This window comes from Carassius gibelio, chromosome A2 (assembly GCF_023724105.1).
Source record: "Carassius gibelio isolate Cgi1373 ecotype wild population from Czech Republic chromosome A2, carGib1.2-hapl.c, whole genome shotgun sequence".
NCBI lineage: Eukaryota > Metazoa > Chordata > Actinopteri > Cypriniformes > Cyprinidae > Carassius > Carassius gibelio.
Genome location: NC_068372.1, coordinates 27,405,662 through 27,670,091, shown reverse-complemented (window position 1 = coordinate 27,670,091; position 264,430 = coordinate 27,405,662). Strand labels below are relative to the sequence as shown.

The 264,430-nt window shown below is 36.7% G+C and overlaps 9 protein-coding genes and 1 long non-coding RNA gene across 36 annotated transcripts in view; 6 read left to right on the top strand and 4 right to left on the bottom strand.

The window, feature by feature from the left end:
- LOC127935818 (semaphorin-6B) overlaps positions 1–27,571 on the bottom strand; it is a 101,339-nt gene extending 73,768 nt beyond the window's left edge. Inside the window, exon 1 of the mRNA XM_052534012.1 lies at positions 26,917–27,571. The gene's annotated coding sequence lies outside the window, so the exon portion shown is untranslated. The remainder of the gene's footprint in view (positions 1–26,916) is intronic.
- Positions 27,572–32,218: 4,647 nt separating this feature from the next.
- On the bottom strand, positions 32,219–40,542 carry LOC127935823 (alpha/beta hydrolase domain-containing protein 17A). Its single transcript, XM_052534018.1, has 5 exons — positions 40,346–40,542; positions 39,174–39,596; positions 38,358–38,552; positions 38,067–38,246; positions 32,219–36,803 (listed from the first exon to the last, which is right to left on the bottom strand). The coding sequence occupies exons 2-5, from the start codon at positions 39,569–39,571 to the stop codon at positions 36,584–36,586; spliced, it is 993 nt and encodes a 330-aa protein (XP_052389978.1). The 5' UTR covers positions 39,572–39,596; positions 40,346–40,542; the 3' UTR covers positions 32,219–36,583.
- A 2,377-nt stretch (positions 40,543–42,919) lies between these two features.
- On the top strand, positions 42,920–52,897 carry LOC127935834 (ubiquitin-conjugating enzyme E2 R2-like). The gene is made up of 5 exons (XM_052534022.1): positions 42,920–43,656; positions 47,107–47,193; positions 48,929–49,026; positions 50,470–50,604; positions 51,244–52,897. The coding sequence occupies exons 1-5, from the start codon at positions 43,471–43,473 to the stop codon at positions 51,455–51,457; spliced, it is 720 nt and encodes a 239-aa protein (XP_052389982.1). The 5' UTR covers positions 42,920–43,470; the 3' UTR covers positions 51,458–52,897.
- Positions 52,898–61,377: 8,480 nt separating this feature from the next.
- On the top strand, positions 61,378–73,809 carry LOC127935810 (G protein-activated inward rectifier potassium channel 3-like). Its single transcript, XM_052534002.1, has 8 exons — positions 61,378–61,826; positions 64,417–64,822; positions 65,105–65,318; positions 66,289–66,490; positions 68,807–68,999; positions 69,153–69,350; positions 69,431–69,561; positions 70,579–73,809. The coding sequence occupies exons 2-8, from the start codon at positions 64,525–64,527 to the stop codon at positions 70,852–70,854; spliced, it is 1,512 nt and encodes a 503-aa protein (XP_052389962.1). The 5' UTR covers positions 61,378–61,826; positions 64,417–64,524; the 3' UTR covers positions 70,855–73,809.
- A 2,527-nt stretch (positions 73,810–76,336) lies between these two features.
- Positions 76,337–94,687, top strand: LOC128023025 (uncharacterized). Its single transcript, XM_052610637.1, has 4 exons — positions 76,337–76,591; positions 81,264–81,759; positions 84,226–89,675; positions 90,260–94,687. Exons 2-4 carry the CDS (start codon positions 81,401–81,403, stop codon positions 90,292–90,294), a joined length of 5,844 nt encoding a protein of 1,947 aa, XP_052466597.1. The 5' UTR covers positions 76,337–76,591; positions 81,264–81,400; the 3' UTR covers positions 90,295–94,687.
- Positions 94,688–102,700: 8,013 nt separating this feature from the next.
- LOC127935242 (supervillin-like) lies at positions 102,701–171,831 on the top strand. Of its 19 annotated transcripts, XR_008148060.1 has the most exons (42): positions 112,586–112,777; positions 115,020–115,083; positions 116,672–116,751; positions 116,853–116,910; positions 117,208–117,371; positions 117,590–117,937; positions 118,046–118,307; positions 119,398–119,481; positions 120,140–122,332; positions 122,948–123,118; positions 123,358–123,392; positions 123,542–123,606; positions 123,814–123,950; positions 124,429–124,524; positions 125,720–125,984; positions 126,607–127,177; positions 128,616–129,108; positions 130,704–130,839; positions 132,320–132,364; positions 133,348–133,428; positions 134,210–134,354; positions 135,191–135,286; positions 135,393–135,473; positions 135,698–135,878; positions 136,103–136,275; positions 136,809–136,964; positions 137,235–137,371; positions 137,471–137,618; positions 137,733–137,878; positions 137,992–138,167; positions 138,289–138,436; positions 138,917–139,214; positions 139,527–139,681; positions 139,761–139,866; positions 140,429–140,636; positions 140,822–140,955; positions 141,386–141,541; positions 141,636–141,779; positions 141,924–142,045; positions 142,380–142,535; positions 144,491–144,656; positions 171,686–171,831. XR_008148060.1 is itself a non-coding variant. In XM_052532978.1 (41 exons), exons 1-40 carry the CDS (start codon positions 112,720–112,722, stop codon positions 170,192–170,194), a joined length of 8,598 nt encoding a protein of 2,865 aa, XP_052388938.1. In that variant the 5' UTR covers positions 112,586–112,719; the 3' UTR covers positions 170,195–170,200; positions 171,521–171,665. The 19 variants fall into 19 exon arrangements, 10 of the variants coding, with proteins under 10 accessions (XP_052388938.1, XP_052388929.1, XP_052388952.1 ...); XR_008148061.1 differs by lacking the exon at positions 112,586–112,777 and adding an exon at positions 102,701–103,170 and having other exon boundaries at positions 117,590–118,307; XR_008148049.1 differs by having other exon boundaries at positions 117,274–117,371; positions 117,590–118,307.
- Positions 145,691–157,981, top strand: LOC127935378 (NACHT, LRR and PYD domains-containing protein 1 homolog). The gene is made up of 18 exons (XM_052533183.1): positions 145,691–145,820; positions 146,567–146,639; positions 146,982–147,125; positions 147,269–147,289; positions 147,716–149,408; positions 149,641–149,724; positions 150,024–150,191; positions 153,671–153,754; positions 153,910–154,077; positions 154,153–154,314; positions 154,622–154,702; positions 154,779–154,835; positions 155,014–155,166; positions 155,384–155,542; positions 155,730–155,798; positions 157,366–157,449; positions 157,543–157,625; positions 157,833–157,981. Exons 2-18 carry the CDS (start codon positions 146,621–146,623, stop codon positions 157,841–157,843), a joined length of 3,240 nt encoding a protein of 1,079 aa, XP_052389143.1. The 5' UTR covers positions 145,691–145,820; positions 146,567–146,620; the 3' UTR covers positions 157,844–157,981.
- Positions 171,832–172,764: 933 nt separating the features above from the next.
- On the top strand, positions 172,765–197,241 carry LOC127935308 (uncharacterized). Of its 6 annotated transcripts, none has more exons than XM_052533085.1 (27): positions 172,765–172,898; positions 180,498–180,570; positions 180,920–181,063; positions 181,209–181,229; positions 181,500–183,192; positions 183,422–183,505; positions 183,805–183,972; positions 187,178–187,261; positions 187,412–187,579; positions 187,654–187,815; positions 188,484–188,564; positions 188,643–188,701; positions 188,855–189,005; positions 189,213–189,371; positions 189,559–189,627; positions 192,551–192,736; positions 192,884–193,042; positions 193,186–193,257; positions 193,583–193,666; positions 193,756–193,842; positions 194,049–194,198; positions 194,287–194,445; positions 194,593–194,673; positions 194,779–194,928; positions 195,060–195,218; positions 195,328–195,426; positions 195,527–197,241. In XM_052533085.1, the coding sequence occupies exons 2-27, from the start codon at positions 180,552–180,554 to the stop codon at positions 195,723–195,725; spliced, it is 4,647 nt and encodes a 1,548-aa protein (XP_052389045.1). In that variant the 5' UTR covers positions 172,765–172,898; positions 180,498–180,551; the 3' UTR covers positions 195,726–197,241. The 6 variants fall into 6 exon arrangements, with proteins under 6 accessions (XP_052389045.1, XP_052389036.1, XP_052389017.1 ...); XM_052533076.1 differs by having other exon boundaries at positions 188,643–188,717; positions 188,853–189,005; XM_052533057.1 differs by having other exon boundaries at positions 188,643–189,005.
- A 7,706-nt stretch (positions 197,242–204,947) lies between these two features.
- Positions 204,948–251,327, bottom strand: LOC127935670 (CD48 antigen). Of its 4 annotated transcripts, none has more exons than XM_052533763.1 (7): positions 251,161–251,327; positions 247,514–247,822; positions 208,565–208,825; positions 208,238–208,345; positions 207,589–207,629; positions 206,025–206,162; positions 204,948–205,764 (listed from the first exon to the last, which is right to left on the bottom strand). In XM_052533763.1, the coding sequence occupies exons 1-7, from the start codon at positions 251,213–251,215 to the stop codon at positions 205,609–205,611; spliced, it is 1,068 nt and encodes a 355-aa protein (XP_052389723.1). In that variant the 5' UTR covers positions 251,216–251,327; the 3' UTR covers positions 204,948–205,608. The 4 variants fall into 4 exon arrangements, with proteins under 4 accessions (XP_052389723.1, XP_052389739.1, XP_052389731.1 ...); XM_052533779.1 differs by having other exon boundaries at positions 208,238–208,342; XM_052533771.1 differs by lacking the exon at positions 247,514–247,822 and adding an exon at positions 211,876–212,184.
- LOC127935804 (uncharacterized) lies at positions 220,653–223,163 on the bottom strand. Its single transcript, XR_008148167.1, has 5 exons — positions 222,991–223,163; positions 222,019–222,134; positions 221,793–221,877; positions 221,152–221,279; positions 220,653–221,031 (listed from the first exon to the last, which is right to left on the bottom strand). It is a non-coding gene; the product is annotated as an uncharacterized LOC127935804 (long non-coding RNA).
- Positions 251,328–264,430: the final 13,103 nt, after the last annotated feature.

Here is a 264,430-nt window from a genome sequence, read left to right as displayed (position 1 = left end):
CCAACCAAAACAACTTTTTCTAACAACATTTACTTTTCAGGCCAGTCATCCTACAAACGTCTTACTTATAGTTATCTGCATATTAATTACGTGTTTTAACACGACACAACATATATTTCAGACATTACAATCGCAAAGTGAGACAAATTGTGAACCGATCAGCTGTGCAACAGGCGTTCTCCAAGTGATGACGCAGACTGCACAAGATAGATGTGTTTTTCTGCCTCTTAACAAAGACATTTCTCTCTCTTTCTCTCTGCATGTGTCAATCTTGTCAGATTAACTGCCTAGTTAAGAACCACAGTTGTTTGCTTGTTTGTGGGTGTGTGTGTGTGTGTGTGTGTGTGTGTGTACAGCTTCATTGTTCCCTGCAGTGATTTCTGTTTCCGTTTCCAGACACAGTGAGTGAGCAGTTAGTGGATTAACTCTCTCCTACAGGGAATCGTGGGCAATACTGCGCTGTACGACAGGCGTAATAAAATATAAGGCCTGTCTTTAGTAACAATAAAAGCTGTTAGGCAGAAGCATTGGGGTCTATAGTGCTCTTCAGTTCTGGTGATTAGGGAAATCATGTGAAATTCAACGCTGAAATTACACTATTGGGTTCAGTGCTCTATTTATCAACAGAGACAGATGAGAATGTGTCGTCATACGTACAGAAGATAAGACGTGAGGTGATTTGTGTATTAACTGGCTTGTTGGTTAAATGTGTTACTCAGTGGACGGGGATAGCAAGCATTGCTATCATGTTGCCAGGGTGTTTGGTAATTTCCCCAGCAAAGTTTAATTGCTTAGAAAGTAATAGCACACCTCTTCTGAACAAGCTGCATGATTTGAGGCATCATTCAAAGTCTGTAGTGAAAACAGTGTGAGACAGGTTATGTGCTACAGTTAAATGCTTAGGATGAGCTGTAACACAAATAAAATATAACTCAATTTAGCTCAGTCTTGTAGAGTTCCTTCCCCACCTCATAACATCACACTTATCAGTCGGCGAAAAATACATTTTCAATTATTTTGGGCTTTTATGACTGATGCACTGGCATTTGGATTTCACACATTATTCACGAATGAATTCATGAAAACAAAGCATATTTTCATTTTCTTTATCAGTCGTGAAAATATTGCTGTTGCGTGTGTGTGTGTGTGTGTGTGTTGGCTTTTAGAAAATTGCATAATTACTTTGTTTTTCCATTTAAACAGATACAAAACGTATACTTTGGAAGTATTACTTTCATAGTTATTATAAATCAGCGAATCCAAGCAGCAACAGCCTTCATACACAATGTTTCAGAAAGACCAAATCATATATTATATAGGATAGATAAATTAATGATGAATCAGAATTTGCATACTATATATTTATGCATATATAATAACAATCTATAATAATGTAACAATGCATATACATATATAATGCAGGACAGATAGTTCAGTTTAACCAGAATTTACTCAGGTTGGATTTGCCTACTTGGAAAAGCAAGAGAATGCAAACTGAATTCACACTTCCAACATGGAAACTTACCGGTATATGACACCTTCAGGTTTGGGATTCGGAGTAAGAATTTCCCACATTTGAATTGAACAACCCTAACCCTACACTAAAAATAGTATGTCAAAGAAGCCTGACTGGTGTATTATCCAGGTTGTTTTCAAAATATGCATCTTTTAATACTTCTAATATCCAATATGCAATCCCTTGCACTACAGAAGAACATTGTTTTGCCGTGTCCCTACTTGCATAGTGTCCTACTACATACTCCAAAGTACATAATATCAATTAATTGGGACTTCACCTAGAAATGCTCAAGGAAAGACAGAACTGTAAGCACTGACCACATGGACTAGAGGGTGAGTGTTCAAAAGCAACAGTCAGTTTGAATGAGGGATAAAGACAGGGACGGTACGGGAAATCAGTATTCCACAGTCATTCCTTACGACTGTGACAGCTAAGGACACCTCAAGAACGCCAGCGCCTCTACACACACACACACACACACACACACACACACAACCACAATGATTTCTTATTGCTAACTGTGCTCTCCCATCATGCCCTCCTCCCTCTCACCTGTAAACTGTCATCACAAACACACACCAACATAAATATTCACACACTCAATCTAGCTTGCTCTCCATATATCTTCAGATGAGAGGTTAAACCCACTGAATAAAACAAGAGAAACTAAAGCTGTACAATAAACTAGGTCACCTTTACCTCAATCAAACACACACACACTCACACACATGCACTATGTGGCTTCTTGACTTTGTGTTCTGGGCCCATTCATCATACTCCTAATTCTTCATATTGATTTGTGGCAAAAACAAGCACAGAACCCTTTCCGAGCTCGGAGCAGCTGTAATAGTGTTTCTGTTAGTTCGTCTGGACACATTGGGCTTTAGATAAAGTGACTCTGCGGAGACATCAACTACCTTTGTGATACTAGTGCATTGCATATTGTGCAGTCTTTCCATCTATCTATCTATCTATCTATCTATCTATCTATCTATCTATCTATCTATCTATCTATCTATCTATCTATCTATCTATCTATCTATCTATCTATCTGTCTATCTATCTATCAGTGCTGCATATCCTCTGTTTATCTATTCTATTCTGTATTTATTATTCAAATATTCAGAAGTAAACAATGCATTTTGAATGGAGGAATAAATAAATAAATACTAACAATGAATAAATAACTAATACACAAATAAATAAATACATTAAACAAATAAATATTGAATAATAAAGAAATTATAGATAGGTTTATTCATTTCACTTTTGGTGTGAAAGGGCCTTTACAGTTGCCAAAAATATAATTGTCGGGTTTTTGCTTTTAAAAACAAGTAAGCAAGCCAATCCCAGGTGACAAAAGGCAACATAATGCATTACTTTCCATAAATTTTTTTTTTTTTAAAAATAACAGAATTTGTTGCCTTTTTATGGAGTAATGCATTCATTTAAAAAAACAAAAACTTTCCCCAGCACTGATTGCAAGTCAGATCCCTTGAGAAACTAACAGAACACTTCAAATCAATTTGAGCGTATTGCATTCTGGGATACAATATTCACAATCAGTATAATCTACTTGCATATTGCACATTTTTACAACTGTGATAGGCCATCCTTTCATTTCATGCATACAACATTATGAATAGTATTCGGTGGTTTAAATATACTGCTATAATAGAATGAGTACTAGTATGTGCCACTCATTACATACCCACAAGCACTGCATTACCAGCTGATGAATTAATCATCTTTATTTTATCACATAGACCGCCTTATTGGATAATATGCTCTTTCCTTAAGAGCTTGTCTTTCTGCCCATTTTTCCGTAAATAGACTTAAGGCAATACTGGATTTTTTTTTTTTTTTATTGGGGTGGAAGCTAAATGTCGTAATGCACTTTTCAATTTTCAGGCCAATTTATATGCTAATGAGCAGGGTACTTCTACATTAGATTGGCTGGCAGACAGCAGGGCGATCAGGTGATTTTCTGCTCTCTTTCTCCCTCTGTGTAATTAAAGGGGCCGACGAACAGCTCAACATGGCTGCACAAACACACCCCTTCACCTCTCTCCTTCTCTCCCAGGGCGGTTTCATAGGACAGAACTGCTTATGTATGGCGAGTGTGTTTCTGGGTTTAACAGGTCTGCATGCTCTTTTTACGGCTGCTGGAATGGGATCGCTATCGAGGGCAGAAAAGCTCAGTATCTGTAGTTTTCTTGGAGTATCTCATTGTATTCTCTGCACTTCTCACCTTCTTTTATCTCTATGGTACACTGCAAAAAAAAAACATCACAGAATGCCTACAAGAACGCCATCACAGATACCTCTGACATATCAGCAAGTCTGGTCCACATTGCAGCTTATTCTGGCTAAGAACCGCCCACTTATACGGGAGGAGCGCATCTGACTGACGTGAAGTGTCATGTGACTGTGTGGCAATTAGACTTAAAGGGGTACTTCACCTAAAATTTTTAATTTAAATCAAAATAATTGTTTCACCTTCGAGTTGTTTCAGACCTGTATGGTTTTCTTTCTGTAAATACTGAAAAAGATATTTTGAAGAATGTTAGTAACCAAACAGTTGACGTAGTTATTGATGTCCATAGTATTTTTTGCCATATTATGTAAGTCAATGGCTAAAGTCAACTCCATGGTTATCCACTGTTATGAATGGCACATCACAATGGGAGCCCCTTTCATCTGCTGTAATGAAAGGAACAGTAAGTTTACTGGACCCTCAACCCACACCTCCACAGAGGTACAACAAACAAGGAGCCAGTTGGGCAAAGAAGATAAGACTGAAAATATGATTGGCAGCTGTAATTAGTGGAGGACAAGAATGACTTCTTCAGCAACCCATTGATAACAGACTGACTTTGTTATCATTTTTCCTTGGTTCACCACAGTCTATTCTAGGGACCTACATGTGAACAACTGTGACCATCTCCAACTCACCAAACCCGTTTTGGGGTTAACTGGCCTGACCATGTGGCCTGTGTAGAGACTGCTCATCTGGGGTCAGTTTATAACATTAGGCTATCTGTAGATATCAGATAGCCCCATTGTCCATAAGACTGTTTACAGCACAACTCTCTCTTCCATTGCTTTGCCCAATCCCACTGATTTAACAATTTGCTTAAAATGATGGTTCATTGATGGTTTTGTGTGTTAGTCTGTGGTTATTTCTAATATTTGATTTTAATTATTCTGTAGTAGTTTTAGTTATTCTCCAGTGTGGTACATAGCTTGTGTAATATTTTACTTTTGGTCAATAAATGAGTTCTCATTGCAACTGTGTTCTTCTTGTGTTGATAATCAGAGGCTCTACAAGTTAGCTTTGATCTCCCAAACCTTCAAGGCCCATTTCCCATAAGAGAGGGAGAAAGTGTCTGATACTCTCACATACATTTAGTTTTTTTTCTGAAATGCTCACCATACCATTCTAAAAAAAACACTCAGAACACCCTAGCAACCACACAGAAACATGCTAAAAAAAAAAAAAAAAATACAGTAAAAACATTAATATTCTGAAATATTATTACAATATAAAAGAAATATTTTGTATTTTAATTAGTATTTTCATGTAATTTATTTCTGTGATGAAAAACTGTATTTTCAGCATCATTACTCCAGTCTTCAGTGTCACATGATTCTTCAGAAATCATTCTAATATGTTGATTTGCTGTTGAAGGAACATTTTTATTTCGATCAGTGTTGAAAACTGTTTTATCATGTAAAATCATACTTTTTCAGTATTCCTTTATAGTCACTTTTAAACAACTGCATGCATCATTGATGAATAAAAAATAATACATTAAAACTGTATTTCAAAAGAAAACTGTGTGTGTACATGCTTGACCTTTAAGGTCCAAATTTTGTCTGCAAACTTGTAAACATAAATATGTTCATTTGCAACCTGATAAATATTTGTGCATCCTGACTCTGCCTGACACCCTGCATAAAAAACTCACTGGAGCTTGCCATTTTAAAAATGCTTTTGCAATTACGGCATGCAATATGTGTTTGACAATCTGAGGCCTTCCCTGACATAATGTTCCTTTATATTAGTCAGTTTGGCCCATTCCCAGCCCAGTCACCATCAAAAGATAAGACATGCTTGCACTTTGTCTTTCAATGTTGACAGCAAATCCTCAGAAAAAAAAACAAACTGACAGTGTGCCATAAGATCAGTCTCCTAAACCGCATGCCAATGTCACAATAATGTCATTCCAAAGTGAGAGAAATACATTTCTGCAGCACTGTAAAGGCCTTGCAATATTCCACCCATGTCACAGAGACAACAAGACTGTGATATTGCATCAAACACAATATTGAGCGATGTAATGAGCTCTGCAGAAAGACCAATGAGACAAATACTCATACAGTAGAAGCAGAGATGGACGAAGTGAAAGCAAGAGAGATGGATGGGGAGAAAGAGAAAGAAAGGTGCCGGCAGACTAATTAAGCCAAAGGAAGTTTCAATATATAGGTTTTAATTCAACGGTGGGACATTCTGATAGATGTGACAAACTTGACAGCAAATTAAAGTGATAATAAGAGCTGATACTCAAACTTGCAAAATCAAAAACAAATGAAGGTGTTGAATGAATTGCCATCCTTTTTATTCATCTCACACTAAATTTAACACAGTTTAACAAACTCTAGGAGATGCTGTCATCTCTTATGCTAAAGGTGATGTCATTTTCTATGTCAAAATAATGGGAAAATCTGTACTATTATTTAATGTGCAAACATTTGGAGTTTGACTTGTAACATAAACAACTGTGACATGCAGTGCTGTCAAAAAACCTTAAATGGTGAAGCTTCTTGGGGAGAGATGCTATGCCTTTTCTAAGTAATAAAAAAAAACTTTTCTTCAACTGGCAAATGACCAAATGTCACGACGCACACTGGGAGCACTGGAACATAGGAGTGAGGAGACGAGGAGTAAAGCAAAATCCAAAATATTTAATAAACACTAAGCAGGTAACACAGGAAGACAGGAAACACAGAACATTAAATGACTTTTAACAGCGTACAGGAAATGAGGGGCATAACACACTATAAACACACAGGAGCTAACGGGACACACCTGGGGTCCATAGAACTAAATGGGAATAAGAACAGAAAAAAAAAAAAAGCTGCTTAGCTATATGCTAAGAATCCCACAATAACTCCACATAAAAATGCAAAAAAAAATAAAATAAATAAATAAAAAATCTGAACACTTTACTAACCACATTTCAATGCCCTAGTAACCATACAGAACTCCCTAAAACTCACCTAAAAAAAGTATTTACCTTAGCAACCACATAGCAAGATGTTTTAAAAATAGAACACCTCAGCAAACACATAGCAACATGCTAAAAGAGCCCTCACCTTAGTAATCACATAGCAGTCCAAGAACACCCTAACATACTTACTGTGAGTTTCACATAGCCAAACACCGCTCACACTTTCGTTTTCAGCTGTAAAAATCTAGTTTTGCAATTCAGTTTGGTGCCACTAATGGTTCAGAAATGGCACACTTCACATTAAAGGTCCAAATTATTCCACGTGCATATAGTTTTTAGTAAATCTAGCCCAGATCTTCGGAGTTCTGTCTGTACCTTATGTTCCAGTCCAGCTGTGTGTGTGAAGCTCTCTGATGAAATGTTGGTGGAGCCCCTGGGGCATCCAAAGGGCCAATGAGAACATTTAACTTTTTATTAACATAACATTTGTTCTCTTAATTACTCTATTTGCATATATCCTCAAATTGGTAGCTCTGAGCTGTAACATGTATCCATTTAAATGTATCTTTGGCAGGCTTCATATATCTGATCTCTTTTAATCCAAATTCACTGCACTACACTGTAACAGCTTCTCAAACACACACAGAGACAAGCAGAGGAACTGTTCAGGAAAGGACTTAATATCCAGTCTAATGGCTAATAATCCACATACTTTGGACACAAATAAAAAAGGATTTATTATGTAAGACTTTTTTTCTGTGGTGGACACAGAAAAAAAAAGAACTTTGAGAAAAAAGTCAGAATTCTAAGTTTAGATCTCGCAATTCTGAATTTATATCTCACAATTTTTTTTTTTTTATTTTTTTTTTGTGAGACAAAGTCAGGGTTGCAAGATGTGAACTTATAATTTTGAGAAGAAAAGTCAGAATTGTGCATTATAAACTCACAGTTCTCAGGAAAATAAAGTCATTATTGTGAGATAAAATGTCATAATTACCTTTTTTATTTGGTAGAAATGTGAGACATAAGCTCAGACTTTAGAGAAATATAGTCAGAATTGTGAGATGCAAAGTCTGAGGTTATAAAAACATTTAAAAATTAAAAAAGGGAATTGTGTCATTTTATCTAACAATTCTGAAATTTATTCTAGCAGAACTGTTAGATAAAAGTCACAATTTTATTGTTATTGTATTTTTTAAATTCTGTGGTGGAAACAGGCTTCCAATCATGACACTATTATTGATCATTTTAGTGCATCATGCTGTGACTCTTAAAATGTAAAGACAGTATAACTTGAAATGATAATCATCAAATAATTAAACAAAAAATCCCTTTAAAACAATAAAGAAAACAATTTCTAAACTGTGAAACCTACCAATCATATAATGTTAAATAAAGCCTCTCTTCACAATATCTCATCAAACTGTAAAAGTCTCCGGTTGGCTGATTGCAAGGTTTAAACCTTTAAACATACGCTTTGTTTGTTTGTTGACATATGGATTTTGAGTGGATGAAACATAACAGTTGTTTTCCTTGCACTCTGCCCGCTTTTTCCTGATCTGTTTGGATCAGCATGTTATTACGAATGAACGCAGAGCTGTGCTCATGAATACACAATCACAGCAGGAGAGCAGCGAGACAGAGACAGCCAGAGAAGATGCTAGAGTATTAATGGAAGCTATGGAACCTATAATCATACGCAGTATTCTCAAGATAATTCTGTGCGCTGGTGAGAAGCACCCCACCTCAGACAGGTGAATACATTCAAACAGCTCTCTAATTACAGCTCAATAATAAGAATAAACATAAGAGTGTCTTCACATTTCCTCCTGTGAAGTAAATGACAAATGGAGTAGACCAGATATAATAATACTGTTTATAAAAGAAATTAGTCATTTCATTAAACTTCATTAAATTAAAATTCCATATCTATTTGCTTCTATGCTATTATATGTGAGCTAAATTAACATTTTACAGACTGACTTGGATCTCAGTACTCAATTTTGATGTTTCACACCACATAACTTTCATTTTGCTATCCTTCAGATTTTGATCTCTTGATGCAATGATCTTATTCTCAAAATGTTGACTTCCAGATCATGACTTGTTAATTTCATAATATGGTCATTTGGATAGGCCATCCTATACAAAATAAATAAAAAAAGAAATGTGGACACCTGAATCGAAATGCATCATACACAGTAAATATAGGCACCAATTTATATAAATATGGGCCTAATTTAACAAAAAGTCTCAGAATCCTTAAAAGGAATACATCACCCAAAATAATTTTCTCATCCTCATCATTCCAAACCTTTATTTACTCTGTGGAACATAAAAGAAGATATTTTGAAAAAGTCAATAGGCTCCAAAAAGGTTTGGTTAGCATCACTGTTCCACAAAAGAAAGAAATGCACACACGTTTGGAAAGACTTTAGGATGTGTAGTACCACAAAATTTGCATCTCAATGCTAGTATTTGAAAATTCATCATAACAAAGAGTATTACAGGTAACAGTACGAGATGTAAAAGATGAGTCTGGGCTCCTACACACAACTAAACCACATCCAAAACTTCTCCATCTTTTAAAATCGTACGTAGAACTCAAAGCCAGAGAATATCTCCTGCTGATGCTCCCTCTGACAAATGAGTCGTTATCGTCTGATTCACTGATTGGCATCTCATGGCTTAAAATCACTTAATTAACCCCCGAGCTCTCAGTTGTCTGGCGTTCCGGATGGCTGAAATCAACAGTATCTCACATTTGTCAGTTTATCTGACTAGAACAGCTTCTGCAGTGAGTTGGTGAAGAACACATTTACTTTGTAAACTTAACTTTAACTTAAACTATACTACCATTCAAGAGTTTGGGGTCAGTAAGATTGTTTTATGATTTTAAAATAACCCTCTTATTCTCACCAAGACTGCATTTATTTGATCAAAAATTACAGTAAAAACATAAACATAAAACATAAAACGTGTAATTTATTCCTTATGTCAGATGATCCTTCAGATATCATTCTAATATAATATTTAGCTGCTGCTAAAAAAAACAATTATTGTTATTATCAATGTTGTGATGTTGTGCTGCTTTATATTTTTGTAGAAACAGTGTTATATTTTTGGATGAATAAAAAAAGATTGTTTTTGTAGCAGCATAAATTACTTTAATGTCACTTTTGATCATTTAAATGCATCCTTAAAAATATTAATTTGGATTACACTGACAGTTTTGCAGTTTTGCATGAGTTAGTACAGCTTACGTGTACTTTTCTTCAGAAAATATCAAAGCATAGTTTTTTTATGTGAACAGCATCCACAAAATTATGACAGTGCTAGTGTCACATTAAAATAAAAATAAATAAGAATCTACAATTTAGAAAATTACAAAAATAACATCTTAACGCTTTGATTAATAAGCTGACTTTGCTGTTCTCCAACACATACAATTGATGTTACTTTCCCTACTACTTTAATCTTGTACTGCTATGACCCCATTCATTCATCATTTTGACAAAATATTACTTTAATTACATTTACTTCCTATAATGTTAAGACTTTGTTCTCATAAAAGTCCTACTAAGACATTATTCTTAAAACCTCAAAAACTTCTCAAAATTGTCCTTATTATTTTAATGTGGCACTTATGGGACAGCACACAAAATACAAAAAAACATATTTTTGTTCAAATCAAAACAAAGAATAAGTAATTTTCTCTCTCTAGATGGTCTCTGTTTCCAGCCCACTGTAGACTCAGTCATCACACCTTTTATAACACTTGAAGTTAAACTTATACAGATATGAAGGTCAACGTCAGAGAACTGTTTGATTGAAGTTGATTAATATATCAATGCTTGAACTGACCAGTCAGACGTCCTTCAGCATCTTGATGGACTGGGAATCTAACACATAGGACTCTGTTGACAGGTGCATGGTGACATTTACCCATAAAGCACAGCATCTCTTGAACTTGCATCTCTGTCTCACACTTTCATGACCTCAGAGAAGCAAAGCATCAGCAGCTGATCTGAGCTCAAACTGCCTGCAGAAAGCTGCTGTCTCCAGGCAACCGTGCAATGCTCTGCCCAGGGAACGGTCCTCTCTGGAGCCTATCAGCTAACGGCTAAACTGCTTCTTTCCACCGTCACAACCACTCCGACATCCACAGACCCATCTCACAGTCTCCAGGCACTGCTCTAGCCAATATAACAATATAACATTGTTTCACTCACCGCCTGATAATGACTCTCTCCCGCCTGCCACAGTCCCACCTGAGAGTCATAACCCCAACTTGTTTCCCACCTCTGAGTTCCTACAACTTTTAACTTGAAAACATCCAATAAACAGCAGAGCAGCTCTAGTTAATGGATGCAGTGTGTGTGTGTGTGTGTGTTTGCATGCACGCAGTGGCATTGAAGAAAATGCACTTCTTTAAACCGTTTTAGTCCTAGAAGGGGGAATTAACTTATAAAATGTGTTTGCATATTACTAAATCAATTTAAAAGAGTCATAATACACATTTCTGTATCATTTTATATTCCCCCCCTGGGGTTCATTACACATGGCTGTAGCAAATTAGCAATAATCATTAAAGGGATAGTTCACCTTCAGTTGCTGGTCCCTTTTGATGTCCATGAAAGTATGGAAAAACACAAAATACAGACGGAGTGCTTTTAATGAATTCAATTGAATTCAACTGCGCTGTTGTAACTTCAAGGTTGAGTTGAGTTTGAGCTCTGAAAGTATGTCTACACACATAGTACAACTTTTTATTTGAAAAGAAAATGGAAAATGCTGTTTTTTTTCATGATATATTGATTTGAACGTGCATCAGTCATGTGAGGAAGGCAACGACAAGAACTGTATGTGACATTTCACGGACCTAAATGAAACAGCTTTTTTAATGAACACAAAGGCCTGGGAAACTGCAGCCCATTTATGAATGTGACAAAAAACCATCAAAGAGAAGCTGTCTGTGCATGCTCCAACTAAAACAGCCTTCCCCCAAACAGATATTATGAACAAGCTGGCATTTACAGTCTGACATCTTGCCAGGTTTCCCTCGCTCTCTCTCTTCTCCTCAGCAGCACACACATATGCTCGCCGAGCCACACGTCACCGTTTGAAGTGCTGAACCTAATCCATCCATAATCCCTCGCTCAGGAAAAGCTAATCAAAGCAAAAACTATGGAGAAACACCCATGTTGCAGAAGGGGAGAAAATGAAAGAAGAACTGAGATCAATTTAAAGGAACAGTTCACCCAGAAATTAACATTTGCTGAAAATGATCTCATCCTCAGGCCAGAACAAGATGTAGATTAGTTTGTTTCTTCTTGCTTTCTCTAGTAAAAACAAAAATAAAATAAAAAATATTTGTCTTGTCTATAAATCGGGTGAGAAATATGTACAAATCAAGCTCAGTTTACAAGCAAAACCTGTTCTAAACTAATATGTTCGTGGATTTTGATTATTGTGATGCTTTTATCAGCTGTTTGGACTCTCATTCTGACGGCACCCATTCACTGCAGAGGATCCATTGGTGAACAAAAGATGCACTGCTAAATCTGTTCTGATGAACCTTTCAGCAAATGTTCATTTTAAGGTGTACAACACCGTTACCTATGTTCGACCTCACCTCTGTAACCAGCATCCTCTGGTGCTGCTGAAAAGCATTATAGACAAAACGCTCCTCAGACACTGACATTTCTGTCTGTTTAATCCTGTTTAATGAGGCTAAATTTAGCCAGTGTGTTCCACTGTGAAGGTGACTAGTCCCCACAGGAGGTTTCTTTTTTTTTAAACATGCAAGGGGAACGAATGTGTGTCTCCGAAGTCATTTATGCCTTATAGGCTGATGTTCATATTAGGTTTCCACCTTTAAAGCGATAAAAAAATATATTTTGTGCCTATAACAAGAACCATTGATTTTTACAGCTGCTGTGCCAACGACCCATTCAGAGTATGCGGAAAAAATACGCTTTAATTTGGACAATGGTAGGTGGAAGTGACTTCGCAACACTTCATAAATATTTGCTGCACACAACAGCGCATTTACTATAAGTATTTCACACTGTAAACGCAGAAAATAAACAGGAAGCACAAGGTGCTAAATGCTTTTGATATTCTGAAGTTTCACACAGCCGCAGCAGTTTGCCAGGAGAATAAGGAGGAAGCAGATGGTGAACTGCATTTAGCAGTCACCTCCCACCTGCTTTTACTGGCACCTGTGTGTTTACTGCACTGACGTAATGAGGTTTATATGTGCATTCATCTATCCATTCATCAATCCCTCATTCCCTCTGTCATCCATCAGTCTGTATATACTTTCATCCATCTGTTCATTCAAAACTATCTATCTACCTAAACACATACAAACAGTGCTGTGCAGATTGCTTACAACTTGTAGAACATTACTGATTACAAAAACACATGACTGTTGTTACTAATTTTAGTTAGTAACAAGATATTAGATTACACATTTTAAGTAATGAATTCATACTTTTTGATGACTTTTTTTTATTACATTTGAATTTGAGCGGGAATTCAGACTCACAAAGCAGAAATCAGTGTAGTTAGACTGTCTATGAATTTCCCCTGTGGGATCAATAAACTTCATCCATTAATCTTACGTAAAGGCTGCATTCATCTAGACTTAGTTAAAGCAGTCAGATAAACATGTCTATATCCAGAAGAGTGAAAAGGTCTTAAAGACGTCCGCTTCATGAAAAACATTCCCTGCTCTGATTTTCAGGGGTGTAATAAGCTTTAATCTGATAGAAAGATAAACATTCAGTCTTTCATTTAAAAAAAAAAAAAAGGAAACCCAACAAAACATTTGGCAAGAAAACAAAAACATGAATTAACTTCTCTGATTGCTTCTTCAGAGACGTAAACCACAGCCAGAGTGACATTCAAAGCTGAGATCATCGACACACATGGAGAGTGAATGCCAGGATCACTGAGACTGACTGCAGTCTTATCACAGCCAGACACCACTGTAAACAAATCCATCATATCCTGTTTAAGAAAAGCGCCAGCTGTAATACAGCATTACGGATGATGGGAACAATCTGTAGTACATCCACATTCTGACAGTTTTCCTGCATAATGTTCTGCATGACCTGAACGTTTCCTTAAACTCATTTGACTTCGAGCTGGATTTTAAAGGGGTCCTTTCATGGAAAACACAACTTTTCTTGCTCTTTTGAGGTAAGAGTTTGATAAAGGCAAACAAACTAATGAAGCATGGTTTTATCTATATTTTTGTTTAAATAAATACTGTAAATAAATTCATCCTGAATAAGCAACACAAAAACTATGTGAATACATTTATAAATACAAATAAATACATGTTTCTGAACATCGGATTGACATTTGTCAAAATGGTTGGTCTTGTGTTGTATCATATTTTCCTGCTATTTATTTTAAGGATGTGACTGGGTTTTAATAAATCTAACACCCAGTCACGGTGTAAAAAAAAAAAAGAATAATAATTCACATTACTAATGTGAACAACATTCTGCAGGAAAATTCACAAAGGCACATTAATAACAACAATAACAGTCCAAAAACTCACAAAGCCACTCATTTTTAACAGCAACATAGCTTACAATGAAATTGAGTAATAAAACACATTAAACGGGCAATAATGTGCTTGCATGTTTTGTTCCAACTCTCTTAGCGAGTAAAAATGACTGATCATTTTCTCAAATGCATTCATGGACTCCCATGTGAAAGGAAAATCTGCTGAATACTGGAGGTGAGAACGAGGGATGCATGTCATTTCACAGCAAACAGTGGCGTCTGAAACGCTCCATTTACAGCACAAACAGCAGCAGCCTCAGCATCCGTTTAAAGGTTAAAAAGAAGCAAAGCCAAAGAACGGGAAAGAGAGAGAGAGAGAGAGAGAATTATGTCTGGGCCAGGGAAACTTCGTGAGGTCAGCAGTGCTGAAAATGGCAGTGTTATCAACAAACGCACCACTGCTGCTCTTTGCAAAGGGCTGAAAGATAGAGGCTGAGGTTAAGCTACAGCTCCCTGGCACACACAGACATGCTGGGAAAAAGCCTGACTCCTAACAGATTCCTGATATACAGTATATGCACGAGTGCTGGACCTTTCTAAAGAGGGTTTTGAACAAGAGGTGGGTTTCAGTTCACTCCCTAGTTTAGAAGTAAATACGCAGAGTCTTTTTTTTCTTTAGGACTGTCCCATTGTTAAATTCTTTTGAATGTACTGAAAAACAAACAAAATACCCACAACATGCCATAAGAAAACAAGCACTGGCTGCTCACTGTATTTTTATTTATGTAAAATGTTTTTTCCCACTTATTATTGATTAAAATTATGCTTTGCCGGGGAAAAAAATATATATATTTGAAATTGTTTTGTTACAGAGCATAATAACTGTATTCAACAATTTAAATAAGACAAACATTTTAAGTTTAAAAAAAAATGTAACACCATATATTTTTGTTTTGATGATTTTTACAAGTTTTAATTTTATATATAAATTATATATACATATATATATAAATAGAATTTAAATCTTTTCAAGAACAGTTTCTAATGAGTTCGTCAGTGTGTCAAGACGTAAAATACATTATTTTATTTTATATTTACAAATGCAAGTTTTTTTATGTATAACTCCTATGCTATTTACATAAAAAAATTACATATTTTCTCATATTTTCAGTTATTTTGCATATTTATTGTACATATATTGTAGGATCTAAATGATAAAAAAACACTGTTATTGTTATTCTTTCCATTAATATAAAAAAAGTTCTGAAAAATGGGTCAAGCACATTTCAGAATGGTACTGTTTTTTTCAGCTACAGTGAATGTTGCTCAAAACAAATGATGCTAGCAGTTGCATGACCTTGTAACAGTGTTATTAAGTACACCAGTGTTTGTACACCAGTGTCTATATTGGTACTGATTCCCAACATAAAGAATGAAGCGATGTAATGAGACACAGCCCACACTTCATCAGTCGTCAAAAAGACAGGACAGGAAATTCAAATCAGAGGGTAATGTGCAGATGTCAGCTTATGCAATTCTCCTAGACCCCCCCGGCTTCAATGGGCCAACATTAGCATAGACCGCAGGGTTCGAGGGGGGAGACTGATGACCAGAGTAGATGCGGTTTCGAACCCCAGGAGACTTGCCATCGGCAAAATGAATTGGTAACCAGAACGGAAGCTGAATCAATGCAGTAGGCTTCAAACATACACAGAGAGGGTGAGAGAGACTTGATTAAATGGTCTGATTACAAACTACTTGCACATTAAAACACATCAGACTAATGAAAATGATTAATGAGACCATACCAAACACATTACCAGCCAATCAAATGGCAGCTTGGGTGGAGGAGGTTATGGGAATATTACATTTTCAGAAGTGTCAAAGTCAAACATGATTCTAGGGTGTTATAGGTTTTTGCTAAGGCGTTCTCAGTGCTTTTGTTGCATTGCTGTGAGGTTGTTGGCTGGTTTCTTACTGGTTTAATTAATTAACAGTTATACTATTTTATAATACCATTAAAGGAATGGCTCATCCAAAAGTTTGCATTTGTTGAAAATGTTCTCACCCTAAAACCATCCAAATTGTAGATGAGTTTGTTTCTTCATCTAAACAGATTTGGTCACATTTAGCATTACATCAATTGCTAACCAATGCAGTGAATGGGTGCCGTCAGAATGAGAGACCAAACAGCTGATGAAAACATCACAATAATCCACAAGTTATTCACACCAATCCAGTCCATCAAGTAATGTCTTGTTTCCTGCAAATGTGCATATTTGTAGGAAACAAATCCATCACTAAGACGTTTTTAACTTTACACTGTTTCTGGAGAAAAAAAAGTATCAAGAGGCAGGTAGCGAACGGAACCAGATTGCACAAAAAGCCCAATTCAGTCCTATAAATGGCTTTTCATTTAATGAATGTGGTTCAAAAGAAATGAATTGGTCTGTATGGGGTCTTTCACTGACATTTCACTTTCAGTTATGGAGGTCTGATATTCACTGACTCTTGTGAGATATGAGTTTGATTGCTGCAAAATTATCTAGCAATTCCAAGGTTAAGTCTATCTCCTCTGAGAAGTTCAGATGAATATAGACAATTGCTTAAAATGAGCAGATAAAAAAAATTACAATCTTGCACAGTATATGTCATCTGCTCTGATGGATTTAAAGTGAATATGAAAAGCCATATGCCACCTATAATAATTATAAAATATGATAAAGAGGACTTTATTATCTGTGATATCAGAGCAAACCAAAAAAAAACAAAAAACTATCATTTTAATATATAATATATTAATGTGAGTGTGTGTGCATGTATATATACAGTATTGTTCAAAATAATAGCAGTACAATGTGACTAACCAGAATAATCAAGGTTTTTCGTATATTTTTTTATTGCTACGTGGCAAACAAGTTACCAGTAGGTTCAGTAGATTCTCAGAAAACAAATGAGACCCAGCATTCATGATATGCATGCTCTTAAGGCTGTGCAATTGGGCAATTAGTTGAATTAGTTGAAAGGGGTGTGTTCAAAAAAATAGCAGTGTGGCATTCAATCACTGAGGTCATCAATTTTGTGAAGAAACAGGTGTGAATCAGGTGGCCCCTATTTAAGGATGAAGCCAACACTTGTTGAACATGCATTTGAAAGCTGAGGAAAATGGGTCGTTCAAGACATTGTTCAGAAGAACAGCGTACTTTGATTAAAAAGTTGATTAGAGAGGGAAAAACCTATAAAAAAGTGCAAAAAATGATAGGCTGTTCAGCTAAAATGATCTCCAATGCCTTAAAATGGAGAGCAAAACCAGAGAGACGTGGAAGAAAACGGAAGACAACCATCAAAATGGATAGAAGAATAACCAGAATGGCAAAGGCTCAGCCAATGATCACCTCCAGGATGATCAAAGACAGTCTGGAGTTACCTGTAAGTACTGTGACAGTTAGAAGACGTCTGTGTGAAGCTAATCTATTTTCAAGAATCCCCCGCAAAGTCCCTCTGTTAAAAAAAAGGCATGTGCAGAAGAGGTTACAATTTGCCAAAGAACACATCAACTGGCCTAAAGAGAAATGGAGGAACATTTTGTGGACTGATGAGAGTAAAATTGTTCTTTTTGGGTCCAAGGGCCACAGGCAGTTTGTGAGACGACCCCCAAACTCTGAATTCAAGCCACAGTACACAGTGAAGACAGTGAAGCATGGAGGTGCAAGCATCATGATATGGGCATGTTTCTCCTACTATGGTGTTGGGCCTATTTATCGCATACCAGGGATCATGGATCAGTTTGCATATGTTAAAATACTTGAAGAGGTCATGTTGCCCTATGCTGAAGAGGACATGCCCTTGAAATGGTTGTTTCAACAAGACAATGACCCAAAACACACTAGTAAACGGGCAAAGTCTTGATTCCAAACCAACAAAATTAATGTTATGGAGTGGCCAGCCCAATCTCCAGACCTTAATCCAATTGAGAACTTGTGGAGTGATATCAAAAATGCTGTTTCTGAAGCAAAACCAAGAAATGTGAATGAATTGTGGAATGTTGTTAAAGAATCATGGAGTGGAATAACAGCTGAGAGGTGCCACAAGTTGGTTGACTCCATGCCACACAGATGTCAAGCAGTTTTAAAAAACTGTGGTCATACAACTAAATATTAGTTTAGTGATTCACAGGATTGCTAAATCCCAGAAAAAAAAAAAATGTTTGTACAACATAGTTTTGAGTTTGTACAGTCAAAGGTAGACACTGCTATTTTTTTGAACACACCCCTTTCAACTAATTGCCCAATTGCACAGCCTTAAGAGCGTGCATATCATGAATGCTGGGTCTTGTTTGTTTTCTGACAATCTACTGAACCTACTGGTAACTTGTTTGCCACGTAGCAATAAAAAATATACTAAAAACCTTGATTATTCTGGTTAGTCACATTGTACTGCTATTATTTTGAACAATACTGTATATATATATATATATATATATATATTTTTTTTTTTTTTTTTTTTTTTTGAAAGATATTAACAGGGAGACAAAAGTGACTTCTATTTCAAACAAATACTGTTCTTTTGAATTTTGTGTGATCAAACAATTCTGAACAAGATCAAGAAAAACAAGATCACAGTTCCACAAAAATATTAAGGAGCAAAACTGTTTTCAACATGGATAATAATAAGAAATGTTTCTATTAGAATGTTTTCTGATTTTAAATCGCAATAATATTTCACATATATTACTATTACAATATTACTGTCTTTACTGTTTTTACTGCCTAGGGTGCATTAGAGATTTATTTCAAAACCAATCACAAACTGTTAAAAACAGTACTATATATATATTATATATATATATATATTATAAATGTTTTTGCCTCTTAACTTTAACTTTATTAATAAAATGATAAAAAGGTAAATTAAAAATAATAAAGTGTCCCAAATGACCCCTTTAAAATATCAAATAGCCATTTATGTACTCACTCTGTTGCCAGTTGTTTACAGGAGACAGGATGTTACGGATGCTTTTGTTGTGTTCTACAGCGTTGGTTTTGCCATTTAAAGTGAGAATGAATTGCAAGCAGTTCGTTTGCAGAGTTGACTGCTCTTGACAGATTTCCCATCATGCACCACAGGGAGAAATGAAAAGAATAAAGCAACACTAAATGCCCAAGAAAAAAAAAACTAGCAAAAGAGAACAAAAAGACTGTGAGCAAGAGAAAGGTAGACGGTTATTTTAGCAGTCATCCTTTCCAGAATCCTAGCATGCACTTTTCCTCAGAGATGTTCTTGTGTTCCTCGGCACTTAAACAACATCACACACTTCTGAAAGTCTTAATTCCTCTCACTTTGTTTTTCTTCCCCGTTGGGGGTCACGAAGCTAAACGTTCCTGTGACATCTGACAATGAAAAGATGAATTTCAAGACATTTCTTTCAAAGGCCCATTCAGCTGACTCTCATTAATCAAGTTATGGCTTCAGAACTGACACTGGGATCAAAGCGGCCCGAGTTAGTTTTCGGCTCTTTCTTTTCCTCTGCCATGTGCGCTCTGAAGAATAACCTCCCACCGCCTGCATGTCTGGTGTCTAGGGGAGCAGGTCAGGGGATGGATGCCCCTCTCCAGCCGAGCTTGTGTGATCTACTCCTTCGCAGATACTGCCACATTGCAGGCGCTTTTCAAAGGGGCATTACCCGCTTTCTAAAAGCTGTACAATAGCATGGTGGGACATCCAGCATTCCACATGTCCATGTCATAACTGGGTGATGCATCTCCTCTCAGCGTGCATTAACAGATCACGAGCGACTGCAGGGAAAACAACTCCAAATGTTTACAATGCTTATGACAAAAATGTTCCATGTTTAATATTAAAACATCACATAATAGCATGTTATGACTGAACGCTGTCCCAGTCTCACATTTAAACATTTTGATGGTCATAAGAAATAAAAGTCATAAACTGCAATTCATAGACATAAATCAGTGTAAACAGAGAGCACATGGAGACTTCTGCCAAAGTTTTCAGCATGTCAGAATTTTTTCTCTTGAGAAAAATGACCCATTAATCTCACATGTCTCCTCTAGACTTTCATAAGAAATTCCTTAGAAACTGAAAAAATTTACACATTCAGAAAAATTATAAATTAAATATATTTAAAATATATTTATAAAAACGGACATAAGTATACATGTGTTTTCCATCTTAAAATTAATTTGTACTAGAAATAAATATAAAATATTTATTATAAATAAAAAGATTAATAAAAATGAATATGTAAGTATATATAATTTTTACATAAAAAATTGATATGTACTAAAAAAAAATGTATTGTATATATATACTATACACACACACACACACACACACATTCCATCTATCCACAGTTAACATCACCCTCAACAAATTCCCTGCCAGGCATTTCAATAAAAAGTGTGAATGCAAATTTCATTATACACTATGAAATCATTCCATTTCGCTTTTTAGCAGTGAAATCCATTCAGAAATGCCACACACACAGTATGAACAGTCCTATATAAACAACCAAGAAATGTCCTGATAGGTGAAACCCCAAAAAACTATTTGAAACCCGTGGTTTTGGACACGCCGATGTCAATAAAGGGGCATGCTGGGAAGTCGGGAGAAGGAGTAATATTCCGTTCCGCATCAGTGCAAGCACTCGGTTACTTTTAACAGCATTATTTGTTTACCCAACGCCCGCCAGCCGCATGAATTTATATTCCAATAAGAGGGAGGTGAGAGTTACACAGGCTGTTATGGTCTCCTCGTTCACCACAAAACATTAGGAGAGAGCTGCACAACCCTCACTGGTCAGAATGTAATGTTCCTAAATGACAGTACATAATGCTAAGATGTGCTAAATGTAGATTATTGTGGGTTCAGGAAACAAACAATGAAAAACTTAGACCTAGAGGGTGTCATTACAGTGAAGGTTCTCTAAAGTACAGATAAAGAGTTTGTGAGAGTCTGGGGTGGCTGAATCTGGAACATTGTGTGTTTAACCACTGATGAAATTTAGGAGCTAATTGGTGGCTAACTGCTTTTAAATGAGCCCCTTATGACCAGTTGCGTCTATTTGATTTCACAGGCCTGCACGCACTCTTTTATGTGATGTGGGGCTTTGGGGAATACACATCGCTCAAAACATTCAAGAGCTTCCTCTCATCTCCTGTGTTAATAGACTGTCATTTAACCCACACATCTAAAAAAAAATCTTAATTCAAGATATATTAAGATGTGTTCTCAGAAAATGGTTTTCTTACGCGATTGGTAAATAGTAAATGTAGTAAAATATGCTTAAAACAATGAAGTGATGATTTAAGATTTATTCTTTATTTATTTTTTAAGAAACTGATTCTTATATTCAGCAAATGTATCAAAAGAGTCTGTAAAAACTTTTGTAATGTTTCAAATGAATTCTATTTTAAACAAATGCTGTTCTTTTGAACTTTCTCTTCATCAGGGGATCCTGAAAAAAAATATTAGGCAGCATAACTGTTTTCAATATTGATAAGAAATGTTTCTTGAGCAGAAAATCAGCATATCTGAATGATTTCTAAAGGATCATGTGACAGTGAAGACTGGAGTAATGATGCTGAAAGTTCAGCTTCGCATCACAGGAATAAATATATTTTTTTCGAATTGTTTTAAATTGTCATAATATTCCACAATATTACGTTTTTTTACTGTATTTTTGATCAAATAAATGCAACCATGGTGAGCAAAAGAAACTTCTATCAAAAATCTTACCAACCAAGTTTTGAACATTAGTTTACTCTTTTTCCTGTATTTCTCACATTATTTTACTCAATTTTGCTAAAGTAAATGTATATATTTTTTAAAGAGATAGTTCATCCAAAAATAACAATTCTGTCATAATTTACTCCCCTTCATATGGTTCCAAAACTGAACATAATTCTTTTATGAACACATAAAAAAAATGTCAATGTTCAGAAAGCTTTGGAAACCACTGACTTGCAATGCATGGACAAAAAATCCTTTGCATTTGCATTTCATTATAATTTATGTAGGCTAACTGATGACAGAATGCAAGGATCTTACTTTTACCACAAAACAAGACAAAATACTGAAAAAGAAAATGTTTTGGCAATGACAACCTGAGCTATAATGACCTATCTTGTACCAGCTAGAAACCATATAAAACCATCAACTATCAAAGTTAATGATCTAATAACGTTCACAGCAGATGAAAAGATGTGTCTGTGTCTGAGCAGCTTGTTAGCTCACATTCAGCTCATTGTTAGCGCCACAGATGACTCAAGGTGACCCATGGGAACTTTCAAACAGCACGTTGAGATAATTGAAGTCCTCTCAACTGTGCTGGCGAGTACGATACTGTTTTAAAAACATCAGTTGGATGTGAAGCGCCTCACTGGACACAAGCGTGCATGTACTGCGAGTTTTGAGGAAGAATACAAAGCTGTGGAACAAGGGACACTTTACTTGCCTAAATTCTTGTTAGGGAAAAAATTGCTGCCTTGTAGTAAACCAGTTGTGATATTTCAAGAAAGTAGAGAGAACAATGAAGTCTTTGAGGATCAATAAACTGTCAGATGAATTTTCTCTAAAAATTCTCTGATGATGCTCTCCCATAATGCCGTATCTTTAACTGTGACTAGTCTTTCAATACTTAATGATTTAATATCAGTCCATTCTTGGCCAAAACAAACTGGATTTAAAAGCAAGAGTTTCTAAGATATAACTAGCATAGAACAGAAAACAGTTTTACTTCATTTTAACTTAAAAAATACTGAAGTGTTCAGAGGAAGAAAGCTATGAACTGAAATAAAAAAGAAAAACGTTTTTAATAATGATACTTCTGCTATACAGCAATGCGATTTAATGGAGAGCAGTTGGAGACTTCAAACTGTAATACTGAAGTTTTCAGAAGGAGGAATATATTCACATATGGCATCTCTTTGAAATATAGGTACTTCTTTCACAAAGCTATTAAGACCTTAATGACACATAACTAAGAACTCAGTTAAGTCTCTAGGGCGATGAAAGAGCAATGTCTAAGCAATAAAAATACATCCTCCGGCTGAGTTACACACACAAACACAGATGCACACACATCCGAATAACACCTTGAGCTCTAAATCTTCCATTATTGTTGAAAGATGAGAGCAATCCTTCGGTCCGTGGACCACGAAAGGGAACAAGGCCAGTCGTCACACGCAACAAGTTGCAAACAACAGCGAGACGTCACCCTTGGTCACTCGAGCTTACAGTGCTGGAGCAGGATGAGGGCCCACCCTAGTGATGGTGCTCAGCCCCCGGGAGAGACAGGAAGGGAGGACTATGTGTCTTAACCCAACAGACACCTGCTATTTTTGTGCTGCACCTGCCTGGCTGGCCTGCTGCGCTGCTGACTGTGTGCACTGCAGAGATAACAGGGAGGCTATTCACAGCTAGTCATTCAGAGAGAGTCAAGCCCTGTCTCACTTTCTATGTGTGTGTTTGTTTGTGTGTGTGTGTGTGCGTCTTACTCTCTCACACACATCGAGACCAGCTCTGTTGCTCTGTTTGCCCTCCATTTCTGTCCAACAATCACACAGACACAACTCTCATACAAATGCACTATCAATCCTTCTCAAGCAATTCCGGCTCAATCCATGTATCTTTACGTCTTTATTGGCACACACACACACACACACACACATTCAGTCTATCTGCTTCAGAATGCGGCCAGCTGATCTAGGAAACTAAAGCATTTTTTTTTTTTTTTGGGAAAACCTTGTTATAATTTCAAGTTTTTTGTATAACTAAAAAGTTGTTATTTACCGTGTAATCACTGTATTCAAACACAAATATTTTAGCTCACGTCATCCGTCCAACATACAGCTAGTGTACGTTTCCACTGTTATCTGTAGATGTTATCGTCTATCTAAACATTCTGTTCTTCCCTGCACGTCTCCAGACTGTCCTTACACATGATTTATTTTTCAAAGTCCTGGAACCTATGGGTAAAAATAAATAAATCATGTCAATTTTGCAGTGCCTAAGAGGGCAAAGACAGCACGTCAGCAAAAAGAAAACCAAGGGCCAGTTACAGGCCAGCTCGTTTTTACAACATCTTGATGTAGGACGATTCTGTCTTTCTCAGGAAGATACTGGCACATGGAGAGACGTGTTGGTTTTCCTTCAGGCCCTCTTGGTTATTTCAGCCATCATGAGGATATTGCATATAGCTGTTTTAGTCCTTTTTGAAGCACTAAATAATAATAATAATAATATTATAATAATAATAATGTTTTTAAATAATATTATTAGATATAAAAATATTTAATTTATTAACACCCCCTCCCCCAAAATAAAGAAATTATATATATATATATATATATATATACACTCTATAGTACCATTACAAAATAGTAAAGAATGATTTATTGTAACATTTGTAATCAATTGTAATGTATTAAAAATTAATAATTTAAAATTAAAAATGAATAATAACCTTTGTTATAGCAATTTTTCATTTAGAACTATGCTATTGCTCATTCTTTAAACAAAATACATAATTCAGTTAATTGTTAATTTATAACTTGAAATGTTGAATGTGTTAATAAACAAAGAAAATTGCATTAAAAGTCTTGTTTAATAAAATAAAATAAAATATTTTTGTTAGCCCAAAAAACACACTCCAAATAGTGTTAACTTATTAAAAAAGCTTCTTTTGTGAGTGTAGTCACACATTTTCAGTGTATACTATGGTATTACCTTATGGCAGCCTCACTATACCATGGTACCACCATAAAAGCAATTTAAAGTTTGTTCCTATTAAGTTTAACTTATAAATGGCTGTTTTCCTTGGAAACAAAGGAAGCAGTTCCTATTAACTAAGCTTATAAATTATGCAAAACTACTAACAAACCCACACAGACAATCATCATATGCAGAACACAAAGCACAAAAGCCAAATTTAGGTGGTGACAGCATTTCAGTATTGCATGTGTATCCCAAAGCACATGGTGAACCAATCCTCTATCCTCTAAGCCAATATATGAAAGCGTTGTCTTCAGAAACACTGTTGACATGTGAAACGTGCTTTACATAAGCCTGGCACTGGAGAGGTTTGTTTATTAGTAAGAGCCGCAGAATTATAAAGCATCAGCAGGTCTGGAGTGTGCATGCATTCACAACAACAGAGCGATGAAGCAATGAAAGCCATGATGACGCAAATGATCACTCACACCACACTTGAGCGAATTACAAACTAAACAATTTTGCAAGATATGGATCTTGCATGCATGACCTATGAGACATGCTCCTTAAAACAAACCATGAAAGAGGTTTTAAAAAAATCCCTAAAAACAAACTACACCCAGTTAAAATTCTTAAAGTTATGTAAACAGAATTCCATCATTTTTTCAAAGTAATTCTAATTGGTATTTTCTTGCAGTAACAGTACTGTGCAAAAATAGGCCAACAAAAATGGTTTTAAGTCAGTTATCTATATCTTTTGCTGTAGTGTGTCAGTAGTAAATATCAGTTTACATTTCCAAACATTATTTTTGCCATTAACTGTAATAATCTAGTGAGATTTTTGTTTGCACGAGGAGTCTGACAGCAGCCAGTGCACTACATAGATCATCATCAGTCTGTCTGGAGTAACATGAAGAAACAGAACAAACTGAGACAGACTCAATCCAGAAGAACTGTGGCAATGTCTCCAAGACACTTCAAGAAACCTACCTGCAAAGCTACAGTACTGTGCAAAGTTTCAGGCTCGTGTATAAAAATACTGTGAAGTGAGGATGCCATCAAAAATAATGCCATAAATAGATTTTATTAATTAACTATCGTTAACTTAACTAAATTAAATCAACATTTGATGTGACCACACTATGCATTAAGAAAAGCTTTTATCCTAGGTGCACTTGCACTTTTTTTTTTCCAGGTGGCTTTGCAGGTTTCTATATATATATATATATATATTCAGTATATGTTTTTCTTTGGCTAGACCAATGCCTTCATCAAAAGAAATGTAAAGAAAATCTAATCTAACAAGCTCTTAGCTTCCATGTGATTTCCTTTAACTGCCCAATAGTAAAGCATTATTCCATTGCAATAAGTACAGCTTTCATACACAACAGACATGTTTAATCCCAAAGAAAATCTGGAGGAATTTCAGTTTATCCAGTTGGATTTGATTCTTAAAGATTCTTACTGGATCCAAATGTTAATGCTATATTTAATAGATATCCTATTCCTTCGGGATTTTATGAATAGGGTGGATGCATTGATGAACCTTCTTCCAGATCAAATGTGCATCATGGTCAGAAACTAACAATGGCTCAAGACAAAAACATGTCTGTAAAAGTGACAAAGAGCTCCATATTTTTATAGTCTGGGGTAAAAATAAAAAATAAACTTAATTCATCCTTTTTTTTTTGCATTTTATGGATCATTCCTAATATTTTAGACCAATAATTATGGTTTTAGAGTCTTTGCTGAGCTAATATTAAATGTGTGTGATTAAATCAGCAAATAAAAACAAAATGCGTCTGAAAAATGTCCTTAATAATAATAATAATTAAACAAACAACAACAAAAAAGTTAATTTCTTACTCTATAGATCTTTAACTAATATATGACTGAGCGCCTCACCTGGTAAGTTGGATGTCGTTTAAATCCTCAAGGTGATGCGTTCCTTCTTGGCGCAGGATGCGGGACAAAGCTGGTAATTTCACCTGCCTCTCATCCAAAGCGATCACGCGCACCGGGGTGACATATCGGTCCGACACGGGCGTGTTTGAGCGGGTCCGGTGCGCACCGGGCGTTTATAGCGCAGTAGATCCGTGTTCTTCCACCCGCTCACACAAACACAATGTCCCTTTCGCGACGGAATCGGTCGGGATCCGGTGTACGGGACGCCGCTGCTGTAATTCGGTGAGGATACAACGGGTAGGTGTGGTTGGGTGAACGGACGGAGACAGACAACCGTGGCACGGGTCCAAAAGAGCAGCCCTGCGTTAAGACGCACAGCACAGTGTTTGTGTCAACCCACTGAAAGCTTTTCAGATGCTGAAGATTCACGTGCATATGAAGATATCAATATCTGAGGGTCCTCAAATGGTTTGGGAGATGGTTAATAATGCCATACATCCTCCTGCAGTCTGCAGCGAAGCGTCTTTCCAGAGATTCCTTTGGCGATGCTCAGGAATCAGTCTGTGCTTTCTGCAGTCGTAGAAACTGATATTTACATCCACTGGTGAGACGCCGAGCGCTGCGCACGAGCTTCATCCGCGCGCTTCAGACTGAGGCACCTAACCGTCCAAGAGGGGGGATGGATCTCTCTCTCTTTCCCTCACACACACACACACACACACGCACACACAGTTAGGCAACGTACACACAGACAGATAATTAGATCTAATTAATATCTCAATGGTTTCTTCTGTAGATTAAGATATGGATACAAATAGAGATAATAGTTTTCCCCTGAGAAAAACAACCTATTAATTTCATGCGTCCTCTGAGATACATTGGAGATCTCAACATTGCCTCAAACTGTACAGAAAACAATATTCAATACTATATACATCTCAATATGACCTGACATATTTCTCATCAAAATGGCTCAAGACCAAATGATCAGATCCCACATTAATTCCATGAATGTTTGGTTTGCGCCTTATTTGGTTTCAGGAGAAATATTTGAGACAAAGTCAATGTATCTCACTTCTTTAAGGCTTCTGGGATGTGAAAGATCAACCTCTAAGCAATATGATTTTTAATAGCTCGAGAGCACCCCCCTTAGATTTCTATTGCTATAAAATAAAGCTAATTATGATTCAACTCTTTAAAAATGTATTATAATTAGATTTTAAAAAGTCATTCTCTGGTATGAGAATCTAGTTCTCGTGTTCATCCATATAGTGATCTAAAGAAGATGAAAAATTACATCAAGAGCCTTAAGAATATTACAGAGTGAAAAATGGTTTCTTGGAGGATTCCTGGCTGGTCTTAAAGAGATGGTTTACCAAAAAAAAAAAAAATGAAAATGATCTTATCATTTACCTATCTTCATGTCGTTCCAAACTTGTATGACTTATTTCTTTTCTGTGGAAAAAAAAAAGAAGATAATATTTAGAAAAATTCCTTCGTCTTTGTAAATGTCTTTTCTCCATACAATGGAAGTCAGTGGGCACTAATGTTGCTTGGTTCACAATGTTTTTCTGCTTTTGTTCTCCAAATAAACAAGAAGTGCAGTTTTACACACTTTAAAGGTAGAATCCTTACCACATAAGCAAATATATTTTAAAATATAAACATTATGTATGTTTTGGTCTACAGAAGTTGCATGTGACTAATGCACAGGGTCGAAACATACTCCAGGACATGTGTCTGGGTAACTTTTATTTTTTAATTTCAGTTTATTTAAAGCAAGAATCCCCACCACCGCGTGGACAACAAAGGCTCTTTATAGATAATGCTTTGGACCATCTGTGTTTGGTTTTTGACTGCCGCACCTGCTGAAGCAACAAAAGACATCAACAGACTAAACCAGTTAATAAACATAAAATACTCTGTCATTGTGATCTCACTTTAAACACAGGTCACGACAGACCGGTTCACCACTGACCTATTTATCGACAAATATGTCATTTAACCAGGATTCCACCAATCTTTTTGGAAGAGTTCACTGAAAAATATTTACAATAAAACATTTTTTTACATTAAATATTTTTTACAAAAAACACTTTTTCATATTTTTCACCCCTAACTATAAAGTTTAAAAGAATGGCATTTATTTGAAATAAAAAAAACATCTAAGAATATAAATGTCTATACAGTCTCATTTGATCAATTTACTGCTTTCATATTAACAGTTTGAATCTTATGAATAACTCAGATTTTACATATCTAAACAAAACTCATATAACATAATACAATTTATATAACAGCTTTACCTTTAATTTGTTGTTGACTTAGAAGTTTTTTAAAAAGTATTAATAACAATAGCAGTCCAGAAAATGAACTGCATTTATAAATAATCCAAGCAGTGTAATTATATATTTCAGATCTGAAAACATAGAAAATGCATGTAAGCTTAATTTGAACTCTTCAGGTTACTCAGCAGCATAGAGGGTACTGCTTTTCTCTTTCTGTCACACGCGCAGAACAGATTTTCCAGATGGATTCTCGATGTGTGGGATTTTTGCTTCAGAGTCTGATATATTCGCAAGTACGATGTGACTCATGAAAGTTTAAAATGCACTCAAAATACTACAAACGCACTGAACCACAGGATCAAAAGCACATGCATGCATTTCTCAAGGGTTGTTCACATCAAATAGCAATGCTTAAATCAGACAAATTAGCAAATTAGTAACACTCAGTGCTTGTACTCCTTAAATAAATAATAAAAAGGTGTTTCAGTTGTAGAAAAAAAGGCCATTTGCAAGAGTGCAATGCAAATCATTTTAGGCCTGAAAACAAGACTCTGAAAGCCCAGTTTCCTCTATATCCCCCAAAGAAACTGCGATCAAAGAGAAAAAAGAGAGAGGGGAGAACACTTTTTAGTAATATTCCTGTTTGGCAGGTTTTCATCACCCTTGCTTCTGTTGCTGAGGAGATGAGCATCAGGAAACCATTATGGTGATACTTTTAGGCAAGCATTGAAACAGATGCTGCTTTGATATGGAACAGGGGGAAAGTGTACGATTCTGACATCTACAAATTGGACACAGGTCAGTAGCAAATCGCTCCAGAACGTGTTTTTAGCACAGACCCTGTAAAATTGAAAAATCTATGTGCGAAAAAATCAGAAAATGTGGCAGATCACCACAAAAGCCAGCAGGCCATACCACAACACTGTAGCAATTAAAATGTATGTCAGTAAAACGAAAACTCTGTCCACAGGCCTCAAATCTCATTTGAAGATGTAGAAATTGTGCATTATGTCACTTGCTCACCAATGGATCCCCTGTAGTGAATGGGTGCCGTCAGAATAAAAGTCCAAACAGCTGATAAACACATCACAATAATCCACATCACTCCAGTCCAACAATTAACATCTTGTGAAGTGAAATGATGCATGCTCGTAAGAAACAAATCCATCATTAAGGCGTTTTAACTTTAAACTGTCACTTCTGGCCAAAATATGAATCCATAAGATCCTTAAATCAAAAAGTCCATCCCCTGTTGTCCACTCATAAGACAAATCACCAGCAAATTAATTTAGAACTGTTTTTGCTCGTAACTGGCATTTGATCTGTGCATATTTCTCCCCTGATTTAGAAGAGACAACTTTTTCACAGCAGAAACAAATATTATCCATAGCAGACTTATATTTAGCTGGAAGGAACAGTTTGAACACAGTTTGTTAAAAACCTCTTAATAATGGTTTTGTTTTTTACAAACATGTAGCTTTTCACTTCACAAGACATTAACTGATGGACTGGAGTGGTGTGCATTACTTGTGGATTATTGTAATGTTTTTATCAGCTGTTTGGACTCTCATTCTGACGGCACCCATTCACTGCAGAGGATCAAGTGATGCAATGCAAAATTTCTCCAAATCTGTTGATGTCACACTTTGCATAAGAAATTAGATTTAGGAGCCACAGCAGAGGAGATCATTTAAATGGATTATTATTAAATGGACTGTTACAGAATTCATTTGAATCATTTGACCCTTAAATGCAACATAAATAAATGAATAAATAATGCCCTTTAAAACAGGTTAATAATAATCTCACTCCAAACTCAAACATTTGAGCTGCTTTGGATAAAAGCGACTTCTAAATAATGCTGAATCACATCTCTTTGAGCCTGTTGCTGTGTCGAGTTGGTAAGGATGAACAAACAAACAAAGCAATCAGACACAAAACCACATTTTGTGAGGATCAGCTTGCGCACCGTTGACTCTGCACATCAAGCTGGGATAGTTTAAGGTAACAGAAAAACTCCAAGCTGGAGCTTTGAACAGATTTCAATTTAAAGGAGCCATTTAATCAAAGTACTTTTATCTTTAACAGCCTCAAACCATTTTAATAGATAATGCTACAGAGCAGGTAAAAATAGACCGGTATATTACTGTATCCCTGGAGATGGCACTGAAAATCACAAACAGGTTTATTGACTGTGTGCAGAGACAGCAGTGCTGCATCGCTCTGAAGACAGAGGGACTCTGCCATCTAGTGAGGAACGAGAACAGGGATGCGGATTTTGAGGAGGGTAAAAGCGCTCATAATGTGTCTGATGTTGATTCCTAGATCGTCTTTGCATTAGGAATATTATTCCAAGGCATGAAAGCAGGCAACAAGCTACTGACTTAATACAAATTCTCTGTTTTTGACAACTTTTTTTTTCTTCTTTAATATATATACCGTATCTATACGGTAACAAAATTATACATGCAAGTCGAAAATACTACAATGAACCAGGGATATAATAACAGTTAATGTAAGCCAAAACTGTATTAAAGAAAATAAATAAATCTAATTAATAAAATTAAATAAAATATATTAAAACTCAACGTTTTTTCCCAGACAGCATATATATATATATATAAATATAACAGCATATATATATATAAAAAGAAAGATTATATTCGAAATTCTACATTTATGTTTCACAATTCTAATATATATATTTATTTAATTATTTTTTTATTCACTAAAACGAATTGGCCTACCCAATACTAAACAGAGAGAATATTTGATTATTGCTTTTAACTGAGTTTTATGCTCAAAATAATAATAAAATCAGTTAAATAATAATAAAATCAGTTAAAGGACGACGTTCAGTCTATCAACCAATGTTCAACCATTTTTAGATGACTGGAACCAATTAACAAAAGTGTTGTCTATGGACAAGAGTCTAAATTATTTTAAGTCTTGCATAAATATTGTTAAATAAATGCTACTTTTGTGAACATCTCATTTGCGGTCAAAAATCCGACTGAAACTTTACGGTTTTCCTTTATTACTCAACCACAGTACATCACATCTTCCAGCTAAAAAAAGAAAACATTATCCAAAACACACACACCTTACATCATAAGAGGACACACCATAACCTCTCTATACAGACGTGTACCTGGAAATATACAGTCATTTTCTTGCAAATCCTGATACAGATATGCGACTTAGTGTGAAATACAGCTTTATATCGCTATTCAAAATCGTGAGTCGGCATAGAGCATTTTAGAGTTCTCAGATAAGGTTGTGCTGTTACTGAAAGTAAGCAAACCCTTCAAATAATCATCACAATCATCATCAGGTTTGTGCGAGTCTGACAGAGAATGTACTCTCTCCAGTTCTCACAAAGGTTTGACATTATTGCTCAGTAGTTCAGTGATGTGAATACTAACCCTTTTCATTAGAGCTCTAAAAAGCAAATGAAATACAAATTAACATTCTAACAATTTTATATATTAGGCTAAAGTGAACTATATTGAAATCTCAGAAAGTCATATAATATACACTGAAAATCACACGCTATAATAAGTCCATTTTCTTTTCATATCTTATCGATTACATGCATACTATACTGTAAGTGGCACACCACCTGCTTTAACACAAAGTTTGCTATGCTGTTTAAGACACAGATGTCAACATGAAAATGTATTTTCCTGCTGTCTGTGGTTCCTAAGATCAATGTAAAGCAGGTTCAGTTTTACAGGCAGGATTTTGGAGATAAATATGCAGTGTGTTGTCAGCCAAAGGAAAGAAGAAATAAACCTCAAATGTTCCTGAGTACACACTGATTTTTACAAGTGTTGGGGTCTTAATGTCAGTCATAAAAACAGTCTTAAGAACTACAGATGTCATGATAAAAAAGACTTTAAGGGATGCATAGCAAACTAGATGTTAAAGAGGTTGTAATGTCCTTTTAAAGAGATAGTTCAACTAAAAAATGAAAAATCATATCATTTACTCTCACTCATGGTGTTACAAACATATCTAACGTCTTAAATTGAAGAATTTCCGAGCTGATTTGATAAAGTGGAAGTATATAGACGAAAAAAAAAAAAACATACAATTAATTTATCATAACCATAAGCCATTTAAAGAAACACACACGCAAAAAAAAAAAAAAAAAAAAAAAAAAGATATATAATTGATGATTGATTTTTTCTCATGTCATTCCAAACTTGTATGACTTTCTTAAGGTGGAATGTAAAAGAAGATATTTTAGTTCCTATAGACTTGTATTGTTTGGGCAAAAAATACAATGAAAGTCAAAACAGTTTTATTTAAATATCTTCTTTTGTGTTCTGCGATGAAAATAAAGTCCTACAAGTTTGAAATAACATAAGAGTGAGTAAATGATGACAGATTTTCATTTTTGAATGGTTATGCACCAATTATTCATCTTCTCTGAACTTGACAGCCCTTGGGCACTATATCCTTTCACTGTATGGAACAAGAGAAGCTTATAATATTCAGAAACGATCCTTTGATGGTCTTACAGAATTTAATTTTGGGTGAACTATCACTCCAAGTCAAAAATGTCCAGACTGCAAAGACAGACCTATCCTGTTAAAAATGGCTCTGAAACAGTGAAAGGTTTGTTCATATAGCAAAGACTTGTCAACCTTATAAAAAATAGATCTGGAAGTTCGTGTTATATATCCATTGACCACATAAGAGCGAGGCTTGTTTGCGAGAGAAAAGGCTGCTATAAATAGCTCAATATCCAAACTTGCGATACGAAATAGCAAAAACGACAGTAATGTGATTTGATGACCTGGCATGCGGTAATATATAAAAAAAGAAAGGTCACGGTTCTTGCTCTCGCAGACATCTATACAGACAAGAGGTCAGCAGTGGATGGAGGTCATGACCCCATGCTGAGACGGCTCAGAAAACTGTCAATCACACACCAGTCTGGGGTCGACTCGGGCGGCAGAGTTCATTTACGCATCATCACATCAAGCGAAGAGAACTGAATGCAGAAAGAACTTGTGATGTTTTGGGGGTGGCGTGAGGTTTCCTGTCATTCAGGGGCTCACAGTGGGCAAAATCACATCTATTAACCTCCACCACAATTCAGAGTGTGGGGAGAAAGTGGAAAAAAGGATCACAAATCTAAATATTTACAAATTCAGTCCCCATTTTAGGGCTGGAAATGCCAACTACTTCATCGTGATACATGCGTCACAATACACTGATGCATCACAATATCATATCAACTGGACCAGGGAAGAGTTTAATCTCCCCCGCATGTTTTACTTCACTTTTGTCTTACAGAAGCGGCTCTGGTTTAGAGTTGTTGCTTATTTAGACAACCGGTTTCTTGTTAAAGTGATAAAACGAATGAACATGTGAATTAGGATTATACAAAGATTAATGCAATAAGGGGAGAAAAAAAAAAAAAAGAAAAGTAATTCAACACTGTTCAAAAGTTTGGGTTGGTAAGATTTGTTTATGTTTTTTAAAGAAGTTTATTTTGAAACCGAAAACATTCTTATTTGATGTTTTTTTAAATATTATTATTATTATTATTAAATGTTAAAAACCGTTGCTTTCAATATCGTTGTGGAAACTGTGATACTTTTTTCAGGATACTTTGATGAATACAAAGTTTAAAACAACCCAAATCTATTTTAAATACAAACATTTTCTAACATTATGAATGCCTTACGGTTTCTTTTATTCCATTTTAATGCGCCCTGGCTGAAAAACAAATTTTTTTTTTTTTCGTACAGATCCCAAACTTTTGAACGGCAGTGTGTTTCCATATATCCATACTGTAACAACTATGGAAGCTTGTTTCCACCACTGAATATAAAAACAAAACAAGGTAATTGTGACTTTTTATCTCACAATTCTGACACACAATTTCTTCGCGGAGAATTGCAATATAAACTTTTGCGAGTTCATACCATGCAATTCTGTCTGTAAAACACGCAATTGAGAGTTATAAAGTAAAAATTGTGATTTGCGACATATAAACTGGCAATTCTGAGATTTTTCTCACAATTCTGACTTTTTTACTCTCACAATTGCAAGTCAAAGTCAGAATTGTGTCACATCAAGTCACAATCCGGAGAAATAGTCTTTATAACTCACAATTTTAACTTTTGCGAGTTCATATCAATGTCATAATTGCGGGATATAAAATTTTTTATTAAAAAAAGTTAGAATTGTGAAATAAAATTATATGGATTTTATTTTTTTATTTAGTGGCAGAAACGGGCTTCCATAATCAGGACATTTACCCACATCCTTAAAACAGTGTTTGGGCCCCAAACTCTTCTTTTTAAATGACAGGTAAGCAAATGGAACAATGCTTTAAAAAAAGGAAAATAAATAAAAGTGAAGCATCTGGTAAACAAAACCTATTGAAACCTGCACTACTAGTCAAAAGTTTCGACACATCTACTTATTTATTTATTTATTTTTTACATCACTATCATCCATTTTAGAATACTAGTGAAGTCATGAAAACTAGAAAATAATGCAAACTGAAGTCTGTCAAAAGTTCATAAACATCTGATCGGTCTTACATCTGAGCTTCTTTGTCTAGATTCCAGCTCTGGACATTCAGTAACTTCATGAGCAGCATCCTGGGATGGTTTTTGAACAGTACTGAAGGTTACATGTCTACTGGACTATTTGCTGGTTGCTTTCCTATCTTCATTAAGAAAATGCATTAAGATTTTAATTTTCAAAAATTGCTTAAGTAGGCACAATCAATAGGTGTCTACAAATTTCAAGCATTTAAGATTTTTAAGATCTTGAAAAACAAGCTCAGTGTCCAAAATTTTGACTGGTAATTCCTCTCAAAAGAGCAGATAAGGTGGTTTCAATCAAAACACATTCACACAAACACAGCAAATGGTCTAAAAAAGGTTAACACACAAACACACACACACACACACACACACACACAATCTGTCCAGCAGAGAGTTCTTGTCTGAAATTGATAATGCTATATTTTAAAACAGACTGGTCATATGCTTACCCACAAGACCTTACAAAAGAAAAAGTACATAAACACCCAGGAGATAAGAGCTTCATAAAGAGATATTAGTCCTGTTCAAATGAGATTTCATTTTTGTCCTGGTCACATAAATCACAAGCCAAGTCAACTGTGAGTGCCTCAGACGTACTGAGATCCTGAGACCGATGCTCACACATTCAGATCTTCTCGGTGTTAAGTCGAGGGGACTTCTCAGTAGAAAACTCAGCTACAGGCTGACAGAAACGTGAAAGCTGAAAGTTTACAGAAGAAAAAAAAGCCTCCAGAACCAGATTCGGTTTGTTTGCTTTCCATAAACGTCAACCATTTATAGATGCGAGCGCAACGAATGGTGCGTTTACTGTGCAGCCACTTCCTGGCTGATGAACCGGCGCAGGCGTTCCAGGTACTGGCTGTAGAGCTCGATGTCATTGTGCCCGGCTCCTTCCACCCACAACGGCTCCACGGCCTTTGGGCAGCGCTCAAACAAGGCCAGACCATGAGAGAAATCAATGACTTCATCCTCTGTCCCGTGGATGATCAGCACTGGAGATGTGATTTTAGAGACCTTCTCAATGCTGAGAGAGCAGAAGACAACAAAGAGCCATTAAAGAAACCATCCCCAAAATTATGCCACTATTTATTCTCCCTTATGTTGTTCAAAACCTGTTTGACTTTCTGTGGACCTTAAAAAATTATTTGGGAGAACAGACTGGTCTTTTTCCAGGGCAGTTGTACTCACAGGGATTTGGCGCTTGCAGCATTCAAGGCGGTCAAAAGATAAACATCAAAGTAGTTTATATCAGTCTAAACACAATATTCAGAAATCATAGACTAGTTTTGGGTAAGGAAAAGATCAGTAGATTTGTCAAATATTGCTCTTTTACACCATTGTAGTACCAAAAGTTTGATGTCCTTAAGACTTTTCAATGTTTCTGAAAGAAGTCTAAAATTATTTGAAATTAAGTGTCACATGATCCTTCTGAAATCATTCTAATATGCTGATATTATGCTCAAGAAACATTTCTTATTATTATCAATGTTGAAAAAACACTTGTGTTGCTTAATATTTTAATGAAAACTAAGACTTATATATTTTTAAAGATTTTTGGAAAGTTCAAAATGCCAGCATTTATTTAAAATGGAAACCTTTGGTAACAATATGAATGTTTTACTGTCTATTTTAATCAATTTAATGCATAGTTTCTGTATTTAACATCAGTTTCTGAAAGTCCTACTTAGTACAAACCAACATCTAAACAGTAGTGTATTCCACAGAACACAAGTCATACATAAACAGAACAACATAAGAGTGAATAAATGACAAAATTGCAATTCTTCTTGCTTAACTATCCCTTAAGTTAAAAAAGTTATAAAATAAAATAAATAAAATATAGAATAAAATATTTTATTCACCAAACCAGTGTAAATAAATCTGAAAGATACCATAGCTGTAGTATCCTGCAGTCAAAAATCTAGTAGCTTCATCAATGGGCATTTAAAATTAGTATTCTGATAAAACTAATAAAGCACAGCACAAATATTTCATATCATAGTAGATGCTTTACCACTGCTGAATTTCAGAGGTAAAGGGAATTATATTTTTCCCTTTACATGAGTATGATGAATGGAAACATACTACTGAATGGATGAGCTATATTTGAAGACTTTGTCAAATAAATGACATACTTTAAACACACCTAAATCAAGAGTTCATTATTAATGCATGACCTTGAGCAGCCTATTGTTTTAATATATCCTAATGTTCTAAACAACGGTGTTAACATCTTTGTCATGTAAAAAAAAGAAAGAAAAAGAAACATTTTTCAATGTTCACTGACTTTGGGAAGGCGTCAAAGCAGTATGTCTTCTTGGTGTCGGGGAACGCCACCCTCATTCCTGAGGTGAGGGGTGAGTGAAGTACCACAGCAGCACACTCATAACGGGACGCCAGGTCCACGGTGGGCACGGTACCAATGCTCTGCCCATAAAGAATGATATTCTCAGGGCTGATCCCATACCTGAGACAACGGAGAAGTGATTTCACACATGAAATCAACACAAAACACACCTGAATTTCACTACTGCACCAGTACAGCTGCATGCTACCTAGTCTCTGGATTCTGACATACCTTGAGCGCAAAGCGTGCCATGCAGCATCTATGTCTGCATACAGATTCTTCTCTGAGGGCTTCCCTGTACTGACCCCATAACCAGAGTAATCATAAGAGAAGATGTTGCAGTTGATACGAGTGCCCAGCCCGATGTAGAAGCTGCTCATCTGACCGAGATCCACAGCGTTACCGTGAGAAAACAGCACAGTGTACCTGTAGATCACAAAACAGGAATGGTTTAGAGGACTGGCTTTAAAATGGATTGTGAGATTGTTTGCATATCAGAACACTGCAAAATAATAACATTTCTTGATTAAAGGGACAGATTAAATGGAACAGGAACAGAAGAAATTGTTAAATAAAGTCATAGTTTTTGTTTTCAATGCACACTCGTAGCTTCATAAAATTAAAGTTGAACCACTGCTGTCACATGGACTATTTTAACAATGTCCTTACTACCTTTCTGGGCCTTGAATGTGGTATTTGCATTGCACTGCACTGTCTATGGAGAGTCAGAAAGCACTCAGATTTGAAGCTTTGCTTGTCATGTGTTATAATGTATTATAACCATGGTTACAATTATTCATGAGATCAAACGATGCAATATACAGTGCATTAGAAGGCATGATACATGCATTAAAACTACTTTTATAAAGCATTATATATATAAATAAAGGCAAAAATAGTTTTGAAATGATCCCAATGATAGTGTTTCTATGTGTTATTATCATTATAGTTATATTTCCTGGTATGAATGGGCCTCTACAGGCTTGGGTGAGAAGACTAACACTAAAGAATGCTTTACATTGACATCTTAAGCTGATCCTTCCTCACCTTGCGGATGGGGAACAGCGGATGTACATGCATCCCACTCTGTTTCCACGGCTGGAGTGAGTGAGGAAGACCTCGGTTCCGTCCAGCTCTCTCTGGGAGTACTGGAACTCTGCTCGCTCAGAGAGGTGCAACTTCCATCGACCTTCTCCACTCCGGTCAACAAAACTACCCCCACCACCACCTGCTCCTTCTCCGCCACCGCCTCCTCCACCTCCGCCCAAACGGGAGCGCAAACCTGAAGCTCCAAGGTTAGAGGTCACAGGTGAGGTGGACTCCAGGTCTGGCAGAAGAGTGTAGGTTGGCTCTGGGGGCAGGAAGGCCAGCTTCGCTGCAATCCGGCTCGGACAAGGTGGGCAACAGAACAAGCCACACAAGTCGCTGATGGATAAGCCGTTCATTTTCTTCTACTGGAAATTAGAGATCCTGTGAAAGATTGCACGGGTTTAATTATCATATTTCAACATCATTCTCATAAGCCAATGCCAACAAAGCAATCCAGCCAAGTGAGAATGTCATTTAATGTTAAGGAGGGCTGACATTTAGATTAAAGGGAAATGTTGATTTGGTCATTGCAAGACAGCGTGATTAACCTTTAGAGACATTTTAACAGGGCACAGAAATCAAAGCTACGTTCGGGTCTGTCACTACAGCAAGGCTGTCAGGAGAGCTGCCCACATAATCACAAAACTAGATCACAGATCACATCTAAGCATTTAACTTAATCATGCATTAATTCAGAAAACAATTATCTATGCCAGTGGTTTTGCCTATGCAATGTATGCATTAAAAATCTTAATTTAAAAACAAAAAATGTACATCCACTAGTGATCTCAGACTGACATTTGGAACTCAGTGCATGAAGGCAAAAATATAAATTTCATGGAAACACGAAACTAAATAAAATAAAATAAAATAAGAAATATGATTAACATACATTTAAATGCTAGACAGATATGCATTAGTTGCACTGTATGGTGCAATATACAATGTAATTAAATATTGAATAATGTAAAAATCAGAAAATACACAACATTTTCACAATACGAAAATACATTCACTGCACTGGTGTATTTTATATTTCATATCATATGCATCCAAATGATTTAGAAACTAGATATTATTAGTTAGCATTAGCATGATTTTTGGCCACATAAATCAAAGACGTCACTTACCAAAAATGGTTTAGAAATACAAAACGGGCTTTGGCTAGCAACAGATACAGTAAACGCTAACAGTTTGATCCGTATTTATTGAAAACAGTCAGTAGGATGCCGATCATCTTGCTGATTGTTGCAGGAATCAGGCCGGCATTAGCAGCCAACACTGATGTTTTCATCGGTCGGGCAAAAACCGAAGGCAGTGCCGGATGTCCCGCATTTCACAATAAAAGCCCGTTTACCGGAAACGTTTGACATTAAAAATACAGTTCACTTCGCAGATAAAATATTTAAAAATCGTAATTTAATTACTAATGCGTGAAAATATAACAAATAATAAAAATAATCAAATATTATTATTAAATACTTATTAAACGACATTTGCTTTATTGCCAAATGTTTATATTAATGTCTATGATCTTGTAATCACAAATAGTTTATTATATTATACGTTTTCATTTTTGGGGATCATCCATGGACAAATAAATAATTCATCATCATTCTGTGATGCGTGAAAAGACAAAAAAAGACACATTCACATGTTCGCTAAACATTTTGTTTATGACTTTAACTAAAATAAATAAACAAAAAAGTTAAGATGGACCTTTGTTGTAGGCCTTTCTAAATTACTTCCTTAATACAGTCAGAGTGACTTTACTCACTTAAGGGAATTATTCTCTAATTTTTATTTCCAAGATAGAACTGACCTGTTTGTTTCTCAGCACTACGTTTGTTAAAATACTCAGATTGTCAAATTTAATCACAACATATGTCTATATTAATGTGAGATTAAGCTTAAATAATATTTTTTTGTCTAAGACTTTGTTTTAATAGGACCTATTAAATTCATTTTCAGATGTGACAGAAATAAATATAAGATCATCCACCAATATAATTTTTTTTTTTTTACATTGAAGTAACTGCATTATAACCAGGTTTACATTTTACATCTTTATATGACATTTCAATTTAGATATGTTTAAATAATGTATACTCACAATGTGTAAATTATTTTATAATGGGGCTTTTCCCAAAATACTACTGTGCATTCATATTCATCTTGAGTAGCAAATGTTATAATGTGTCAAATGTGTATTTAGATGCATTTCTGTAATGTGGTTTATTGGGCTATTAATTACTGATATTTCCCACAAATGTTGTTGGTTGAGCCTTAATAAGGATTCAGGACCCACAGAGTCCTTGAATCACATTTTATCAGCATTGTGCCCTTGAGTAAAACTCTACCAGTAACAAGAGTGTGTTGCATGGGTTAAAAAAAACTATCATATATTAAAAGCATCCTACAATACAACAGATCATGCTATTGATTATTGTACTGAAGTGTTATATAGGTAGGCCTACATTATTCCTTAATGTCAAAGCTTAACTGCAAAAATTATCATCAGGGAGTAACAGACTGTCCTTTGACTATCCCATCAGCCAGTGAGTTCCTGATGCCATGCTGTCCTGTGTTCTTATCAGATAACTAACAGTATATCAGAAGGAGAGACGTCAGAGAGATGCTTGTTTCATGAGTAATGATGATTTAGATTGAATAGATAGATATTGTTATTTCCTATATTATTTCTGTCATGTGTAAATGCATGTATATGTATATAATATATGGAGCTGATCTTGGTTGACTTTTATTGTTACTGCCTTATCTCTGGACAAAAGACAGTTCAGATTGATATGTAACAGAGAGATTAATAATGAACAGCCAGTTGATACAGTATAATCAGAGTAAGAGAGGATGTCTGTTAACTAGATTAGACATTCCTGGACATTCACTGGAGCCAAATAAACATCAGATGAGATAGATGCTGAATAACAAACATATATATATTTATATATATATATTTATATATATTTTTTTATTGATACAAAAGGGGAAATATTTGCTGAAAAGAGTTTTAAAACTTTGTAAGCCTAAGTGCTCTATGATAAAAAATAAAAATAAAATAAAAAATAGAACTTATTTTATTTAAACAGGTTCTTTTAGGATTGATGTTCTATTCTAAAAGAAACAAAAATAGATTTTGTGAACAAAGAAATGTATTCATTCAAAATATGAATCAAACTTTAGTTTCACCTTATAGAGTTCTGTAACAGTGTTGCAAAACTGAATTTCGGATATATTGATATAATTTAGATCTATAATTGCTTTAAAGGCTGATTTAATTACGTCATGACCTGTTTTTTCATCAGATGTGGATTTGATGAGATCTGTCTGTCTTTGTTTGTGATAAATGGATGATATGAATGTTTTTTTGTTTGTTTTATTTGAGAATCTTGTTTACTTGTGTTCAATATATTTTGTTGCCCATTAACAGAATGCAATTTTAAACAAAGCTTTTAGCCAAGTTGTTACATAGAGGCCCACTCTCCCCTAAAGGCCTATAGAAAAATAATATAAATAATATAACAAATTGGCTAATACATGCATAAAAACCGTTAGCTAATTATTTAGCTAGACTAATTATAAGAGGGATTGGTATTAGTCAAATGAAATGTTGTCAGTTAATGAAGGAACGTTTACAGTGTAAAGTGTGCGGGTAGAACTTCAGTACCCATGATGCACCGCGACCCCATTGGAATTGAGGAAAGACGCATCCAGGACATCGACTCATAACTCGCCACTCTCATTCGCGTTTACTAGTTCACGCTAATTTGTGCTCCTCGACGGATCAGCTTGGCACACAATTCAAGCGTAGACTTTCTTTATGTACATTCAGGCATCTGAATTTACTTATTTAACGAAAACCTCCCGTTAGAGAGGATTAGTGTTGAGTCGAAGTGGATTTTCACGGCTAGCCTTCAGCTACGGAAAAAAACAACAAACCCCGAGCGCGATTATTTATTATTCTGACAGGCAAAACTCTGCGTATGAACAACCGAACAACATTTTTTACTTTCATGGACGACGGAAAAAATACTTATAATGCTTTATAGCCAAAGCACCTTTCATTTGATCGAAAATAACCTCTCTTTTTGAGGACATTGTCATTTCCTCGCTAAGCTAGCAACTCCAGACAAAGAAAAGCAGCTTTCATTGCCTCGTCACATCTTGTCAACTTTTTTCCCCTTTTTGAGGAAGAAAGCCCGCTTTGTGAGTCTAGTTGGGTGGAAATAAAGCAGAAATGGCCCATCAGAGCAGTGCTCAGGTCGCCAGCTCACAGAAAGCTTTGATGCTGGAGATGAAGTCTCTACAGGAGGAACCAGTGGAGGGTTTCAAGATCACTTTAGTGGATGAAGCCGATCTCTACAACTGGGAAGTGGCGATTTTCGGACCCCCAAACACTCACTATGAAGGGGGCTATTTCAAGGTAAGGACTGAGGTTGGTTTGAAAAGGGTAAATGTGTGTTATTTTTAGGAACAGATGGCTGGGTCTATATTTAGAACTGGAACCAGCTCTAGATTGCACCATCTCGCTATGTGACACTTCATTCAGACGAATTTTTCATATAATTAAGGGTTTTGATTTGATTTAAGGTTTAATTATGATCTAAAGTCTTGTGTTTTCCATCAGTTGTCGGTTTGGTGAGATTGTGGGTTCTTTGTTGAGGATAATGGAGCTCATTTGTTTGGTTTCTTTGTTCCTCATTGTGATTCTGATGGATGGAGGGTGACTTTTCACGAAGAATATTTTTTATATTACAATCAAATATAATCTTATTTGACCTCATGGTAGTAATACACTTTAAGCTTGCCGTAAGCTCATTACTGATTTAAATAATTAACTTTATACTCATTATTGACTTAGTCATAAATTCTAAAATAATTTATGCATAAGCGTTTGTGGTACTTTCCAATTCTGCTGAATGCATGCATGTGTCAAAACCAATTACACTTTAGAAAATGTCACAATCATGACCTTGCATACACTTATAAGGAACAATTTATTTGGTATTAGTTGTTGTCATCATGTTTGACCGGTTTTATTGTTATTATGATAATTGTAATAATAGAATAATGACAACAAAGAATGATTGTAAGGAGGTCTCGCCCCATTCCACCAGAGCAGATAAACCTGTTCCTTCACACCAGTCTGAATGGTTTATAATTAATGACCTTAATAATGTCACAATCTTTGCTGAATTATTAATCTTCGTGTTAGTTCCTCTCTAGATTATAAAGGAAGGACTGTTGTGAAGCCATTTGAAGTAGGTCAGTGACTTTTCTTGCCTTTGTTTACAGCGAGATCACTCACTCACACACACACACACAAATACAGTGGGTTTGGTAGATACAGTGGCGTCACTGTTCACTGGTGTGTCAGGATGTGAGTTTGTGTTGAAACCTGATAAATGTCAGATCTGAACTCTCGAGTCTAGCGAAACCCAAGGGCATGGTACTCGTACCTGTAAATGCTCCCTGCTTGAGGATAAGTCAGTGGAGAGTGTATTTGCATGACAGAGACTTGCTTCTTTGTTTAAAAGGGGAAATTATTCACACACACTGTCTGTTTGCAGGAGCAATGTTAAGGCCCTCTTGAGTATTCTGCTGGCACATTTTCAAGATCTCATAGTCAGCCAAGAAACTGAAACCAGTCGAGCCTAACTTATCAGGAATGGTTACATGCTTTCAAATGTCGATTCACCCAGATATGAATATTATGTCATTTCCTCACCCTCATATGGTTGTAACCTTTACGACTGACATTTTTCCTTGGAACACAAACGGAGAAGTGCTGATTGATGCTGTTGTGTCACCAAAACCACCAGAAGTCATCAATATGACTACTGTTCAGAAGTTTGATTAGAAAGAAATTAATGCCAATAGTCAGCAGGGATGCATTAAATTGGTGACGGTAAAAACATTTATGTTCAAAGATTACCATTTCAAATAAATGCTATTCATTTGAACTTTATATTTTTTTGAATTAAAATAGAATAGGTTTTGACATTGCTAAATAATAATAATAAAAAAAAATTATGTAATAATATTATAGTAATAATGCAAAAAATTCAGCTTTGCATGACAAGAATAAATGACATTTTAAAATAAATTGAAGTAGTAAACAGGTATTTTAAATTATATATATTTTTAAACAATATTACTGTTTTTACTGTATTTTTGATTAAATAAATTCAGCCTTGGAAGAGAAAAGTATTTTTTCTAAAACATTTAAACAAATCTTACCAAACCCAAACGTTGAACCCTATTGTATGTGCTGTATTTCAGGTATTCAGAAACCATACAAAGGCTTTGAAGTTGTTTTTGACTAAAAATCCGTTCCTCTGCTGTAGTTCTCGATTCTCATTGTCTCTTATGAATAAAAATAATTCCATTTGGCATCACTGATCTCAAACCTGGTGTCACAAGTTTTTACTTACTGTATTTGAATATAAGCAAATGACATTTGTGTGCTACTTTGTGACTAAATACTTTTTTGATCCATTCCTTAGATAAAAGCTGTCATATGATTTTGGTGACTACAGAGAAACCAAAAAAAAAACATTGATGTTTTTGAATAACATTAGGCTGATTAAAGTAACTAATCCTTGTTAATAAAGTGATTTAAATGAATGTAGTTTAAATGCATGACACAGTATGTCCACTTCCAATAGTAGCAGTCTAAAATATTTCAAGGGCAGTTTTGCCGCAAGACTTGAAAATAATTAGGTCTGTATTGAATTGAGATGGAGGGCATATCTCTTGCGTAACGGCTGTTTAACCTAGTTGTTTCCGTGCCAAAAAATGATTTGTCCCACTTCCTGGTTCTCCAGCTCAACGTCCATTTGTTTTTTCTCTCAGATTTCCCCCCCTTTCCATCTGCACTGTTCTCCTGCAATGTGATGCGTCTCCAATCCTATTAAGAGCAGCTGTCCTGCGCTCACCCGGAGATAGAATCCTCCAAAGCGGCTGTGTATTAGAAATCTCTCTGTGCCGTGACAGCCGACAGCACTGTGATGGTGTTCGGTTTGAACCTGAATGTCTAGATTGTCACTCAGCAATGTTTTTTTGGTGGGTAGGAGAATCTGAAGAATTATTATTTATTTTTTTTAGTTTTTAACGGAGTAAAAAACACTTTCACACTAGAGCGAACCCAAGTCCATTTAATGTCAGAGTTGGTTGTTTTGAGAGCAGTTTTCCAGTATGGTTTGCTTTAGGAAATTGTGGGCTGTGTAAAATGTAATAAATGTAGTAATGATAACAACACTAATGATATTAAAAACGTTCTTTAAAAATGTATTTTTACATATTTACCATTCTGCTTTCTAAAGACTGATTAATCAATTTCTTCTGATTTAAACCTGTACAACGGCTATAATTGTGTGGGTAGAAATGAATACAATCTTAATAGAAATTCAATATATTTATCAGGTAATATATTGCATATTTTTATTATTCTTTTTTTTTGTGTGTGTGTGAGAATGCATAGCTGCTGTTTCATATTTTTGGCAGGAGCTCATTTTTAAGGGGACAGTCATATTTGTAGGTTTCACAAAATTTGAAATCCCTAACTTTGATGTTATGAATCTCTCATGGAAGCATGACTCTGAATAAATTGCCTTCAGAAAGCAGCTTGCATTTTTCACATATCTTGTGCTACTTCTGTTGCAGACAAACACAAGTACAATGTGAAAAGAGATCAGCGGGTGAGGGGGTTGAAATCAGACTTCAGTTCAGACCAAACAATGAAACGAGTGTGAAAACAGCCTTATTGGCAGCTGAAAGCATTATCCGTTTAGCCGTAATAGTTAATTACAAACATACAGGGGTCGAAGTCTCCTTTGATAGTCCTGACCATTGTTTTTGTCTTGTTTTGCAGGCTCGCATCAAGTTCCCAATTGATTACCCCTATTCCCCGCCCACTTTCAGATTCCTCACCAAGATGTGGCACCCCAACATCTATGAGGTAAGAGGATTGTTTCAGCTCTCACCATGTGTACTGTGGCATGTGGCTTATCTGTTGTTCTGGACTTCCTCATTTCCTTCTCAGTTAAGCCCTGTGTTAATGCACCAGGTAAAAACAAACCTATTTATGACGGTTAGTGCCGCTGAACAGATATGAAAAACAATGCATTATATGAGTACTTGATATGATTGAATATAAATAGCTGCACTGTGTCAAATGAGTAAGTAAGCCACTTAAAAATGAGGAAGAACTGTAAATCTCATCACCAGGCACAGACTGGTGTGGTTCACCTGCAGTTCAGGCCTGTTTGTGACCTGAAAAACATCAGGTCGTGGTGCGTTTGAAATTCTATGCATAACAATGGCACAAACCACTGCACAGATTTATGTTCTTACCCTTCTGCATTTTTGTGTTCAGTGAACTCCTGGGTGGACTGTCTGATATCCAAAAAGGATTAAAACGGTTATAAAATGGTTTCCAATCATGCATTATATTCTTTTGCATGTGTGTGTGTGTTTGTGAAGAACGGACTGAAAATTAAGTAATTTAAAAACACTGAAAGCACTAATATTTCTCAGTTGGTTATGTTTTTATTTGAGGTTCTATAACAACATAATATTTATAAATATCTAAATATATAAACACTTTCTTTTCCCAAAAGATGTCATGTGCATTTTTAGTGTGTGCAAAAAAATGTAAAAAGGTACAATAAAATAAATAACCCTCCTCTCAAAAGTTTGAATTATTTTTGAAAATGTATATCAGCGGTAATATGTGTGGAGTGCTGGAGACAGTGTATTGTGTGCTTGTTGTGTAGTGTAGACTGATTTGTTGATTTATAATGTACCTTTATGAATGTAGTGTAGCAGTATGTTGTTTGTTTGCATGTTGCCATGCACTGTAACATCTTTCAACATTAATATTAAAATCAAATGATGCACATTCATGTATAAAGACACATTAATTTCTACTATTGTAGTATTTATTAATGTTTTGAATTAGCCTTTATTTTTATATTATCCGTTTTCATTTTGATGTTTGTTTCTAAAACTATTCAAATGTATTTGTGATTTGTTTTAGTAATTTTAGTATTTCACCTTGTACTGATTCGTTATAAATTTTAAAATAAAACAATTAAATTTATGCATTTAGCAGACGCTTTTATCCAAAGTGATTTACAGTGCATTCAGGCTATCAGTTTTTACCTATCATATAAATATAAATTATAATTCTTTTTTTTTTTTTTTAACCAAGTTACAGATAAAAAGGCAGTAATCAAGTAATATGAAGTGTGTTTTATTTGCAAAACATTTAATTGGTGCTTTGGTTATTGGATTATTATTTAAAAGAGAATTACTACATGGTAATGTATTTATCTAAGAAACCTTTGGGTTGAATTTACAAGAAGTAAAACTACAGTATATAGATAGATAGATGTAATTTCAATTACACTGATATAACATTACTCTGATTTAAGTTTTTAGTCAAACCACCTAACCAGTATATTTCCTGAAATTGGATCTATATGCATAACATGCACAGGGTTTTTTCTGAGTCCAGGCGAGTTTTGATGGTTCTGCAGAGGCTGTTTCTCCTTATCTCTCTTTCACATGTCTCGCTCTGAATCGAGTACTCACAGCAGTGGTGTGGAGATGAAGGGTTCGCTCAGATGCTTGTTTTTCCTCATGAAAGCATTACGATCATGTGTTTGATGAATCTCTTTGTGCTTTCACAGAACGGGGACGTGTGTATCTCCATTCTGCATCCGCCAGTAGATGATCCACAGAGCGGAGAGCTTCCCTCCGAGAGGTGGAACCCCACACAGAACGTCAGGTATGAAGTCATCTCTAACAGCCAGACCTTTTTGATTATCAGCATATAGTCTAGTCTACTTTACAGCTTATTCAGACCACTTTCCAAAGAGAAATGGTTGGTTTTTAAATACATTTCCCCTCAGGGATACATAGGCAGTGATCATGTATTTTCCCACTAACAGAATTATATGAAGAGTGACCAGGCTGGTTTTGTGCTCATGAGTTTCCTGTTGCTTGCCTTTATGGAAAGCATCTCATTGGAGATCAGGGTATTTGTGTGTGTCCTCCCCCGAGTCTGATCTGTGTTCTTGTTAGTCTGGTATCATGTTTCACTGGGCTTTGTGTTTTGGTGGAAAAGCGAGTGTCTTCCAGGAAGCTCCTGTTAATCATTTGTGTTGTTGAAGAGCACCTGTCGCTGCACACAGAGAGAGATGGGCATATTTTGACAACGGACTGAATGTTGTAAAAGCCTACTGTGTTCCCCTGCTCAGAATGATTATCTTGAGTGCAAAACAAATGTGAAAAAAATCTAGTACTATATGTAAGAATAGATTGTAGTAAGACTTGCAAACTCATACATCTGCCAGATGTTTTTGTAATGTGTCACTTTGTTCTTCAAAGAACTCAAAATATTGTAGATTGCACTTTTTGTATAATTTTTATGTTTTTATATTCGCATCTGTAAATCAGTGTGATTTTTAAATGCTCTTTTTTTTCTTACTGGTCATTACGTCTAGATTATTCTTTGAGCTAGTTTTAATTTTACAGTAAACAATTTGTATGTGGTAAAAAAAGCTATTAAGATCATGTTTTGTTTTTTGTTTTTAAAAAACAAATATATATTGATGTTGATTGATGTCAAATTTGAAAATAAAATAATAATATATATATATATATATATTTAGAACCAGCTATGCTATGTGTAGAATGTGGCGAACCCGCTATGTTAAATCTGGTTTTAACATATTAATAACTAAGTAACTAAAATAATTAGATCACATGATTAACACTAAATGATAATTATAGCATGATTAATATAATAATAATAAGTATAATGATCTTTGTTGTTGCTGTTATTTTTTATTATACAAGTTTCACTCAAAATTGTTGAAAATGTATTTTGAACCATGTCATTTATTTTCTAAGTTCAAAACACTTTGCTTACTTAACAATCAGTGACTATAAGAATGGTTTTGCAAAATGTATTTTGAAAAGTACTTCAAAATAAGTTACTTTCCAAATGAACACTGTTGTTTTCTTGCCAAATTGGTCAATGAATATACTGTACACCCCAACTGCAAATATGAATGCATCTGTGTAGCTGTAAGCAATAGATGAAGCCTGATCCTCTTGTGTGAAATCTCTTGGAATCTTCAGGAAAATGCAACACAAAGCAGCTTTGCAGCTGATGAGTTTTAAGGTAATGGCATCATAACATGGAGTGTCTGTTTGTGTGTTTCAGAACTATCCTGCTGAGTGTCATCTCTCTGCTGAACGAACCCAACACGTTTTCTCCAGCCAACGTGGACGCCTCCGTCATGTACCGCAAATGGAGAGAGAGCAAAGGAAAAGACCGGGAATACGCAGAAATCATCAGGTAATATTAATGATTGTGCAGAAATACACAATATGACTCCTTTAAGAGTTCAGCTGTGCTTAATGTTCATTTGTTTAATGCTGGTTACGTTTTGGTGAAAAAGCCTGGTGAAAAGCAACAGCTAATGGAAAGATTTAGATTTATTTTCTGGATCAGCGGTGCCCTCCTGTGGTTGAATGAGTCACTGAAACACGAGTGACTGTTCATCTCCTCTTGGCACTCTTCATTGCATGTTGCAATTCATGTTTTCTGCCATCCGAGTTGGAAAATTTGACTTGCATCTGAGTTCATCCTTTGCCTCCTTCAGGGCATCAGTTGTTGATTTCTTTTTAAAACCTCAGGGCAATGATTCATATGAAGAACTAATATAACATAAAATGTCAATATGTCCCACTGCCTGAAACAGATGGGTCTTATGGAAGCTACATGGTTAATATTTCAGCTGTGTAAATCTGCATTATGAGCAAAGTTAATGTCTTTGGGCCGAGTCTGTGGCATGACATGGATTGCAGTAAAAGCAAATGGAAAACATGTTACTTTAATGTATTTACAATTGAAGTCTAGTCTGAAGGTTTGCAAGCACAAATGTGAAGTCAAATATTCCTTTAAATCCATTGCATGTGTTTGTATGTCTTACAGAAAACAGGTTCTGGCCACTAAAGCTGAGGCGGAACGGGACGGAGTAAAAGTTCCCACCACCCTGGCGGAGTACTGCGTTCGCACACGCGCCCCTGCACTGGACGAGGGGTCCGACCTGTTATACGACGATTACTATGATGATGAGGACTTGGAGGATGAGGATGGCGAGGACTGTTGCTATGACGAGGATGACTCAGGAAACGAGGAATCATGACAACATTAGCATCTTCACTCTCGTCTTCATCAGCATCACCCCGAAAGAGGAAACGTTAAGGCATGCGCCCTGCATTTACACTCACTCAGATGGCCAATTCTGTTTCCTTAAAGGACTGAAATTAGATTTCTTTTTTCTTTTTAAATCAGAATTATGTTGTTTTCTCTCGGTGTCATAATTGTGCTGGCCTTCCAGTCTGCTCTTTTATTATTTCTTTGCTTTGTGCTTTCAGATAGCTCTATGAAAGTTACTTCAAAAAGGACAAAAAAAACAAAAAAAAAACAAGGCTGACTGAATTAAGGAGTGATTCTTTGAATGAGGCTTTGTGCTGAATTACGCTGATTATGTGACTGATTTTTGTTTTAGTGACCCACTCACTTTTTTGGCCTTTAAGCACATCTGAGCAGCCCAGTAATAAAACGTTCTGACTTTTGGGGCATAGTTTGAGTTTCACCTTCATTTGAGTAATACTTACCTTAAAGGGATAGTTCACCCAAAAAATGCCAATTCTGTCATCATTTACTCACCCTCCAGTCATTCCAAACCTGTATGACTCACTTTGTTCTTCAAGAAATGGAAGTCAATTGTCACCAAAACTGTTTGGTTACCAACATTCTTCAAAATATAGGTTGAGTAAATTACAGAGCTTTCATTTTTGGGTGAATTATCTCTTTAAGAAGCCCTAAGCAAAAAAATTAAAGGAGGATAAGTTGATATTAAAATCATTTTGGAAAAAAAAGAAAAGAAAAAGAGAACTGCTGAGGCTTAAATTCTACAATGTGCTTAAAATCTGCGTTATTTAACTAATAGTGTCACTTTAATTAATGAAATGATGTGTTTCTTTGTTCCAAGATATTGGAGCTTTTCAGAAAGTCAGTATAGTCAGACTTAATCGGGTAGGTTGGCGAGTGGATGTTATCTTTTCTGTTAAGCTGAGTTCATTTTAATATATATTTTGTTTTAGCAGTGCTGATATTCCTGTGTTGTCCTAAGTCAATCTTATTTAATCACTGAAGCATTTGTTGTTTTATTTGGGATGCAGAGAGGCATCTTTTGCACAGTTTCTTTTGCGTTATAGCTCCATGAATTGAAAGCATGTCCTGTGTTGTAATATCATGATTGAAACGTTCCTTTTCTGCTGCCTGGAGGCTGATGAGTGCTGGCATCCGTCTCTGATTTGAATTTGATCTCAGACCGACTGACTCAGGATCAACCAATCTGGAAAAGAAAAAAAAACCACCGCCGACAAATTTTGATTTAGATTTTTTTTCCACACCTGCAAGTCATCCATCTGTTCCATTTTATTTTGAGGACAATTTACAACCGTATCCCATGAGGCTGAAATGCACACAAGGAGCTGATTTGTCATTTTATTGACCTGTATGTATTTTTACGGTTTGTTGGCCTATTTAAAACTGAATAAAGATCTTTATTAGAATACTCATCATTTCTCTCCTTTTTTAAAAGATCTAATGGAACTGGCTAAAAATTAGTGTAGGACCTAAAACAATTTTCACTCAGAAATGGGCTAGATAATTTTCACAAATAATTACTAAGAAGCGACAGGTTACAAATTAAATGTGAAATTTTGAAGTTGACTGAAATTATATTTTCTTGTAAAATGTACTCCAGTAATCGTTGTTTTATTCAAATAATAAATAAAAACCTCAAATTAAATTAAAAATTACTTGTATTAATAAAACTTCCAAAATCATTCAAATCAGACTAAATGAATGAAATGCAGTTGGTCTTACTGACAAAACTTTCTTTTGCTTAACTCTTCTCAGGGGTTTCAATTAAATAAAGTAGACCAGAAAGAAGAATTTAATTTAATGTTTAATTTGAGTTCATTTAAAATCTGCACTCTTTTTCTCAAACCAAGGTATAGGAGAAAATCGTTCGCCTGAATGCAATGTAAGTTGCTTTGGATAAAAGCATCTGCTAAATGCATAATTTTAATTTAATTTAATTCCGAGAATCTATTGAGATATTAAAGAGATCTCATTTGTTATTTACATTATGTAGGACGTGTGATTTTTCAGGGGAACTGGTCACGAGAGAGCACAGAAGGATATGACATTGTTTACCAGATAAGATGCTCGGCACAGCTGAAGTTTTTAGGGTCTCCAGACATTCAAAGTGCAGTTAGAGCCGACTCTGTTGCCATGGCAACCCTCCGACTGGCATTCAAGCTTTGCCTGGAAACACTGTGCTCAAGGCTTATTCAGACGATCTGAGCTCGCAGGCGACACAATGAACATACAGTGAGATGCAGTTACAGCCCTGATACAGTTTCTAGAGCAAAGGTTCGCCGTAATCTGGCTGAGAGGGTTTGGAGACAGAACTGGTGACTCGAACACTGCAAGAATGAAAAAGGAGGCATGCCTCTAATATTGGCACATTATGGAGAAAAATCTCTTAAAGGGATAGTCCACTCAAAAATGAAAACTCTATTATTATTCTTAAGATTAAATACCTGTATGTTTTTTTTTTTTTTTTTTTTACAACAACAACAAAAGGATATCCTAAGAATTCCATATTGTGGAAAAAAAAAAACTTTAGAAGTCAATGGCTACCGTCAACTCTTTGGTTACCAACAGTCTTCAAAAAGCTTCTTTTGTGTTTTGCTGAAGAATAAATGATGACAGAATTTTCATTTTTGGGTGAACTATCCTTTAGAGTGGTCAAAATCTTACTTTTTGCTGTTTTATATTGTACTTTTAGGATCTATGTTTTACGGAAAACAGGATTTTTTATTTTTTTTTACTTGAATTAGAGTTTTATGTACCATATGTACAGTAACCGTGTATAGAGTTTTCCTTATTCAGTAAATGAGATCATTTTGCATTCAAAGTCTAAAAAGTGCAGTAGGATAAGCATCCTAATTCTGAATACCAGAGAGTAGGTGAAATGCCACTTAATGGACTTAAAGTGATGAATTCCACCTTAAACATTTATTATACACTGCATCATACTTTCCTTGGTGGTGGAACAAACTCCTGAACTCCACTGCGACCCTCAAAGAACACACTCTGCTTGCATTACTTATGCTATTTCCTTTGCTTGTTGCTTTAGGACATTCAGGAAAAAAATATTTTTGATTAAATAAATGCAGCCTACTAATATTTAACAAATTACTGAAATCATTTAACAAAAACTTGAAATGGTTCATCCTCTTTATACTATTCAAGTAAATGCACTTCTACAATCAATAGCATCTTCACATCTAGCGTCTGCCAGCTCAGCGCCTCTATAAAACTTCTTCATTCATTTCATTTGCGCTCGGGTGACAGCAGTGAAGAGGCCACACACACACACTGGCCTTGCGCTAACAGATTTGTCCTTCATTAAGACATAAAGAGCGTCTCTCTGTGCCTGATAGGGATTCTCCCAGGGAGCACAGAGCAGGCTTGTGCCTGCATACGGGTGCACAGCAGTGCCCAGGGAGAGCTGGCTAAGTGCCCGCACATGCTGGAGAGAGTCCTGCAAGCCAGCAGGAAGAGGACACCGGGGTTAGTAGGATTATAGTGTGTTTTAGCGTATCAGAAAAGGGGTTTTTAAGGCCCTGGTGGGAAGATTAAGGATTGTCAGTGCTACCATACTACTCCTATTTATTTTTTTTTTTTTTGTGGTGTTAACCAGAGCATCACTACAATATGAATTTGAAGTCCTAACCCTATGTATTTAGCTTTAGCAGTAAGATAAAAATAAAAAATAAAAAAAAGTTTTAGTTTTTTTTCTAAAGAAGGTAAAGAAACTACATTAAAAAATCCTGAAATAAAAGATCCATTACCACAGAAATATTAAGCAGCACAACTGTGTTCAACATTGATAATAAAAAGAAATGAAGAGCATATCAAATCAAAATATAAAAATGGATCCTGAAAAAAAAAAATAACTTTGTGTTCAAAATGTAGAAAAATGTATAAAATAAGCGAGTACACCATGAATCCATTTCCCAAACCGTGTTTTTAGCTTGTCTTGAATCACTAGGGTGCACCTATAATAAGTGTTTATATTCGGACTATTTTAGATTGCTTCGGGGATATCGCGGCGGAGTAACCCAGTACCTTTGTGATTCTTCATAGACATAAACAGAGAGAAGTAGTTCCGGCTACGATGTTCTTCCGCAAGACGCAAGCAGTTCTGTTTATTAACCGCTAGAGCGTCAAAAGTTCCCTACCGCAGCTTTAATGAAAGCTTAGTGAGCATAAGAGACTTATTTAAAAAAAAAATGCTGCTGACCAAAACTTTTGAACCCAACCATACAAATGTCACACAAAATTTGATTTGCAATGCAAAACAATAATTTCCCCCCTAAAAAGCATTTGAATGTGTACATGTGTATATACTGTAAGTGACATATTTTTAAATGAATGTTTATTAAAACCAGACAGCGATTTATAGGCTCACTGCATTATTTGCAATCCCACGGAGATCATCTGATGAGACTTAAGTACTTTTTAATGTGATGGTTGAGGAGCACCACAGTTTATGACAATGAGAAACACTGGTGCTACCCATAAATCAGTCATCCTCACTGAGAGCTTCTCTTCAAGTGGCGTCAGTGTTAATATCTGAAACCCAGTCTCATATATTCCTGTATGACTTAGTGAGAGAATATTATAGAGGTGTATTACATTACAGCGAATCAATAAGGCGACCAGCAGAGATGTGGAAGTACAATCCAATAGAGTCAATTACAAATGAAACAATCTAAAGATAAAATGATAAACCAATTCTGTTACACAATATTTATTTATAGGTATGATGCTATAAATTACTGCTTGCTTGGCTTCTTGTGTGAGTGTTTTTGTGTGTGTACCTCATAAAATGGCAAGATGGATGGACATATGCCAGGATAAAAGGCATTTATGCCTCCTTTTCCCTGCAGAAAAGATGGCTTATGCTGGTTTATCTGATCCTAGATGATATGTTTGTTGGTTTTAAAGCGGTTTGAGGCACTTTCAGCTGGTTAAACTACTGTAGATAATACTTTATACTCGCAAAAATATATTATCAGTGATATCAAGTCAACACATGTTTCAAAGTAGCTTTACAGAAAATCATCTTTATGATATCATATCTTCATGACTTATAGTCGCATTTAGCAAAGCTTTGCAATAATATAGTTTATATTTTCAGACAATTCAAGCAGTTGAGATTTGCTATGTCACCCATAATATACAGATGAAGTTGGACATGTTTATACATCCAAGAGATTGTGATGATGATGCAATCTTTTTTGATATTTTATATTCAGAAACAATTTTTCTGCCCTGTGATTGCATAGTTTATTTTCCACAGTGATATTTGTTTCATCTGGTTTTATTGGAAAGAATGAACCTGAAACCCAGTCACAACATCAACTAAATTACTCACAGCTCAATGCATTTCAGCTCATGAAACTATGAAGTGAGTAATGTCTGGTATAGCATATGATATTTTTAGCATCACTTTAACAGTTACAACAGAAAGCAGACTAGATTTTCTCAAAAAAAAAAAAAAAAGTCAAAATATTGAAAAATTCTAATGATGTTTGCACTTGCATAAGTAAAAACTATCACGGTTTTCAAAGGTTCCTGTCCTGGACACAGTCTTACCGTTGCTCTGGCAACCAGCTGCTTCCACCAAATCCCTGAGGTCTTCTCCTCCTCGGTGTTCTCATTGGGAATGATAAGCCTGTCACCAGTGTCCAGCACCTGCTGCATATGCAAAAAATTACCATGTACATATTTAAAATGCTGTTTACAAAAGAACCAGATCATATTTTTTTAATATTATATTAAGTATAAACATCAAGCATTTAAAAATCATTAAAATATTATAAACCATGCAGTGGCTCACTTACCCTTGTGCTGTGCTTTACCTAATTTAGTGATCCCAGGTCCAAAATGCTCGGCCTGGTAAAAATTGCTTGTAAATCTGATATATTTACATTCAACAGGCAGAAAATGCAAGTCATACTCAAGGAAAAGTGATCGTACATTTGAAGATAATGATGGTGACATTTGAAATGTTCTGTTTTCTCATTTGGCTTAGCCTTTTGCAGCCTTGACTTTGTTAAAAAAAAAAATCTTTATTCACTTATGTGGTTTACTGTTTTTCAGTAACTTCTTTGTGTGTGTGTGTGTGTGTGTGTGTGTGTGTGTGTGTGCAATAAAAGGCATAATGCATTTGTATTCAGTAATGTAATATTCATAGTGTATTCCAGTAATACATTCTCAGAAAAAGAAGGTACTATAAGTACATTAAAGTGAAGCTTAAAATATATTCTAAATGTACTTCAAGAAGTATTAAAGTGTATTTTAAATCATGTGAAGAACACTTAAATTGCACTAAAGATACGTTGTTATTCTATTTTAACACAACTAAATATATTAAAAAACATCGCAATTAGCTTAAAGAGGACTCAATATACTTAAAGTTACAAAATAACAGATTTATTATGCACTTATAATAAAAATATATTTATAAGTGCATCGATTAGTACAGCTTAAGTGAATTTCTTTTTTTTACCTGGGAAAGCTTAAACTGTGTTCATGTATGAATGAATATTTATGAATATATTATAAATGTATTTTTTTTAGGTATACAAGACAAACACAATGCATGCACTTAAAAAGAAGACAAAACATGCTTGCCTACATCAGAGTTGACATATTCAAAAAACTGTAATAAAATGTGTATGCATGAAATGCTCTTAAAGCATTTGCAAACTTGCAAATACATCCCTAACAAAGTGAATTGTGATACTTTTGAAAATATTGTGTATGTTTTCATTGTCTGATGATCTCGTCCAGTTCAGTGGCAGAGTTGAGCAGTTCCTCCAGTCCTCTGACTTCAATGCTAGGAAATCAGACAGCAACAGACCAGAGGGGTAACTGAACCAAAACGCATTCTGTGCAGATCCCAGACCAAAAATAGACTGTATTTATATGAAAAGTAACGTCATATGACAGTGTAAATGGACAACCTTTATAAGATGTTCTTCCCCTCATTAGAGAAGTCCATTCCCAGCTCAGCCTGCGACTGTTTCATCTCAGACGCATCCAGATGGCCAAACAGGAGCAGAACATAAAAGCAACTCATTAACTTTCAGCGATACAGCTTAATCAAACTCAGACAAAACATATTCAAAATAAATGATCCACTACCCCAATAATGAAACACACAACTCATTTAATCAAGATGTTTCAAAACTACCAATTAGAAACTCAAGTACTCAAACACTACAAACAGAAAGATACACATCACTTTGCAAATCAGATAATACTGTGCTCAAAGAAGAGCAAATTAAGTCTAAAAGCTTGACTGATTTAAAAAAGTCATGTTAACATTACTAAAGCATACTATTGTTTTTACTGTGCATTACGTATAGTGTAATGCACAGTAGTGTATGCAGTTTTATGTTTATTAGTTCAGACAAAAATTTAAATACGCTGAACATTTACTCACTCTCAGGCCACCCAAGATGAGCTTGTTTTTTCAGTGGAACAGATTTAGAGAAATTTAGAATTACATCACTTGCTCACCAGTGGATCCTCTGCAGTGAATGGGTGCCGTCAGAATGAGAGTCCAAACAGTCCACAAGTAATCCAAATGACTCCAGTCCATCAGTTAAAATCTTGTGCAAAGTGAAAAGCTTTGTGTTTGTAATAATAATGTCATCTCATCTGAATCAGGAGAGAAATATGCATATCAGCACTGCTTACAAGCAAAAACAGCTCAAAATGGTTCTAAATAAATAAATTAGTGGATTTTGATGCGAGGACAACAATCACTGGAGGAACCGTTATTATATATCATGAATGATATATCATTTCGCTTAAGACATTAACTGATGGACTGGAGTGGTATGGATTACTTGTGGATTATCGTGATGTTTTAATCAACTGTTTGGACTCTCATTCTGGCGGCACCCATTCACAGCAAAGAATCCATTGCTGAGCAAGTCATGTAATACTAAATTTCTCCAAATCTAATGAAGAAACAAACTCATCTTGGATCATAATCATAAAGGTAGGAATATACTGCAAAATATGCAGCATTATTCCATTCCCCATGACTTCACTGAAGTTTACCAGCAGTCATCAATCTGTTTTAAATATAAAGTGCCTAATTTTAGCTGGGCAAAGCATAGCATACAACTAATAGTTTTAGTACATGGGTGGTTTTGGCACATTGCTGTTGCAGGAGCATCTGTTTCTGTTTTCTTGCCATTCCGCCTAGATTAGTATTAATGTCATTGTTTAGTTTTTTTTCAGGCTGTGGGCTGGAGTTTATGCTAATGTTGTTTTAGTTTTCAGTAAAGGCACGACCGCCATCTTCTATGGTATGAGTGATGGCAATTTTTGCAAAACCAATTATAGCTAAAGAAAATTATATTTTCAACTAACAAAATGTTTTTGTGCAAAACTTTGTCTTCAGCACAGTCGTTATGGATCTAGAAATTCTAATAGGATGTTTACAAGGACATTTTTTGAGCTGAGATAGAAGACTCTGTTCCCAACTGCTAGTGACATGGACGAAGAGTTACTGAACAAAACTGCCATCACCAGGATAAAAAAATATTTTCACATGTTCAAGATTCTGCAGTGTATGGAGACATGGAGATGCATGCAGGAGACATTCTCTTCTGGCCTTTCCTATGACAAGCTCACAAATGAGCACTAGTTTTATATTCCCCTGTTACCATTTGCAGAACGTTTGGGTGAACTGGTTTGACTGTTAATCAGACCTTATGGGAATCATTAAAAGACTAAAAGATTTAGCTCAACCAAATTAGCATTTACAAGATGCTTCCTCATTAAAGAAAGCTCTCAGCAGACTAATTGCAGCCCTGAAACTACTCTAACTACTCTGAAACTAGGGTCTTGTTTAAAGTGGTGACATGGTGACAGAGAGGTTGTATTTTTAGTAGCTCTTGGGTTCTTAAGATGGAACCTGCAGAACCTTAACCATAAAGCATACCATTTCATGATGCATTCACTGTACTAACAGAAACTTACTGTAACATGTTTTTGGACCCTTATCAGGATGGATGATGATGAGACATGGTTTTGACAATACAGATACACATAAGCCCACTTAAGTATGCCATCACAATAAATGCTACATACTCTTATATTATATACCACAATACAAAACATTCTAACATAGAATTTTTTTTTATGGTTTTTTTTTCAGAATTTTATTGAGAATGTGAAACACATCTGCCAGCAGAGGGCATCATATATATATTTTTTTTGCTATGTGAGTTGTACATTTTTAATCCTGTTTTACTTATATGTATAATTTTGTATATTTGTACACACACACACACACACACACACACTAGACTGCTGCAACAATCTCACGCTAGCAGACAAACGGGCATTTCATCATTCAACTCCATTGCTCTCTATTTAATTAGTCTACAAGATTAAACCTAATCAGATTGCATACTTAAAGCACATTTTAACTAACAAGCTCTGTTATTAAATATTTAATAACATACAAAAATATATATCAAGCTTCAGGTTTTAAATGACATAATTGCAGCATCGTTTCTTAGAAGGTGGGTTACATTTTTCTCTTGTATCATTTTCCTCATGACATTTGAATATTATATTATAATATTATATTAATGGAATCATATTACTGTTATATGTTTATTTATGCATGAAATATGCAAATAAATAAATTTGGTTGCATTAAAAATCATTTAAAAGAGAAATATTATGAAATATATTGATGCAGTTTATTTAAAGTAATAAATCATTATGGTGGCTCATTTTTTTATGTGTGCGAGAGATATTTTTGTGACAATGACCTCATCTCCACCCCCTCTTCTCCTCCCCTCTTTCCCTTCTCCATCCCACCTCTAATTGCCCAATTCTCTACGCGTTCTGCCTCTTTTCTCCTTCTCTCTCTCTCTCTCTCTCTCTCTCAGACACACACACGCGCGCGAACACCTGCGCAGAGCCGGTGAATCACGCCGACGCCGCTTCGCTCTCCAGTCTCTCATCCATCCTGACAGCCAGATCGCCTCCATTTTAACCAGGAGCCTCTCCGCAGTGGAAAGACGATTCATTGCCATCATCTGCAAGCACAAGAAGTGCGTTTCGATTAATATTTCACAAGTTCCTTCTCGCTCTGTGTGGATTGGCTGGCTCTCTTTTGTTTCCTGGAGGTGAAATGATGCTGAAGTGATGCTGCGTCGCTGTTCCCACCCGCTGTAGAACAACATCACCATCATCATCATGAGTATGAGTCTGATCGAAAAGCCCAACATGAGAGATTCGGACTAACAAATCCGAACGGCTGGTGAAGATCTCAAGTGTTTCAACCCCTCAAGTTAACGTGCTGGAGAACGCCATAGTGGCAGGTAGGCTTAGTTGTACACTTCTACACTGGTTGATGTTTTTTTGCTGATCAAGACATGTTATTAATTAAACATCAGCAAATGTGCATGCATTATATGCTTTTTCACGTTTTGGTTCTTGCTTTATGTGACTGCATGATTGCCCTACAAGTATTTTAAATACTGATTGGTACTGAAATATTAAATGTAGGCTACAAAATGGAGAACAACAAAATTACATATATGAAAACTTTTGATGAATTGCATAAAATTTTTATTATTATATAAATATATATATATATATATATATATATATATATATATATATATATATATATATATATATATTATTATTATTATTACATATATTATAAACATAAAAGAGTGGAATATATATATATATATATATATATATATATATATATATATATATATATATATATATAAACCTTGTGTTTTTCCACTAGTTTATATTCCAGTAAGGCTGTAAATTTCATATAAACAGCAGGCAGTGATCATAAGGTCAAACAAACATAGGCCACTGGTTATGTGTGTTTTCATGTGTGTGTGTGAACATGTATGTGTGTAATTGCAGCTTTATGTCACATCCAACACTCTTTTCTCCCAAAAGACCAAAATTAGAAAACATGACAATCCCACTTTCCATCAGGACTGTGAACAAACCACCCACACAAACAGACAGAAAAACAGAGACAAACACAAATACATGAATACACACACTTTTTCCTTTCCATTTTACTTCAGTAAACTATGCAGTATTAATTATGTAGGCCTAGCAGGGTATATATCAAACTATAGGCTACTATTTTACTCTTTATTGTGCGCTGTATACACAAGACACACAGCAGGTTTGTCCACAATGCAGCTAATTTGTCAACTGTGCTACCTGCTCCATTCAGTCTAATTCAAGTAGGATTGATTTCTTTGTGTGTGTGTGTGCGTGTGTGTGCCCTAGCTGAGCCCTGCCAATCCTGAAATATGGCAGTCCGAGATATCCAGTCTCTTTTGTCAAACCTCGATTCCGGCTCTGTAATGTTACTCCAGTACTTTGTGTTGAACACATGAGCATGTCTCCACACAGATCCACTCAATCCATGAAAGATTCATGCGTCTAAATGTGGCCCAGACCAAGAAGGCATATCATGATCAATCTTCAAGTAGGCGTGATTACTACTGCCACACTATCAGAGCTATATATAACATCTCACTGGACTTCGCACCCTTAAACCCTGTGTAAACACAGCACACAGGATCAGACTCAGTCAGACTGATGTTATCATTACTGTAGAGATGATGCAGCAGTGAAATATGCCATTATAGATGAATCAGTAGTGATGTGATATTTGATTCTAGATACAGGATGTTTGATATTCTGTGCAATGAAAACAAGAAGGCGGTTTTTAATGCAGGCCATGTCACTGTTTTCCTGCTATGATGAGATGAGGAACTGTGACTGGCTTTGTTTATCTTTCTGAGCAGATAGAGGTTTTCTTTCTGTGCGTATTGTGTTGATTATAAAGGAACATTTTGTATGTGAGTAAAAGCTGATTGTGTGCTTTCTAAGGCAGTAGCATTGGGAAAAATAACTGTTTTCAGACAGGTTTCTTGAACACAAGCAGATACTTGACACAGGTGAGTTGAGACAGTCAGGATGTTTAAACTAACAGTGATGCCAATAAACCAATAAAGCTTTGTTCACTGCAATGCACAGACTGCACATTTATTGACTGTATTTTCCCATAGACTTCCATTGTAAGTGCGTTATTATGATGAACACAGTGAAACAAATCAAAATTATAGTCTGTGGCAATCAGCAGCATCTTTGGCATTGAACTTCACTTGTTTTGAACCCCAAACAATCCTTTAATTGTACTCATCAGCATTTCTCAAAAGCATCGTAAGCCTAAGTATATATTAGAGACAGTTGATGGCAAGGGTTTCTATGTTATGCTAGGCTTATGATGCTTTTGGGAAATGCAGACCTGTATGTTTAGTATCCATGGACGGTTGCCTGTTTCTGGGTGCATTTGTATTTGTGTGGGCATCAGAGCTGTGGATCAAATACAGCACAAAGTGAGCCTAAATCCTTCAGCTGCCTTTTCACTCTCTTGTGAAAATGTGATTAGCTGTTGAACCCGGAGGTTAATTCAAGTCAAGTTAGACATTACATCCATACATCAATCTGCTCTTGGGGTCTTTGTGTTTTGCTAAGAGCCCTCCTGATAACAGATTGGATGCTGGACTGTATATTGAAACAAGCTTCATCAACTGCGTGTTTGATATGGAAAATGTTTTTTTGTAAGGTTGAATTGCATGAAGTCATCAATGTAATCTACTTAAGTTAATTTCAGGCAGGATGCTTCATGCATAACGGGGGAGGTGAATGAAAGGCAAGGTTCAAATTAATGTTAAGCAATAATCAGCAGTGAAATAAAGCCGTTTGCTTTTGGGTGGGTGCAAATTACTTTGAAATCCTGAGAATGTCATAAGAGATTGTTATAAAACTTTCAGCCCATCGGTAAAACTTGTTAATTAGGTCTTTTTTGGTTTTATCAGTGTCTATCTGTGTCTCTCTCACTGTCTTTTTTTGCAGAAATCAAACAAAGGCACAAATGAAACTCTGCAACTGAGAATAAGGCTCTGAGAAACATTGTTAACACACACAAATTCACTTACTGCTTAACACACACACACACACACAATGGCACTGGACAACACCGGCTTCTCATCGTGCGCCGAATCCCTGTCCCTCCCAGTTCCAGAGAAAGGGGAGGAGCCTGTGGAGGAGGCCCCAAAGGATGCTCCGCCCACCAATGTACAGAACGTATTCGAGGAGCTGGGGCATGTCGTAACCACGGAGACAGCCCCGCCCACACAGCAACAGGCCAATAACAGCATGTCCTTCCAGGATAAGATGGCAGCGAGGGAGGCACAAGCCAATCAGCCATTCAAGAAGAAAATTCAAGGGGCAGTGCAAGAGAGGGGCAGGTTTGGATGGGGTAAGACTCAATTATATCAGATGGTGTAGGAGTCGGTGGCTGTCAAGACTTTGTTCTGCTTACCTGTAATGAAACAGACTGACCTACTCAAACACCACTATAGGAATACATGTAACTGGTCTTCTGCTTGTTTATTTAGCATTTATTACGTTTTGGGATATGTGAATCTCAGTTTTACTTTGTCAATCTTGTCTGTTTTTTTATATGGATTGCGGTAAGCTGCTCAGTGACGGTGTTTGCCTACTTTTGTGTCTGCTCTAATTTTTCTGTGCTTCTCTCCAGGACGCAACAAGCGTAAAAGACAGCGCTATGTGGAGAAAAACGGCCGTTGTAATGTGCAGCATGGTAACATGCGTAAGACATACCGTTACCTGACGGATATCTTCACCACACTGGTGGATCTGAACTGGCGTTGCTCTCTGCTGGTCTTTGTCATGGCGTATGCAGTCACCTGGCTCTTCTTTGGAGCAATATGGTATCTCATTGCATACTGCAGGTATGAATAACACACACAAACACACAGTTTTTATCTTTAACTTTATCTTTTAACCCTTTTAAATCATAAGAATATATATTTTTTAATGCAAAATCATGCATAATTTTTTTTGCATAAATGTAGTTTCATAACAAGGTTCGGGAGAAGCACGTCAGATACTTAACCTAATTAGCACAGGTGGAACCACTCAAGATAATCAACCTTAGGGTATAAATACAGCTGAATCAGCCTACCTGTCTCTATTGACGGTTTATCAGCATCCCCCCTCCACCCCTTCTCCTCCACTAGAGTTCACTTTACACTTTCATATACGGGGGGGTACTCTAGGTTCGGGCCATTCCCGAGCTCGGAGCCCATTCCCCGGACAGCACGCCAAATACGCATTATAATATTCAGTTAATTATATGTAAGTGTGAACTCGTGAATTTAATGCAAAACTTTCCTTCAGTAAATAAAGAATGTGGAACGTATTGGTGACAGTTGGTGTGCATTGTAATAATATATCCATGTATAAAACTTGACTAATATATATGACGTGACAATATATATATATATATATATATATATATATATAATGACGTGAACGTCAAATTGTTATTTAATTATTATTTACATAGACTGAAAAAAAAAAAATATATATATATATATGTAAAATACTAGCAATTTCCGGGTGAATTTGTTTGAAAGTATTTTTTCAGTCTACGTAAATAATAATTAAATAACAATTTGACGTTCACGTTTTCTGCTCATAGATGTAGTGCATTTGTGTCGTCCACACTCTGTCATTTTGGTCCATGCTAGATATGAACACAAGTAATCTGTGTAGGTGGACACTTGAGAACAAGCGATCCTCTTTGGGCTGTAAGATGCAAGAGGCAATTTATTGAAGGAGACTGTGTGAAAAAAAACAGAACATCTCCATCGCTGTTGGATGTCCTCTGACGCTCTCTCTCTCTCTTTGGTATGGCAGGGGTGATCTGGATCATTTGGAGGATGAAGCGTGGACTCCATGTGTAAATAATGTTAATGGATTCATCTCTGCGTTTCTTTTCTCCATTGAAACGGAGACGACCATTGGCTACGGTCACCGTGTCATCACTGACCAGTGCCCAGTGGGCACCATGTTACTGCTGCTTCAGGCCATACTGGGATCTATGGTCAATGCATTCATGGTAAGATCAAAAATGTGGTACACTTTGGCGTCCAATCACTTTTAAAAAAATTAACAAATCTTGTGTTTTTTAGGTGTGCAATCTAAGATTTTATATTTTTTTATACAAATTGTAACGCTGACTCCATTATTCAAGCTGAACCATTATAAGATTATCAACAAAAAATGTAAAATATATATTCATTTCATTAATAATATCATATTACCTTTATTTTATTAATAGTAATATCATATTATAATTTTAATATCAATACTTAATATTATTTAGTGCCTTTGAAAATATTTTTAAAGCATCTCAGGTACTACTTGCATTCTTTTATTGACAACAAATATGTATATTAAAGGTTATTAAAATATGATAAAAAAAAATCGAAATTACATATAATAAATTTTGTTATTTATTGTCTTGATGTTTCAACACTATTAATTTTATATTTTTTATCAACAACATCAAAATGAATTTTTTTTTGTATTATTATTAATTTTCTATTTATTTTGCAACCCTTACCATCTGTGTGATCTCTTTATTTTCTAGAAATAAACCTGAAATAAATCAAATTTATAAAACTAACAGTGTTGTATATAAACATATGTAAAGTTGTATGAAGTTATATAAACTATAATAGTAAAGCATTTAAAAGGTTGATGATTTTAGGAAGGTTAAGCACTTTTTTGAGCACTTTGTTTCACTGATCATTTGTTGAAAAAGCAAATAATTATAAGGCATTTCAGGAAATATTTACACTCTTTTTGTAGAAAGTGCCCCATGATTCCCATGTACGATGTGGCCTGGGACAGTTTTTTTTTTTTTGCACGTGGCTTTCGTTTGTTGATTTGTGCTCTGCTGAGTTATATCATCCATAACCAAGAGCAAATGAGTCATGCGTTTTGGAGCACAGATGTGCGTACCCTTTCCCTCTGTTTCTGTTTCAGTGTCTGTCTTTCCTTTTCTCCTTTTCTAATGCTGTCTCTTCTGCCAAATTCAACCCCCTTCTCAATCTCTTTTCTGGCCTATTTTGATGTATTTTATGGTTATGATGAGCTCATTTATATCTCCGTGTCCTGGTTTAAATGTTGCCCCTGGGGGCTGTGTTCACACACACACACACACTTGAACACAACACACACTCTCTCTAAATGTCATGTCTTCTAGTATCTGCTTTTGTAAAAGGTTTGAAAGCTAAAAGGTAAGGTATGTATATATATGTATATTCTCATATTTGATGCTTTTTCTGTATGTGAGTGTGATTTGAACTCAAACAACATCCAATAGTCCAGTAATTTCTCTCCTGGATGAAGTTTAATAACAAAATTAACTGGAAAAAATGACATGGTCCAAAAAATGTATCTTGCATGAGTCGTTGCTGGAAATGATGTCACCAGTATTATAAGAAACATTAAATTATTTAATTACTATTATTTATCAGTTGTGTAATCTACACAATTGTTAATTTCACATCTGTATAAAGACACAAATAACTTATGGCTCTTACAACAAAAATCAAAACTATTTTAATTTTTTTCATTTGAAATAAAGTTGACTGAATGTTAGAAATAAAACTTAAACTTAAAAAAAACTTTGACTAATTAGAAACTTTAAACCTTAACAAAATTAGAAATGTTTCCTTGGCAACTCTGTAAAAATTATTTTTCTAAGTTGTAAATAAAACAAAGATTATTAAGAGTATGTTATCCTAGAAAATACTATTTCTTGATTGTGTTACCTGCTATTTGAATTATTTCAGTATTTTCATTATTTATTTTAAATTGAGTTATTTCAAAGTAAACCCTAAACCATTTTTTGTCCAACTTTAGTAAACTGAAGTTGAAGTATTAAAATGACTAAAATACAAATAAATTAAAGTTAAATAGAAATATAAAAAACAAACCCAGCAGAAACCTCAAACAGAAAACTCCTTGAAAAATTGAAAAAAAAAAAAAAAAAAATGCCTGCAAATTAAGAAAACAACTTCATCAATTTGACAACACAAGTACTGCAAATCACAACACAACCAAACAAAGACATGGTTGCAAATAAAATTCTTTACTTGGTTATGTAGTGAGATTCTGCAGTGCGTTTCTTTATTTGTTTGCGTTGTGAGCTTTTGCAACACCTGCAGTCAAACTGATGAAGTTTTCTTGATTTGCTGGTGCTTTTTCTATTTGCATGCGTTTTCTGAAGTTGCAGCCTGTTGAGCTCTCTCGGACACCCTAAAAATGTGAATAAACAATGGAATAGTACATAAATCTAAAATATCTCTGAAAACAACTCACATATTTTACAAATCAGTTTCTTTCTCTCTCCATCTCTCACTAGGTTGGTTGTATGTTTGTGAAGATCTCCCAGCCGAATAAGCGTGCGGAGACCTTGGTGTTTTCTCGTAATGCTGTCATCTCATTGCGGGATGACAAGCTCTGTTTGATGTTCCGCGTCGGGGACTTGAGATCCTCCCACATTGTGGGCGCCAACATGAGAGCCAAACTTATCAAATCCAAACAGACACAGGAGGGTAAGACAGCATTTCCCACCCTCACAGGCCTCATCTGAAGCAGCAGCACCCTCATAGAATATATATATAAGGGGCGCCCCCTGCTGGCTGTAATGTATAATGTTGTGAACACTCTCTTATCAGAACAGTTTGTTTCACTGTCTTTTTCTGTAGGTGAGTTTATTCCGCTGGATCAGACTGATATCAGTGTTGGTTTTGAGACAGGGGATGATCGTCTCTTCCTGGTGTCTCCGTTAGTGATCTCTCACGAGATCGATGTCCGCTCTCCGTTCTGGGACATGTCCCAATCTCAGCTCGAGAAAGAGGACTTTGAGGTTGTGGTCATCTTGGAGGGGATGGTGGAAGCTACAGGTACACTAATACTTAGATATATTATGCGAAATGTGTTATGGTTTGTGTTTAGTAATTGACGGATATATTCCGATCTACAGGAATGACCTGTCAGGCACGGAGCTCTTACTTGGCTGAAGAACTGTTATGGGGTCACAGGTTTAGTCCCATGATGACGCTGGCTGAGGGATTCTTTGACGTGGATTATGGGGCTTTTCACCACACTTTTGAGGTATGTGGTGTGGAATGGGAATTTCTAATCGGTGGATTTGAGGTTCTGCGGTAAAACATTTTCGTATACATTCTTAAAAATAAAGTTCTTTATTGGCATCTTGGGTTCCATGAAGAACATTTAACATCAATGGAACATTTACATTCCAAGTTGGGTTCTTAGTGGTAAAGGTTATTTAGGATTTTAGAAAATCTATGGCTAAATCTGAGTGTAATTATGCTTAATTGTATAATTCAACCTTGACTATGCGCTAAATAAATGTTTAAATTGGAAGTTTTATTTGTTTAAGTAGCTGTATCACCATATCTGGGTTTTATAGTGCAGAGTGCATCTTCTCTTATATTGTTTTTTCTTAAATCCCTTACAAAGTGAGCAAACTAAAATATGTTGAGACCACCGTATTAGCTTCAAAGTCTCTGTAATAATCATCTGTCTGTGCAAGGCTGACTGGCACTTTATGTAAAAGCAGAAAATATCTCTTTACTTTTGGGATTTTATGTGCGTAATCGATCAAAAATTCTGATTCAAGTTGCTTCGGGTGCTGCTGTAGTTTTGGATGAGTCATGAATGTACATCGTCAGAAGAAATCCAACTACTTACACAATCACATTGTCCTCTTTGTCCTGAATAAACAGCATTTTTGTATAAAGCTACAATAAACCATTTTATGTTCTATTAAAAAAGGAATAATATTGTCATAAATAGGTACTATTTAAATTAATATTAACATTACAAATATTTGTAGAGTAACATGTGTACAATATACAGCTATTCAATTAAATAATTTATGTTGAAACCTCTGTATTAGCTTGTTCAGAGGCTCTGTAATAACAATCTGCCTGTGCAAAGCTGATTAGCATTTTATATCAGAGAAAAAGTTATGTTATACTATATGTAGTTAATTTTTTTTTCATATTTATAAAGATATTTTTATGTAAAGCTACGTTAAACCATTTTAAGAAGATTCAGATAAATGCTTTAAATACACTTACTACTGTTGTTCATGATCCTTCAAAGGTGGACACGCCCTCCTGTTCTGCGAGAGCCCTGGCATTGGCTGCCGCCCGTTTGGACGCTCATCTCTATTGGTCGATCTCCAGTCGGCTTGATGAAGAGAAATGGGAGGAGCCTAATGCGACTGAGCAAACGGGGAAGTCCACTGATTCAGAATCTGTCAGGGAGGGAGACAGGCCAACATTTACTGTGGGCGGAGTTACAAATACCCAGGACCAATCGGTTGTAGGAGAGCAGAACGGCAGTGTGACCACTGACCAGTCAGAATCTGAGGCTTAAAAGGATGCAAGAATGTAAAAAGGTACGGAAAATGTTCGAAGGAGTCCACAGTTGATGTAAATTTAACTTTAGACTGGATTGTTCAATGATCCAGGCCGCCTTCTTTGAGTTATATTTTTAAATGTATAGTCGCTAATGCCTAGCATAGAATACTTTCCCCAAGGGGGAAATCCTAGTGTCTCCTTGCTGTGTTTTCAGTCAGATTAAATCTTAACTTTTGATGTTTCACGACAACACCAACGCCTTTGAATTCACTAGTAGCTATAATTCAAACTCTAGTGGGCTGCCTCACTGTCTGCCGTCTACTTAAGTATCATTCTAAATGCTATGAAACCTGTGACGCACACATGCGGTGTTGTCTTAAAGGGATAGTTCACCCAAAAAAACGAAAACTCTGTCATGATTTACACACGCTCATGTTGTTCTAAACCTAAAAGTTTGTTTCTTGTGCTGGACAGAAAAGAAGATATTTCGAAGAATGTAAGTGAAGAAACAGTTGCTGGTCCACCTTTGACTTCATGGTATAAAAGTCAATGGCTACCGGCAGCTGTTGGGTTAACCACATTCTTCAGAATATCTTCTCTTGTCTTGAACAGAACAAAGAAAGGTTTGGAACAACAAAAGGGCAAGTAACCGACAGCATTGTCATTTTTGGGTGAACTATGCCTTTAAAATGAGGCTAAAACGAAATATCTTACATGGTGTTTAGGTAGGCAACTCGCTAGGTATTGAAACTGAACTGACATGTCTGATTGGTATTAGTTTCAATCATTTGAGTAAACTTAACAGTCCTTAACGTTTCACTTCTTTTCTTTCTTAAGTGTTCAGCCAGTTCGGTTCAACCGTTACTGTTTTTAAACCAATCTTTTAGAAGTCAGTGACAGTTGTTTACCGTCACTTTGACTAGTTTCACATGTACCTGAAAAAGAAGTGAATGTGTTACTATAGCGACATTCCAATTTGCTACATCACACAGCAGAGTTTAGCATTAGTTTCTTAAGAGTCAGCCGGTGATAAAATTAGCACACGCTGATGACAGCCGAACAGAGTTTAGCCTGTCATTTGTATCCATGCCATTATGTGAGTGGATCTAGATGATAAGTGGATTAATTGGATTAAAATAAGAGCGATATTGGAAGCTATTATGCCATTGCAACTTTCCAATATCCTAATTAAATCAATGTAGAAATTAGCATCATCCTGAGATTAATTAGCTGTACAAACACACTGCTGTTCTTTGTATCTCTTATTTATTGAATCCAAATGTGTTCATAGCAACAAATAACTCACTACTCAGTTGCTGTCGCAGATGAAATAAGAGAGAGACATTTTAAAGTGGCCAATAAAGAGAATTTATATTAATAAGTGAATATTTCCAACATATCAACAGGCCATTTTTGATGTCTGGTCCAGGTCTATTCCCATGCTGGTTCTGCTATATATATATATATATATATATATATATATATATATATATATATATATATATAAACAAAAAAGTATATTAATGAAGAGCAACAATGCAGAATAAACAGGGGTTTAATTAAATTCAGAAATGTTTAAGTTAAAGGGAACAGTTGCATTTTTTAAAGAGTTTAATAAAATAAAAAAAATAGATTTTCATATGCTGCTCTCTATATTTTTCTGATGGTCTCTCTTTAATACCAAAAGAGTTTAACACAGAATTGTATATGTAGTTCATAAAAATAAAGTTGTGGCTTTCATTTAGACACTATGATCAGTATTTCTAGTTCTCTTAGTTTCCTTTAGAATAATCATATTTAATAATTTGTTTTTGGAACATGGATCCCTAACACAACTTTTAAATTATTCACTGTATGTTGAAGAAAGCAGAGTGATGCTGGATCTGTTTTACGCTGAAAACCTCAGTTTGACATGTAATGTAGACAGAACTCTCGTGAGCGATGCACTGATGTGTGTTTTTGTAGAGTAATGTGTGTGTGGTGTGTTACATAGAACCATCAATCTGGACCTCTATTATTAAATGAAAGCTTTCAATGCATCATTATAAAAACTCTATTTCATTTAAGTACACTCACTGTTCAGAAAAGTTTGAATAAATCGAAGGTCCACTCAGTAATATTTGTTGTCTTTATTATTGTGTTGAAGTTCTCAGTTCTCAGTGCAGAAGTGTTTGCCGACATGCATGATTAAATTATTATGAAAGTTCAAATGTTTGTGTTTTTTAAAGTCTCTTATGCTCATCAAGGCTGCATTTATTTGATCAAAAATTCAGAAAAAAAGTTAAATATTATGAAAATTTAAAACAATTGTTCTCTACTTAAATAATTTTAAAATTTAATTTATTCCTGTGGTCAAAGCTGAATTTTTAGCATCATTACTCAATTCTTCAGTGTCACACGATCCTTCAGAAATCATTCTTATATGCTGATTTCCTGCTTATTTTATTTGTATTTATTTATTTGAAAATGGTGAATTTGTTTTTAGGATTCATATAAATAATAGAAATAATAAAAAAACTTTATTTTACGTTTTTTTGTAAGAACGAACATGTATTTATTGTCATTTTTGATCAATTTAATGTGTCCTTGCTGAATAAAAGTATTAATTTCTTTAGGCTACCTACCTATGAATCGTTATGTCATATGATGATTTTAAACACATTTCTCAAAACTACAAGTCATGTATTTGTGTTCTTTGGTTAATGAGGAAAACATTACTGAGTGCACCTTTAAAAACTGAGTTTGAAACTGGCTGAGAGAAACTGTGTGTATTCCCCAAGTGTTCTAGCGTGTGCTGTCCTGTATGTGATTTGTAGCTCACTTGAATGTCTTTGGCACATACGATAAGCACAAACTCTGCTCTCATGCAGGTTTCTACTCTTGCTTTTGCTGCTGTTGACATTTTTAAAATATGTTTTTAAGCTTTACTAATTATGTATTATAAGTCTTAATAAAACTATATCCAACCTAATGTCTGGAGATCAAGATGTGTAAACATGGAACATTTTTTGAATTTATTTGTTTCTTTAAAAAAAAAAATTGTGAGATTTGGCGCCACTAGTGACACCAACCGGAACTGCGAGATAGAATGGCTAAATAGTCCCACCCCAAACTCACTTATATTAATGCTGTTTTATTACGTTAACAGTTGGGCTAATCAGATACAATACATTTCTACATATTTTAGTATTATAAAAGCGATTCAACAATGATCTGTAAACATTATATTTTATATATTCACCATCACTTCCCGTGTGGGAATCACGGGTACTTCACATGCACAAAACGTGTCCCCTTCTTAACCCAGTGAGATTATGGGTAAATGTTAACATATTGACTGTTCTCTGACTCGCTGACTCTTTTGTCCTCTGTCATCTTCCTCCTGCTTATTTCTGTTCAACTGATTCGCCTCTGTGCTTCTCCATACCCGTTTGGTTTCGCTGTATTTACCACACTGAACATTTAAAAATAGACGTTTGCATTGTTCCTTTAAGACGCGAGGCGATTGCATGAAGTCTCCATGTGCTGCTGTATAGCACCAGCTCTGCAGTCTAGCTGCGTTGCACGGCCTGGAAGTGCCACTAGAGGGCAGTGGCTGCAGCGAGGCTGAGTGCACAGATTCATCATTTCACTATTCTACATAGTAACAGACCTACAGATCTGTATAAACCCCCAAAGCTCAGTGGGGTTGTCTTTGAACGGCTTGTAAGCAGGCCTACTCTGATTCTGTGCCCGCAGCATCCTACAGAAAGATCAGCGGAATTGAAACATCCGCCTTTCACAAACTTTTAAACATCCTTTGACCTTGTTTCTGAAATATTTTGAGTCATCTGATTGTGCTCTCAGCAATCATTGAGAATGTCTTTACATCATTACCATTGTAAACATTGCAATATGTTTAAATGCTAGATTTGTTGCTTGTTTCCGAAATATTTTGAGTAGCCTCATTTCTCATTTCCATTTGACGCATTGTAACATGTTTAAATTGCACAGATTTTCCTCCAAAATAATCAGTGCAGAGCATAGAACATTTCAAAACGATAAACAAAAGAGACACTGTTTTACATTTCACATTACATTTCCCTTGCTCTCTTTCTTTTCTGTCTAATACGCCCCTCCTTGCCTCCTCTTCATTACAATACTGACATAGTTTTTTCAAACATGAGCTTGTGAAACCTTAAAGAGGCCTTGTGCAAAACACTCTTGTGGTCTCTTTAAATGGTTTGTGGAACAGTCTTTATTCTGAAAACTCATAGTTATGTTAAAAATGAATTGCATAATATTAATTATTACTGTACAATTTAAGAAACTTATATTTGTACGTTATATTTTACAGTTAATTTATAATTCACATTGTTTTCTTGACATCCGCTCATGTAGGGCATGCTGGGAGGTTTGCATGTGAACAACACCCAGGCTCTATCTCTCTCTCCCTTCACCTCTAGCATCTCTACAGAGTGTCATTGTGGATAGCGCTCGCACCGTGCTGATCTGATCAAGAGCACAGGGAATTCTGGGTCAGTGTTCCATGGTGATGAGGTGTGTGTGTGTGTGTGTGTGTGTGTGAGTGGGCCGCTTCCTCAGAGAATGGGTATGGTGTGATGTCCATGCTCAGATGGGCAGTTTCAAAACGCACAGTACTTTGGACTTTCCCTCTGTCTGTCCATATGGAATATAATGTCATCTGCTTTCTGGTAGCAAGTCATTTACATGCATGCAAAGACAGTCAATCTGAATCTAATGTGTGAATCTGTAATCCTTGAATGCACTGTTCGTTTTTGTATAAAAGCATCTGCTAAATGCATGAATGTAAAAGTTTAGTAAAAACCTCTTTCCTACTTCTTTGGAGATAAATAAAGTTTGTGACATTATATATTCTTCAGATATGTGTGTGTGTGTGTGTGTGTGTGTGTGTGTGTGTGTGTGTGTGTGTGTATAAACGCATGCAGGTTAAGAACCTGTTGTTAAAATTACATCTAAATATATATATGTGTGTGTGTGTGTGTGTTTGTGTGTGTGTGTGTATTCTCTTTTAAAAATCTTTTCACTCTACAGAGTTCTTGTAAAGGCTAAAGGTTCTTGACATTACGTACAGGTGTTATATGCATACAAATATTCTGTCTATATATTCATATATAATAAAGATGTTATAAAGATGTTAATAAAGAGCAGGATAAAAGTTGATAGATTACAGGTTCATGTGACAGCATTGTCTCTGGGTTCTTTAACATTGATAGCTTTCTAACACTTTCTGACACTCTACAGAGATAAATTAAGTTTTCTTGCATCACATTAAAGGTTCTTCAGATCCTTAAAACATTAGATGTTTTTCAAACCAGCTCGAGCATTAAACGTTCATGGTGGAACTTGAAGGTTCTAGTTAAAGGCTGGAACCTGTATTACTGAGAGTGTGTGCACACCTAGCATGAACTGAACCCCACTCGCTGAAGAGCTCTTGACATCAGAACACACTTCGCCACCACCATGGAAGGCTCCGCATTACTGCTGGCGTACCGAGCTCCACTAAATGTCAAATCAAGCAGCAATTCCACGCGCGTCTGACGTCAACAACGGCGAAGGAAAATAAACTTCGCGCACACTTCGGGAGAAACCATTTTCGCCAACGCTGTTTTTTCTCCTTCCGCTTAGAGAGGAGGAGAGCCCGCTGATATAGGCATGCCCAGCTGAAGCGTCCTGCAGCCTCTGACGCTGGGCGCAGGCGAACTGCGACGGCCGCGCCAAACAAGCTCCAGGTAAGACGGATGCATTTGAAATGACATCCGAGCGCGTCGCGCCTTTTAACGACCAAATATACACATATGCAGCCGGCCCGTGCATGCATGTATTTTTTTCCATTAATAAGCAGTATAACGCGAGTGCGCGCGCGCGCGTGTGTGTATTTTCCACCTAATGCAAAAGATAAACACACTCAAGCAAAAGACGCATCCACGAATGGTGCGGAGAGCTGAAAATTAAACGCCTTTGCCGGTGCGAGTCTAGACCATTTATGTGTTTATGTTGCTATGGGAAGATATGTAAAAAAAAAAAAAAAAAAAATGAAATGAAATGGGATTATGACAGCGTATTTTCCCCACTCAATTTGTGCAATGTGATTCCTGTACCTGCGGCGCCGCGTATACCTGCGTTTTGGGGCGTTTTTGACTTTTAGAATCATTCCTGAGCGGCCTGTTTGATGTATACTGTGGCACCCACTGCAGTATGGCTTTGCCAGCATAGCACGTTTGTGCTGCTGATGCTGCTGCTGGTGCTGATGCTGTAGGTCATATTACGCGCTTGTGCGCCGCGTTGATGCTCATCAGGAGCTGCATGTGTTTGTGGCGCAGTGGAGATGTTTAGTGAAATGAAATAAGTGAGAGGTGGAAATTGCATTCGAGTTGGGCTTCTTGCTCTAATATTAACATCGTCTCCCATAGGGTAGGGAATGCTTGGTGCGTTTGGGTGTTACTCTGCGTTACCCATTCCACCCCACCTCTCTCTCTCTCTCTCTCTCTCTCTCTCTCTCTCTCTCTTTCTCTGTCTCTCTGCTCTAAGTTCTTAATTAATTCTGATACACACATGATAATAATTGAACCGTCTCTATTCGGCTCCTATTAAATGTTGCATTCTGTAAAAAGTGACAGAGGAGTGATTTTATCACCTGCTCATGTGCTGACGGAAGCTACCTGTATGCCCTACAGTAGAGTATCAAGCTGGGCTGCTCCTTAGAGACAGTGTATTCAACCATGGGAACATTTTATTGCTCTTTTACAGCTTTATGATTTTCACATGTTCAGGCTTTTATCCTTGAGTGAGATTAAGGTAAACATATTTGATTTGTTGGCCATGGTGGAGGGCTCAAGACTCAACTCAAGCTTCAAATAGACCTTCTGGGCTTATTAATTTATGTATGCTATAATAAAAGTGAGTGGAAATAGAAGTGGAGGTGGAAGAAAGTAAGTTAGATGAACATGCTGAACGCCTGAAATTTCATTCCAGTGGTTTATGTTTCAACTTTTTGTTTCAACCACGTTTCATTGCATTTTGGAGGCAAATATGAGGACAGTTTGTCAGACTGTTTAGAAACTCTAGAGGAGATGCATGCGAGATTAGTTATTTTTCTTAGGGGGAAAATTCTGGGTTCTTAAAAGCACAATTCTACTTAAAATTAATATTCTGTCATTATTTACTCTCTTTCAAACTCTCATGACATTCTTTCTTCTGTGGTACACAAAGCAGATGTTAGACATAATGATAGTTTCAGTCACCATTCACTTACATTGCATTTTCTTTTTGCCATAGTGAAAGTGAATGGCGACTGAGACTGTTATACTGCTACCACTTGCTTTGCGTTTTATGCAAGAAAGTCATACAGGTTAAAATCAGCATGAAGGATGAGTAAATTATGACAGGTTTTTAATTTTTTAGGTGAACTGTCCATTTAAGGAAAAATCTAAACGTGCTCTCCTTATAATCAAGGAGACACTTGAGTTATTAAAACATTTCATTGTGGTTCATCTTTCCTGAAGTTAGTGTATATGGTGAAGTTTGTGTGTATTATCTGACACGTATCTAGGCTGCTGTTGCCATGATGACAGTTGTGTAAAGTTCATCTTTACATCATTTCATCGTTTTGAATATATTTTTAGTATTTATGATGCAATGCAGATCTACAATAAACAAAAACAACAACAACAAACAACAATAAAAAACATAACAATAATTAATGAAAAAGTCAATACAAATTCTGCTGAATATGCAGTTTTAGTGATTTAAAGTATCTTAGTCATCAATGTTAAATGAAGGATTACAAGACAAAAAAAATGTTTTTTGTTATTATGATGCAATGCAGATCTGCAGGACAGTAAGTCTTTAGAATTCTGCTGAATATGGAATTTTTCGTGATAATTTGTCATTTTACCATTCAGCTTTCAAAGTTTTTTAATGATCAATGTTAAATGAAGGATGAATTGTAAGACAAAACATTTACATGGTAACATGTTTTTTGCATTTATGATGTAATGCGGATCTGCAGAACAGTAAGTCTTTAGAATTCTGTTGGATATGCAATTCTCGTGATATGTTGTCATATTACCTTTCAGCTTTCAAAGTTTTTTAATGATCAATGTTAAATGAAGAATGAATTGTAAGACAAAAAAAATAATATATGTACCTGCAAAAATGTGTTTGCATTTATGATGCAATGCACATACACATACATACACACACTTGCAAATTGATATATTAGTATGACACAGAAGATTAGATAAATGATGTCAGATCAGTGTTTTGTGAAGTCCCCCTCTGGGATACAGTCAACGGTTGTAATTATGAACCTCCATTCCAGTGGTGATGCTGTGACACTCTCATATTCAATCAACATGAGGCAGCAACACCCCTTTTTCTACCCAGCAACACCGATGTGCTATCATTGACAACAGCTGTCATGGTCAAATCACACTTTGACTATTGCAGTCTCTCTTCCCTGATCCCTAAGACTGAATAGGGAGCACTGCTTCATGGTGTGATACAATCAACCTGCGATGTTACCTGCACTCGCACTGGTATTGTTGAGAATGCAGTATTGGAGGGAGGAGGCTGTGTAACTGTGTCACAGGCAGTTAAAGAGCAAGTGCTATGTATCCAACAGAATTGTTTGGTATTTCACTCTTTAATTAGCTTAAGTCAGAATTGTGCTGTAGGTTCCAGCTGATTCAGACTCAGAGGAATGTGATTGGCTGCTCACAGTGATGATGTCACTCCTATACCACACCAATCAGAGTTACAGCTGGCAGGGGAAATGCAATATCCTCAACCTCAGTGTAATTTCAGCCCCATATTTCACAAATTTACATTGGGTTATTAAAGCATCAGTGGTTTTAACGGTTCTGCAATGCTATAACCAACCCACAGAGAGAGGTTTTCAGACTGCTAACAGAAACAAAACAAAACATACTGACACAAGTATGTATATTTTATGCATGCAGTTTTGTTATTCATTAGACAGCATATAAAGTGTACATTGGTTATATCATGCAGGTAATGCACAGGAACAAATGCACATGTTTTCCACAGAGGTCACCCAGAGGTCAGGTGTGTGTGTGTGTGGACAACAGCAACAGTAACAAAAAAATTGCAGGGATGGTAAGCAGGCCCCAGACTACTTAGAGATGGATCTAGCCAAAGCCTCAAGCGTAGCTGGCTGTATTGCATGGCTCATTGTGGATTCAACCTGACTGAATGCCACTCATCAAATTGGTCTGAGCATTGCTCAAGACAACAAGATAGTGTTTAGGCAAACACACACACACACACACACACACATGCAAACGTGCATGCAGAGATGCTACAGAGCATGAGTCAAGGTCATTCTCTCTTTTTCTTTTAACCTGGTTCAAGGTCAAGTAAAGGTCACTGGGAGGATCAAAGGTTACGACTAGGATACATTCAGCACTGAGGTGTGGTTCAGTTATTTTAAATCACCATGGAAACTCACAGTTTTGCTCTCTCAGCGATGCAGATAGATAGTTTCCAGACGATTATTTATTGACCATATTGATCATATTGCTGATTTATAAGTAGGTAAGTATCTTGTGTGTACTGTATGTGATCTAATCTTTACACATTTTTTTTAAAGTTTTAAATACAACAAAGGTTATTGGAGCATGATATATTAAAACATATATCATGTCTGTCTAGCTCAACATTTTATATTTTCATTCAATGCGTACTTGTTTTTCTTTCTAATTATTTGTGAAATATACTTGCAGTTTCTAAGTGAAAATAATTTTAAAGTAAACACTACACTTAAATATTTCAGTGTTGATCAACTTTATCTATTGCAACTTAGGGCATTTATTTTGGCTTATGAATAAAACAATGTATCCTTGTATCCAGTGTAAAATTCCATGCTACATTTTTTTTAATATTTTTTTTTCCAAGATATCTTTTTGAAAACATTATTTTTACAATTGCATTTGGTATTGTTAGTTGTGCAGAAATTCAGTGAGAAACCTGAAAACCTGTCTTGATATTTTTTTTACTGTATGTTACTTGCATTAAACATTTTAAATCTGCTTGGCAACAGTGACTCTGGTTCCTCTAATACTGAGATATATATGTTGAGTATCATAAAAAAAAAGGCAGAAAAATATCACGCAGGCCCAGATAATGGCTGTGAAATGGGAGCAGAGAATCATATTGACTTTAAGCTGCACATCTGAGTTTGCACTTGAAGATTTTGTGCATTGGTTATATAATAATCTGACAGGGTGTGGTCACATCAAATCTAAAGAATAGATGCTGTATGTAGCTTCATAAGTTTCATTGTACTTAACCAAGAAGATGGTTATGTCTCTGCAGAGCAGATGGTTATTGTTTTAGAGTGTAATGTTCTCTCTATCTCTCTCTGTCTTCCTTCTTCTCCAGTGATGGCCTCTGCTGAGCAGCTGTGTCCCCGCCTGCTGCACCAGCACTGCCCATAGGCCACACATACATACACATACACACACTTACACACGCCTTTGGGCTCCCTTTCCAACTCCATCCATACACACACACACATCATGTACAGTGTGGAGGACCTGCTGATCTCTCATGGATACAAACTGCCCAGGAGCGGCCCTGCCTCCTCCTCTTCCGCTGCGCCTTATGACAATCGAAACAACGAATGTCGTCGTGATAATGTAGAGAACCGGCCTGCTGCTGCTGCTGGTGGTGGTGGAACTCTGAATGGATTTGGGACAACGGAGGGGGGAGCAGAAGCAGGCACAGGGGTGTACAGGCCGGCTCCGGTGAAGGCTTACCCAGAGAACAACAACAACATTAATGAGGGCCATGAAAGGATTCATCGGAGATTGGAGGTTCCTGTTGCTTTCCTTGGTGAACTGCAACCTCTGGGTGACTCCCTAGCTACAGACAGTGGGTAAGCGTGCACTGTAAAGGGTCCACACTAAAGTGTCCATATTTAGAAACACAGTGTTTCATGTAAAATGTTGGTTGCATGTGTTTTAAGTGACATTAACACCAAAGACAATAACTACGTTTTAATAATCTTTCTGATTCTACGAGACTATAAAAAACACAACTAAGATATCATTGGAATCACTGATGAACTGCTGATGAACAATAAAAACATTGACAGCCAATCAGAATCTACCTGAGCATTTAAAACTGGAACTACATAATAAACAGAACATTATTGCCCATTGGTGTTACATAGTATAGTTATCTTCATGGTTACCGTTCTATAGTTATTGTATGGCAAGGGGACAGTTCAAATCTTTATTACACCTACATTTTTGCTAGCATAACCATAACCCATAAATATGCCACCAAAAGTAAAACGGAAGAAATGGCAGGAATTTGAAAAATAAAAATGTTTCAAAAATATTATGCGATATTTCAGGTAAACAAATTAACATATTTGTTGAATTAGACCCAGCGAATCAGTGTACATTTTGTGAGTGAATCACTCTTTTGAATTGTCAAACAAGTTCAATGCAAATCGTTTCATGATTCAGTTTTAATTATTTGGAAATTTCTCTCACACACTGAATCATTTGGAGAGATTACTATAAAGAGTAATGCATTAAACTTGGAGAACAAAAAGAACATTGAATTAAGTGGATATTTATCAACCGAAACAAAGCCTGAAAATGCCTCTTAGTGTTTGTGGGCAGTCTTTATGAAAACCTGTATGTGTTCGGGAACGACTTGCAGGGAAAGACACTTCCCAAATAAGAGTTTCAAAGCAATACATGTTCAGTGAAGCACACAAGAATGCAAATAAAAAAGTAAGATCAACAACTGTATTTAATAATCTGCATTAAATATGCATCAATGATAATCATCACTGGTGAACATCGATCTTGGCTAATGTTGTCGAGATATATATGTAACCTAAAATACACACATTAAAACATTTGACATTCCTTTTACAGGGTGTAAAGCATTTGATTAATTCAAATATTAAACATTCAGTTGACACTAATAAATGACATTTGGATGTCATAATGCATGATTTAAGATGCATAATTCTAACCATGATTATGGCCCATATATTATAATATATTGTAACAAAAACAGTGGCCCCAAAAATGTCTGGGCACTTTCACCACATTGTATAAATATAATTGAATTAGGTAACAAAATAGTTGTATTAAAATAGTTTGCATGCAACGATGCTAGAGCCTTATCTCAGAATTACTGTAATGTTAGAGCAGTTCCCTTCAAGTTCACACAGTTGTAGTTCTTCACATTAACTACACTTGTTTTGAGCCCTGAAATCTGAGTGGGTGTCATGCCATGTGTGCTGATTTTGAATGTGTGTGAGTTTAATTTTAATGTAAAAATCAAATGTTAAACACAGCTTTCTTCTAGCACACCTTGAACTGTTATTCTGAGTCTAAGACTGTCCTAAAACAAGCCAATTAAAATAGACTTCTTCCATATTTCCTGTTGTAGCCTAATCCATTCCACTGTGATTTTATCACAGAAATCTAGACACTATGTCAACATTGATGTACTATAACCTGAAAGGAATCGGCCATGTGAATGTAATCACATATATAGCTTGCCCTGAGGTGCATTTTGAGTGTGTGTAAAGTGACAGTAAATGAATGCCTGAATCATGCACAACACAAGCCTTTTTTTCATTAACAAAAGTTGTTTATTTGTCATTATACTAAACATATGAAATTTCATTATAATTTTACCTGGTTATTCAGTTTTTGTTTTTGTTTTTTTTTTGCTTGGTCTGCAAATGTCTAATGTCACAGTTATAGGTTGGCCTATGCTGGATTTGGTTAAAATATATTTTATTTTATTTTATTTATTGCTTTATTGATTGATTGAGATATTGAATGTAACATTCTAAATTGCATTATTTAAATACCCTGATACTTTTCACAGATCTCTGTGAATGTGTAGATTTACCTAGATCAGGGGTGTCTAAACTCCTGGAGGGCCACAGTCTTGCAGAGTATAGCTCCAGCTTTCCTCAGTACCCCTCCCTGGAAGTTTGTAGTATGGCTAGTTAGACCTTGAGTTGGTTCAGGGGTTCAGCCAATTGGGGTTGGAGCTGAACTTTGCAGGACAGTGGCCCTCCAGGAACAGGACTGGACACCCCTGAGCTAGAACTATAATTGTTATTTGAACCAGTCAGTAATTATGATTGATCTCTAACAAACCACAAAATACACTTACTGTAGCATCAACCCGTATGGTGTTAGAGCTATACTTGTTTCCTTGACTATATGAATATAATTTTATTCAATTCTGTGACCTAATCTGTTTGTAACAGGAAAGTTGTGATATCTGATTGCAGTTTTGAAAAATTAACAAAACAATTCTACATTCATCAATGATCTATATTTGTCTCTGTTGCTAGGTTCTATGATGCTCCCAGCCTGACATTCTCTGAACATGCAGATGAGCGAGATATTTCATTCTGGAGAAGGAGGGGCCAGGACTTCAGTGCTCTTTTGGACTATGCTGATCCCAGGGAACTCAGATTGTCTGGAGGATTGTGGAGAGGTCCAGTACTAGCCGTTGAAGAGCTGAGGGCTGAGAGGCCACTGACACGGTGGGAGGAAGGCCCATGGATACGGGAACCTATAGACTCAGGCCCAGAGACGCTACGTGTGACTGGAGAGAGAAAATGCCAGAGCCTGGGAACAGAGGAGTGGCGCCCTGCAGTGGGCTTGGGCCGGCAGCTGTCAGATGGGGAGGCTGAACATTGGTCTCAGGAGCAGCAACACCATCTGCGACCAGCAGAGGGTAGTGTGTCCACCACAGTGCGAGCCAAGTCTCAGTCGCTCCCTCGAGTCCTTTCACCAGAAGATCCCCACTATGGAGAACTGCCTCAAACCGGTGCCCCAAATCACCCACCTACACAAAGAAGCAGCAGCTCTGCTCCATATGGTCGATACCACAGTGAGTGGCAAGCAGGGGAAAGGTGGAGTGGTCAGACACAAAGTCATGCATCTTCTGCACTTGTACCAAAGCCACGGTTCAGCCGCCCCGTCAAGCCCCCGTCTTATGAGACTCACCAGCAAAACAGGGGGAGCTGGGAAACATTGTCCTCTGAACCTGTGTCCAAAGCCAGAGACCGCTCCGTGTGTTTCTCTCAGACTTTTGAACCACTCAGAGACCGGTCTGGATGTTATTCTCAAAGTGCAGAGCCTCTAAGAGATCGGTCCATTTGCTTTTCACAGAGTGCAGAACCAATTCGAGACCGCATGCTGAGCCACTCTCAGAGTGTTGAACCGCTAAGAGACAGATTTGTCAGTCATTCACAGAGTGCAGAACTACTGCGTGATCGTTTTTTCAGCCACTCGCATAGTGCCGATCTTTTACGGGACCGATCCCTTTGTTACTCTCAGAGCTCAGAACTGCTACGAGACCGGTCCATTTGTTACTCCCAAAGTGCAGAGCTCCTGAGACCAGAATCATACAGGACAGATCTATTTTACCATGAACTGACTGGTATGGATCCCCCTGGTTACATCCCACCCCCCTCCTACAGGAGATTCCTGCCACCCAGGAGTGGACAGAACTATCGAGCAGATTCTGCTCTTGTCCGATGGAAACGTGAGCCTGTGAGTGCAGAGATGGGCCAGTGGTTTTCTAGGACTTCAGGATTGTCATGGTCAGAGCGGCGTGAAGATAGGAGCATGGCAGTAGTTCCAAGAAGGCCTGTGCATCCAGGGCCTGTTGTACCTAGCCGTCCAGGACTTGTGCAGTATGTCCCATTTGAAGACCCGCGTATCAGGCACGTCTCAGGGGGGCCCTGTGGAAACTCGCTCACAGACTCGGACAAGATCCGACACGTCAACAAAGAGCTTCCCTGCACTGCAACTTTAGGACAATCCACACATGATAGTGCCTTTCTCTCTTCACAGGGACCGAATCTTAGCACGGATACTAACAAACCGGCTCTCACTGAACAGGAGAATACTAACCGCTGGCACAAGGGGATGAACAAGGGCAGTGAAACTGTAGCACCTGACCAGAGCTGTGCAAAGTTCCCCCCAGCCTTTCAGCTCAGACCCCTGCAACCAATCATTAAAACAGACAGAAGTACAGACCAACAGACTAGAGCAGACAGAATCACTGACCAAGTCAAGGTTGAGAGAGTAACAGAGCCTGTCAAAGCTGAGAGAGGTGCTGAACAGACAAAAACAGACCAGGTCAAAGTAACAGAGCAAATGAAACCAGATCGAGTTACTGACCTAATCAAATTAGATAAGCCTACAGAACAAGTAAAGCCGGACAGGATTACAGACAAACAAGTAAAGGTGGAAAGATTAACTGACCAGATACAAGTAGACAGAATCCCAGATCAAGTCAAAGTCGACAAGTATACCGACAAACAAATTAAGCCTGAAGTCAAAGCGGAGAAAATCCCTGAAAAGCTCGTAAAAGCAGACAGAATTTCAGACAGGCAAAGTAAAGCTGAGCGACTCTTAGAGAAGCACTTGAAGATCGATAGAATTTTAGAAAAACAACTGAAAGCAGATAAAATTTTAGAAAAACAGTGTAAATCTGAAAAATTTACTGACAAGTTAAATAAATCTGACAAGCAGACTAAAGGAGACAGCAGTACAGACCAGATGAAATCTGAGAAGATCACTGACAAGTCTGGAAAAGCTGACAAATCCTTGGATAAAGGTTCCACAGAGAGTGTTTCAACAGTAAAGACAGAACCAGTCCAGGAACCTGAGAAAAAGAGTGTGAAAAAGAAACTCAGTGAGACCATCTTCTGCCTTGTGTCCGTGCCACTTTCGCAGTCCAGTTCAAAATCTCGAGATCAAAACAACAACGAAGAGAAAGAACCAGACTCTCCTCCAATTCCTCCTCCTCCTCCACCAAGTTCCTCCAGCGAAAAAAGCAACACCCTCAGCTCCCTGCCAAACCAAAGCCTCAAAAGCACATCCACCACCTCCACTGACTTAGAGCTACAAGCACTCACACTTGGCAGTGGGACCAGTAGCATAGCCACAAGGAGAGCTCATCGCAGAAGGAACTCACGCTCTAGGATCATTAAGCCAAATCCACATGATGAGCTCCGACGGTATTCTGGGGCTTGGCCTGGGGACCAGTACCGTGATCAGGAAACCCAAACAAGCCCCGAGCCCACAAAGAACAATGCAAATCCAGGCCCCGCCAATACAGAAGCACAAGATGCTCCTGCTGCCCCAGAGGTAACTCCTGCTGAGACTACATCGGTGGCTCCAGGGGCTGCCCCAGGGGCCATTGGGGCTTCGTCAGCTCCGCCGGCTCCATCGGTACCATCAGTTCCACCGACTCCAGCAGCTCCACCGGCTTCAGGAGCTCCTGACCCCAGCACCCCTTATGGGTATCCCATGAAGGGCCAGAAAAGCCTAAAACCATCCAGCAACAGTGCTTTTTCACGGACAGGCACCTTCTCCAAGAGCACAGGTTCTCACAGACCTCCATTACATCCCCCGTCTCACCCTCCACCCCCTCCTCCAACCCAACCACCATCTCAACCTCCTCCTCCTCCACCAACACAGCCCCCAGCTCAGTCCCCACCATCAGATCTTACTGAAGAGGCGAAGTCAGCCACAGGGCCAAACCCAGAGGCATTAGGCCAGTTCTTGCTGAAGCCAGTGAGCCGGCGGCCGTGGGATACCATTGAGGATCTTGAGACCATCAATAAAGAGGCGCAAGACCAAGCAGGTAAACGCCCCAGTGTGGACCAGTGCATTGAGGATCTCAATGAGGCCTACAAAGATATCCTTGAGCTCAGCACTGCCAGCAATAACCTTCCCAACCGCTCCTCCATGCAAATCCCTGACCGCATTAAATCCAGGTTGTCTTCAGATTCAATTGGAATTCCTGCAACCGCTCTTCGACCAAGCTTGGTGCCTGGAAGTGACCCAGAATACCGGGAGGTGAAGAGTGCCTTTTCCCGACCATCAACTGGGAAAAGTGTGAGCTTCAGCAAACAGCTAAGAGAGGAGATTTGTCCTGCTCCTCCCCCACCAGAACCAGGTTTCAGAGATTACAAAACAGTTATGTCCCAGATAACCCAACGCAAAGCCTGCAGATCAGTGAAGCTGGATATCCCTGCTCCCAAAGAGACTCAAAGAGATGACGATTTGACTGCACAAACCTCCTCCACCTCTTCCATGGCAGCCGAGATCCCATGGGCAGACAGACAGCCCATGCAAGATGCTTCCACTCTAACCAGCCCCCCAGACTATGAGCACATCTGTCAAACTCTCCAAATGGCCCGTGATTCTGGGGCTGTTAGCCGATCTTCTATAAAATCCAAACCAGGAAGTGCCATGAGCATCGAAACCCCACAGCATGTGCCCATACCTGGTAGACCTCCCATAGATTCTGAGCAGCCATGTTGTTCTTCAGCATTAGAAGTGAGACAGGAGCCAATGGCATTATTCAGGGATGAAAGGAGCTCAGGTTTTAGGAGGGTAACAAGCCACACTAACAGGTTTCTTAGCAACAGGGGTGTGCTTGGTAGCCTTGCAACGGGAAAGCCTGTTGGTGACAAAGCAGGTTTAGAGGCTAGCCCAGAAGTACCTGCTGACTGGCAGATGCAGCTTTCATTAGCTGAAAAGCATATTGCTACTCTGATCACAGGAAAGGGTTCAGCAGAGAACCTTGATGAGTCAAACATGGTTAAAGGTGATAAAGACATTCCTGGCAGTGAGTCAGTAGAGGATGAAGTGAGCAACACTTTAGCCACTGAAATGAAAGACGATCCTGCCAGTGCTGAGCAGAAACATAATGAAATCAAAAAGAAAGAAACAGAGCAAACAGAGAAACCTGAAAGCCAACAATCTGAAGTGACAGAGAAAGTGAAAGAAGATGAAACTTCTAGGGAAAAGATGCAAACAGAGCAAGAGAAGTGCTGTGTTACTGAAGGAACAGAGCAAAATAGTGATATTACCTCAGAGGCAAATAAAGAACCAAATGTGATCTTGAGGGCAAATAAAACTGCAATGTGGACTAATTCAGGTTTAGATTCAGAGCTACGTCCTGAATTTCCACCAGATCACCTTCCCCTTTCTGTACTTCCTACAACTAATCGTAGATTATCTCTAGGGTTGGATTGGGAGAGGGGTGGGTGGGAAGGGGAAAGCTTGGGTCAAGGTGGTTTCTGGTCCAGAGAGAGGCGGTCCCTTGATGCTGAAAGATGGGATGTTGGTGGAGAGAGATGGGGTTTAGACAATGATAGACAGGAAGGAGGTGGTGAAAAACGGGGTCTGGGGGGTTGGCGTGGATGTGGGATTGATGGGCAAGGCAAAGATGATTCAGACTGGGAATTAGATAAAAATACCCAAGACACTGTTGATAAAGATGCAGATTCAGACACAAAACAGAGAATACTTAAACCTGAGCAGGGTCATAGCAGTCCAGTCTCTAGCACTGATGAAGTGGAAAAACATAAAAAGCATGTTGTTGCTAGCCAATGCATTGAAAATGGCCGGAGTCAAGGTCCAGGTGAAGGTCAGGTTTCAAGTGTAGATAGACGGAGCCGTGGACTTTCCCAAAGAATAGAGGCTCTTTTTACAGCCCCGCCTGGGCATGGCTCAGAGGAGAGACTTGCCCGCATGAGGGAGGTGGACACTGTCTCACGAATGAGAAGCCTTAGCCTCCGAAGCTCAGACTCTTGGGATGGACTGCATGGGGTGGGAAGGTGGGTAGATTATGGATGGGAGAAAGAAGGCCCCCTTCCTGGACCACAGGATTCTTCAAAAATTACAAAGGCAGAGGATAACGAGGGCAGCGTCCACCCTGCAGTCACAAGTGAACCTAAAGAAAAAAAAGACGACCAGGCAACCCTAAAAGGTGAGAAACTGTTACAGCAGTCTATGTATTTAATACACTGTAGGTGACATTTGTACAGTATAGTGTTTGATAAAGACCTACCCCATACCGTAGCTTTAAAATGAAATGTGCAGTTCAGTTTATTATTGAAACTTATGCTAATTTTGACTAATAATATATATTAATTATATTATAGACTTTTATTACTGATAACATTGACAAAGTGTAATATAGTTTGATTTTTTTTTTTTTTGATAACAGTACATTTATGAGGGATTGCTGACATTTTAACTTTTTTTTGTACTAAAAACAAACTCAACAAATCCTGGTTGCACTTATACTGAGTGGCCACCAGAGGGCATTCTCCTAAAGTTCAGTTCACAAGTTGCCTGCCAAATTTGACTCAAAAATCAGTCATTGATTATTCTAATTTTTCACAAAAATGAGTTTGCTGTGATTTGAACCCAGCATTGTGTTGCGATCTTTTTTGAATTGATGGTCAATCAGCTTATTTATGTTACGTACATGCATTAATGTACACAGTGATGCTATTGTTATATTTTCAGCTGTTACATTGTGTATTTCTCCTCTTTTGGCATTTTAAGAGTCACAGGAGCCCAGCCAGGTGGAGAGGTCGTAGCTGAACCCTAGAGGTCAGAGGTCATCTAACTAAGGGCCAGCCTCCAGCACTGTGACCTGGCTGTCTGTTAAATGCCTTCATCCTCATATGCTATTGAAACATCATTAGACATACATATATACACAACATTAGACACAAACACACTGAGCGATGCATCTCTCTTTAATACAGACGTTTGTGCATTAACACACACAAACTGACACACAAACACTCAAAATCATTGTCATGTATGCTGACGCTCACTTGCATTCAGAACACATTTAAATACCTAACCACACTGAGACATCTGAAATGGCCTTCTACTCCGACAAGAGCATTGTGTATCAACTCCACTCCACGCCCACTCAGTTCCAGCTCTGCTGGCTTTCTAAGTGTTGCTGTGCCACTGCCAGAAGGAGGTTCCCAATAATGCCCCACCACCTTCATATGTTACAGTTCTCATCATGCCCCATTGTTCTTAATTTTGTGCCCTTGACATATTTTTATTCCCTGCAATTTCTGTAAAAGTTGGCTAATTGGACTTTATCTGGTGCGTCACTCAGCAAAACATTGAAAATGTTGTTGTGTGACCATGAAACAAACAAACGGAACACTTTACTGTCTTTTAAAAAAAAATTGACTGTTTAAAAAGTATTACAGAACTTTAATATAATAAGAAGCAGTTTAAAACCAGCTACAATCTCTTATAATGTCATATCTCTTGCAAACAACCTATCATCCTCACAACTGTCTTTCCTTCCTCACATCTTTGCATGTTCCTTCCCTCAATCAGTTTTTGTTAAAAGACCTTAGTCTTCTCACTAACCCTTCATTACACTAACCTTATTTACATCTCATGAATTTCACATTTGTCTAGACAGTGTTATCTCTGTGCTCCAATGTTTTGCTAATAACTGGCAAAATTAATATTTGTGTAAGCCCTCATCACACTTACAATATTATCCCACCAGTATAAATAGTCTTGTCCTTATAATCAAGATCTTGTGCTACACTTCTTAATTACTATGACCACAAATGATTTACATTGTCTTTGCACCTTATTGAGTTAATAATGTCTACCAACTGACTGATATCATCCCACACTAGCATACACTCTTGAAAACAAATGTTCTTTATTGATTTCAATGGTTCCATGAAAAACATTTCCTATCCATTGAACCTTTCTATTCCACATAAGGTTCTTTATAGTGAGAAAAAGAATCCTTAGATTTTTAAAATGGTCTTCAAACTAAGAAATAATCTATTATTTTAAGAACTGATTAAAGAAAGGTTCTTTTATGGCGACCCCCTTTCTGCAGCTTTATTTTTAAGAGTGTATACAGTATGTGTGTCTGAGCGTTCTTGCTGAAACGCACTGCTTTAATGCCGCACTTTAAGCTAACCACATCATAATACCATGTGCCAACCAGATATGTTTACTATGTAACTGCAAGGATTTAATTCTTCATATTACACCCCAAAATAAAAAAAAAAATACATTTTGCATTAATAAAATGAAGCAGATTTTTCTCAATTACCCAATTTCGTTGGAAATATGTTAAAAATTCAATTATGTATAATATTAATAAAGGATAGGGTTTGTTAGACAGCCTTTTAATTTAAATTGACATGTTAATGAAATTTGAATTAAAAATGATTCTGAATTATAGGCTTCATTAATTTTATACAGTGTAGAGAGAAAGGGAGAGACATAATAACTGGACATTTCTTTGTGAAATAATCATTTTCTTTTACTTATTGTTTATCTTCATCACATTCTACCTGGTTGGAACACGGTATAATAACTATTTCCATGTTCAAGCAGAACCGTGCACGACCCATCTGAGTCACCCCCTAAATTAAAACCTCCCAAATCCATCAGTCCATCAAGAATCCAGTCCATGGGGGCAGCCTCTACCCCATCCTCCCCAGTGAGGCTCGGTCCCGCCAGCCTTTCCTCTATTGACATCATGGAACTCTCTTGTCGTTTGTGGGAACATGTGGTCCTCTTGTGGAGTGCTTTCAAGGGGTGCACTTACCCCTCTGTCCAATGTGGTTCTGTTTGAGCAGACATGAATGTTTTGTAAATGCTTTTTATATTGTTTTTTGACTTTACCAAAACCAGTATGGCGGTTTTAGGAGAACTGTTCTATTAATTCATTTTTTTCATGTTCATGTGTCAACTGAGCTGTTTTGCTCCAAATTCAGGAGTTCCACACGAGGTGGTAGAAGACGCTCAATGGCTCTCAACTGTTTTCATTTTCAGACGGATCGATCGAAGAAACCGTATCGCTCTTAGTTCGAACCCATAGTGCCCTATTACCAGAACTTTTCAGCACACTGTAAAGTATGTCCCTGAGTGTGGAGAGCTTTGTACAGTATCGGTTAAAACCAGTGGTGTGTTGCAGGTCAAACGGAGACCTGGGTTGGATGAGCGTTTCAGTATTTGATGTATCAACTTTAAAAGCACCTTGTTAACATATTTTTATCGTGATTGGATTCAAAGAGAATTTTTAGCTATCGAGTGGCCTTTTTGAAACACACCAGTAACGATAAGCCTAAAGAGTTACTTTGAAACACCACCAAAATGTTTGATATCTCAAGTGTCGAAATGTGCATCATGTTTTGAATGTTTGTCTGATATATCAAATACCTTAAATGATGTTGTGTGACCCAGGTTTCACGCAGTTGCGACTTTGAATTAGGGAACTATTATCAGGCAATGTAGACTTAAAAAAAAACAGGGTCCAAACGCGAACACAAAGACACACTTTAGCTACTGTAATGTTGCGTGTCTACACCCTAAACCTAAACCCCAGGTAACTTCGGGAAGCAATAAATGCTCACGAGCGTTTCGATGAACAAGCTAAATGTGTACAGATAATTTTAATGGTTAAACGTAGATGGTTGCAAGGTAGAGGACAGCTCTAGATATGTAATGATTTGGATTAGTTTAGGAGAAAGATACTCTATGGTAATGTGTGATATGTATGGAACAATTCTAGGAAAAAATTAAACTTCTAAGATACCATATGCTATGGAATGGAGAGATACTTTCTGACATCATTATGCATGAAAGCTTGAGCAATATTGTCCAACACAAAAGCTCATTGGCTGTAGAAAATCTGGGAAGCTGGATGTACTTGTGTTAAAGAGTTGTCTATCCAAATGTCACTCACATAAAAGCGTTTAAAGTTGCGTGCAAGCGTGTGAATGAGTGTGCGCGCGCGTGCATGTGTGTGTTTGCTTGCTTTTTCCTGTCATAGCGCCATCCATGTGAAAAAAAAATACATTTCACTGAATACTTATTTTTGTTATCATTGAAATTGTTAACCAGTCTGCATAATGTATAAAATAAAAGTATATTTTAAATATTTTAAAAGATATTTTGTATTTAACCATAATAATTCATTTCTTCACTCTTGGATCGAGATGGCAGTATTATGTTGCTGTATAGAATGATAAGAAAATTCTATAATTTTCTAGTGCTTAAAGAAAAAAAAAAATAAATCAAGAAAAAACGATGGGCAAATTTAAGTCAGAGACCTGCAGCATTTCCCGTTTTGGCTTCTTGAAGTTTAGGGGCTCTCATTGTGAACATTGGATGGTCCCAGGATTTTTGTAGTAAATGCTGCAGTAAAAGGCCCACAGTTGATATTTGACGCTTTGTATAGTTGTAATGTTCATACAGTTTAAACATCAAATAACAAATTTAGTGGATCCATTCACAGCTGCCTAGAAACCTGTTACAGCAAAGAAAAATTGCAACATTAAAAGTGACTTTGTTTGATCTTGATTCCCTTCAAAGCTTAATGTGGCCTTATTTTATTTGAGCATTTGTACGTCTTCCATTCAGAGTCATGCACTGTTATCATCATGAGCTCGTACCAACGTTGTTCTAAAAAGAAATGAAAAAGAAATCAATAAGTAAACAGTCTTTAGATCACACGCAGCCAAATATTTCTTTCTTTCTTTGCAAGTATGACAAGCTAACGTTTGGATGGAAAGTAAGATGTGTAGCACCCTGACAGGATCTGTTCCCTATTTCACTGAAAATGGCCATAACTGTTATATGATTTCAAGCTGTTTTCATGAACTATGTAGCATTTTTGCCATTGTAGCATTCAAGAAGCCACTGAATCATACTGTTTTTATTTGAATTTGTAATGGGAGTCATAATGATAACACTGTCTGTATTTGAAAACACAAGCTGTTGCATTGTCATGCCAAGAGTGTCATCGGTTGCATTTTTAATGCTTATTTTGTATCATTGGACATGTCTGGATATCATGTTTTGCATTTGCATACATAATTTTTTGGTTCCATGTTTGTAAATGTTTTAGGCATTTGAAATGTAAATATGTGACATAAGGATAAAAAAAATCAAATTTAATAAACATTTTCTACAATTTAATTGTTGTGATTTAATCTGCATAACTGTTTGGAGTTGGTTAACCCTCTTTACCTGGGTTTCTTCGTTTGCATATGTTAAGTGAGTCAAAATTAAGTATGCAATTATTATTTTGACTTTTTAATTATGTAATTTACTTTTTTTTTGTATTGCTCTACTCAAGTGTATCATCAGTTTTGTTTATTTTTGCAATAGTTAATTGGGTTGAAATTTCATTTAATTGTGACAATTTATTTTAAAATATATATTTTTTCCTTTTAGTTTGCACATTTTGAGAAGTAGAGGAATGGTGTACTGCTATAGTTAAAAACCCTTAAACAATAACTACATGGCCAATAACAACTGAGTGTTGAGTGAGAAACATTTCACAAAAACCATGTTTTATTCATTGGTTTAAGGAGAACATATGCGGTTTGATGTAACAAGCAAAGTGAACAATCAACAAAGATCTTTCTGTCAAGTGAGTTTACAAAACAGATTATAATACAATATATTATTGAAAATGATTCCAAGTATTTTGACACCTTGTGGTTATAGTGTGAGATTTTAAAAGTACAATATATAAATATAGTCTATAAATGTGTGTATTCATGTCCATGTGTGACTGAAAAGATAAAAAAATCGAGATGGAGATCCTCCAAATCTCAGAGCATGCTGGGAGGATTTTATGAAGTTTCATTCATAAAATGCTCTGCTGGCCTGATACATTCATGAAATGTTGTGCCAATGTTGTGATCCATTGATAATAAGTTTTGCCAACATTTGGGTCCAACTGGCAGCTCAGTGTGCGAGTCTGGCTGGAGAAAAGTGCTAAAATCACCAACATTACACAGACACACACTCTTCTTCATGTTCTCAGACTTGGTTCTCTCTAGTGAAACAGTGTTTGCTATAGTTAGCAAAACACACAACCAAGATGTCATGTCAGATTCCATATGTGACAGTAGGCAATGAATTATTTTGAGTCAATGAATGAATGAATGAATAAACAATGATTTTGTTTTTGTCAAAAAAGAAAAGTTAGTTTTTATACTTTTTACTGCAGTGAATATTTAGCAGGGTGGATTTATTGTACTAATAATGATATCGAATATATTAATCCTATACACTATTAGATTTTTATCAGGCTAATTTAAAAAGCAAAACTATTATACAACATGAAACTATCAAAAATGTTTATGTATTCAAAGCCTATAATGTGACAGCTTACCTCAGGTAATGACAACCAGCCTCAGCATACAGGCCTACATTTGAAAAATACGTAATGAGTGTCCAAACCTTATAATGAGTACTAGCACCATGCGAGAGCTAAGCTACATGAAGCTCGGCGACCACCAGTTGCAGTGATATTGTTCTGTCATTGGTTCATATCAGCGGAAACCACGAGCTCGTGTTTATCGGAGTTGATGTCACCAAACGCTTCGATACCGCGGGCTGAAGTTATTCGGTCCCCACAGTATAAAGGAAACAAACGAATAATCCAGAAAAATAAGCGATAAAGTGTCAAGCAGAGCGAACGTGTATTTAAAGGTAAGAATATCTTTACTCAAAACGCTTGCATCAGTATTTTACTTGACTCAATTAAAAGTTTGTTTTATATCGATGGTATAAAATGTAGTGTGTCTGAGCTGAAGATCTTTGCGGGCTTAATTTCTATCATCTTACGCGGGCTCGGGCTCGGGCTCGGGCTTGCGCTCCGGTTTGCGAGATAAACGAGCGGTCATGTGATGTGTTTCGATTAGCGCGAGAAAGATGCGAAAATGAATGCTGAGCAGGTGTAACGGAGGCTTGCCTCTGGTGATTACGTTTTGGTTGCACCAGCAACTAAAGCAAACTCTGAGGTGTGGAAAAGTTTTGACCATGATTATAATGAGAATAATGAGTGAATAACGACGCACCATCAGTGAGCGCAGGAGCGCGCTGAAGACATCTACAGTGATTCAATCATTTTCCTCCACAAAAACATGTAGACCTAGCCTAATTTCTGTGAGTAAAGGTTTTTCAAATGATAACTAAATATTCATTGAGTCTTAAATGCATAATGTTGACAGAGTGTTTACGCTAATGTTGGCATTATTATTTTATTAAATAAAGCAAAAACTTAATTTCGTTATTGCCAAATACCCATCTTAATTTAAAATTTATCTTAATTTTTTTTTTTTTAAATGACTCGTTTTTATTGGTGCGTTTGGTCTATTTATAGGTTAAATGAGCCTATGCCTAGAATGCTGAGATGTTACGATGTGACACAGGACTTATTTTATTTCTTTATTCCAACTTCCAAGTGGTCTAGTCTACGTTAGTTATGAGTAAATTATGTTAAAACATGAATAAATTGCTCATTGTTGGCAAAAGGCAAAAGAGCTGTGTGCGCGCACATTTGAATAATGTCGGGCTGTAAACGGGTTCGGGCTTTAAAAAAGCTGTCAATCAAAATGTACTTGTCGGGAGAGGGGGTTCAGCGAAAAATCGGCAGCTGTCAGCAGGAAGTGGCTGTCACTGGCAGCAGGAAGTGGCTGCCAATAAAACCGGATGGCAGCTGTCGCTAATACCCGGAAATTGCAGGCTGCCAGCCGCAACAAGACAAATAAATAATTATATACACTTACGATTATGTTTAATACTTTTTAAAATAAGTATAAATGTCAGTATTGTATATTATTTGATTTAAAATATTGATCAAATATAAACAAAGAAATAAGATCATTTTGCTAAACGTTAATTTCCAGCTGAACGTTTATGCATGCATGTATCATTGTTTGTGTGAAATAAAACAATTTATATACGAGAGTGGCACTTACTGGGTGTATGTTGTATATTTATTATAGGCTATATACACAAATGACTGAAAAGAGAGAAGTCTCAGAGACCTTTATTTAAAATCATAATTTGCGGTTATATTTGTAGTATTTCAAGAAACAACTATATATATGTAGTATAAAGTAGCTGTTAAATTTGTAACTGGGTTAGTAAGTTGTCAAAGTCAGTGCTTTACAATGTAAACAGTACAAAATATATCCAGTAAGCAAGCAGACTAAAATATCAATCAGAATCACTAACAACAATCCAGAGGTATTTTCAAGACTCTTAGATCAGAACTGTTGAGGTATACAGAGTTACTTCTCCAGCATCTTGCACCAATCACTGTAAAACCCAGGGTGGATGTGCATCTCACCTCATTTTCCTCTTGCAACATGGTCAAGTCAAGCATCGTTTATTTATATAGTGCTTTTAATAATACAGATCAAAGCAAAGCAACTTTACAATATTAAATAGAAAAATAGTGTGTCAGTCAATAACGCAGAAGGACATTAGTAAACTCAGTTTGTAGTCAGTTTAAAAGACAGTTTATCATTCAATTCAGTGATGTCATCCTTCAGCTCGGTTCAGTTTAAATAGTATCTGTGGAATCGTTTGCAATCATGTCAATGATATCACTGTAAATGAAGTGACCACAACAAAGCAAGCCAGAGGCGACAAGGAACCAAAACTCCATCTGTGACAAAATGGAGAAAAAAAACAAGGTCTTTACAGGGGATCTGTATCTGGGGCTCTAGTTGTCCTGGTCTTCGCTGTCTTTCAGGGCAGTAGAGGTCCTTTCTAGGTGCGATCCACCATCTGGTCTGGATACGTACTCTATCCGGGTGACTGCAGTGACCTTCGAATAAGAAAGGAACAGATTAATATAATTGAAGATGTTAATATCTATACGATGTTTGATAGGGAGCCAGTACAGGGTTTACAGAACTGGGCTAATCCAGTCATACTTCCTGAACTCTAGCTGCTGCATTTTATTATTCATAAGAAAATGGTGACTTTAATACCTAAATTGCTTTATTAACAGTAGACATGCATGCACAGCCATATTAATGATTATTCCCATTGCATCTTGTCATGTACAGAGCAGTGATTACATTTTCATGCATAATTTGCACACCTGGTAAGCAGTTGTTGTAAACCTCGTCGCAGTGTCTGCAGGGTGTACATTTTGTTGAATTCCTGACATGGCTCAGACTTGTTCTCCATTTTGTTCCACCTGTATATTGAGATGAGGAGCATGAAAACAGCATTATTACAAAGATAAACATTCAGACATGGCAACTGAGAAATGTAATGTTATGGCACCTTTTTAAACCTCTAATCAAATATGTAAAAGAAAATACACTGTCAAGCTAGCTGAATTCTGCCCTCTTTCGAAAGGAGTCTGTATACAGTACAGCAGACTTCTGAATTTGGAACAAACCAAAGACAGACTTAATATTGTAGCATCACCCTCCTCCAGGATCACGTAAAGAAGAATTTCCAACAGGACAGCATCTGGCAACTATTGGGTATTACAAAAAAAAAAAAAAAAGGTGTCAGTGCCATGGTTTTGTCTCAAGATGCACATCAGTAATGTTTTTTGTTTTTTTTTCTAAATGCATGTTTACAAAAGCTACTTCAATGTTCTAAATTTAACTACAGCCTAATCCTGGCTTAATCCAAGCCCTGTCTATGAAACTAGACCTAAAAGTTATAAGGAATTATGAACTGGTCCATTATATTTTGTATAGATAATAAAAAATAAAAATTGTTTTGCATTCACATGCTTACAACTTCAACTGGTACACAGAACAGTTCTGCACATGCATAGTATTAGAGAAAACACACCTCAATAGTGCAAAAAAAAAAAAAAAACTCTTAAGTTAATGTATTTCACACAATCTCCTGAAAGACTTAACATGCAAAAATATATGGTTAGTGTTGCACATTTATCTTCTATCATTCCAGTCAAACAACATTCTTTTATATTATTCAATAGACTGTTAACACGCTAACAAACGTTAATATTTAATGGTACCTCAAACGTAATTTGAAGTTAATGGTAGGCCCCTAACGAGGTACACAAACAACGTTGCTACCACTAATTAGATTTCATTGAACAATTAAACCAAAGTAGGCACCAAGTCTACCAAGTCGTTCACCAAGATAACAATTAAAATCAAACTTACAACGCAAAAAAACATTAATTACTCCGATGACCAATTTCTAAACTTACCATTTGATCAATCGCAACCATTACTGAAGCGTTTGGGTGCAGTTATATCTGATTGGTTGCGCCCACGTTGGTCGATACTGATTGGCTCCCACCGAATGGCAGGTCCCGCCTACCATCCGGCTGTCAGTTACTGCCTTCCGGCTGTCAGTTACTGCCTTCCGGCTGTCAATGGCAGCCACTTCCTGCTGCCAGCTGCCGATTTTTTATCTGAACCCCTGCTGCTTGTCGGGCTCGGGCCGAAACCTGTCGGGCTCGGGTCCTGTCGGGCCTAACTTTTAAGGCCCGATTACAGCTCTAGTGTGTCTTGCTTGAACTCTTTTTAAAATTGATCAGAACTACTTATCTTGATTGTATTAATGTTTGTTTTATTAGTTTTAAGTAGCCTACTCTTTCATGTTAAATGTGAAAAAACGCAGTTTTTGAGACGTCTCTTTATTTGAGTTATAAACTTGAAGACATGCATTTAAGTTTAATTTAATAAAATAAAATAAAATAAAATAAAATTTAAAAATAAAATGTATGCATTTAGCAGACGTTTTTATCCAAAGCGACTTACAGTGCTTTCAGGCTATCAATTTTTACATATTATGTGTTCCCAGGGATTCGAACCCCCAACCTTGCGCTTGATAGCGCAGTGCTCTAACAATTGAGCTACAGGAACACTAAATTGATAAAACTGATTAAAAAAAAAAAATACTGATAAAATTGCATATTGGCTTTAGACTCATTGACGAATTAGTTTTTGACTGAGGAGTGTGTTGGTGAACAGTGTTCTAGTTGCATTGATAGTTTTTGTACTTTGGCAAGAGTTGACTTCAGCTATTTAGAGGATGAAATTACAGATATAGACTTCCATTCTATCTAATTAGGGTGACCAGTAGATTATTTAATGACAAATATATAATAGACAAAAGTGTTGAAATGAATAACACTAATAAATAATATATATAGATTTACACAAATGCGGTTGCTGTTTAAATTCAAACAAAAGACGCCCCTATACTTCTGTTTGTAAATGCCCTTCATTTATAATCTTTTAAGCACATTCGAAAAACAGACATATTGCTTAGACATATTCAGTGAATGGATTTGTCCGGTGTGGTCATGTGATCAATTGAGCAGTGCACGTGTGTGCTTTGGTGCTTTCTGTTCAAGCAGCTGAAGGTAAAGCTCATGAATGAATGCAGTTCTGTCTATAGGGACAATAATCAGCTTTCCACTGCTTGGTCCCATGCTGCATATGTGGACATGGATAAAGCTCATGAGGACTAACATCTGACCCCATGATTGAAGCTGCCTGTTGGCAATTGGATAAGTGACCCGAGTGCTCCTAGTACTGTGTGTCAGATGTTAAGGCATTACTGTTTTAAACATCTACTGACAGTACCAAGAGCAGCTTCATGGTCCGTTATCAAAATATCTTTTTAAACATAATTTTGGTTTGCAAATCAAATTTTGGCCTTTGCATACATAAATAGCTTGCACTGGTGTCATATTTTTAAATGGGGGAAAACATACCGATTTCATATTTACCAATATATTTATGTCTGTACTTTACTTTTTTCTTTACTTTTAAAGAACACAGTATTCACCTCAAGAAATGAGTAACTTATTAAGAAAGTAACTTATTGAATGATTGTCATAGCACGATTTGTCCAACAGATGGCTGCCTGTCTTAATGTATAGTGGATTTGGAGGGGACTTGTGCCATCACATCATAGTCATTTTTTGTTCTATGAACTTTTTTTTTTCATGTCTTTCTAGTTATAGTTACTAGTTACTCTATCCATTTCGGTTGTTGTGCTCCCTTTAGAGGCTGAAGTTTGTCTGTGTGTGGGTGCATAAAAAAAGAAAATAAATACATTTCACCCCAAAATCAATAAATATATTTCTGTATAATATAATAATTTTGTTTATTGTCTGTTAATATTTTATTTAAGTTATTTTAACATTTAATGTCCAGATATGCTGTGGAATATGCCTGAATATGTCTGTTTTGTTCAGTTATATTGGTCATTTTAAAATAAGATGTTTCACCTCACCTGAGCTTGAAGCTTCATTTGAAATCTGTGTCTGTTCTTATATGAAGTTGCATAATGATAAGGTTCACAAACAGGTGCCACACGCTCACATTACTCATTTCCCTTGGCATTTTTGGTGAAAAAAATATTCAAGGATATTTCATAATTCATTAACTAACCTTTTCATTGAAATAAACTTAAAAAATGTCTCGCAATTCCATTTTAATATGCTACACTGTTTGCTCTTTTAAACTTATGATTTACATTGATTTTTACACAAAATTATACATTAATTAGTTTTTTAAAAACATTATTTAACCACATTTTATTAAAATAAATTTAATGGTGCACAACTCATTATAATAAATGTTTTTTTTTTTTAAATGATGCACATTGATTTTAACTCTAATTTAATTTTTTTTTTTTTACTTTAAATAAACTAACAATAAATCTAGCACAGTTCTATTTTAGTGAGTACCACACTTTTGTGTAGATGCTAGATGTATGATGCACATTGATGATTGAAAATTTATTTAATCACTTTTAATTGAAACAAGCTCTCAAGAAATGTGAAAATATTCAATTTGTACACTGACTGCATTGTTTGCTCTTTGCAGCTGATGATGCAAATTCTTTTTAGTGCTGATTAATACAGTAAAAGCATCAGTATTTCAAGTCTGATCATCTGTGTGTGTTTTCTCTGATCCACGCACGCTTATATCTCTGGTACTCTGGTGAGTTTGTTGATCTAACAGCCGATTCAATCCCTGGGTCTCTTAACCCCCCCCCCCCCCCCCAGTCTATTTAAGGCAGATTCCCCTGCAGGACTCAGTTCTAAGGCCATACATGGAGTCCACTGGGTGAGGTTTCCTCTGCTCGTGTGTGTGTGTGTGTGTGTGTGTGTGAGGGCATGTGCTCTAGCATGACTCTCAGTATTCTGTCACTCTGGAGTTGTTAGCTGAACAGGGAATTCAGCAAGTTGCCACCTGTGAACTTTCAGTGACCGGCAAAAGTTCTCCATAAAGATTCCTTGGAATATATATATATTTTTCTTTTGGATTTGGACGCTATTGGAATTGTCTGATATCTTCTCCTCTGTTGTGTGATTTTCATTAATTGTCCACCGTGTCCTATTCCCCCCCCTTTATTTCCTCCCTTCCAAATATCTTTTCCCCTCTTCTCCCTCTTTTCCCCTTTCCCTCCCCCTTTTTCCTCCTTCCTGTCTATCATCAACTGTATTATTCCTTGACATCTTTCTTTCACATGGATCAGCATCCTTTCGTTCAGTATGTGGGACATCTGCCATCTCTTCACCTCTCATCATTCACAAACTGACCTGCACTTAATACAAAATACTCTTTGGAAACATTTGCATTTGGAATTAGTTGCGTTTGTGCTCTACCAATGAACTTAGGAAGCAGCTACCAGTAAGTAACATTTCCATCTTCTTTTTGTTTCTCCGTGTACGTCTGTGTGTGGCAGTAGCAGTAAGCCCTAGAACTGAGCCGGCTTTATTAAGACCCATGATAGCGTAATCCCCCTGTGACTCCATCCCACCCTGATCCACTCCTGCTGGACAATGAACAGGTTGGGAAGCATATGTCAGTGATTGTGTCGTCTACGTCCTCTTACAGCTCAACAGGTATATCTTGGCAATCTTATATGACTGTTTAATGTTCTGCAGATTCTGATGTAACTTCCTGCTTGGTTTGTCTGGTTTGTTTTAAGAAGTTTGCATTGGAGTTTGTCACAGAGGAGCTGGGATTTTTACTGAAGCATAATGGCTGGGTTTGAAACCACAGTCCACAGAGATAGAGAGGCATCATGACTTATCTGGTCTAGTAAGATGCTTTTATCTGGTTGGATTTGGAAGACAGCATAGATGTATCATTGGTTGTTTATGATATCCTGCAGTCCTGAGTAAATGCTTGAGTAGTTAGTAGAATAAAAAGGATGTCTGGTGCAACAGCTGAAATAAGTCAGTAATGTTTATATGTACTAATTTATTTACAGATTTATTTATTTTATTTATATATTTGTAAATATATTTACAATATATTATGTGATTATTTATAAATTGTATATAAATTAACATAATATATCTTTATAAATAAATTCTTTATTTAGTTGGCTATTTACATTGACTTTTGTGTGTGTGTGTGTGTATATATATATTAGGGGTGTAACGATACGCGTATTCGTATTGAACCGTTCGGTACGACGCTTTCGGTTCGGTACGCGGTACGCATTATGTATACCGAACGGTTCGTTGGAGTATTTAATTATATTTGAAAAAAAAAAAAAAAAAGAGAGAGAGAGAAATATAATGATATGCGTTCAACAAGGTAGCCCAATAACCCAAACAACGTAACAGGCAACGCCCCTGACACTCCCGAAGAAGAAAAAAACACCATCTTATATGTTTATGTTAGGCTACTCAGCAGGCGCTCGCTCACTCAGTACGCGCTGAAGGCTCGTTGCAAAATAGCCAATGCGTTCAATTTCTCCTCCTTTCCAAAGCGCTCGGGCAGAAGCGCTCATGAGGCGTCTGTCTTTGCTAAGCAACAATGACGTGCTCTCTCCATGAGACGCGGAAATTTCAGCGAAGGATAAATGGATTTGCAGCTCTAAAAATCGCTTGCAGTAGCTCTGCTACTAAATTTATTTCAAAATTGCAATCCATATACAACTATGATCAGCTGTTCCTTCATCTTGGCTGAGCTCTCAACGTTGTTACGGGAAAGGATGAAGCTGATTGGTTGGTTCTTGTCACATGACCCGCGGTGCGCTTGCGGCATTCTGAAAAGTTGAGATGTTTTTACATTTTGCTGTATCTAAAACGTATCGAACCGAACCGAACCGTGACATCAGTGTATCGTATCGAACCGAACCGTGAATTTTGTGAACCGTTACACCCCTAATATATATATATACATTTATTTTGTTTTTAATTATAATATAATATAAATAAACCATATCATTTTTATTTAATTTTTTTCAATTTATACCAAGAAATAAGTCATTAAACACACTTGATTAACTTTGCTTTGCTTTATGTTTGTAAAATGTATTCTAGATCTTTCAACATGAGATTATTTCATGCTTGTAAAGCAGTCAGAAACTATAGTCTGTTTCTTTAAGTGGTATTTTTAAGCCATATCAAGGAATTAGAGACTTTATAATAAGAAACCACCTAACAAACACTTAGTCATATCCTACACCCTAGCAACTGCATGGCACCCACTTATAACACTGTTTTTGCATAGAAAGGAAACATTCAGATTTTCTTCACATCATGTAAAAGTCTAATTAACCGTTTTGTTGTTTGATTTACATTGACATTCGTTAATGAAACCAAAGGGTTGGCAAATTAAATGGACCTTTTACTTGACACTGACCTTTTAAATCGACATGATACATTGAGATCTCTGGGCTGTTGTGCTGCTCATAAACGTGAAGGTTAGGACTCGCTGTGCCTTCAAGTCATCTGAAGCTACGTCTGAAGTCTACATTCAGCTGCTAACAGCAGAGTTGTAACCGGAGTGTGTCTGAGTTCAGTGCCAACATATGCCGTTATGTCTAAGCCTGCCGTCCCATGTGTGTTTATGTTTGCGATGTCTAGAGGAGCATGCAACCGCTTTGATAAAACCACCTGCTGCTGTTCACTCAGATCATTACTAACAAGCAGTATTTGCTTCTATTGTCTTTGAGGTCAGATATTAATGACTGGTTATTTTGCTTATGCATGATACTGTGAGGCAGTGCACAAATTCCCTTTCTCAAAATATTTGGACTGTAGGCTCTGCAGTATTTTGGGGTCAGATATGTGCATCATGATCTGTGATTCAGATGCTAATATCCAAGAGAAATGAAGATTGGTCCAACAGACTAAATATGAGACCGGCTAGAACTCCATAACCTCAGTGACTGAAACCGTGCCCTGAAGATGACCTCCTGCCTCGTGAAAAAGAACATGCACTGGTCTAGAGCCAGTGTTGGGCAATGTGCATGAATGAAATGTTAAAAAAGCAGGATACACTACCATTAAAAAGTTTGGGGTCTGTAAGATTTTATAATGCTTTTTAAAGTCTTCTGTGCCCCAATTCTTTATTTATTTGATAAAAATACAGCAAAAATAGCTATATTGTGAAATATCTTTACAATTTCAAAATACCTGTTTGTAAATTTTAAAATGTAATTTGTTCCTGTGATGCAAAGCTTAATTTTCAGCATCAAAATTCCAGTCTTCAGTGTCACATGATCCTTCAGAAATAAATAACAAAAAGACCACTGAGCTTCACATTTCTGTGTAAATGGCATTGTAAAACTGTTTTTTTTTTATACATTACACTTACATTGATTCATTTAGCAGATGCTTTTATCTAAAATGACAAAAACTGTTGCAACAGTTTAAGTTTTACATATGATTCACACACATTTGTTCCGCTCATACTTTGTGAGGGGAAGCCATTATGTGGTCTTGGTCAAGTTGTTTCTGAATATGGTTTGCAATTCTGGGAACGTATCTGAAGTGCATGTGTGTTGATGAACAGACTAAATGTGGACCTTCTGAAAAACTGTATGTAATCGGTGGTCTGCACAGTCACTGTGGTGATGAGGCTGGAAGGAGCCTACATACAGTCTATGGCTCCATTTGTAGTGTGTGTGTGTGTGTGTGTGTGTGTGAGGCCTGGAGCCAGACTCTGATATTGCAGCTGTTGAATTAGTCGCACCTGCCCTCTCCGTCAAAACAAACAGTCAGATATATTTTCAACACTTACCGTCTCTGTTTTCTTTTTGTATTTCTATATACTGTAATTATTGTTTCTACTTGGTGTTACAGTCCTTTTTTTTTTTTTTTTTAGGTATAACCCTGATTTTTAAAATATGTACTTTTTTTGATTTTATGATATTCATTGTGATGTGGACTCGGTGTGTATTTCTTGTTTGTTTGTTTTTTAAATATTTTTTATCAACTGTTTGGACTGTCTTTCTGACAGCACCCTTTTACTGCAAAGGCAGTGCAATAATCATAAAAACAAATCTAAATGTTATGTGGTGATAAAGATTCTATTTTAGATTCTATTCTGCACTTTGTAACTATTTGTGTTTTGATTTGCATAGAAGCCATGTCTTGCGTGTGGGTGTGTGGGTGTGGGTGTGTGTGTGTGGATGTGCATTTCTTATCAGATTAGCTCTTCAGTGTATCAATATTTGATTCAAGAGTTGGAATATAATTCATCCATACATTTCCCGCTGGTGTTGTTTGGAGCTCACTGTGTCTGTCTGTGTCTGTCTGTGTCCTTTTGAGGTTCTTTCACTGCTGTGGTGTATGAGAACCTGACATCTCTCCGAATAGAAGTTGAATTTGTGTAGTGGATGGAGTTAGATGTTGTAGGGCTGTAGGCTTGTAATGCCCTGGAAGCAAATGGCAGAATTAAACACCCATTTATGAATGGCAGTCAGTTGTAAAAGATTCTTTCTGTGTGCAGATGATGTAGTTATAGCATCTGCCAGGCTAGCCAGCCAAAACATGTCCCCTTAGTACAGATTAAAACTTTGGCTAACTCCATCTATCTTTACAGACTTCAGATGACACTTTCCTGTTATACTTCAGCTGTGTTTGACAAGTGTATGTGAGTGTCTGTCTGTGGTGATTCTTGGATTACAAGAGAGATTCAAGAATTTGTGATACAGAAGAGGAGTGAAGAGCACAGGTTTCATTTAACTGCTCAAATAAACTGATGTTCAGAATGCATGCCTTGTGTAAGATCAGCAGTTTCCCATAAGTGAGCCAAGAACAACTTTCTTGGAAAGATGAAGTCTGTGACTGATTCAAACTCTTCTCAACCTTATAAGAGCAGAGATTGTGAGTCCTCACTTTCTGTAGATCTCAGAGAGCAGGATGTGTTTGGACTGAATTACTAGTGTACTGCAAAGTATCCACATACACTGCTTAGTTATACATACACACCTAATCTTTTACACACAATCTAATTTATGTATAATTTTTTTTTTTCCTGAGATTATTACCCTTTTAAACAGTTAATATTATTATAATTCAGTGAATGGCACCTATAATGTTTTAAATAAGATTATTTTTTATTTTGAAATGTGGTTATTTCTTATATCTTTTACTACATTTAATGTATTTTATGATTTACAGTGAATGGTGTCCAGCTATAATTGTTTAAATAAGTTATAATTGTTTTTGCATTTGTTTTAAATCTGAGATTAATACAGGATTTATATCATACCCTTTACCACAACTATGATATTGTGTGATTAATTCATTTATAGCCTTTTAAATATGCATTTTGTTTCTAAATTTGAGATTAATATTTGATTTGTAATTTTTTTGTATTGCCCAAAAATACTATTTATTTAGCATTTTCTTTTAATTTGATATAAATATATTTTAACTTTTCATTCATTTATATCACTCTATACTGTATTCTGTGATTTAACATTAATTCAGTGAATGGGATCCAGTTATCATCGTTAAAAGAAAAAAAACTGTGAAATGCATTTCTTATCCTTTACTATAATTAATGTAGTATATGAATAATTCAGTAAATGGTGTCCAGTTTTGATCTTAAGGCTTTGTTAAATTTGAGATTAACATATGAGATTTCTTTTCTTTCATTAATTTTGTGGGTGGGTTCCATTTATCTTGAAAAATACTATTTGTCTTGTTCAAATCTAGTTTTTTGTAAAAAAAAAAAAAAATTATATATTTGGCATTACAGTAAGATAAGGCAAGATGTCACTACTGATTCATTTGCTGTAGTTCAAATCAAGCACATTGCATTTTGGGATACTGTATTGCATGATGCATTGTTCACTGATTATATCTATATTATATATATTATTTCATATTTTGTTATAGTAGGTTCTCCAGATTCCTATCCTATTAACCATACTGCAAAAACATACTTATTTCAAACATACACCATGGTGATCAGAAAAGTGCAAAGACTGTAGTCTGGTTTTTGGATGGGACATAGAGTGATGATGAGACATTTGAAAGAAGTCCCAGTAGAGAGCCATTTACAATCCAGGACTTTGTCTGTCTGGGAAGTCTAGCCTGTAGTGTTTGAGATGGTTAGAGATCCACACCTGACTGCTGTCTGCAAGGTATGTTCGACTGCTTGTTCTCAGCGCAGTCTGTAGTTCAGCAGTAATTCAAACAAACCTCATGCTGCCAGTGAGCTCTCTGTGTCCTAATAAAGGCAGAAGATGAAGACCAGAACGACTAGAGAATGCAGTCTGACTGAACTCCTCCTCCAGGCTGTGCTGTGATTGCAGGTTAAATGTACCAAAGGGAGTTTTGCTAAGATTTCAGAAGTGATTGGACCATTTTCCACTAGGATAACTCTTATATTTCCATAAATGGGACCTTTTTTATTGCTTTTGATGACATTATTTTAAAACGCTAAAGGTAAATTGCGTGATTATTGACTTCTCCTATAAGAAATCAAATCTAATTTCTATTTGATAAAGCATAATATATGCATCTTCTACACCTAGATATCTACATGTTTTAAAATGCTCTTATAAGTAGCTTGAATGTGGCTCCGGTTTTGAAGCAAGTAGAAAGCTCTTTTATGAAGTTAGTTCACTTAAGGACTTATTTAGTAAGATTTTATGATAATTAAAAAAAAATATTGTGTAATATTGCTTGCTGTGTTTTGTTTGATTGCTTGGTTTTTATTGTATTTATGTGATATTTGTATTTTTGTATTTGAGATTTTGCCATGAAAATAACCTCAGATGCTGCCATGGCATTAAATAAAATAATACTACTACTCAACATGGCTCACAACATGTGATTATAAATGTTAAATCTCTAGTGCCTGATGTATTTCATCACAAAATTATATAATTATTTTATCACACAGCTCTCTCTATATATATAGCTAGTAAATTTCACAATTAATTACAAATTAAGAAATGGCAAATAACACATTGAATTAAACATGGAAGTAGAAATGTCTTAAATAGTATTTACTTGTAAAATGCACTCATATTATCTTGATTTATTTACAATTTTATTTTATTTTTAAAGTTTAAGCCCAGCTTACCACAGTATATTTGTGTATTTGTGTCAGCTTTAATCTGCTAAATGTACCTTAAAGACATATTAAGAAATATTATAAACATTAATATCATAATATTCTGTAAAGGCACTTTGAAACTATTGCTTAAATTTCCCTTTTCTTAGCTCATGGAGGTCGCCGCTGTTTTTTATTCAACAAACTTTGTTATATCTCATAAAATTCCATTAGGTAAATAAAAATAGACAATGATTGAGACTATAGTTATGTAAAAATTAAAGTAAATAGCATTGTTCACATATAGTCATTTGGTTTTGAATAAAATCTTTTGACAGTTAATATCAGACCTGACAGATTTGATAGACCTGGGAACAGTTTGTGACATTAGCTGTTTCCATCCACCTATTTTCATGTGCATTTTAGAATATCCCATAAAAAAATGCTGAATGGAAATGCCAAGATGGGCATAAAAGATTAATGTGTTCAACTGACTCAGCGCGCACTCATAAAGTTTTCCAAACAAATTTAAAATATAGTCTATTGCCACTCTTTCGTCTTCTCGTGCTGGCCGCATTCACTGCAGTCGGACAATGGAGATTCGCGCTTGTAAATGTTCAAATTGGCCATAACTTTTAATTCATTGCTGCCAACTGGGGTGGCAGCTGGGGTGGCAAGGGTTTCTTTAAGGGTGGCATTTGCCACCCCATAACTACCCGGTAGATCCGCCCCTGCTGACAAATAAATCCTTGGGTTAGAAGCATCGAGTTTAGATATTTGTGCGTGTGTTTTTAGGTCTTAAATGTACTTTCTAAATCTCTAGTCAGGGCAAGGAAAGAAAAATAGATGTCATAACTATGTCAAAATCTTGTATACATTGTATTTATCATACAGAGTGTATCCTAGAATACGCTAAGGGAGAAGAAGCGCTAGAGGTATGACTTCAAGAAGTGAAAGGAATATGATAGATGAGGTAGTGTTGTTAAGAGAAGAGCACCTGCACAGCAGAGCTGGATAAACATAAGTTAGCCACTCCCCCTTGAGGCCTCTCAGCCAATCACATCACATATTACCTTATTAAGGGCAGCAATGCTTGGGTGGTCCAGTAAGACAGCGGACAGAAAGATGGACGTGTGTGCACGTGCTAACATGGCTGGGCTTTTCTTAAAAACTTTTTAATATGTTAGAGTTTTATTCAAAATTTGGATAATAAATGTATGTACTTGGGTTAATTATGAAAATAAAAAACACTCTTTTGTTGATTTAGTGGTATTACGCTGTACCTATTTGTATTCTAATTAGTGCTACTTTTCCATCCAGATAACTTTCTAAACTGCATGTTTACCATGTGCAGTCCTGCTTTGCACAGTGTGCATCGTACTGTTAACAATATTCAAGGTGCCAGTAAAAGTGGCTGTGTTGTTATTCAGTAAGCTAGCTATAAACATGCTAATAGTTTCCTTCAGCCCCTTCTCATGTCATGACTGAGTTTTCTGTGTTATTTAGTGAACCCCACAGGACCTTTCCTCTCAGTATGCCCTCTAGAGCAAACTGTGACACTGTCAACTTGTTATAATACTTTCACACCTAGTTGTGGTGTTTTATTAGGCTGTATTGGCATATGCCTGTTTTTTATCAGGTAACTGGCTTGTTGCATTATGTATGGTTAGTCTTTCATTCTCTCTGTCTGAACAGATGTTATACTAACAGTGATTTGCTGCAACATATGGTGCTCTTTCAATTTTCAGTAAGAATTGGCAATTTGAGGCAATGTGATTGATAGAGACCCTTTAAAAGTTAACTTTGAACATGTGAGTGCAGACAAAGGTTTCACATGATCCAGATGCAGCTGGATACAACAGGAATCAATGCTATTTTGTTATTACTGTATTTTATATGCTATATATTTATATTATAGACTTATCATTTTTATTAATAGTTTAAAATGACTTATTTTTATGTATTTTTTTTTAATTGAGTTGTTTTTGTCATTTTTATTTTTCTGTGTACTATATACAGTAGTTTATTTGATTATTTTTTAAAGTTTTTGCATGGGCAACGTTTCAAGCCAATTTTCCAGTGTTTTTCATCTAATATTTTTATTTTATTTTATATTTTTTCAGTTAAAGTATTTGTTTTACTGTTTCTGCAACACTGGCAGAAATGTTATCAAACATAGCGACTTAAAACTAGGCAAAAATCTTCTAAAAAAATTTAAAATTGTTTTGCATTTAAAATTACCAGTCAGTTTGCTTGATTAATTTTTAATGTTAACACCAAAAAAAGCAAGTATTGTAATGCAATATTAACCAGCTAAACCTGAACTTCTTTGGCAACACAACAAAAGTAGAACCCAGATGCTCATAGCAGTTAGCATAAAAACTCAAAAAGCGACTCACATTATAGACATTCAGGCTATACATTTTTTTTTTTGCCAGTATGTGTGTTCCCTGGGAATTTAACCTTTTTGTGCTGCTTATTCAATGCTCTACCACTGTTAAAGGCAGGTCAGACCTAATAAAAGTCTTTTAATTAGCAAATCATCTTTGCATCACCAAGTATTTGTGACTCATGTCCTGGATTGCTGACGTGTGTGTGTAAATGTAGCAGCACTTGTGTCATAAGTACAGGAATCCAGCGTGCTCCCACAATCCAATTTTATCATCCAGGTTAATTTCTGCCTTTAACTAATCAGATTACTGCCTGTGAGCTGCTTTAGCACCCCCCCCTCTCTTCCATCCTCCCATGTGTTTGCTTAGCCCCTCCAGTTTTGCCTCTGTGCGTTTCCATCACATCGAGTCTGTCCGTTGCGATCCCTCTCTCTCTCTCCTGCTCTTTTATTCTTCTGTCTGAGCCTGTGATCAGGACTGTCTGTTCTTTTCCTCTATTTCCTCCGTTTTCTTCTTTCCTTTTCATTCCAACATGTTTCATAACCCGTGGATTACTAACTATCTCAACCACATCACACAGTGTAGTCAAGGTAAGTGTTGAACTCTTACTGTAACCAGGCAGTGAGGTTGATTTATGGGAATTTGAGTAAAATTGTGTGAAGTTGTTTGATTTATGAATGGATTTGGTTAAATCGGTTTAATATTATGTGATCCTGGATTTTTTTTTAAATAGCTGAACGAAATAGAAGTATATTACTCTTGCTCTGCTTTTGTTCTCCTGAGAATGAAGATTGATCATTGATCAGAAGTTGACTGAATTATTGTGGTGTGCTGCTAAAGGTTGCTTTGTACTTCAGAAGTGATTAATGATAGTCCTGCCAGACTGATTTGACCACAGTGAGATTGTCTGAATCAGCTGATGACTGATGCCAAATAGATCGAAGTGGTGTTTAGAAAATCTAAAAGACAATGTCAGTGTCTCCTTGTCAGCTGAGATTACCAGATGCAAAGTATGCATTTTTTTTTGTGGAACTTGAGTAAATAATGTGTAAAAGGGTTAATAGTGACAAGCACAATTAAACAACGTAAATTAATAAACATATAATTGCATACATCCATATGCAACCAAAATCAACCAACCTTTAACGTGTATATCAGACAATTAATCATAAAGCATAGTCTTTTTGAGGTTATTAGCTTAAGTCTTCTGTGGGAACATTCTTTTTTAATTTTAAGTAAATATTGTGTCAAATTAATTTAATTTGCAGCAATATTGTACACTGCCTTTCAAAAGTTTATGTTAAGATAAATACAATAAAAAAAGGTTAATTAATAATTATTAACCAAGGTTCCATAAAAAAGTTATATTTCAAATAAATGCTGTTATTTTGTTCTTTCTATTAATCATTGAATTTGGCACAAAATATATCATAAAATAAAATATTAAGTCAGCATGTTTCTCGATCTGATCTGCAAATCAGTATATTAGAATGATTTCTGAAGGATCCTGACTGACACTCAAGACTGAAAATTCAGCATTGCATCACAAAAGAAATTACATTTTAAAATATATTAAAATAGAAAATGGTCATTTGAAGTTGTAATAATATTTTACTCTATTTTTGATAGCAGTATGAACTTGTTGGTCAGCTGCTTAACTTTAATCAAGTCTCATTGAAGTGGAACAGTAATAACTTTAAATGTCTCAGTCTAAGATGATTTCTGTGTGTTTGCGATTAATTTTTTGACCCCTAGATAAGCCTTATCTCAGCTACCAAAGTTTCACAATTGCAATGGATTTGACGTCGAATCTCTTTGCCTGCAGCTGTCTCTCTGATTGTACTGTTCACCATGAAATGACCCCAGACTGTATGTCAACACTGTGTCAAAATGGGCTAATGGCAGGACGTGTTTTGCTATCTACACTTCAGATCATGAAATCTTTCATGCAGATTGCGTAAAAGTGGTTTACTGGACGTTCTGTTTTTCTGTGCTGTGAACTACGTGTGTTTTAAGGAGCGTGGACCTTTGAGCATGGTCCATTTTTTACCCTGATCTCCCCAACTAGTATTTTTATCAAATGCCTTGTTCTTCTAGTCTCCCCTCTGCTCATTTTTTGGCTGTCCGCATCTTGATTCTCAGGCAACTCTGGGATGGAAACTTTTCTTCTCCACTCATTCTTAAAGTGATCAGTCCTCAGCCCAGGTGCTCTATTTGGAGGGGGTAAATTTATCAGCCGACCCATGATGGAGGACGCTAAACACAGTAATTCGAGCTTGTCCGTACAACAGGGTTAAAAACATTATGGGTTTAAATGGCCAATACATGAAGTCAAGATGGAATGTGGTTGAAATTTTTGTGGTTGTTGGCAACAGGTTGCATATTTCTGGAGAAATGTTCCATTTCATGTTTTGTCTAAAATAAGTTTGTATCTTTCCTGAACTTGGGTTGCTTAACGTCACTGTAAGCAACATTACATTACATTTTAAGTACACAAAAGTATTCAAGTTGAACTGAAAAATTCGGTTTGTGCTTTAAAAGGCCCATTCACACCAAGAACAAAATCTGTTATTATAACTATATTAGTGTTGATAATGATATGTTTATTAGAAGTATGCGCTGCAGTTTTATAGTCTGCTACTTTAAATGCTCAAGATCTTTAAACTTGGGTGGTTATAGTTCTTAGTGGGAACAGGCCTTTATGGTCCATTTTATTTTTTGTCTTTCGGATAGATTTGGGCAATGCATAACAGAATTTCAGACAGATATTTTCTTATTAAGTTTTAAAAACAAATGCACATTTTTAAGAGTTTGTCTTGTTTCTTTTCACAGGCTTTGTTGGTGAAGCTTCTGCTAAGCTCTACAGCCCTGCACTACTGACGAAAAGAGCAATAAGGTCAGAATCCATTCATCTCTCAATTTTAAAGACTTTTTATGACCCAACCTTTCTTCTTTTTGTTTTAAAGCTGATCCCATTAGTTAAATTAAATACGGAATCAATCTCTTTATCTTCTTTAATACTTTGCACTAAATGCAGTTAATAAGATGCTTTTTTTTGCACTATGGACTTTAGGACATTGATTGTGTGTTGTCTTGCACATTTTGAGCTAAATGAAGGGATATATATTTTGGATACTTTGGTCAGTAACTGTGATTTAAGAATCAATATATTGTGCAGAGTCCTGGCCAATGATAAAGACTTTGCTGAAAGAGAAGGGGAGGCATAGTCTGCTTTTATCATCACAGACCCAGAGTATGTATGTGTAGGTGTATGCATGTTATCTTTTGTTGTTTCCATTGGTTAAACTGTTGAAAGAGAAGAATTTGCCCTTGACATCTTTGTGTTCAAAATAAATCAAAACTTCTGTCATCCTGGTGTCCTCAATATAACACAATATAGAAAAAAGACATGTTTTAGTCACTTACACAAATTCAACCAGTATTTAACAAAAATCTGAAGTCAGAAATCTAGTCAGAATTTGTATGTTTATTTACAGTATTAGTAAAATATAATTTTGTTCAATTTTAATTTAAAATTAAATTAAGCTAATTTCTTGATTCTGAATGGTTGCTACATGTTACAAGGGCTTTATAGAATGGTGATGATGTAGTGTGAGTTTTGTTGACCACATTACAGTAGCATTTAATTCCACCACATTCTTTCTTGACACATTTAAGCTGGTTAGTCACTGCTTGTTTTTAAATTAATCAGTGGTGCAAGAAAGTATCTACAGTACTGTAGAATAATTGACCTGGACTCTTTACTAATATTATAGTTGATTGAATCCACAACAATGATGTAATGGCCATTACACTTTGGTATGCATTAATGTTCAATACTGCAGTTGTACAGAGGCAGTTATCCATCCTTGCATTGTTTCCATTTTGGGTGTGTCTGAAAAGTTTCTGCGAATGCAGTCTAAATTAGTTTAAGCTCTTATTAGAGTTCTGCTGCCCTGCTTTTGAAATTATTTTGCATAGCAGCATGTGTAGCAAGGGGTTTGCTGTAAACAGGAGTAATTGGAGTGTGCTGTTTGGGCTGGCAGGACTGGTACCAGGGTGAAGGGAACTCTAGATGTATAAATACCTTAGCAGCTAATCTATTCCTCTGGTCAGATTCAAGAAAACGTTCAAGATCCTCAAAGCTAATTCAGCAATGTCACACGGGAACACATTGGAAAGGTTGCTCTTGACCTGCCAGTGTAAAATTTTGGAGGCACTCTGTGCCAAATTAAATTCTTATAAGGTGTGCAGGTGTTGGAAAAGTGAATATATTGAGTCAGGTTGGAGTCATAGACAAGCAGGCAGTGCATATACTGGATGCGCCAAGTAGGACATGTTCCTGGGTCCATGCCTTGTTGATCCTAGAACAACATTCCTAACATTAACCAATCAAATGTTAAAACATTAACATTAAATCTACTGAAATTACCACATTTACTAAAGCACTGTTGTTTTGAATCATGCACTCTGTATTCTTACAGCTTTGGTGTGGATGACAGGACCTCACTGGTTAGGAGTACAGCAGAAATTGATGCTAACATCCTTGCTGTACTGCCCAAAGGTGAGAAATGCTAAGATAACAATGTGCTTGAAACGTTGAACAATAGGGATTTTTGGCTTAAGTAAAGTAGTTGAATATTTACTAAAACACTTGTCTTTTAGTTTCAGAGCTAAGGAAGCAATTTGAAACCTCTATAAGAAGTAATCCAGAAATGAACAGGTACATTTGGAAAATTAATAAGGCATTCCTAAAGCTTAAACAGTTGAACTTTGCACTAGCTAAAGGTCATGGGTTTGATTCCCATGAAATGCATGAACCGTTAAAATGTGTAGTACTTCGAATGCAACGTAAGCGGGTAGAAGTGTTGAGAAATGTTAAATTTGAAAATACAATTCTCCATTTATAAGTAACTTATTTTACATGATTTATTCATGAAAAGCACTGTCAGGATTAGACTCTCTGTCTTCCACAATGTTGTGCTACCCCCAACACTGGCTATAATGGCTTCTTATACAGGAAAGAGAGAATCGCACAAAGGTTAGAGGTGATTGAGGCTGATTTTCCACCTGCTCTTACTACAAGCATGCAACAAACAGCTGGCCTGGTGACCAACCGACTTCTGGAGGAGGACACACCACGCTATACACGTGCTTCAGATACCAGGGATCCAGGAATTGTGGGTAGGTCACCACAGCAGACGATATACTAGCTAAGACAAGAGTCACAATGACTTGATATTTTTTATACTATTATTTTGACAAATCTCCTTTAACATTGGAATGCAGGGAAAAAAATTCCCCAAGATTTACACTGAACAAGAAGCTTAGGTCATATCTTGTGCCCAAATAATTGTAGAATTTTGTTGATCCCTACTCACTCTCTATTTGTTACATTACAGTACGGCGCTATAGCTGTGATGAGATAGAAGCTCGAGAGCGGCATTCCAGAGCTCGTTCACATCCAGATCCACAGTTGTCCACCAATCCTGAACCAGTCGGCCCTACCCCAGCAGTCTCTGATGCAGCCAGCCTCAGCTCTAAAGCAGAGCGGATTGCGCGTTACAAAGCTGAACGTCGGCGACAGTTATCAGAACGTTATGGAATCCTCCTCGACCAGGAGGTGGATCTGGATTACACACCACGCTACACGCGTGCACGAAGAGAGTCTGACCTGTCAGACAAAGGACCTCCTCCTGACAGGGGACGTGGTGAAAGCAGGATGAGAGGCAGGGCAATGCAAGAGCAGGGTGAGGGGCGGGACCGAAGCAGTAGCAGGTCTAAATACACCAGTTCAGGGATAGGGCGGGTGTTCATGCCTTCTGACCCCACCCCCAATCCTGCTCCTCCTCCATCAGGCTTTAATTTCGAGCGAGAGAGAGAGAGGGCAATGAACTTGGAAAATTATAGACGAGCACCTGACCGAAGTCCGAAACCACACCCACAGGAAGCTCCGGTTCCCATAGAAACAACAAGAACCCAACCAAGGAGGGGGGTCGCTGTTGTCACAAGTTCTCCTAGGACAGCACGCAGAGCTTCATTACCCCCAACACGATATGGCATCTCTCCTGGAGACCTGTTCATTGAGCAACAAGCTCAAAATATCCTCAACAGACAGGGGTAAGTATGTTTACTGAGTTCTGGATCTTAAAAAATATGTCTTAGAGGCCCCTGATTTTGACTGATGTTATTTTCTTCCTGTGTTGGAATACTTTCTTTAAAATCAACAAGTTAGAATGGGACTTGCTCTTTTTTAAAATTTATTTTAAAGGAAATTGAAGGCCTCAAAGTTAATTGGATAGTTAATTGGTACCAAGAGTGATTTACAAAAATTCTCGTAAGAAAAGAAAAGAGATTTTCATTAAGAAAAATCTAGATCTCTGCTCTTAATTTAAAAAAATTTTGCTTTTTGGAAATCATTATATAAAGTAAGTAAAAGCAACAGGGTTAACAGTTGCCATTGTCTATCTTCCAATAAAGTGGTGGACCTCTGCAAGTTTTTTTTTTAATTACTCAGATAATGCTGAAGATCTTGAACATAGCCCAGGTAATAAATATTAAACAGACCAGCTTTTGTGTTTAGTCCGGTTCACAGTCATGCCAGCGAGCTGGTGAGCGGGGGTGAAATATGTAGAGCTGTTCACTGGACATCAAGAATTTCACTCTGAAGCTCTGTTGAAAGATACTGCATGGTCACCTACTTTCAAAGCTTAGTCTCCCCATAGTAGTGGATGAGAAATGCACGTTATTTAGTATGACAGTAATTGGCATTCATAAAATCTATCTTTAGATCAGTAGAGAAGAGCAATACATTTCTTTTGAAACACTTGTACTTTCAGATTTACTGACCACAGTTTGTGTATGTCATTGTGACTATTTGAGCCTTAAAGACCTCTTATCTTTTATATCTGAGTACAGGTGCATGTGTTCTATCTGAATTTTTACATAACTTTGAAACTCTAAACAACCCTTGAGGAGAAAGAAGTCCATACTGATGATATCGTACTTAAATGAAGGCCACTAAGGCAGTAATGATGACAGACTAATTGAGGAATCTTATATGAAGCTAAATATCTATACAAGAAAAAAGAGGAAATCACAAAGGCTCATTGAGGATTGGTAAAGCTATGGGTGTGTTTTGTTATAGTGCTGAATGTCATGATGATGTTATTGTGATAACTGATCTGGTCTGGGCCTCTGTGTCCTTTAGCTTGGCAGCTCTCTCTCAGAGTGAGTGGTCCCTCAGGAGAGACATGGACAATGAAACATACTCACAAATCAACTGGCCATCCAGGTATCAGAGTGGGAGTGTAACCCTTTAAATTTCCCCACATGACCCGCTAACTCCATTTTCTAACATTTGACCTTATATCCTATGAAGTCCATAAAGACAAATATACATTTTTACATTTTTAGTTTTCGTCCCTTGACATTCTCAATATGCAGTCATTGTAGAATTTGCCAAACAGTTCCCTAGTTGACCCCCCTCCTCTATCCACTTTTTTTTTTAATTCCACTGACCTTTGACCCTAACCAGAGGCCAGCACCTAACAATGAACTTTGGATTCATTCCTTTTCATTTTTTCACCTCAAAACCATATAACAGGTGGAGCTTATATGTGTGTCAGGGAGCCACTGCTGGTTGAGAGGTTACTAGTAAATGGTTACTATTACTTGTTAATGTTTTTATATTTATCAAAGGTTTGTAAATAAAGGAACTTTGCTTTCCAGCTGTTGAAGAACTTGAGAATTATTATTTTTTCCCCTATTATTTCAACATTTATTTCAGGCAAAAGCTAGTTGTAAAAATTGAAACATACTATTCTAAGGGAAGTGGTGGTCCTTGTTCTTGATGATTTTGATTTTGATGACACTTTCTCTCAGGATGATAGCATGTCATGTTTTTGAATTAGATGTGAATGTGAATTCCTCTCTTTCCTCCCTTCATTAAGAATACGGGTAAGAGAGAAAGAGACAATCTCGGGAAGAGGTTCTGATTCAGGGCCAGATGCATCCTCTGTCAGACATAATCCAACAGTTGCCCCTCCATATTTAGCTCCACGACCTCAATCTGTAAACCAACCACGAATACAGAGCTCCGAACCCCCAGTCCAACAACCACATCAGGGACTGGAGACTCGTCAACAAAGGGCGCATAGTGTGGAGCGGCCACGATTTCAGCGCACTCACAATATGGATTCACCTGCCTTTCATCAAATAAGTGAAATTGGTAATCATCAGCGTGCCCAAAGTGCAGAGCCCCCAAACTATGAACAAAGTCCTGGTATATACCCTAGCACCATGAGTCATCAGCCTGGATTTAGGAAAATCAAGCAATTTCTACCAAGGCAAGATGGTCAAGATGTTCAAGAACCATCACAAATGCACAGACCTTCCCAACAACCACACCCAGCTTACAAAAGTCCCCAGCAGCCATCACCTGGTCCCAGAGATGCCCCACCACATGTACACAACTTTCGGGCTATCCTTCAACCAGTACCTTTGGATCGGGATACTTTCCAGAGAGCTAAAGCACATGCATTTACTCAGAAACCTCTACATGAACATGAACACACCTTGCATACACGTCCGTCACATGGCCATTATGGTCACAGCCAACCTCTGCAGTATGGTTCAGTCCAGGCTCTACCTCCAGCATATGGACAAATTGTTCATTCAGCTCCTTCCTATACACCTTCAAATGTTCATGCAGCTCACCCTGTTCCTGGACCTTCACTTGGTAAGTCTGAGATGATGGACCCCAAAGGACACTTGGCCGCACCTGGTTCAACATCTGCTGACAAAGAGGGTGAAGAGACTAGACAGAGGGCTAGTGCCGATCACATTCAGACCATTCAAAGAAAATGTCGACCAGTGTCCAGAAAGGATCCAGCCTCAGAAGGGTTACTTAAGGGCAGAAAGGCTGTGCTACCCTCAGAAATCCACCGCAGGCAAAAGAGTGTGGATGATCCCATGCGTGGACAAACTGAGGAAGGTTTGGAAATTCTGAGAATCAGAAGGATCAGCCAGTCAGAGGAAATGGAGGGGAAAGGTGGAAGAAAGTTGCACCAGTTGGAAGAAAGGGAAGGGCCTAATGGAAGAGGAATTGCTCAGATGGAGGAGGGAACAATAACAGGAGAAAAGGTAATATGTCTAATAAAAGACAAAGAACAGCATGAAGACCGAAGAACCAGTCGATCTGAAGAAAGACAGGTAGATAATGGCACAAAGAATAGTTGGACAGGTGAAGATGTGGTACGTGGTATAAGGAAGATTGAACAAAGAGAAGAAAACAATCAAGGGACTGAAACTAAAAAAGAGGACTGTCAAGATAATTGGAGCACTAACCAGTTTGAGTGGATGGAACAAAGAAGTGCGAGCAAGGTTGACGAATTCAAGGAAAGAGAATGGGAAGTTGTTCGAAGACAAAGCCAAACTGTACAGTCCATTGAACCACTGGTACAGGGTGATAAGAAAACCAGTCAAAAGGTAGAGGAACAGCAAGAAGGCCAAAGGTTGCTGCAAAAGGGATTGTCAGAAGGACGTGGTAGAAGACGACGGATCAATCTGTCAGAGAATGAAGAAGGGCATGTCAGACGGAGAAGGATAAGCCAATCAGAAGATGATTGGGAGGGACGTAGGGTACATAAAATTGGCCAGTTGGATGAATGGGAGGTGGAAGAAGTGCATCGAATGGGTCAGCCAGATGATAATTTTGAAAGACATGAAAAAGGAAAACAGAGGGTAAACACACACCTACCTGAGGAAATGGACACTGCTCCCACACAGCTAACCACTGAGCAGCATTTTCCACACCATATGGTGGGGGATGTTGGAGGGTACTTGCAGAAAGGTTCCTCCCTCCCACAAGCTCAACACCGAGTGAGTCAGGATGCAGGTGACCTGAGACCAAAGGTGCGAATCCGTTCCATGTCAGATATTGGAGTAACTCAACGGTCTGCTGCATTGAGAAGTCTGGAGTGTGCTGCCAGTCGAGAGTCTGCAATGGTGATGGATACAGGGTTTCATACTAGAGAGCCGAGTGGTGTGGCCAATGGTGAAATGGGCACCTTGGACACAAGAGTTTCTGTGGCAAAGCTGAGACATTCCTACCTGGAGAATGCTTCTGGACGCAGGCCAGAGCTGTATGTGAACTGGCATGTCCAGCATGCTAATTAAAGTTTTAACAAAGATTATGATTAAACCCACTAACCTCAAAGTAATAATCCCTACTTTTGGATATAAACTTGTTTTTTAATCATAAGCAAGCATGTGTTTGCTGCTGTTTAATCGGAGGTTTAATCTAATTGCTGAGACTTTGCCACTCAGCATCTAAGCAACTTAGTGTGAATAGTGGCATTGACTAATAGCTTCAGTGATGACTTCCAATTTAAATGACTTAATCTAAACTTAATTTAAATCTATTTTAGCATCTCCTCTAACTGTATGGACATCAGGACAAGATTTTGTAGATTGCTAGGTGTGCAAACTGTTTGATCTTAACCTTGCATTGGTATTGTGAAAATACATTTGACTTCATCAAATGCATGATTATTATTGTGAATAAAATGTATTGTGAGATTTGGAAATGTATCAATTTATTTGTTAATGTATTGCTGAGAATGAGAATTTTCTTGTGCACACAAAAAAAAAAAAGTCTTAGGGATTTTTGTCTGCAAATGTTGTTTTATAGGCTCCATACTAAACTAATTCTAAATAAAAATGCCTTTTGTTAATACAATCTTTCCTGTCTAACAAAGGGAGTCTAAAGGAGAACAGGTTCCCACAGAGAGTGATCCAGTTGCCAGCGGTGACCGCGATAGAGGAGCACGTCGACCCAGACTTTACATTTCTCCTGGTGATGACAGGAAGTCATCTGAGAGGTTTAGAACCCAGCCAATCACATCAGCTGAAAGGCTGGAAACTGATAGGTACAGTGAAACAGGAAGTGGGGGGTTACACTGAAACAACCATTTTCTATCATTAGTGGTAAATTGTCACTGTTTTTTGTGTCAGAGTATTTTTAATAAATATTCTTCTGAATTTGATTATGAATGCATTTTTAGAAATCTGCATTAGGTCTCATACATTTTTCATTTCTTTAGTCATCATACTACAACTGAATACTCATGGTCAAATATTTTTGTTCTATTTGTACTTTTATTTTTAGGTCCCGTATTAGTCCAGAGCTTCATCATGCAGAATGTGAGTCAAAATTTAAGCAATATCATATAAACTGTTGTACCAAATATCCTGAGCTGTGATTTGGTCATAGTCATGCTTTTTGAGTTCTATAAAAAAAGTTAAAATTGAGAAACTCATTCACTTTTTTTTTTTCTTTTTTTTTTGTCCAGTGGATGAGGAAAAAATGGATGAACGAGCTAAAATGAGTGTGGCAGCCAAGAGGTCTCTTTTCAGGGTATCAAATCTCTGAAGCATACACAACTTGTTTATATTTTATATATTATCTATCCATCTATAGAGAGAGAGATAGAGAGAGATTATCCTAATGGTTACAGAAAATATCTGAATCTAAATAGCATAAAAGAGTCAATAAATTTAGTTAGTTAATGTAGTTAATACTACAATTTTTTTTTTTTTTACCTCTCCTGGTCCTGTCTTACAGGAGCTGGAGAAGACTTCAGATGGAGGTGTCCCCAAACCTCGATCACGCAATGCTGCGATTGAACGAAGGCTTAGACGAGTGCAGGATCGGTCACAGACACAGCCAGTCACGTCACAGGAAGTTGTCATTGCTTCTACGTAAGTCATTATCATATATACTTTTTGAGATTTAAAGGATCTACTTTCATATCACTAAATCACTTCCCTGCAATGTTTCAAGAAATAGTTTTGCAAGAAGTGACAAATTCTGTTTATGTTGTCATCTTTCCTGTGGAACACAAAAATAATTCTGAAGAAGGTAGAATTATTAACAAATAACAGCTTGGATTTCGTGTTGTATTTGTAAAACTCCATAAAGCCAGTACAACACTACTTTTAGTGTTTTTATGTTATGCTTTGAACTTGTGGTCCAGACTTTTTATTTTGGGTGAATTATTCCTTTAAAAAGAATAATTAATTCAATAAACTCATCATTGACTACTCACATTCCCATAATCAGTTGTTTGATGCTGAATGACTCATTGCTTTAAAACTGTACTTTAACCCTGATGTTTCTGCGATTTGTTCTACAGCCCAACTGATTCTTGTTCACTTCACTCTACATTCTTTTTGTTAGTTCCCACACTCCCCCTTCCCAAGGCATCACTATTCAAACCACTGCTCCCAGAATCCCCAGTCCCGCTGTAGTCAGCACTTCCATGAATAGTTTCAGGTATCATTTGAATGCTTCATTTTAAAAAAAGAGCATATCTTATGCTCTTTTGTGTATAAATGAAAATATAGGTCTTGTCGTGTTTAGCTGCATGCTGTTTCTTTGCATGACTTAGACTTTTATGTTTTTTGATAGCATGATTACATATTAATAAAGAATTCAGACCATACTTAGAAAAAAGAGACCAATTACCCAGTTCATTCATTGACTGGTGCATTGGATTAATCCATTCTCAAAATGTTGCACATCTCAGTGGGAATGTTCATGTGCCAGTGCACCATCTGCTGGTGGATCTGTCCTCCATGCACTGGTGTAAATTGTGGTTGGAAGTGTGAAAAGAGTTCCCATATTTTGAAATGTGACCAAGTGCCTGTGTGTATTGAAAAGTAAGAGTATGAGCATGTGTAGGAGATATGTATGAGAATGTGCAGATGTTTTGGGTGTCTACATCAGCACGTGGCCACCCAGATTAGCAGTAAATAGTAACGTGCTAAGTAGCAAAACACATTTGGCATTCTCTCTGTGCTTTGAAATGTCAGAGGTATCACCCATCTGACAACAACTTTACAAGAGTGACAGAGGGTGAGAGATTAACATAAACTAGAAAGGCAAGAGAGAGTAAATCATTTTTTTTAATGAAATTAAATTAAGTACAAGAGCACAACACCAATGCATGTGAGACCTGTGTCTGGACATGAACTGGACTGGAACATTGGCCAGACATTGAGTTGAACTCAGTTTGTTGAAACTTACACAATTTGATTGAAACTACAGAGCCTCACTGATTCATTCTACTAATAACACAGTAGCCATCTCATGGTATAAGTTATTGATAGTAACTGTACAATTACGTAATTATTGTAGACTTCTAAATATCTCATGAATCCATTTCTGTGAAACTTTTGTTGTTGTTATTCCATGTTTGTGTGTTTGTTTGCTTTTTAGCTAAATTATACTCTAATGTCCCATTGGCAAATAGTTTTCTTGTTTTCTGACAAGATTTGGTTAATGCTTAAAAAATAAATATCTAAGTATATCTAACATGTCTTATCTAACAAACTGGATTACTTACTGGGATACTTATCCTAATTGTTAAAGATGTGTTTAGTGAAGTTTTGTTAGCAGCCGGACTGTTCTGGGTCACTCTGTGTTCAGTACTTTATTATAGCATAACAACTTTGTAATTGTCCTCCAGTCTGCAGGCATCATCAGCACATGGATCGACCCACCTTGAGCAGGAGAAAGAAGATGTTTCAAAGGAAGTGGTTCTGGGAGAACAGGACTTGGGGCCTGAGGAGCCGGACTTATCAACACTAAGCCTTTCTGAAAAGATGGCATTATTCACTCGCTTGTCACAACCCCCTGACCAATCAGCGAATGGACCCCGTCCTGACACACGCCAGCGTAGAGCCAACCCCCGCTTTCAGACTCAACCTATCACCCAGGGCGAGGTTGATCAGGTGAGACCTTCCTCTTTTTACCTGTGTGCTTGTTCACATATAAGATAATTCATTGTGTTTTCTAATAATAATAAGTACCCTTTTTAAAACTATGCTTAAATATACTTCATTTATCACAAGGAACAAGTCACATGAGTAACTCTTATGGTGCTTTTTGAAGCTGAACAGCCCCATCTACTTAGACTGATGGGGTTAAAAGCAGCCAGGGCATTCTGCACAATAACTCCTTTTATATTCCACAGAAAAAAAGATGATTTTTAGAGGATTGGTAAGAAATTATGACCAAGCATAATTGCTTTGGTGAACTATTCCTTTAAATTGTCAAATATGTGCTTGCTTTTGAGAGAAAATCTGCTTATGGACAGTTTTTTAAGAAAGTGGGATTAGAATTGTGTTTTAAATAGACCTTGATTTGGATGATTAGTGGTGTTAAAAAATAAAAATAAAAATCAGGTTTGTTGCATGTTCGAGACGTTAAGTGATGAGGTTGTTTGGAATGCAAAGCACATCTGATCTCTGCAAGCTGCCTTTGAATCATGTCCTGCATATGACCTCTTACTTCTTTGGGCTCTGTAAATATGAGCGCCATCTAAAAATATAATTATTCTCTCTTTCTCTCCAGCTGCAAAATGGAAGCAAGAAGTTGGAGCCTCTCTCTGCATCACTGGTCCGTTCTGTTACCGCGGTCACCGCCCAGACCTCTGTTGCCACGGTGACAAGTGCTTCCCCATCAATGACCGCAGATGTTCCCGTGGAGATCTCCACGGCTCCGCCCACCACTCAGGCCTCACCCAATCAGGCGGTCTCTGTTCAGCTTCCGGCCTATGAGAGAGGAGTTCGATACTTCAGTCTTTCAGAGAGTGGGGAAAAACCCGCACCTGATGTTCAGTCCCTGCCCCCCACAGAGCAGCCTGGCCAATCTGTGTGCAGTAAGGATGTGAGTGACGAGAGTGGGCGGAGGGGAAGACTAGGGTATTTAGGCAGAGAGGAGAGAAACACAGAGCTCCCCAGTGTGACTTCCCTTCCACACACACATGCACTCAGACACACACCCCCTCACGGCAGGGGAGACACAGAGCTGAGTGGCCCACGAGAGAGGGAAAAAGAGAGTACACCCGTCTCACAGGGAGGCTACCTCTCACCAGACGCACATCAGACAGCAAGAGGAAGCAGTACCAGAACCACCGTCTCAGGTAAGGATAGATGGAACGAAAAGAAAAGGGGTTTGGATGGTGTGCAAACCAGTCAACTGTCTATTGTCTCTGTTCACAAAATCACATACACACATGCTGCACGTCTGCACTGATTAGGTTAACCGGGTTAACCGGCCAACAGCCTACATGCTGCTCGAGTCGAATGTGATCAGCATAATTTATCATACATCTAGTGTGCTGTTGTCTTTGTCTGTCATGTAAAACTAATGATGCCGAAATGAATTGTGCTGAAGTGGCACCGTGATTTTGTTTGCGCTCCCCGCCAAAGCTGTTATTGTCCATTTGCTTGGAAGCAGTAGGCATGTGTGTGAATTGTTTCATACTAAAGAGGGAAATGAGTGAAAGGCAGGAGCAGTAAGATGGCTGGAAGTGTGTCTCACACTGATACAGACATGCTGTCACTCTACAGGAAAAAACACAGCAGGTTATTAGGTTCACATCTGCCACATGTTAAAGGACAGCCATGATAGCAGAATGCGACAGTGGCTTTCACAGGGTAAAAGGTGTTTTGTGTGTCAGTGGTGCTTTAGGCTGCCATTTTTTCATTTGTCAGATATTGATTATGGTCTGTGATAAACATGACTGTGTGTGTGTGTGTCTGTATCTAGTGTATCAAGTAGCCATGTCTACACACATGTCTTATTAATAGCTGGATGGATTTAAGTAAATATTTGAATGGTATATTAGTGTTGAGTTGTTTTTTTATAGCATCTGATTTAATTAGTACTGACATAATGCCTCTGGTATTAGATTCAGTCTCGTGAATCCTGTCAATTTTGTAAGGTCCAGTTCATAATACACAAAGGCTGTTTCTATAAAGTTGGGTAGTTATAACTTCAGTACAGTCTGGTGCTTCTGACTCACAACCTGCAAGTATGTTTTCATATTTAAAGTATTTAGCATTGACAAATCAAACACTAGTTTTGAGCAGTGTAGAGTAGCGCTTGTTTGACGTTTCTCGGATCACAAATGGTGACATGGTTTTATGTTTACGCGACGCAAGTCATTATAATCAGTATTTATGTCCCCACTGGATGCAACAAATGCCTTATTTATAATTATAATTTCAATTCATAATTTCACCTCATTCACCATAAAAAACATTTTATTTTATTGCCGTAATTCCTTTCTTTCAGTGATGTTTCTCATTAAATTCTCAAACTTATAAAACATTTACTGTATTAAAGTACAGTGTACTTTATTCAAATAAATCAGCATAAAATCAGGATAGTGTAAAAATAATGTATGCCATTGCATTTTAAGGTTGTACAACAAATACTACCATGATGTAAACAAAATACATTATAATTTTGAATATTTTTCTTTTTGTGGAGAAACAGACATGTTCCAGACAGTTTTTGTGAGATTTACCTTTTAAGTTTCTGTATGTGTCATTGCTCTCAATGTGTTTCTCCAGATGTCTCTTATCCCACCGTTCCCGTGAGGACAGTGAGCACAGCTGCGGCCTCGTCCAAATATTCTTCACAAATCTCTCACTCGGTCACTTATCTCCAGCAAACCCAGTCCTACACATCCCCGCAACCTCAACCAGAACCAGCTCATCACCCTCAGATCTATACACCGAAGCACGCTCAACCTCAAACACAACCCTATAGCCCGCCGACGCTGCCACAAACAAACCTCATTTCTGATTCTCAACCTCACATCCACATTGACTCTCAGGTTCCTCCATGGCAAACCCAGCTGTACCCTGAACCCCAGCCACAGTCGCAACCCAAAGTACCCCCTCAAACCAATCCAAAACCTCAGTGCTTCAATCTACCTCAAACACAGCCCCAAGAAGAGATCCTGGGAAAAAACGGCCCATCTGGACACAGCGTCCCAAAAGACCAAAAGCCAGAGATCGACGAAGATCCAGAGGCCATGACATCCATGTCAATCAAAGAGAGGTGTGTGCTGATTACTTAAGTTTTATACAGAGGCATGCACATGACATGCAAAAAATAAAAAAAAATAATAATGGTGACAATTTATTAATTCGTTCCCTCAATTTCCGAGATCGTGCACACAATTTAATCATTTGTTCCCTCGTTTTAAGTAAAACATGCACTCGTTATAATAATTAAAGTCGTGCACACAAAATAATTAGTTGTACTTCCTGTCTGGGTACGCATTTGCAAATTGATGGAACTAATTAATTGTGCGCACAATCTAGTAAATCGAGGAAACGAATAAATTGTGCACACGATTTACTTAAAATGAGGGAACAAATTATTTATCACATGCACGATATTGTACATCGAGGGAACGACTTAATCGTGCACGATCTTGTAAATCGCGGGAACTAATTAATAATGTGCACGATCTTGTAAATCGAGGAAATGAATTAGTAAATCGTGCCCACCATTAATTTATTTTTATTTTTTTGCATGCCTTGTGCAGGGCTCGGTACTTTTACACAGTCTGTGAGTATACAGAAAATAATCCCATTTATAGTAATTCACACAAAATATAGCATATTAGCATAAAATGGGTTGGATTCTGAAAGTATTCATCCCTATAATTTTTTTTTGTTTTAGTAAACAAAGTAACATATAATTTGTTATTGAAAATATATATTAAAAAATGAAATAAAAATATTAATAAATACCTTTTTATAAATAAATAAATTAATTACATTTTTATTTTAAAGAAGTCTCTTTTACTCATCAAGGCTGCATCTATTTTTAACAAAAATACAGTAAAAACAATAACTTTGTGAAATTTTATAACACTTTAAAGTATCTGTTTTCTATTTAAATATAGTTTAAAATATAATTTATTCCTGTGATGCAAAGCTGAATTTTCAGTCTTCAGTGTCACATGATCCTTCAAAAATCAAATATATTACAAGTCTAATATGTTATATTTAATTCTAATATGCTGATTTACTGCTTTAAGAAGCATTTCTTATTGTTGTTGAAAACATCTGTGCTGCTTAATATTTTTGTGCAAACTGATACTATTTTTTATGATACTTTTGAAATCTCAAAAGAAGAAAAATTTGAAATGTAATAATAATATAATAGAAATCTTGAAACAGCACATTATACGGTAAATGTTAAAATCACACTCATTGCGTATTGTGGTGTAAGTAACAATTGCACATACGTTGGCGTGTGCTGATGGCTTTAGATGTTGCAGGGTGACTGGAGCTGTTCTCTTTCTGTCTCATCTTATAAATGAAATTGGGTCACCTCTGCTCTCAATGAGCGCTGATAATGCGCAGAGCACTATTTTAGATCTCCCAGCCTTTCCCACGGGGCTGGAGGAAATGAGTACAGACGGAGAGATAGAGAATAAACCATGACAACGTAGCATAAGAAAGCTGAATTGTGGAGAATTTTGCATGCTGTATTATTTGGTGGGATTTCTGAATGCTTTGTACAACAAACAAACAGCATCCCCCAAAATATTTCATTTTATTTTAGAGTAGAGTTATCCATCTACAATGTAAATGTCTTCTGTTCCGAGTGGATTGAAACATTTGATACTTTTTTCTCAGGTTGGAAATGTTGAAGAAGAGTGGAGAGGAAGATTGGAAAAACAGGATCAATAAGAAACAGGAAATTATACAGGAAGTGGTGTCTGTAAGCGAGAAGAGTAGTCAAATAATGGAGGAGCAAGGCTTTAATAAAAAGGTAAGAGCCTATAGCCTAGCAACATATATATAAAGCCAGCAATATATGCAAAAAGTACCCAGTCAAAAAAACTAAGAAATTCAAAATGCATCCACTTGTAATTGTACTTAAATTTTGAAAAGCAAAATGTAAATTGCTTTCTCAGCTTTCTAAATGGATTTTTGACAAGAGACAGTAGAGATCCTTTAGTACTTTTGATGGCAATTAAAAAAAAAAAATTTCTTTCAAAAACACTATTTTCCCATTGTTTGGTTTTCTCTGTCACGTTTCCATTATTCTTCAGATTGTGCAAATTGAAATTGTGAATTGAAAATACGCCTATGGAAACGTCAATTATACAAACCAACTATACAAAAGTTTTTACGCTCACATGAGGTAGTTTTTCAATGCGAAAAAGGAATAATTAGCAAAACTGCAATGGAAACTGTTTTTTTTTTTTCGCATTTACAGGTCACATGGAGTATGTAAAAAGACATATTATCATTCTTCAATGTACTATATAGCCTCCAAGAATCACCACTCTCCAGTATAAAGGGCTTTCCCTTCCATTAAAGCTACACTGCACACATCTGCGGTGCAGTGTGGCTCTGATACTGCCATTGAAGCTTGTTTGAGCCACTCTAGTCAATGCTTGTGTTTATTCCAGCCGTACCATGCACGTTTCTGAAGCAGCTGTCTATGCTGCTTCTGCAAAGATACATGCAAATGCCTCCTTTCAATAAATATAGCCAAAATCCCACCAAAATCCATTGCCATTACTTATCGCGAATCATCAAAGGTTTGCGCAAATATGTATTTTAAACGTGCATATTGACTGAAAACAGCTGATTGGCTTTAATTTCTGGTGACATCATTATTTTGCTTTTAAGTCTGCATGAAATTGTATTTTTGAAAAGAAAAAAAAAAATGTTTTTGTAAAAGTACAAGTATTCAGTTTTAGATTACTTGTAAAGTACGATTTCTCCAAAAAATTGAAAAAAAAAAAACAATGTCCAGGATTTGCTTTAAAAATGCGCACTTTGTGTTCCTCTGAAGAAAAAAAGTGCTCAAGGTAAGTAAATGATAGGAATTTTCATTCTTGGTGAAGATTCCCCAATCAAAACTGTGAATCTGATGTGTTATTCTAATTTGTGAATAGTAACACATTCATTTACTCACGTAGGCAAAGCTGTGAATTGACTGCCTAGACCTGAAACCTGTATTTTACACAGTCTGAGTCATTTCACAGCACGGTGTAGTAAAATGCATGGTATTCATCTTTTCAGACCCGGTATAATTTTCAGTGTTCACTAAGGTTTATATAGTAACTTGTGCGTTCCTGAGTTATTGTGCTACTGTCAATTTAGCAAGTGCAAAGGATAAAGTAATAAAGTGTTGTCAGTTTATCCAAAGATAAAGGCCAGGTCTTGCACAACAAATAGTTTTCATGTAGCATTTTTTCAGTTTTAACCCTACAAGCACATCTCTCCTGTGTTTTTAGGAAGAGACTGTTATCAGCGAGTTCACGTCATCTGAGCAGCTCTGGGTAAGCGCCAACATCAGTGTCTGCCTTAGACAATTTTGGCTTTAGCTGCAAGATGATTGGCTGGCCTGCTTGTGCAAACTCAAGTTCAATTGGCCGTTTCTTACAGAAATGACACACTGTTTGCCTTGTATTCTAAATTAACCTAATTTGGTTTAATAAAATATTTTACACATTTCAGTTGGTAACACTTTACAATAAGGTTTCATTTAACAACACTTCCACAGCATTTAAGAATTTTTGTTATTTTGACATTTACATGACATTCTTTATATTCAAAGTTGTTTATACACTGTAAACTAAAATGAGAAAACAATGAACAATTGTATTTTTATTAGTTAACATAAACCATATTAATGATGTCCTAGAAATACATTGCTAATTGTTAGCTGCATTAACTAATGTTAACAAAAGCCTTATTTGGAAAGTGCCACCTTTCTGTTTGTTTTCAGGTGACTGTAGTAAGTTAAAACTTGCATTTCTTTAAAACTTAATGTTTAGGAACGTGCTGAAATATTTCACTTAACATTATAGATGAACCCCTTGCTTTTCTAGATGGACCAGATCTGTGCTTCTCAACTGATGGGTCACAACTCAAAATCAAGTGACTGGTCTGTTCTGATATCACTATGGACAGCAGAGATGAATGCAAATTAGGATTAATAAAATGTAGCTAACCAAGAACATGAAAACTTTGATATAAAAACCAAATTTTTTAGTTTGTTATCAGCTTATACAGTATTACACACACACACACACACACATTTTTTGATTATGATTATGTGATCCAGTTCAGAACCACTGGTCCAGACTTTCCTTCTGGCCTTTTATCCCTATTCATTCCCTTTTATCGCTCATTCATTCCTCATAATCTGTGGATTATGTTTCTCTTCCATTCATATCTACACCTGTATTCAGTGTCTCTCGCGCATTCCTTCATTCTTGACCTCTATCTACTTCCTGTTTCGTCCTTCTCCTGACTGTAGGAGCCTGTCTTTTCCTCCACCTACTCTTCTCCTCCTCTCTCATCTACTCCAAAATGCCAATTTGTAGAACATCAAGGCCAGGTAAGAGAGCGTGTGCATTTTGGAACCATTTCATTTCTAACATAACTCTGAATGTCCTCTTGGTTTGTCACTTTCATCTTTCAGCCAACAGATAATCTTTTATTAGTCTAGAATGTTTGGTGGTTTAGATCATTAGGTTTTGTCAGATGAGATGAGAGTTGCTTTTTTTCTTGTTGAATTGAATCTAGTTCATGCCTTAGACTACACACACAATTATAATTTTGCTGTATCAAATGTTATCCAAGTAAATTACATGATGTATAAACTCTGTGAGGCTAAAAAAACAAGACATACCTCTGCTTTAATACACCGAGTAGAAATGGTCTTGTTTGATTTAGTTTATAAAAGACTCATATTACTAGTTTACATAATTTATACTTCAGTTCACTGTGAATGACAGCAGAAAAGTTTTTTTCTCTGATGGAAACATGAGGCAACAGGCAAATTTCTGTAGATTTACTCCAGGCAAATGCATTTATTAAACAAGTGTTGGCGGAATAAATGCATAAATCAAAGTTAGAAGGAAATGCTGAGCACTTTGAGTCAGGATTATTGCATATTTTTTGCCATTGACTGGCAGATTTAATACTGTATGAACAGCAAAGATTATAGACATATTCAAATGTTTTAAACAAGTTTTTGACATGGTTTGTACAATTTGAGTTTTCTGATGATCTGCTCGTATGAATTATCTGTCCATTGTGTCCAAATCATTGGACTATGCTCCTGTAAACATATCAGAATGATCTATAGGCATAGCTGTTTTGTATCATGTAATCAGAAACTTGAAGAGGATGAAGGGCAGATGTCCATTGAAGAAAGGAAACAGATGATCTCGACGCGAGAGGAGGCGTGGCAGAGCTCAGGGAAGGGCGTGGCCAATGACTCGGTCCAGTACACTGTGGCTGCCAGGATGGTGAAAAAAGGTTACATGTCAGGGTTATTATCCTTAAAATGTTAAAGCTTTTGATTTAACATTATCCTTAAAATGTTAAAGCTTTTGCTAAATGTTCATTAGTTAAAAAATAACTGGACAAAGTTACTTTTACTTTTTGTTTTTGCTTATTGGCTCCAAAATGAACTAAAATCAAATCAGTTCCTCTAAAAATGCTCTTAAAAAATTAACACTGAAATAAATTATGCATATTGAAGAATTGTATATTACAAAATGTAATAAATGACAAATTATCCATTAAAAGTTATATATCAAACATAAATATACAGTAGAAATACTTCAAAGTACTGTCTAAGACAATATATCCCATTTTGGTGTCCACATCAAATTAAATTTATAAAAGTGATTTTATTCATATAGAAAACATATTAAATGCAAGTAAAGTGACTAATGTAACTTTAGTGAAAATGAAAGTCAAAATATGAGTGAAGGAATGTCCCGTTGTAGAATAATATTGGATATATGAAACAACATACTTATTCTGACCTGTACCTATTAAAAAAATAAATGAGAAAAAGTGCTCATGCTAAATTTTATTATATTTTTAATTACTATTACTTTAATTTATAGTGGCAATGAGTTTTGTCTATTTATAATTCCAGTTCATTATTGTTGGGGAGCTGCAGTGTGGTCCATAAATAGAGTATTTTAATATAATGGAATGATTCTTGTTCTAAATATGCCTGACAAGATTTTTAGGTATATAAACTTGTTATACTGAATAACATTTAAGTGGCTGTCTTCTGTAAATTTAAGGTACAAATGTATGATAGTCATTATTTTTTACTGTGTGTGTGTGTGTGTCAGGTCTGGCAGCTTCCTCTGCAGTGATCAGCCCTATTCTGTCTCCAGTCTCTGCTAAACTGAAGAGCAGTGTGCCGGCTATCTCTAAACCACAGGAAGGTACATTAGACAAACACACTTCACGAAGATATCTCTCTTTAGAAAATCATAAAGTTTGAGAAAGTATAAATATATAACCGGGGCAAAATGACCTGATGTGCTGCAGAAATGGAGGCCAGAGCAGAAATGGAGTCTGATAAGAAGCTGGAAAAGCTGGAGACGTTTTTGGGGCGTTTGAACAGTAAAGGTGATATGATCGATGCCAAATCTGCTCACTTTCTTGTATTTTTTTTTTTTTTTTTTTTGTTACTGAAGTGAAAGAAGAATTCATAATTACATCATCTGGTGTCATCTGGTGTCAAAGTCTTTGAAAAATTAATCCGTTTTCATTTGCTGTCATGGTGAACTGATAATGGAGCTTTTAATTAAACCAACATAACTCCGTCATCTCAATCTCTTCTTCCCTCTCAGTATCTGGTTTGCAGGAGACGACTTTGACAGTGACAGAGAAAGCCGTGAAGGAAGTGATGCGACTGGATGATGAGATCTTTTCAAAATTTTACCATCACATGACAGATATTCCCCGCAGCATGAGCAGCAGAATGCATCTGCATGAGGACTTTGATGCCATCTTTGGAAAACAAACTCCAACGTAAGATTTTGGGTTTCTGTAATATACATAAAAATATTTTTATTTATTTTTATATTTAAAAATATTTAAATTATATTAATTTGATAAAATATTTGTTTAAGTTAGGCATAGTGTAGCTTTTTCTGTTGCATGAAGCTTTTGGAAAGAACCTTATAGACTACATGTGATATTCAGCAGTAATAATCCAAGTCATGGTACAAATAATGCCTCTCTTTGACTCCCAGGTTGACATCGGCGATGGTGCAGCACAAGCGGGCCGTCCGTCCCTCCCGTAATGTCCAGGCCTCCAGGAACCCCTTAAAGATTCTCGCTGCAAGAGAAGACATCCAACAGGAGTACACCGAGGAGAGACTGAACGTGGGGCAGCTGGAGACCAAGAGAATTAAACAGGAGAAAAGTGAGTCGACAACTGAAATAAAACTAAAAATAATATGCAAATATTAGATATTAAAATCCTACACAAAAATCAGAAATGTTGTCTTTTAATTTGAAGAATTCAAATTGCTAAAACTAAAATTTAAATAAAATTTAAATAAAGCCAAATAAAAATAATTATGAATAAAAGTATATCTCAAAACAAAAATTTTAATGAAAACTGTAAATATTCCAAATATTAAGTACTCTCATACTATAGAGTACTATTCTAAATAAGAGTTGTAATATAAATGTAATGTGTAAATAAATAGTACAAAAATAACATTGCTTCAGTTTTTTTTTTTTATAGAGAACAGCATATAAACAATAAAGGAAAAAAAAGAAAAGGGAAAAAGTAAAAGTGATATATAACTCTTCAAAATAAATAAGTTAAAAGTAGTCTCAAAATACCGCTGCAATAGGTTTCTGCTTTGAAAATTTGTATTCAAAATAAGAAGATTAATCAAATATATTTAACTTTCTGTTGTAATAGTGTTTTTACCATGTGTTTTCCAGTGAGCAACAGCTGCAGTTTGTCGGATGCAGCTCTGGCTGGTTTGGCCAGTAAAGAGAGCTACAGCAGCGTGAGTCTGCGCAGTGTCAGCATCTCAGAGCAGATGACCAATAACAGCGCAGCTCCCTACAAAAAACTCATGCTCATGCAGGTCAAAGGTCAGTCTGTAATACTCTAACACTTTCTCCTTACCAGGCATGATGTGATAAAGTGATGCATGGAAAGTTCTTTTCTGTAATATAAAGCTGGAAAGTCCTCCTATTGGTCCAAACATCAAATGTGTTCTGATAGGCTTCCAGTGAAGACAGAAAAATGACTTAAGTAGCATAATGCCTGGCTGAAATGCAGCATAATATTGTGATATTTTGCTGCAGCAGTATTTTTTTTTAGTCTGTGTGTTAAACGGTATGTGCGTGGATATTCTCCAGGTCGACGTCATGTCCAGACCAGACTAGTGGAGCCTAGAGTGTCCTCTCTGAACAGCGGTGACTGTTTTCTGCTGGTTACTCCTGAGCATTGTTTCGTTTGGACTGGAGAGTTTGCAAATGTCATTGAGAGAGCCAAGGTACGACCTGACTGATACTCTGATTTCTTGCACACATTATTCTTCACTTGCCCATACAGCTTTGTGCTTCACTGCTGTATTGCTCCGTTTGACATCCAGGCATCAGAACTGGCCACTTTCATCCAGCTGAATCACGACCTTGGTTGTCGAGCAGCACAGGTAGAGACGATCGAGGAAGGATTGAGCTCACAAAGCCCCGCAGCTGCAGAGTTCTGGAAGATCCTGGGAGGACCAGCCGACTACCAGTGTATGTGACCTGAAATCAAAAATAGATATTTATGTATTGTTATCCTGACTGAAATGTATAATATGTGTCCTTCTCCTGTGTGTGTGTGTGTGTGTGTGTGTGTAATTGTTACAGCGGCCGGGACTCCAGACGAGGATGAGAAGTTTGAAAGTGCCATTGTGGAGACGAACTGTATCTTCCGTCTTGTGGATGATAAACTGGTACCAGATGATGATTTCTGGGGGAAAGTGCCTCGTAGTTCACTTTTGGGCTCTAAAGAGGTCAGGAAATTTGATTTTCCCTTTTTTTTTTTTTTATAACATTTTGTGACTTTTAGATATTGTGTTAATATCTTCATGCATTATTTCTATATTAGCATTCTCTCTCTCGTTAGGTGGTAGTGTTTGACTTCGGTAGTGAAGTGTACGTGTGGCATGGTAAAGAGGTCACACTGGCTCAGAGGAAGGTGGCGTTTCAGCTGGCCAAGCATCTTTGGAACGGGATCTTTGATTATACCAACTGTGACATCAACCCTCTGGACCCCGGAGGACACAACACACTCATACCAAGGTGCTCACACACGTTTCAGGGGTTTACCTAAATTGATTATATTGAGTTTCACGCACACTAATTATCCACTTAACTTCGAAAACCTCAGTGTAAGGTTATTTGTTTTTGTATTTTTTTTTAGGAGCGGTCAAGGTCGTCCAGACTGGGCCATATTTGGCAGACTGACCGAACATAATGAAACATGTCTTTTTAAAGAGAAGTTCCTGGACTGGAGAGATGCTTGTAGACTGTCACCTAAGGATGTCATCGAACACCCCTTCCAGCAGAAGGTGGGTCTCTGCGTGTGTCATTATCTGCTGAAAATCTGCAAAACGGAACAGGGAAAAATTATTTGATTTTTATTAGTATGGTTGGGAAGTGTGAGTAATGTAATGATTCCTATAATGATTCCCCTTCATAATTGGTTCTAAACCAACACTATTTTTAATTGGTTTTGAAAGTGTCTTCTGTTCACCAAGGCTGCATTTATTTATATAAAACGTTATACTGACTTCAAACTTTTGAACATGAGTGTGTCTAAGTCTAAGACAGAAAACTAAACTACAATATTAAACATACAAACACAATAATAATCACACCATACAACTATGTTAAAAAAAATTCAGTTGTCTTCAATTCATTGGGTTTCATGTATTACGTTGAAAAAGGATGTTCTTGATTCCCATCAAGGTTCTTTGCTGTTCTTCTGATCATCAACTTTTCTTTCCCATTTTTTTCAATTTTCTTATCCGCTTTTCTTTCCATCTCAGGAGTCTCCGGGCACAGATTCTCGTCCTGAGTGCCAGGCGTACAGCGCCTCTCTGATGCTGCCGGTCCTGCTTTCACCCATCAGCACAGTTCTGGACGGTCAGAATGTGGGTCGAGGACACGGTCCGGTGGAGAACAGCTCGGACGACTGCATGCGCTCTCTGGAGATCAGCACCGTTTCGGTTGATGTCTGGCATATCCTGGAGTTTGACTACAGCCGACTGCCAAAGCAGAGCATCGGCCAGTTTCACGAGGGAGATGCTTATGTAGTGAAATGGAAGTACATGGTGAGCGCGGCAGGTTAGTAATGGCACTGGAGCAGATGAACTTGCAGTACATTATGCAAAAAATATATAGATCTGTTTGTTTAGTGGAATAGGATGTTTTGGATTTATTTGCTGTTGTTGTGTTTTATTGTGCTGTTCTGTTTCATTTTTTTATTTTAGTGTGCACAGTAAAAAAATGCATTTTTTTTTTTTAAGCCATTACACTTTTTTAGTACACTATTTTGAATTAAATTATACAGCAAACGGACTAAGGGGGAAATATAAACAGAATGCAATACACTACCTTTGTATAGGCTGGTATAAAGATGTGTGTGTCCGTGTGCAGTGGGCAGCAGGCAGAAGCCGGATCAGGTGCGCAGTGCCGGTCCCGGCAGGGAGAAGTGCTGCTATTTCTTCTGGCAGGGCAGAAACTCAACTGTCAGTGAGAAAGGAACGTCTGCACTCATGACTGTTGAACTGGATGAAGAGAGAGGAGCACAGGTAAGATGAGATACTGGACTAAACACACTTGACTGCTTTCTGCTTCTCTCATTCACTCATTTCTGTGACTCATATTCAGATGCAGGTCCAGCAGGGGAAGGAGCCGCCCTGTTTCCTGCAGTGTTTCAACGGGGGGATGATTGTGCATTCTGGGAAGAGAGAAGAAGAACAGGAGAACATTCAGAGTAGGAGTATAGCGTATTTGCAACACTCCTGTTTAGTTTTTTATATTTTTTGGTATGTTAGGAATAATGATGGGTAGTAACTGCTCCATATAAGCTGGATGATGTAATCAGATTGATGTAATCAGATTCCTGAAATACTGCATATTGTTCACAGTATGTGCATTTTTGTGCACATGGGTTACCTTACTAATTTTGCAGAAATGTGCAAATATAACCAGAGCACATAGTGTAGCAGTATATCCCACAATGCAATGTACTTGTCCTTCCATTGCCTTGTCACATGTGGACCAGAAGCAAAAATTATTTAATTTTTTTTAAACCATATTGGATTAAAAATACATAAAAAGCCATATTTGCCATATATAAATTTAATGTAATGTGCTTATGTGAGAATAATATAGTAACATAAAACATTAAGCATTCTGTCATGTGTTCCAGTTTCAAGTACTTTATTAAAATAGTGTACTGTGCAAGAAGCTGTATACCAGCATATTCTTGCGCATTTTTTTTTGTTTTTTTTTTTTTGTGCACAATCATCCTTGTGCATTTTTGCCTGTTTCAGATGACTGGCGTCTGTACTGTGTGCGTGGTGAGTTGCCTGTAGAGGGCCATCTGCTGGAAGTGGCGTGTCACTGCAGCAGTCTGCGATCACGCACATCAATGGTCCTTCTGAACGTCAACAAAGCCCTCATCTATCTGTGGCATGGCTGTAAAACCCAGACACACACACGTCATGTTGCTCAAACCGCTGCAGAAAAGATCAAAGAACAGTGAGTCATTCATGCGTTTTTACTTAATTACTTAGTTTTTCTTCTTTACAAATATATACTTAATACTATAAGATTAAGTTCAGAGCATACGGTAATGTTCAAAAGTTTGGGGTTCAGAAAGATGGAAAAAAAAATGCATTGTAAAAATTTTATATGATTAAAAATTTGACTCATTTGTGTTTAAGACGGCCACTGGAGGCGGGACTTCACAGCAGCTGTAATGTTACCATTCATGAATGTGAGGAAGGTGGAGAGCCAGTGGAACTCTGGGAAGCATTAGGCAGGAAGGACCGCAAGGCCTACGACTGCATGCTTCAAGGTACAACACACCAATGGAGATGTTTGTTGTGCACCTGTATGTTCCTCATTCCAAGATCTCTCTGAAAAGGGGAGGTCGTGGCCTAATGGTTAGAGATTTGAACTTGAAATCCTTGGCTGTTTGTCACTTCACTTTCACTTTCGAAAACAATGCACCATTAGCATACATTAGGGAAAAAAACACTTAATGCCACTTAATAAAAAAAAAATGATTATAACAAATACATAATAATGAGATTAAAAGGTTTTATTTAAGGCAAAAAGTAAAAATTATCTCCAATTGAATATTTATTCTCAGAATTTTTTTACTTTTTATATCATTTTTTTTTTTTTTTTTTACCTTTTAATATCATAATTGTGAAAAAAAAATCTTGCATCTAACATCTAAATTTTTTTCTGTTTATATGTCAATATTTCTCACTTTTTTTCAGACCCTGGCAAGTTTAACTTCACACCGCGTCTGTTCCAGCTCAGTAGTTCTTCGGGTGAGTTTGTGGCGCAGGAGTTTTTCAACCCGTCCAGAGCTGCAGACCTTGTTTGTTCCCTGCCGTTCCTGCAGGAGGATCTGTACTCTGCCCCTCAGCCAGGTAAAAAGAAATGCCAGATGAGCTCTTTCAGGCTGTAAACAATGAATCATAAATAATTATGCGTGTTTTTCTCCCTCTCTGTGTCTATTTGTAGCTCTGTTCCTGGTGGATAACTATCATGAAGCTTACCTGTGGCAGGGCTGGTGGCCGCAGGATACTGAGAGTACCGGTTCTGCCCTCATCCGCTGGAACTCAGACAGGAAGTGCGCTATGGAAACTGTGTTGCAGTACTGCAGAGGTGATTGAAAGCCAGTCGTCCTTTCAGTCGTCCAGCAAATCAGAAACATGCATTTGAATCAGCAACTATATGTTGCTTCACATACAGTTTCTGTTCCACTTATGCTGTGAATACAGATAAGTGATGCCTCTCTTTGCCTTGCAGAAAAGAATGAGAAGAAGCCTCAGAAGTCATATTTGATCCATGCTGGATTGGAGCCTCTGACCTTCACAAACATGTTCCCCAGCTGGGAGCACAGAGAGGACATTGCTGAAATCACAGAGAGGGTGAGACGCTGGACATGGGTTGTATTTCTGTCAGTGATTCAACCCAAATTTGAACGACGGAAAACTAATTTTCGGTTTTGGTCAAACAGTTTTGGAGGGCCACAATCATTGACTGAAACCGTGACTTTAATCAGTGCATTTAAAGGGATAGTTCACCCCAAAATAAAAATAGTTATCATTTAATTTACTTTTTTTAAACTTTTTTCCTATTAATTTCTGATTCATAAAATATTTTAGAGTTTTGCTAGAAACTTGAAAAATATATATTTTTTATACATATTTATACACAAGGTTTTACTCTTTAAAAAAATTAAGTGTGTGTGTGTGTGTGCAGGAGGCAGAGGTGTGTAACCAGATCATTCTGGTGGAGGATGTTTTGGCCCGTCTCTGTCAGAGCATTTATCCTCTAGAAACACTGCAAACCCGTCCCCTTCCCCACGGCGTCGACCCGCTGAAACTGGAGATGTACCTGACCGACGAGGACTTTGAGGTAACGGCAAACACTACTATGAGACAGATCACCTGTGCATCTTGAGTTGTGAAAATCACATTTCTGTGAATTTTTTTTTATAAAATCTCTATTTTAAAAGTCTATTTTCTACTACCATACTGTATATTGAATTTTCAGTTCTTTTTTCTTGTAAATGTAAAATGGCAAATAGAAATGACTGAGTAGGTTCGTTAGCCCGTGAATAGTTTCTTAAAGCATGATGTGACTAGATACTAAGAATGGATTGTTTTGCTGTTTTAGGGTTGTAGGGAATTCTAAATGTGGGTAAGTATCTCAGATATGGACTGATGTCACGGGGAGAGATACAGTATGTTTCTATGACACTATTTCCTGACAGCCTCACATTTATGCCTTGTTTTCCTCCCTGTTTCTCGCTCACTTTGGGCTTCTCTTGTCCAGCTGAATCCTGGAGAAATCTTTGAACAAATCATGCATGCACAGTGTACACACAAACGCAGATTTATTTTCACAAGCTTTTTTTTCCAGTAATACTTTACATGTTTCTGATAACATTTTACTGAACACACTGTGTTATAACTAGGTGTGACATGATAAGCATGTTATAAATCTAAATCTTCCATGTTAATGTTACACAGATAGTGATTTGCTGTGACAGAGTAATCAAAGGTCACTCATTTTCAGTGAGATTTGGCCATTGAAGGAGAGTAAGACACCTGGACCAATGCACATTGGCAAACTGCCAACTGTGATAAAATTCATACACTTGTGCTTTGTCTGTTTTTTTTCTTGAAATCTTTCTGTGGTCGTAATTTAGACAATCAAAGTCAATTTGCATATAGAGTCCACCAGCGTTTGCAAACCAGTGTTCCCGCCTTAAGTTCAGACCATTGGTTGAATAGATTGTTCACTCTATGATTGGCTTGTTTAAAGTTGTCTCTGCACATTAAACTGTAATAAGTGAAAGATTTTTTAACACAATGTACATCATTTCCAATCTAGATTTCTGCACAAGCAGCAGGAAGGGCATGCTGAGTAGCCCTGCCCACTGTCAATTCTGATTGGTCCAAAGTCTCTCTCCTCTTATCTGTACAGTATATGGGAGTTCTTTTTTTATGATTTAAACAAAATGTGCCTAGCTAAGACGCAGTGTTACTGTAAACCTTTTTTTCTCCTTCCTTTTCTGCAAATGTAATATTCTGCAATCAGATTGTGTTTAAGTTTTTGCACATATACACTACCATTCAAAACAATGTGGTCAGCAAGTTTTTTTTTAAAGGACGTTAATACTTATTCAGCAGGGATCTATTAAACTGATCAAAAGTGACTGGAGCAATGATGTTGAAAATGAATCTTTGCATCTCAGTCATTTTAAAATATATACATTTATATTCACATACAAATCTGATATTTTAATATCTGTTTTAATATACCGTATTTTCCGGACTATAAGTCCGGTACTTTTTTCATAGTCCTTTTCATGGTCCTGCGACTTATAGTCAGGTGCGACTTATTTCTAAAAAAATTATTTGACATGAATCAAGAGAAATGAACAGAGAAAACATTACCGTCTCCAGCCGCGAGAGGGCGCTCTATACTGCTCAGTGCTCCTGTAGTCTACACTGAAAACATAGAGCGCCCTCTCGCGGCTGTAGACGGTAATGTTTTATCTTGGTTATTGGTTCTAAATAAATGCGACTTATAGTCCATTGCAACTTATGTTTTTTACATTTTCATGACATATTTTTGGACTGATGCGACTTATACCTAGGTGCGACTTATAGTCTGAAAAATATGTTATGTCATAATATTACTTTTTATTATTTTCTTCTGTTTAATCGAATTAATGAAGCCTTGGTGAGCATAAACTTTTTTTAAAAGGCATTTTGAAAACCTTCAAAATTTTGAAAGGCAGTGTATGGGTATTCTGTGTGATTCTCTCTTTTCACTCATTGCACTATTTTCTGTGTTCTCAGAGAGTATTAGACATGAAGAGAGAAGAGTTTGACGCTCTGCCTGGATGGAAGCAAGTGAACATAAAAAAAGCCAAAGGACTCTTTTAAAAACCTGACTAAAGTCATCATGGTGACAGAATTAACACAGTCCATTTCCTCCATTTTGACCTCTTTCGGGTTAAATGAAGTGATGTCTGTGTGTGTCTCCTCACCACATTCATGTACATGAAATCAATTCTCTACTCTTCCCATTCGGTCTGGGTTTTTGTTGTAATGTGTGTTTATGTTTGATAAGTCTGCTGAATAAATGAAAATTATATAAACTTTGTAGCAAGCAAAGAAATAGCAGAAAATCCTGTGTGATCACTCTAAATGTTGTCATATGTCTTAGAATATTCCTTTTTGATTCAAGAGGAGTTTACATGCTGCGTCTGTATTTTTTATGTGTTCTTCTCGTGTGAATGGCTGTTGGTTGTGTTGGTGCCGGTCTCTTTTTCTTGAGGTGTGAGAGACGTCAAGTTTGTTTGTATTTCGAACAGCATGGAATAGTGGACAAGAGAAAGAAAAGATATTAATTTAAATGTACAGTATAGTGCCTTGGTTTTGTGTACAGTTTCTATACCAAACACACTGGTCTGCATTTCAGAGACTTTCTTTGTGATAAACAAAATAGTGAATAAAGAAAGCATATTAAAAGTCTCTCTTTTTTTGTCTAATTTTATGTTTAACTTTTTACTAATTCTTGGGACAAAAGAAGCTGCAGAAACTGAAAATATATTGGTCAACACAGATTTACAACAATATTGTCATGTCAGATATTCATTACACTGGAAATTAGAAATATATTCTATAAAGAAAGAATTGATAGCATATGGTTGTTTGAAACTGATTGAGACAAATAATATATATAATTTAATCATACATACTAAATCCAGTAGCTATTTTGTCTTTCCCGCGTTATGTCTTCAGCTGGCTCCGGTGTCTTTACACAGACTGTTTAACGCGGTTCAGAGGTGACAGAAATGCATTTACACACCAAATACTAGTATACTTTGATACTAGGGTATGATCTGGGTCAGAGCAGGCATAAGTTTTTATACAGGATTGCGAGTTTACTCTGAATTTTGGAGAAGACCGTCTTAAAGAACACTTTACTGTTTGTTTGTTTGTTTGTCTGAGTGAACGCTTTCAGTTTCAGTATAGACTACAGTTCGTGACAGAAGCCCAGAATGATGATGTCAAGGCGGGTCACACTTGAAATGAAAAGTAAAAGTATTTTCCTCCTGGGCATCATCATTTCAGGACAAATGGTCAGGGACTACACAGCGAAGCTACATGTAAATGTGCTAAGGTAAGACTTTCTTGAGTTTACAACTATTAACAATACAAATCATTTCCCAGTAGACTATATATATTTTATTAGTCACGTCCATCGACAAAGAGACGCGAAAAAGTTCTTCATAACGTTTAACGGGTGCATTAGAAACGAATTATAACATTTAGCCTTTATTTTACAAGCTCAACACAAAAAGCGAAACTAAACTAAAAAGCACCACTAAAAAGCAAAAAAAAAAAAAAAAAAAAAAAAAAAAAAAAAAAAAAACATTCAACCAGCTCGTAGCTTTCAATTAATTTGTTTCAAGAAACGTTTGTTGTCAGCCATAATTCACCATAACTATAAGATCATTTTACATAATCCAACGTTCTTTTTTTACTGTATGTAGTCCTTGATTTGACTAGTTCTTCACTCGTAGATATAACCTACTATTGTAAAATCATAACAGGATCGCAGTCAGTCTTTCAGACTCTATGTGCCATTGTTTACTGTATAACAATGCTAGCTGCTGCTATATTTAGTACGCTTTTACGTGACAGCTCTCGTAACTAAGGTTACCATTTTCATTTATTTATTTTTTTGTCAAGGAGGGAAGTATGAACAAATGATTGTGATTTTTTCCGAACTCATTTCTATATAGAGAACTCATTTGGGAGTAAAATGCCGATAAATACTGCTAAATTATAGAACGCAAAACATAAAATATCTCTTGCCTTTTCCCATAATTGACACTTACATGACATCTTGCCTATTTTCTTCAGGTTGAGCTGGTCATTTCAGATTACAGGAGTGCTCAGATATACTGAAGACAGCAGATGGATGTCTCTAATAATGGTAACTTACAGTCACACATGAAACAGGCCAGTCAGATGTGTTGCTTTTAATAAAGACTCTGAGCAGTGAACAAAAAAACTGCGATACTTTACTGCGTGCTCCTCAGTAAAAGAACCAGAATACAAAAACATATGCTTAGGGCTTCACCTAGTGGTAGTCTTAAAGAACTTAAAAGAAGACTTCACACGAGACAGCTTAATTTAAACAGCTTAAGCTTATATATATATAGCTTATATATATATATATATATTTTTTTTTTTTCAACAAGATAAGGTCTGATTTGCATGTAAACTATGGCTAAAAATTACCTTAGTGATCTGTCTTTCCTTTCGTTTTCCACAGAAGACAAAAAAGGAACTGTGGAGCCTCATGATGCTGTTTCTAAAATCAGTATCTGTGCCCAGAATGGAAGCATTATTTCAGCACCTGTGATACAGAACTCAACAGTCACTGGAAATATTAACATTGCTCTTAATTACTTCCCAGGTGTGTGTGTGTGTGTGTGTGTGTAAGCATCTCTCTCTGCTGGTGGACGTAGCACAGCAAAACACAACTGTAATACAACTCATATAATTTTATACTTTTTAAAATATTTAGTTTTAACTTAAAGTTTATTGTTTCTGCTATAGGACCTGAATCTGAAGTCACAGGTTTGTAAAAATCTACTTGAATTTACACTAGCATGTGAAATTATTTGAGATTATGTGAAGTGGATAAAATTCACATTAGTACATCTGATAATGGTTCTCTTTCTATCATTCGTTTGGTATCACACTAAGGGTGTGGCCGAATGTTACTCCCATCGTTGTTAATTCCACATACATCTGAAAAAGAAAATTTTGAATTTGTAATCAAAATAAAGTACAAAATGTTACTAGAAAATAAACAAGAAAAGAAATGGAACGTTACACTTTTTGTGATTTAAATTATTTTAGAACTCAAGTTTTGTTTTTCATACTGTAGGGCCTGGAAATGAAATCATAAGTGTGTATATGTATTTGTTTATGCTGCTGGGTGAAATAACTGTGATCTAAAAAATTTAATAAGACAGCTGTTTAAACCCTTTTTTTTAACAGATACAAGCACATTGATCACCGAATACAAGAAGTCTGTGCTGTCCAACTATGTCTACATTACAGAATACACCTCCCGTGCCGGTGAACAGGTGCTGCTAAATGACCGCTACACTGAACCGCTGATTATTCAGAAACACAGAGAAAAGAAAGAGCGAGAGAATGAGACGCGCTACAGAGGGGAAAGATTCTTCAGCACCAGAGAAACAAACCAAAGAAACCAAAACATCAGGCTTGATCAGCTTTTCGGCCCAGAGAATGGCTCCAAAATATTGACTGGAAAAGCTGTCATTCTCCAAGGTGATTCTGGAAGTGGGAAATCAATCACTGCGCAAAAGATCATTCTGGATTGGGCCTCTGGAGAGCTCTACGCTGGACTCTTTGATGTAGTGTTTCATCTGAGATGCAAAGAGCTCAACGGGCTCTCTGGTGAGGTGAGCCTGCTGGATCTCCTGAACTGTAGTTTAGCTCCAGAAGAGATTGGTCAGATCTTAAAAGACATACCACAGAGGATCTTGTTCATCATTGATGGTTTTGATGAACTCGTGCTTCCAGGAACCGAAGAGTTACTACCTCCAAAACCAGACATCAAATCCCATTCACAGGCCATTGTTTGCTCTCTTCTGAAAGGACGTATGATGAGAGAGTCCTTCTTGCTAGTTACTACGAGATCCACCTCTGTAGACAAACTGGAGAACGTTCTGAAAAAGCCACAGTGCTTTGTGGAGATCATGGGATTTTCAGAAAAAGGAGTGGGTGAATACTTACGAAAGTTCTTTGAAGATGAAGAGTTTTCAAGTCAAGTGTATGAGCAGATGAAGATACATGAGATGCTCTACACCGCTTGCTTCGTCCCTGTCATCTGCTGGATCGTCTGCACAATATTCAAGAGAAAAGGGAAGAATGGTGTTGCAACTAGCGTGTTGACGACAACCACATCCATATTTGTTGATATTGTGCTCACACTCTTGAAACATCACAGCAGTTTGAATCCGCATGACGAGCTCAACCTCCTCAAGAACCTGGGTCAGCTTGCAGAGAGTGGAACGCCAAAACGCCAAGTCCTTTTTTCCAGAAACAATCTTCCAAAGGCGATCTCAGATTTACCAAACATTCCCTTCCTGTGCAAATTTCACCAGCAAGAGAGAATTTATATTAAGGAGATGTTTAGGTTCTTGGACCTCCACTTTCAGGAGTTCTTCACCGCTCTCTTCTACATGTTAACAGACAAGGTAGAGGCGAAAATAAAAGTCAGGGAGCTACTGGAATCAGTAGGCTATGGGAGGCACAATATGCAACTCTTACCTGTAATAAGGTTCCTTTTTGGTCTCTCGAACAAGAAAGTGAGCCGTTTAATCCCAGGGGAACATACAAAGTCAACATCTACCATTATTCGCGCAGAGCTGGAGATATGGATCAGCAAAGTTATAGAGAAGAACATCATGGATTCATTTTACATGAGTGATTTCATTCTTCATTGTCTGTATGAGCTGAATGATAGGAACATACTGAAGAAAGTCATGAAGCTGTGGGAACGCTCAGGCATTAACATCCACTGGTCTTTGAAGGAGGTCGACTCTCATGTCGTGATGTACTGTCTCCAGTATTCTTCACGCATTATGACTATGGAAGTCAAAAGCAATGCGAAAGATCTAAAGATGCTTCACCCTGTGCTTTGTAGGTGTACAAATTTATGGTAAGTGACTTTCAATTACATGCTCTTACAAGCAGGGCTCTGGTGATACCATTCAAATCCAATGGGATTTATTTAGTATTTCAAAGAATGCCATCACAGTAGTGTCCATAAAAATGTTGTTACCATTATATCATCTTATATGCCATATATTCTCATTATTGTTCTCTTTATTATAGTATAAGAGGTTTGGTTTGCAACATGAATACTGATTTTGTCATTTATTTATGTGTAGTTTGGATTTTGATTCAATATCTGACGGTGATGTTGACCTCCTGACATCAGCCTTGGGGAGAAGAAAGAACGTGGGCTATTTGACGTAATGTTCTCTTGCTTGTGATTTCTATGCATTTTCTATGCTTTATATCTGTAAATGCAACAATGCCAAAGTTCTCTAAAAATTTGTTTAGACACTAAATGGCCTGTTCAAACCATAATCTGGTAACTAATTTAACTGCTGCAGTGTTGTTATAGATATTATGTTCTTTATATTTATGCATCCACCATAAATCCATGTTTTACTTTTAGAAATAATAGAAAAGAAGACAATATGGTGAATCGACCCATTATCTTGTGCTACATCATGATTAGTGAAGCAGTGTTATGAATGCATTGCAGTATGGAGGATGGAGCCCTGTCAGATGAAAGTGTGCAGAAGATCCTGGAAACCCTCAGTGGACAAACATCAGTGGGTAACATTCGGCTGGTGATGAGGAACATCAGCAACGCCAGTGTCGATTTAACCATGAACTTTCTTGTTAAACAGTTGACGGAAAGAAAGTTCAGGTAAACCAGACACAATAACAAACACAAACAGGCAGCTGACAATGCATGAACATTCAACATTTAAATGCATGTTAATATAGGCAAATTTGTACATGAACATTGGGAACATACTGTATGCGTACGTTTACATAAAGGAAAACTTTATTTATGTAGCACCTTTTTAAAAAAGAGTTTACAAAGTGCTTTACGGAAGAGATATGAATGTTGCATTCACAGAAAAAAACACACATTATATTAAAGAGATAAAACAAAATCCAACAACGTAAGGGTAGGTAGTGACTTCTAGAAGGGTAGGTGAACCACACACACGCACTTAGGGGAATCGATATCTTCGGAGGCAATCCTTAGAGAGATAGTATAAGAGGAGTTAGTCCTAATAGTAAGCATACAGTAATTATCTTGCCGCGAACGTGACCGGATGATGACTGATGAGTGGATGATGAGGAGCAGGTGGTGATGACTAGTATTCAGGTGAGGGTGTGCGCTGTGATTGTGTGGAGGTGGAACCTGGCGTGTTTGTAACAGTACCCCCCTCCCCAGGGCCCGCTCCTGAGGGCCAGGGACCCCGATGACGGGGTGGACGTCCTTTTCCCATGGGAGCTGGTCGGTTGGGGTGAATGGACCCTCTCGCTCTCCCAGAACCAGTAGTCAACTGCGGGAACATCTGAGAGCTCTCCTGACCAGGGGAATAGAGGTGGCTGGTAGCCGAGTACGCACTTGAAGGGTGTGAGTCTGGTGGTGGGTTGATGGAGGGAGTTCTGTGTGTACTTGGCCCACCCCAGGTATTGGTTCCAGGAGTTTTGGTGGCCATGACAGAAGGTATGGCGGAAGCGTCCGATCTCCTGGACCTTCCTCTCCGTCTGCCTGTTTGACTGTGGGTGATAGCCAGAGGACAGGCTGATGGCCACACCTAGGAGGGAGTGAAACGCTCTTCATACCCAGGAGATGAACTGGGGGCCCTGATCCGACACGATGTCTTCTGGAATGCCGAAGTACCTGAAGACATGGTTAAACATCAGTTCTGCCGTTTCCATGGCAGTGGGTAGGCCCTTCAGAGGAAGAAGACGACTTTAGAAAATATATATAAAATATATCCACAATTGCTAGTATACATGTGTTATTGTCAGAGGGTGGAAGGTCCGTGATGAAATCCACCCCTAGGTGTGACCACGGGTGGTTGGGAATGGGCAGAGGATGGAGTTTGCCAGTTTACCTTCTGACATCCGAGGTCATGTTGGGCCACCAGAAGCGTTTCCGTAGCAACGAGAGGGTTTCATTGACCCCTGGGTGACCAGTGCCAAGTGATGTATGGGTGGAGTGGATAAGTGGAGTGCGCTGTGTCCTGGGGATATACTGGTGTCCTGGTGGGCAACCCGGCGGGGTGTTGTTAGGAGGTTCGGCCGGAGGAAGAGTCTCAACTGACCAGGTGATAGGAGCGACCATGACCTTGTCCTGGAGGATGGGGTCTGGGTTTTCTGACCTTTCTTCGGGTGCATAACATCTGGATAGAGCATCGGCCTTTACGTTCTTTGCCCCTGGGCGGTAGGAGATGGAAAACTGGAAGAGGATGAAGAATAACGCCCAGCGGGCCTGTCTGGGGTTGAGTCTCTTGGCTGCTCTAAGGTATTCCAGGTTCTTGTGGTCAGTGAGAACTTGAAACGGATGTTTGGCTCCCTCCAGCCAATGTCTCCACTCCTCCAGGGCAAGTTTGATGGCAAGTAACTCCCTATTCCCGATGTCATAGTTTACCTCCGCTGGGTTGAGTTTCCTGGAGAAGAAGGCACATGGATGGAGGCGGCTGGGAGTCCCCTGAGGCTGTGAAAGGACCGCTCCCAATGAGGCGTCCACTTCCACTACGAATGGTAGATCGAGGTCTGGATGTACAAGGAGTGGGGCGGTCGTGAAGGCTTGCTTGAGGGCCTGGAAGGCCTCGGTGGTGGCAGGAGTCCAAGACAGAGATTTGGTTTTCTGGCAGAGGAGGTTGGTTAGAGGTCTGGTGATTGTGCTAAAATTCTGAATGAATCGTCTATAAAAGTTGGTGAGGCCAAGTAATCGTTGCAGTTCCTTAATAGTGGTTGGAATGTGCCAGTCCCTAACTGCACTTACCTTCCCCTCGTCCATCCGGATGCCACTGCGGTCGATGATATAACCAAGGAACTGCACTGAGGGTTGATGGAATGAACACTTCTCTACTTTCAGATAGAGCTGGTAGTCCCTCAGGCGTTGCAGGACCTCCGCAACGTGGCGCTGATGTTCTGCCAGGCTCCGGGAGTATATCAGGATGTCATCAATGTAAACTAGGACGAACTGGTGGAGGAAATCCCGGAGCACCTCATGTATGAAATCCTGGAATACAGAGGGGGCGTTTACAAGCCCATACGGCATGACGCAGTACTCATAATGGCCAGTAGGGGTGATGAAGGCTGTCTTCCACTCGTCCCCCTCACGTAACCGGATGAGGTTATACGCGCTGCGGAGGTCCAACTTGGTGAACACAGTGGCACCACGGAGATGTTCCAGGGCCGCTGGGACGAGGGGAAGTGGATACCGGAATTTCTGAGTTATCTTATTTAAGGCTCGATAATCAATGCATGGCTCGCAAACCACAGAGTGAATCTGCCCACAGTAATGCTTTGCCTTGCAATTGGGAAATGATGAATGCTACCTTAGAGCGGTCCGTTGGATACGAGAGCGGTTGCATCTCCAGGACCAGTGAACACTGAAGCAGGAACCCGCTGCATTCCTCCGCCGAACCAGAGTAGGGCGCGGGCCTGGCCATGGGACTGGTGTGCACGGCAGGTGAAAGAGGGATGACGGGATCGGCGGAAGTGCTTGCTGGTGGTGGGGATGCTGGTGCCGACATGAGTGTACAACGGAGTGCATCAACCAGGTCTTGGAAGGGATCCGTGAGGCTCATGCTTGTGTCTCTCTGTGCTGGTCCGGTTATCTGTTACGGATCACTCGGGAGACAGAGGAGCAACAGATGAAGTTGTTTATTAAGACACAAGCAGAGGAGCAGGAAGTGAGGAGTGGATGGGCGTTGGGATCCGTGCCGGGAAGGTAGTGACTTCTAGAAGGGTAGGTGAACCATACACACGCACTTAGGGGAATCGGTATCTTCTGAGGCAATCCTTAGAGAGAGAGTAGAAGAGGAGTTAGTCCTAATAGTAAGCATACAGGAATGATCTTGTCACGAATGTGACCGGACGATGACTGGGTGCGTGTGTGTGGCTTTTATGGTACAGCGCTGATGAGTGGATGATGAGGAGCAGGTAGTGATGACTGGTATTCAGGTGAGGGTGTGCACTGTGATTGTGTGGAGGTGGAACCTGGCGTGTTTGTAACAACTACATGCATTGTAATTATTAAAGTTTATATTAATGCTTTAACAGTCTTAGATGGACAGGCATACTGTACATACAATCTTTTTTCTGTATGTAGTTTTTTTTGAATAATCTTGGTTTAATTTGATTTCTCAGTTTATGTATTGCCAGTCAAGCAGAAAACATGGACAAGAGTCTTTGCTCAGAGTTCACTATTGAAAGAAAAAACGATTCCTTCTGGTAAGTGAATTCATATATCATATTCATTCATGAATTCATTCCCAGTTAGTATTTCATGAATTTATTCACAAAAAAATACAACATTGTGTAACTTAAGCTCTTGAAGATACATTTGTTAATATAAAATAATTAATAATTGCTTTTCCTCATTTCAGGTTTACTGTTGGGCACTATAACGGGCATCAGGGTGAAATCTCAGGAGAACCTGGTCTTTGTTATTATCAGGGTTTTTCAAAAATATCCTTTGGTCTTTGTCCTTTCTGTGCAATACCCATGACTGACTTACTCAAGACATCTCAAAACCTCAGAAGCTTCTCAGACATGTAGGATCAGTTCTGTTAATTTCCCCATATTGTTTTATTATTATTATTTGCTAACATTTGTGCATTTGTTCCCAGGAAAAACACTGAGTTTGATGTGAATGTGGATGCACTGCTGTCTTTCCTAAGTAATGTTCCTGGTTTAACTGAGGTGGACATACAAGCTGAGTACCTCACAGATATTTGGACTTCTAAGATTCTGTCCTACCTTCAAGTCAATCCAAAGATTCCTCACATAAAGTAAGAGAAGACAATGTTTGCATATTAAGATTTAATCTCTCAATAAATTACGCTTATGCATTTAGCAGATGCTTTTATCCAGAGTGACTTACAGTGCATTCAGGCTATACATTTGTGTGTATGTGTGTTCCCTGGGAACTGAACCCACAACATTTTGCGCTGCTTAAGCAATGCTCTACCACTGAGCCACAGGAACTTAAATGTACAGCTGATTTAAATGTTAATTTCTTTGGCTGTAAATTTACTATTTAAATTAAGTTCACTAATTCAGACTAATTTGTTTTGTAACACATTTTTGACCTTTTAGGTTTCATTTGAGCAATCTCATGATTAGTGATGAGGAAAGGGTTTGTTCAACATTTTCGGTCTCTAGAAAGCCATTTGAAGAGTAAGTCATTGTTTCTTTTCCTTTGACTTAATTTGTTGGTGTTGTGTTAACTAACTGTTGGTAAAATCTATTGCAGGTTCGAGATGCACGACAGTGAAGAGAAAAATCCATCATTGATTCTTGCAATGGACAGGTGGGCTTATGATATAGCGTTAAAACTCATGCATAAAATATCCTATGTTCTTTTACTTATTTATTTTTTATTTTATTTATTTTTAGTATTTATAAATTCAAGACAAAGAAATGTAAATTCATAACCATTTTAAATCCTAATGTGTGTACATTTACTTTATGAATATGAATTTTTCCAGATCTGGTAGCAATGGAGAGTCGGTACATCCACATCGACTGGACAAACCGGCACTGGTGAAGCTCATTCTCAGTTTCCCTCCTCTTAAAGGATCTAGTGCCAGTTATGAGGTTCTTTTCAAAAGGCTTTACCAACTCATTCAGTTGACAGAACAGTGAGTTTAATGAATTAAACTGACTTCAGTTATAGTATTGTTTCCAAGTTGAAAATTGAAAATTCTTAATTTCCTTTGATAACATTAAGTCATAATTTCCAATAGCATCGATATCAGTTTACTTCAAACAGGGTGATGAATACAAGAATGCATGATTTGGTACAGTGGCCAGGGGAGAATCTAATAATTCTTCTAATACATGGATTCTTTTCGCTAGATGCCCAGAGCTGGATGAGCATATGGATTCTCTGCTGCTATTCCTTCACTCTGTTCCCGGTCTGAAGGAAGTAAAAGTTTGGCTAAACAACCTGATTGAGAGCTGGGCGGCTGGTCTGTTCGCCCTCTTCCTGTCTTGTTCTAGCTTACTTCACTTGCAGTAAGAATAACCTGATGTGTACAAGATGTTCAAAGATGTACAATGATGCAAATACCATTTTATATTATTATGGTGGACATTAAGTACAATGGTCTATATCATGGTACTGCCGCAATGCATTTGTATGGAAATGGATGTGTATGCTTTCTGTACTAAAAACTAAACTATATAAATTCTCTTTTGGTAGATTGAAAACCAGTATGTCTCTTGTTAGTGATGTGGAGAGTCTGGGTATAATGAGAGATGATGGAGTGAGGTAAGATAGTACCGCCGGTCCCCATACACAGTTTGCATAGGGCACTTATACGTATATAATAAACAAATTTTTATGATGAACACAGTTTGCACCATCCCCGCATCTGCGCTCACGCCCAATCTCGCTATCACCTCCTGTTTGCGGCTTAATACAAATGATCAAAATAATTAATGGACAACTAGGCTATATCTGGGAAAAGACATCAGCGCAGTCTGGTGTTCTGTCGATTTGTCCTACCCTGTCAGATTTTGCTAGTTCAAAGGTAAAGCACTGCGGTCACACTATCTGCGCTTCAAGGTTATTGCGCATCTTCTCAGCGGTGCGTGGTAGATTACGGTGCAAGCTGTACAAGACGCTACAGTCGTCTTATTTAGTAAATCTTCATTCGGTTGTCATTTTTATTTATATTCATATTCATATTTATATTCATGGCCTTCTATTTATGTTTTCACCATTTATTTTACTATAATTGTAATTTTTACATACGCATTTTTGGGTTCATATTATACTTTTTCGTTTTTTTTTTTTAATTAATGCATAATTTGGATTATGTTTTGTACAACTGCCTTTCTACTTACAGTTAACATTATTCTATATAAGTTGGATCCATGGATTTTCTTTTTTTTTATCACGTTTTAAGTGTTATAAGTACATTTTATCATTCAATCTGTACCTGCTATTGTACGGTGTATCCTGTTTATGTATAGAAAATCAACATAAAGTGAGGGGGAAAAAAATATTAAAAAAACGATTAAACCAAACTGTTTTCATGTCATTTCACTGTTTCATTATTAAATAATTGCATGCCAAAATAAAGAAAATCTTTATGTCCATACTTACCACTGTGGTGATTTTCATATTATTTTACTATTTTCACTCTATAGTCAAATTTTGAAAAATTCATAAAGAAATCTAGTCAAATTGTTTTCTGCAAACTCCACCAGACTCTTGTTCTACATGTCTCCAATTACCACTGTGGTCATATCATTTTACTATATCATTCTTTAATAATTGCATGCCAAAACCATGAAACATGCTATCTTATTCACTATTTATTCAAATTTAAAAAATAATCAATCAAACTCGTTTTAATCAAATTGTTTTCTGTTTTCTGTAAACTCCACCAAACTCTTCTACATCTCCCAAGACGTCATCTCACCGCTGTGGTGTTTGTCATCTTAATTTAGTGTAAAATTGTTTAATAATTACTTACCAAATAATTACCAATGCTATCTTCTTCCTTACTGTAAAAACATTTTAAAAAGGTCAAATCAAATTGTTTTCTGCAACTCCACCAGACTCTTGTTCTACATCTCCCCAGGTATCACTGTGGTGATTGTCATCTTACTTTGCTGAATAATTTTTTAATAATTGTGTACCAATGTCCTGACCGATGTTATTGACATTCCCATACGTTTGGCTTAGTGAATGTCTTGGTAATTCTCATCCTGCCTTGTGTGTGCAGTTTCTCTGTCTTTGACCCACAACATGAACATGCCGTGACTTACAGGTGAATTTTTATTAATATGAATACACACATTTACAAAAAAAAAAAATGTATACACAGGGCTCAGTCTGCAGGAGAGATATCAGATGACAGTGATGAAGATGGCGTGTCCCCTCCTCTCAATGACTGCAGCGATGAAATCAAGTGAGAATCATCTACTCTTCAAATCATTACTTCCCTTACAACACCATGCTGTCTGCTGAGAAACTTATTAGAGGTTATGTGTTTTTCAGCCAGAGTGATTCTTATGAACTGGACAGCGTGGAGCATGTTGTCTGCTCAGATATCAGGATGTGGAGGAGATTATCAGGGCAATGCAGGTAACATAAACTGTTCAACAGAATGTTATTTTATGAGATGAGTCTATTTAGAACAAATAAGATCAGTTAGGAGTGGTCCAGAAGGCAGTACATTGCTTACAGTAATCAAAAAACATTTGTGTAGCAAATAGGAACATTTTATTTCACTGTTTTATGAATCTTTGTGTATGGTTTTGCTGGCCAGCTCAATTTCTGTTTGTATTTCAGGGTGTCTTTGAAGTGCACCAGCTCCAGTCCCAGGACAAAGTCGCTGTTCTCAGAGATAGAGCTCATCCTGTCTGAAAACTCAGAAAAAACTAGCAGTGACTGGAAAAACTTTCTAAAAGCATATATCCAATGCAAAGGGATCTCTATAATGTAAAAATTGTTGCACTTTATTTTACAGTACGTGTACTAACATGTACTTATAGTGTACTTACAGTGTATTTATCTAAGAAAGCTCTGGTAATACAAGGTAACTACATGGGGTAGGGTTAGGTTTAGGGGTAGGTTCAGGGTTAGCACCTAGTTATTACATAGTTATTGTAATTACTATAATAAGTACATAGTATGTACATGAGGAACAGGACTGTAAAATAAAGTGCTACCGTAAAAATAATCACTGGATATTTTGGTATTTACCATGAAACTGAAAGTTAAAAAATTATTTTGTTAATCATTTTCCATGCAATAACAGAAGTCCTACATTTGAGGAGAGTGTGGATGCTCTGTTGTTGTCCCTGCACTCGATGTCTGCTGTGAACGAGGTGCGACTGACCACCGACAGACTGACCGAGAACTTGGCTGTGAAGATCTTCTCCATGTGTCACACAGCTCCCAGTCTCCATAACATCTGGTATATATTCATTATATTTTAACATAACATCATCCTCATCATTTTATTCACTTAAAGCAGGCAATGATCAGATAGCAAAGTACATTTAAGTACATTTTTTAAATATCAACCTGTCAGTTTGCAGGTGGAGTACAGTAATACACACAGTGAGCTCAATGTGTGTTCCTCTCTCAACATCACCAGAAACACAGACTCCACGTAAGTTTATCCCTGATGGTACTCGTTGTAAAGAAATGACAAAGATTTCTAATATAACCATAGAAAAATTAACTTGGGACTTATCTCGTTGTCTTTTATTTCAAGCTTGACAGTCGACATTCAGTTGGCCAGTGATAGCATGATTGAAACATCTCCATCATTCATTTCATTCATATCGCCGTGTTCAGAGATTTCTAAACTGGACGGACAGGAACTCTTTGAAACTCTTGACATCCTTAAAGGTTTAGAAGATGGGTAAGGATTCGGCCATTTCATTATTTACCTGAAAATTTATTGTTTGCTTCTAGTTAAACACTTATGTTTCTTAATTTGAAAATATGCACTGTATATATTCCTCAAGTTTAATTATTATTCCCATAATCTAGATGTGAAGAGCATGAAGAGCTTGTGGGTGTTTTGATGTCCACCTTGCTCTCCGTTTCTGGTCTGCAGAAGGTCAGACTCAAGATTAGCAGTCTAACGGAGAACTGGATGAAGAAGTGTCTGTTCTTAACTGAAGTCTGTCCCAGTCTTCAGGAGATCAGGTATCAGGATGTTTAAAAGAAATTGCTGTTTATCCTTGAATGCAATTTAATTAAAAATTGAAAAAATGGTATTGAAATGTTAATGTTTCAGATTTGACTGCATAGAAAGTGGTGGCTTGTTGTTGGAGGAGGTAGAGAGGATTCTGCAGAGCTCTCAGATGGATACCGATTGCAGGATAATTATCACAGGGTCTGTTCTATAATACTACTTAACCATTTAATATTTCTAGTTTTATTATCCCCTATTGTTCCATTAATGGTTTAATAATTGATGTTCAATCTCTTTGAAGGATGAAGCGCAGTAAAGCCATGAATGGGTGCACTGCAGTCATGATGGACACATCCAGATCATCATCAGCTTGTGATCAGAAAGTGAAAGTCAGCTTTTTCAGGGACTCTCTCACAAGACGGTTCACAATTGACAACATTGAGACAGAAGACACTAATGATGACGACCCTGAGGATGAAGACATTATCTTTTATTATTGATGAATGCCAGAAAATAAATCCAATATTAAGATTGTTTAGTAAAAATACATAGTTCCATATATTTCTATTCATCTTAATATTTTGAGTGACAGTTTTATTGTCACAAAAATCTTTAGCTTTACTAAATGTTATAAGATGAAATTAACGAGGGATGTCATGATATAAATGCTGAATACAGTGTGATCACAGGAGCAGCTACATGTGCCCTTGACACTTTAATGGTTCCTTTGACAACTTGTTGATTTTGAAACAATAAGATTTGTTAAAGTAATGACATTTATTAGCCTACTTTTTAGGCTATAAAAAAATTAAATTGAAAGGCATATTTAGCTGTAAATTAAACAAATATTATACCAAGAATAACATATTTGAAAGGTTAACCTTAGTGCTATCAATTAATTAAAAAATAACTAATCAATCACACATTTTTTATACAATTGTGATTAATTGCATATTAATATATTTATTAAAGTTTTTTCAATTCAAGTTTATTTGTTACAAAGCAACTTTACAGAAAATTATGTTTGTACAATATTTAGTAATAGCTTATAAGTGATGACTGTCAGTTTGTGCACGTATGACAGGATTTGTAGAAAAATTAATACAAGACGTAGTCAGACAGATGATGAACAATTTTAATATTATTAATAATTAATAATTATTATATGATGCAGTAACACTTGTAGCAATATTAGTTGGTTCTGTTGTTGATTCAGGGTTAGCATCATCTGAGGTCCTCTGATGGTCAGCATCATCTCTTCTCAGGTGTTCTGGATCCAGACTGGAGCTTGGGTAAATCCTAGCAAAACATAGAAACAAATAGAGACATCATTAGCATCAAAAATTAATTGTTTGATTCTAGTTAAACACTTAGTTTCTTTATTCTTTATATTACTCATTGGCTGCAGCATCTTTTTTTCTAAGTTCTAAAAAATACCGTATGCGACTAGGCACGAATTTAGATATTCATCTAATTAATCCATATGCACGAAGACAATATGACCTTTTGGTCGCCTTTTTGATTTAAAGCTTGATAAAGAGAGCGCAAGTTGCTGCAGCTGTGAGGAGGACAGTGATGCATGCGTACAGGAGTGACACTTTGTACAAAAAATAAGTTTAAGCTCATTAGCGTTAGGGTTACAGAAAGGTCAGATTTTTTTTCTTTTTAGAATGACATTTGAGTTCATGATTTTAATGTTATTGTTTCTTGTGGCAGACTATAATGAAAGACGGTTGATCTTTGAATAAAAATGTGTTTAGTTAAGGTTTGAAATTCATTATCTTTTATTATAGGCTACGGTCTAATATCATAAGCCCCCCATCCCGTCACCCAAGGCCGCAGACATCCCCTTTAACCCCCCACCCCCCTGCTGAAGCGGATCTGTGTATGTGGAAAATCGAACGTGCAGCCTTTCAAACTCCATTTGACAATTAACTTTGGAAAATTATTAATTACATTAAAAAGTCTGCTTTTTATTTTGATAGCACTCTATAGCCACAATAACAAATATAACTGATAAGCCTTTATGGATCCAGTGAAAATTTTAATATTATGCACTGATACACTACACTGAAAATATAGTAAAAGTGATATGTTATATTAAAAAGTACATGTAGTACAACTTGAAGTAAAGAGAATAATATGAAAAGTGAGTACAACGGTACAATACCATTATATGTAGCCTATAATATGAATAATACCATAAATAACTGAACAATGATAGATTAATAATTGCAAGAAGAATATGTAATATCAAGGGTGGAGTAATACAGAATAGACAAAAATGAAGAATAAATTAATAGTAAATTATAGAGTAAAATAAATAATTGTGAAATTATTATTACAGTCCCCCGAACAGTCGATTGAGTACCTCGAGATGTAAATTCTGAACTCAGTGAGATGAACTTTTTTTAACGGAGGAGCTGCAGTACCATTTATTATCTTGAACAAAAGATTTCTTGTCATGAACCTTAAGAGAACTTTTATACAATGATTCCAGGGGCCTTAATGCTGTTTTACATGCCTGTGACCAACTCGTCATGCAGTACCGAAAGTGCGGAATTATCATCGCATTTAGATATAAGTTTGATGCATCAGGAAGTCACTCGCCGCTATGGCGCCCTCCATGGAGAAGCGAAGAAAAAGGTCTATAGATGCATCAAATTTATAAAACAGCATTAAGGCCCCTGGAATCATTGTATAAAAGTTCTCTTAAGGTTCATGACAAGAAATCTCTCTGACATAAGCATAATGGGTAATTTCGCATTCCATGAAAAAGGTCTATAGTCAGAGAGTTGTGGTGTAAGAAACAATGGCACATACGTTGGCGTGTGCTGATGGCTTTAGATGTTGCAAGGTGACTGGAGCTGTTCTCTTTCTGTCTCATTTTATAAATGAAATTGGGTCACCTCTGCTCTCAGTGAGCGCTGATAATGCGCAGGGCACTATTTTAGATCTCCCAGCCTTTCCCACGGGGCCGGAGGAAATGAGTGCAGACGGAGAGATAGAGAGAACACACCATGACAGAGTAGCATAAGAAAGCTGAATTGTGGAGAATTTTGCATGCTGTATTATTTGGTGGGATTTCTGAATGTTTTGTACAACAAACAGCATCCCCCAAATTATTTTCAGTTGTCATTTCTTTCATTTTATTTTACAGTAGAGTTATCCATCTACAATGTAAATGTCTTCTGTTCCGAGTGGATTGAAACATTTGATACTTTTTTTTCAGGTTGGCAATGTTGAAGAAGAGTGTAGAGGAAAATTGGAAAAACAGGATCAATAAGAAACAGGAAGTTATACAGGAAGTGGTGTCTGTAAGCGAGAAGAGTAGTCAAATAATGGAGGAGCAAGGCTTTAATAAAAAGGTAAAAGACTGTAGCCTAGCAACATCAAATCTTAAAAGGCATCACTGGTTATTCCTACTTTTTTTTAATTTATTTTTTATAAAGACCTATGTGATATGTAAACCTATGTGTATCCACCAGCACAAGTGACCATGGTGTCTATGGTGTGAAACGCTATAATGTTATAACATAAACTTTTTACATTCATACAAAATAATAATTTTGCATGAAGTTGCTGCTGTTTTCCATATTAAAACATTCAGGGGTGTAAAAAGTACTGAGAATTTGTACTTGGGTTCAATTACAAATATACACCGTTTTTTTTTTCTTCTCACATTTACAGGTCACATGGAGTATGTAAAAAGACAAATTATCATTCTTCAATGTACTATATAGCCTCCAAGAAAAACTTCATATATGACTGCTCTCCAGTATAAAGGGCTTTCCCTTCCATTAATGCTACACTGCACACATCTGCGGCGCAGTGTGGCTCTGATACTGCCATTGAAGCTTGTTTGAGCCACTCTAGTCAATGTTTGTGTTTATTCCAGCCGTGCCACGCACGTTTCTGAAGCAGCTGTCTATGCTGCTTCTGTAAAGATACATGCAAATGCCTCTTTTCAATAAATATAGCCTAAATCCCACCAAAATCCATTGCCATTACTTATCGCGAAAGGCAAAAGGTTACGTTATAGTCGCATTTATAAAATATCAAAGGTTTGCGCAAATATGTAATTTAAACGTGCATATTGACTGAAAACAGCTGACTGGCTTTAAGTTCTGGTGACATCATTATTTTGCTTTTAAGTCAGCATGAAACTGTATTAAAAAAAAATTAATAATAATAATAATAATAATAAATAAATAAATAAATTAATTATATATATATGGGGTGTAACGGTACACAAAAATCACGGTTTGGTACGTACCTCGGTTTTAAAGTCACGGTTCGGTTCATTTTCGGTACAGTATGGGAAAGAAATGCAAACATTAAACTGCAGGTTGTTTATTTCTATACACTTTAAAAAAAAAATTAATAAAATATATATAAAATAAAAAAAGAATAAGAAATAAAATACTGCTGCAAAGTTCCCCACTAAATAAAATACTCTCAGTCTCAAACCAATATCATATAAACAAATAAAATAATAAATATATAAATTACCAATCCCAGCTTGTAGGCCTGCTTCACCAGAACCGTGCCGTGCCTGCTGCTGTAGGTGACAGGGAGACCGCCGACAGACCAGGCTCTTGTCTTCATGACAACAATATCATGTTGAGCATAAATATAAAGCCTACTGATTAAGGACACACACACATTTTAAATCACATTTATATCTGAATTTATGTCAACCTATAGACTTTCAAACATCAAAGTGTCATGAATTAATATGTATGTGTGTACAAAATTACATATAAACATATTTTCCTATTCTATTTTGCCTGGAAATTCTTCCAACACGCTTGCGCGTCGCGTGAAAAATAGGCGCCTGAGATGCCGAATTAAAAACAGACACGCCACGCAGCTGAGACGCTTGCACCACGCATCCAGTGTGTGTCGCCGGCCTTAATCAGCTGCAGGGCGGGATTTGTGCAGAACGCGGAGATTTCCGCCACTTAATATGTTCGTTTGGAAACACGAAAATGTACTTATGTTCCATGCACAAAATATTGCATTCCGTCATTAGGTACACATGTGCACTCAGAGCTGGGTTGTAACGGATTACATGTAATCTGGATTCCCCAAACGGACATTCTTATTCTGATAACATTCTTTATAACAAACAATAACTAGGGCAGCACAATTTGGCGAGAATTATTCTGATTTTATTACTTTCAGTGTAAACGATGAATAATAACGGATAATGTATTGACAGTATCAAGGTTATGTCAGTTGAGGCTAGGCAGCCGGTCTGACTCACAGAGAAATAAACACTATGAGCACAACCGCACACACAAAGAAACAAACATGAACAAACATACTACGGTAGAAAAAAATCTAAATATTCTGTATAATCTGTGCAACATCACACGACCAGGAGTGATGTTTTCCCGACTTTCAGCTCGATTGCAAATTTGATATTGATTTTATACATCTTCAGTTAAATAAACAAGGAATGTTAACTGATTTACATTTTAGAGACATTGTGGATCATTTTCACTTAATTCCAAACAAAAATAACTATAAGCAAAGCCACAGCAGAACAGTAACGTATCCCCAAGCAACACACAAGTCTTTCGTTACTAAATTATTCATTTTTAAACAAGTCAATGATTCAGTGAGCCGGTTACTTGCTTCATTTGTTAAATGAATCTGCCGTTTGAACAAATCGGTTGAATCAATGATTCACTCATTAAGACTTGCCACCAGCTACTGGTGGTTTAATATCATATTTAAAAGTATCATTGCATTTTTCCAACATTACATATTTTGCATGTCAAAAAAGTAAAACATTAATCTATAAACATTATTTATGCATTTGTACAGATGGAGTTTGTTTATACTGTTTTCATTTTAATAATAACAACCATAATGTCGTATTATTCTAATGTTGATAACAGGTAGCCAGAATTCAACATTTAATCAGTTTAGGAAAATATTCCCCTTTATAAAGTTAAAAAGTGTAACCTCAATCAATTTTTCTCATTGTTACTATGCACTTAAAATAGTTTGAGATGGATAGAAATGTCATTGCTGTGTGAGTTTAGTCTTTTTCAAAATTCATGTTTGCAATGTAGCTATTGTTTGATGTTTTTCATTGATACAGTCATATTTACTTCTAGTCCTTATTTTTTTTTCATTTATTTTTTTTTTGATTAAAGCCACAAGTGTGTAAAGACACAATAAGCTATTGGGTCTCTTTTTGGTGAATTAAATATATATATATTTTTTTTTTTTTTTTTTTTTTAAGTACAAGATTAAGATACTGAATATGTGCAATATCAAGTAAGGGTTAGCACAAAAGTAATCTAAATGTAATCCAAAAGTAATCAGATTATGTTACCAAAAATGTGTAATCTAAGAGATTATATTACCTACTGACTACAATTATTTTCATGTAACCTGTAATCAGTAACTGATTACAATTCATAAGTAATCTACCCAGCTCTGCGTGCACCGTACCAAAAGCCGTGTACCGAAACGGTCCGGTAGAAATACACATATATATAAATAAACATTCTTGAATCATTCTTGTGTCTTATCTTGCTTTTCAACAACTTTTAAATATTGGCTGTAGATTAGTGACTCCATGCGCTGATTCCAACGTTAACTTACCTGATAACGAGCTAATTCACCTTAAGGAGGTTAATCAATATACTGTAGAGTCCTGCACGGGTTCGGGTACCTGTGGGATCCGCCTCTCGCGATGCTCAGCTGTGAACGATTAATAAATGGGTGCTTTCGACTTGAAGCACAACCTCAGACGGTGGTATGATTCGCTCTTTTGTTGTTCTGTTTTCTTTCAGGATCAAAAATACAACAAATGAAACCGATTATCTGTATTTCCGACTGATGAGAACTATGCATATACGCTCATAAATCAGTCAATTTTGTATTTTATTATGAGATATTTTATTCTAATGTGATCAGTGACTGATGGACCAAAGAGCACGTATTTCGACATTTGCAGTAAAAAAAGTTAAATATAAATTCTCAGAAAATGCATTTAATACCAGTATATTGAAACGTCTGTTTATATAGCCTACTCCATTAATAAAGGAGTCCAGACATTGGAAAATATCAGTCCACATGCGTTTTATATTTAATATGAGGGAAATAGACATGCATGCATGCGTGATACAAAAAATATTGAAATATTAGGTAGCAAAATATTTTATAGTAATTCTGTCAATTAAACTAAGGTTATTTCATTGTCTGCTATATATTTGCTTCTTATTTATTAAAATATGGGCAATTGATAGATAAAACATTGATCAAAATTAAGATACAATGTATAAAAAACGAATATCTTTTAAAAAGAGTTTTCCATAAATATCCTAACTTCTGTATGACCTGGCAATAAAATTTCGAAAAAAGTGTGTCTAATGTGATTTGCTTAACCGATTTGATTTCGGGTGCGGGTCGGGTGTCGGTTCTATTTTAAGCGGGTCGGGTCGGGTGCGGATTTGAATTAGTGCTGCTGTCGGAAAACGGGTCGGATGCGGTTTTAAACACTGCGGGTATGGGCGGGTGCGGATTTACAAAATCGGACCCGTGCAGCTCTCTGATATACTGTATAATTCAAGAGACTTAGACTTTTAAGGTTCTTTATTTTACGTAAATATTACAAAATTGATATTTAATTTATATTTTTTTGTAAATTCAGGTTTAAATTTAAAATCGTGAGTCAAAGCACACTTAGTAATTAACCTCTGCTGCATTTTAAATCAAAAATCACATTTAAAAACAAATACTACTGATATTAATATATTGATGCTATATACAAAGTAATGTGACTGCAAACTAAACCAGCAGGGTACTAGAACTGCAGTCCTGAAACTGCAGCCATCGCTATATCGTCCAGTACGGTAGGTGGCGCTGTCACGGAAAACTAGGGTCCTAGAACTGCGGTCCTAGATCTGCGGTCCTGAATCAGCAGCCTCCGGTTGTGCAGGAACATATTATTGGTTTAAGACGGCCACTGGAGGCGTGACTTCACAGCAGCTGTAATGTTACCATTCATGAATGTGAGGAAGGTGGAGAGCCTGTGGAATTCTGGGAAGCATTAGGCAGGAAGGACCGCAAGGCCTACGACTGCATGCTTCAAACACACCGGTGGAGAGTGGAGATGCATAATTTTGCATGCTTGTTGTGCACCTGTATGTCCCTCATTCCGAGATCTCTCTGAAAAGGGGAGGCTGTGGCCTAATGGTTAGAGATTTGGACTTGAAATCCTTGGCTGTTTGTCACTTCACTTTCACTTTCGAAAATAATGCACCATTAGTGCACAAAAAAAAAACAAAAAAAAAAACTGACAATTCTTATAACAAATACATAATAATGAGATTAAAAAGTTGTATTTATGAGGCAAAAAGTAAAAATTATTATCTCCAAGTGAATATTTATTCTCAGAATTTTTGCATCTTTTTTTACTTTTTAATATCATAATTGTGTGTTTTTTTCTCTTTTTTTTCTTTCTTTTTTTTCTAAAATCTAAATTTTTTTTGTTTATATGTCAATATTTCTCACTTTTTTTCAGACCCTGGCAAGTTTAACTTCACACCGCGTCTGTTCCAGCTCAGTAGTTCTTCGGGTGAGTTTGTGGCACAGGAGTTTTTCAACCCGTCCAGAGCTGCAGACCTTGTTTGTTCTCTGCCGTTCCTGCAGGAGGATCTGTACTCTGCCCCTCAGCCAGGTAAAAAGAAATGCCACATGAACTCTTTCTCTCAGGCTGTAAACAATGAATCATAAATAATTATGCGTGTTTTTCTCCCTCTCTGTGTCTATTTGTAGCTCTGTTCCTGGTGGATAACTATCATGAAGCTTACCTGTGGCAGGGCTGGTGGCCGCAGGATACTGAGAGTACCGGTTCTGCCCTCATCCGCTGGAACTCAGACAGGAAGTGCGCTATGGAAACTGTGTTGCAGTACTGCAGAGGTGATTGAAAGCCAGTCGTCCTTTCAGTCGTCCAGCAAATCAGAAACATGAATTAGCAACTATATGCTGCTTCACATACAGTTTCCGTTCCACTTATGCTGTGAATACAGATAAGTGATGCCTCTCTTTGCCTTGCAGAAAAGAATGAGAAGAAGCCTCAGAAGTCATATTTGATCCATGCTGGATTGGAGCCTCTGACCTTCACAAACATGTTCCCCAGCTGGGAGCACAGAGAGGACATTGCTGAAATCACAGAGAGGGTGAGACGCTGAACATCGGTTGTATTTCTGTCAGTGATTCAACCCAAATTTGAACGACGGAAAACTAATTTTTGGTTTTGGTCAAACAGTTTTGGAGGGCCACAATCATTGACTGAAACCGTGATTTTAATCAGTGTATTTTAAGGCATAGTTCACCCCAAAATTAAAATAGTTATCATTTACTCACCCTCAAGTTGTTCCAACCCAAACAGTTAACAGTAGCCACTGACTTAGTAGTATTTTATTTCCAATGGCTACCATCTGTTAACAAAATTCTTCAGCAAAGTCATCTTTTGTGTTCTACAGAAGAAAGAAACTTTACCTGTTTATGATTTTCTGGAGAAGGATTTTTTTCCCCTTTTTTGTTTCTCTGTTAATTTCTGATTCATAAAATATTTTAGAGATTTGCTAGAAACTTGAAAATTTTATATTTTCTTATACATACAGTATTTCAAAGTTTTTACTCTTTTTAAAAAATGTGTATGTGTGTGTGTGTGTGTGTCTGTGTGTGTGTGTGTGTGTGTGTGTGTGTGCAGGAGGCAGAGGTGTGTAACCAGATCATTCTGGTGGAGGATAATTTGGCCCGTCTCTGTCAGAGCATTTATCAAAGTCAAAGTCAAAGTCAAAGTCACCTTTCTTTATATAGCGCTTTAAACAAAATACATTGTGTCAAAGCAACTTAACAACATTCATTTGGAAAACAGTGTGTCAATAATGCAAAATGATAGTTAAAGGCAGTTCATCATTGAATTCAGTTATGTCATCTCTGTTCAGTTAAATAGTGTCTGTGCATTTATTTGCAATCAAGTCAACGATATCGCTGTAGATGAAGTGACCCCAACTAAGCAAGCAAGAGGCGACAGCGGCAAGGAACCGAAACTCCATCGGTGACAGAATGGAGAAAAAAACCTTGGGAGAAACCAGGCTCAGTTGGGGGGCCAGTTCTACTCTGACCAGACGAAACCAGTAGTTCAATTCCAGGCTGCAGCAAAGTCAGATTGTGCAGAAGAATCATCTGTTTACTGGTGTCTTGTCCTGGTGCTCCTCTGAGACAAGGTCTTTACAGGGGATCTGTATCTGGGGCTCTAGTTGTCCTGGTCTCCGCTGTCTTTCTGGGCAGTAGAGGTCCTTTCTAGGTGCTGATCCACCATCTGGTCTGGATACGTACTGGATCTGGGTGACTGCAGTAACCCTCTGATCTGGACACAGACTGGATCTGGTGGCCACGGTGACCTCAGAACAAGAGAGAAACAGACAAATATTAAAGAGAAACAGACAAATATTATCCTCTAGAAACACTGCAAACCCGTCCCCTTCCCCACGGCGTCGACCCGCTGAAACTGGAGATGTACCTGACCGACGAGGACTTTGAGGTAACGGCAAACACTACGAGACAGATCACCTGTGCATCTTGAGTTGTGAAAATCACATTTCAAACAGAGTTATTTTAAGATTTAAAAAATCTATATTTATTTGACAAGGACAGTACAGAATAACATACATAATAGCATTGTTGAGCACCAGATGACAGCTTGATGTAGAAGAAAATGCAAATAACCCATTAGTAAAAAAAAAAAAAAAAAAAAAAAAGCTTAATGCTCCTAAGATTGATTCTGTTTAAGTCTATTTTCTATTACTGTATATTGAATTTTCAGTTCTTTTTTCTTGTAAATGTAAAATGGCAAATAGAAATGACTGAGTAGGTTCCTTAACCCGTGAATAGTTTCTTAAAGCATGATGTGACTAGATACTAAGAATGGATTGTTTTGCTGTTTTAGGGTTGTAGGGAATTCTAAATGTGGGTGAGTATCTCAGATATGGACTGATGTCACGGGGAGAGATACAGTATGTTTCTATGACACTATTTCCTGACAGCCTCACATTTATGCCTTGTTTCTCGCTCACTTTGGGCTTCTCTTGTCCAGCTGAATCCTGGAGAAATCTTTGAACAAATCATGCATGCACAGTACACACAAACGCAGATTTTTTTTCACAAGCTTTTTTTTCCAGTAATACTTTACATATTTCTGATAACATTTTACTGAACACACTGTGTTATAACTAGGCGTGACATGATAAGCATGTTATAAATCTAAATCTTCCATGTTAATGTTACACAGATAGTGATTTGCTGTGACAGAGCAACCAAAGGTCACTCATTTTCAGTGAGATTTGGCTTTAAGGAGAGTAAGACACCTGGACCAATGCACATTGGCAAACTGCCAACTGTGATAAAATTCATACACTTGTGCTTTGTCTGTTTTTTTTCTTGAAATCTTTCTGTGGTCGTAATTTAGACAATCACAGTCAATGTGCATATAAAGTCCACCAGCGGTTGGCAAACCAGTGTTCCCATCCTAAATTCAGACCATTGGTTGAATACATTGTTCACTCTATGATTGGCTTGTTTAAAGTTGTCTCTGCACATTAAATTGTATTAAGTGAAAGATTTTTAACACAATGTACATTTCCAATCTAGATTTCTGCACAAGCAGCAGGAAGGGCATGCTGAGTAGCCCTGCCCACTGTCAATTCATATTGGTCCAAAGTCTCTCTCCTCTTATCTGTACAGTATATGGGAGTTCTTTTTTTATGATTTAAACAAAATGTGCCTAGCTAAGACACAGTGTTACTGTAAACCTTTTTTTCTCCTTCCTTTTCTGCAAATGTAATATTCTGCAATCAGATTGTGTTTAAGTTTTTGCACATATACACTACCATTCAAAACAATATGGTCAGCAAGTTTTTGTTTTTTAAAGGACTTTAATACTTATTCAGCAACGATCTATTAAACTGATCAAAAGTGACTGGAGCAATGATGTTGAAAAATAATATTTTATATTCTTATATTTAATAAATGCGACTTATAGTCCAGTGCAACTTATGTTGTTTTCCTCGTCATGACATATTTTTGGACTGATGCGACATATACTTAGGTGCGACTTATAGTCCGAAAAATAGGGTATGTCATAATATTACTTTTTATTATTTTCTTTTGTTTAGTCGAATTAATGAAGCCTTGGTGAGCATAAACATATACATAACATTTTGAAAGGCAGTGTGTATGTGTATCCTGTGTGATTCTCTCTTTTCACTCATTGCACTATTTTCTGTGTTCTCAGAGAGTATTAGACATGAAGAGAGAAGAGTTTGACGCTCTGCCTGGATGGAAGCAAGTGAACCTAAAAAAAGCCAAAGGACTCTTTTAAAAACCTGACTAAAGTCTTCCCTGTGACAGAACTAACACAGTCCATTTCCTCAATTTTGACCTCTTTCGGTTAAATGAGGTGATTGTGCAATAAGAACAGGGTAAACGGTCAGGTCAAAGGTCACTTTAGGATCTACAGATGCACCTGCTGTGGCGTCCACTTTTGTCTGTGGAGATGATGTCTGTGTGTGTCTCCTCACCACATTCATGTACATGAAATCAATTCTCTCCTCTTCCCATTCGGTCTGGGTTTTTGTTGTAATTTGTGTTTATGTTTGATAAGTCTGCTGAATAAATGAAAATTATATAAACTTTGTAGCAAGCAAAGAAACAGCAGAAAATCCTGTGTGATCACTCTAAATGTTGTCATATGTCTTAGAATATTCCTTTTTGATTCAAGAGGAGTTTACATGCTGCGTCTGTATTTTTTGTGTGTTCTTCTCGTGTGAATGGCTGTTGGTTGTGTTGGTGCCGGTCTCTTTTTCTTGAGGTGTGAGAGACGTCAAGTTTATTTGTATTTAGAACAGCATGGACTAGTTGAGAAAGAAAATATATTAATTTAAATGTATAGTATAGTGCCTTGGTTTTGTGTACAGTTTCTATACCAAACACACTGGTCTTCTTTTCAGAGACTTTCTTTGTGATAAATGAAATGGTGAAAAAAATAAAGCATATTTAAAGTCTCTCTTTTTTTTTTTGTCTAATTTTATGTTTAACTTTTTACTAATTCTTGGGACAAAAGAAGCTACAGAAACTGAAAATATATTGGTCAACACAGAGATTTGAAACAATACTGTCAGATATTCATTATACTGGAAATTAGAAATATATTCTATTAAGAAAGAATTGAGAGTATGATTGTTTCAAACTGATTGAGGGACAAAGATATATATTCTATTTAATCATAAATAGTAGCTATTTTGTCTTTCTGGCGGTATTTCTTCAGCTGGCTCCTGGTGTCTTTACACAGACTGTTTAACCCGGTTCAGAGGTGACAAATGCATTTACACACCAATCTAGTATGCTTTGATACTACGGTCTGATCAGGATTGTGAGTTTACTATGAATTTTAAGAAGACAGTCTTAAAGACCACTTTGCTGTTTGTTTGTTTGTTTGTCTGAGTGAACACTTTCAGTTTCAGTACAGACTACAGTTCGTGACAGAAGCCCAGAATGATGATGTCAAGGCGGGTCACACTTGAAATGAAAAGTAAAAGTATTTTCCTCCTGGGCATCATCATTTCAGGACAAATGCTCAGGGACACAGCGAAGCTACATGTAAATGTGCTAAGGTAAGACTTTCTGGACTTTACAACTATTAATAATACAAATCATTTCCCAGTAGCCTAATAAATATTTTATTAAACATCTCCATCGACAAAGAGACGCGAAAAAGTTCTTCATGACGTTTAACAGTGCATAAAAAAACGAAGTATAACATTTAGCCTTTATTTTACCATTTGCTCAACACAGATAAAAAGCGAAACTAAACTAAAAATCACCAAGATAAAAAAAAAAAAAACATTCAACCAGCTCGTACTTTTCAATTCATCTTTCAAGTAACGTTTGTTGTCAACATAACTATAAGATCGTTTTACATAATCCAACGTTCTTTTTGCACTGTATGTAGTCCTTGATTTGACTAGTTCTTCACTCGTAAATATAACCTACTATTGTAAAATCATAACAGGATCGCAGTCTTTCAGACTCTATGTGCCATTGTTTACTGTATAACAATGCTAGCTGCTGCTATATTTAGTACGCTTTTACGTGACAGCTCTGGTAACTATGGTTACCATTCTCATTTTTTGTCAAGGAGGTATGAACAAATGATTGTGATTGTTTCCGAACTCATTGCTATATAGAGAACTCATTTGGGAGTAAATGGCATTTCCAAGCTAATTTATGCTACCCAGGGGCGTAGATGACGCGGGGGACGTGTCCCCCTCCCACTTTTAATATCACGGAAATTGTTCCCCCGCACTTTTTCGGTCAAGTGTGTTCGCATAGAGGTTTTCAAGAGCTGGTGTGAATAAATATAGATGTAAACTCAAAGAGACAGGATAGTCTGCGCATGACGTGATATTTTATTCTAACCCAGAAGGCGAAATGAACATCACGGAGCGCTAAACTATCCTGCAGTGTGTGTGTGCGCGCGCGCGTGTGTGTTTCATTCATACACGAAACCGGAGGGCGCTCTCGCGCAGAAATTCATCCCAGGAAACTCCTATGGACAAAAGCGTCCAGCTATCACTTTATGAAAACAGTTGTTTTCACAGAAAAACAGACACTTTTGGAAACACGAACACATTAAACATACGATTGCGACAATATGTTTTTTTCAAGTCATCTCCAGCAGGTGATAAATAAAGTATATGAACAATGCAGTGCTATTACAGTAGAAACCATTCTGCCTTATTATGTGATTAAAAAAGTGTTTGTAGTATATAAACAAATCATTATTATTTGTCATTGTCCAGCAGTTACAGATTTGTAAGCCAATTCAAAGCTTGAAATTATAGAAATATTTAAGTTGCCTATACACTACCAATCAGTAATTTTTGAACAGTAAGCTTTTTAATGTTTTTTAAAGAAGTCTCTTCTGTTCACCAAGCCTGCATTTATTTGATCCAAAGTACAGCAAAACAATATAATTTTGAAATATTTTTAATAGCCTATTTAAAATAACTGATTTTTATTTGAATATATTTCAAAATGTAATTTGAGATTTCAAAGTTACAGTTACACCATCCTTCAGAAATAATTCTGATATTCAAATTTGCTGCTCAAAAAAAAACAAAACAAAAAAAAAAACAACAACATTTATTATGATATTGTTGAAAAAGGTGGAGTAGATTTTTTCCAGGTTTCTTTGATGAATAGAAAGTTCAGAAGAACAGAATTTATATGAAATATTAATCTTTTGTAAAATGACGTCTTTATCATCACTTTTGATCAATTTAAAGAATCCTTGCTAAATAAAAGTATTAATTCCCATAATTATTTTTCCAAAAAATAAAAATCATACTGACTATAAGCTTTTGAGTGATATAGTGTATAATGTTGCAAAAGTTTTTTTTTATTGCTGATCTTTGGATCCTTCTATTCATCAAACAATACTGAAAAAATTTACTCATCTGTTTTAAATATTGATAATCAGCAAATCATCATATGAGAATGATTTCTGAAGGATGAGACACTGAAGACTGGAGTTATGATGCTGAAAATACAGCTTGGATCACAGGAATAAATTACATTTTAAAATATATTCAAATAGAAAACAGTTATTTTAAATAGTAAGAATATTTCACGATATTTCTGTCATGGGCCTGGCTAGAACTCGGGTCTTTGGTGTGGTGGTTGAGAGATCTGCCACTAGGCCACAGGGGTTGAGGTGTTGGACCCAATTGAAATACTCAAGGCAGTAATCCAAGTAATATTGGTTTATTAAAAAAAAAAATCCAACAAAAGTTCTTCTCAGACAGAGGAATTAATAACAAGAGAGATAATGGGAAAACAAAACCACAAGGGAAAATAAAAAAACTCCACGAGGGGAGAAAACAAAACTAGAGCATGTGAACAATCAAATAACTAGGAACACCTTACTTGAGGTAGCATAGGAAGACTTGGAAGGACTTGTAAATACAGAGCTGGTATCATGCAGCCTGGACTCAAAAACCAAGTGTCAAACAAGGGAAAGATTCAACTAAAATACTCTAACAGAAACGAGGCACAGGTGGCCTGGATAACGCTAACAAGAGTAGACAAAGAAGAACAAAGACAGAAGGGAACACAGGGGACCTCTAGAGACACGGAGACAAACTACAGGATGTCAAATGCTGACAGGACCCCCTCCTCTAGGAACGGCTCCTGACGTTCCTTCCAGAACACCCGGGCCTCCGGGCGTGAAACTCCCGGATCAAACTTGGGTCAAGGATGTCTTTGGCTGGAACCCAGGAGCGCTCCTCTGGCCCGTAGCCCTCCCAGTCCACCAGATATTGTAATGAGTTCTGGACCCTCCAGGAGTCCAGTATCCGGCACACTGTGTAGGCTGGCTGGCCGTTGATGATCCTGGGAGGTGGAGGGGGCCTGTGCGGGGGAGCAAACGGAGAAGACAAGACAGGTTTTAGTAAAGAGACATGAAACGTGGGGTTAATTCTAAGGGAACGAGGGAGAAATAAATGATAAGAAACTGGGTTAACTTTCCTTGCTATGCGAAAAGGGCCGATGTATTTCTGGGAGAGTGTCTTGGATTCGACCCGGAGGGGCAGGTGCTTAGTAGATAGCCAAACTCTTTGACCAGCTCGAAAGTTGGGGGCTGTCCGACGGCGACGATTAGCCTGAACTTGGTATCTCTGGGAAGTCCGAAGGAGGGTACGTCTGGCCTTCCTCCACGTAAGCCGACAGCGTTGGACAAAGCGTTGGGCCGAGGGAACACCAACTTGCGCCTCTTCCTCTGGGAATAATGGAGGGGTATAACCAAACTGGCATTCAAAGGGGGATAGTCCAGTGGCCGAGGACTGGAGGGTGTTGTGTGCATATTCAGCCCAAATAATATAGGTGGCCCAAGACATGGGATTGTTAGCCGCAATACACCGTAGGGTGGTCTCCAGGTCCTGATTAATACGTTCTGTCTGGCCATTAGACTCCGGATGGAACCCAGACGATAGGCTGGCCGTTTCCCCAATAAGCCTGCAGAAGGCTCCCCAGAACCGGGACGAGAACTGGGGACCTCGGTCAAAGAAAACGTCCAGGGGAATACCAAATATGCAGGAGGAGCTCCGCAGTCTCCTTGGCTGAAGGCAGCTTGGGCAGGGGAATGAACCTGGCGGCTTTGGAGAACCGGTCTACAACCACCAGGATGACTGTATTGCCCTTGGATGGTGGAAGCCCGGTAAAAGTCCAGAGAGAGATGGGACCATGGCCTGCGGGGAATAGGTAAGGGACGGAGCAGTCCCTGAGGTCGCTGATGTGCAGACTTTCCTTGGTTGCATACGGAGCAGGCCTCCACATAGACTTTAACGTCCTTCTTGATGGATGGCCACCAAAACTGCCGCTGGAGAAAGTCAAGGGTGCGGGCACTTCCTGGATGGCAAGTCAAGGGAGACTCATGAGCCCACTGCAAGACCTGGGATCGGGTCGCTTGAGGAACGAACAGGCGTCCAGGGGGACCACCACCTGGATCAGGCTCATGGGCAAGGGCCTCTCGCACCATTTTTTCAGTTCCCACTGAATGGGCGCGACAATACTAGACCTCGGAATTATTGGTGTCAAAGGCTTCTCTTGTGTCTCAGGGGAGTAGGCTCGAGACAGGGCATATGGCTTGACGTTCTTGGTGCCAGGTCTGTAAGATAGGAGAAACTGGAATCGATTAAAAAACAGTGACCACCTAGCTTGCCGAGGATTCAATCGCTTAGCCTGCTGGAGATACTCCAGGTTTTTGTGGTCTGTGAGAACCTGGAAAGGGTGCTGGGCCCCCTCGGGCCAGTGGCGCCACTCCTCCAAGGCCAGTTTAACTGCGAGCAACTCACGATCCCCCACGTGGTAGTTGCGCTCGGCATCCGACAGGCGACGAGACATGAAGGCGCAAGGATGTAACTTTCCATCTGTACCTCTCTGCGACAGGATGGCCCCAACCCCCACCTCTGAGGCATCCACCTCCACCACAAAAGGTCTGTCTGGGTCAGGGATGATAAGAATAGGAGCGGAAGTGAAACGGCACTTGAGATCTTCGAAGGCCCCCGCTGCCTCCGGACCCCACTGAACCTTGGTACCTCCTCCCTTAGTAAGTGCGGTCAAGGGGGCAACAACAGAGCTGAAATTCTTAATGAACTTTCTGTAGAAGTTTGCAAAGCCAATGAAATGTTGTACCTCCTTTACATTAGTAGGTATGGGCCAGTTGTGGATCGCCTCTACCTTCTTAGGGTCCATCTCCAGGTGACCAGGAGTGACAATGAATCCGAGAAACTGAGCCTGGGTAACATGAAATTCACACTTCTGGCTTTACGTAGAGGTGATTATCAAGGAGTCTCTGGAGAACCCTGCTTACATGCCCCTTATGCTCCTCCAGTGACTTTGAGAAAATGAGAATATCGTCAAGGTATACAGAGACTAATTGATTAAGAAGGCCCCTGAGGACATCATTAATTAGTGCATGGAATACTGCGGGGGCATTGGTGAGTCCGAACGGCATTACGAGATACTCATAGTGGCCTGTGGGGGTGTTGAAGGCAGTCTTCCATTCGTCTCCCTGCCGGATCCGCACCAGATGGTAAGCATTGCGGAGATCCAGTTTAGTGAAAACGGAGGCTCCTTGAAGCAGTTCAAAGGCAGTGGCCATGAGCGGTAGGGAGTATCGATTTCGAACCGTGATCTTGTTGAGGCCCCGGTAATCAATACAAGGCCTAAGACCCCAGTCTTTCTTCTGAACAAAGAAGAAACCTGCCCCAGCTGGGGAGGTTGAGGCACGGATTAAACCGGCTGCCAAGGACTCCTTAATGTAGAGATCCATAGCTGAGCGCTCTGGGGGAGACAGGGAGAAGATCCGACCCCTGGGAGGGCAAGAGCCAGGTAGTAATTCAATAGCACAGTCATAAGCGCGGTGAGGTGGTAAGGAGGTGGCCCGGGACTTGCTGAACACTGCCTTAAACTTATGATAAACTCTGGGGACTCGAGACAGGTCGATAGACTCTTGAAACTTGGGACAAGGGGCTGGGGAACTCTGAAGTTGGCAGGAGAGTTGGCAAGTAGAGCCCCAGCTTAGGATAGTGCCAGTTGGCCAGTCGATGTGGGGATTGTGTCTGCACAGCCAAGGGTGACCCAGGATAACAGGGTACTCAGGGGAGTCAATAAGATAGAGGGTCTCCTCCTGCTGATGTTGAAAGATGGTAATTCGCAGCGATTGAGTGGCCTCTGTAACTTTGCCCGGTTCCAGAGGTCTGCCATCCAAAGCAGTAACTGCCTGGGGGTGAGGAAGAAGTTGTGTGGGGATATTAAGTTTCTTCGCCAAGGTTAGGTCTAGAAAGTCGCCTGCAGCCCCAGAATCAATCATAGCCTGGACCTGACGCTGGTGGCCCTCCCAGGACAACGTAACTGGAACTGCTAGGATGGCATTAGCAGGAGGAGCTCTGATTTTCCCCATCACAGCCCTCCTGTTGCTGTATGGGGACAGGCGTTTCCCAAGAGCTCGGGGCAAGAGGAACGGAAGTGGCCGGAAGCACCGCAGTAGAGACAACGACGCTCCCTCATGCGACGTTCCCTCTCGTTTGGAGAAAGCCTGGAACAGCCCAATTGCATTTCTTCTGGGGAATCATGGAGCGGTTCAGGAACTGGGGAATTTCTGGAGGAAGGAGCACAAACTGGAGAACCGGACCTCCTCAGAGGAAGTTGGGACTGAGACTCCTTGCGATGGGCAGTCCTCCGCTCTCTCAGACGATTGTCTAGACGGATGGCCATTGCTATGAAGGATTCAAGATCTTCAGGCATTTCTCGAGTGGCTAACTCATCTTGAAGGGGCTCAGACAACCCTCCCTGAAAGCAGACCCTCAGTGCCTCATCGTTCCATCCACTTTTTGCAGCTATGGTCTGAAACTCAATGGCATAATCTGCAGTGCTTCGGGGACCCTGACGGAGAGTGAGTAGGCGCTTAGAAGCCTCCCAACCACTGACAGGATGATCAAACACTCGCTTGAACTCTTCCACGAATGCCATGTAAGACTTACAACAGGCGTCCTGGGATTGCCACACTGCTGAGGCCCAAAAGAGTGCTTTGTCCGAGAGAAGGGTGATAATGTAGGCAATCTTAGAGCGATCCGTGGGGAAGCTTGATGGTTGGAGCTCGAAAGTGAGAGAACACAGGGTGAGGAAACCCTGGCAGGAACTGGGATCTCCAGCAAAGGGCTTAGGAGGCGGTAGTCGGGGTTCTGCCACAAGGAGAAGGCCTGATGCCACTCGGAGGTGATGCAGAGGAAGGTGAAGAACCCGGGAGGCGTTCAAATAGCTGGCAGATGGAGCTCATCACATCAGCAAGGAGTTTAGAATGTTTGGTCATTAGCTCTTCTTGTCGTCTGAGAACAGCTTCATGGCGCTGAAAGGATGCTTCATGTTGAGCAATCACTGCCAACAGGTCCTTGGAACTGACTGTTTCTGGGTCCATGAATGACTTGGTTTTTCTGTCATGGGCCTGGCTAGAACTCGGGTCTCTGGTGTGGTGGTTGAGAGATCTGCCACTAGGCAACAGGGGCTGAGGTGTTGGACCCAATTGAAATACTCAAGGCAGTAATCCAAGTAATATTGGTTTATTAAAAAAAAGAGGACTTTGCAAGCCAAAAAAATCCAACAAAAGTTATTCTCAGACAGAGGAATTAATAACAAGAGAGATAATGGGAAAACAAAACCACAAGGGAAAATAAAAAACTCCACGAGGGGAGAAAACAAAACTAGAGAATGTGAACAATCAAATAACTAGGAACACCTTACTTGAGGTAGCATAGGAAGACTTGGAAGGACTTGTAAATACAGAGCTGGTATCATGCAGCCTGGACTCAAAAACCAAGTGTCAAACAAGGGAAAGACTTCTTTTGCTGTATTCTAGATATCAAATAAATGTAGGCTTGGTGAGCAGAAGAGACTTCTTTAAAAAACATAATCTTACTGTTCAAAAACTGTAGATAGATTACAGAAATTTTATAATGTAATGTTTTATATTATATTGTAATGGCAGCAAAATGGTATATATACCATTTATGTTATTTCTGTCCCCCTCACTTCTGAAAAGATGGCTATGCCCCTGATGCGATAAATACTGCTAAATTATAGAACGCAAAACATAAAATATTTCTTGCCTTTTCCCATAATTGACACTTACATGACATCTTGCCTATTTTCTTCAGGTTGAGCTGGTCATTTCAGATTACAGGAGTGCACAGACATACTGAAGACAGCAGATGGATGTCTCTAATAATGGTAACTTACAGTCACACATGAAACAGGCCAGTCAGATGTGTTGCTTTTAATAAAGACTCTGAGCAGTGAACAAAAAAGTGCGATACTTTACTGCGTGCTCCTCTGTAAAAGAACCAGAATACAAAAACATATACTTAGCGCTCCACCTAGTGGTAGTCTTAAAGAACTTAAAAGAAGACTTCACATGAGAGAACTTAACTTAAACATCTTAAGCTAAAATATAATTATTCTGTTAATAGTGCATTATTTTTTTAATTTTTTTTTTTTTTTACAAGATAAGGGCTGATTTGCAGGTAAAATATGGGTAAAAATTACCTTAGCGATCTGTCTTTTCTTTCCCTTTCCACAGAAGACAAAAGAGGAACTGTGGAGCCTGATGATGCTGTTTCTAAAATCAGTATCTGTGCCCAGAATGGAAGCATTATTTCAGCACCTGTGATACAGAACTCAACAGTCACTGGAGATATTAACATTGCTCTTAATTACTTCCCAGGTGTGTGTGTGTGTGTGTGTGTAAGCATCTCTCTCTGTTGGTTGGTGGACATAGCACAGCAAAACACAACTGTAATACAACTCATATATTTTTATACTTTTTAAAATATTTTGTTTTAATTTAATGTTTTTTGTTTCTGCTATAGGACCTGAATCTGAAGTCAAAGGTTTGTAAAAATCTACTTGAATTTACACTAGCATGTGAAATTATTTGAGATTATCTGAAGTGGATAAAATTCACATTAGTACATCCGATAATGGTTTTGCAATGTTACTCCCATCGTTGTTAATTCCACATACATCTGAAACAGAAACATTGAATTTGCAATAAAAATAAAGTACAAAATGTTACTGGAAATGCACATGAAACTGCTGGGTGAAATAACTGTGATCTAAAAAATTTAATAAGACAGCTGTTTAAACCCTTTTTTTAACAGATACAAGCACATTGATCACCGAATACAAGAAGTCCGTGCTGTCCGACTATGTCTACATTACAGAATACACCTCCCGTGCCGGTGAACATGTGCTGCTAAATGACCGCTACACTGAACCGCTGATTATTCAGAAACACAGAGAAAAGAAAGAGCGAGAGAATGAGATGTGCTCCAGAGGGGAAAGATTCTTCAGCACCAGAGAAACAAATCAAAGAAACCAAAACATCAGGCTTGATCAGCTTTTTGGCCCAGAGAATGGCTCCAAAATGGTGACTGGAAAAGCTGTCATTCTCCAAGGTGATTCTGGAAGTGGGAAATCAATCACTGCGCAAAAGATCATTCTGGATTGGGCCTCTGGAGAGCTCTACGCTGGACTCTTTGATGTAGTGTTTCATCTGAGATGCAAAGTGCTCAACGGGCTCTCTGGTGAGGTGAGCCTGCAGGATCTCCTGAACTGTAGTTTAGCTCCAGAAGAGATTGGTCAGATCTTAAAAGACATACCACAGAGGATCTTGTTCATCATTGATGGTTTTGATGAATTCGTGCTTTCAGGAACCAAAGTGTTACTGCCTCCAAAACCAGACATCAAATCCCATTCACAGGCCATTGTTTGCTCTCTTCTGAAAGGACATATGATGAGAGAGTCCTTCTTGCTAGTTACTACGAGATCCACCTCTGTAGACAAACTGGAGATTGTTCTGAAAAAGCCACAGTGCTTTGTGGAAATCATGGGATTTTCGGAAAAAGGAGTGGGTGAATACTTCCAAAAGTTCTTTGAGGATGAAGAGTTTTCAAGTCAAGTGTATGAGCAGGTGAAGATACATGAGATGCTCTACACCGCTTGCTTCGTCCCTGTCATCTGCTGGATCGTCTGCACAATATTCAAGAGAAAAGGGAAGAATGGTGTTGCAACTAGCGAGTTGACAACAACCACATCCATATTTGTTGATTTTGTGCTCACACTCTTGAAACATCACAGCAGTTTGAATCCGCATGACGATCTCAACCTCCTCAAGAACCTGGGTCAGCTTGCAGAGAGTGGAACGCCAAAACGCCAAGTCCTTTTTTCCAGAAACAATCTTCCAAAGGCAATCTCAGATTTACCAAACATTCCCTTCCTGTGCAAATTTCACCATCAAGAGAGAATTTATCTAAAGGAGATGTTTGGGTTCTTGCATCTCAGCTTTCAGGAGTTCTTCACCGCTCTCTTCTACATGTTAACAGACAAGGCAGAGGCGAAAATAAAAGTCAGGGAGCTACTGGAATTAGCAGGCAATGGGAGGCACAATAAGCAACTCTTACCTGTAATCCGGTTCCTTTTTGGTCTCTCGAACAAGAAAGTGAGCCGTTTAATCCCAGGGGAACATACAAAGTCAACATCTACCATTATTCGCGCAGAGCTGGAGATATGGATCAGCAAAGTTATAGAGAAGAACATCATGGATTCATTTTACATGAGTGATTTCATTCTTCATTGTCTGTATGAGCTGCATGATAGTAACGTACTGAAGAACGTCATGAAGCTGTGGGAACGCTCAGGCATTAACATCCACTGGTCTTTGAAGGGGGTCGACTCTCATGTCGTGATGTACTGTCTCCAGTATTCTTCACGCATTATAACTATGGAAGTCAAAAGCAATGCGAAAGATCTAAAGATGCTCCACCCTGTGCTTTGTAGGTGTACAAATTTATGGTAAGTCTGCTTCAATTACACGCTCTTACAAGCAGGACTCTGGTGATACCATTCAAATCCAATGGGATTTATTTAGTATTTCAAACAGCGCCATCACAGTAGTGTCCAAAAATATGTTACCATTATATCATCTTATATGCCATGTATTCTTATTATTGTTTTCTTTATTATAGTATAAGAGGTTTTGTTTGCAACATGAAAACTGATTTTATCATTTATTTATTTGTAGGTTGGATTTTGATTCAATATCTGACGCTGATGTTACCCTCCTGACATCAGCCCTGGGGAGAAGAAAGAACGTGGGCTATTTGACGTAATGTTCTCTTGCTTGTGATTTCTATGCATATTCTATGCTTTATATCTGTAAATGCAACATTGCCAAAGTTCTCTAAAAATTAGTTTAGACACTAAATGGCCTTATCAAACCGTAATCTGGTAACTAATTTAACTGCTGCACTGTTGTTATAGATATTGTGTTCTTTATATTTATGCGTCCACCATAAATCCATGTTTTACTTTTATAAATAATAGTAAAGAAGACAATATGGTGAATTGACCCATGTTCTTGTGCTACATCATGATTAGTGAAGCAGTGTTGTGAATGCATTGCAGTATGGAGGATGGAGCCCTGTCAGATGAAAGTGTGCAGAAGATCCTGAAAACCCTCAGTGGACAAACATCAGTGGGTAACATTCGGCTGGTGATGAGGAACATCAGCAACACCAGTGTCGATTTAACCATGAATTTTCTTGTTAAAGAGATGATGGAAAGAAAGTTCAGGTAAACCAGACACAATGACAAACACAAACAGGCAGCTGACAACACATGAACATTCAACATTTAAATGCATGTTAATATAGGCAAATTTGTAAATGAATATTGGGAAGATATGCGTAAGTTTACATAAATACAGCTTTATTTATAAAGCACCTTTTAAAAAAGTGTTTACAAAGTACTTTACTGAATAGATTTGAATGTTGCTTAAAAAGATACAACAAAATCCAACAACATAAATCACTGTCAGAAGCGGGGAGAATGTCATGCACATGCTACGCTATCAAACATGATTCAAAGTTCTTGAACTGATTTTAGTGATAGAGAGTCAAGATCAGGAGCAATAGATGTTCTCTGGGTGTCATTACTGATAACAAATACCTTTATCTCACTTTGAAAATGTATTTTAAATGCTGTAAATGATCACATTAAACAACCTTTAGTCACGACTGGTGAGACAAGGATACACGGTGAGAGATCCAATTGCGGGTACGTCTTTATTTAAGGGGCAATCCAAAGAGAATAAACAGTCCAGGCAGGGGTCGATACCAAACAAAACCAAATCAAGAATAAACAAAACATGAATTAGACAAGGACACAAGACAGAGTGTAATGATTGATAACCAGTGACAGCTGGGTGCAATGATTTAGGCAGGGACGTGAGGAATGTGGTTAATGAGGTGACAGACACCGTGGGAAAGGAGGACATCTAGTGGAAATCCAGGGAACACAACCCAGACACTGTGACAATACCCCCCCTCTACGGAGCGGCTCCCAGACGCTGCACGACAAGACACAAAACAAAGACCAGGAGGGAGGCGGACAGATGGAGGCTCAGGGGGAGGGACGGAGGGTCAAAAAAAACAAAAACATGGGGAACAGACACCAGAAGTGTAACACAAAACAGGGAGACCCGGAGGGAGGTGGAGCGGAGGAGGTTCAGGGGGAGGGACAGAGGCCCAGGCTAACAGAGGGGAACAGACAGAAAAAAAAAACACAGAAAACAATAAAACACAAAACATAATTCCATGAAGGACATCACGTGGCGCCCACCAGGGCGGAACAGAGGGCCACCACCACCGTATGGTCAGGGCGGAAGACCCCCCAGGCGGAACAGAAGACCACTACGTCCTTGTGGTCGAGGCCGGAGTCCCCCAGGGCGGAGCAGAAGACCACCATGTCCTTGTATTCGAGGCCGGAGTCCCCCAGGGTGGAGCAGAAGACCACCACAACCGTGTGGTCGGAACGGGTGCCCCCCAGGGCAGATCAGAAGACCACCACGTCCATGTGGTCGAGATCGGAGTCCCCCAGGGCGGAGCAGAAGACCACCACATCCTTGTGGTCGATGCAGAAAGCCTCCAGGGCGGAGCAGAAGACCACCACAACCGTGCAGCCGGACCAACAGGAGGACGAGTCTGGTTGGGCAAGTCTAAAACAAAGAATCTGAACAAGTTAAGAGTAGCCTCCGTGGCCACAACAGGATCCGTCAGGTGCTCATAGAGTTCGACTGGGACCTGACGAGGCTCTGGCAACCCTATGGTGTTAAGACTGGATTCCAGAAGATAAATGCTGACTTGACTCTGCTCCTGAAGATCCTTGGTGGTCTGACTCTGCTCATGAAGATCACCGGTGACTTGACTCGGTCCCTGAAGATCGCCGGTGACTTGACTCGGTCCCTGAAGGTCGTCGGTGACAGGCCCTGACTCTGGAGGGTCGTCGGTGACTGGCCCTGACTCTGGAGGGTCGTCGGTGACTGGCCCTGACTCTGGAGGGTCGTCGGTGACTGGCCCTGACTCTGGAGGGTCGTCGGTGACTGGCCATGACTCTGGAGGGTCGTCCGGGACCTTACTCGACTCTGGAAGATCAACAGGAATCTGACTTGATTCTGGGGAATCAACTGGAACCTGACTTGATTCTGGGGATCTGTTTTGATGCTGTGGCTGTCATCCTGTGCAGCAGCGCTGGGCAAGCAGCCATCTTGGGCCATGACTCTGGACAGGCGGCCATCTTGTGCTGTGGTGCTGGGCTGGCGGCCATCTTGTGCTGTAGCGCTGGACCAGGGGCCAACTTGGGCATTGGCGCTGGGTTAGCGGCCATCTTGTGCTGTGGCGCTGGGCTGGTGGCCATCTTGTGCTGTGGTGCTGGATTGGTGGCCATCTTGGGCCATGACTCTGGACCGATGGCCATCTTGGGAAGTGGCGCTGGACGGGCGGCCATCTTGGGCAGTAGCTCTGGGCTTGCTGCCATCTTTTGCTGTGGCACTGAGCTGGCGGCCATCTTGTCTCGTGGTGCTGGGCTGGCTGGGGCATCACATGGAAGCCGATGCTGCAGTAGCAAACAAATTCCCAGAACTCAAATGTCTCTAAATGATTAAACTTCCCTTTGATGAACCGGGTCATCCAGCCTGCTGTTGAAATAATCCTTTAGGGACACGTCATTGTCACATGCCCTTGGCCAGGGACCAGAACACCTGTGCCATGGCACCCACCTCATTGCCCTCTTGGCGGAGGGCGGTCAACTTTAAATATTTTGCTCTCCGCTCCACCATCCAGGCTGGGGAACGGGAAACATCAACTGACATATACCGCTGGATCTTTGCTGTGACGGAGTCCTTCTGTCACGACCGGTGATACAAGGATACGGTGAGAGATCCAATTGCGGGTACGTCTTTATTTAAGGGGCAATCCAAAGAGAATAAACAGTCCAGGCAGGGGTCGATACCAAACAAAACCAAATCAAGAATAAACAAAACATGAATTAGACAAGGACACAAGGCTAGGGCACGATGACTGACGGACATGAATTAACAAGGACTCCGTGGCACATACTAAGACAGACCGGGTTAAATACACAGGGAGAGACGAACGCTAATGGGAAATTGACAGAGTGTAATGATTGATAACCAGTGACAGCTGGGTGCAATGATTTAGGCAGGGACTTGAGGAATGTGGTTAATGAGGTGACAGACACCGTGGGAAAGGAGGACATCTAGTGGAAATCCAGGGAACACAACCCAGACACTGTGACACCTTTGGCATATTTTTGTATAAAAATTCCATTAGGCTCTCAATTACTGTGAGGTGATTAAACGACATGCGTTGTAATTATTAAAGTGTATATTAATGCTTTAACAGTCTTAGATGGACAGGCATACATACAATCTTTTTCTAGGTTTTTGAGTTTAATCTTGGTTTCATTTTTGATTTCTCAGTGTATGTATTGCCAGTCAAGCAGATAACATGGACAAGAGTCTTTGCTCAGAGTTCACTATTGCAAGAAAAAACGATTCCTTCTGGTAAGTGAATTCATATTTCATATTCATTCGTGAATTTATTCTCAGTTAATATTTCTTGAATTTATTCACAAAAATACAACATTGTGTAACTTAAGCTGAAGATACATTTGTTAATATAAAATAATTAATAATTGCTTTTCCTCATTTCAGGTTCACTGTTGGCCACTCAAACGGGCATCAGGGTGAAATCTCAGGAGAACCTGGTCTTTGTTATTATCAGGGTTTTTCAAAAATATCCTTTGGTCTTTGTCCTTTCTCTGCAATACCCATGACTGACTTACTCAAGACATCTCAAAACCTCAGGAGCTTCTCAGACATGTAGATCAATTCTGCTAATTTCCCCATATTGTTTTATTATTATTATTTGCTAACATTTGTGCATTTGTTCCCAGGAAAAACACTGAGTTTGATGTGAATGTGGATGCACTGCTGTCTTTCCTAAGTCATGTTCCTGGTTTAACTGAGGTGGACATACAAGCTGAGTACCTCACAGATATTTGGACTTCTAAGATACTGTCCTACCTTCAAGTCAATCCAAAGATTTCTCACATAAAGTAAGAGAAAACAATGTTTGCATATTAAGATTTAATCTCTCAATAAATTACACTTATTTTAAGAAAGGCCACCCCTTGAAAGTGAACTCTTCCGAACCCTCCCGCCTGTGTTCGTGATTTGGACTGTTCCAAATCTTTCCGTGGAGTGAGAACCAAGACAGTATAGAGGCTGGATGTGTAGATGTGTTTATAGTCAATGTTTCATAGTTAAATTAGTTAGAAGTGGCCCGTTTAAGGATTGTGTGGATATATGTGTGCGTGCAACTAATCAGTCACACGCATCTTTGCACAATAAATCACCCTGAAGTACATTCCTGGTGTGAAACCTAATGTTCTGACCGGACACCCTGTAGCCGTTCTATGAATCCGAACCTGAGTTAGACAAGAGTAGTCAGCAGTTTTTTCACTTAGGCATTTAGCAGATGCTTTTATCCAGAGTGACTTACAGTGCATTCAGACTATACATTTGTGTGTACAGTATGTGTGTTCCATGGGAACTGAACCCACAACATTTTGCGCTGCTTAAGCAATGCTCTACCACTGAGCCATAGAAACTGAAATGTACAGCTGATTTACATGTTAATTTCTTTGGCTGTAAATTTACTATTTAAATTAAGTTCAATAAATCAGACTATTATTTGTTTTGTAACACATTTTTGATCTTTTAGGTTTCATTTGAGCAATCTCATGATTAGTGATGAGGAAAGGGTTTGTTCAACATTTTCGGTCTCTAGAAAGCCATTTGAAGAGTAAGTCATTGTTTCTTTTCCTTTGACTTAATTTTTTTGGTGGTTGTGTTAACTAACTGTTGGTAAAATCTATTGCAGGTTCAAGATGCACGACAGTGAAGAGAAAAATCCATCATTGATTCTTGCAATGGACAGATGGGCTTATGATATAGCGTTAGAACACATGCATAAAATATCCTATGTTCTTTTAATTATTTATTTTAAATTCAAGACAAAGAAATGTAAATTCATAACCATTTTAAATCCTAATGTGTGTAACATTTACTTTATGAATATGAATGTTTCCAGATCTGGTAGCAATGGAGAGTCGGTACATCCACATCGACTGGACAAACCGGCACTGGTGAAGCTCATTCTCAGTTTCCCTCCTCTTAAAGGATCTAGTGCCAGTTGGGAGGTTCTTTTCAAAAGGCTTTACCAACTCATTCAGTTGACAGAACAGTGAGTTTAATGAATTAAACTGACTTCAGTTATAGTATTGTTTCAAAGTTAAAAATTGAAAATTCTGAATTTCCTTTATAACATTAAGTCATAATTTCCAATAGCATCGATATCAGTTTACTTCAAACAGGGTGTTGAATACAAGAATGCATGATTTGGTACAGTGGCCAGGGGAGAATCTTCTAATAAATGGATTCTTTTCGCTAGAAGCCCAGAGCTGGATGAGCATATGGATTCTCTGCTGCTATACCTTCACTCTGTTCCCGGTCTGAAGGAAGTAAAAGTTTGGCTAAACAACCTGATTGAGAGCTGGGCGGCTGGTCTGTTCGCCCTCTTTCTGTCTTGTTCTAGCTTACTTCACTTGCAGTAAGAATAACCTGATGTGTACAAGATGTTCAAAGATGTACAATGATGCAAATACCATTTTATATTAATATGGTGGACATTCAGTACCATGGTATATATCATGGTACTGCCGCAATGCATTTGTATGGAAATGGATGTATATGCTTTCTGTACTAAAAACTAAACTATATAAATTCTCTTTTGGTAGATTGAAAACCAGTATGTCTCTTGTTAGTGATGTGGAGAGTCTGGGTATAATGAGAGATGATGGAGTGAGGTAAGATAGTACCGCCGGTCCCCATACACAGTTTGCATAGGGTACATCTACGTATATAATAAAAAAAAAAAGAATTTTATGATGAATACAGTTTGCAGTTTGCACCATCCCCGCATCTGTGCTCGCTCCCAATCTCGCTATCACCTCCTGTTTGCGGCTTAATACAAATGATCAAAATAATTAATGGACAACTAGGCTATATCTGGGAAAAGACATCAGCGCAGTCTGGTGTTCTGTCGATTTGTCCTAGCCTGTCAGATTTTGCTAGTTCAAAGGTAAAGCACTGCGGTCACACTATCTGCGCTTCAAGGTTATTGCGCGTCTACTCAGCGGTGCGTGGTAGATTATGGTGCAAGCTGTACAAGACGCTACAGTCTTCTTATTTAGTAAATCTTCATTCGGTTGTCATATATATTTATATTCGTATTCATATTTATATTCATGGCCTTCTATTTATGTTTTCACCATTTATTTTACTATAATTATTCTTTTTTTATTTACGTATTTTTGAGTTCAAATTATACTTTTTCCTTTTTTATGAGGAATGCTGCTAAATTAATTCATAATTTGGATTATGTTTTCTACAGCTGCCTTTCTACTTACAGTTAACATTATTCTATATAAGTTGGATCCATGGATTTTTTTTTTTTTTTTAATCACGTTTTAAGTGTTATAAGTACATTTTATCATTCAATCTGTACCTGCTATTGTACGGTGTATTCTGTTTTTGCAGAGAAAATCAACATAAAGTGAGGAGGAAAATTTAAAAAAATGATTAAAATAAACTGTTTTCATGCCATTTCACTGTTTATTATTAAATAATTGCATGCCAAAATAAAGAAAATCTTACAAAATTATTGTCTGAAATCTCCACTAGACTCTTGTTCTACATGTCCATATTACCACTGTGGTGATTTTCATATTATTTTACTATATCATTCTTTAATAATTGCATGCGGAAATCATGAAAAATAGTAAAAGTTTCACTCTATAATCAAATTTTAAAAATTAATAAAAAAATCTAACTGTTTTCTGCAAACTCCACCAGACTCTTGTTGTACATGTCTCCAAGTACCATTGTGGTCATTTTCATATCATTTTACTCTATCATTCTTTAATAATTGCATGCCAAAATCATGAAACATGCTATCTTTTCACTATTTATGCATATTTGAAAATTCATTAAACATTTTAATAAAATTGTTTTCTGTAAACTCCACCACATCTCCCCAGGTTTCACTGTGGTGATTGTCATCTTACCTTACTGAATATTTTTTTAATAATTGCGTACTAACGTCCTGACCGATGCTATTGACCTCGCTATATCCCCATAGAGACAAACCTGTAATCTTTTATTTACTTTTGGCTGGCTTTGGGATAACCATGAGGTTTGGATATGACTTTGTATTTGACATTACGTTTGGCTTAGTGAATGTCTTGGTAATTCTCCTCCTGCCTTGCGTGTGCAGTTTCTCTGTCTTTGACCCACAACATGAACAAGCCGTGACTTCCAGGTGAATTTTTACTAATATTAATATATTTTGAATAAACATTTATTAAGCCTATTCCGATTTAATATTTTATCTGGTCTTCCAGATACAACTTTAAGTGTTGTACTATAAAAATGTCCATATAACTGTGCTTTTCCATTATCACTAATCTTATGTTATTGTCATTATGCAGCAAGATCATCACGGTCACAAAGGTAGAGCTGTTAGTATAGTGGTTGTAGTACTACTTTGTATATTGTGGCACATATCTTCAGTAAAGCAAGCATATATTTCCATCCGAAATGTTCTATGGCATCATTCTCATTTTCATGATGATGAATAAGTACAGTTACATGGACATTTTATAGTACAACACTGAAAGTTGTATTTGGAAGACCAGATAAAATATTAAACTGGAATAGGTTACATAAATGTTTATTTAAATTAACATATAAATATTAGTAAACATTCATGCACTCACACATTCATATACGATGCAGGAAGAGAGAAAGTAAGAAAAGAATGAGTATAAGAGAATGAAAATGTGAAATCCCAAGTTTATAGGAATATGTGAAATTGCATAAACATGATCAACCATCAATCACTTATTAGGTTAAAAGTTTATTAAATTAACCAGTTCAGCTAGAATCTGGAGGTACTTGCGTTGCCTGTTTGTTAGGGGTTCCCTTCATTGTCTGGTTGCCGAAAGGGGTTTCCAGAGGTTGCTGATTGGCTGGAAGTTCAGACTAGGTGGCATTTCTCCTCATGGTTTTGGAGGAGCAGCTGGCGTGTAAGCCAGAGCACACACAAAGAGTGAAAAAAATCAAAGCTAAAAGCTATGACAAAAAAAAGCATGACTGAAAAGCTAAAAAAAAAAAAAAAAGTGATGACTAAAATAAAAATTTGAGTGTTTAAAGTGGATTTTTGGACTCAAATGGTGCCTTTGCCAATTATAAGTCGGTGTGTTGCAATGTTTCTATGCCAATACATAGGTGGGGGAAGTCAATCCAAAGAGCTTGTGATCATGATTGCTATCATGGATTTACATGTGATGGTCATGCTGTGCATTTTTTTTGACCATCAATCTTGATTACTTGCCTCAAAATTGATTATCTCCATCCTGAGTTATTGTGATCAATGTGTTCTTTTGCGTTAATGTTGAAGGCTGTTCTGTTAAAGAGTTGGTTACTTAGGCTTGCTTCAGACTGGCTGGTGCTAGAAACTGATTTATGAACGTCCCGCTGTCTTTGGGCCTTTCTGTGGAATTCAGCTTTTCGTGTTTCAATCATGGCCTTGATCGAATGTTTGATTCGCTGATACCCTACAATCACTAGTTTTATGACAAGTCTGGAAATTCGGAGAAAATACAATTTCTTAAACTCTTCTCTTACTTTTAATGTTTTTAGTAGCGGTTGTCCTCTGTTGTTTTGCAGGCTCTCTGTTGGCTGTAATCATCTGAAATATATAGATGACTTCTCTGATATCAACCTGTTTAAACCTCCAGAGCACAAAGTGCTTCCCTGCATAAGCATCACTTTAACAGATGACTCTGAGAATGCAAATGCTGACTGGAGGAGATTCTTTCAGGCCTACAACCAGCTAAAAGACTTGACTGAGTTGTAAGTCAATGTTTTCACCAAAGAGAGTGTTTTTATATCTGATTGTTAAATGGTAAGAATGACCGATAAATAGGCAATGTTTTAGTTCAAAATTATAAAAAAAAAAAATCTGTTTCTGTGTTTTTTTGTTGTTGTTGTTTTTTACAGTTCTTTAGAATATGATGAGAGTGTGAGTGAGCTGATCTCTGTCCTGCACTCGGTCTCTGGTCTGAAGGAATTGGATCTTTTCTTCAGATTCATGACTGTGGATGGAGCATCCAGAGTCCTGGACCTCATTCAGACAAACACCAGTCTGACTACATTAAAGTGAGAATTTACTTTACTTTTATTTACACAGTACACATAACAGGGTGTTTGCAGCCTCTCAGTGAATAATATATGCACAATGAACCCTTTGTGAATTTAATTTCACGATGGCAAAATCTCATATTATTATTTTTGTGACTTAGTTTTGTGACAGTCAAGCGGCCTGAGATAAGTAAGGCTAACATCAAGAAGGACTGCAGGAATGAATTCTTCTGGTAAGGCAGTAGTGATACCTGTATTCTAGATGAGCTGTATCAATGAAGACTAACTAAAGCTTTATTAAAGAACACATTTAAATTAGAGCATAGAGAGAGAAAGTTAAAGAGAGAGAGAGAGAGAGAGCTGAAGAACTAACTCAATCTCATTACTCGTCATCCAGCTTCCTCTAGTGATGCTATTAAGCAATACAATTATTAGTGTGTAAGAAAATACACCATAATATAACTTTTAATTAATAACAAGTCATTAACAAACATGCCTAATGGATTTGTAGTTTTCGAGTATGAACATACACACATTTGCAAAAAAAATTATACACAGGGCTCGGTCTACAGGAGAGATATCAGATGACAGTGATGAAGATGGCATATCTCCTCCTCTCAGTGACTGCAGCGATGAAATCAAGTGAGAATCATCTACTCTTCAAATCATTACTTCCCTTACAACACCATGCTGTCTGCTGAGAAACTTATTAGAGGTTATGTGTTTTTCAGCCAGAGTGATTCTTATGAACTGGACAGCGTGGAGCATGTTGTCTGCTCAGATATCAGGATGTGGAAGAGATTATCAGGGCAATGCAGGTAACATAAACTGTTCAACAGAATGTTATTTTATGAGATGAGTCTATTTAGAACAAATAAGATCAGTTAGGAGTGGTCCAGAAGGGAGTACATTGCTTACAGTATCAAAAAACATTTGTGTAGCAAATAGGAACATTTTATTTCACTGTTTTATGAATCTTTGTGTATGGTTTTGCTGGCCAGCTCAATTTCTGTTTGTATTTCAGGGTGTCTTTGAAGTGCACCAGCTCCAGTCCCAGGACAAAGTCGCTGTTCTCAGACATAGAGCTCATCCTGTCTGAAAACTCAGAAAAAACTAGCAGTGACTGGAAAAACTTTCTAAAAGCATATATCCAATGCAAAGGGATCTCTATAATGTAAAAATAATCACTGGATATTTTGGTATTTACCATGAAACTGAATGTTAAATAATAATTTTGTTAATCATTTTACATGCAATAACAGAAGTCCTACATTTGAAGAGAGTGTGGATGCTCTGTTGTTGTCCCTGCACTCGATGTCTGCTGTGAACGAGGTGCGACTGACCACCGACAGACTGACCGAGAACTTGGCTGTGAAGATCTTCTCCATGTGTCACACAGCTCCCAGTCTCCATAACATCTGGTATATATTCATTATATTTTAACATAACAACATCATCATCATCGTCATCATCATTTTATTCTCTTATACTGGAAGATCAACTTAAAGCAGGCAATGATCAGATAGCAAAGTACATTTAAGTACATTTTTTAAATATAAGCCTGTCAGTTTGCAGGTGGAGTACAGTAATACACACAGTGAGCTCAGTGTGTGTTCCTCTCTCAACATCACCAGAAACACAGACTCTACGTAAGTTTATCCCTGACGGTACTGGTTGTAAAGAAATGACAAAGATTTCTAATATAACCATAGAAAAATTAACTTGGGACTTATCTAGTTGTCTTTTATTTCAAGCTTGACAGTCGACATTCAGTTGGCCAGTGATAGCATGATTGAAACATCTCCATCATTCATTTCATTCATATCGCCATGTTCAGAGATTTCTAAACTGGACGGACAGGAACTCTTTGAAACTCTTGACATCCTTAAAGGTTTAGAAGATGGGTAAGGATTCGGCCATTTCATTATTTACCTGAAAATTAATTGTTTGCTTCTAGTTAAACACTTATGTTTCTTAATTTGAAAATATGCACTGTATATATTCCTCAAGTTTAATTATTATTCCCATAATCTAGATGTGAAGAGCATGAAGAGCTTGTGGGCGATTTGATGTCCACTTTGCTCTCCGTTTCTGGTCTGCAGAAGGTCAGACTCAAGATCAGCAGTCTAACGGAGAACTGGATGAAGAAGTGTCTGTTCTTAACTGAAGTCTGTCCCAGTCTTCAGGAGATCAGGTATCAGGATGTTTAAAAGAAATTGCTGTTTGTCCTTGAATGCACTTTTTGTGTTATTTAGAATTTAATAAAAAATTGAAAGAATGTTATTGAAATGTAAATGTTTCAGATTTGACTGCATAGAAAGTGGTGGCTTGTTGTTGGAGGAGGTAGAGAGGATTCTGCAGAGCTCTCAGATGGATACAGATTGCAGGATAATTATCACAGGGTCTGTTCTATAATACTACTTAACCATTTATTATTTCTAGTTTTATTATCACCTATTGCTCCATTAATGGTTTAATAATTGATGTTCAATCTCTTTGAAGGATGAAGCGCAGTAAAGCCATGAATGGGTGCACTGCAGTCATGATGGACACATCCAGATCATCATCAGCCTGTGATCAGAAAGTGAAAGTCAGCTTTTTCAGGGACTCTCTCACAAGACGGTTCACAATAGACAACATTGAGACAGAAGACACTAATGACGACGACCCTGAGGATGAAGACATTATCTTTTATTATTGATGAATGCCAGAAAATGAATCCAATATTAAGATTGTTTAGTAAAAATACATAGTTCCATATATTTCTATTGAGCCTGTCCTCCAACAAAAATGACCATATAGGTCGTTTGTGCAAGCACCTTATTTCGACCTATCTTTATGTTTTAAGGTTAAGGCAAAAAATAATGGCAGTATCGCATTGCGTCTGTCATCATGAAATGACGTATAATGTCATTACCAATCAAAACGCACATTTATTAAAGTGCAATGTGTGGGCTTTTTACACCAATCTCACAGTATTTCTTACATATTTTACTAGGTGGCTTATTTGTTCGAATGAACACACCTAACCCCACCCCTAAACCTAACCCTCACAGAAATCATGCTAAATAATGATTTATTGAGCAGATACATTTTCGTTCACGTCCGTTCCCTTGGATCGAACCCATGATTGCATGATTACAAATCAAGGTATAACGCAATAATGTACCAACTGAGCTACACGAAACGCAAATCAGAGTACAAAACATTAATATGAAAACGACCTTTTTTCCATAGGGGCGCAATTGTAGTATACGCTCTGATGGATCGTATTTCAGAGATTTGGACAAACAACCTATACGAGCGTATTGGTTGGAGGACAGGTTGTATTTATTAGGCATTTATTAGGCTTTATTAATCTTAAAGGCATATTCATCTGTAAATTAAACAAATATTATACCAAGAATAACATATTTGAAAGGTTAACCTTAGTGCTATAAATCTATTAAAAAAATAACTAATCAATCACACATTTTTTATACAATTAATTGTGATTAATTGCATATTAATATATTTATTTTATCATAATTTCACATTGAACCTCCAAATTAATGAGCAAATAACAAAGACGTTATATTTTAAATACGGTTTAATGTTATCTTTTTTCCAAGTAGCCTAATGTTAATGAAGGCCAGTATCAGTATACCAGTAATGTTACTGATATCTCTTACATTCATTTTCTCTCAATTTTAGCCAATAATTATAGCCTTTCAACATTACAGTATAACTGAAAGCCATTATTTTTTAACACTTAATAGGCTCTGAAAAATGACAACTCTAAATTTAAGTGAACTTAAAAACAGTCTTCACATAAACTACATTTTTTATGTATAAACTATAAAATGAATATAAATTAATCTTTATTCAAACTACAAAAGTTAATTAGCGACTAGAGCAGTGGAGTGATTTTTCTTTTCTTTTTTTGTTCTTTGATTTACATCAATGACAGACTTTATCAGGTTTCACTTTAAAAGCAGTGCTATCTCTTTAAAACCTGATCCACAATAATTTTGGACTGGTTTAAGACTGTGTTTACGAGGTAACTCACCATAACTGCACATTTTAATTTCACATTTTAATGATTGTGTGCGTTTTTGCCTGCTGAAGCAGCTCAGTGTGTGTGGAAAATCGAACGCGCAGCGTTTCAAACTCCATTTGACAATAAACTTTGGAAAATTATTAATTTTGTGAACTTCAATTAAAATTGTGAAAGCTCACACTTGTCTCACTTGATTTTTTTTTCGGTTTACAATTCTAATCTTAATGTAGTGTAACTGAGACATATGCATGCAATGTAATTTGTAGGCCTACTTTAAATGAAATGTTGTAGTTTATTTCTTTCTCTGTGTTCAACCCCAACATTTTTATTTTTATTTTATTTTTTTCTTGTGTCTCAGGTCAGAACACCGTTCATTCCCTTTGGAATAATGGGGAAAATTTATATAATACATCTTAAACACTAATAATTTACCATCATTGAGAAAATTGAATACAACCAGTAAATACAAATCAAAAACTGTGACGATTCGCGCACCAGAGAGACACAGGAGAGAGTAGAGATCCAATCGCTGGTATGTATTAATCAAGACAGGGTAATCCATTTCTTGGTCAAACAAGCAGAGGTAAAGCCAAACAGATATTCCAAAAAATAAACAAAACAAATAAACAAAGGAGGGAACAGGAAAGGAACTCTGAAGACGAGAAGACGATGGGGAATCCTCCAGTTTCCTCCAGTTAATTTTCTCATGGCAGCCATGGAGATCATGACTGCACTGATAAGTCTACCGTACAAAAACGCAACACAGTTTTTTATTTTATTTTATTTTTTTATTAATGATCTTCAGTCTTCGCGGGGTTTAACCAGACGGTTACACGAGCTCCACCAATCAGATGCATCACTGTGGGATTGTGTGATTGTTCACGATTCTGGGTAATGAAGTACTTATCCAAGACATCGCGAATAAAAGGCATTTATCTCAAAACAAGGTTAGTGCCCCATGAACTTCTGGTGTTTATATAAGCATATACTATCGCTTAGTACAGCCGTAGCTTTTTTTAAGTCTACCATGTATGGTTATGTTTTTTTGGCTTATTTCCCAAATGTCAATGCAGAAATTTTTGTGTTAAGACAATTTTTTATTCATTTTTATTTTAGTAATTTCCCTTTAATGATTACCTTAATGGAGCATCTGCGGTCGAACATGACTCCTGGACTGTGCATAGACAAACAGCCTCTAATTGCAGCCCGTTAAACGGAGCAACGTGTAAGTTTAATACTCTGTTGTGGTTCCTTCATAAGAAGTAAGTTATGCCCTCCCATACGGTTGCACTTTGCCTAAGTTAGAGGGTATGTGTTAGCTTCAACTACCTCTTTGTCAACGCAGTTTTACAGCGGTAAGCTTTAAAACCTTCGTGTTCTTGTTAGTGTTGTTATTCAAATTACTCTTTCCTGTTGTTTTTTCTATTTTGTTTTCTGTTTTTTTTTTTATGCAAATGCAAGACTTTGAGTTTAACTCTTTAAGTATTATTTCATTAAACACTCGTGGCTTGAGAGATCTCACTAAAAGAAAAGCCTTATTCTTATACTGTAGAAGAACCAATGCTGACTTAATACTGTTACAAGAAACTCATTCCTGTGAGAGTGATGTTCGTTTTTGGAAATCACAGTGGGTGAGTGGGGTGACAAGGCCTACTTTAGTCACGGATCTAACCATTCCGCAGGAGTTCTCACTTTGATTAACAAATTTAAAGGAGACATTATTGAATCGTTGATTTCGATGGAAGGAAGATGGGTTATTATTGTCATTAAACTTGATAATGCTACTTTTATAATATGTAATATATATGGCCACAACCTAAGATCTGCCAACAAGTCTCTTATTCTCTTATTACAGAAGAATATTGAAGCTTTGAAAAATAAATATCAACAAGCCTTTATTATTATTGCTGGAGATTTTAATGATGTATTGGATAATTCAGCTGATAGATTTCCTCCTAAAATGGGCCTCACTAATACTATTATCTGTACTTTGTGTGATTATTTTCAAATTGCAGACGCACGGCGCTATTATCATCCTGGTTTAAAGGAATATACTTGGAGCAATAACTTGTTGTCCTCTAAATCTAGAATATACTTTCTTTTTTTTTTTTTCTCAACAGTTACTGCAATATGTGTCTGATGTCAGTCACCAATATGCTCCTTTTTCTGACCATTTAGTAATTAAGATGATTTTGCAGACTAAACACAGGGAAAGTACTGTCCGTGGCTACTGGAAATTGAAAAGACAAAAATTTTAATGTTGAAATCAAGGAATTAGTTGGAAGGAATTTTTTCAAATGATGAATTTGAGTCTCATGGTGCTAAATGGGAATATTTTAAATATAAAGCAAGATTATTAGCAATTAAAAGATCTAAAACTTTAAAAATGGTTAATGCTGATAAGGAAACTGACTTGCTTATTAAAATTAATAACTTAATCAAAAAAGAGAATCTCTCTGTTATAGAAATTAACCAGTTAAAAACTTTGCAATTGGAATTAGACCATATATATTTAGAAATAGTTAAAGGTGCCTTTGTTAGATCCAGAGCAAAATGGATTGAGGAAGGAGAGAAAAATACGAGCTTCTTCTTTTCACTTGAAAAAAGGAATTTTAAAAGGAAAAGCATCTCTGCATTACAGATTAACAATTCAATTTCTAAACACCCTGAAGAAATTGAGAATTTTGTTACAAACTTTTATAGGAACCTGTACTCCCCTGAGTTACAGGCAAACCAAAGTAAGTCATACCTGCAACAGATTAAGAACTATATACCTCAAATAAGTGATGAATTTAAGTTATCCTGTGAGGCTCCTGTTTCATTAAATGAAATTAGAGATGCAATGAAATCAATGAAAAAGGGAAAATCACCTGGCTCTGATGGCTTAACTTTAGAATTCTTCATACATTTTCGGGATTTTTTAGAACAACCTTTTTTCTTAATGCTTCAAGAATTTATAAACAATGGTACAGTGACTCCTACTATGAAACAAGGGGTAATATCTCTCATCCCCAAACCAGACAAAGACGATAACTGGCGCCCTTTCACTCTTCTTAATTTTGATTATAAATTAATTGCTTCCATATTCGCCAAGAGATTAAAACAACATTTACCTCACATTATTAATGAAACACAGACTGGATTTATGAAAGGTCGTCATATTAGTTGTAATACTTGATTTGTTTTGGATCTTATTGATTATAGAGATGAAATCAAGTCTGATGCTATTATCTTATTCCTCGATTTTTATAAGGCCTTTGACACTGTAAAACACCAGTTCCTTATTAACTCTTTAGAGACCTTTGCATTTCCTTCAGAGTTCATAAATATTGTTCAAATGTTGTACAAAGAAATAGATAGCTGTATAATTTTAAACTCACGTACATCACCAAGGTTTCCTATTCTTCGAGGAATACGTCAAGGTTGCCCTTTAAGTCCTTTTTTTATTTCTATTTGTTGTAGAAATATTATCCATAGAAATTTTGCACAATAATAACTTTACTGGCCTTAATATCTTTAACAGAGAGATTCGAATTTCACAATTAGCAGATGATACTACTTTATTCTTGAAGGATAAACAGCAAGTTTCTCCAGTCTTAACTATAATCAATGATTTCTCTAACGCTTCTGGGCTCAAACTTAATTTAAATAAATGTGAAATTATTTGCTTATTTGATACTGTAGAAAATGAAATTGAAAATATACCTATTAAAAATGAACTTAAATATTTGGGAATTCATATAACAAAAAAATTAATTAGTAGACAATTTCTGAATTTTTCTCAAAGGCTAATGAAAACAAAATATATTTTTAATAATTGGCTCCAAAGAGATTTATCAATTTTAGGCAGAGTTTTCTTATCCAAAACAGAAGGATTATTCAGATTTGTGTACCCTTCCCTGTCTTTAGCTGTAGATAATCACACTTCCAAAAATATAGATAAGATTTTCCTTGATTTTATTTGGAGCAATAAATCTCACACATTGAAGAAATATGTTTTAGCAAACAAAAGGAGTGATGGGGGTCTTGAAGTCTTGAATTTTGATGATACTAACAATACATTTAAAATTAATTGGATGAAAAGATGTTTGCTTGGGTCAGATTCTTTGTGGTATTTTATTCCTATTAATATATTTAAGAGGCTTGGTGGCCTCTCTTTTTTGATGAAATGCAACTACTCTACTGGTAAATTAGGCTACCTATTAAATTGGCTAGATTTCTTCAACAAGCATTGTTAGCCTGGAAACTGGTTTACAACCACAACTCTTCCCCCCACAAAGGCATATCATGGAATAATATGGATATTAAAATTAGGAACAGATCCATTTTTTTTGATAAATGGTTTGATAAAAACATAATTTTTGTTGCTGATCTTTTAAACTCTAATGGTGATTTGTTATCTTATGAATGCTTTATGAATATCCATCAATGTCCCATTCCGTTTAAAAAATTTAACTCTGTTATAAAGGCGATTCCTGCTGGTTTAATGTGTCTAATGAAAGCTTCCCTTTCCTATGAGTCATGCACAAAACAACTCTCACAGTTATGTTTGGGAGGAGTTTCGCTTTTAAGTAAAGAATGTAATAATACATTTATTCGTCAACTTTCTCAATCTCAAACCTCAATTTTTTGGGGGGTTCTAAAATAGCTAATATTAATTGGAGGAAAACATGGTTATTACCATATAAGTACTGCATACCGAATAAAGTGAAAGAAGTGCACTTTAAAATTCTGCATAATATATACCCTTGCAATGCATTTGTGTCTAAATTCTGTGATGTAGCTGATATATGTACCTTCTGTAAAAAAGAGAGTGAAGACAGTTGCCATTTATTTTTCTCATGCAATGTTTCATCACTTTTCTGGAAAGATTTGAGTGTTTACTGTTTTTCTAAAGTTAAAATGAATTGTAATTTACTCATTTAAGGATGTTGTTGTTGTTTTTTTTTGAAAACCCTAACAAATCTTTAGAATCATCTATTAACTTTCTTATCCTTGTAGCAAAGTTCTATTTTCACAAACAAAGAATTCTTAAGAAAAAAACTAATTTTATAGAATTCTTATGTTAAGTAGAATATTTAATTAAATTACTAAGACTAATTAATAACAAAAAATGTGTTTATTTTTTGAGGAGATATGATGAGATCTTTCATGTACAATGATTAATACTTGATTTGTTGTATTTTTGTTTCTTTTTTGTTTCTCTTTTTTTTCTTTTTTTTGTATCTTTCCTTTTCTTCCATTAGTTCTGTTGACTTTGGATGTATTGTTGATACATTTTATGTAATGTATGCTAAAGAAGAAATAATAAAACAAATGTGATTAAAAAAAAAAAAAAAGACTGGAGGAATTCTAGTGCCTACGGTGAAGTGTCTAAGAGGAAGTGAGCCCACTAGTGGACACCCAGGGAAACAGAGACTAGACAGCGTGACAAAAACTGACACACTGGTAGTATGATTTTTATTTTGATAGCACTCTATAGCCTATAGATAAACTCACAATAACAAATATAACTGATAAGCCTTTATGGATCCAGTGAAAATTTAAATATTATGCACTGATACAGTGCACAGTGAGAATATAGTAAAATTGATATGTTATATTAAAAAGTACATGTAGTACAACTTGAAGTAAAGTGAATAATATGAAAAGGGAGAACAACGGTACATACGTGATATAATAGATTTATAATAGCACAAATTATATGTATAATATGAATAATGCCATAATAAATAACTGAACAACAATAGATTAATAATTACAAGAATATGATATCAAGGGTGGAGTATTACAGAATAGACAAAAATTAAGAATAAATTAATAGTAAATTATAGAGTAAAATAAATAATTGTGAAATGTAATTTTAAAATACTATTTGTGTAATAATTATTAAACAAATTAAAGACACAACTATATACAAACTCGAGGAGGCTGAGCCGGCTAATAAAACATGTCATAACCAAACGTTAGGTGATTGGCTTACAGGTACACCAATGATTTTAAACTTCAGACAAACGCCTGCCACGAGAAAGTAAACTCTTGTCAATTATGCCCTTCCAGACAGGAAGCAAAGCGAAGTAGCAGAGTTTGGTATTACCAGGCTAGTGCTTGTGCATTAAACACAATGTTATTCACTAAATAGTATTAATAAAGTAATCTTCTACAGTTAGGCAAGAATCAAGGGCTTCATTTGAATGAATTATAAAGTTAAAAAAAAACTGTATAAAAGTAGGCTAGTTGATTATTTTAACTTGAACATTAGGAACTGCATGCTAAATGATGAGCTTTAATAATACTCAACTGGAGCGGGAAACTAACTCATAATCATAAGATCAAGCTGTGTTGGTTTTAGCGCTTCGTGAATCGTGATACTGAAACAGTCACATGGTTTTCTGGCAATGAGACTTCATGTATCATAAATCATGTGTCACTGACTAAAGGAAACCAAAGTTTGCAATGGGAAACACATTGACTGAAGCATTGTGTCAAACATAACGGACTTCTTTTCAAGTGTTGTGTAATATGTATGTGGTATTATAGCATCACATTGTTTGTTGTTTTGTAGCTTGTTTACTGGCTAACAGATTTGTATAAAACAGAGGTGCCCACTTTTTAATATGATGGGCCAAAAGTAAATATTGTGTTATATAAATAAATATATACCACCATATACCACACACAAAAAAGACAAAAAGAAGGAAAAGCTATTTCTTGTGTTTTCCTTTGTGGATGAAACCTGTCCCATTTGTTCTTTTTGGTTTTCCTTTCTGAGAATCAGTTTAAAGGAGAGCTGCACCTCTTACGTTTCATCTTTGGGATGTGTCTCTGTGGAGTAAAATTTATTTATATCTGAAATATCAATTTTATTTTCTATACTGTACTAAAGAGTGATCATAGATTGTTTCTGAGTGCTTGAGTTTGCTGCAATGTGCTTGAGGTTTTGATGAGCTGAGTGATAACAGGATATCTATTTTTGTATGTGTGCTAGACCCTTGTGATACAAAAATTTTATTTTAGTTTCTTAGATATCCTGGCTACTTCGAAAATGATTTGCATTACATTTTTAGAAACTCATCTGGAGGACATAGTTGAACACCTCAAGTGGACATATATGTTGAATATGAATTATGAGTGGATGAGATCAAAGCATCTGCATTTGATGAAGTTATAAATGTTAAGTTGGGGTTTTCCTTTTTGGTCTGACTCTGCAGTCAACTTGGATGACTGTACGACTGTCACCTTTTCTTGCAAGAATATAAATATTCAAAAGACTTTTGCCTCATACTTTTATTAAAATGGAAAATTGCCAACCCAGTCTTCTAAATGAAGCTGTTCATTCTGATGATACACTGACTTCTAATAAGGTGAATGGCTTCTGTTTTCTTTGCAGACGTCTGTTCTGCAAGTTTGTTGAGTGAAACTCTTTCTTTAGGCCAGCAGCAAATGCACATGTACAACTACTCACTGTAATAATAACTTTAGGGCACACCATACACAAAACTACGTGGAGCACATTGCTTTAAGACCAGACATATGACTGGTTCTGGTCTTAAAACCCTGCACTTAGTCTTTCAACATAGTTATAGCAGAAGCTCCACCACAACTTCTCTTTACATCTCTCCTCCTCTTATAGTACAGGCCAATGCAACTGATGGGTTGTGAATATATGGGTTATAATGGTTCAGGTACATTTATACAATAGAATATATATTTATCAGAAAAGCACAAAAATGATGAGCACTTGATAAGACAGGCTACATTAATGCTAAGTTACATCTAGCTGCAAAACTGAGTAAATAATAATATTAATTGAATAATTAATTAAATAAATGATTGAATACAAAAAGCTAAGGCATGAGAAACATCACAACATAAGTCATGTCATTAATTTGTTTTTCACATTCTTTGATTTTTTCACATATAAGAGCATTAAAACATCCTACAAGTTTCATGGCTTTCTCTACAAAAAGTCCTCCTCATAGTTAAAGAAAATTAAAATCTGTAAGAATGGAAATCAATAAAACACAAAGTGTTGTGTCGAGCCCTTAATGGCTGACACACCAGACACGAGCATCACATCAAAAGCAAATAGAACCACTGGATACAGTAAACAGATGCCTGTACTGCATGCACTTGGTCCATTTTTTGTGCAAAGTGGCTTTGTACAGTACATTTTTGATTACCTTTTCACATTTTTCTGTAAACTAAACTGTGTTTTTCAGGGATGGGGGCGAATGGGCAAATGAACCCCCTGCCACCCTTCAAAATAACTCTTATAGACTGACAGATACTTTCCAGGAAGTGGTTCTCAGGTGTTGCCTGCAAAGAGGGTGAAATCTCCAACGGAATCTACAGAAAACACATGAGATTTTGCCACATATTCAACAATTTTACAATAAAAAATGCATTCACTGCAGCTTTAAAAAAAGACAACAGCACATTGCACATCACAAATATACTGTACATCTTATTTACATTTATAGTAACACTATCTTCCTAAATGTCCTGTATTGCTAAAGGGTTCAGCTTCATTAAAAGTGCACTTTTATTCTGATTGTGGATGTGCAGATTCATATTTGGCTGATGGTTTATTAACCACACCATAGATAGTGTGATCAGTTTCAGTTTTGGGGGGTTTTGGTTGTTGCTGAATAGCACAGTAGATAGTCATTGGCTTGCTCTTGCCTGAGAGTGATCCACTCTGAAATAAAGAAAAACTAAATCAACTGCAGTTCATGTAAAAAAACAATTCCCAACAAATCATTTAAACAACTGGTTGCAAAATGGCAGATTGTTTCCTAAACATTAAGCCACAAATAAAAGAACTTTATCATTTGAATGTTTTTCACTTAAGCTTGTCTTCACCTTCATTTCAAATTAAGACATTTAATCCAAATTAATCATCAGTTAATTTTAAAGGAATAGTAACTGAGTGAGATTAGAGTGATGTTTGATCTTCACCTGACTCATAGGGTCGTCGTTGGGTTTGGTGTGGTTGGTAACATCAGTCTGTCCTGAATCTCCAGCAGTATCATACACTGTCTGAGGATACTCTGATTTCTCCAACATCTCCAGTGAATTTTGTGGCTTGATGTTATCCTGCAGAAACAATCCAATCAAGATGTCAGACTGCTGGTATGGCTGAAATGAGTGGTGAGTACTCATAAACAGTTACCATTAGCGGCATCAAACAACCACATATAGGCTAAGTATAGCAATTGGTCTTCATTTTCATCAAATAAAAGACTTGCTTTCGATTTACTTGATAAGGTATTGAACACATACAGCATTCGAACCAATGCGATAAAGAAAGTTGGCTTCTGCTACTCCTTTCCTTCATATCATATAATCTGCCGTAGAAAATGATCAAATAAATGGAAGTGGTCACCAGGGAACAAGTGACAGTAAATAACCAAGAAGAAATAACAATGAATTAATAAATGAAAGCAGACACTAATAGTTTACACTCTCAGACTCTACACTTTCAGAAAAAAGGTACCAAACAGTCACTGAGGAGGTACCCTTTCAAAATGTACAGCTTTGTACCTTATTTACCCCAAAAGGATGCATATAGAACCACACCGTGCTGGTTTCATCTGGCCAGAGGAGAACTGGCCCCTGACTGAGCCTGGTTTCTCTCAAGGGTTTTCTCTATTTCTGTCACCAATGGAGTTTTGGTTCCTTGCCACTGCCATTTTTGGCTAACTTACACTGTAAGAAAAATCTGTAAATTATACGGTAAAAACGGCAGCTGTTGTTGCCAGAATTATACCATAAAAAATATTAGGTTTGACAGTTTTACATTAAATTTACAGTTTAATACCGTAATCTAATTGTAATCTAACTCCGTCCAATGTTAATCAATGTTAAGTGATCGGGCTTTCTGCTCTGCCGCTCCTCGGATTTGGAATGCCCTTCCCGACCATCTGAGGGCACCTCAAAGTATTCAGACTTTTAAAAAAAGGACTAAAAACATTTATTTTTAGGAGAACTTATGACTTTTAACTATTAAAAGTAATACCTTTTAGTATTTTATCCTTTCTAATTTATCTTAATTGTAGAACTTTGAGATTTGTTTCAAATGTAAAGTACATTACAAATAAAATGTATTATTATTATTATTATTATTATTATAATATAATGTTAATATGCCAGCTTATTGAAGTACTAAAAATAAGTTTTGTACCTTTGTAAAACACTTGTAACCACCAAAAGCAGGTGGTGATGAGAAAGTCGCGTGATGAAATAAAGCCCATCACAAACAGCTTTTAAATAATAAGATACAGAGAAAGTGCACAGTGTCATTCACACAAGCACTAAACACCATAATCAGTCATTAAACTGAAATAGGCAATGAACATTAGTTTAAGAACATTATAAGTAATATACAACCCCAATAAACAAAAATAAATAGAAACAATTATTTCAAAGAAAAAAACATCAAATTCAAACAATTGAAGAATTTATGGGAACATCAGTTTACATTTTTTTCATTGAAAATGAAGAATAGTAGTATAACACTTACGTTAACTTCTGCATAGATTGTTTGTTCATTCGTCTGGGTGCCTATGATGTTTATAACAGAAACAACAATTTTCAGTTTATAGGCATAGAACAGATATAACCTTTTTGCTCTGCAACGCTTTTAAAAAATGAATCAGAATCTGTAGCAATAATTGGTTAACACCCCTGATCTATTATATAGAACATATTTAGTCATATGTAGATCACTGGTTCACACACTTCTATGGAAGCTTTGCAAACAAGTGTGTCATAAGGTTTAAAAAACAGAAGTGTCAAGGTTGTGGGTATTTCATATGAAATATGAAATGTGTTGTGGTATTTTAGACTTCACTTTAAACTGTTTTAAACAGCATTGTGTTAACTCTATAATTACTGTGCCTGTAGTTTGTATAATATAATGTTAATTGGGATATTACATGGAATGTTTTTATTTCTAAAAATTAATTATGCCATGCCAAACTACAGGACCTTTTAATATTAAATAGTGACAGCAAATGTGTAAATTCAACGGTGAAAAACTGAAACAATCAAACAAACAAAAAACATGTTTAAAAAAATCCTTGATTACATTTAAAGCACTAGCAATCATTATGAAAGAGTGCTATAAGTGTTACTGAAATAAGATAATAACAGTATTAGATGCTCTGTACCTTTTTTCCTCTTGTAAATACGGAAGCTGATCACTGCCGCCACTGCTGATGCTGATGCCAATGTGATTAGACAAATAACAAGGACCCAAAGGGGAAACGCAGGTGCTGCTTCATGTTGTCCAGTTTATATATATGAAAGATAAGAAAAAATATCTCCACTTTTCACAGACTGAGGTCTACATTGAGAGGAATTTCAGTCCAGTGTTTGGCATTTAAAATAAAGAGTTGAACATCATACAGTATAAAGATTAAGTCACATTCTCTCTTTGATTTTCTGTTTCTTAATCTAGGAGTGTATTTACAGGTCAGAGTGAATACCGTATGTACCTTTTTTAACAGTGCAGATTTCATTAACCGTTTTTGTGTCTTTCTTCCAGCTCACTGGGTTGCTGTAGTTACACGTGATGAAGTCACCAGTGCAGCTCAGTCTTAGGGTGTAGTTACCAGAGGATATCACTTCTTCTGAAGAACAGCTGCTACCATTATAGATGGAGCTGATGATAATGTTACTTCCTTTGCATGTAAAGTAACAGGGGTCAGGACTGGATGAGTTTGAGTTTACAGTCAGGACCGGAGCTTCCACTGCATCTAAAACACACACACACTAAAACATTTAAGGCCACATTCACAACTTCAGACATTCTAGAATTTGCCAGTAAAAATTCAGTAAACCAGGACCAAACATACTGTACACTGTAAAAAAAAAAAAAAAAAAGTTGAAAAAAAAAGTTGAAAAAAAAAAAAACTATGCAGTGGTATGTTTACTGACTAAATAGTTTGTAGAAGACTTCAATACTATTGGGAAATATATTTTCTTATATTTGGGGAGTGGGGGGTCTAGACATAGTCTCAGAAAAATATCTGCAGGAGTCTCATCTTTCATGATATTCACATTTGAAATAGAAACTCATGAGACATGTGGCTTTCAACCCATTACTTTTCTAGTTTGCTCCAGGACTCATTTCATGTTTTTTTTATATCAAATAAAAATATATTTAAGTGTGGTAAAAAAAAAAAAGATTCAAGGCACTTCAGTGTCTATAACTTTTTATATTTTTGAGCATGATCAAATCTGGTTGATAAAAATTAAAACCCAAAGTGTCTTCTTTCTAAAGACACCAAAATTATGTTTGTAACACACTGAAGTAGGAAACTGTTACAATTATAAGTTAGGTAGAGCACTTTTAGCTGTGAGTCCCATTATGGGGGGTGCTGGCTAACAGGTTAACATGACTATTTATGTTGTGACAACTTGTGATATTAAGTTATTATTTTAAGTTCGGTGGACTTTAGTCCCCATTTGTCAAGTTTACTCAAAAAAAGTGCTTGCGATAATTTGCCTTCTTTTTTTAAGTTGACGCAACTTTATTTTTTTTACAGTGTAATAATATTTATACTATTTTGTTCAGACTTCCTGAAATGAACATTAGTAATTTTGTTATATATCAAAATATGTGCTGCAGGTTTTGAAGTCATTATAAAAAAATAATTGTACAAAAAGTATGTAACAAATCCTTAGGTCAGTGATTTTCAACCTGTGGTCTGTGGTATTGCAGGTGGGCCGCCAATTATTTCTGTTCATTTCCAGTCCATTCTAGGGCTGTGCGATTAAAAGAAATCGCCATAAAATCACGATTTGAGTGTGCACGATTTCTCACTTTATAGCATGATTTTCCACGGCCCTGACCTCCTGTAGGATGCTATCCGATCCAATCAGAATACATTGTGCCTAGCGCGAGAACAGAACAGACTGGGCATATGCCTAACTCCATTTTCACACACTGTCTGTAATGCGCCTTTTTTCCGAGCTCATGTTCCCACTGCACGCGGTAAAAGGCTAGAAATAGTGCGAAAATAATTAATATCTAACACATATCACACAGGACGCAGTTTAAGTGAGAGGAGACACGTTTTAAGTGCGCACACTCTCTCTGCGCAGAGCAGCGTGTATCTGAGCAAGCACGTCTGGTTTTGTGACAGAGCAAAGGAAATCTGTGTGCGAACAGAGAGATTTGCACTCCTGCATTATTTTAATGTGCTTTCGCGTTGAGCTCTCGCTGCTGACCGTATACACATACTGTATACACACTGCAAGGCACCGCTACAATTAATGAGCTCTATGAACAATGCATGGCAAAAAAGAAAAAAAATTGTCCCTGTACAAGGGATTTATTATTATTTAAAAAAAAAATTGCCATAAGTCGATACATTTTGTTACATCTTTACTATGGTGATAATTTGGCGTATGTCTGTTCTAGAGACGTTAAACTTTTTGATAAAGCTCTAATTGATTTTCTTTTGGAAATATGTTTCAAATTGAATGCATTTATGACTGTAAAAGCATATCGGTGCGTGTCACAATCGCAAAATTTATCAAATAAATTGCGATAGTTTTTTTTTTTTTCATATCGCAAAGCCCTAATTCACTCAATAAATACAGTTAACAATCTAGTTTCTGAGTACTAAGTTATTAACCCAACAATAGCGGGGTCAGTTAATGTTTTGAAGTGGGCCTTGCAAACATATGTGTGTGGATGTGTGGGCCGCCAGCTGAAAAAGATTGGGAACCACTGCCTAAGGTAACAACATTTTGTTGTGCTTTTTATATTCAGGGCTGCACATAAGTGATACACTCTTGAACGCCAAACCTGACAAAATTTATAAATAAATTCATAAATATACCATGAAATGTAAAATGCTAAATGAAAAAAAATAAAAAATAAAATAAAATAAAAATATATATATATACAAAGAAAAAAAAAATAGATACAATTAATTTATTTGTACAGTTATTTCCTTATTAATGTAGATTTTTATTTCTTTCACATTTATTTATTTGTTTCTTTTATTTATACTGTATATCTAATATTTTATTTTATTTATAATTTATATATCGGCCTAATCTACATGTATTTGTTTCCACATCTATGCATTTATTTGTATATATATATATATCTTTATTTTTATGTTTCTTTATTTCTACATTTCTTTGTCCATGGTGTAATGAGGAGGGTGTGTTTAACCTCAGAAATAGTAATTGAGTCAGAGTATGGCAAGTTGTAAGCTTTTTAAATATAACTTTTGCAAGAGTTGCAACTGTCCCAACGCTGACAGCCATGATAAAATTTGGTATATTATCCTGACACAGTACCTTTGACACATGCTAGCTATTAGAAGCTAAAGAAAACACACACACACATGCACACACACACACACACACACACACATATTAAAATGTTTTTACTATGCTCCACGCAAAAAAAAAAAAAAAAATTAAATAAAAAAACCTTAATATGACAACAAAATCTGATCATATTACTTTTATTATTTTGTGGAAGGAATGGTTACTACATGTGATTAATTTATTCCTGGAAGGTTGAGGGGCTAAGCATGTGCAGTATTAATATTATAATTGTAGCTCTTTCCTGATTAAACAAATAAGCCATGTTGCAACTGTCCCCACTCTCCTCTACCGAGCCAAATCTCCAGGTGCTCTCACGAGAACCAGACCTAAAAACTTATGTGCACCCATTTATATTGTTTATTTTAAATAAAGTTTTTCAGATTTCAAATATAAACTGAATAAAATTGACATTATATGCAGTTACATCACATACTAAGCAGTACACATCACTCACCTATAACAGATACTCTGTATGTAACAATATTGTTGTCTGATTCTCCACGTGTTTGTGCTGTGTAGAGTCCACTGTCTGTCTTCTGCATGTTCTTCAGTGTCAGAGAGAAGGTTTTAGCATTGAAATCCACTCTGTCCTTGTAGGAATGGTGAGGTTTTACTTCTTTAGTTTTAGTAAAATATTTAACTATATTAATGTTTTTTTCCTTTTTCCATGATAAATCATCAAACTCTGGTAGTTCTTGTGTCTGTATTTCCAGTTGAACAGAATCTCCCGTCTGAACAAACACAGGGATCTCAGCACTGAACCCTGAGGACAGAGAAAGTAAGCCTTTTCTTAAAATACAAACAGTAGTTGTTTGCTTACTGTTTTCACAAACAGTAATCATACAGTTTTCATAAGCTAAATAGTTTCATTGAATTTCTATTTAGTTAATGGATTTTGTAGCATAAAAACAAGATTTTGTTTTTCCAAGTAAAGAACACAACCAACATCAAGACCAAAAAAGTCCAGATTCTCAGTCAATGGTAACACTAACCACAATAATAATGGTGACTTCAGATTACACAAATAGAAGGATTAATGTGATTTCCATCATTGTAGAATTAAACAATTCAGTGAGATCTGGTGATCGTATTTATGAACATGTACGCATGGTAACAAATCAGTTAAATCTCGTAAAATCCTGGCAACATTTCAGTTTTTGAAGTGAAACAAAAACAATTCCAAAAAAGGCTTGATTATTATGACATAAAAAGACTTGTAACGAAACATTAGAGGAATAAAAACTTAAATTTCAGAGAGAATTTTAAAACTCCCCTTCAGTTTCGTGATTTGTCACCAGAGGACATCATTAATCAAAGACTTATTTAGAATAGTAAAATGATTGGATTTTGTACCTGATGTAAGAAGAACACAGGACAGAAGCAGCCTAAACGCCATCATAGTGAACAAAAATGTTCGCTTCAGTGAAGGAAGTTTAACATGTGAGAAGTAGTGACTTACCACAGCTAGTTAGACAGTAATTTCCGCTTCACCAGGCCAGTGACTAATCATGAGCATAAGAGGCTGTAGGACAGGTGTAAATATAACTGAATTTTGGCTAAAACTTTTCTTTTGAGCTCATGTGAAAGCCTAAAGAATCACAGAGTCAAACCAAATGTATAACTTTTACTTGTCTTATTTTAAAATTGATTATCTAATTATTATTTTATTTATTCTTGTTTTTCTTTTGTCTTTTTTTGGTCAAGCACCAATTTACCAAGACAAATTCCTCATACATGTATACATACAGTACTTATAAACTAATAAACGTGATTCTGATTCTGATGAAATTACTGTAACACTGTATTAGATAAATGAACATGTTTTTTTGTTCCACAGAGTCAGTACGTAATGTTCCACTTCACTGTTCTCACTTCTTTAACACCTGCCCACATCCTGCTTGTCACAGTCGATCATGTCTCAAAACACCCTCCACTGGTTAAGGACCCCAAATGCTCACAAAATGTGCACAGCTTCAAAATCATTCTATTAAATTTATTTCAAGTTTATTTGTTTAGTGCTTTTTACAATACAAATCATTGCAAAGCAACTTTATAGAAAATTTAGTTTCTACAATATTTAGCAGTAGATTATCAGTGGTCTATTGAAATCTAAAATCAGGAATCTATTGACGACATAGTCAAACATACGATGAACATTATTAACAGCAATTATTATATGATGCAATCACACTTATAGCAAAAGTTGTTAGTTCTGTATGTTGTTTCAGGGTTAGCAACATCTGAGGTCCTCTTAGGGTCAGCATCATCTCTTCTCAGGTGTTCTGGATCCAGACTGGAGCTTGTATAAATCCTACTTACCAAGGGATTGAAACAGACAAACAAATAGAGACATAATTAGCATAGCTGCTGTTCCAACCAAGTAAAATTAATTAGTTTTACCCAAGCTAAAGAAAAATAATGCACAGTTGATCTGATATTGCTGCAGACCAAAATTTTGAGATGCATTATTTGAATACTTGGGGAAACAGATGTGTTGTTAATCTAGATTTAAATAGAGAGACCCTGAATTTTATCAGGAAGACTATTCCAGAGTTTAGGAACCAAATGCGAAAAAGCTCTATCTTAGGTCCAGCGTTTTGTGACCTTGTGATGGATTGTAGTGTGGTGGAAGACTAGTTAGGTATGCAGGAGCTAAACCATTTAGGGCCTTAATATTTTGTAATAATATCTTGTAACGGATACGGACATTAATAGGTAGCCAGTGCAGAGACAAAAAAGACAAGTTGCTGTCTAATATAACACCCAGATTTTTGACTGAAGAGGAAGTAACAGTACATCCATCTAGTTGTAAATTGTAATTCAAGAGATTCTGTGTACTGTTTCTTGGTCCAATAAGTAATATCTCTGTTTTATCTGAATTTAATAGGAGAAAATTATTGGTCATCCAATATTTTACATTTTTAACACACTCTGTTATTTTAGATAATTTTGAGGTTTTATCTGGTATGGTTGAAATATACAGTTGAGTATCATCATCATAAGAGTGGAAACTAATCCCGTATTTTCCAATAATATTACCAAGGGGCAACATGTATACTGAAAATAACAGAGGACCTAGGATAGATCCTTATGGCACTCCATATTTTACTGGTGAAAAATGAGATGACTCTCCATTTAAATAGAGAAAGGTGTAGTGCTCGGACAAGTAGGATCTAAACCATCTTAAAGCCTGTCCATGAATACACATATAGTTTTTTAATTGATATAAAACTAGCAATGAGATGCAGCCTTGATCTGACCCAAGAAGCAAGTCATTTGAAATTTTAACAAGTGCAGTTTCTGTGCTATGGTGGGGTCTGAAATTCTCCATACAGATTTTTATTTTTTATTTTATTTTATTTATTTTGCAGGAAGGAGCACAATTGAGCAGACAACTTTTTCAAAAATTTTAAACATAATTGGAAGATTTGAAATGGGCAATAATTTGCCAGTTCACTAGGATCTATATGTGGTTTCTTAATAAGAGGCTTAAATCATAACCTATTCAGCAGAATTTATGAATATGCTTATAATGAAACACTAGATTACAGTGAGCAGCTTCAGTGTTCATTCACAATGATATCAGACCTAAATATTTATTCACATTATTCACAAGCTGCAGTTAATTTTTATAGCTATAGATTCTCTGACTCATGACTGGTTCAATATTTGCCTTCTATGAAGTTAAACCTTGTTTGAGCATTAAGTCATGGATTCCAGTGGCAAAAATCAAATGTAAAATGAATCTGAGAAGATTTTAATTTAATTGAACAGTTTTATTAATAAAGACAGCAGATGAAACCCACATATGACACAGAAAAAGCCAAAAACATATATACAAACACACATTTAAAATAAATAAAAACGAAAATGAAAAAAAAAGAATGTTAAAAAATAGACTTCTAAAAATCACCCATGGAAAGTAAAACTACTCCTTTTCACGACATGAACAGTTCATTTCGAAGAACCAGGAAAATATTTGCAGCTTTTCAGTCCATTATTAATGTGCAAGGCTTCCGGTGTCATTGCTGCCAGTTATATATACCTATATTTAAACTCTACAGCTCATGAAGCTGTTTGATATTGCAAACTGGTATTTTGTCCTCATGTTATTGTAATATACTATAACAAACACATTGGATTGTATTGCTAAAAGTTAACAGTTTAGTACACTTGAGCTGGAAGTCTTGCACACTCAAAGAAAGTTCAATTGCACAATAAAGTGGATTACATAGGCTACTTCAAAGCATTCACCAAAGCCATATTTAAGCAAATATGTTAAAAAAAAAGTAAAAAAAATATGAATAACTGAAATATTATATAAACCTTTCACGATAAAATTATATAAAAAAATCAACTATATTTAGTTTATGTTTACAACTGTCAAAGAATCAAGTTCCAGAGCATATTTATATATATATATATATTTCTGCTATTTGGCTTTTATCAATAAAACTCTTGCTTCACTATCATTTCACAACCCATTCTCACTCCAAAGGCGTCAAAAACCGAAGCATGGTCAAGCGCCCCTAGCGTCACTTTTATGACGCCAAATGTGCCTCTCGGCGTCGAATATCGAAGCACTACGACCTTCATTGCTTTCAGTGGGGAACTTTTGGCGTCAGAATTCGACACGACGAGAACATGAGATGTTTATCGCTATGAAATCACGTTCAAGAAGTCTCATTCAGCACACATCGCGATACTTGCTATCAGTTCCACAGTTTGGGTGAGTAGTCCTAAATACGCTCTTTTAATGCCTTTTATAAATGTATTCTGTCTTATTTATTAATCAGATTAGTGCCATATGTTTAATCGCTGTATTATATCGGTCATCCGCGGCTGTCTTTGAGTTTCATTGCGTTTAAATAAATGAACACAGCTGCTAATTAGTGTGATTAAACTATATTTGCCACGTGACGTGCCATAGACCTTCAATCCGTTTTATATTATTATTAATTTCAGGATCAATGATGTAAGTTGTGTTTGTAGTAAAATCATGGTAATCACGACACTTACAATAGTAATAAATGAAATGTGAAGTTAAAACACAGTAAACGGGACATTAGTAACTGTAACTGTAGTTTTACTATGGTATATTAATAATCAATACAACAATACAATAATCACCAAACCAGCTGTTTGTATCACTGTAATGTTAGTGTTTTTATGTGCTTTTATATGACAGATATCACAGTAATCATATGTTCTGTACCATGCTTTTAATACCTTTTAATGTAAATCCAAAAAAAAAAAAAAAAATCAAATTAAAAATAAATAATAAAACATGCATTTTTCCATTTTGCAGTTCATATCAGTTTATATTTAAATATATATTTATATATATTTATTATATCTAAATATTTTGCTCACAGATCATTATTAACATTCTGTATATAATTCAATTTTATTTTCTCTCCCCTTTTTTTTTTTTTTTGTATATTTTTAGCTGAAAAGACGTAAAGGAAGCCCAGTGGTGTTTCTGGAGAGGGATTCCTTCAGAAATGGAGAAGACAGAAAGCTGCGGAGGCAGATATTTGCAGCAGTAAGTCTGTGATAGTTTGTCCCTTTTATCAAACATTCCTGCTGTTATAAATTGTACAGCATTTGTTGTTTCTTAAACTGTTGCACTGTCCAAATACCCACACTTGCCATCTTTGCACTTGACCACTTGATTACTTATTTGACGTCTTTCCTGTATTTGACCTAGTGTTCGAGTGAGCATGATAACCACAAGTGTGTGTCGAACTTTTCATGACCTGATGACTGTGTTTCCCAATCCTGGTCCTGGAGAACCCCAGCACTGCATGGTTTTGGTGTCTCTCTTATCTGACAAACACACTTTTGAGGTCTTGGAGTCTTCACTGATGAGCTGATGAGTTGAATCAGGTGTGTTTGATCAGGGAGACATCTCAAATGTGCAGTGTTGGGCTTCTCCAGGACCAGGATTGGGAGCCACTGCCTTATGGGACACTTATGTGTTTACAGAGATTTTTAATATCTAATTATCAATATTTCACATACTGTACATTGGACAGCTTTCCGTGACCTCTTGTGAGATCTCGGCAAAAAGTCTGACGAGTTATTCCAAAACATGATGCATGATGGGATACACTAAGCTTTGTATAGCGCTCCGGAGCAGTATTGGAGAGGTTTAGTGTGTGTTAAGGACGCTGTGCTTTGGCATTATTAAGACCGGGGACAGTCTCGTTCACACACTGTCACGTACACACACTCTCAAGTGGCCAAGACTGCAAGTGTGGGTATCTGGACAGGGTCAAAGTCTTAAAAATGATCCCTAAACACAGTCGCACATCACAGTCTTAATAATCCAGTTTAACACTTGTATAATATTGTACAAGCCCCAGGACGGTCTCATCTGACACTATCAAAAGAATTCATATGACTATAGCTTGCTATCAATTACTTGCTTTCAATAATGGATGCATTTAACATTTAATTATACAGCATCTTTACAGAGGTGTAATGTACAAGTTGCACGTAATTAATAATATTTCCTTCCTTCTGTCTTACAGGATTTTTTGCAGATAATGCTAGTTCTCCATCATGCACAAGGACTCACCTCGTTAACTCTTTATCCCCCGCACACACAGAAATGGTCCCTGGATCAGTGATTAGACTTTGCAGTGGTTTGATTTTTGCAGAAGATGTAACTTTGTTTTAATTATAAGCTCATAATGAATACATTACAGAACCAGTGATGAAAACAATAGTTAAACATAGTATTTTTCGTATTGATAAAGCATTTTGTTCTCTTTTTCAAGCTTCATACAGTAAACTTTTTAGACTTTAATTAAGAGTTTTAGTAAAGGAGATATTCATACACAGTCATCCCCTAGCTCCAGTCATGAAGTGAAATCATGATGTTATGTCAAAGCTAGCAGGTGTTTGTTTTCCTGAACACTTTCTCTGTCTTCCATTGTTCAGACAATCAGTGTTTATTTGATGCTGTGCTGATTGAGTTTTATAGATGATATTGCACACTTGACATTTATGTCTTCATGGTGTTTTTTGTGAGTTTGAAACATTTACATTGTGTTGTATAACATTTTGGTCAATTTAATTTTTAAAATAATTTATCTTTTTCCAGTGTTCTCTGAAAGACATACTGTATTTACTGTTTTGTATTTTAATAAAAGCATTTTCATTTGCATACTGAAAATAGTTAATGTTTACAACATAACTGCCTTTTTATTCTTTATGGTGGCAAAAACGAGCTTGGTGACAGAGGATGCAGTGTAGTAATTTGGGCATGTTGTCTTTAAATGAGTTTGACATATCAATAAATATTGGAAGATCCTTACAAAAATATGCATGTTTATTATGCTTTATGTAATTATTTGTTCATTCATTCATTCATTCATTTATAATTTCTGTTTTTATTCCTAGAGTTCAAATGGTAGAGAATGGTAAATCACAGAAACACAAATGTGAACAATTTTAACTTTAAAACACAATGTAATATACAATGTAAATTTTAGAAGCACATCATTTGATTAGTAAATATATTTGTCTTTGGTCAAAAAATAAATAAAAATCTTAAAAATGTGTCTTATATTTAAGACATATTGGGCATGTGCACATCAATATTGCCCAATTTTTTTCAAGTTGAACAACGGAGGAAGGTGAAGACGTTAATAAAACATAATCTAATAAGTAGCAAGCTTAATCTATTGTTAAGCGAATCTATCCCTTCAGCCGAAAAACGAAAGACATCGGTCATAAATGGATGAGGAAGTGTGACACCGCTGCTCAGCTTTGATGTCATTGGCTATGAATTTTCAGGACAGTCTGTGGTTGGACTATCTTTTAACCCATATTAAACAGCGCATCATGTTGAAAAGTATGTTTCGCTGCTATCATCACATTAGTAATATATTAAGTCAACAATGAAGTGTTGCTATCTTGAGAAAAATGACATCTTTAGCGAGATCCTATTCCTAACCCTATGCATAACTTCAATGAACTACAAAAAAAAGCCCCCTAGTGTTGCCTTTCCATAGGTAGAACGACGGAGGCTTGTGGGTAATGAAGTTTAAAACTTTTTATTAACGAAACGAAATAAATTATTTATTTTAAGGAAAACTGGACATCTAAATATGTTCATTGTGCAAACCTCCATGATATATTTGAGAGGCAGGCTGAAATGTGGTATTTTACAGTGAGCAATATTTAAAATGCCTTTATGTCAGCTTTCCATTTATTTCTGAAAACTGAGCTCAACATTATTTTATCAGCATAGCATAAGTAATAATCCTGCCCATTTCCTCTTTGATATGTTAATTGGACTCTGATTTACAGCCATTTGAAATGTACAGTTTTGGGCTCTTCCGGGGGGTGCTACTGGGCCCCTGGGGGTAGAAGGGCAGTAAAACCTACATATATGAATTCTACTCATCATGGACAACAAACTGAGCTGACTCACATTTATATCTGACAGTTTTCACAGTCCTCTGTTTTCTAATTCTTACATCATTGCTATTATACCTTTTGACAGGACATTGTGAGGCCATCTGATGAAACATGGAAAAATTAGAAAGAAATGATTTAATAATGAAAATAATAGATTATTTCTTTGATTTTTTAAGTAAATGGCAAGAAATATAATGGATGAACCTGCAACAACTTGCCTTTATCTATTCCCCACTGTAAAGCAGTAATCAAGGACAGTGTATACACATTGTGATACTTCACTATTACACAAGGACAAATTCATGCAGTGCTAAGAATATTAATTTATATATATATATATATATATATGTATATATATAACTAATTAGCAAAAATCAGTGTAAAAATGTCCTCCTCACCCTCACTGTATCTTGCTCCTCAGGTACTGGACATCAGTAATGTGCATGCTCTTGGTTTTAATGCATTACTAGATCCACGTTGATCATTCCTGCTACATTCTCAGTTATCCCTCAAGTGTTTGTAACAATAAAGCCCATGGCACCATCTTGTAATGCAGAATAATTAATCTCGTAACTCCCTTTATTTCACAAAAAATTTGCATATTTGTTACTAAAATATAAAAAAATTACTTTCTGGTGTACTGATGTCCCAGATGTTATTAATCCGATCAAAAATGTTTATGTCTTAAATAAAAAATAATCCCAATAATTAATATGTCGTTTTTCCAAGTCTAAAATAAACACATATGAGCCTACCTAGTAAAATTATGTATTTACCAAGAATCTTCAGAACACAATATTCAGCATTTTCATTTTATTGAAGCATAGACTATAAAGTTGATAAAGTAGCATCAAGACAAATAAGATTCAATGAAAATAATTATCATCAAAAATACATTAACCTCATATATAAATCAGTTCACACAGATGAGTGATGAAATGTCCTTAAAAGTCACACAGTCCCATCCAGTCAACTGTGATACAGATCATGTGATACATATAAGACATTTGATACTGTTCCAGAAAATAATGATTCCCATCATCACATCTAAACTGGTCTCATCTCCCCATCGTGATCTTCTTCTCTCGTGTCTGGAAACAGTTTTTGGTTGATATCCAGCACTGATGTGGTGTAGCTTCTCTCAGCCAGAGGATCTCTCAGTCCTAAGATCCCAGACCTGGTCAAAGTGAAACAAGCAATCCAGATGAAGTTGTTTAATGGACAGAGAGCTCAGCTTATGTTCTGTGTGATTTTAGCAGGGTGAGTAACTATGACCCTTGTAGTACTGTACACTTACCATTCTTCAAGCTGCTTTAAGACCTTTTGAGAAGCTTTTTCTCTGAAGACAATTTACCACATCCTCTTCTTTCACTCCTTTCAAGAGCATCACTTGGTCAAAACCCCTCATTTGGCTGATGAGATCATCTGTACAAATTACAATACTGCAATAAAAATGTCATTCTGCAAGAATTAAGAAAAAGTTACAGAGGAAAAGGTCTTGCTCATGAGACTGCATTAGCATGTGTAGTTCTCAGAGACTCTAGAATTCATCTATTGTTGCAGTAAATGTGTTTTCTTCCTCTAGAATCTTTCTCCAGAGTTCCTGACTTCTCTCACAAACGTGTTTTAGTCTGTGCAGTGCAAGGCCTGGCTTCGAACCAATCAACTATCAATTCACAATTTATAACATAACATTTAGAAAACAATTAAATAATGTCAATTGGTGTTTATATCAACTAAATCAATTTCATGAGACTTGTCTACTCTTAAAACAGGTGGTGTGTTTTTAAAAACATAATATTAAAAATGTCCAGTCACACTTTGCTAACATGCTGTAATTGTAATAGTAAAAAAAGAAATCAAGGCTGACATGACCAGTTCTGTGAGAGATCATCATAAAATGTTGTATAACACAGCATTGCTTCAACACACACATACCAGAGGACTTCTGTTTGTTTGAGCACAAGATGGCCATCTTCATTCCTCATCCTGAGCAAATCATTTCCTTGGTCTTCCTTCTCTTCTGTGAAACAAGATAATCTCTACTTACTCTGTGTCCAATTAATATTGCTCATTAAACATAATTAAGTTAATTTAAAATAAGATTAAGACCAGAGCATTTGATGAGTAAATGTTGATTAAAAAATATTCTAAACAAATGTACCTGGGAAGAGCTGATCATGGCAAGATTCGCTGAGACTCAGTAATAGCTCTTTTAGTTTTTAGGAAGGTTTGTGAGGGTTGGCTCTTGAGTGAGATGTTGAGCTTGATATTTTAGACCTGAAAAAGAAGAACAGCATTAAGATTATCTGCAAAAAATCCTGTAAGACAGAAAGAAGGAAATATTATTAATTACGTGCAACTTGTACATTACACCTCTGTAAAGATGCTGTATAATTAAATGTTAAATGCATCCATTATTGAAAGCAAGTAATTGATAGCAAGCTATAGTCATATGAATTCTTTTGATAGTGTCAGATGAGACCGTCCTGGGGCTTGTACAATATTATACAAGTGTTAAACTGGATTATTAAGACTGTGATGTGCGACTGTGTTTAGGGATCATTTTTAAGACTTTGACCCTGTCCAGATACCCACACTTGCAGTCTTGGCCACTTGAGAGTGTGTGTAAGTGACAGTGTGTGAACGAGACTTTGCCCGGTCTTAATAATGCCATAGCACAGCGTCCTTAACACACACTAAACCTGTGTCCCATAAGGCGGTGGCTCCCAATCCTGGTCCTGGAGAAGCCCAACACTGCACATTTGAGATGTCTCCCTGATCAAACACACCTGATTCAACTCATCAGCTCATCAGTGAAGACTCCAAGACCTCAAAAGTGTGTTTGTCAGATAAGAGAGACACCAAAACCATGCAGTGCTGGGGTTCTCCAGGACCAGGTTTGGGAAACACAGTCATCAGGTCATGAAAAGTTCGACACACACTTGTGGTTATCATGCTCACTCGAACACTTGGCCAAATACAGGAAAGACGTCAAATAAGTAATCAAGTGGTCAAGTGCAAAGATGGCAAGTGTGGGTATTTGGACAGTGCAACAGTTTAAGAAACAACAAATGCTGTACAATTTATAACAGCAGGAATGTTTGATAAAAGGGACAAACTATCACAGACTTACTGCTGCAAATATCTGCCTCCGCAGCTTTCTGTCTTCTCCATTTCTGAAGGAATCCCTCTCCAGAAACACCACTGGGCTTCCTTTACGTCTTTTCAGCTAAAAATATACAAAAAAAAAAAAAGGGGGAGAGAAAATAAAATTGAATTATATACAGAATGTTAATAATGATCTGTGAGCAAAATATTTAGATATAATAAATATATATAAATATATATTTAAATATAAACTGATATGAACTGCAAAATGGAAAAATGCATGTTTTATTATTTATTTTTAATTTGATTTTTTTTTTTTTTTTTGATTTACATTAAAAGGTATTAAAAGCATGGTACAGAACATATGATTACTGTGATATCTGTCATATAAAAGCACATAAAAACACTAACATTACAGTGATACAAACAGCTGGTTTGGTGATTATTGTATTGTTGTATTGATTATTAATATACCATAGTAAAACTACAGTTACAGTTACTAATGTCCCGTTTACTGTGTTTTAACTTCACATTTCATTTATTACTATTGTAAGAGTCGTGATTACCATGATTTTACTACAAATACAACTTACATCATTGATCCTGAAATTAATAATAATATAAAACGGATTGAAGGTCTATGGCACGTCACGTGGCAAATATAGTTTAATCACACTAATTAGCAGCTGTGTTCATTTATTTAAACGCAATGAAACTCAAAGACAGCCGCGGATGACCGATATGATACAGCCATTAAACATATGGCACTAATCAGATTAATAAATAAGACCGAATACATTTATAAAAGGCATTAAAAGAGCGTATATACGACTACTCACCCAAACTGTGGAACTGATAGCAAGTATCGCGATGTGTGCTGAATGAGACTTCTTGAACGTGATTTCATAGCGATAAACATCTCATGTCCTCGTCGTGTCCAATTCTGACGCCAAAAGTTTCCCACTGAAAGCAATGAAGGTCGTAGTGCTTCGATATTCGACGCCGAGAGGCACATTTGGCGTCATAAAAGTGACGCTAGGGGCGCTTGACCATGCTTCGGTTTTTGACGCCTTTGGAGTGAGAATGGGTTGCATTTCATCAGCTATAACTTGAAAATGTTTCAAGGAGACCATGTGCTGTGCACTCGATAATATCTTGACCCTGTTGAAAAACAACAACAACAACAAAAACCCAGCATATTCTGGTTATGTATGTTTTGAAGCATGGCTGCTGGTTTAAGCTGGTCCAGCTTAAACCAGCTCAAACCAGCAGCCATGCTTTAAAACATATCTAACCATTATATGCAAAAAAAAAAAAAAATTCAACAGGGTCGAACCATTATTGAGTCAACAGCACATGGTCTTTTTGAAACATTTCCAATTTAAAGCTGATGAAATGATAGTGAAGAGATAGATTGATGAGTACCAGTTAAAAAATATTCATGAGTTTGGGATGGGAGTTTACTGTACTTGAAATATGGATGTACAGTCTAATACTGTTGTTTTGTCTCAGTGTTTTAAACCTGTGTGTAATGTGTTCATTACTTGTTAACATATTTAGTTTCCACTGTTGTTAATGCTTGGCAGGTTTTGAGAAAACAGGTTCATTCAGTGCCCGTGAGCTTCACTATAGGGCACTCCATTCCAGACTCTTGGCAATTCACCCTGGACTCCATTTCCCATAATCCTTTCCCCGGACTCATCATCAATTGCAATCGCTGGTCTCTCATCACCTCATCAGTCTCACACTATAAGAACAGTACACACACATGCTCATATTGAATGTTTAGCCTTTAATGATTCCTAGTTTCTGTGTCCTTGCCTTGTCTTGCCTGGCCTTACATTGCCTTTGTGTATTTTGGATCTTGGACTGTTTATCTGGTTTTTATGATTGTTTTGTTTTGACCATTGCCTGTTTAGGGATTCCTCTTTGTCTATGCCTGGGATAATATTGTTTGCCGGATCCTCATCGTTGTCATGGCGCCTCCATCATTACATTTATAGTGCACATACTTTTACCATTTACGTCACTGTCCTATTCTTGACCAATAACTGAAAATAGTTTAGGTTACCTACTGCAAATTACTGTACATTAAAACGTAAATTAAAGCCATATTTAAGCAACTAGACTACTGCTGTTTATTTAAAAATTCTGTTAAAAACAACCAAGTTTTATGTTGATAAGGTTTCAAACAAACAAATCATAAAATCACTTGCCTATCACAAGTGAATTTATTTCACAATATTCCTTCTATTCGGCTATTAAAATGACTTATCAACCAAACTTTTGCTTCAGGCCTAATACTATCATTTCACACTCATCGACTATTGCTGCCATTTATGGAATAATCTAAATATAATAATCCTTCCGAATAGTTAATTCCAATAATATAAAAGCTCCCACACAGTGTTCATCAGGAAAACAACAATTTGGGTCCCTTCTCAATGATCTTCTCCGCAGAATGGTGAGCATATTATTAAGAGCCAGAGTTTGTTTAAAAGGTTGTCTCAGGAAATATCTCTAAGAATCAACAAAAGTTTAAGATATAAAGTAATAAATAAATAAGATACATATGGCCAGAAATAAGATACAATGTCTATCAAAATGCACGAAAAAAAGAGTTTTAACTGTATTTTTTAAGTAATAAGTAGTTTTTGCGTTTGTGCTTCATTAGATGTTCTGGCTTCATACTAGTTGATTTGAAATATTAAATATAACATGAGCTCATGGGAAGTGAGGTAAATATATCCACCAACTATAGATAGTAAGAGTGGGATGTCATTTTGAGATCAAGCCTTGTGACAGCTTACTCATGACAATTAGCGACAGTTTAATTTTAAGTCATCAGTGGGTGGTTTGCACACCTCTGAATAAATTGTAGGGGAGAGCAGGGGCGAAAGTACCATTTTTCAGAAAAACTTCATTTTAAAATATAATGTTGTATACAGAGATATATTTCTGCTGTGGCCAGTAACTCAGAAGTGTGGTCTAACAATACCAGGTGGTATTTTGTAGAAATGTAGAAAGACTTCAGTATAATTTCACTTTGAACATAAATTGAAAATTGTAACTTTTTTTGGTATAATATAACATTAACATTTGTAAGAAATGATGCAAGACACAGAAATTCACAATATAGCTTGCACTGGAACAAAATAAATACTTTTTGTGACTGTAGCGGGACAAAATAACAACTGTTACTTTCGTCCCGACAGGAACTCCTGACATTTAAACTTGATTTAATTTTATATAAAAAACATTTGAAAATGCAAACTTTAGGATGTGTTAAAGCACTAAATAACCTGTAGATTGATCATTACTTTGACACATGAAACAAGAAAAACAACACGACTAATAAAAAAAAATTACAGCTTCAACAATTTACTTTTTGTACTCGAAAACAGTTTAACGGACCTAACTTCGGGAAACGATGAGGAAATCACATGATATTTCTCAGCTCCATCAAGGATTGCATGCTGAACATGCTGTCATAGCTGGGAATGCAAATGCAGAAAGAGGCTCAGAGAAAATCGCTTTGTTACTTTCATCTCGTGTTACTTTCGCCCCGGTTCTCCTCTATGGTCTATTTCAGGGGTGATTTTGTTATTTGGTTGTTTTCCTGTGCTGTAGGTTGTGTTGGCCAGATTATCTCCAGTTTCCTCTTGTGTCTGGGCTTGAACCTAATGAATATACAAATTGTATATTGAAAATGCATTCTTGAACAATTATGTCTAGCTAAACTAAACAATTTAATCAAACATTCATGTTTTTACAACAGTATATACAACAAGCATTTTATTAATTAATTAATAATAATAATAATTATTATTATTTTTTATTGTCACCAAGTCTGGAAAATCATATATACAGTATGGCCATCACTATTGAGGTTCTGCATTTCTTGAGTCTGAAAAAAAAATAAAATAAATAAAAACAGTATAGTGTTTTATCAAGGAGTAATATTTAGTGTGTACATACACACATGAACAAGCTGTGCATGGTGCATTATTAAACATCTGCTGAATTAATCTACAAAGAATTTTTCCTAAAGTAAATTTTATTAACTACTGTGTTTGTATAATTTGAAATACTACATTGTGCTACTTTTTGAGAAAAAAAAAAAAAATAATAATAATAATATATTATATATTGTCACATTAGTGCAAAACAATCATTTGAAGCTTACCTCAGATAATTCTACCTCGACCTAGGCATCCACTATATAAGGTATATTAACATAAAGATGTCAAATAATAAAGAATATTTGTGGTATTGTATAAAATTAAATTAAATAAAGCATGCAGTTTAGTAAGAACAGAAGATGTGTATGTTGGCTGTTAATTCTAAACTGCTCTAAATTCAGTTTCATTGTGTTGCGTTGTGTTTGAACTTTTGCACTGAAACAACAGGTATAGTGTAAACCATTTAAGTTATAAATGCATATTACAATAACAATTACATTTTTCTTTAGTAATCCATTGTATTCTTAAATGATGTTTGCTATTCCATGTTTTTTGGTACCAGCAAAGAACAAATATGCTTCTGTCCTCTCTGTAGTTGTGTGCAAAACATTGACATTTAAACCTGAACCAGTTGTGTTGTGTTGAGGTGAATATGGAAACAAAAAAATTAAGCTCTAAACTGGAAAAACTAGAATGTTTTGTAGTTAAAGATGTATAGTTGTTCGTTGTTGAATGAATAATAAATAGTTGCTGTGTGTCTTACTTTGGCTTATTCTAAAAGCAAAAAAAAAAAAAAAAAAAAATTGTTTTTACTAGTTGGTTACGGGAGGTTTAACTGATCTGACCTAACACCATATTCTTATAAAGTGTTAATTGGGGCTGAATGACTAATTGACATCTAATTAATATCGCGATTTGAGGATGCAATTATTTAATAGCAAAAGTAAAAAAATATTTGCACAGCATCAGTAGCAAATTCTGCTCGATCTCTGCAAGCGCTGTGAGTTTGAGTCGCTTATATTGTGCATATGAAAAAGCAATACACGTGCCAAACATCTTCTCAAACTTAATGAGAAGCATTTATAAAATATTTTGTCCAACAAAAGAGAACATTTATTAACATGATTTTATTCCACAACATCAGTAGTAGAGTGTTTGAAATAACTTAGAACTTTCAGATCAGTTGCGGCTTTTATCACAGAATGGGGCAGAAAATATATTACATATTGTAATAAAGACTATGTTGTTTAGCAATGGATTTTACATTTACTTTATTCTAATGAAAATAATCAAGGCATTTTGAAGAACACAGATAAACCATGTATTGTGACAGTAGTGTTTTTCTTCATGTTCAATCAGTTGAAGCGTTTTTATGGCTGTGATTGAAATGGCACACTAGCTAAGGATGTATTGAGGTGGAGCCCAAACTACATTCAAGTGATGGCCAAGTGATGTGAAAGACAAAATTGAAAACAATTAATTGTGACTGTATAGTTTTCAATTTGGGAAAGACATTTAGTTCCCAATTTAAGTGAACGATCTACAAGTTGGATTAAAATGCTGATAAAACAAGAAAAGATGTGACATAAAAACACATGATAATATGACTGAAATGTTAGTGCTAAAAAACAAGTACATGATTTTTTTTTGTGTACCTCCTGATAAAAAATTACTGAAGAGAAAGAAATTACTGTCAAGGATTTTTTATCATAATACCATATGATGTACGGTTGTAGGTTGCCTGCATATTAACAATTAACCCTAAAGTATTTTGTAAAACAATAGTTTTCTGTAAAATAAAATTAGTATTGTTATTATCGTCATTAACTTTCTATCAATGTTTCTTTTTTTTTTAAAAACTGTTTTCTTTTAACAGTAAAGTACTTAATTGATCAAACTGATAAACACAGAGATCATTTTTTTTCATATAGAGTGTTTGTGAGGCAACATAGGCATACCTTTTTTACACTTGCAGTATAGAAAGACTTAAAGACCTATCAAAATGATCATTGACACTGCCACTGAAGCAACTACTAGCCCCAGGAGAGATGAAGCAGTCTGGACATTCTTTGAGTTGTTCTCTGGAAAATGAGACATATATCATTAAGAATTACAGTTGACAGCTCAGGTTTTCTGAGTTCACTAGACTAGATTTGGTAAACCAAAATGAGATACTTGATCTGAGTGTTAATGTGCATTGTTTGTGTGTTTTGTCACATACTTATATTATAGGCACAGAGCTGTGTGGTGTTTATTCTGTTTTCTTTCCAGCTGACAGGGTTGCTGTGGTTACAGATGATGGATTCCTCCCTGCAGAACAGGATGAGAGTGTTGATCTGTGATGTCACTTCCTGTGGAGAGCACCTGTTGTTCTGATAGCTAGAGTCAATCTTGAGCTCATGAGCTGTGCATGTGAAGTTCACAGTACAGGAGTCACTGCTGAACTGGTTTGAGTTCTCAGTCAGGACAGGAGCCTCCACAGCATCTGAAACACACATTTGAAAAAAAAAAAAAAAAACAGGAATCACAAAATTACATCAGTTGATCAACTGTAAAATATGAAACACTGTGTTTGTAATACATCTTGAAACTGTTGTAAGATGACATTTAAATAGGTGTTTACAAAATGTGCATTATAACTGTACATGCATGTCTGAAAGTCCACTAAAACTTTATGGTAGACAGTGCTGGGCGGTTTGACCAAAAATCTGTATCATGTTTTTATTTTTATTTTATTTTTTTATTCTTGCCATTTTATTGTTCCCTGACTGTGCCTTTATATGATTAAAATGCATGAAACAGTTTCAGAACCACTGCTTTTAATCACGACCCAAACAAACATGCTACATATAGTATGAGTAGTTTCTGATGTAAATTAGATCATTTAAAAATTTAAAGCAAAAACGGAATAGTCTGACCATCAATGTATGAAATTTTGCTACACAAAACATATCTGCATGAAACAGATTGAGCCTGCCTGGTGGTAGCTACCATCTCTTCAGCTAGAGCCATGTCCACCAGACATGCCTATGCTTTGAAGTGGAACCTCTTCGTCACTTGGTGTTCTTAACGGCGTGAGGACCCCTGGAAATGTCCGATTGGGTTAGTGCTTTCCTTTCTTCAGGAGGGGTTGGAACGAAGGCTGTCTCCTTCCACCCTCAAGGTCTATGTGGCCGCCATTTCGGCTCACCATGACCCTGTTGAAGGGAAGTCTCTTGGGAGGCACGATCTGATCATCAGGTTCCTGAGAGGAGCAAGGACCTCTTGGGACCTCGCAGTGGTTCTATCAGCACTGCAGATAGCTCCCTTCGAACCCTTGCTCTCAGTAGAGCTAAAGTTTTTTCTTTGAAAACTGCGCTCCTGACGGCTTTGGCTTCGGTGAAGAGGGTCGGGGACCTGCAGGCATTTTCAGTTGACGAAGCGTGCCTGGAATTCGGGATGGCTAACTCTCATGTTATGTTGAGACCCCGGCCTGGGTATGTGCCCAAAGTTCCCACCACTCCTTTTAGGGGTCAGGTGGTGAACTTGCAAGCACTGCCCCTCAAGGAGGCAGACCCAGCCCTGGCGCTGCTCTGTCCAGTACGTGCGTTCCGCACCTACGTGGACAGAACTCGGTGCCTTAGGACCTCAGACCAGCTCTTTGTCTGTTACGGAGGCCAGCAGAAGGGAAAGGCTGTCTCTAAGCAGAGGTTATCCCACTGGATAGTGGATGCTATTGTCCTGGCTTATCAGGCTCAAGACCTGCCATGCCCCCTAGGGGTGAGAGCTCACTCAACTAGGAGCGTAGCTTCCTTCTGGGCGCTGGCGCATGGCGCCTCGCTCGCAGACATCTGTAGAGCTGCGGGCTGGGCGACACCCAACACATTCATGAGATTTTATAATCTCCGTGTAGAGCCCGTGTCCTCCCGGGTACTCGCCCCTTTGGGCCAGTAAGGACCTGCTCAGTGTCAATCCGCTTGCTGCACCATTCCACTCCGCGGACTGGATGCGTGCGCTATTCCCCTCATATGCCTGCTAGCATATGTCCTGCTGGAATATGCTACCCAGTGTATTCTGTGTGAGCTATAGGCCCTCACTCGTGCTGGCCTCACGACAGGGTGCTATCACTAACACGGGTTGCTGGAAGACAGCCATGTGGCGTTTTGTAAGGGACCCCATTTGTAACGTCTTGATTAATATGTAACACTCATTCCCTGAAGGAGGAAACGGAGACGTTACGTCCCCTTGCCACGTCGCTGTTCTGCTGAACGGCCGGTCACTGGCTCGGCTCCTAAGCGAAGACTTGAATGCGAATTGCTCGCGTTGCTCCTTATATACCCACTCTGCGGGGCGGAGCTCGCGATGTAAATTCTGCAGACCAAGGTACTTTGTGTACCATTGGCTTGTTTTGTACCACTCAAAGGTGATTGGGCTCTCGGGCGAGATCCCATTCGTAACGTCTCCGTTCCCTCCTTCAGGGAACGAGGGTTACATACGTAACCAAGACGTTCTCTTGCCCCTCCTCTATTTCAGACTTGATTGGTGTCACTTGAGAATGGTGTTTAAATAGGAGATTTCACTGCTGGATTCGGGGCTCTCTTCTTGTTCGGTTCCAGTGGCTAAAAGCTTGAACGCTGCTCGGTTGACCTGTTCAGGTCCATGCCTCGCTCGGGACGCCAGCATTCTTCACTGATGCACATTTGAGTTTAAGTTTTTGTCTTTTGTTACACTCAACACTTGCACTCATACAACCATGCATTTGCCTTACACTACTGATATTGACATTCTCACACCCCATATTTGGATTTTGTTGTTTAAACTGTGTTGGATATACAATAAAAAAAAATTGTACCGTTTGTTTGTGGCATGGTCTCATATCGCTTGTTATGGCTCTGAGTTAATCGTAACAGTGCAAGGACAAACATTGTGAAGACATAGTGTTATATTTCATCTCTACAGAGCAATTCCTAAGTCTTACAATAAGAAATACTGAAAATTAAATAATGCAATATAATACAGAGACCAATTTCCTTGTTTACCGCAAGCTGCGCTGCACTGAGCTTTAAAATACTACATTAATATGAATGATATGGACACAAGATGAAAAGGAAATACAATTTAAAGCTTTCTAAAGGCAATGAGTTCCCCTCATAGAAACATTCATATAAACCCCCAATTCAGTATAAAGGATTTTCTTCCAATATTTCGTGCATCGTGAACAGTGACCTTTCTGCCTGCTACAGAATTTTCTCCTCTTTGTATTAATCTTCTGCATCTCTGGCTTCTGTTAACGGCCGTTTACAGTTGGTTTATTTGCCCAGTTAGAGAATTAGTATTATTAATTTGTGTTATTAACAATTCTCTAACCATTAGTCAGAAGTGTATGCAATTAGGGATTTCCTCAATTCTCAAGGCCGTTGCTATACACCAAAACCTTACTAAACAGATTCAACAACATTTCTTATTCGTCTTTTTACATAAAACATGAATTGACAAAATTTAAATAAAATAATGAATTGAATGAATGAACAAATACAACATAAGGTTACAGTCTTCCCTGCTTAACAAAGAAACGTCCTTGTTTCTCAAAATAATGCTGATTACCTTCAACTCATTCACGTAGCAACAACAACTAATGTGACAGAACATTGCAAAAGTGCACTTAGGGCAGTATTGCATCAAAATGTGTGCATAATAGTGATATACCAAATTACTCCATGCAACCTTAGAACACATTACACATACTGTATGACACATGCTGTATCACACTCCTACAACACAACAATACTATGGACCTCACAGTAGAATCTTTGAAAGCACAGGACAAACGCATGGTCACACCATGAGCATAGTCTGCAGGGTTGTGCGGTGTACAGGAAGTAAAGTACACACTGGGCATGGTAGGGTGAGGTATGGGTTTTCTCAATGCCTAAATATCCGCACAGATGTTTAATCAAATCTGACTCAAACTGAAGAAGTCTTTTGTTCTTTTAATTGTGATGATTTTGTCAGCTGCAATTCTTTGAAATGGTCATTCTCCATGGTTGACTGTAATAGGGCCCTTTCATGCGGAGTGGTGGAAGGACATGACTTTCAGGATACACATTGTGCACAGAATTTCTGGATATCACGGGACATGTAAAGCCAATAACAAATTTTCCTGGGTCTTAACAAAGTATGCTCAGCACTCAAATGACCACTAAACTCCCCATGAAAACAATCAAGAGATGTCAGGATGAGTAACTCAGGCAAGACTACTTGGTTAACATGAGGGCTATGAGGAGATGATTTCAATCTGTGACACAGTATATTATGGATATGCTGGTATCAAATTTTCCTGTTGCAATACATTGCTCATGGTATTAAAATTTAGTTTTTAAAAAGTTGTCATAATACAGTAAAACAGGTTAAATAACTTTTTTTCTTATAACAAAAATAACTGAAAACTTAACTTAAACATTAACATTCACAATGAGCAAAAGCTACATTTTCTACAGAAGTTATTAATCTTTGTTAAAAAAAAAAAAAATACAAATCTTAGTTCATGTTAGCTCATAAAAATAATACAGTTGCAACTTTAGAGTTTAACCATGTGTCATTAAATATTGGAATACCTAAGATTAATGAATGTTCAAATTAATTTTTCATTGGCAGTTTATAAACTAATGAAATAACTAATGTTAACTAGGGTTACCATATGAGCCATTTTCCCAGGACGCGTCATTGCCAGGATTTTTATGTTGCTTAAAATATCTAGATTTTGGCTGTTTGTGCTGTGCAGATTGATCATTGTACGACATTCATAAGAGCTACAGAGAGCAGAGCAGACGGCTCCTTATGCATTCAAATCACTCTACTTTGGTGTCATACAATGATCGGTGCGCAGCGACACTTGAAGTTGAATGAACAAACATACACCTAACATGTACATGTATTTGCATTGCTTTGATCGTTCTCTGTAGATCTCACCTTCTTACACGCCACGATTGGTTGATTATATAACATAACTGCATGGTATTGGTCAAACTACTTTGTATGTCAATATAGAAATCCTGACAAGGACGCGTCCTGGGAAAATGGCTCATATGGTCACCCTATGTTGACTAATTTTAAAGACAGTAAGTTGTGTTTTGTGTTAATACTGCCAAAACATACAAGGTTTATGTATAGCCTCAGTTGGCTATGTCTAAAATGAAAATAAACAAGTGAAATTAACAGATGCATGTCTGTATATTAGATACATGCAGGTCTTAAAGGGACAGTAGGCTACATGCTGTAGAGTGTAATTAAAGGTAAAGTTCACCCTAAAATATCTGCCATTGTTTATTGCATATGTTGTCCCAAACCTACAGTATATAATTTTTTTTTTCTTATGCTGCACACACACACACACAAAAGATTTTTAAGAAGCTGATAACCAAACAGTTGCTGGTCCACACTAACTTTGATAGTAGAGGGGAAAATACTCGGAAAGTCACTGTGAACCAGCAACAGTTTGGTTTTCCACCTTCTTCAAAATAGTGTTTATGTTTAGCAGAAGATGAAAACGTATATATATATATGTACCTGAAAATAAAACTGTTTATTTTTATTTGTGTATTTTGTAATGTGTATCTTTGTTCTATTTATTATTATTATTATTATTAATATTATTATTATTATTATTATTTTAAATAACAAAGATAAAATAATGACAAAGATATTGATCTCCCACTTTGGCCTAAATATCTGCCATACTCTTTCAAATTTAGTTACCTTAATGTAGCAAGCTTTGTCTTTTTTATAGGGTATTAGTTTGGCTGTAATCAGTGCTTTAAGTGGGCCGGTATGCACCAGTACTCAGTACCGCCACTTCCAAATATAGCCCTTGAGCGTACCGCCACCTCTCCGTTTTAATCCTTCGCCTGCGCTGCCGCTTTTCAGAGCGCCTTTCACAATGCATGCTTCCTTATTCGTCCACCGAGAGCAGAGACTACATTACCCAATACACCCTTGAGTTTTACAAGTGAAAAGCGCATGCGTCGCTTTTGCCGTTGTCAGTGTCAACAAAATACAAGTCAACGTGGCCGGAGATGGTGTGTGAAATGCGCAAACTCGGCTCGGTAAAAATACAAATACAGTGAACAACACTTAATATGCTCTCCTGGCTTCAGACTCTGAGTCCTAAAAGAACAATGTCAGAATCAGATGACTCGCTGGATGACACTAGGGTGACCACCCGTCCCGCGTAGCGCGTGCGCGCACAGCGTTTGAAGCCCAATTCATGCGTCCCACAAATTGAGACTGTGTCACGCATAATCAATGCTTGCTCAAAAAAAGTTGGCCGCTCTATATCCTCGAGCCCCAGGCAGCCAAACGAACATTACTTGACAGTTCAGCACGCTACTGTTGCCAAATCCACCCCACCCCTCAGTTGAACTACTGACTAGGTTGTTGTCAACTTTTTCGTTGTTGTTATGACAGCGTACGCACGTGCATACCAGACACACTGGGAAGGAACTGGCGCGCTGCTGCTGTAGAGGGAGACCGTTGACAGACCAGGCTCATGTCTTCATTACAACTATATATACTTTTTTCTACACACCTACACCTACACCTACGCCTACTTAAAGGACACTGTCAAAAGTATTGACGGCGAAATAGATTATGTTTGACAGGTGCAATATTTGAAAATCGATAATTATTATTATTTTTTTTTTATTACATTTATATCTGAATTTATGTCAACCTATAGACTTTCAAATATCAAAATATCAGGAATTCATATGTATTTGTGTACAAAATGACATTTAAACACATTTTCCTATTATATTCTGCCTGGAAAAGCTTCCAACACGCGCGCGTGTCGCGGTAAAAATAGGCGTCGGTTCTATTTCTAGCAAGCAAGCGTTTGCCGCGCGGCTCAAGCCGCGCCTGAGACGCGCGTCTCACGCAGGCGGTCTGTATGCTCTAACCTGTTAACATGGAGGCCGAATTAAAAACCGACACGCCACGCGGCTGAGACGCTTGCGCCACGCATCCAGTGTGTCGCCGGCCTAAGCAGGGGCGCTGCCAGGAATTTTGGGCCCCTCTGCGCAGCTGTTGTCACCACATCTCTAGGACCTAACTGTCCCATCAAAAGCTTTACATAACTCTAATCAAAGGCTTGCAACTGTCTTGCTACTTGTAGTTCAATACTCATTTTTCACATACTGTAGGTTTTACTTAACATGTATACATTTATTTAACGTCTTTTGTTGATTAAAATTAGTGACATAGGTAGCCTATTTAATTTGGAATGCTGTCCTTTTAAGACGGAAGGCATACATTAAATACTGACACAGGTTCAGTTTTCACACACCTGTTCACGTTCACTTAATCCATAACCAACTGTATTTACGTAAGATACTCTACACGACACACATTTGGACTGTTATGTGTGTATTTGAGCACAGAGAACTGATGAGTGGAGCACGTGCGCGCGGGTGAGAGAGAGAACACTTCTCTCTTGCCCCTGGCAACCGATGGCGTATCCTACCATCATGGCCGACCGGCTCAGACCCCTCCCAAATCAACCCAAATTGGCACGTGACTCCTCTTTCTCAATAGGCTGCAGTGTTAATTTCGTTGACGAAGACTATGACGAAAAATATTCGTCAACTAACCTTTTTAAAGGACGAAAACTAAATAAAAACTAAATAAAAAGTCAGATATGATGACGAAAAACGTGACGAAATATAACTGACACTTTAGTCAACGAATAAAAATGAGACGAAAATATATGGGAGGGACGAATGGAGAAAAGATCCAATCAGAGCGAATCTTTGAGGGTAGGTTGATCTATGCAGAAGCAGCCGAGCCATTTTAAAAAGCCGCGGCAAATGCAAGCGCAACAGCTAAACGCAGCAGCAGTTACACAGAAAAGAGAACAAAGATGAGTTTGCAGAAATTCGCACAGTTTCGAGGACGTTTTCATAACAGTTTAGTTGTTTACACAGGGAACAACACTGCAACCTTTTGAAATGCCATTACGACCCAAATTTTTATGGGTTCGTAAATGTATCACTGATTATTTTTGTACCTACTTATGTGTAATGCTATGTTTTAATATGAGCATTTATTAAAACAGAAATGTGTATTTTAAGAATACGTTTTATAACGTGCTCCGAGCATTCAACACATCAAGTTGGCTTCAGCCCCGCGATGCGGGAAAGTTGAACTGAGCAGCTGGTTACTCGCGCAACACTGAACCGAGCTCTCCTTCAGGACTTTTGCGTCCTCCTGCACCTGAACGAACAAATACAAATCGCATTTTAAATAAACATAAGAAAAAGAGCGAAAAATGAAAGAGCTCAATTCAGCAGCGCGGTGTTCTGGTGTTCAGGGAGCAAGCAGAGACGCGTCTCAAAGTCTTCTTGCTTTTGTACCGACAACAAATACATACTAAATATGTCGAAATACCCGTCTTGGAAAGTGTGTTTGAAAAAGTCTGTAGTTATGTCTTCAGTGAAAGTAAAGAGTTGGAAAGAAATCGGATGCGTATCTTTATAATGGATGCATTTGTCTCTTAAAGTGACCGCGCCTAATTTACTAGCTCTGCTGTCAGTGTCTTTAATGTATGAAAATGAAAGTAAATCACTCACTGCTCTTGATTGAATTACTTTGTAGTTTTAACAAGAATTTATCCAAAGTCAATCCAAAAATCAGATAGAATAGATTATATTGTTTTACTAGTGTCTAAAAAATAAAAAAAATTAAAAAATAAAATTATTAGGGACCTGAGCATGTTTTGCTTAAGTGTTTCTTTCTTTAATTGCTAATGCAACCTTTTCACACCACAGACTGAACCAAATTAAGCATTGCATCCGACATTATCAAGATAAATTTGTTGTTCTGACACAGTTTAACCCTGAGTTATTGTCATATTTTATTACCAATTTCTAAACTACAGCAAATAAACTGTGATATTGTAAGAAACGTTGAAGGTGTCTGAATACATTTTGTTTTGATTGTGTATTTTATTTCACAGTGAAGACTATGCAGTGCTATTTTAAATGAACAAAAACAAACTTAAAAAAAATTTAAACTTTGTGTAAATAGCACAAATAAAGAAATAGAATGAACATACAATACAAATATAATATAGGTGGTTGTCTATTTCAATAATACTGTACTTCATCTTGAAAGAATGTCATATGCATTGCATATCATTCAGGACGAATGCATATCTTTTTCAGAGAGCATGTATATTTTTCATTGAGAGCAGGCCTTATGTCTATTTTATAAATACCATTCCATAACAGACTGATGGAAACATTTAGTCAAGTCAACTAAGTTGACTTTGTTCTACTAAAAAAAAAAACTAGACTAAGACTAAAAGACTTAAGACTACACTAAGACTAAAACTCTTATGATATTTAGTCGACTAAAACTAGACTAAGACTAAAACATTTCAGATGACTAAAATGTGACTAAAACTAAATGGTGTGTTATTCAAAAGACTAAGACTAAGACTAAATCCGAATTTGCTGTCAAAATTAACACTGATAGGCTGTTGTCTTTCAAAATGTGTGTCCCTGTCATTGGATTGCGATTGGATAAGGGCCGTTTGGATAACAGCACCAGTGGATGGATAGACTTCCAAAATGCGAGCTAGCGATCTGAAACAATGGCATCAACACCCGAAGGGGCCAGGGATGAGGTGACCAGACGTCCCGTTTTTCCAGGGAGTCACAAATTTTTGTCGATTAACTTAAAGTTGGTGAAGGCGGGATTGAGAGTGAGGAGTCACATGCCGATTTGGGTTGATTTGGGAGGGGTCTGAGCTGGTTGGCCATGATGGTAGGATATGCCATTGGTTGCCAGGGGTAACGCTTTCAGAACTTCCCAGAGACGCGACTAAACATTTCAGAGCTCTTTCATTTTTTCACACGTCGGCGGAACAGAGACGGATCTACGAATACGAGAAAGAAATGAAGAAAGTAAAGCAATGCAGAAAGATGAGGCGAAAGAAAGGGGACCTTACAGGAACAAGCTCACAACAAGCGCAAAACAGTGGTGTTTGGAGAAGCTCTCAGGCATCCAAAATATCAACCCATACGAGCTCCCTGCAGCGGCACAAAGACCTGGACCATTTACCTCCATGCTCACATATGGATATTGTGAATTATATTGTTTACGATGTAAGTCACCTTGCATTCACGCTGTTAATGGCTTTAATCTAACCAGGACATTTACATCTTGCAATTACACATTTAACTACCCTAGCCAACCCAGAACTGGTTTGTCCACTTTGCAGCCCCCAACACAAAAACCTGGTACAGTATGTGTCATTTGGCTAAAATCAAATTATACCTAAACATACACAGCTTTAGCCTACGTCAAAACATGTTGGAACGTTTGTATACATTGAACATCTCGTTACAATCTAGTCTTTACAAAACAGTGGCAGTTATTTATGTTGCTTTGTCATTTTGGTCAAGAAGTGTCTGCTAAATGCAATGTGTAATTACAACAAGCTAAAACGCATGTGAATAAACTTACTTTAGCCAGTACAACGCTGTTTTCATCACCTGGGGGCTTAGATGGACACAGCAGAAAGCTTCGTAACTTTCCAAAGACTTGTGGCTTTTAAACTCCTGCATTGTGTAGTAACTTACACCAAAAACAATATAATTCACAATGTCCATATATGTGCGTGGAGGTAAATGGTCCAGGTCTCTGTGCCATTCCGCTGCAAGGAGCTCGTATGGGTCGATATTTTGGATGCCTGAGAGCTTCTCCAAATACCGCTGTTTTGCGCTTTGTGTAACCTAAAAAAAAAACTGTATTCCATTGTTCCTATGTTTTCCATATGTATCGTGTGAGGCACTGGAGCAGTTTTTAACGCAGCAGTAACTTCCAGGCATGGTAAAACAATGCGGAATTGCCAAAAAACTCCTCTACTACCGAGTTAACAGCACATGTAAACAATCCTGTTTCGCCGCCGGGATCCTGCCAACATGGCGGAGACTGTGATATCGAGGGGAGGGGCTCTGTGCTATGACGACAACTCCTCATTCTCAATATGATGCATTTTGAATGTCCAATGAGGCTGATTCAAGATTGCGGCGAGACCAGGAGTGATTTGAATGGACCTGTAACGACTGTTGAAGATTGCTGCTCAAATTAACTTTTAGAATTAAATTTTGCTGCTAAAAGTTTTTTTTTCTGGTTGCTCGACTGCAGTGTTATTGAATTTCATTTTTTTTTTTTTTTGCCAGTTTTCGGAAAAATAACATCTTATTATTCAAGCTAGTCATTGCTAACTCTGCTGCTAACATAACAGCGCAGTGGAAGTGGTGGCAAATAAGGAAAAACGAACTGTCCGAGAAATACACTTTTATGCATTCCAGGCCAGTGCTTTTGAGGAGTGTGTCTCATCTCCTAACAACCCTACAAAACCTCAAATGAAAAAGGCAAGAGGCAACGAAGAACAGCCATCGCTTCTGGAACTTCAGGATACCATCATCTCTGCCGTCATCGACAAGATGCAAGAAGCTTTGGTTCAAAGAAGACCTGACCTCTGAAGACAGAGCCATTCGCGGCCGGCTCTGGCCAACTGTAGAAGCGGCAAGAAAGAGAGGAGAGAAGGCTTATTTTGTGGGGATCAGAGCATTTGTGAATGGAAACGAAATTAAAGACACTTGAAAAGGAAAGATCTTGTATGCTCTGTTGAAGTGCAACCATTTCTTAAGGTAACCCCCCCCCCCATGTGTAATAAGGGGCATTGAGGCAGCTAATGATTACATTAGAGCAGTTATCTCTGCAGTTTTTGCAAAGAAGTTCATACAGTTATAGTCATTTTCCAAAACCGCTAAGCAAATATATACAGTTTCAATACATACCACATAGAGACATCGTTGCTGATGCTGCTCTTGTTCAATTTCAGCCTCGGGATCTGATTCTGGATCATAAATATACGGCTGAATCTGACTGTTAGCCATGGTTTGTTTTGGATGATGTTTTTTTCCTCACGGTAATGTCAAGCTTCCAGACACTCTCAACACAAAAGCCTACTGGCGCTTGTGATTCTTTAGCTACGCCCACACGTCATGCCTCCAACCGCTCGTGTTTTTCCAGGAAAAAACGGTACAGCCTATCTTTCTCTTATGAATATAATCAAACTAAAGACTTTTTGGAGTTATGAAGGATGCAGTACTACTCTATAGGTACTCAAGATTAACAGGAGATTGAGGGAAAATGAGCATTTCTCCCCCCCCCCCCCCCCCCCCCCCCCCTAAGGATGATGCCACCGTGATGATTGGAAAATATTGGAGAAAAGCTAATCTTGATAACAACTTTGGAAGCTGCTGGGAGCTGATGAAATTTGAAGTGCGTAAGTTAGCTATAAAACTAGGGAAGAAAATAGCCAAGACAAGAGAGAGGAAGAATCCAGAGTTATCACTAGAATAATAAAGTTATCAGAGAAAGTTAATTTAACTGGATGTGAATTTACAGAACTAACTTCTTTACAACTTAAATTGGACAAGATGTATGAAGACAAAGCTAAAGGGGCTTTTGTCAGATCTAGGAGGAAATGGCTTGAAAAAGGGGAAAATGCTCTAAATATTTCTTTAATCTAGAAAAAAGAAACTGAAGTATCATCCTTAAGTAAATTGAAAATCAATGATGTTGTCTGTGATGATAAGAACCAGATATCAAAATACATTGCTGATTTCTATCAAAGATTGTACTCTACTGATGTCGAAAATGTAAAAAATATGGATCTCTTCCTAGGGCCCTATTTAAACGATCTGAAACGCAAGTGTCAAAGCGTGAAGCGCAAGTAACTTTGTGGGCGGGTTTCGGCGCTGTTGCTATTTTCCCGGCGGGATAAATGGCTCTTGCGCCCGGCGCAAATCTAAAATGGGTTGGTCTGAAGTAGCTTCATTATTCATAGGTGTGGTTTGGGCGTAACGTGAAATAAACCAATCAGAGCGTCATCCAACATTCCCTTTAAAAGCAGGTGCGCAAGTTCCATTATGGATTGCTATTATTATGGCGTATTTACCAGGCGCACGCCAGGAGCGGTTCACAGCCGAGGAGACTGATGTTCTTGTAAGAGCAGTGAAAGACAGAGAAGTTGTGTTGTATGGGGATGGGAGAAACCCACCCAAAATAGCGTCATGATTTCCGTCATCTCATGTGTTAATATTTTTTTAGTGTAAAAATTTATGATTTGCAAAAATAACTGTTGCATCTGTGTAGATTACATGAGCAAAGTGTATGCGGGTTGTGCACGCTATACATTATGGTCAAGCATGCGCCCCTAAAATAGCATAATGAACAACGCGCAATGCGCCACTGACTTTAGACTAGGTTTTTTCTGGTCAGTGGCGCAATTGTTTAATGGAACAGCGAAATAGCACTAGGGATTGTTTGCGCCAGAACACGCCTCCTTTTTTGCGCAGAACCGCCCAGGGAGCGCAAGTTCATTCACTAGTTTAGCAACGTGCTTCTATGGAGGGAAAAGCGCGCTTTGCGCGGGTGCAAAATAGGAATGACACATGCGTCGGTGTACAAAGTCAATTGCGCTGGGTGCAAGATAGGGCCCCTAAAAAGTAAACAAAATTATATTGATGTCATTGACGATGGCTTTAAATTGGTTTGTGACAGAGAGATTTCTTTTATCAGAAGTGCAAAAATTAATTGCCTAAATAAATCACCAGGGAATTATGGGCTAATAAGTGAATTTTACAAAGTTTTTGACCAATTGTTAGCTCCTTTTTTAAAGTTTATATAGAAGCCATTAAGAAAGGGGAACTCCCACCAACTATGCGACAAGGACTTATTAAATTGATACCCAAACCAAACAAAGATAAATTAAGTATTGAAAATTTAAGACCAATTAGTTTTTTCAATAATGATGCTAAAATATTTGCACAAATTTTTGCTAAAAGATTAAAATCAGGGTTAGATGATATAATTGATGAAGAACAATCAGGCTTTATGCCAGGCCGGAATATAGGTAATAATATATGTGTTTTGAATATGATTGATTATAATGAATACATAGTAGATGATTGTTTTATCCTATTTGTCGATTTTTATAAAGCATTTGACATAGTCATCAATTTATGTTAAAAATGATCAAATGTTTTTGTTTTGGAGAACAATTTTTAAAGGCTATTCAAACTCTATACAGAGGATGTAACAGCTCAGTTAAACTTGCTCATGGCACAACTCCTAGATTTGAGGTAGGTCAAGGATGTCCCCTTAGCCCTTTTCTTTTTCTCCTTGTTACACATATCATGGCCATACATATTAAAAATGCCCAGTTCCAAGGTATATTGACATTAGGTACAGAATTTAAAATTTCACAGTTAGCGGATGACACGGCATTATTTCTCCGTAATAAGCATGAGGTTATCAAAGCAATCGATTCTATCACAAAATTATCTGAAGTCTCAGGTTTAAGAATGAATCTAAATAAATCTGCCTTGTCACTAAAGGAATGTGACTTATCAGTCATAAGTGGTATTCCTGTTAAAAATACAATAACATACTTGGGAGTTATCATTGATAAAATTAAAAAAAGCGTGGTAATCTAAATTTTGACCCCATAGTAGAGAAAATAAGGAAACTATTTAATATATGGTTGATGAGGGACTTGTCACTGAATGACAGAGTTTTATTGTCTAAGGCAGAAGTGATATCACATGCCGTCTATCTATCTTTATCCATGGGAATGCCAGCTAGTGTATATAAAAAACTTGATAAGATCTTATTTAATTTCATTTGGAGGAATAGATCCCATTATTTACATAAAGATATTTTATGTAATTTAAGGAAAGATGGTGGTCTTGAGGTGTTGACTTTTGAAACCTTAAGTAATTCCTTTTTGGTGAGATGGTTAAGTAATTTAATTAAGGAAGAAAAGAGCATTTGGAACACCTTTCCTAAACAGATTTTTGATTCACTGGGAGGATTAAACTTGTTGAAATGTGACTTTAAAATTGAGAAGTTGCCTGTGAAGTTGGCCATCTTTCACAAACATGCCCTGTTAGCCTGGAAAATGGTCTACAAGCTCAATTTTTCTGCCACAAACTGTTTTATTTGGAACTACAGGAATATGCAATATACAAAATAAATATATATATAAATGTATGTATATATATATATATATATATATATATATATATATATATATATCAGAGATGCTCACAAGTCTCTGAGCTAGAGTCCAAGTCAAGTCTCAAGTCTCTGAGCTAGAGTCCAAGTCAAGTCTCAAGTCTCTGAGCTAGAGTCCAAGTCAAGTCTCAAGTCTCTGAGCTAGAGTCCAAGTCAAGTCTCAAGTCTCTGAGCTAGAGTCCAAGTCAAGTCTCAAGTCTCTGAGCTAGAGTCCAAGTCAAGTCTCAAGTCTCTTTATTATATTAAGTCTCTGGTTATAATAAATGTTGCATCACGTACATCGATCCATCCAAGCTGCTTAGAACACTGCATTGCTATATATAAGGAATTCAAAGCATGTAATATGTTATTATGACAACTCTATTTATTAGCATACAATATCAACTTTGATTTTGGTATATAATCAGTGTAAACAGGCTATTGCAACATGACAAAAACACCAAGAATGCTTTACTTTTAAGTTAATATCTGTATTTTGCATTTATGGATTCAGTAATGGCCTTCTGTCTGTCCTGGCTGTATAGCTGCACACCTCTTGTCTGGCTTAAGAATGAACAAAGCTACGCTGACTTATGTTATTCATACAATACCTACTCACAAATAAACATCAAAAACAAAGCCGGCTGCAATGAATTTCTGTGCAAAACAGCTTTTACTACAAACACTTCCACACAAGAACATTGTTATCACACAAGAACATTTTGATAGAGAACCAAAAATATTTAAAGTAGATAAAATTTGAATAAATAAAATGGAAATGTCTACATACTATTACTACTGTAAACTTTGCAAATAGGACATCAGCCCCTTCAAGTCAATGAACAATAACAAAGTGGGCTGCAATGAATATCTGTGCAAAACGTCATGGCTCCGCTCCTACCCAATGACAGAGGCACGCAGGTTTTTTTCCACTGGAGTACTCACGTGAAGGATGCGTGCACAACTAATAACTAATATCATCACGCTATAAGGGTTGGCCTGCGCTGGGTGCGCCCCTCCCCCTATAACTGTTCTGTCTCGCGGAGGAGCTCATTTGTGTGCATCTGTGTGAAACACGCGCTCTGAAACACGCATAGGAAAAAAGAGCGACAGAAAGAACGGCTCCCCTCCAGCCGTGACTCGGCTCCCATCGTTCATGTTTATGAGCCGTTCAAAAGAATCGGTTCGTTCGCGAACGTCACAACTCTAACAGCGAGCTCATCTGACGTTTACTAAAAATTAACATTGTTCACGAGTCCCGGAGCTCGAGTCCGAGTCGAGTCTGAAGTCTTTCGAGGACGAGTCTCAAGTCGAGTCTGAAGTCACTGTTTGTGCGACTTAAGTCGCTCTCGAGTCCGAGTCTCAAACTCGAGTCCCCATCTCTGATATATATATATATATATATATATATATATATATATATATATATATATACATTGACATCACTACCAAAAAATGCCCAAACAAATACATTAGGAATCTAATGCACACTAAAACACTTCCTGCAGCAAGATCCTTTTGGGTTTCTCAGTTTGAAGAAATCAAATGGGAAAGAATGTGGTTAATTGGGGACAAGTTCCTCTTAAATAATAAAATAAAGGAGGTGTCTTATAAAATTGTACATGATGTTGAAAACTATATAAGACGTAAAACTGGACAAACTTTAACATTGAGGGGAAAAGATGTGTTTATTTACTTTGAAGATAGTGGAACAGATAGGGATTTTTCTTTTTTTGTCCAATAGTTTTTAGTCTTAGGAAAATTCCATATTCATAAGAAGAATTTTGACCAAATTTTGAAAATTTTGAACACCTTTTAGCAGAGCTAAAACAATATCACACCACTGTAAGAGGTCTTAAAAATAGAAAGGCTATTAAGACCGATCTTGTACTCTCTAAATATGTTTAATTTGAATCCTTTTATGTAATTTGGTCTCGTTTCATATTTATTTCTATTTTATTTTGTGGTTATTGTTTGTCTTGTATGTCTGTTTTAGTAGTGTATTTTGTGTATCAACCCTGGCATAAACAGATGTTGTTGTATTGTATCGTTAATATATATATATAAAAAAATTAATAATAATTTTGAATGTCCAATAGTCCTCAAATAACATTATAATCCAATAACGTCTAATTAACTAAAACGCGGCATAAATTTTGTCATAATTTTGTCATCAGATATAATTTTTTTAGCTCATCATTAATTGACTGTCTGCAACTAACAAAACACCGTCACTGATGAGTGCGCTAAGGCAGGGCCAAACCATTTCATGCAGGTGGTCGGTCAATATGGATGTTTTATTTTTTGGTCAATGGTGATATTTAACTTTTATTGCCAAAATAAGTAAAATCAAAGACATCATTCATTTTATTATTATTTGAAATATACTCAATGATGATGTTTTATATAGTGTATAATATAATACAAATTTTACAATTAGTTTTTACCTATTTGTTGGGCCCCCTGTCAGTAAGGGGTCCTTGGAATTGTCCTATCTTTTCCCCCCTATATGGCGCCCATGTGTGGTGTGCATGAAAATAATATGGCGGCAGAGCAAACTTATCCATGGTTCTCATGTAGACCTTCTACGTCATCACCAAATAAGTGTGTGTTATAAGTTAAGTGATCGGTGTTTAAATTGTTTATTTTCCTTTTTATTATATAGCTTTCAAATGAGGTAAAAGTTAGTTTTTGTTAATTTCGTTTAAAAGATGTATTTATATTTTGTCCAATTCTTTCTTATTACTGAAATTGTTTTCTTTGGTCAAGGTCTCATTGTACTTGAATCATATTTAGTATTTAGTTTTTCTTTGTTTATTGACAAGTTTATCTTAGAATTTATATATATATATATATATATATAAGTTTTCAGTGTTTGTGTGTGTTCACATGGGTGATTTTTCTTGGGATTCCTCCTTGCCTTCGTGACTCTCTTCTCCTCCACTGGTAAGCCTCAGCAGCACTTACAATTTCTCCCTCTGTTTCCTTCCCTAAAGTATGCATGTGTTCTAAATTGTTTTAAAATTATTGAAATAAAGTTTGTTGTTCCTTTTAAAATGAACCTAGTCTCTGGCTGAACTGTACAGTAACATGTGTGTCCAGTAATATTGCAATTAGGAAATAAATAAAATCATTCTCTTGGTGAAAGTCCCTGGGTGGCATAGTCTGTGTTTTTGGGGCAGGTTCATCCTAGATTATAACCTCCTCTGTTTTTTTTTTTTTTTTTCTGCTCTCAGCATCGGAACATTTGGTTACACTATACTGTATGTATGCCTTATTATTTTTTATTCATACTATGTGCATAATTGAAACCTGCTTACCTTTTGAACCGGTATATCACCCAGCACTAGTGTCAGATAAACTGAATATAATTTCATTCATATGTAAAAAAAAAAAAAAAATATATGATAAAAGCATTTAATTTAACTACCTAACAATGCACAAAGAAAAGTGTGTGCATATATGAGTCTTTCTCACCTATAACAGATACTCTGTATGTAACAATATTGTAGTCTGATTCTCCACGTTTTTGTGCTGTGTAGAGTCCACTGTCTGTCTTCTGCATGTTCTTCAGTGTCAGAGAGAAGGTTTTAGCATTGAAATCCACTCTGTCCTTGTAGGAAGAGTGAGGTCTTACTTCTTTTGAGTTCTGAAAATATTTAACTATATTAATGTTTTTTTCATTTTTCCATGATAAATCATCAAACTCTGGTAGTTCTTGAGTCTGTATCTCCAGTTGAACAGAATCTCCCGTCTGAACAAACACAGAGATCTCAGCACTGAACCCTGAGGAGAGAGAAAGAAACTTATTCACTAGACCTGTTGTACATTTCTTTTCTGAAATGAGAATGATCCAATATATTCATGTTTGAGATTTTGATATTAATATTAATGCAGTTATTTTGTGTGTGTGTGTTTGTGTGTGTGTGTATATATATATATATATATATATATATATATATATATATATATATATATGTATATATATATGTGTGTGTGTGTGTGTGTGTGTGTGTGTGTATGTATATGTATGTATACATAGGCCAGGCCTATGTTACAATGAAATGATGTGATGCATGAGTTAATATGAATAACATTTTAATTAAACAACTACAATCATAGTAGTATATTGACTGATTTGTTGAACTTTCAACCTTGTAAGCATGTAATAATAATTACAGTATAAACCACTGACAAAAAAGCCTGGTGTAAACATTAGTATACAAATCACTCAAACTAAAGATTGCAGAAATATAAAAACAAATCTGTTGCTTTATGGCACTACTTTTGGTAATTCAAATTCACTGTAAAAAACATATGTAAACATGTGGACTGTTAACTTTAGACCAGTGGTTCTCAAACGTTTTTGATTGTTCCAAATAATTTCACTAAATATTATGACCAATTAATGTTTTTATATATATATATATATATATATATATATATATATATATATATATATATATAAAGAAAAACCTACAGGGAAAAACACTTGCATCATTTGAAACATGCAAAATAGCACAGAGACAATAGCTGTTATTATTATTATTCTCTCCTATTTATTTATTTATTGCGGGTTCCATGTTGTCCACTAAGGCATAGGACACACAAAGGCTTTCCTCCTCACTAACGACATTAAACACCGTGTCTACACCAGACGTGAGCAGCAAAACATATTAGGTCTAGAACACATTATAATCAGTGACGCTATCTGCGAGCCGCGCCAAAATACAATAAAAATCAATCAATGACGCTGTCTACACTGGATGCGGCATGACAAAACCTGACATTAAACTGATGCATTGTTCTAATTATGACATACTGACACAAAGTCAAGGTCGCGTTGTTGCGTCCAGTAGAGCGGTTGTGGTACAGAACTGTATAGCGTCCGGCAGGCACGTGCACAAAGAGTATAGAAGTAACAAGAGGCGAAACTCCATTGCAGTTTTGACAACAATCGCTAGATGGCGCTGCTATCACGCTGCCGCCATTTTGGACTGAACCAACGGCTTTACCGTTGGCAGAACTACCGTATACACTGCAGCATTAACAATTATGTCTGTAAGGCAAGGCAAGGCAAGTTTATTTATATAGCACATTTCGTACACAATGGTAATTCAAAGTGCTTTTTTTTAGTGCCTACATAAAAGAAAGTAAAATAATCATGAAGAAAAATAATAACAAAAATAAAACAAGCAATTTTAAAACTTTTTGATGTTTATATAGTTATTATTATTTTACAAGAACGATGTGATGTGAGAACATGCAGATATGTTGCTGTGTGTAGCCTGTAGTGTAGAAGTAACACTAGCGTGCTGTTTGAGGGAGAAAAGTTTCACAGACATCTAAGGGTCTGGTCTTTTTTATGTTATTTGACTAAACTTTTATTATATTACAGTACTTATTTATTTTTTAACACGTTGAGTGCCTTAAAAATAATTATCACAACACTGGTTAGGCTTATTCAGGTTTTCTCATTCTTTGAATTATCATTATAAAAATAAAAACAATTCAGGAATTAATTATATAATTATATTTTAAATGTGACGCAAATATATATTTTTTCTACAATAGCAACAGTGCTTTCAAGAGCAAGACCACTTTAGCCTGTAAACTGAATAATATCTCTCTGGAAATAAATGTAAAAAAATCAGTGTCAATAAAAAATGCATAACATACCTGACATCAAAGTGCAGTGTGAAGGAGATGAATAACAAATGTAGCATGTCATATGTTTACATTGCAAATGTGTTCAATTTTAGACAATAACAACTACAACAGTAATAATAATATTAATCATTCCAGCGGATCAGTTTTTTTTATGTTTTGTATCAATATTTAAGGTGGACTTATTGATTAGGTGCAAGAGTAGTAGTGATGGTTAAAATAATAGATTAATGCTGAAACAGAGAAGAAAAAGCCATCAGGTTGGGACAATTTAAGACATTTGAGTTTCTAATCCCAGAGCTATTATTATTTTAAACTTAAAATTGTCTTCTCTATTGTTTCTTTGCATCAAAGCATTTGCTGCTGTATCAATACATAACCATCCATATCGATTCGTGAATCCGGAAGGAATGCATCACAATATATTGCTGTATTGATATTTTGAACAGCACCATTTAAAGCCTTGTTCCATGTGCCCCTTTTATACTTTGAGCACCTGCCCCTCCAAAGGTCTCTGCACGGCCCTGGCGTCCGGTATAGAAATGAGTGAATGCAATGGTAAGATATGTATTGTCAAATCTCTCCGCTCGCACATGGTTTTTCTTTGCTCTTGCACAAAACCGGACACATATAAGCTGCCCTCCCCCTAAAACAGTGCACGCACTTAAAACCACAGACAGTAAAAAAAAAAAAAAAACAGGTCTTAAAACGGGTACCTCCTCTCGCTCAAACTGTGTCATGTGCACGTTCAAATCTCTCTTTGCTCATGCGCTATAGATATTAATTATTTTCACACCTGAATTAAACATTGTTGAATTTTTAAATAACCTATTTTAACGATGACATCCAACTTTCATTTTGGTATCTTTATTTTAATGGCCCTTGATGGTTTATTCCCAGGAGATCTTAATGCTGCTTCATGAATAAACAACATTATATTTTACACATTTTCAATAGTATAAAATCTAATTTGAGGCATTTTGACAACTTATATATATATTATTTTTCCAGAATTGCAGTGCCTGTAGTATTCAAGAGATTGTAATATCCTTCTAGATTCTAATTCTTGATAAACTTTCCTTTTGAATTCTTATTTTTCAAGTTCCAACATAGTTAATTCCTATAGATATTGGTATTTCAAAGATATTGAAACCTCCGTGAGTAAATTGGTAAATTGTTCAAAAATCAAACGTGGGTCTCTTTGCATACAACTGATACTGTTTTTTTTTTTTTTCATTTAAATTTAAAATAAAAATGTATTGTCTTCCTACAGAAAAAAAAAAGTATTAACTTGTTAGAAAATAGACTAGAATAGATTAAATAGTTGTATACAGAATATTCAGTAAATGCTGAACGGCAAAGCCGTGGTGATATCTGAACCATGGCTTTGGCGCTCTTCACAATCAGAAAAACCATTAATAATCCTTCAGTTGTATAATAAACAAATTTAAATTTACCTGTTTTGAAGGTCAGAAGAAAAATAAGTAAAACGAGTAGGTGATTTAATAACATGATCCTAAATTAAAAAGCTTAAAATCTTTAAAAGAAACAAATCTCGAAATGACTGCTGCTGCATTGACTCCCTAAAGAAACGGAAGTTCAGTGTCACACTGATGAGAAAAAGAAAGAAAAACTTCCTGCTGAGCCTCAGAGTTTTAATCAGATATAATACAAAAGAGCAATAGACATAAAAAGACAAAATAATGGAAACCTAAGTGTAGAAACACATTTCAGCAAACATCTCATTATTAATGTATGGGTGTTTGCATGTACGATATCTGTTACTCAAAAGATTTGTAACCAATTTTAACAACTTAATAAAAGACAGTTTTGCAAACAACACACATTTCACACTTGCACCACATCCTTCCTTTCTCATGTCTACTCTGCTGGAAAAAAACACATCTGAATTCAATGAAATATAGTTTCTGACACTTTTTACTCTCTGCACATTTTGACACAGACATCAAGATGCATAGAACCATAAGTTACAAAAGACAACAGAGGAAACTCTGCTATATTGATTGGAAACAGTGAGATGTCAAAATAATCAGTTTTATCTAAGCTCATACTATGGCGGAAACATGAACATTAAAATAAGAACCAAACTTTCCGGTGTTCAATCACTTGTTAGACTTCCTACCCAGCAGTTTACTACTTCATTTACACCAATGAAATGATGGCTGAACAGAATGAATGATGAGAAATAGGAATATCCTCAAACTTTTTTAGGAACTACTCTGGAAACTAAACACGTGGTGTGTTATCACCATATACAGTATGTAAAGATCTGCATACTGAAACCACACAAAATAACACAATGTTAAACCAGATGGCACCTACAAACAAAAGTTGCTTGATCTTTTCTCAACTAACTTCTCTTTTTTTTTCTTTTTTTCTTTTGCAATGACTTTTAATAAGTGGTTGTTTTCACGGATGGGTGTAAGTCAGTTAACCATGACCACATGTCTCACAATATTTTAGTTTCAATTTTGAAAAGTATATTTATATCAATGCATTTGGCAGATGCTTTTATCCAAAACAACTTACTTTGCATTAAAGTTAATATATACACTTTATTTTATGAGTTCATTAATTCCCTTGAAATATACAAATTTTGTTAGTGCTATATAAATGGCACTTAGATTTTCTGTTATCTAATGCAATTAAGACATCAAGGGCCAGACTGACTAAACAGGGCAAATTAGTCGAAATTAGGGTAGTGGAAATTTCTGTGAGTCCTGACCATAAATTTAGGTGAGGCGGATGTCTAGAGTCTGTGTGATTCAGCCTGAAGGTGAGGCTCCAATGTTTAACAATTCAGAAGAGGAAAACATTGGCACTTCGATTCTCAGAATCAACTTCTTTCATGTAGAGATTCTAGCTTGCAGTATTTCTAGACATGAAAGATAAGACCAACATTATTCTTTGCTATTTTTGTGGGACAAATACCGAAGTACATTGTTTTAAAGTTGCATTCAAGATACAATTCCATTATTGCTAATACAATTGATAATTCCATTATCTATTCAAATCCTACCAATTATGAATAAAATTACAATCCCAAAAGATGTGAAAATTGTCTTTTTAATATTTAACTTGGGGGGTTATGAAAAACCTTATATTCTCCCAAGCAGACTGCCTCCATAAACCTGAATTCTGTATGTTGCTTCATGGTTGGCATCATCTGAGGTCCTCTAAGGGGTTGGCATAATCTCTTTTCAGGTCTTTTAGCTGTCGTCATCTGTGTTTTACATTTAAGGTATAACTTCTTGATACAATTTTCTTATTCAGTTTCATTTATATGTACTGTTGTGGATCCTGTACCTTCCACATGTTTTATATTCTTATTGGAGTAATGTCTAACTTGAAGATATCTGAAAAAGTCTTTGTTATCGAAGTTGTATCTGTTGTAAGCTTTCTAGTCTACTCATCTTCCAAAAGTTCCAGGTCAGGCACCAGCATAACATTGCTGCACCGAGAGCTGGGGTCTGAGTTCTCATGAAGCTGTGGTAAACAAGAAAGAGAGTGAGATCACTTCAGTGCTAGAGAGAGAGAGAGAAAATGTTCTCTTTGTCAACACAAAAAGAACTGAGGTCACTTTCAGCTGGTTCCCTTTCTGGTTCACTGGGTTTGGTTCTTATAAAATGAAATGTGAAAACACCCTTAATGTCTTGAAAATATTTTGGTGTCAGAAAAATTTATGTTTTCCAAAGTTATGTTTTCCAAAACTATAAATGTCTGAAATACAATTACATCTTAGCTCTGTGTTCACAGATACTACATCTTGAAAATATGACCCAAATAAGAGTTTCCACAGGAGAATATCATCTGAACAAGTAACATCTGACACTGTTCTGATCAACAGAGGAAAAAAGAATTACAACAAATTGCGCTATCAATGGTGTTTAAATCTAATGTTCGTTAGCTCATACGTCATCAAACTGTGCCAATTATTATTGTACTTTGTTTTCAAATTCAATCTGCCTTATTTAAGGCTTTGAAGACTCGTCACCTGCAACATCCTCATGTGTGATATAGCATACTAGCCGGGACAACAACTTTATGTTTACAGTCGTGACATAATGACGCAGTGCCATGCTCGAATTTATATAGTTTTGAACACTGTTTATGTACTTGTTCAAAATTTTATTTTGGATATATATATATATATATATATATATATATATATTTATTTATTTATTTATTTATTTATTTATTTTTATGGACTTCAGCTTTCCTTAGCAGTACACACGTACACATCACACTCACCTATAACAGATAGACTACTCTGGTAGTTCTTGTGTCCAGTTTAATGCGCCTAAATGCCATAACAGCAAAAAAAAAAAAAAACACACACATGCAAACAAACAATGATTCTGTGGTACCAATGGAGGAAGTTGAACATGTGTGATGTAGTGTTACTTAAGCCTTAAACACAGAAGAATCATTGAATCACTTCCACATAGCTTTAGTGCCAGTTCAAATGAAAAAAATCATTAAGAGGCTACTTCAATGTTCATTCAAACCTAAATATTTCCATATTACAGGAGTCACAGGGAGTTGATGAAGAGGTCTACATTAGTTGGCAGTCTAACAGCTGCTGTGAAAAGGCAGGCACATCACTGCAGATGTGGGTGTGTCCAAAAGCCTAGGAGACTTGCTGCCTTATAAGGCGATGGCTTTGCAGGCAGTGTTTTTGGACGAAGGCACCTCGTGAAAGTGATTTCACCAATGACTTCTGAGGCAGCATAACGGTTTAATGATCTACAACAAAATAAAAAGAGTTTTGGTGATAACTAAACAAATATTTAATTACTATAATACTGATTTCTCTCTAAAATAACAAATGGGAAATAACATCAAAAGTGCAAAAGTTAGTCAGAAATATAAATTTACACACAAACTGACCACCAAACGCAACTTTCAGATGCTTTATTTATTTTTTAGCACAATAGTCATAGAATGGAATGCACAGGATTGCGGGATAGCAAAGGCAGAAAAGGATAAATATATGCTGCCTTCAAAATTCAGTCAGAAGAAGGTACCTCCAGAGACAGGAAGTAAAGTAGAATTTGGATTCAGACGTGCTTTGACACCTTCCTGCTTCTGAAGGCAGCATTTTAGAGTTTTCAGATGCAGCATGTGTGATGCTTTTTTTAACAGTATATCTGACTTCCTGATTTCAGTACCTGACTTGAACTAGTCCCACAATGTTTTTTGTTGTTGTTGTTGTTAAACCTCTTTTAATTTTGTACAATAAGTCATGATTTATGATTGGTTGTACATAATCTTAATTTGTGACCAAGATTTAACTAAAATAAGAGAAGTAGTCTGAAAAAACAAGGCAACAAATTATATGCCTATTCGTAAGCTTCATCAGCACTTTCTCTGGTAAAGATATCTCCAAGACTAAGCCAAGAATCAACAAAAGGACAGTTAAAATAAGATATTAATGAATTAATGTATTTCTTTATTTATTTATTTACTGGATTAGAAACAAATGGCCCGAAATAAGATTTAATGCCATCTAGTGGTTTTTAATAAAAATGCAATGAAAATATTTGTGATTTGGCAACTGTATGTACCGTACAACAGTGTTAATTTTGACACGAAATTTTAATTTAGTTTTAGTCTTAGTCTTTTGACTATAATTCTTTTTAGTTTTAGTCAAGTTTTAGTCATCTGATTTGTTTTAATTTTAGTCTTATTTTAGTCGGCTAAAATTGCTTGGTATTTTAGTCGACTAAAATTGCTTGGTATTTTAGTCGACTAAAATAAGAATAAAATCAATAACAGATTTAGGCTACTAGACAATTTTTTACAGCTGGTATAGGAAACAAACTTAACCAAAATATATAAAACACAAATTCAACTTTATTTCAACACAACTGTGTCTTTATTTCAATTCAAAAGCTTTTATGCAGCAACAAACACTGTCATGATAATGTAAACAATAACTAGCTGCCAATTGACCATCAATAAAAGAAAAATAACGTTAGGTCCAGGACCTTAAAGCTTACAGCTGAGCTGAACAATAAGTGCATACATTTAAAGTAAATATTTAATAAGTTTGCAGCTAGGTGGATAAAAAAAGTAACAAGATTTTATAAGGTATTCATTTGTCTAGCAATATTGTATGTTTTAAATACTACAATATTGCTAGATTTGTATGTATAATGATAGGATGTGAACATTCATGTTTCACATGACTAATATAGAAATATTTGTGATATTGTCAACAAGTAGAACATTATAAAATATACTAAACATTAGTATTAATCAAATGTATTTAACATGATATTACGTATTAGTATTGTGCTCGCATCTAATTTGAAGAAGGGGCTATTTTACAGTACTTTTCAGTTCGTAATATTTAATGCTACAACATCTACGCACTGCACTAATCCAATTTTGCTTAGCTCAATAAACAAAAGAACATCAGTGTAAAATTACATTTGAGAAAATGTCCGGGTGGCTCGTCTGTAAATGTCTTTTCAAATTGGTTGTGTTCTTGCCACGAATGAGCGCTCTGCGTGCTTTACACTTTGTTTTGTTTTGTTCGTCGTCAAACGTGAAGTGAGCTGTGGACATTTTGTCGCTCTTTTAGACAGTAGGGACTTTAAGCAACAGCTGCGAATGGAACGGCTACAGCGACCGGAAGTTTGCCGTCACACCGCTGTAGCCAAGACCGTAAAAGTCACTAAGCAACGGTAAAACAGAACAGCGCAACGCAGCATTAATTCATTTATTGAGATCCAAAAAAATATATAATTTAAAAAAGCAAGAGAATGATTGCTTTTGGCGTTAAATGACAATCTTTTGTCAGAAGAGGAGTTTTTAATATTGTATGATGTAAATAAGTCTAAAAACATAACATTTATTTACCTAACCTCTCACGTTGTAGCGACTCCGGCAAATCAGCTGTTCTCCCGTAGTAGACCGTTAAATTAGAACGTCACAAAGTAGCAGTTAAATTCGCGCAGGCGCAATACAACGCCAGAATGGCGTTGCCGTTCCACCAGAGGCTGTTGCTTAAAGTCCCTATCACCTCTTCGAATGCCGACTTCCCGGGAGCTCATAAAAACTGAAAACCTTCGCTTCACGTCTCAATAAGTCAGGCTCTGATTGGTTCTCTTCTCTCATGCAGTCTGTTCTGTTTTGCCGGTTCTTTTGTTCATTCCTCGCATCTCTCCCGTCTGCTGATTTGATTTTCGTCACAGTCTATTTTCGTCTCGTCCTTTATCCGTTGACGACAATGTCAATCAATTTAGTCATAGTTTTAGTCTCCATCAGTGCCTTCTATTTTAGTTTTCGTTTCGTTTTCGTCTGCAAAAATATATTCGTGACGAAAATAATGACGAAAATATTTAGTCAACGAAATTAACACTGCTGTACAAGAATGACAAAAGTAATGTTTGTACTGGATTTGCATACTGCATTAGCTTGTCTGATTTCATACCTCTTTGAATTGAAATGCATACTTGTTAAATAAATTATGAGCGCTGAGGTCAATATTACACCTATCTGCTGATTTTCATGTGTGGTAGTCACACTATTTTACACTTCAGCTGATATTGCTCACTTTGGGGTTATTTTTTAGAATCTATGCGTTCTGTATAACAAAATCAAATTAAGAATTCACACAATGTAAAGACAGTTTGGATGTGGATGTTTGAAATCAATATATTTAACTAATGCTAGAGAAAAGCTAAACTACTTTGGCTGAATATCAGAACAGCATATAAACCATTTAACATAAAGATATCAGAGATAATAGCAATTATCTGTAACATGATGGAGACTGCTATAAAGAAACTTCTGTACAAGCATGGCACAAGAAACAGGAACAGAACAGGGCAAAATGCAAAGTAAGTCCATCTTAAAACACACAGTAAAGTAAAGCACAAGGAATACAAAACATGGGATGTGTAACAAAGGATGCCATTTTGTGATCAGGCCTTGTGACAGCTTCACAGTTCATGACAAATAGCAACAGTTTCATTTTAAGTGTCATCGGAAGTAATGGCGGATGGTTTTTTGTTTCTTTGTTTACACCACTGAATAAATTGTGTGGTCTGTTGCAAGGGATTTTGTAGGTTTTTGGTGTTGTCCTAATGTTGGGTCCATTACCTCCCGCTTCCTCTCGTGTCTGGACTTCAGCCTAAGGAAATGCATATTGAAAATATTTTTTTTTTAGGTGAATACCTCACTGTAAAAATATTTTTTTCTGAAAAGTTATATCTCAATTCTGATTGGTTGATTGGAATGTTTTTCCATGATCAGTATGTTGACAACATATTTTACTTGGTGAGATCACGCTCACTGTTTAGTGGCAACGTGGCAGTGTGCATTTTGATATGTCTTTCAGTCTTTCTGTTACTGCAAGTGTAAAACATTTTCTAAAGTGTAGTTGCTTATTTGGGCTTGTTCCCAGCTCCCTAATAAGTTATTGAGAGTGGAGTGCGCATGGTACGAAGCTGTGGTGATTCCAGAAGCGATCCAGAAATTGAGGAAGAAGTGGTAGGCATGGAGAATGGAGGAAATGAATGGAAGGTAAAAAAAGAAAGTCAAACTGGGGTCAGATTTCGGATTCTGATAGTGAAAAGGGAAGACATCAGTTAAGGAGAAGAAAGGAGGAATACACGGTAATGATACAATTCGTATCTGAATATGAATCTGCAATAAATCCACTGAAATTAACTAAAGCGATTAATGACGAGATAGGACTGATTGATAATGCAAAATGTTAAGGGGTGGTAAATTGTTATTATTTTGTAAAGATAACAAGCAACAAAAAAAGGCACTAGGAATGAAGATGTTATTGGGGAAAAAAGTAGTAGGTTCAATTCCCGAAGAGAAAAATTGGGTAAGAGGGGTAATAACAGGAATCCAGATTGACATGACAACAGAAAGAATCAAAAAGAATATCTCTGGAGCAGAAGTGAAGGAAGTAAGAAGACTTCAGTATGTCAAAGACAAAGAAAGGAAGGATAGTTTATCTGTGATGATACATTTTGATGAGGATAAATTACCTGAAAGGGTTTATTTAGGATACATGAGCTATATGGTTAGACCCTATGTACCTCCCCCGTTAAGATGTTTTAAATGTCAAAAATTTGGTCATGTTGCAGCAGTGTGTACAGGGAAACAAAGATGTGCCAGATGTGGAGGAGAGCATGATTACAGTAAATGGGAAAAAGGAGTAAATCCCAAATGTTGTAACTGTGAGGGAGAGCACAGTGCAGGGTACGGAGGATGTCAAGCGAGACAAAAAGTCTTGAAAGTACAAAATGTAAGAGTGGAAGGTGGGTTAACATATGCTGAGCCCCTGAAGAAAGTGGAACAGGAAACAAAAACATAAGAAATTGAGAAAGTTGAACCTCAGAGAATTAACAAAGGCATAGAAGAGACTGAGAAGAATTCACTGGAGATTGATAAAGTGTCTTTTGTAGCATTTATAGGTAAATTGCTCCGCACAAACGCAAAGTTTGCCAGAGAGAATTAAAATCATAGCGCGAGCAGCAGAAAAGTATTTGGAAATAGAGGGAATCAGTGTGGAGATGATAAATGAAAAACTAAAAGTACAGGTAGGAAACACCCAGACAACATGTTGTGGTTCATAATAGTATTACAAATATTGCAATGGAATGCAAGAAGTTGATTGCAAACGGACAGGAGTTTAAGAACTTTATATTAAAACAAGAAAGATGCCCAGATATAATATGTGTTCAGGAGTCTTGGTTGAAACCATGTCTTAATTTTACAGTACTAGGATATATTGTAATACGTAGAGACAGACCAGGTGGAAATGAAGGGGGGTTAGTAACTTTCATAAAACAAGATATAGGATACAGGATTGTAGAGATTAATCAGGAACATTAGGTTATGCTAGCTGAAATATGGGAAGGATCTGAAAGTATAAAAATAGTAGGAAACTAAATATTAGAGATTTGGAAAAAATAGATGAGAAAAGTAAAGAAAAGATGGTATGGTGTGGAGATTTTAATTCTGATAATACATTGTGGGGGAGTGAAAATACAGATCATAATGGATTGGTAGTGGAAGAAATGTTAGATTTAAGAGGATTAGTGTGTATAAATCATGGGCAAAGATAATTTAGCAAGGAAAAGTACTTGGGAAGTAATAACTCAGAACAATATAGGAAGCGACCATTTTCCAATATTATGTAAAATAGGAATAGATATTCAAAAAGAAAAGGTAGTGAGAATACAAAGATGGGCATTTAAAAATGCAAATTGAGAGCAATTTAAGGAGATTCGAGAAGATTATTTGGAGGGGGTATTTTGGGTGTAATAGAGGATGTAGATGAGCTGAATACAAATATTTGTAAAGCAATACGGAGAGCAGCGGTAGAAACAATAGGAAAAAATAAATCAGGGAATAGAAAAAAGGTGGTTCCTTGGTGGAATGAGGAATGCAGTTGTGCAGTTTGTATAAGAAATAAAGCTCTTAGGAAAGTAAGAACAAGTTTTAATTATAATGATTTAATAAACTATAAAAAACACAAGCAAAAGTGAGGCGTGTAATAAGAGTAGCAAAGAGAAAATATTGGAGGGAATTTTGTGAAAGTATTGGTGAAGATACTGAAATTAACAAAATATGGGGGATGATTAGAAAGATGAGTGGAATTCAGAGATATAGTAGCATACCAGTTTTAACAGAAAAAGAAAAATCAGCAGTTACAGATAAAGAAAAAGTAGAAGTGTTAGCAGAAACATTTATAAAGGTGCATAGTAATGATATTATTCCTGAGGAAATGAGAAGAAAAAAAGACAACGCATTAGAGAAAATCCAAAAATTTTAGGGCATTTGGGTAGTATAATAGAGGCAGAGTTTACAATGTATGAAATTAAGAGAGCAGTCTAAGGGGTAAGAAAAACTTCTCCAGGAAAGGAGAAGGAGAAAATTAGTGTTGAGTTGATAAAAAATGTATCAGAAAAATCATTAAAGATCATTCTAGGATTGTTTAATAAAGTATGGGAAATAGGGAAACTTCCTCCTGAATGGAAACATGGGGTCATAGTGCCAATTGCTAAGCCAGGGAAAGACAAAGCTCAACCAAGCAGCTATAGGCCAATAGCACTGACAAACCAATGTAAGCTTATGGAGAGAATGGTAATGTCAAGGTTAGTATGTTTTATTGAGAAAAAGGGGTTATTTTCACAGTACCAGAGTGGTTTTAGGAAGGGGCGTAGTACTATGGTTCTGTAGTTAGTCTGGAGGCAGCAATAAGGAAGGCTCAAGTACATAAAGAGGTAGTAGTCGGAGTGTTCTTCGATATTGAGAAGGCATACGATATGTTATGGAAAGAGGGTTTATTAATTAAACTTGATAAAATGGGAATTACTGGAAAGATGTATGATTGGATCAAGGATTTCTTATTGAATAGGACAATACAAGTTATAATTGGAAACTCCCCAAGGTAGCGTATGTAGTCCAATACTTTTTAACATTTATGATTAATGATTCTTTATACACAAATTGACACAGGAATAGGGAGGTCACTGTACGCAGATGATGGTGCACTATGGAAAAGGGGAAGAAATATCATATACAGATTGTGTAGGTTACTAAAGTTTACTCTGCCCTTCTCCGGGTTTACCGGATACCTATAATCAACGTGTTTCAGGAGGAGAGGATGAATGTGCGTGTTGTAAATCCCACAGCTCGGATTCAGCGCAGTCGATATAAAAGTGTTTAAGCTAACAAATATATTTACTTGCACATATTTCAGAATCAGAATATCAGATAATTCATAATATAGTGAGTATGTTTGCAAATATTTTGAATAAAAGTGATTCATGTGTCATACAGATCTATTTCGGCTGTGTTGTGTCACATGACAAGTACAACGCGTCGCCATGGAAACGAGAAGACAGTACATTCTTTACGTGGCTGGAGTATTCTGTTTTTTGCTACCATTGTCGCTCCCTAATGCCCCTATGTCTATATTCAGGTCAGAATCAGGGTTCTCTAATTGGAAAAAAGCACTGTGCAGAAATAGTGGCTTTAGAGATCATTGCAAATCAGAACATAACAGAAGTGCTGTGTTTGCTTGGGAACAGCACACATTAGTCATTGAAATGTGTAAAACTTGATGCGTTGTGTCCTTTATGCACAGTATAAATAAATGAAAAAAACAATTAATACATTTACTGGCTCATTTTTTTATAAGAGCATTTAAAAAAAGAAATGACTACCGAAATGTATTTGCACCGTACTGAATAAATTATTTTGTGTGCTTGAATGTACCCTGTACTTGACCCCTTATTGGCCCCTGTTACAGAAAAATCCTAGAACCGCCACTGTCGGTACATCAGTCTATATTTGATATCCCATCAGTATTCTAATGTTAAATAATGTTAAAAAGTGGTTTAACTCCCTCTTGTGGTCATTGTCCTGAAGCCCAGGGGGGAGAAACATAAATAAACTGCACCGAGTTTACCAATCTGTCCACATGGATGTAAATTGACAATCTGTACCCTCAGTTTAAAATCCGTCCCCACGAATTGTTAAACCGGGCACACGGTTTATTTATTTTTCTCTTCCCAGAACCTAGGGGGTTCCGTTGGGGGAGTCCTTGTTTTGGGCTTGTTTTCACAGGCCTGGTTGCTTATTTGTCTCGCGAGATCTGGCAACACTGGAATGAAATGTCACAGTTATGCATTATGCTTAGAAAATTACAGTAGGTAGCCTAGATTTATCCTTTCATTTAGAACAGAAATCTGTAAAGTTTGTCAATATAAAATGGTAATTGTGCAACAGTTACAGCTGTCATCCATTTCAATACGCAAATACACTGTCAGAATTTATTTAACCATCTTTTTCCTCAACGTGGAAGTTAAGCCTATGGGGGAGACTTGCGTTCCATTAAACTGTACAAAAAGCTAGACCCATAGAATTTACAAATGGCGATGCCCATTTTTAACTAAGGAAAAAGGTGGATACAGCACATTTTAGTTTCTTCCTAAGGTCACTTTGACTCTTTTTCGCTTTAAGCCAGTTGTTTTGGAGGCTTTCTCCCCTGCTAATGTGGGGTTCATTCGGTACCTTCAATGGTGCTTTCTTCGCCATTTGGAAATCTGATTAAATAGCGCATAGCACACATATATGAACATGCAAGATGTGTGCAGGGTGTAGTGCTAAGTCTTTTTGGCCAAAGATCTAGCTTCAAATATTCATAACACCAAAGGTATTAATGGAACCAAGATTACCTATGTAACCAAGATGTTTTTTATTGGTGGAAGCTTTGCATTTCTTTAGCTAATAGAACAATGAAATTTGAATCAAAATAGTTTATAATTATTTATTTATGTCATACTGCTATCGCAGTATGCTTCATACAAATGCAGCTGCTGCCATTTTGCTACACTGTAATGGATTATAAGATAACTAACAAATCGGAAAGGTTTTGAAACATTTTTAAAACATCTGAAATCTTTTATTGCCAGAATTATTACGAAGTGAAATGTTGTGTAATAATTGGAATGACTGCAACTGCTGTGTTCATGGAAACTTTGTGTTCAAATATTTCAACTTAAATCAATATTTCAGGTCTAATTATTTACTTGTATTGCAGTAGCAGTGTAATAAATGGGATAATGTACATCCTGCCTCCACTTCGAGTCGGGATCCTGGTCACCCTGTCGGGGGTTATTCTGTGATAACAACCGGCTGGATGTACATTATCCCTAACAAAACAAATGGAATCATATTTTAAAGTGTTACCCAAAAACTTATCTTAAATGTTGGTGAAAACGAAATTATACATATATTAAAAGATAATGGAACTGGTAGACGTTTAAAAGTCATGCATGTGCTTTGTGTGAAAAACAGATCAAAATATGACTTAAAATCATATCATTTGAGTCAAAAAATAGTAAAAATACCAAATGTTTAAAGTGCTGAACTCACATTACCCCGTAACATTCCCTTGATTTTTATATAAATAAATAAACGTTGCTCATGGCTATAAGAGAGTGGCATAACACCTCACCTTTATTTACTTATACTCCAATGATTATGTAAATCCAATTCATATTATGAGCTGTTTCCTTGCAATAAAAAAAAAAAAAAAAAAAAAAATATATATATATATATATATATATATATATATATATATATATATATATATATATATATATATATATACACACACAAAAAAAACTAGATTATGTCAGAACAGAGTTAATTAAACAATCAAATAGTTTAATGGCAAAAAGGCAACTTCAACAAAACAATTATCACCCATATTATCACTCTTTACTAATGAATGATCACTGAATTTGAATCTTGGCATGGTAGGTTAAAATAATTTTAAAATAATTTTAAGAGATCTATTGATAATGCACATTTTTTTCATATATCTACCCTTTGCTGTTAATGCACAGGTTGTCTTCCATGACGTTTGACTAATACATTGTTGAATATATTGTATGATCTGTTTCAAAGGCAAATTATGTTTTTTGGTGTTTCACGATTGTACTGTAGTTGGTGCTGGAGTGATTCTCTGTTTTTGCTTGTTATCATTGTAATGAGGGAGGTGTGACAACATAGTTGAGGATCCAAATCCAGATTTCATTCACAAGAGTAGTAAAAACAGACAAGGTCAAACACCAGCAAACAGTTACAATCCAGTGCAAGACAAAGAGTAATCTGATAAACAGTCCAAGGTCAAAAAACAAGAAGGCAAGGCAAGGATAC

Excerpts from the sequence above, each read along its gene's own strand:
- LOC127935823 (XM_052534018.1), bottom strand. The coding sequence starts at position 39,571 with ATGAACGGCTTATCCATCAGCGACTTGTGTGGCTTGTTCTGTTGCCCA. Across the intron at positions 38,553-39,173 it reads CGCTGTTCCCCATCCGCAAG|GTACACTGTGCTGTTTTCTC; the intron begins GTGAGGAAGGAT and ends TGTGATCTACAG. Across the intron at positions 38,247-38,357 it reads TGGCACGCTTTGCGCTCAAG|GTATGGGATCAGCCCTGAGA; the intron begins GTATGTCAGAAT and ends CCGTTGTCTCAG.
- LOC127935834 (XM_052534022.1), top strand. The coding sequence starts at position 43,471 with ATGGCCCATCAGAGCAGTGCTCAGGTCGCCAGCTCACAGAAAGCTTTG. Across the intron at positions 43,657-47,106 it reads ATGAAGGGGGCTATTTCAAG|GCTCGCATCAAGTTCCCAAT; the intron begins GTAAGGACTGAG and ends CTTGTTTTGCAG. Across the intron at positions 50,605-51,243 it reads GAATACGCAGAAATCATCAG|AAAACAGGTTCTGGCCACTA; the intron begins GTAATATTAATG and ends TATGTCTTACAG.
- LOC127935810 (XM_052534002.1), top strand. The coding sequence starts at position 64,525 with ATGGCACTGGACAACACCGGCTTCTCATCGTGCGCCGAATCCCTGTCC. Across the intron at positions 69,000-69,152 it reads ATCCAAACAGACACAGGAGG|GTGAGTTTATTCCGCTGGAT; the intron begins GTAAGACAGCAT and ends CTTTTTCTGTAG. Across the intron at positions 69,562-70,578 it reads CTTTTCACCACACTTTTGAG|GTGGACACGCCCTCCTGTTC; the intron begins GTATGTGGTGTG and ends GATCCTTCAAAG.
- LOC128023025 (XM_052610637.1), top strand. The coding sequence starts at position 81,401 with ATGTACAGTGTGGAGGACCTGCTGATCTCTCATGGATACAAACTGCCC. Across the intron at positions 81,760-84,225 it reads TCCCTAGCTACAGACAGTGG|GTTCTATGATGCTCCCAGCC; the intron begins GTAAGCGTGCAC and ends CTCTGTTGCTAG. Across the intron at positions 89,676-90,259 it reads CGACCAGGCAACCCTAAAAG|AGTCACAGGAGCCCAGCCAG; the intron begins GTGAGAAACTGT and ends TGGCATTTTAAG.
- LOC127935242 (XM_052532950.1), top strand. The coding sequence starts at position 112,720 with ATGTTTCATAACCCGTGGATTACTAACTATCTCAACCACATCACACAG. Across the intron at positions 123,393-123,541 it reads AGAGCTTCATCATGCAGAAT|TGGATGAGGAAAAAATGGAT; the intron begins GTGAGTCAAAAT and ends TTTTTTGTCCAG. Across the intron at positions 136,965-137,234 it reads CATGCTCATGCAGGTCAAAG|GTCGACGTCATGTCCAGACC; the intron begins GTCAGTCTGTAA and ends GATATTCTCCAG.
- LOC127935378 (XM_052533183.1), top strand. Across the intron at positions 155,167-155,383 it reads CTCATTCAGTTGACAGAACA|ATGCCCAGAGCTGGATGAGC; the intron begins GTGAGTTTAATG and ends TCTTTTCGCTAG. Across the intron at positions 155,799-157,365 it reads ATGAGAGATGATGGAGTGAG|GGCTCAGTCTGCAGGAGAGA; the intron begins GTAAGATAGTAC and ends ATGTATACACAG.
- LOC127935308 (XM_052533057.1), top strand. Across the intron at positions 183,506-183,804 it reads AAGAACGTGGGCTATTTGAC|TATGGAGGATGGAGCCCTGT; the intron begins GTAATGTTCTCT and ends AATGCATTGCAG. Across the intron at positions 195,219-195,327 it reads CCCAGTCTTCAGGAGATCAG|ATTTGACTGCATAGAAAGTG; the intron begins GTATCAGGATGT and ends TAAATGTTTCAG.
- LOC127935670 (XM_052533763.1), bottom strand. The coding sequence starts at position 251,215 with ATGTTATTAAATCACCTACTCGTTTTACTTATTTTTCTTCTGACCTTC. Across the intron at positions 247,823-251,160 it reads TCTTCTGACCTTCAAAACAG|GGTTCAGTGCTGAGATCTCT; the intron begins GTAAATTTAAAT and ends CTCTCTCCTCAG. Across the intron at positions 207,630-208,237 it reads TATTTACAAGAGGAAAAAAG|GCACCCAGACGAATGAACAA; the intron begins GTACAGAGCATC and ends TAAACATCATAG.